Here is a 248,802-nt window from a genome sequence, read left to right as displayed (position 1 = left end):
TGTGTTGATAAATGTCTAATACTGTGAAATACTGAAGGTGAGCTCAGGCAAAGGCTTGTTTTAGTTTTCCAAAGGGCATAGGAGTTATTTGAGTAATGTAATGTTCTGCCATTAGACAATCAGCCTGATCAAAATATGTTAAAATCACTTGATTATAAGTATACTAATAATTTATCACATAGAGAGTGTTTATTTCACAGAGTAACAAAAACAGAAAATACAGTTTCATTGCAGCTTCGTGAAAAGAAGTGGAGCTGCTTTCAGAAGCATGCAGTCCCGTTTCCCACCTTTTCTTTGGATCACAAACAAAACAAATATCGCTCCCATTCCCCCATGGCAGGTGATTTGTGGAGACAAATCGAGGAAATAAATAAATAAACGAGTACAGATGGATTTAAGCTCCGCTGGTGATCAGCCGCTTTAACTCCCATCGACTTTTCATCAACGCGGGCGCAATTAAAGGTATTTAGCCTGTTTGGTTGTAACAAAATCAGACGTGGTAGACCCTAAACGATTTTGCCCCTTTAGTGGTCCATAAGTAGGTCTATTATACAATTAACAGGACAGCAATTGATCCACGTTACACTCGTCCTTCTCCAGACAGCGCCGGTTAGAGAGGCCTTTGACAGATGTCAGGGTGAGCCATGTGAATAGGCTAGACTTGGGACTAAATAGGTTTCGCTGCAGCCACACAAAAGAGGCGTCCGAGCGGAGACTCCTTTCTCCCCTGAACCACAGAGGCGGTTCATCTTTTATGCTGCTAGACCGCAACCCGCCAGGACGCGAGGAAGCGGCTCTGTGTAGCGCACAGCGTGCGTGCGAGAACTTACGGATGTGGACTTGTGCAAGGTCCGCTGAGATCAGGGAAGCTGCAGGAGCCGCTCCCGATGCTTCAGGAGTTCTAAGCAATCAGAGCCGCAGCAGAATCTCCATTTGTTTGATGCGGACGTGTAAAGGCCAGCCCTGCGTCGGCGCAGGGTTTGAGCCCGGTCTGCATGGACGATGTTTGAGTCACAGAATGTATCAATGAAAACTACATTGTAGAAATGAATTCGGATGAAATGAGTCATTTGAATTTGCTAAAATTTGTTTCGCTACATAAACGGTATCTCCATAAATATAAAGACTATGAATAATTAATGTCACTATGACGTAAATTACAAGATATAGGCTATAGGCAAAGATTATTATTAATTATATTCTAATACGTACAGGGTTATTTAAAGGAAATGACTAAAATATATGAGCTTACTTTTATTATTATTATTATTATTATTATTATTATTGTAATACTAATAAGAATTTATATCATCGTCAGCTTTTTGTTGTTAAAAATCGTATTTAATTTTTTTTGCTTAGAAATATGGGTATACTAGATAATATAGATAAATAATTCCAAGAATATCTATTCAACAGCAACAACAACAACAACATATTATTATTATTATCATTAATAATAATAATAATAACTTGAAGGTAAGCTTCATTAACTGTCCTGTTTGCATAAGATAACAGTCTGTTTAAGGACAGTCCACTAATGTGGTGTGTTGCAGTAAAACAGTCCCTGCATGGATCCTCTCAGCTGTCCGAGCCTCTGGCTGTAACTTATTGCTGCAATAAGAGGATCTCACTTGAAATGGGTCTATGTCTCACTCAGCCTCCGTAACTGGACCGCATCAATCTTCCCCAGTAGAAACACACTCACATGCAATCCTCCCGGGTTAATGTGGCGCATCTGAGTGCGGAACGGCTGTTTACACGCGCAGAGACACTTTTAATAGAAACGCACTAAATACAAATACAATTTTGTAGAGCAATTTCAGAGATCAAGAATTCCATGTCCCACCATCTCCGTGGCTTTTTGGCAAATCAAAATGCGTTAAGTCCAATGCGCATATGTGTCTTTGCAGAATAGGTTAAAACAATGCAAGCAACAAAAGGCAGGGCGAGACCCTGCAAACAAGACTGCGGTAAGTGGTTGTTTCTCATGATCAGGCCCGTTGCATTTAGAAATCTAAAAAAGAAAATCGATTTTCCAATCTGCGCAAACGTCTCTCTGACAAATCACACATTGGTTTTGTGCAGGTGATTTGATGACAGACGGAGGAATAAGGAGACCAATAAGCTCATTGTATCCGAGAGCGAGCGCTGCAGGGAGGCGAGAGCGCGGTGAGCCACACGCAACCCCTTCAGAGGCTCTCTGCGTCGGACATCCCGAACGTCCCGCACCACCCCGCGCATCTCATGCCCCAATTAGGACCGCTGCGCGTCGCCTGCTCCCCGTCACATGCGTGATCTGGTGCACAGAGAGGTAATCACGGCTTCAAATAAAATAATCAGCAAATAAGAGCGATTTTCTTAATGACGAAGAGGAGGCGTGTGTCACGGAGAGTGTGATGTGGCGTATGAATGAGCGCGCGCGCGCGTGCGTGTGTGTGCTATAAGGGGATGGGTCATTGTTCGGTTATTAGAACTGCAATTGAAATGTGATTAAAACCAACAGTTTAAAATGTCTCATTACTGCTGCGGTTCAAAACTGACCCGCAGGAGAAACATCCGCATTAAAGTGAAAGTTTCATCAGCTTTAAGTAAAAAAAAAAAAAGACAACGAAATTAAACACAGATATGAGATGGATTGTCACTTAAAATTATAACAATTTTAAAAGTATTTACAATTGCCTTAAAAATTAAATCACGTGTTCAGTGCACAAGACGTTTGAGACATCCTGAACAGGGATCGTTGCATTAACCAATTTGCGTATCCTATCAGAAATCTGGATTTCTAACCAACAGCTTGGTTCTGATCATTTTTTTCACAGCATGAACTTCTAAATTTAATTTTTAAAAACCTCTCAAAATGTGACGTCAGCCCGTTTGTCCCTGAGAAATGCAGAGATTTGAAAAGCTCCCATGCACATATATATGATGTTGTGACATTGACAACTGGTAACAGTTTGTTTCCCATGAAAAAACATTAAATACAACAGTAAATGTAATAAATGCAGTAATAATGTAATAATTACGGTCCTTGAAAATAATTTATAATTTCCATAATTCTAGAATTTCTTTAGAGGTCCAGAAGCTAAACAAAGCATGAACAGAGTTTTCACATTAGGAAACTACTTTTTAAGTACAGGGAACAAATGTACAATGAATGGTCACAGTTCTAAATATAATTACTTTTTAAAGTTAAGGATTAGTTCCGGATTAATTTAAAATTAATTTAAAAAGAAACAACTAAGGATGACTTGATAATTTATGACTCATTAGTGAGCAAGTTTACTCTCAAAGGGAATGATGAGTCAGTAGATCACAGATATTACCAATAATTAGTTAATGATCATGCCATCCAGACCACGCTCCCTGAATGAATCTAAATCAGTAGTCAGTGGTACAAGACTGGGTAATTTAACACTTTACTGTTCATGTTGACCCATAAACGATTCTTCCCCTGCTCCAACATTTGTATATATTTGCAGTGTGACTGTTACCCACCTGATTAAAGCTTGATTCCACTTGACCATAAGCCTTGTGTGTGTGTGTGTGTTTTTTTTATTCCTTTGTAAAGCAGCATTGCCTGAATATATAATCTGTCTGCAACATCAATTTTGATTTAAATACTCTCTCAATTATTTCACGACTCCAGTATTGATCGCCTTAAAACCTAGACAAAATATTTGAAATAGAGCACACCTCTTGTATTTGCATCTTTCTCCTCCTTGACATTCCCCCCCCCCCCCCCCAGTTCTGCTCCAGCGATTATAATATGTTTATTTCTTAAGTCCAGTCATTACTATAGGTCCATTGCAGTGGCTCCATCATTAGGAAGCTGTAATGCGTCATTGAAGGTAATGAGAGCCACATTACAGGTGCCAGTGAGCCTTAGACGCTCTGATAGAGACCCTTCTCTATATAAAGCCTGAAAACAACTCACTTCTAATTGTGACCACAAATCATTCAGAGTGAGCAGAACAAAGGCTACAGCCAATGATCTGATGCCATAGAGTTAATGTAAGATTATTTTCACATAAAAAGAAAGATGCAATCTAAGAATGACAACAATTAAATAAAACATCACATTATCTTTTAAATTGATGATCATTTGTGATTTTATTTGCACCAAACATATGTATGCTTACATATAAACACGCACCATCTATGCACGCACTTGCGCTGCTATAGCAGAAAAGGGGAGGACTTGGGTCAGTAGTGTTTCTGAGTAGCTTGAAATTAGAAACATGTGCTGTTAATTATCAAACTGCAGCAAATCTACATCATGCAATTTAATGCCTCAGCAAATTAAAGAATAAATGGGATCAGTCTCTTTGACCTTGCTCACTCTGACTTGCCGAAGTTGATCCAGCTGATACTTCAAGTGCGTGAGTCACCCACTCTGAAACGTTATATAGACGCACGCGCGGGCACGCGTGCGCGTGCGCGCCAGCACACGAACCAATAATAGCAGCTTTCCTGTGTTTTCAGCGCGTTACTCACCCAGCCAGCTCGGCTCGTCTCTCACTCCACACTTTCCCATTCATCCATTCTCCTTATCGTCCTCTCTTCTATCTCTCCTCCCTCTTTCTCTCCTTTCTCCATCCAGTCCGCCACATTTCCCGCCGCTTCTCTGCTAAACGCGGCGCTACTTCCCCTCCCAAGATTAATTGATCATCAATTTAGCTCTAATTTGGACCAAGTCAGCTGGTAAATGGGGCAGTTTTCCCTGATTGTTAGTGAAATGTGTGCAAGTACATTGATAAATTTTGATTATTTATCAATTACAACCAAATGAACTAAATCTATTGAATAAATTCTATCCTGATTGCCATAATAGAGTTTGAAAATATGGCTATTGATAATGATTCCGACTAATAGTCTTTTCCGGCCGTGGTTGCCAGCTTGTCGGAATGACAACACAAAAGTCATTTTTCACACGCACACTCAGCTGAGTGCGCGCGAGGCCGATCTTTCATTAATCAGTCATATTACGAGGCTGATGCGCCGTAATGCGCGACGCTTTCCTCAGAAAGACTCCAACACTTTGTCATATTTTATGTCAATTACCAGTCATTTCGTTGTGTTCCATCAAGACATCTTGTAATAGTTAACATATGCTAAGGTAAAGCGCCCCCAGTCCCGCCCCCCCCCCCCCCCCCCCCCCCCCCGGAGCTCCACTCGAGGATCCAGTCTCCATAGGCAGGGGTTGATGATGAGAGAGGCCCTGCTCTTAATTTCTTATTTTCCTGAGCGGAGGCGCTTATAGGGAGGGTGGAGCTCGTTTTTTTTTTTTAAATGGACCTGCCACCGTGTTTTCCCAAAGTTAATGGAAAATCAGCTTGGTGGAAAATAGGAGAGGGAAAACTGGAATTAAGTTCAGAGGCTTTCACACACAATAACAACAGATATATATGAGCCTCACAGATATATTCGTGTTTAGGCAAGATATGCGACAGCGCGTTTTTTTAATTGCAATTAAATATAAAACATGCAGAATTTGTGGCCTGAAATTTCAGCAGCGAACCAAGCCGATGTGATCATTTGACCGCTGGAGGAAGGAGCTGAAATAAATGCGATATCAGCCTTCCTTTTTAATACGAGCCCCCAATGCTCCGATCATAGCTGCTGGAAGCAACTTAATGATCAGCATTTAGACTGGGCAGGTTCTACCGCTAACACAGGGGCCAACTGCAGGTGAATTAACCCAGCCCAGAGCTAATATGCTGGTGTCAGCTCTGGTTAGTCCAAGGCTATAACCGTGGCCTGTATTGGCAGTGGCATAGCGTCCAGCACTGTCTCCCTCATATGCCAGCAGGCAGCTATCTATAATCGATGGGCAATTTTAATTGGACGGGCTGTCCGTTAGTGAGGAGCTTTTTTTTGCAGCACTGTATTTATCACATATAGTTATTGGGGATAAATAGTTTGGGGGCGTCGCGGTTTCCTATTAGAAAAACACCAGATTATATTTCACACACACTGAGTATGCCTTCTGCAATTTATAAGGATGCTCTATGAATAAAAAAAACGACTAATTCCATTGTTTATTAATCATTATCCAACGTCAGATTTTCAGGCTTAAACCATTCTCCCGGCATCACTGATAAATGACTGCCTTACCTTATTTTACCCAAACCCGTTTATAATTCTACAGGAAAAACAACAACTATTTTTTAATCGAAATTACTATAAATGTAAGATTAATATAATTCAGGACAAATTTTATGTCAAAACTAAAGTTGATAGATGTATATTTATTAAGATAGTTATTTTTATGGCTTAAAATAACCTCAGTTTAAATTCCTTGTCTTAACTTCCTCTAAAGCGGAATTTTTTACTGATGTTTGCTTGAAATATATTTCTACATCATGTCCCAGAGGAAAGCCCTCCTGCTTTGGCTAATTTACTTCTTCCTCTATTTCTCCTCCGTTACGCGTCACATGTTTGCGGGTCACGCGTAAATGTTTCTCCCATGCAGCCATATGCGAGTTTAAAATAAACCCACGTGTTATCTGGAGATAGCTGAGGCACCATCTGATAGACGTTGCCTTGACTGTCCTTTCTCATTTCTCCCTCGCGGTTGATGACTGCGACCCCCCCCCCCCCCCCCCCCCCCAAAAAAAAACCTCTATTCTGTCCCATTTTCCTTGCCAGCAGTGTGTGGATGCTGGAAGGAGGAGTTGAAGGGCCACCGGTGCACATTCTGCTTTTGGAGCAGCCTCTAATTGATATTGAGCGAGCTGCTGGTGAGGAGCGCGCATGGCCACTGCTGGCTAATCTATGCGTAAATCAGTTTGTGTAATGAGAGCGCAGAGAATAGAGACTTGCGCAACGTCTGTCTGGGTCCTGCATGGGGAAAATATTGGATTTAATTGTCGCGACTGAAGAAAACGAGATGACCTTAACCTTATTTTAACGGAATGTGGCTGTAAGTCCTTCAGAACCGGCTGAGCTGGGGGGGCAGTCTCTGTCCAAGGTCCTGAAGCTGCAGGTCGCGTCTGCAGCAAAACCTCGTCGCGTCGCTTTAAAATCTAGATTTACACAATCATGCTTCAATTCACGTGTTCATACGGTAAAGTGGTTATCAACCCGGGACGCTATTATAACGGAACAATCCGTACCAACGGGAGAGGGGGGGGGGGGGGGGGGGTCGGCTTGGGCTTCAGACTGAATCGCAAGCGAAACATTAGCAGAGGTGTGTGTGGGAACACTGTCAGGCAATTAACAGGGCATTAGAGAACACACGCACGCACACGCACGGGTCACATGACATAGTTCGCCCACATGCAGTTATAGACCGATCGGATCTGCACATTTAAGTCAAATGGACACATTTACACCAGCCGTGCTGTGCGTCTTATCACTCTGCGCCAGAAGCGTCGCTACTTTGTGCTGTTGTGTTGAGTTACGTAAGAATCTGACGCTCCTGCATGCAGGCCTCCCTCCAGGAGCAGCAATAACGGAGCATTCCGAACGTCTGTTTTTACACATCTGGAGGAGATTCTGTTTCCGTCCTCTCTGCTGTTGACGAGCAACATTTTATATCGATAAAGCTGCTTGACGGCGCGTCTCCGGCTGAGATTAGCCTCTTCTATCCGGTGTCAGTGATGGTCGTAGGAGTCACAGAATAAACCGGACTGACCGGCGTGAGCGTGTGTGTGTGTGTGTGCGTGAGAGAGAGAGACTGTGGGGAAAAGCAGGAGAGGATGAACTGCATTATCTCTGTCATCGGATCTACTTCATGCAGCATTTGATGTCCTCATCACAACTGCATGATTTGTGTGCTCAGTGCGTCAATTCAGGATCTCACGGGCACACACTCAGATGATTAAAAAAAAAAAAAAAGTATTTCGAAATACGCTAACTAACTGACAAAATTAAACATTCATGGGTCAGAGACAGGAATGACATCTACTCATACAAAGAACAGATGACATGACAGCACCGTTTATAGTTTAGGAGACCAAATACTTTTGAACAATGTGGATTGTTCAAGTGCATGGCTGCTCAACCTTTTCTTTTTTAGCTATGACGGATTGACCTTGCAGGTTATCAATTTGTCAGTCTTAATTAACTGCGTTTTTTTTGTGAAACAACAGGAATAGGTTTATGAGGAATTAGATGTTTGAAAATGTGTAGAAGGATCTGCGGCGTGAAACGTTTCCTGCTCCTCATTTGTAAAATTCCTTTATGGAAGGAGAAATTGATTCCCAGGTTTGTATTTGTGCGGCTTTTTGACAAGTAGGATCAATGCAGTTCGGGTAGACCCTCTAACTCGTAAAGCTTTCAAAGTTTTAAAGGTCACTGCTTGATTTTCCGTTGCGCATCTGGAAATGCCAACGTCCTGCACGCACTCTGCCTCCCCTCAGCGTCCCTCCTCTCTAACTGCCTATACGCTTCACGCAGGAAGGTGCCAAGAGTTATTTCCTATATAAATACAGTGGATTTGAAAGCGATTAGAGAAATATGTATGAATTTCACTTTAATTTATTTGATCAGTCCACATTATAAAACACCGTAGTGCTCAAATTTGAAAACAAGTTTTCAATTCCTTTCATTACATAAGAGAAATTAGGCCACGATAGGATTCCACCAGGGTGCACCGGTCTCTCGGATGAAATATAATTTGTGAGGAGAATTTGTTGTATCTGTCACAAATATTCCCAATTATGTGCGTAATTATTTGAGGGTTTCTGCAATTACGGCTTAAAGCGGTAAATTTGAAGCTGTGGCTGTCCCTAATTGGCCTGGATTTGATATTTTGCATATTTGCATAATGAGAAAATTGGGTGGAAATTGTGTTCATCCATTTGTGAAAAATTCTATGAATTTTATGAATGTGAAAGCCATCACCCCCCTCGCGGTCGATGACTTTGCCTCAGTTCCCAGAGGAAGCCTGTGGTGGGTGCGCGCAGGGCGCGGGCACGTCTCCACGTGCACTCCAGATGCACTCATGGTGAACGCATAGCAGAAACGTATTGACAAAAATAACATAACAGAAATTGATCACTGATTGATCATCTTCACCAGACATAAAAGCACAACTGCAGTACAATGTATACATTGAATACTTTACTGTTAACTGATTCATTAAACATGGGTCACGGAAATCTTTCACAATCATCGCCAGTTAAGAAACAATATATTAGTATGATTTTTATTAAGAAGTCTTTGATTTTTTCATTAGGTTTATATTAGATAATTCACCCAGATTGGTCCGTGAGACTTAATTATGCATTATCACTGTGTGCTGATTGATATTGAGAAAGCTAAGTGTTCTATGTAATTGGTAATAAAGACGGCAATTTTAGAAATTTGTCCAATCAGTAATGATTATGAGTCTGTGAGTAGATAATGATGTTAACCCAAGTCGCCTCTGACACGGCTCACCTCCAGCATATGAACTGTAAAATAAAATAAGCTCAACAAAGAGAGGAAATATCCTGTTCGCACATATTAACATCATTAGAACTATTACATTCATACAGAAAATGAGTTCAAGAGGCCACATTTAAGATACAGTAAGAGGCTTCACCTTAGCCGTGGTTCTCTGAAGGCTCCGTTGTGGGGTGGTGTGAGTCCTCCTTGTGCATAAGGGCTTCAGCCCACTGAGAGTCGTATATCAGACAGCAGTAAAAGAGAGACACTAAGAGCACTGATGAATGTCTGAGAGATGGATGCGTTAAGTGACCTTGGTGTATGACACTCTCCTCCAAAGACGCACCAATTAAGATTAGTATAACCTTATCGTGTCATGCCAAGCGTAGTTGTGTGTGAATGCAGCCATGCTCTGTCTACAGACTGCAGGCTAAGTTGCATGCTTTCTAAAGATCAGGTTCAACTGTGTGATACAGTAAATACTAATATACAAAGCAAGTGCTTTAATGGCTGTCCTATGAGCCCAAACCTTCTGTATAACTGAGAGGATAATATTTGTTCTCGATTAATCTGCTGATCATATTTAATTAAACCATTAACTGCTGTGGATCTATACAATGCCAAAGAATGAAAATGTTACATGAAATAATAAAAAAAACAAAAAAGACAAATAATAATACATCTTGTTTTCTTTTAGAGCTGACAGCTTCAAACCCAAATCAATTCAGTATACAACAATATTAAACATGAATAAGCAGCAAACCTCACATTTGTGAAGCAGAACTGATGCATGCCTGGCAATGTAGACTCGTAAATGCTGGAAATAATTAACTGATTACCAAATGATTCTATTTAATTTTCTACCCAATTAATTGTTTCTAAGCCCTACTTTAATATCGATTCCAGCTCATCTTGATTGTAGGAAGATTGATCTAAATTCTTCTAAAACAAGTATGTAGTTATACAGTATATATATTTTGCTCACGGAGAGAAACATGCCTGTGAGTGGAGACCCTGAATTACTGTGACAGTGGTTTTAAATAAGAAGGAAGAAGGTGAAACAAAAACAAACACAATCACTTTGATTTATTGGAGGCTCGCCACACAAAATATCCTTCTTTAATATTCATAGGCAGCTCATAAAACAGGCTCCATAATAATTTCACCATTTCATGGGATATTAGACCATAATGACCACAGTCCACCCCTCTTCATCCCACAGTCCTATACAGATATACACCTCAACCTCTGGGCAGACCAGAGTCGGGGCTAATTTATAGGTGACAATGAAAGGCAAGCTTAATGTAATGGCTCCTTACAGCCAGGAGGTATTATTTGCACCATCACCTCATGGATCCAAGAAAGAGGAAGCTTAGGGTAGAAAAAAATGTGGATTAAAGAAGGGATGGTTGAGAGAAAGAAAGAGAGAGAGAGAAAGAGAGAGACTGAATAAATCAACACAATTTGGGTTTGTGATTTTTTTTTTCCTTGTTTCTGGTTTTCCCAAAGGGGGAAAAACAACAACAGTAGCCATGAATGTGTTCCCAACAAATCTACAACTACAAACCTGAACAAATAGAATCACACACACACACACAACCACAATGGTAACAACAACAGCAGCAGCTGAAACTGGCGTATTCTACTCTTTGAGTTAATGGGAATAAAATACCTCAGTGGATGAGTGCAGATGTGTTTGATACAAATAGTCATTTTCCTATTTGCTGCCTCATTGGGCATGATGAATGATGGAAGTCATGGAGGCGGTGTGATAAATGGCAGCACCTTGGCTCTACTGCATGGCCTATTGATTCTCCTTCTTTATTACCCCTCCAACCCAGCTGGCTGCTCTGCCCACTACCCTACAGATTGTGTGCACGCACGCGCGCGCACACACACACACACACATGCATGCAGTGCTTGCAGGGAAACAAATACACACATTCTTGCTGCCAGGTGCTCAATGAAAACAGAAAACATGCCACACATTTGGAGATATACATACTGAGGGGAAGTGACAAGAGCTAAGACACGTGAAAATATAGGAAGAGAAAAAAAAAAGACACGTGAAAATGAGAAGAGGTTGCGAGGAAGGGCAACCGGAGTGCAACGTTTTCATAGTTTAACAAAGTCATGAGACGGTTGACTGATGGGGAATTTTGTATCCAGAGGATGAGACAAATGCAAAATTCAGATGACTCAATTTAGAGTGTTTTTGATTCAATCTTCCAGGAATCTTTGCTTCATTTATAAATTCAAAGCTGTCAGAGACTGAATAGTTGGTGAGGGATCGGCCTGTGTGTACAAAGTCATCAGTCACACAGACACAAGATAAATCAGTGATATGACCATCCACTGAGCTCTTCATCACGATGTAATGAGGGTAATATCCTCCTCTGCACAGTAACATCATAGCTGGCTTCAAATAGACAAACAGACGAGCACTGAATACCTGAACACGTTGACAACACGTGCTCGCTGACAGCGAGGGATAGCGCTCACAGGCGTGTTCTCTGTCATAACACATACAGAGGCAAGTTTTGGTTTCTGTCGTTGCATTTCTGATTTTGCAAGAGGGATTTGTGTCAGTTGAAGGTTTCTTGGGACACAAACCAAAAATATTTTGTTTTTCGCAACACTCCATGTGCATCCATCTATCTATCTATCTATCGATCGATCATCATTGTTCATTAAATATTTATTGATATTCATACAATTCTCCGCTGTTTCATACATTATAATTTATTTGTTCCATGTAAGTCAGAATGAACTATACTTATGGATGCTGAAAAGTTGTTCCCAACTTGTGTGTGTGTGTCGTGAGCATGTGCTTCTACAGCTCTGGGCTTGTTAGCTTCCACCTCATGCTCCCTGCTTTAAAAGTCAATTTGGACTCCTGCCTACAATCACCTTCTCATCGTCGCTGTGGTAACGGAGCCAGGCCTAATTAGTATGCATTATCAATTAACAAACTTAATAGCCGGCAGATTGATTAGATCCTCAGTTATAGGGGCAGAACTCAGGCGAAACATGGGCTGAAAAATAATCATGCACACTGCTCCGCAGGCTCTCCCCTCTCTTTCACTCTGTCTTTGACTCACAGCTACAAATACACTTAGACACACACACGCGCACACACAACAGCAGCTCACGAACCTTCTCCTCCTCCTCACTTGTGTAATTACTGTATGCATATGGCAGTGAGTGGATTGGGAATAAGGCCGTGTGAGCGTTTAAATAAAGCTTCAGCTAATAATGAGTCAGGCCACCATTGGCTGTTTAGCTCCGAATGTGCTGCGCTCTAATGAATGACAAACCTTCTCCACCATACATGCATGTACACAGGCAAAGATATACAGAGATATGCATATCCCATCAGCCTTCTATAGGTGAACACAGACATAGCAGCACACACAGAGGATCTGGAGTGCATCCACACACCGGATGTAATCAGGCGTTAGGTTTACCCTCCTATCAGCCTAATGGAGGTTAATGAATGATTAGATCTAATAATTTTAGAGTGGATACATCAAAGGCTTCACAAGGTGAGAATCAGCAACAAGAATCAGACGCCATCAGTGTTGTGATGAAGATACTGATTCAAAAAGCAAAAAAATAAAGCATTCTCATTTTTTATTTTTTTATTATGTCATCTAACTGGCAATCAATTTTTTTCAGTGAAAATATTCTGTTTATAGTTGAATGACAAAGTAAAGTATCAGTTGTGAAATAGCAGACCGGTTTAAAATATATACATTTTATAACTTTGATTAATTTCTTTTTGAGTAAAAGTATCATTCATTCATTCCTTTTCTACTGCTTTAACTCACATTTTTCTTGACATTCCTCTCATTCGTTAATAAGTCTCTGTGTGACGCAATTATTTGTATGTGTGTATTTTTATTTTGAAGTTCAGGCCAAAGTTGAATCAGAGAAATTAGCGAGTATAAACTACCGTAATAAAAATGTGTGCGAAAGCTTATAAACACGTGAAGCAAAAGTAATTTCAAACTTTCAAATAAAACCTGTTTCTCCGAAATTATCCAGAATGGGTCTGGTCATACTGGAACCTTGGTATTTCTAAAACAATAAGAATCAATCGCTACACTGATAGCACACAATGTAGGTACAACAAAGAGGTCTAAAATGAGCAAGGATTCACTTCATTTGGAATATTGACAGTTTGTTAAAATGTTTGCTCGAGAAGGAAAATGACAGTGAAGCAACAGATACCCAGTCAGTACTGGGAGCACTGGGAGCACTGGGACACGAGATTCCTTCCAAATCCTTAGTTATTAAATAAAGGGCTTTAGGCACAATGGCCCAGTATAGAACGACTGACCTAGCACATCAGTGAAAGGCCAATTCGCAGCCATTAAAATGCAAGCGCACGCATATTTCAAAGTGTTAAATTTTATGAAGCATTTAAAGCACCGTCCCTCCAGTAGTAAATCCTCATGCTCTTATTTCCCATTCGTAATATTCATATTTGCCACCTCTAAGCAGTGACATTAAAAATGTTTGCATGTCCATCAAATTAGAGGTTGAAATTAAACTGACTTTGGCTGTGCAGACACATGCAAATATAGTACGGTATACTTCATATATATATATATATATACACAGGCACACACACAATCACAGTATGACTTTAGTGCCAGTGTTCCTCTGGTCTCCTCTACTGAATTGTGGCCCACTTTGCAGCCATCTCCCTCTGATATTTAACTTGTTGTCCAAACCTTAATGTTGATTTATTATCCATCCATAAATTAGAAAAATATGTTTGAGAATTCCGCGGTGCGGCCAGGCTCTGTGGATCGTCTGGGAATTGGCTGACGTGTCAGAGGCACATATTGGCTTACAGGCAGCCTTTTGTTTCTCTGCACCAGCAGGCATTTAATGAGCGCTGATGGCTTAAGGTAAATGTGTTAGGACAGACAGCAACAACAGGCACAAAAACAGCGTGCTAGATGGCAGAGATACGAAACCCAGTCAACGGCAGAAAGCAGCTCCTCTTCTTTATAGACATCTGTGTATTTTAAGCAAAACTGAGATTTTACCAAAGTTAAAAAAAAAAAGAATGTGTGAAGACAGATAAAGTTTGATGAACAGCCGGAGACTCCATGCATGGAAGCCTCTTTGTCTCTTATCCTGACATTATCAAATAAGGTTGATTATTACCAGTGATGATTCCCCAGCCCCTGCTTGACTTATGCGCCGGCATACATATTCATTTCCAATAAAGCCTCAGACATCTCTGGGAGTAGCATGTTACAGCACGAGCCGGACTGTGCCACAGCGCCATCAGAATGTTTCTGTGCAGTTCACATTAATCAAAGAAGTAATCGTAGGTCAAGGTTTAATTTTGTGACATAAAAAGCTGCTGTGATGATGTATGCTGGGAGCATCGTTTCCCATTTAAGCAGAGCAGCTTCCAGCTTTATGAGACACACTGTGCTGCGCATAATCAACGCGCTAAGACAGAAACACCATTGTCATCTTGTCTTGAGCTGACACTGTCGCTTCGTTGTCATGGCTGTTAGCTCTGCTGTGCTGATGTCCTGCTCTGCTGTTTATGTTACAGATGTTGCAGTAATCAGAGCAGCAGTGTGTGAAGGACTCAGCCTGCAACCCCGACCGGCGTCACGCCCGCAAAGGTCATTGTGGAAACGCTGCCGTGATGGTGATGGCTGGGATGGAGCGAGACATGGTTCCACTGAGATAACCCATTTTACTCACATCAGCACCGCAGTTTTAACTGCTTTAGACGTTCACAACTGCCCTTGGAAACCTTAAAACACACATAAAGCTTTGAAACCACCAAACCAAGCAGCTGGCTTTTACTATTAGAACACTTCAAGGCGCCTCAGTGTAAAATAGGATGTCTGTGTGGGTTTTGGTGCAGTATTGATAAGTAATCTGTCATTCTGCTAATTCAAGGAAAGCACTGAGTTCATGGGTTCAGCGTTCACATTTCTTTACTATATTTTAATAATGTTGTGAGAGATTTGAACCAATTACAGTGCTTGTCACAACATTAGCTAGCCTTTTTTCTCCATTTTTTAAAACAATGGCTTTATTCATTAGCTGAGTGCATTTTCTCTTCTACAAAGCAACGGATGCTTCACAGAGAAATCCATATCAGTGAAAACACAATCATGATTGAGATGAAAACAAGTGACATGCTGCTAGTTTTTGGGGGATGGAGGGTTAGGGCTGTGCCCATGAGGCATTTTCCATCAGCAGGGTTAGCTATGTCTCAGTCTGAGCATTTATCCTGCGCCATAATGGGGTGCTGAGTTGCAAGTGGCGGCCATTGTTTAATGATCTCCTTGGGCTCTGGGAGTAAACTACTGCGGTAATCAGAAGGGTAAACTCAGCTATATTTCAATTTGGAGAGCCGCTCTTCCGTTCAGAGAGGCCTCTCTGAGACAATAAATAATAGGACTATTTAGCCTATCCCACAAGCTGCCTCTCTGACACCTACCCAAACACACACGCGCACACACACACACACACACACACATAGTCCGGCCTATAACAATTCATGTCCCTTCCATAAATCAGCCCCACTAAAAGCTGGTGATTAGCGACATCATTTAGCCCCTAAAACCGAAACGGCGACAACTGTTTCCTTCCCTGTTTTAGGGAAAAGATAGAGAGTTGCACAGATGGTAAATAGGTTGAAGGGGATGAACTGGATGACTGAACTTGGGGATGCAGAACAAATTCAATGTGCGATTCAGCTCTGGAGTTGAGTTTATCTGAGGTGTATATTCTGGTCAGTGATGGCTTTGACCTTGTAGAATATTTGCAAACTGTGGAGATGATGTGACCAGAAGGAAGAATTTTGTTGTTTAGAAAGTCATAATGAGCTTTGAAGAAGAAATGCTTCGTCTTTAAGGCACGGATCTAAAAGCACAGATAAACCACTGGATCAAATATTTCAAAATCATACACATGATTTTCTGAATATCTCCAGCAATAAGTATGAATACTTTTAACATTTAATGCATATTTAATTATATTTGTCTTCTGTTCATTCAGAGTTCATTCAACTTTCTTACAAAAGTTGTAAGAAAAAAATATATACATTCTCACACTGCTAATGATCTAACAGACCCACTGGTGTCAAAAATGCAGGTGAAATCAATCATCTTTTTGTTATCAAAAAATCTTCCCAATCCCATTGCTAATCAACACTGATGCCTGCCGTGATGTTAATGGGGGTTTTTCAATCGCATTGAAATCATTGTCTACTTATACGCTTATAAAAAGACCAGCAAACACACATGATAAATATTTTAACATCTGCGGAAAAGCAGCGAAAGTCATTTCCGAACTATAAGCAGTTGCCGCTGCAGCATGAAATACTGTTTATTTGTGCTCGGGAACATCATGCAGAGGATGTTGATAGCCCGAAAACAAATTAACTTGTATGCAGGACATTATGTTTGGAGTATCTGTGAAACAGAAGGTCACAAAATAAAGGTGTATTTAAATCTTTGATTTCAACTTCAACCACAATGAATTTTTTATTATTTTTAAGATTTGTAAAAACCCTTGGAGCTGCAAATGACCTTGCAATGAGATGTTTTGCTGGTTAAGGTGTGCGTTAAGAAGGAGGATGAAGTGATCATTTATCACAGGAAACAAAGGAAACCTGCAAAGTGGCATAAATAAAAATGCGTAAGGTCTTTTAAATAGACGACTTTACACACAACTTGCAACATGTATCCTGCTTCATATTACAGACAGGAAATTGTGATTTTCTCCAAAAGTGGCATATGGATCGATTAGTTGCTGAGATAAAATTATTTTCCAAACAATAATATCTATGTCCCTGAAACCAATAATTTACAAGCATCGGTAAAGTCAGAATAAATGAAACAACCTAGCAATTTTGTCATCTGGCGTCTTGCAGTTCTGTTCTGTTCTGCTGGTCTCATTGGAGAAGGATCAGACGTGTGTCTGATGATGGCTTCCTAAAGAGCTTCAATTAATGGCTTGTCACTTATCATTAGAACTGCTGAAAGGCGGGACACCGGGGAGCACGGCGCAAACAAAAGGCACGTTTTAGAATGTCAGTTTCTAAAGCACCAATCGACTCACTATTGTAGAAGCTGGCCTCTGAGGCCCTCATCGCCACAGGGCCCCGAGCCCTGCTGTCTCTCCTGGGGGATTAGAGGGATCTCTGAGAAATTAACCGTTTAGATGACAAGCAGAGGCCAAAGGACGAGCTGGTGTTAGTCCCCTTTTTACAGGAACAAAAGCAGAGGGGATTTATAACATAAATAACATGTCTGCATCTCTGCGTGGGTCCACTGCAGAGTGTGTGGATTTAACAAGATTTTCTCGCGGTCAACAGTGGATCTCCATCTGTGGGATCAGAAATGTAGCATATTTTCAAAATGCCCCAAATATAGTAACATAAATGGTCATTTCCTCAACAGTCCCTGTGGGAAAAAAACAAATTAGATTTTTAAATAAAAGGTTTATATTAGGGACAAAATGTGACAAATGTAAACATTCTTTAAAAGTCACACCATTCCTAACGCAGACTCCTTTGGTCTTGCACTATGGCTATAGTGCAAGGTTGTTTACTTTTCATTACAGCTTCAGATGGCGGCAGGGAGATCCTCAAAGAGAACATCCACAACAACATCCTCTTGACTGGGACTCTGCTGTGCTGCTTTTGTCCATTACGCTTGGCCCCCTCATTGATAGCCAATAAATCATTCATTTAGAGGCAAAGCAGGGAGAGAATCAAACAGCCATTTCAGAGCCTGCAGGCCTCTCACTGTAGTGGCTGCTGCAGGCCACAGATCTAATGTAGAGTGGCTCGGCTGCAGGCGGGTGGAAGGACTCTTAAGAGACAGGAGTGCATTGTTTGGAGAGACGGGGAACGCTGCTCTCATTAGACTGGGAGCTGAAAACCAACCTGAAAGCCCTGCTCCAATTTACCTGCCCTGTGCTTTGAATAAATCACCCCTATGGGTTTGTGTGTGGCATGCACACATACAAATTCATGCACTACTGATAACACACACACCCATAAGCAGACGCTTACAAAGAGCTTTTCAGAGCGCACCTCTTCTGATTCAGAGTTGTTTCAGCGCAGCACTTGTTAAAGGTAAAACCTTTTACCACTCTGCCTCCGATGGCCCTTTTATTAAAATGCTTTCTCATTCAAATCAGAATCACAATTAAACTAGTGTTTTTATCTTTCTGTGCGCCTGTAGATTTGAGCCCTTCTGGCCCAGGTTGTGATGGGTAGCTCATACATGAGCCACTGTCTGAGGCATTTTAGTGGTGCATCAAGTGCTGCCTGGAGGCAGGTGTGCATACAGCATTCAAAGATCTGATCAGGGTTTACCAGTAAAATATTGAAATTGGTAAAACTCAGGATAATTCTGAACACAAATTTTAACCTGTGGTTTGTTGCCATGCTGAATTTTCCATGCTGAAGTAAATAAAATCATTTTTATTTTTTTTACACTTGGTAATCAGACACAGGAGGTAAGACTCTGTGACCAATTTCTACACTCGCTGTGACAAGACAAAATACAGGCAGTGATGATAAGACCAGGAAAAGGAAGAGTGTGGCCTGGTGAAAGAAAGGAAAGCTGGATAGATGTAAAATGATGAGAGAAACACAGTGGCTGAGATGCCATGCTGTTAAATACTGAGTCTCTCCTTGTCTCCACTGATGACACGCTCGTCAACATCAGACTGGAGCTCCCGCAGCCTCCTCCACCACGCCTGTCACAGTGCGCACAGTCAACACATCAGGGTACAACTGAGTTTACACGCGTGTGGCGAAGGGATTTTCACATTGTTGTTCTGCCAGGGTGTAAAGTACCGCTGAGAAGTGGTTGAGTCTCCTTGTCTAAAAGTGTTGGCTCTGCATCCTCAGACGCACAGAAGCCTAAAAATCTTTACTCGGATCGCTTTCACATTTCTCTCTTTCGTCGTTTCGCCCCCCTGCCCCCCTCTCTTTCTTATTCACTTGTTCGCTCAGCCTGTCGTGTCTTTACTCGCATTGATGATGTGAAAGGGAATCAGCCTTAGTGAACGACTGCTTGGTCTTTGGCTCTGTCTCTGACAGGGTACAGCAGGTGAGCGCAACATCGTGAACGGAACGGCCTGCAGTAAAACTAGCACATGCACTTTGTGTGTGCCTCACAAAACACATAAGTCTGATTGATGCATGAACACAGATTCTGATAATGAAGTGTCCTTGCAACAGACACTCAGATGCACAGGGTGAAATACATTTGTTTGGATTTGACTATGTGACTATATTTCCAAGTGTTATTGCAACTGGAAACAAAACTTTTGCTCTAAATTGGCTTTAAAAAAGACATCATAAAACTGTCTCTCCATCTTTCATGGCCTCTCCTCGCCCGTCTTCTTTCGTCTCCTCTTTGTAACTTTGGAGGAGAGTGTCAGCGAGAGCTCGCTTTGATTCAATGCTATCTAACCTTGCTTTATGAAAGCATTAAATTGATGGTTCCCGACCAGCCCAGAGAAAATGCACATAAAACCGAGACTAACTGAGAGATAATAGTGCTCGTAAACTCGTCTAAGAGCTCTATAACTCACAACGTCCTCAACTTGTTCCGTCTTACACAGCACAAGCTGTCGCATCCAACATGCTGATGGCTGGAAGGCACAGCCTGCACTGCTAAATCAAACAACACTTCAACAACAGGAAACAAACACCAGAAGGAATCTGATGTCATCCCCAAATCTAGTGAGAGGTGCTTAAAAACATCAACCATCACTACACATGAGCTAAAAGAAGTCCTGTCTCGTATAATGGGTTGTTTTAGACGCACAAGAAATACTTTACTGACTTCTTTATGGTAACAATTTGACACTTTGATTCTGGAGTCTGAGATGAGAAGATCAATACCACTCTCATTACTGCCTATTAGATACTGACTGAATACGATCAACTCGAGTCTGTTAAAGACAGCAAAATCTACCTCATTTATTTGCAGCTGCTCCCAGGGAAGAACGAGTGTCCACTACCTATCAAACCTTATCGCTGATCAGCTTTTTGTATTGAATAAACCAATGATAAAATGTTTAGTCAGTGGATGATGTTAGTTTATTTTTCAACCTGCAACTTTTCTGTTAAACCAAGAGCCTGCTGCTTTGTTGGATCAGGTTCCCAGTGATGTGGACAATAGTACAACAAACACAAATCTATTTGTGATTGTTAACTATCTATCTATTTTGTGATGGCAATAGTGCCAGTAGCAGCAGAAGCAGTATTAGTAGTAGTAGTAGTATTAGTAGTAGTAGTAGTAGTAGTAGTAGTAGTAGTACCAGTAGCAATCGTATCAGTATCAGTATTTGCAGAGGGCATGTTCAAACCAAATTCCGAATCCTATGTGACTTGAATCTTCTTTCCTCTTTCCTCCTCCATCTTCAGCAACATAAATCACATACAGCCAGAGAAAGCAGGACTTAAAAAGGTTTTTTAAATGACAAAAGAATAGGGCAGTGGTTTCTCCTGTGTGTATCTAACACCGAGTACAATGCGCAGTGTGTCCATGAAATCTGCAAGCCCAGTGAATATCTTTGCAGGTTGCACAGGGTGGTAATGGATGGCCAGTGGGTGCCTGCTGGCATGTTATTCTTTTATAAAACATTGCCTTTGCGTACCAGAGCACCGGGGAGAGCATGTCACGCTTGTGATGAATGACCAAAGGGTAACATCTTCACTCCTGACCCCTTAAACAAGCATTCATTCTCACACGGACACAGGAATACACAAAATCAGGCACACACATTCCAGTTAGTAAACGTTTCTTCATTTTGAATTTATTTGTATTTTATTTCACTGCAAAAGCGGATAAAAACCATCTGATTTTCATTCAAGTAGTGATCCAGATGTTGGTTGGTGCATTGTCTCTGGGTCTTTACATCTTCTCTGAGAGTTTTACGCAAATTAGTTTCATCCCTTTAATATTTTTTAAAAAATGTGATCGCAAAACCGTCACCAAAAAGAGTTCTTCTCTGTAGCCGCTCGTTTATCACTAACAGGCTTGCAATCTTCAAAGACATCTTCAGCTAAGTGTCCACACAAAGCATGAAAGACCAGCATGAAAAGCAGCTCCTATTAACACCGACAGGGCCAGAGCTGCTGGACAATACTGAGGAGCTGGAGAGGTGAGCAATAAGCAGGGGCATTCTGCCTTTACATGCACACCACCAACACTCGAATGCAGCACATGGACAGTATAACAAGCAGCAAAGAACGCTTCCACATCAGAAGGCCGAACCGAAAGCTCCAGAAAGAGGCGCAGCAGCTTAAGGAGAAAAGAAAAAGAGAGACAGAGAAAGAGATGGGAAGAGAAGGAGACATGATAAGGAGGAAAGCGAGACAGCGGGGATAAGGGGGGGCGGGGGGGACAATGAGACAAGGAGACAGAGACAGAGTGGGTGAAGGTGGCGGAGGCTTTTGGTGGTGGGTGGTGAAAGGGAACAGGCAGCCAGTCTATTATCAGGGGTCTATAGAGAAGCATTTAGGGACAAATAGGACACCACCCCCCTGTCAGCCAAAACCATTCAGCCCCTGTCAGCCTGGCCCATTCAGCCAAACCCCATGGGGAAGTGGTAGAGGGGTGACGGAGGGGAGGGAGCAGGTCCAGGGTGATGGGGGGCTCGAAGATGGAGCACCCTGGCACCACCCTCCATGATGCTTCAGATGCTGTATCCTAGCAACAGCACTCTGGGTGTGACCCGTAGTCATATGGCTCCATTCAGCTTCTCACCTCTTGAACACACACACGCGCACGCACGCATGCACGCACACACACACACACACACACACACACACACACACACACACCCGTGTAGGGGTCCTACACGGGAACCAAAACCTGGCCCCCATGTACAACAATTAGTGCATATCATGCCCCCCCCCACCTGCCTTCCCCCAACCAGGCCATACCAGTAACCCCACATGGGCAAATGTAATTACCACCAACAGACAGAGGGAAGTCAATCTTTACACACTTAAGATGATCTGCACTGGCAAAAACACACACAAACAGGCCGTGTCATCCGAAAGAAAGACGCTCCATTTCAGCATGCTGTCAATCACAAGCTAATTAAAGCAGCGTATTGATGGAATTCTTCTCCCCCCGATTCTCATATGGAATTACTATTTAATGAATTGTGTGCAGATTAATTACAACTTAATGATATTTAATTGTCACCGTCTAATTATTGTTGCACTCTGTTTGTAGTTGCTGGGAACTTTGTTTAGTTTCAGTTCAAGCTATAAGAAAGGAACAGTTGGCTGGAAAATACTTCATTTAGCACAGTTTCATCTTGAAATGTTTCAGAAACAAAGAGCCTTTTAATCATAATCATATTTTCCCTCTTAGTGCCGGTGAAAAATGAGCACGTAAGGTCTCAGATGAGTTCAGTGTAATTAAAGCTGAAACATTCAAAGAGGAGGGAGACGTGTTGAGCCTTTGATTTCAGACTCTAATCTGTTTTTTTTTTTCTCTGCTTTCACTTTTAGCAAAAGACTAAAACACCATACACACAAATACCCACTTCCTCTCTATTTCTCTCTCTATGTGTGTCTCTCTCTCTCACACACACACACAGGCACATGGTCTCAGAGGGGTAAATGTCTTTATCTGGCTTGTTCGGGCAAATAGATTTATGTACTTCATCTATTATTTCTCAAAGAATTATTACTGTTGCCTTAGGATAGTGATGTACAATGTTTACCATGACCTTGGGCCACACACACACACACACACACGGACACACGGACACACACACAGGCAGTTTAGCGTGGATTTGGTGAGCGATAATAAACAGGCATGCAATAATTGTCCCAAAGTCACTTTGTACTTTTCAGCCCCGAGGACCCTTGCGAGGCCATTTGAAGGCCTATTGAATAAGATTTTCTGGTGAATCTTTATGACTACTCATTAAAAGCCACTTTTATCATTTGTTATAATATTGCACACTCCTCTCCAAATGACATCATTAAACATAATTCAATCTTTACCTCTTCTTCATGTGCGCTGGTTTTCCTGATTTATCCACACTTTTATTTCATTTTCTCTTCCAGTCCACATCAGCTGCAAACTGCTGCACTGCCACTCTGTGGATGGTTATGGAGCTGCACAGTTGCCAACAAATAAGGGGGGGGGGGGGGGGGCAAAAGCAAAGACTATTGAGGAAAACCAAACAATCCACTTAAACCAAATTGATTTACAATATTACTGGAATACAAACAGACAGCAGTTTGCACAAATGTTGCAGAGCACAAACATTACGCCTCAGCTCTCAGAAACACACATACCCTTACGAGCACATTGCTTTCTGTGTGTGTGTGTGTGTCTACACACCCTGTACAAACGCATAGGGCAATCTAGCAAATGTCATCAGGTCTGTAGAAAGAGAGGGAAATAGTCCTGCCCCCCATCTTTGTATCGGGAACACAGGTGAGATTGATGAGTCGTGTCTGTTTATGATATCGGTTATTCAAGATGAAAGATGAGGGTTTGTAGAGGGGTTCCTCCCATTCACTGTCATTGATTTAACCACAAACACACACACACACACACACACGCTCCAGAACATACCCACAGTCAGTGTCCTTCCTTCGCCAATAGTCAAGGTTATTTCATATGCAGTGGAATATTTGACTAATGTATCAGACATGCCAAAAATAAAAAAAAGTTGGTAAAAATGAAAGGAAAACCACAGACTTTTTGAAGGGGTGGCTCTCAGCCTTGCAGGGAAGCAAAAGTGAACATCTGTCAGGGAGAAAAAATATAACACTGTGCTTTAAATGCAATTAAAGGCAGTGTGGACATTTGTGAGGAGCCGTCAGTGAAGGAAACGAAACACGTGGGCCAGAGCTAATTCTGTTCCAGTGAATTAAAACCTAAACCTCTTTCACATTTCCATCCATAGAGACAAGTGCTCCAGTGAGTGAATGTGTTGCCTGTGTTTGTGTCAAAAGCCTGTTTTTCTAACTCAAGCCAATTAGAGTGACTAAGGCACAAAGGCAGCTAATTTTGTCAAGCTCCTGCAAATGGAGTGAGGGATGCTGACGTTCGAGGGTGGATGTGGATGGACTGGGGGGGGCTGCAAGTGAATACATGCCTGTTGGTTACTCAGCAAGGCCTCCTTCATTAAAGCTCCTTCTAGAAACACAGACACATTGAGAGATATGCACAAACATCGCCTATTCAGGATGAATTAAAAACCACAACACACTACTTTTCACAAGAGAGCATTCATTATGGAGTCCTAATGTAATGGCATAAAGCACGACGGGAGCAACAGCCTATCAAGTGCAGCAATTTGGCTTTTTTTCACTTGCGCTGTGTCGTTGCTATCGGGTAATTTGTAGCACTCAGCAGGGCAGGGTAAAGTGAATCAAGATTAATTTACATGCAGGCGAACACTTAGGCAAGGAGGAAGGGTAAGCAAATGCAACATCTCTGCAGCTGAGTGGGAAGAATAGAGGAAGGCAAAGGGAAAGGATTAAGGAACATGCCAGACCATTAAGGAGGACTAAATATAACCGGAGAAGGAAGCTAAAAGGCCACAGCCCACAAAATGCTATTCAAATATCTTTGTTTTCATTTAGGGGAAAGAGTGCCATGCTCAGTACTGCACCAAGCAGGACTGCGTGCTGAGAGAAGAATCTCTGTACCCACCAAATAGCAAGGGTTATTCAGTGGAAAGGCTTGATTTACGTAACACGTTGCTGCCCAGCGCAGTGATACAGGGATAAAGCAAAGAAACCGATGGTGCGACGTTGAAGTGACAAGGATAATGTGGACAAACTGCCCCAAAGAGTCAAGCATAAATCCAACAAGCAGCTCAGAGAGGCGAGGGGAATGAAAACACTAAATGAGCTGTTTGAGCTGGACACAGACCTCAGAGCTGCGATGAAAGCTGAATTCTCGGCCCGCTGAACAGACTTAACATACCGCAGAAAGAGAAAGAGGTCACTGGGATGTGATAAGAGAATAGCTGGTAGACTTTGTTCCCTCCATCGCTCAGTGGTAATGGACCCTGGACCGAGCCTGTGGCAGGGGAATCTGATCAAGCATGCTATCCTGGAGACACACACACACACACAGAATCACCCTGTCAAATTTGAATAAATACAAACACACTTCAGTTGAATTGTAGGGTGCAGCTTGGGGATTTAGGACGAGCGCCTGGCATATTTGGCCATCTCAGATCTCCTGTCAGCGCCTGAATGTGGGATGACAGCGAGAGAGAGCCTGCAGCGTCTGGAGACCTGCCTCCATCTATGCATCGCTCACATAAACAAATTCTCCCATCGCTGTATTCAGACTAGCCTCTCTGCTCTATTACACACAACACACAGCTGCCACAAGCACTCAGACACCCAATCAACAACTGCAGAGAAAGAGAGAGAAGGGGAAGAAAGAGCAAAAGCAATGGGGGAGATGAGAGGGCAGCATGGGGAGATGGAGGAGAGGAGAAAACGAGATGGGAGCATCGTCAGGTGAGATGGCGAGATGAGAATATTGAGAGGAGGACCAGTGTGCTGGACCTGCACTCAGTCTTGTGTCAGACACATCCTAAAAGCAGGATGACCACTGGCGTGGATGAAATGGGTGTTGCACAGATTGTAAATAATAAGAGTGTGCTACCACTGGGTCACGATAGTATTGCCCAAATGAGTTCATTGGAATGCAGGTTTTCACACAGGTGAAATTACTTCTATATTATAGAAGTTGTATACTGAAATAAGGCAGTAAGTAATGTGTATTATAATGGAGTTCATCGTAAAATAGTTGTCCCAACCAGAAGCTCAAAATCCAAATCTAGAATTCATACAGGAAATAAAACCACTCTCATTTTAAGAACTACATACGTTGGAGATTCTAGCATAATATATGATTTACTATGATTTTGAAAATTAAATTAAATATAAGTCAATTGTATCCATACAACACAAACACAGATCTTCATTGAAGTGACTTACAATGTGAACAATAGATATATCCTCAATAACAAACCTCAGAAAAGGATGACTGATGGAATCCATAAGGACAAACCTACGAGAGGCAACGCAGAAGCAGCATGGCTGGAAGTGAAGGTCGTTGAAGGTCACTTTTCTCTTCTTTTTTATTTGACTAATCTCTTAATTGACTAATCAGCATTAAACTAAAATGCCTTGAGCCCTCGTTGAGTAGCTGTGAAGAGTCATAAAAAAACACAGACAGAGGCGTAGCTGCAGTTTCAGGACATTGGAGATTTAAAAAACAACAGCTATTAAGTTTTGGGTGAGTCAGCATTGTTGCACTGGAATATTCAACCTCAGCAGGGGGGGGGGTTCCTTTCTGATTCTGGATATTCGTTGAAAAGTCTAGCATATACTCAAAGATATAAAGTTAGCATCTCGCTCAAACGTTGTCGCTGAAACCTGCCGAGAACTTCATAACAGAGTGGATACGATTTGTGAGGAACACGAATCCCTTCTCAATCCCGATATGTGGCAGGAGGACGAACGCGGGTGAACGAGGTGCCTGGAAAGATAGCTGAGGAGGAAAGTTAAAATGGGCAGCATAGTGAATATGATAGGTGATAGGTAAACCCGAACACACCCAGAAACTGTTGCTAAGCGAGATTGATCCACCACATTACAAAACATCCCTCCTCCTTCCTCTGCATCCCGACTTTCGACTCCAACCTCTTCTGATCAGAGAATCGATCCCAGGACCAGTCGATCGGTCGCTACTCTGTGATCTGGGCCGGGCCAATTACTACAGTGAGTAATAGTGATTAGTTTGTGTCGAGATCAATCGACTCTGATACAGGCAAAGAGGCTGTGGACAGCGGCCAGGGGAACCACTGACTATTCACATCAGCAGCACGTTTGTAAAACAACAACAGTGTTGTTGCAGAATCCCGGACTTTTTAACCTTCAATATTATTCTTTCATTTTGCAGCCAAGCCTGCGTTGAGTTCCCAGCGCTGAACTTAGAGCTAATGGTTTCTAGTTTTTAAGAAAGTAATGTTGAGACTTATTCATAGAGCCAAGGAAAGTGTGATTGTGCTAAATCGACACGTGCAATTCTTATATGCCATGCTGAACACACACACACACACACACACACACCGAAATCCATCACATACCATTGGTGCTTAAATCTCAGCCTGTGGCATTGGTCTGACATTGTACAGATCATTAAAATAAAACTAGTACTAATGTCGAAGGCAAATCTATTTTTGTTGATAGTATTCATGGGCAATCTTTCCATAACATTGATCAACACAGTTTTTCTAATAAGAAAATAATAAACAATTACTCAAGCAGATGAGAAGGGTAATTGATTTTCTTTTGTAAATTACTACCGCCATCAGGGCTTTGTACACAGAAAGGTGATCATCTGCATTAAATCAATGGGATATGATCCTATCTGTATGATAATCATGGACTGTAACCAAGGAACCTTCATTAGCTTCAGAGAGAAGAAGAGGGAACGTGGAGGGAGACAAAGCAAGCGCTGAGACTTCAGAGTACAGACAGCTGGCCTCTTCATAAATTTAGTCTTTGACATTGCAGGTGTAGAATTGATAAAATCCTGTATCAGACAGACCCCCGATCTTACACTGCATATATTTTATATGACATTTAGGAAACCTTTAGAAATTTAAGACCAAATGTGAGCACCAAATATCTCTGTTAGATAAATCTGCAAATGTGTTTATCATTAATTCACCAATGAGTAGCAGTGGTTATGTCATGGTTCTTTTAAGGCCATTTATCCTTCATAATCTTACTCAAGATATTCATAAAGTATGTGACAATCGTAGATCTGTTAATATGCTGACTAGACTGAAGAAGTGAACACTCTGTGTTGTCTGGAAGAGCTATCTGCTCAAGGTTGGAGTCTTCATGTCTGGGTGATTTACGCACGTACACATCTTATCTGCTAATAAAACCAGCTGGAGGGGAGCTGTTTCTCTGAGAATCGAGGACGAGGCTAGCAGCAGCCACTCTCCCTTGCTGGGAGAGTCGATGGCGCGGCCAGAGAGCAGCTCCATTCTCCCTTGCTGAAAGAAAGAATACTAGTCTCGTTTCTTACCGTAAATGGTTATTGGGTTGAATCTTTGGGGCTTGGTTCTGATTTTCTCTCTTTTACAGTGTCACAAACCTGACAATCTCTCACTGTGAGTTTGTCTCTAAAGCTGCTCTCACACTTCTGCAACATGATGGTTCATGAATAATATAAGAAATGTGCAAACTCCTGGACTACTATAGATGAATTCTCAGATGAATTTCAAACATGGTTCCCAGCAAGACACCGATGCATGGTAATTAGTAAGCTCACCACCGGACAGCGGCATGTATGACTGTGTGCAGGAGCCTAAATCGATACAGCAAACATCATCAGATGAATATCTACCTGAAATAAGGACGAACGATGATTGGAATGGGAATGGATGATGTATAAACATGGTCAATTACTTGTGACAAAACAAAAACACTGGTTGTTTATCAAAATCACCCATATTTATGTTTTCTGACAAACAAACAATCATTGTGATTGTTCTCTCTCAGAGAAATTGGGGATTGGGGGCGTCAAACTGGAGGGAATTTCCTTCCCAAAATAAGTTTGGAGTCTTTGCTCTAAAGGGTCCCTCTTCCCCAAAAGTTATAGTTCCATCTACATGCAACACCTGAATTAACACTCTTTTACAATTTCATTGCAAAAGTAAAGCTGGATCTGTTGAGAGAGTTTGGTGTAGGGAAAACCGCTCTTCAAGAAATCTCATTTAGGGCATCACTGTCTGTTCCACCGCTGGTCTTTGTGTTTACAACAGACATTAAAACTAAAAATACACTGTACCGAAACCAAATCACTGTTAAAGAAAAGACAAAGGTGGCTTTAAACATGAGAGGGAGCCAAGGAAACAGAATAATAAAGCAAATGCTGTTTATGTCAGTCCCCCCAATAGGTTTTAATGGCTTATAGTAAAGACAGGCGTGTTAACATTTGATCACTACATTAGACTGGGACTGCTTTTTAAGGTGCAGACAGAGATTTAGCTATTTACCTTCTCACTGTGGCTTTCTACTATATACTGTATTATACAGAATGAATCCAAACCTTTGGCCTCAGTCCGTTCCGCCAGTTAGAAAAGCAATGCCTGTAGCAACCAGTGTCCATAGTCAAAACCTGATCTTATGCTAAAGCTATCGGTGTTCAGGTTTAGCAAGTGTGCAGTTAAATTGCATTTGTTGAAGAAGCAGCTTTGTGCAGGTTGATTCTGTCATGACTGGCTGGAAGGCTGGGATCACTCGATTCTAATCAACAGGCTGGACACGAGCTGGTCTTTATCACTTTGTCCCCTTTATATGACTCCCAACCTTGGCTGCGCAACCAGTTGCCTGATTTCTCATTTTGTTGCACTGTGACTGACAGTGAGCGACTCTGATTGAGGGGCTCCATTAGGGATCAGCCTGAGGAAGGCCTGTTTGATGGATGAGGCCAGCAGTCACCTTCAGAGCTTCCTAACAGCACCTGTATCCTCTCTGTCACACACACACACACACACACACACATATACACACCCAACGCGCTTTTTGCAGACGACAATTCACACATACAAGTAAAGGGAGGTGAGAAAGATTTAAAACGATGAAAGTCTATATTGTCTCATCAGCAGTGACCACTCTATCAGGTGAAGCCGCACTACATCAGGGAACACTGCCCGTTCCAGACGTGCCTGACTGGAATACGTTTCACAGCACAACAGAAATGCACTGTACTTGTATGCTGTCCTTCCAGTTCGAATGACTACTCAAAGCGCTTTGCAACCAGCATTCATACATTCACACACCCATGGCTCATTAGGAGGGCTTCCATCCCACCGTTGCACACACACACACACACACACACACACACACACCAATGAAAAGGCACTGAGAGAAATTTAGGGTTCAGGATCTTGGAGCTTGACGTGCATCAGGGTGGCTCTGTTGGTAACGCTGCTGCTTCACAGTAAGAAGGTCCTGGGTTCACATCATTCATGTTCTCCCCTTGTCTTCGTGGGTTCCTTCTGGGTTCTCTCTGGCGCCCTCCCACCACTTAAAACATGCAATATTGTTGTATAGATAATCAAACAAATAGATAAAGATAAATTCAGAAATGAACTTTTTGTTCGAGGCTTCATGACTGCAAAAACTCAATTTGTGCTGAGGCTGACAGGCTACAGCCTCTCGGTAACTGTGGACAATATGAATTGAAATTTGCCAAAATGCAAATTTACCTAACATTTAAAAATAAAGAATATAAAGAAACCACAATTATGAGAACATCTTTTATTCCCAATCAAAGTAGGTCACACTGTTTTTGACGAGATGGTCCATGATCCCCTGTTAAACATTGCTATGTACAGATGAGGATAACCAATTGGCCCTGTGGGGTTAAAAACCAGCGTAAACCTTTATGCCGTAGCTGCACCCACTAGAAACAGGCCGATGTATTGTGGTTAACATCACTGTGATGGTCAGCTGAAGAATGTGGGCCTAAACAGACACAATGTCCCTGCAGAAACAATCGGCTACAAGAGTTTGTCCTTCGCATTAAAAGAGTGCTTGAAAAAATCAAGCCACACATTCGAAGCCATCTTTATTTTCCTCTCTGTGGCAGATGTTTCTCCGCTCATATACATACAGTATGTACACGACTATAAAAGTGTTTGAGTGCATCATCTGTGTGTGTGTGTGTGTGTGTGTGATCAACTGGTGTTGATGTGAATAGTCCTCTCTGTGTCTAGCAGGCTAATTGCACTCAGCAGTATTATCTCATTAGGGTCCATCAGCATTTGGCATTTAAATACGGAGCAGCTAAAAGCCTCTCTGCTTATTTAATATTAGCATTACCATTCATCACATCCTCCAGAGAGGCAGGGCAGGGACGAGGCCTCGGTCTTTTAGGTCCGTTCCTTCTCCGAGATTCTGAGCACATTTCCTTAAATTACTTGATGTATTTAATAACAATAATTTTGCTTGCTAATAGTTACAGTCTGAGTGTGGAAGTAGATTGAACACAATCAAAGAACAGAGGGGTAGGGATGGAGCACTGTGATGAGCAAAGGGAAGCAGGGAAGCAAAAACGGAGGAAGAGAGAGGCGGGAATGCTGGAGGGTGAAAGAGAGGGAGGAAGGTCAGCAGAGTGGTGTTAGAGAGAGAGAGAAGGTAGAGCCTGATGGGCACCAAATGAACAAATTATGACGGGCTCCATTTTACAGGATGGGGTCACCCCCCCACCCCCACCCTCACTTCACCATCTCCTCTCCTCCACTCCTCCTCTCTTCTCTCTCTCTGACAGTTCAATTTCCCCCTCTCGCCTCCCTGCTCCTGTCTGCTAATTGTGACTGAAGCCTTATCATTGGGCCCCCCACTCACCCTCGGCCTGAGGTATCACGGTGTCTGAGAAAGGAGACTGGAATGTCAAAATGTTATCTGAGACAGCAAACAGCCAGAGAGATGGCGGTCACACACAATACGACTCGACGTTCATCTGAACGCAGTCCACAGGATGGACTCGCAAAAAGACGAGGACAATCCTATAAGAAGAAATGCGTCACGAAATGAAATCAAGGTTTAAATTCTGCCTTTATTCTCTTCAGTAAATGCTCAATGGAAATGATTGCATTCATGGAATGCACAGTTATCTCAGTGAGTAAAGTCCACACAATTACACACACACACACACACACACACACACACACACACACACACACACTCCTTCCCTCCAATCCTGGCTGAGAGCACTTTGCCCTTGTGTGCAAAGTGGAGCTAAGGCATGTTATTTACACAGGATAGACGAGGCCAGCTTTAAACAACACCTGAGGATAAAGCTCATCTCACACCAGTGCTCAGTTCCCTTTCACCACTTTGTCATTTGGAATTGAAGCATTGCAGAGGAACATGTGCTCAGCATGGGCTTCGTTTTTATTCACGGCGTTCCCTCTGCTCCTATGAGACAGACACAGCAACACAAACAAGCTGACAGATATGAGGCAATATCTGTGGGGAGCAGATGGCTGCATGATAGGTTGGCTTTTCAAACGCTTTAGCGGTCAGCTGATAGGGCTGCTCTAAGGTCATAATAATCTGAATGCAGGAGGAACTTTCAGGGCGACACAGGACAGAATCACTGACCCAAGAAGTCCCCCCATCACCGAACGCTAGATGGAGGCTAAGAATGAGATAGAAAGGAGAACATTCAGAGCAAGAGGGGACGAGAGTGCTCATCTATATTCTAACACTGGTAATGAGGGTTAATTGATTGGTTAGAGTTTAAAAGGGTGCAAGTGTATGATAGGAAAGTAGTTACCTTCTCCAATTATGCAATGACTTAAGCAAATCATAAAAGAAAACTGCAAACCTATGGTGCCGCTACACAAATGAGACGTAGTGCATTAATCTGGATCATCATATTTTACAAGATATGATTTTGAAAAAGCTTCCATTATAAGTAAATGGGAAAATCCAGATAATTTTGTACCCAGAAAGGCATCCAGATCGCTCTCAAAGATTTATGGGATAAGTTGGACCAAGACCCATCTTCATATTTTTTTGTCATCAAAATCCATCCAGCAGGTTTTCGACAATTCTGTTGAACACACAGACGGACCGCGTCAAAAACATAACCTCCTTAGCGAAGGTAATTAATACAGTTAATTAATACTATTGTTGAAATTGACTGCTTTAGATTAGTTACATACATTTGTCAACATTATATTGGCCATCTTCCCACACTTCATCTAATGATTCCTGATACTTTAAGCTGTCTGATCTCAAATTTTGCTGTTTTTATAAATTAAGAATATAATCTTCATTTAATAACAAGCTTTGATTGTGAATGTGAGAAGTAAGATGTACCTGACCTCCAAAGGAAGACCAGACTGACTAATGATGGCCTGAGCTAAGCCAATATTTCATCATCAGCCAGTCAGCGTTGGAATGATGCTATTTGCTGTTTAATGGCTAAATACTTTGGCACTGCTAAAGAGGAGAAGACCACCGACACGCACAGCATCCTTACTAAAGCACTGACTTTAGTAAGAGACGAGGCACGACCAGTGACTCCTACATATATACATGCACATACGCCACACACACACACACACACGGACACTGTGACCCCTACATGGTTGATGGGATGGGAGCCGATATGTGAGTCAGATGAAGCCACATTTGTTAAAAAAAAGAAAAAAAAGCGGTAGCCAATTACGCCACCCCAGGCTTGGGGATAATAGCCTGCCTGTCAGCCCCCATGTGCAGTATATGCAAGCGTGTGTGTGTGTGTGTGTGTGTGTGTGAGCACGTCGTACCCAAGAGTGAATATGAGGTTCCTATTCTCATCCATTTGCCCTGTATCTCCATTCCTTAGATGCTAATTTCAGATCAGCTCTGCAGCACAGAGCCCAGGCCGTTAGTGTGATTCATTTAGGCGTCAGCCAAAATGGGCATGAAAAAGACAGAGAGAAAACCATGTCGAGTGAAATGGGAGGCATATTTCTGTAAGATTCCAGCGCATTGGAATAATGGGGAGGATTTTACCCATAATACCCTCGATCCCAGCTTCATAATACTAACTAGAGAGCACTCAGAGCGCACAGACCTCTGCCAAAGAACCCAAAGTTTTCCTATTATGTGATTGTACTGAAAGGAAATGGTCCCATAATAGTTTGACTCCCCTCTGGGCACATTTAAATCAAGAATAAACAATATTTAACTAATAGTGGGATTCTTCAGGATCTACTTTTGTGTTTCTCGAAGTTCTGTCAAATTTGACATCCAATTTATCATCATAGCTTCGGCTACAATCTGGTATCAGCTGGAAGTTAGCATCATTATCGTCTGTTCACTCATAGAGAGCAAAAACGAAGTCAGTCTTAAACAAGTCCAGTTAATTCTTCGTCTTTGCCCTTTGTCATCTCACGGAGCTGAACGTTCTAGACAAGCTCTTCTCTTATGAACGTCATGGAGATCTCTTCGTGTGATTTTTGGGGCATTGGCTGTGTCCATTTAGTTGGAAGCAGGAATTATTTTTCCCTTACTCCACAATGGTGACGAATCCTTCCGGGTCACAAACAGAATCCAACTGATTGTCGAAAGACTCATCGTTATGAGTCAATGAGAGTAAAAGCATCACCTCCTTGTCTGAGGTTTTTATGTGTGCATATCAGTTAAATGAAAATAAAAACAACGTGTTCCAGAGCGTAAAAAGAAGAGAACCGGTTACATACACAACATAGCAGTGCTGATTGCCCCTTCAGACACATGATCTCCTCAAGGACTCGACCTCGTCAGCCGCGGTGGACCAGCCACCTGAAACAGGAATGATAGACTGTCGCACAATGGGGAACAGTTCAGGGGGGTTGTGTGGATTTAGTGGTCTAGTGCTGACACATGGCTCTGAGCATAGTAGGAAAGCACTTTTAACTCTTCAGTGCTTTTATTACATGTACACACCTCATAAAACATGGCTTTCTATCGCAGCATGGCTCTCGCCTACGTTACAGTAACACTCACGGCTCTAATGCATATAGAACCCTCGCTCAAAAGAAGCAACGCTGTCACAAGAAACCAAGATCTTTGCCTTGTTGTAAAGATTTCCTGATGCGTTCTCATTATCAGTTCAAAAAACTGGGAAATATTGCAAAAACATGTTTGTAAAACTATTGCTTAAGCCTTAAAGTTAGCATTACTGGTGATGTAGTTCAGCCACTAAGTTACACATTCTTGTTGAAAAGTTAAAATAATAGTTTGTTCCCGGTGCGACGAGACTGCAGATTGAACATGATGGAGTTTCATCTGGCCTTTTCTAACTGCGTGTCGCTGGGAGAAGCCGCTTGATTCGGCTTTGCTATGTGCATTTGTTGGGGTTTCAGCTGCCAAACCAATTTCCAAATGACGCGACTCACTCAGAGATTAATGCGGGCTCGCTCCAAACCAGAATCCTGTATTCATAAATGAATTGTGCCTGCAGTTGCAATCTTTTCATTTCCATAAAATCAAATCACAGTCAGGGTACGAATGAAAAAAGCCCCAGAACAGAAAGGCACCACATGGCAAAAAAAGAAAAGAAAAGAAAAGAAATGTTGCTGCTCTTTTATAGCATCATTTGATTGAATTTAAAGTAGTTTTCTACTTATAAAATACAATTTTCTATTCTGGAATTTAAGATTTTGGTATTGTTGTTCACATTTGATTGTATTGTGACACCAGGGGGGGGGGATTTGAACAATGGTGACGATACGGCGATACGGTGTATTATAAAAAGTTTTGACGCTTTATTTTTTTCATATATGAACCCCTCCTTACATAATTCTTAAATATTAAGAGAAATCCCAGAATGGTGCTTTAATGGTGAAAACAAACAATGAAGCTGGAGCGAATCCTATGCAATATTCCGGCTCGCCCTCCTATTCATCTTCGTAATAGAGATGCAAGCTTCGTAATGCTCGCTGGGAGCCAAGCATGAGATTGAGGATTTCTCACGCAACATGCATTATTCATAGTCCAGAGCAACAGAGTGTGTAAGATGAGAATTACACAGCATGAAGAGAACAGTGGAGCGGGGGCTGAGGGGAGAAGTGGGGGGGGGACTGGAGCAAAGGTGAGAGAGAGCATGGAAGAGAAAGAGATAAAGGAGGAGAAGAGAGAGCGAGACCATGGATGCTGTCAGACATCCATTTCCTTTGCCTTTCAGGTTAACCCCTGGACTGTTTTTGGAATGTCTGAACAGTGGGATGAAGGAAATGAATATGGAACCAGCAGCACAGATAGTTCGACCGGATTGGTTCACAATTTGCATTTGTTAAATGTGAATCTTGTGAGACGGTTTGTATTCTGAGCACAAACTGAGTAGTGAGCAGGAAATTTCAAGGTTCTGTTATGATTCGTGTCCGGCCTTCGTTCCTCGTAATGAAACACAATGGGAAGTGAGTCAGGGTTGGAATTGATTTGTTTAACAATGGAAATGAAACGAAGTGGGAGGCACGGCGAAAAATAGGAGGCATGCTACGTTAAATGAAAGCTCGAGACCAAGACATTGCGAGATATTGGCTCCTATTTGACAAATGGCTTTTACAGAATGATAGAGTGTTTTTCGTCAGAGTAACTTGTGGATGGATTTAAAAACATTATTTAATGTCAATTACTGAGCAAAAATGATGCTGTGCCGACATACTGCATGTAAAAATAGCTAATAAACTCTTTGCACTTTAATACAGCTGAAGAAGTCCTTGATATCTTGCTGATAGAACGAAATAAATGTGAAAGCGATTGACCAGCATTAAACATCTGATTGTGATTGTGAGATCAATGTAAGGTGAAATATGAAATAGTAGCAATACAATTAAAATGAAATCCTGCTAATTCCTCTGAAGACCCTTTTAGCGTGGTCTGAAAACACCACTATCATTAGTTTGTCAAGTTAATGGGAGATTATACATTTTCCCTTCCAATCTAAATGACAACGCTGTGATGGTTACTTGCGTTTTAACTTCCAGTGATGAAAAGCCAGTATTAATTTGGGCAACAGATTTCATTTGTTCCGAACAGGAAAAACAATATAAATCACTTTTAGAGTGATTAGAGAGAGGGTTAGATTAATCCAGGCCTGATTAGGGTATTATGCTGGCTTGTTATGGACACACAGGATGGCTGACGGTAATTACTGTCTGTAATAGGATGAGCACATAGACAAGGCATGAGTTACGGCACAGTGTGTGTGAATTTATGTGTGTGTGTGAGAGAGAGAGAGAGAGATGATGTGTTTTGTGTGCTTGCATAGTTTGACTGAAACTAGGCTTGATAATGTGTGCTCCTCACCCACAATGAAAGATGTTGACTATCTGCATGCTGAGAGGGGGGGTGGGGGGCAATGGGAGAGGTGAGAGAGTCATGGCTTTGTTTATGATTATTGATATCCTAAGACAAACATCTTGGCCCACATAATAAAAACAGATGGCCCCTTGGTAAGGCAAATATTACCCTGTGGAAAATTAGAGAAGTTCTACATCAGCAAATCGAACAGCAATGTGTGCAACACACAGTTTAGTCCATGCGCACAATATAGACAACATCTGAATGGAGCATTTAAATGAAGCCATATCCCAATTAGCCTCATTGCCTTTTCACTTCTCTGAGCATAACATCCATGCTGATGGGTTTTATTCCTTTTAAGTTGCATTATTACTTCCTGTCCTGACAGCTTTGGAAAGCGAAGAGCCGAATCAGCAAAGATCGCACAAGCTGATGGTCTTTGCTATGGAGAATTTCCTGCAGGTGTAAAGCTGAATGTATTTTATAGCTTAGAAGCAGACATAAGGCACCCAATGAGATGTGTCCCATTAAAGGCATGGAAAATAAGTGTGCATATTTAGCAGAACGCTACACATCTCTCTTCCAACTGTACTCTCCCTCCATCTTCCAAAGCACGGCTGTCTCTCTCCTCCATGCTCCTCTTCTGCTGCTCTACTCTTTTTTTTTTTTATGGTGGCAATTGTTCCTTTCATCACATCAACGGTTGAAAGAGAACTTGAACACGCCATTGGCTCAGCAAGAGCTCGACAAGATTTGATAGGCTGAGAGGCCCCCGAAGGTCCCTTTGGGCTGTAAAACAACAGTCTGGAAGCTTATTTTATGAGTGCACGCCTCTGCTCTTTGCATGTTTATGTCAAACATTTGGAACAAATGGCACCCATTGGTTGGAACAACACAGATAAATCTCCTCGACTCTTTAGCAGAGGGTGTAGCACAGGCCACTGAGAAAGTGTCCCGCATGGTGGTTAGCCAAGAGTGCTTGCATTATTCAATTAATGCCTGAGAGGGGTACATTTTATGCAGCATTTGCTAAACGCATGGCACACACAAACACCCACACCCCCACATAAACACAGGGGCTTGTGTTTGCATCCTGGGAAAAGACTGGACTCCCCTTCCATTTTGCCAAATCAAATATACAGTGAGAGCAAGCTAAAAGGCACTTTCAATCAGCCGCTCTGGGTCTGTCTGTCAATCTGGGAACAACAACAATCTAGCCAACTTGGAGTGGTCTAGTCAACATCCATTCCCCAATAAATTCAATCAGTGATGCTTTGTGTGTGCAAGTGTGTGTGAGTTGTGTGTGTCTAAGTGCAAAGTGTTTATGAGCGAGGCAGAGCGGGAGAGAGAAACTCTTTCTGACAAGGTTGTTTCACAGCAACATAAGGTCGGCGTGACGCCTGCATGTACAGACTGCATCGCATATTCAGGAGAAAACATATAGACACACCCACGGTGGGAAATATAGAAGACGTGAATGCGTTTTGGTTTGTGCGTTATCCTATTGCTCATTCGAAGTGACAATAGGAATCTCTAGCTCACCGAGTAACCTCTGAGAGTCAAGTAGCAGAGTTAACTGGCCTGAGCTAATGTCATTGACGTGGAGGGCTGCACACTGGAGAGATTGTCTGACTGTTTGAGACCCAAAAGCAGCGCCAGTGGGCTCATCATAGACCCGCACTCTCATTATTTGGCCACAAATGGAAATGCAAATTGCTCGCTTTGCTGCGGACGCCTCAAATTTATTAAACTAAAAGGTTTAATTTCCATTTTTCTCTGCATCAGCTTTATTTATAAATGTCGTGCCCTATGAAGACCCAGTTATTTTCTCCTTCTCCTGCAGGCTCTTAACAAATCTGCTCATTAATATGGAAATGGAGAATCAATCGCCTTTTCCGGTGACAGAGGGCTGTTTCCCTCTGTGGTGTGTAATGTGCTCTGACTGCTCTCATATATATATGTATATATATATTGTGTATCTTTGTATATAGGGTACACAGGATTTATTGTATGGTACTTTAATTAAGGTCATAATACCAGTTCAACCCTAAACTTTCATTCACAATATTGTCAGAATGACAGCAGATGTTCCAGCATTAATAACCCATAATATCACATCCTGCTTATCCAGCCTTTTCAGAGCCCTAAAATAACACTCATAGACCTTAATGAGATCTAATTACGCTCATGGTTCTTATTCAGGGCAATATGATGATAATTGCATCTGTGGCTTTTAACACTTGGTTGCCATGCTGGTTGGTAAATTGCTTAGCTCTCCCTCTCCATCTGTCTGTCCGTCCATCCGCCTGTCTCTCTTTCTGTGGTTAACTCTCCGGTCTCTTTTCTGTTTATCTACCGTCAACAGTGGGGAGTGAACAATCACACCTCTCCACTCTGGTTCACAACCTCATGAACATTTCTAAGTCACCATGACCAGCTGGTTAAGAAACTAATGCAGCATCTGTTAGCCAAAGAGGTGGCTTCCACACTGTGCCATCTATGGGACGCAGCAGGAGAGAGTGGACAAGGACAGGCAGGTCCCTGCTTTCATACAAATACTGTCACATCTCCGAACACACACACACACACACACATACAGTAAATACATACACACACATCACACCACCTGGCACGGACTGTTTATCTTTTGCATTGTGCAGCAAACAAACCATGTGACGTATTCTCAACCCACAGTGCATTAGTGCTTGTTAGGGCCTCAAGGTGTGTGTATGCGTTTGTTTTATTAGCAAAATTCAGCATCACTCAAGGTCTAAGCAGTGCGGTTGCAGACCACTGGCCATTGATTATTCATAGAGTCTGTGATTGGGTCCATTAATACAAGATTAGAGAAGGAACCAATACTCATTGTGTGTGTGTGTGTGGGGGGGGGGGGGGGGGGGGGTGTTTACATTGGTGGACAGGGTCTGAATTGTAATGAATCCACAGTTTGTGTTTATCTACCGCCCATCAATGTAAAACATTTTATCGTTGCATTACATACGGTACGGGAGAGGGAGCACGTTAGAGTGGTGTGAAGGTGTTTAGCTCCTTATTAACAAAAGCACATTAATACAATATATTTTATATTAGCTGTTTAGCTACTATAAAACCTGAATAATACAGTTCCTTTGTTTAAAAATTAGGATTTAAACAATAAAAAGGAATATCTTAACCTCCATCACTCACCGCACACTGTAAGATTTCCACCTAATAGCATTTGTTCTTCAATTGAAACTTAATCTGGGTAAATGGTGCTTAAATGTTTAAATCACATTTACAGGCTGTCAACTGATGTGATGTTCTTCACATGGTCACCCTTTGTTTGAATGAAAATAAATTGACGGCAAATGAGAAAGGATTCTGCAAAATGGTTTGAGGGTACCTTTTGGATTGTAGTGCCCCCAAGTGGTCATGTTTGGGAACTAAAAGAGCCCCATGCACGGTCCATTTGGAAAAGCAGACAATAGAGCAGCCCTCTGAAGATGTGATATTTCTTTTGGGTGCAGTGAAATTTAAATAATAATCGAAACAATGTAAAATAAAATGGATAGCAGTAACGTGTCTAGGATTGCTGCAGGGAAATGGGTCACTTTTAGGTATCATGTAGGAGGCAGTATGCGGGCTCGTCTCTCCTGCTCGTTCTCATAGCCATAATAGACCAAGACAGCTAGCAGACACTTCCATACATCATTATCCTCATCATCATTCTAGTCATTAACATAATCATCATAACCATGAAGTTAAGGAGATTGCTATGGTGTTTGACCTTCAGGAAATCAAACATTGGGTTCTGTGAACGCAGTAAATGTGTAGAGATGAACGCGAGGACAATCTAAAAATCAGACCTGGGAAAATTATTTCAGATTATTCTTTGATTTGCCTAATTTAACATCACAGCCCGGTAAATGGACTGTGCTTTTTGCTGCAATTGTTTAGAATCTGAACAGTATAATTTTGTGGGAGAAACAGCTCTTTTGTTATATACAATGAAATAAAAAAAAAATGTAAATAACACATTCCTGCCATGCAATAAAAATCTAAAATGCCCACAAATAACTTTGAGCAATGAAAGCAGAAATTGAACTTGGGGTAAAGAGGTAATTGAGAATATCTATTGTCTTCAAATGTATTAAAGGATAAATGATCGGTGATGTTTTTTTCGAATTAAGTCCCTCAGGTTTAGTGTCAGAAGGCTTCAGGAAATTTGCCGATATAAACATTTCCAAAATATGGATCCTGTCTTTATAAGGCAGGTACATAGACAATGCCCCAAAAGTGGGTAATTAGCATAAATGAAGAACCAAAAGCCTTCTCTATATTCTTAAAAGAGACTGATGGGTGAATGAGTAAGAGGCTTATTTCTGTGATTTAACTACACTTATCAATGTTCGAGTCTCAACTATGAAATCATGATCTCATAAAGAAAATCTAGTAAAGAAAAAAGACCAGGTATTTATGGAAAGCCATTTTACCACTTATCATTAATATTAATTAATTGGCCTATCCAGAGTTAAGTTCACCAATATTAACATAATCATTTTTACAAGTCGTATGTAGATTCTTAGTCAGGATCTAGATATTGATCACGCCACACAGACTACTAAAAATTGCTCTTTGTGATATCAGTCACTTGGATTTGAATATGTTTGGTAAAAAAAATGTTTAAAGCTTTTGACATGTCAGTCATGGCATTTGCAGAAATCTTTTTTTCAAATGATCGCTATGGGTATGTCAGGCATCATCATGGCTGCTCTGAAATGTTTTGCTTCCCACTGGATGTTGGCCCAGCATATTGTACCATTGGAAGTCTGTGAATCCTGCAAAAGTTGAGAGCTCCAGTTATGCACAAAGTAGCAAAGAAAACCCAAATAAAAGCATGTTCAAGCTAGTCATAATGAGATATTGGTACACAGAATTTAGCTTTACCCGTTCCTAACTTTTAAATCAACAGCACCTGGCCTTTCTCAAATGCAACTTCAATAGGCATCATTGATGAAATATGAAATGTTTGTCACTGCACTGTCTAATTAGCACAATTTGTTTTTCCAGAAAACCTATTTTAGAGAAATTAAAATTTTCAGCAAAATATTGCAAATCTTACCAGGAACAGATGATTACATTTTGGTGATGATCCAGAAGAGATCCTGGATTCTGGATCACTTTGAAATTTTAGGTAACATTGAAGTCAATGGAGCTTCAAAATGTGTTCCTCAATATCTCGTTGATTATGGACTGATGTTTATGGAATTTGACACAGTCATGTAGGGCGGGGATCTCTACCTCAGCATTTAATCTGGATTAGATCCAGAATGAAAACCAAATTTACGGATTCAAAAATTGGTTAAAAATACACATGAACTCCGATTCACTTGAACAATATATAAGATTTTGGTGATGATCCAGATTACCATGTGGATGTATAACTCTAACTATGTGGGGAATGAGCCGCTCGGCAGAGGTCTGCACTCTCTGAGTGCTTTCCTAGTTTATTGCAAGTCGTGGTCCTTTGTTCCCAGCTAGTCACCAGGCTATTTGCCTTTTCAGGATAAAGGATTGCAGTACAGTTCTCTCGTCATGTACAACCAATTAAAAAAACACATTTGCATATTTCCACATTAGCAGCCAGGTTTCTTGATGAAACTGCGTTTCCATATAGTTGTAAAATACCAACTGTAGATATTTAAAAGGGACAATGCATCTGAAATAAATTTAAAACCTTACTAAAATTACAGATACTTTAAACTTAATGAATGGTAGATGTTATCTGTAGCTATAACGACAAAACACCACATGCTGGAATTGCAAAGGTGTTTTGAATCGCACAAATGAAAATGTAAATTGGAATATAAAATATGCTTTGACAAATGAAAATACAAATTACATATATCTAGAATCAGCGCTTTGTCTGTGCAAACTGAGGTCATGTTTGATTAATTAATATATATTCTGGCTAATATTTGTTAAAGCACACTATTACTTATTCCAATGGCCACTGACGATTTGCACCTGAGTGACGTCATGTTGCGCGCGGGGCTGAAACGATGACGTTGCAGGATGCTGCTCATCATCCATCCTCTTCCTCTGCTGCCATTTTTTTTGTGGTACTGGCTAGCTCGCTTAGCGAGGGGGTCTCCATCGGAAGGAGGCAGGGAACACTGCGGGCGGCAGAGAAAGGCAGTCACATCAGAGGACTGGGCCTCCTCGGAAGAACCAGAGATCCCTTCTACACCGGGAAAAGTTATTAGAGAGGCTTTGCGATGTCCGACTTCGACAGCAACCCTTTTGCAGACCCGGACTTCAGCAACCCATTTCAGGTAGCTACATTAGCTTGGAAGCTAATGTAGCCTTCTAGTCCCAATGAGGCCAGGCGTAGTTTAGCATCATATGACAGCTAATGCTAGCAGGACGGTTTTTCTTAGTTTATGACTGGGTCGCACTCACTAGCGCAATATAGCGCTGTATAATGCTGAGAAGTGAAAAAGCACACTGCTGCTGAGTAGGTTTTAAAGCTTGTAATTACACTATATGACAATTATTAAGCAAACTTGGAACAAAGACCCTTGATGATAGCCGGCTAGTCGTTCCCACCGTCAGTAAACATATGCTGTCGCCTGCTAGCTTTGTTTACATCTAACCGATTACTTGAAAATAATAATAATAATAATGATGAACAGCTCAATAAGAAGTATTCATATTTCAAATTCGCTCGGTGTCAGATGTAGAATATTTATTTTTCATATACTGGAGTTGTATTGTCATTGCGAATTTCCAATATGCTAGCCTAGAAACACAAGTTCAACGACGAGACAATGTTAACTCAATCCTTTGTATGTTATTGGTACGAAAATGTATTTTAATCTTGTGGAAAGACGCATAAGAACAATTCCGTCGGGCCACGCCGTTTGACAGGGTCACGGTCGGAAGGTGACGTGACCCCTGGGAGCTGTTTTTATGGCTGGTGGTCCCCGCATTAGCGAGTCCCCCTCGCCCACTAAAGGTTCACGTCGTCGGCTGTAGTTAACAGCAATAGTAGCGGGTTGTGGCGGTATGCGCCCCTGTGGTGCTTTGGTACCTGACTCCGCTGTGATCCTGTGTAGGATCCCTCTGTGACGCAGGTGACCCAGTCAGCGCCTCCTGGTGGCCTGGAGGAGTATAACCCCTTCACAGACGCCAGAACGGTCAGCAGAACGACCATCACTCTTCATCGGCCTGCATGAATGCTTCTCATTAGTGCAGACGATTTAACTGGCATATCCTGACTCTGAGCCAGTTTTAGATTTATAGAATAGATAGATCTTACGACCACACAAATATTAATGTCAATGCTGGATTACAGCCTGCCCCTGGAAATGCCCCCAAATCTGCACCTGCTCCATCCCAAAACACACAACCTGCCATCATGAAGCCTACGGAAGAACCGCCGGCGTACTCGCAGCAACAGACTCAGGTAGTACAAATGTGGCTTAAGTTTATCAAGTTCCTCGAGCTGGACTGAAGGTACAGACTCTCAATACTTTTTTCAACACTGTAACTTTATAAGAATGATCTGCTTTTGCTTTGCTTTCACGTTTCTTTGTACTATATCCTCTGATTTATGATCCAGTGACAGTGGCATGATAAGGTTCGGCCTTTCATCTGATATTTATTTATACAACTCTTCATGTCGCTCATTGAACTGTGTGAACTCTTTAAATGGCCTTTCCCCACTTGTAGCTTTCCTTATGTAGTACAATTTTAGAGCTAATGTAACGTGACTGAAGACAACATGTGATTAAACAACAATAGCCATTTACTTCTCCAGCCACAACCCCCCCCCCCCCCCCAACTATGACTCCTTCAGCTTTCTTGAGTTGAGAAATACTCGTTTTACTTGCCTCCCCAGATATTATAGCTCCTGAGAGAGGTTTAGGATTGAACTTCAGTGTGCATTCCTGTGCCCGTGTTAGGATCAAGCACGTGCTCAGGCTGAGTTGTTACGAAGGCAGGAGGAGTTGGAGAAAAAAGCAGCAGAGCTCGACCGCCGGGAGAGAGAGTTACAGACTCACGGAGCGGCGGGAGGTCAGTCTCTATCCCATAATCACTTTGTTCAGTCACTCATTAACCTCGGAGTCTGAAGTCTCGTTCAAGGTCACGGCCGGATTCATGATAATGTCGATTAGGGTTGACCTGAAAGCTTCAAGACGCATGCTCCAGAGCAGCTTAAAAGAGGCGAACGACTGATAAAGATCAAAGCATTGACCTCATATTTGTGTTTTACGTATTAGTTAAACCTTTGCACATGCATTTGTGCACATGCACATGTTTTTGAGGGCGCAGAGCAGCCTCCGATTCCCCAGGCCTTTACATCACACCGTGTAACAAAGTCTATTTGACATACCTGCAACTCAGAGGTAAATGATGATCGGCTTTGATGTACACATAAATCATCCACCCATACGGATGATCAAAAAGCACAAAGAAACACGGAAGAGGTCTGATTGAATAAGTTATGCTCACGTCAGTTTTTTTAAAAGAAATACAGAGTGGGGTTTTCTCATTTGAATTTGAGCCGTCAGATGAATGAAGGGGTATTCAGAAACACTTCTCAGGTCACATACACCCACTACTAAAAAGCCTGAACACAAGGTGTTGTTGTTGTTGTTGTTTATAGGTGTTATACTGCATGTTCTCATTTTGTTTTGCACACACGAAACTAATTTCCGATACAGTATTCAAGCACAGAATGAAAACGCTGATGCCACACTTGGCTGTTCATTCAACCACCGTTGGCTTTGTTCACACAGGGCGCAAGAACAACTGGCCTCCCCTTCCAGAGAAGTTCCCCATCGGGCCATGTTTCTACCACGATATTGCAGTGGATATTCCAGTGGAGTTCCAAAAGACTGTCAAGATCATGTACAACCTTTGGATGTGTGAGTGGATCTGGCAACAGGCCTGTTGACTCCATGTTACCCTCGTGATGCTAACTGTCTCCATTCTTCGTTTGTTCTCCTACCAGTCCATGCCGGGACGCTCTTTGTGAACATGTTCGGCTGCCTGGCCTGGTTCATTGTGGATTCGTCTCATGGTGTAGATTTTGGCCTGGCCATGCTGTGGTTCCTCCTGTTTACCCCCTGCTCTTTCGTCTGCTGGTACAGACCGCTTTATGGGGCTTTCAGGTGAGGAGATAAACGGAGCAGCAGTAGAAAGAACCAAAAGTATGAAACCACTAAAAAGAGGTGCATGACTTTAAAGACGTTTTCTTCTGGGTTAGGGAAGGTCTTGATTTATGATGCTCTACTTTATGACTTTACATTTGGTTTCCTGCATGGGAAGAGAATTCCAGATAGCAACGCCGACGAAGGCAAAGTTTAGCGAGTAATTAATTGCGAAGATATTTACTGCTACTCACTCACTACCTTGTCTCTGTCTCTGCTACAGGAGCGACAGTTCATTCCGCTTCTTTGTCTTTTTCTTCGTCTATATCTGTCAGTTTGGAGTTCATGTCCTACAAACTATTGGCATCACAGGTTGGGGAACATGGTGAGCATTTTTCTTTTTGCTTTTACTTTCCTGTAATGTTTCAAGAAGAAGCACTGTTTTTGTGTTGTTTTGCCAGTGGTTGGATCGCAGCTTTAACTGGTCTGAACACCAGTATCCCAGTGGGAATCATCATGCTACTGATTGCTGCTCTGTTCACTGCGCTGTCTGTGGGATCCCTCATTATGTTTAAAAAGGTAACTCAGTCCTAAAGAAGGTGGAAATAAAATACGGCTATAAACAGGATACTGATGTTAATTTTAATCGCTTTTTACTTCCAACTCATCAAATACTGCATTTTAGTCAATGGCCATGAAGGTTTCAAACTATCATTCAATACTTCTCACTTCAAAATAAGGACTTTTGGACTGTGTTTGCATAAATGCAGTCGTGTAATTCTACTCAGAGAGTCGGTTAAAAGTCATGACTCGAATATATTTCTGATTGGCTGCTCGTATCAGAATGTAGCGACACCCTCAGCTTCCTTTCTGGGGGGGAAGGATGTGCTTACTTTAGAGGTCGATCGAAGTCGCATGTAATTATGAACCATTATATTAGCCACATCAGAGCCGAGCATAGAAATCTGATCAACAAGCAGGCTTGAAGAGTGTTGGATTTAAATCACTTGACTCATTTAACGTTCTTCTCTGCTCTTTCCAGGTTCACGCACTGTATCGCACCACCGGGGCTAGTTTTGAGAAGGCTCAGCAGGAGTTTGCGACCGGAGTCATGTCGAATAAAACCGTTCAGACTGCGGCTGCCAACGCTGCAGCGAGTGCTGCAACCAACACCGCCCGCGGGGCCTTTAAACCGTAGCCGTAGACTGAACACACAAACATGCGCGTACATACAAGCATACGCGCACTCTCTTGAAAGCAGGAGGTGCACAACCCTGGCCCAACAGGCTCTCAGATCGATTCTATTTAAGAGCATTGTTGGTCTAAGATTGTCCTGTAAAAAGAGCAAAGAGTCAGAGACCTGAAACTACTGAGAGAATAGATTAAACGACCAGAGTTGTCCACTTTCACGTCACCTAAAGTTTCAGTAAAAGCTCCCCACGTCCTTCCTGCCTGCTTTTCAGTAAGATGACTGATGTTTGCTCACATCCCCTGAAACATCAAGTCGCTCACTGTGTGCTGTGGGCGGGGTCCCAGCTCACTTTGATCTCGATTTCCCCCGTTCATCTGTCACCATCAGGTGATCCGAGGTCAGTCAGGGCTGCCTGGTCGGCACAGAATTGGAGACAAGTTATGATTTGATTGTAGTGTTTTGCACATAGTTTTGCTTTCTTGATCATAAAGTGAGTGTGTTTTTAAAATGGCTGGCCCAAACGTGTTCTTCACGTTAACAAAGTTACGGCTCTGACTTTTTCTTCCTCGGTTATTGAGACTTGAAAGCCACATCCTCCTTTGCTCTTGTTCTTCTATTCAGAATCGTGACATAAACCGTGCTGGATACCAGATAGACGTAGACTTTTGGCCGCATGTTCTAGTTTTAGGACCGGCCTATCGCTCCAGTGGGATGTTAGTGGAACAATCGTTCAGACCTTGTGCACTGCACTGATCACACAGTGGGCTGGGTAAATATCCACTTGACCTGCAAAGATCTGGCAGCATGATAACAACATGCATGTTTAGCACAATCCAGTGAAATCGTTCTGTCCGCTGCGAGCCTTTTCTCTGGCAGCTGGCTTTGATGGAAGGTCTGATTCTCCCCGTGGATTCAGTGAGACGTGACGGTAAAGGTTTTGCATGCCTCTTGACTGTTTGGACTGATGAAGTTTGGATCTGTTCGCAATCCGCACACGACGCCACAAACCTGCAAGGTGTTTCACGGCCTTGTGCATTAAAAGGAGAAAAGAATGTGACAAATTCACATTTTCCTGTACGTTTTTTTTTTTTTTCCCCTCACTTTGTTGGAAACTCGCGCTGCTATGAGGCTGAGGGTCGTCGCTTCCTGCTGTCCTGTTATCTGTTGAAGAGGACGTACCTTTGCTAGGGAGAACTGTTTCCTGAAATCAACCTGGGTGTATATATATAAAATAGTAAACACTAATACTATTTATGTATATGGTCAAAACATAAGCGAGCAGTCCTTTTGTGTTTTTACCAACACAGAAGTCCGTTCAGCGATTCTCCCTGCCAGAACTGGATTATTGATGGCACTCAAGTCAGAGCCAGAATTAACATTAAGGTAGAAGAGAGTTGGATTTGATGCACAATCAGCGATACCTCTTAGATTCATTGAGTTCTACGTGACAGTATTGCTCAACACTAAGTTGTATAGACTGCTGTCGCTGGAGTGGCTGATGGACCAGTGTTACATTTGCTACGCTTTAGCATCTCTCATCGTGGTGTTGAGATTCAGCAGACGTGCATGAGAGACAACTAATGGCCGGTGCTGCTGTTCTATATGTGTGGACTGAACTAAGTACTCCTGAGAATCAGAGTCACAGATGAGTAACACTGCATTTTGGCAGTGTTTTCTTTCTTTAATGTTTTGTTTAAAGTCATTGCACACTTAGAGGGGGAAAAGTCAAACTCGTTTTTATTTATGGTGTAATTTCGCAGTTGATGTGTTTGGTTTGATTTAATTTCGTGTTATTTTTTTGTTGTTCATCATGAAATGGTTTTAGCATCAGCTAGATTTAATTTAGTGGTGTGCTTGTGAGGAAATGTGTGCAAAAATCTCAAAAGTATTATCTTATTTCCTGGAAAGCTGTGAGAAATTTACCAAATGTCCATATAGATTTATTTTTCAATCCTCCTCTGTGATGTGTCCCCTCGTGTACTTAAACTGACCACAACTTTGTTTATGCTACATGCACCCAAGCGATTCCGATGCATTCATTGTTCCAAACATAGTTATTATTTGAAGCCGTGCGACTGGATCATTTCTTGATGTAAAGCTGCGCTGCAGTACATAACAGTGTGTCTGTTTTAGACCTGTGACCATGTTGTCTCACTGACTCAGAAAAGAAACTCATTAAAAAGGGACTCTTGTATATTATGTAAAAATTGGATCCCCATTCTCAGTCAGGTGTAAAAAGAAATCAACACGCACTTGTATGGCCATTGTTGCATGTGAAATAGTCTGAGTTTTGTATATTTGTGGTATTAACATGAAATAAAATTTGAAGGAAACACTTGTGGATTTTCAGAAAATGTATTTACACATTTTTAATCTGCTCTGTCGTTTTAATTGTCAAGAAATTGGAACATGTTTGGCCTCTTTGGTTTGAGGTATTTGCTTAGGATCGGTAGTTTCTAGACTGACTGTTAAAAATGACATTGTTTGTTATAAAGTAGCTGTGAGGAGTTCAGGGGCAAAAGTCACACACAAATAAAATGTGAGTATATAGAGCTATAGACTAATGGCTACACTAATCATATACATAATATTACTGCAATACTACTTAATATACAGTAGACTTGAGATACATCTACAACAGTAACAGTCAGACCATAGCTCTAGCAGCTTCACTTTTCCTACGTTACATATTAAAGGAGTGATCAGATCGAAGTGTTCCCACTACTTTCTACCTCTAGGTGGCGGCATTTCCCCAGGAGCCTCAGGTTCAATTGGAAACCAGCATGATGGAATTTGCAGACAGGAGCGCAAAAATCACTTCCGTATTTTCTACTGAAGGCCTGTTTAATTTGAGTACAAAGCACAGACAGTATCTCTTAGCTCACACCAGTCGCTCGTACATGTGACATAAGACGCTGCTACTCTTTGTTAATGTAACAAAACAGCTGGACATTCATCGTGTTCATTTACGCGCGTAAAGAATGCAAATGTATTCATTGTTTTCCATATGAACACGTGCCATGATTTCACGTTTCAGTCTCATCCTCTCACAGCAAACACGTTAAAGCTGAATTATTGCACATATCAGAAGAAATAGAATCAAAGCAATTACATGACATTTACACCACTTTCTGCAACTTGAAAAAAAGACTGATGGAAATGAATGAAAAGTAGTGAATGAAATACAAATGGTGTGAAGTTGACTGGACGGAGTGGAAAACACTGGATGGGGTGATATTTAAAACACGTGTCCAACACACACACTGATGTCACAGTTGGCAGGCTTTGTGTTCATCTGATGAAACCTGAAATTTGAACTCACTTTCTTTGTGCTGTGGATATCTTATCAATATGGTGTGCAAACATTTCCCCATGAAAGTTCACCACATCCAAAGGTTTCTTTACACTACTAGATACTCTGCCTCTTAAATAACCTGCTACGGACCCATGGACGATCCATTTATCTGCTATTAAAGTGAATAACACCAAAAGTACTGTGTTTAAAACGTAGGAGCAGAGTCTCAGACACGGTGAGCTGCTGCTGGATGTTCCAGCGGACACATCTGCTCGTATGGCAGGTGAACCGTGTGAATGAGCATTGTTTGATTATAGCCTTGCACGCTCTCACTGGCAGAGCCGAACCTGTCTGCAGTAACACCAACGACACATCAGTTTAACACATCTGCTATTTCAATACAGTGGTTTAAGAGAATCATTCTAGAAATAAAGTGGTGGACAAACATACAGAATTTGTTCCTTTGCTTCCTGCAGCACCTGGACGTTCAACCTGATGCCGTACTGTAGAAGGCAAACCATTTATCTCCTTCACCAGGTAGGTTTCAGCAAATTTCAGAAGCGAAAGCCACGCCTAAAGATAAAGGATGTCATTTTTTTTTGACAAGCAGCTATTTTTATAAAGGCTAAAACGAAGAAAAAGATTCAGAGAAATGTCTGTCCTTCTGCTGAGATGAGCAGGTCTCCGTCTACTTCCTGGAGTTTAGCGTTTCTGACGCCTCAGAGGAGGCAGATCAGACTCTTCCCCTCCTCGATCTCCTCCTGGACTTTATCGCTGGAGGTGGCGATCTCCGCCTGTGCAGACAGCACGGCGCATAAGAAGCTTGCCAGCGTGCCTCCTATTGCTGCGTAGAACGCCCAGCCGAGGGAGCACAGAGCCGGCCTGAAGGGCAACGCCTCGGGGCCGCAGTAACTCATCACCTTCTCAGAGCCCCAGCCGGCCGGATACAGCATGAGGCCCACCATCAGCAACAGGCCTGGAGGTGGAGTGGAAACATCTGTTAACATCTGGACTGGAAGCACAAACAGATTACACTGCAGCTGGACTCTGATGAGTGCACATCAGCGCACAAGTATGTGAGTGGTGATCAGAAGGAAGGCACCACCTGACTGCCCCTACAGTGTTGATGTCAGTGATTGCTGCCCCCCCCCCCCCCCCCGTTTAGTGAAAACAAACAATAAAACAAGAGAAGATCAGCTCCAACTGGGGAAAGGGAATGTTTCTGAATGCTGCCCACTCATACGCTCAGCTTCAACATGACAACGCAATAAAACACTGGGGTTCCCTGCAGGCTTGATCGGTCGCAGATGCCAGATTGTTAGCTTAGCTTCAGTAGTGAATGAGGCGTAGCCGCAGTTTGTGCATGGTTAATCATTTTCAACTGATAATTGTGCACCAACAGGAAGAAAGCATGCGACGAATCGAAAGCATACACTCCTGTAAATGTTTGATTTTTAGGATGAAATCATAGTATTGGTAAATATGTATGACATAAACGTCCCATCTTGTTTGTGTTGTTCTACACGCTGTCTAGTTTCCACTGGATACGCAAACATAAACAAACATAGGGATGAACAATAAAGCTCTGGAATTATTTCCATTGTTGGCAGCTTATGTTTTACATCAAATTATATTTGAGAATAAAAACAAGAACTTCAATAAAACCTTTTAATAATGCCACATTCGCTGCTGCAGCGCCTGGCCGAGGTGTTTAACTCCGTCCAGGGGACCTTCGTTTCCATGTTTCAATTTCTAACATATGGAGAATACTCCCCAATATCCGATTGAAAAGGATTTCTGAGAGAGAGCACAGGTCACAGTGGAAAATCTGTACATGGGGTTTTACTTTTCTGCATCAGACTTCCAGTCACCCTCATCCAGCTGCTGGCTCACCTGCAATGGCTTGGAGCAGTCCGCAGATGTTGAATATGCTCTTCTTCAGGATGCTCTGGAAGCACAGGCTGAAGATGGAGATGCAGGCCACTCCTCCGAGCACCAAGGTTCCCGCCGCCAGAAACAACATGGCGGCCTGCCAGAAGCCGCTGGCCACCTCTCCGAACGTTCCGGCGTAGGGCCCACAGCTCACCCCGACCCCGCGGCTCCCGATGCGAAGGCAGCGGCTGTACAGGCCGAGGGACGGACGGAACTCCCTGGAATCCCCTGCCGCCCCGTTTGCGCTGGAGTCTGACCGAGGGTATCCCAGCAACCAATCAGGGCTCATGAAGGCAATGAGCTCAGCAAAGGCTACTAGAATGCTGAGCAGGGTCCAGAGCATGGAGCGGCACGTTACAATAACATGGCACATGGTGACAAGCTTTTCTAAGATGGAATGGAAGAATGAAGCTCCTCTCTTCTCAGTGAGTGAACTCTGATATTAGGAGAGTAAGGTCCGGTGGTTGCTGTGGAGATCCAGATGTGCCGCTGATGGTATCCTCGGAGCAGAAGCTTTCCCCCCTGGTTCCTTCTTCTTGCCTGATACTTCTGTGAGGCTCTGGTCATCTCAAACGCCTACAAGGCACCGAAGCAGCTTCCCTCAGCCATGGTATCATCTTCATAAGGCACCGACCGACAGGTCACACACACACACACACAGCTGCGTAAATAAGAAGGCAAAGAAGGAGGAAGAGGAGAAAAAAGGGACACCGCATAAGAAGCATGGACAGCAAAAATGCACTTCCAGATGTGTGCCGGGGCAGTCAGCATGAATCACACACACACACACACACTGGAACGCCGTCATTCAGAGCATGGCCTGAATAAATGAAATACATTAGAGGGAGTGGTTACTGCCTTCATGTTTGCATTTTATGATGTCATGATTGATGCTGCTGTAAAAAACAAAATCTTTGTCCTGTCAAATCAAGTATTTGTTCTTCATTCAATAAACTTGATTATAAGCAACTGGTAACAGATGAAATGTTCAGAACAATCCTCTCACTGCATGTGTGTGTGTGTGTGTGTGTGTGTCATTCAAGGCATCGTTTCAGTCAGAGTGAATGTTTTGATCTTGTTGCTGTGACTACACCGGCCATGGAAAAAAAAAGCCATGGGGAGTTTCTCAGAAGTGAGTAAGTTTAAGATCCTAAATTACGACACACACAGAAAAATATGTGGACTCTGTCTCTGGGTCAGTCTCACTGATGAAGTCAGGAGGACAAACGTCTTCCAGTCCAGCCGGTGAAGAGAGTCGATGGCCCCAGATGTGAATCTATTTTGAACTTCTCAATAATGATAGTCCTGCAGGTACGGCTTTTCCCTTTACTCCAGTGCAATGGTGGAGAACTGAACGAAAGCCATGCTGCTTGTAGCACTGATCAGACTGAAGGTAAGGTAAGGTAAGAACCCACTCTTCAACACGGTGAGAGCGTTCAGCACAGCATTTTCCCTAATGATGAAAAATCTACAGAAGAGATTTGTGTGGGAAATGGGGGGGGGGGGGCATCTTTTTCTGCTGGAAAGTAAGAGATGCCTCTGAAGTACTTCAGTTTCAGTTCTCTAACTCTATGAGCTCTAATAAAAATACAATTCTGCCTCCACTGTACTCAAGTGAGGGCACAAACCTGCAGGGAAATATCTCAGAAACCTGACTCGTAAAACCAGATATAGTAAGAGTGAATGAGAACTTATTGGGTTTTTATACCCTTAAAGCATCTCCAGCCTGCATCAGCTCGGAGAATAGCTTTACTTCAGTGGCATGCCGCTTTACACATTAAAGGGGAGAGGAGGCAGCTCCCTGATTATTATCCCTCTAATTCTTAGGGAATGTGTCATTTTGGGTTGATGGAAAGTTGAGTGCACAAACATTAATTTAGAACTGTAGAGCAGTCTGATGGCTTCCACAAGTGTGGAATTAGGTTACCCCCCCCCCCCTCCTCCACCAGCCTCCATTTGAGATGTTCAATCATTCCACTACATTCCATGGCGATGTCTGATATGATCCGAGTCAGCTCAAGGTAACACATTAGATGTCTCAAGGAGCTCTAAAAGCCGAGGAAGCAGCAGAACTGGGTCACAATAACAAAGTCGCAGCCATGACAGCATCTGAGGAGCAGCTACAAGATAGGAAACGCTTCACATGCAGCTTTGATTCAGTTCAACGGGATCCAGTCTACCTGAAGGTCACGGCTGTGCTTCTCAGGTTGCAATCGGCGTTAAGGATCACGCTTTGCGCACAAGTCTGAGTCCCAAGTCTGACGCTGACGCCCCGCCTGTAGCATTCCCAGCCAAGTTCTTCTCATTCCAGCTCAGCTCTTCAGGGGGGACGTCTCCATTTGAAATGGTCTTTATTTGCTTTCTTACATTTTTCAGAAGATTACATTTACCCACATCTCAAAAATGAACTGTCTACATTTATTTACCCAATGGAAAGATAAACTTTGGAAGTTCACCTTGATGACAGAGGAGATGAGAGGCGCTATAGCAACAGGATAAAGGTGCAGCAGCGCAGCGAGCGCTATAAGCTGAAAGGGAAAGGGCAGGAATAAACAGGAAGCCTCAGAGTGTGTCCGACAGCATCTGGTGCAGCCGTGCATTGCAGAGACGACCTGTCAATGTGCCACCAACACACACACACACACACACACACACACACACACACACACACACACACACACACACACACACACACACACACACACACACACACACACACACACACACACACACACACACACACACACACACACACACACACACACACACACACACACACACACACACACACACAGAGAAACATTGGTTCAACTCCGCAGGACTTCGTTTTGGTTTTTGAACGGAGTTTTCAAGTCAGCAGCTTTATACCGTACTCCATCCGAGCCGGTCGCGTTGCTGTCAAGATGGCAATGCCCTCAAATTAGCAGCTCCGTGAAACTACAGGGACGGAGACTAAACACACCTTAGTGTGACCCCCCCCCCGGCTCTAACAGGAAATCTCTTCACTCATACCTCAACGTGACTCTGAAAATCAAAGGGGCTTTTTCTGGTGCACTAAAAAGCAGAGTATTTTGTGCAAGCGTGTTGCAAGTCTCACGATCTTTCCCAAGTATGTCATCCACATGTATGTCGATGAATACTTTAAACTTGTTAACTAGTTCTTGAACAGGAACGCGCTTGATCAGGATGTTTTTGGCGAGGTCAAGATTCTGTGTGTTTCAGTGCGGAGGTAGGAGACGTTTTCCGTTTTACACTTTACAGAGACACAGAATTATGACTTATTCATGACCCTCAGATCAAGGCTCTGTGGGTGAGAGGTCTCTGTCTCCCGGTTGTTTATGTCATATCTTCAAACTGCAGGATCTTTGTTACTGCAGCTCGCCATGTGGAGTCACAGATATTCATCATGACAGACAGATCATGGAGCCTAAAGCTCCTTTCTTGAGTCCTTCCTGGTCCAGTTTGACTGATGACAGAGCAGATATGCTCCATCTGAGCCGGACCTGCTCCTCCTCCTGACACTCAGTCCCTTCACTGATACAAAACCAAGGCACACGGGATTATGTGCATGCATCGAGGGCCTGAAGCCAGCTCACACACACAGTTTCCAATCTTTTGGTATGCCAACATGAACAATCTCCTCGCTCCGTGCTGAGAGGCAAACTTCCTGCAAAAAAAAAAAAAAAGACAATCCACTGGCCCACCGCCAGAAATGTGGATGACAGGTTTGGCTTTGAGAACTTGCTGGTCTGTGTGCTCAGTAAATGTTCCGGATGAGCTGGTGAAAACGAGGCATAATGTGGGTCAGTCATTTGGCCGTCGGTGAGGAAAGGAGGTTCCTGAGCAGTAAATCTGGAGCAATCGGTCGGAGATATCAGCAAAGGCTCTGGTAGCATGTCAAGATGCTGAGGTAATGAGCACTGTGGCCAGTGTTGGCTGCTGTCGAAGGTGAAAGCGACTGAGGACTGGAGGTGGGGGGGGGGGGGGGGGGTCTACAGTACTGCTGACCCAGATTGGTCCATAAAGAAGAGTTTAGAAGACACTGTGGCGAAGTGAATGAGAAACAAATCCATTCGTGGACATAAATAAAACAGTTGTGAGAGACTATAGAAGCAAGAGTGAGTGCTTTTAAGAAAACCAAAAGTACATTTGATCTGGATCACCTGCCAAAATGAAATAACGAGCCCCACACACACACACACACACACCAAGTTGATCTGGCCTCACAAAAGGTTCATCCTGAACCTCAAACCTGCTGCGGCGGGTCTGGTCACGCATCTGCAAGCGGCCAGGAGGACGGCCCTCAAACCAAAACCACATAAAGAGGCTGCTTCACCCTCGTCAGGACGACACAGCTCTCGTGTGGCACCAGAGGGCACGAGGCAGGATCCAACATATCCCTCTTTTATAAAAGAATGCGAGCAACAGAGCTCTGGGTGAGGAGACGGAATGGAACAGCGAGTACTTGAAGCCTGAGCGAACAACCTGTGCAGGGAGGAGAAGATCACACCCTCCGCTCTTTATTTCCCTGTTGCGTTTTCAAGCAAAGGCTTCATTCATTCTCTGCGTTTCGTGCTGTGGCATGGCAGAGGGGAGTGACAGCAGCGGGCAAGACGGGACAGAGACTCCCAAGCCCCCGAGGCCATGGCTCGTCAAAGTTCATCACAGCTAGTCTGTATCTAGAGAGCAGCAGCAGCGGTGGATTGACACCGAGATCTATTTGCCCCCCCGCAATCATTTTTTGGGGGAAATTGCAAAACCCAAAGCATGTCAGCCATCAGAGGAGGAGAGAGAGCGAGGAGAAAGACACGAGTTACACACAGCAAGAAGGAGTCCTTAAACCTTGAGGCCTCAAAGCAAACATCCACCTGAGTTCACGCCGTGATTCACGCCAACCACAGAGAAGGAACAGCAAAGCAGAGCGGCGTGCAAGTTCAACAAGAAAGGAGCGATGAGTTCAGGGCCCATTAACGACGGAGCGTCCTCAGTCCTCCCAGATATTATGAAACGCTTTATTCCTAACTATAACCATGCGAGTCCTCCATAAACAAGAAGGGAAAATGTTTCCCATGGAGACGCTCGCAAAACAACAAGTTTCGGACTCGTAACTTCACCCAGTGAGTGATGGCGGCCATCAAACTCATGTTTAAAGCTTTGGATTGATTTTTACAGTCCCAGATCAAACAGCGTAAAACAATCCAAAAACAAAACCCCATTAAACGTTATTCCCTCACTGCCAGCCGTTCTAGCTTCCAATCGCAACCAGGGGCCCCGAGGCTTTAGAGGACAATAAAAACGCGAACAACCCAACGAGGAACCCTTTCACCGCGCACATGAACAACGCAGCCCACTTTACCCACGCACTCGAACACAAAACAAACGCTCGGCTGTAAACGGTGAAAGGTGCCAGCCTGCGCTCGTTCATCCGGGGAATAATTGCATCAAGACGCACGAATTCCCCCCAGTAGGCATTTGACTGTGTGTGTGTGTGCATGTGCCAAAAAGCCTGAATAAAAAAATAATCCGTCTTCATCTGGTTCAACAAAGGCCGCACAAAGACGCTCGGCTCTTTAGTTCTAAGAGACGTGAAGACGGGCCGCCGTGGCCCCTAACCTATTCAATCTGCGCAGCGCTCCGGCCCCTCACGCCCCACAGTTCCTGACGCACAAAGCCCCAACGTGACCCTCACATTTCACATGCACAAAGGCAGGCACGTCACGGCCTCCTTCAGCCGCCTTGCTTGTTTCCAAGAAGTTGACGGAAACACATTTGGGTTTTTCTTCTCTTTCTTAGGAACTCCCCGCTGCCCCCACCATGGGGAAGTTATGGCCGTTAGCTGGCTGTTTATTCCTCTATTTTGTGGTATATAGATAATTCATCGCGACAAACATTTTACCAGAGACTGGTGAAATAATAGTGAACAGTCAGACCAACACGGAGATAAGACGTTGAAAACCGGGGTTTTCACATTCTAGTGATGTAGCTTCTCACATGGATCCTACTTTTAGATTTATACAGGAACAGGGGCCGAAATGAGAGTAGAGAACCATATGATACCAAAACAAATAAAAAATCCTACATTCCTGACAGCAATGTAAAGAATAGCTACTCAGATCTGGACTGAAGACTCCCTCCTTAATGCTGAGTGAACAAAAACCTGCAAGCACAGCAGATGTCTCCCACTCCCACTGACCCACCATTCACACTAACTAGTTCACTTGTTGAGTTGCCAAAACGCCTTTGAGGATGATCCCACTAGACCCCCCCTGACAGCAGGGAGTCCGCCTCTTGTTGAGCCCACGTTGATGACCCCCCCCCCCCCCCCCCCCCGTCCTTGAACCGAGCTGGAATAAACACTCGACTTGTTCCTGGCTTTGTTTAGTTTATGATGCAGCGCCACTTCCTCTCAGTGCAGCCGCAGCGTGCGTCCAGCGCAGAGCTCCATGGGTGCATGGCGCCTCAAGGACGCGGGGCTGCGCTGGGGGGGGAGGAGGAGGGCAAGGGACGCGTGGGACGCGTGGGACGCGCAGAGGTCCGATCACAAGAAGATCTCCATCGTCAGAGATGAGAGGCGTCCAGCTGCTGCCAGATGTTGTGCCTGAGGATCTCGCGTGTCTTGTTTGCGTTAAAGCGCAACATCTGATCAGAAGCCTTGCGGGGCTTTAAACGCAAGTCGGGCTCCTCCACGGTGCGTGCGCCGCGTGGGTAGCTGTGAATCAACCCAAGCTGGAGTCGTGATTCCTGCCAAACCCAAACAAACACGACGCATTTGAGATCCGTGCGTAAAGCAGCGACTTACTGCGAGTCCGAGCGCGGAGACCTTCCAGGCGCAGAGGCTGCTCTTTGTTTCCGCGCCGTGATCGTTCCCGTCAGAGGCGCAGCTTTCATTCAACTGCTCTCCCTTCTGCAGACTCCTTCCTCCTCGCGGAGCCGCCCCACGCCCATCTGACGTCGGCCCCTCGCCTTTTCATTTATTTATTTATCTCTCCTCCCTTCCCCTTTCCCCCTCCCCCACCCCTTTCGTCGAACCCGGCTGAAGAGGAGGAAGACTCCGCGATCATCCTTTTCATACTTTGCCCGTGCTTGTGTGTGTGCGTGTGTGTGTGTGTGCGTGTGTGTTTTCAACCCAACGCAAGCCACTCTAATGTGGACCAGACACATGAAGCTTTATCTATCTATGGTGAAACAATGTACAACATTCGTTTCTATTGGAATCAATACAACAGTGGCGGCCCCCAAACAAAACGGATTTTATATCTTATAAGAAGTAATTATATATTTTTGTGTATGTATTTACGTAGTAGAGGTATATTCTTGTGTTTTTAGATCGATAAACAGTCAAGGATCACTTTTAGGAGCCTGGTCGGCTTCAGGGCCCTTAAAGGCAACAGCTGGAGGAAGTTTAAACTTCATATATCAAGCTTTTACTCTGAAAATTTCAAAATGTGATATTTCATTTTATTGTTTAGATTGTCTAAGACAGAACTGCAACTACATTTGGGAAAAAATGCAACTCATTATTTCGTTTCTAAGTGTTATAAGACATTAGATGTGGATTTACTGCCAGCTTGCTTAGTTTAGCACAAAGGGAACTATAGTCTGGCTCAGACTAACGTCTGCCAAGAAGTAGTCCGGGACGTAACGCCCTTTAACACAACATGTCACTTCTGAACTTTGTCTTTAGTAGAGATTACCGTCTGCAATAAAGAAATATCCCAATGTGTTTATCAATCAGACCCATAGGTGGTGTGTACTTTGAGCAGAGTCAGGCCTGTATAAGATAAACTGATTGTTTTCTGCCTGTAGCTTCATCGAGTGGTTATTTCATGTTTTATGAAAAATAAATTACCAAGGAACTGATATTTGATTCTATTGCTTCAGGAATACTTTACATTTATTCTGAATGTGGCAGCTGTAATATTGACATTGTTCATTTCCCTGAAGGAAAGGCAAGGCCCCAGATTACCAGCTTTATTTTGCATACTGCGTCTCCTCCTGCTCTTTTCTGACACAAAACCACACATTACATCACGGCCTGTGAAACTGTCACAACTCAGCCGCTGAACCAAACGTGCATTCCAGGGACGGCTGTTTAGGATTGTTTAGGACTTAGATTGCAGCAGGACTTTCACAATTTCTATTTCGAGTCACATGTTATCCAGTTCTGGAATACGATATCCATGCTTTTATTCCATCTGATATCCATTATACTCATAACTTCTTCTCCTGACTTTATTCATGTTATCCGTGACTGTGCAAAAACAAAAAATAATGCGTTTCACCACATTGGTATTCACCGGCTACAGGCTGGTTCTGCCGTTTTCAACCTCTTCCCAGCACGTCAACACCAGCTCTCGTTTCCCCGCTAGGACGTTGCAGCGAGAGTTTGTTAAGTGCAGGTCTTCCCGCTGCTCTCCTGATATTGATTTTACTCCACAGGAGATCACTTTTCCTCCTGTCATCTGGATAACGGCTTCAAAACTTCCTCGGCCCTCACCCTATCGGCCTGTGTGTGTCGTCCTGGTGAGAACGCTGTAGGTCGAGTTAGAGCAGTCTCTAAATAGAAGAGTGCGGTTAGGGCGCTGTGGCGACAGGCGCAGGAAGATGTTCTTCAGGACTGGAGAGACAGTGGGAGAGATGACTGGGTTTGTTGTTTGGTGGCTGCAGGAAGGAAGTTAGTCACTGCAGAGAAATTATGCCATTCCTGGTGTGTGTGTGTGTGTTTGCAGAGTGGGATTGACTCATGACTGTAAATTTAACTGCCAACTCAGAAATGACCTGAAGACAATTTTGTACCCTGGTGGTTACAGCTTCTGTGAAAAAATTAAAAATGAAAAACAAAGGCAGTGCTTCACTTTTTCTCATCTCAGGGTCACACCAGGGAAAGTCTTCAAATATCAAGTTGAAAAAAATATAATCTAGGGAGACTTCTCTGCTGTGAAACCTGCTGGTTGTTTTTTGCCCAAAATACAACATAAGGGATGAGGGGTCACAAATTGAAAGCGATGAACATGGTTTAAAAGCATCCAATGGGTGTGTTTAAGTTACAAAAATAGTCAATAACAAACTAGTGAGACCATGCATGCACCCTGTGCTTGGGTCACTTCCGTTCTCTATTGTTTGGCTAAAACAATCACCCCCTGGTGCATTCATGTACGCCTTGAAATTTCTAGCTTCTCCATCGCTTTGTGCGTTGGGACCGGGGGCTTTAGGGATTCACTTGAAACCTATCCATCCTGACCTTCAACATATGAGTAATTTACAATATAGTGACTTGTTCTATATTATACACCAAGGAAGACAGAATAATATATTCAAATTCTGTCACACAAATAAAGATCAGTACGATACTCAAAGCTTTCTTGAGTAGCAAAACACGGAAGAACTGTGAAACTGATTTATTTTCATGCAGTTTTTGCAAGCCTAAGTCAAACTTTTCCCTGAACCGAGATTGATTTTGGAGCTAATTAGGGGTTAAAATGCTTCAGTCAAGTGAGGTAAACATAAACACGCAGTAGGCGGCAGCGTGGTCAGCGAACTGGCGTCTCGCAAACAGGAGAATCCATCATTTCCCTTTATGTTCTGGGGGATTTCCCCGCAGGATAAAGCTCGACGTTGTCAAAGAGTTCACATAGTGACAAACACAAGGCAGAAGTAAGTCACGGTGAGAGAAGGTGCACGTGATTCCTCAGGGCTAAAACTCAAAGGAATAACAGACTGGTTAGGTCATCCAAACAAAGCACAGAGACCCTCCTGAGAGACGCTGAACACAAGTGATGTCATGATGAAAACGACGTCTCTGCTGTGCCCATGATGGATGAAACAAAGTAAAGTTGCATTTAATGTCTTCAGAAAAACAAAAACAGCAGGGTAGTTAGACTCATGAGTGTGCAAAGAAATATGTAAACTAGAGATGAGAGTGCTTCGCATCACCATTTTCATACTCTTTGCTTATACAAATATTTATTAAGGGTGACAAACCTTTTTCTACTCTCATATTAATCAACTAGCAGACACTAGGAATGAACTAGAGTGCTCCATTTCCTAACTAATTCCAGGAAAATCACACCAAACATTAAAACATGGCGTCAACAGTGTTACCCTGCTGCCAAAACCAGCAGAAAACTTGGATCCAGGTGTTTTGTGTTTGGACACCTCATCTGTGGTTGCTAACAAACAAAAGAGAAACAGCACAGCAGCTCACTGACATTTGAAGAGGGTCATTCCTCAGGCATGTTTGCTTATGTTTAAAATATATATATATATATATACACATACAATTAAAAAACTCACCTAATAAAATAATGTTTTAAGAACAAGGATGCAGCGCAGCATCCACGCATAAGCGTGAGGACGGAGCCTGCTCCAGGTGACATTCAGCAGCGGGAGTGTAAACCCCCCCGCCAGTCTAGATAGGTCGACAGGGAGGGGGGGGGGGGGGTTCTTCCACATCCCCATTCATGCTCACCTTTAGTGTCACTTGTGCTGTGAAGCGACAGTAAAGTTTTACTGTTCATTTACTGGTCATCTGATGATATGAGGTGATGACCTCTGTCTGACACGTCACACAGCGTTTAAAAGAGATCAGTCATCTTTTTAATACTAATAACCCCCCCCCCCGGTGACCTTTTATGTCCTACTGGTGAGCTCCTCAAGTGCTGCGTTTCTCCTCTTCCGTTCAGGATTCCTGTCCGTTCATGAAAGAGAAGCTACTCTTATGCCCTCTTGTGTCTGAACGCTGTATTGCTTTGTTGTTTTTGCTGCATTATTTTCCTGCAGTAGAATTGATAAGTTTATATACAGGTCCAGCGTCACTGTATGATTATGACATGCTCCATGTCATCATTTGTGTGAGAACATTCATCTTAATGTATGTATACCAGTACTACAAATATTAACACACACTCTTACCTGTGTACTTACACTACATACATACTGTACTTAATATGCAGCACACTGGGAGATATAGCAGTAGTAACATGCTTCATGCTCCCAAACACATATTTCCAGAAAATCCAATTGCTCCATTCACATTAGGCCTTTGACCGCTTTCTTCTTGTCTCTTTCGCCATTTCTATATTTCTGTGGCTGACAAATCCACAAAGAATGAAAGGTTCAATTTTAACTTCTTCAGATGGGGCTGTGATTGGACAACAGGAGGGGCGGAATAGAAAGGGGAGCATTGCACAAAAGGTCCCACGAACAGGAGAGAGTGAAGCAGTGAATCCAAATATGTGCGTCAGAATAGGCCGCAGACGTTCTGATACATTACATTTTCTAGGCAATTTCTTTCAGCACAAGTGCTGCAAACGCGCATTATTAACTATTTTTTTAAATAAATGTAGTTTTGGAAGAATTTTGGGGATTATGAACAGTAATATTCAGTAAAAAAATATATCTGTATCACACATCTGCAATGCAGTTCATAGATTAAACAGCGAAGTTAGAACATTACCTTGCTACTCTCTTCCAATTCTGTTTCCCAAAAGAGCATCAGAAAAGTTGAATAATTCTCAGCTACAGATGAATAGTTTAACTCACAGCTTTATCAGGGGACAACATGGGACAAATTCTGCCCACAACTCAAACCTGGACTTTTTCCAAGACACCCTTAATCCCAATCCTCACCCGGCCAAATAGTCCGGCTCCACACACTGTGAGGAGTCCACTGGCCACTGAACCGTCAGCACTCACCCCTTGCCTCAGCCTTTGTTCCCCATGCGCCGGCACCGACAGCTTCAGCTCCAGCTGCATCTGCGAGAACTGGTGTTGTCCGGAAAGAAAAAGAGTTCACTCAGTACATACTATGGTTAAATGCCCGATATTCCAATTGCGGGCAAGGTGGTCGGACTCCAAACGAGCACGATACAGTAGTGAGACATACTGATTATATATATATATATATATATATATATATATATATATATATATATCAAAAACTTTAATAAATGGTGCGAACTCAAAAAGTGTTGGTGTTGCTTTTGTGACATGAGAAGCGAGAGCAGTTCTAAATCCTTAAACCAACATGACCCCTTTGGTCCATTCATTGCCTGTTGCATAAGCCACGCGATGCATACAGAGTTCACTTTGTTGCAATCTGACCTCATACGGGAGGTACGGTTCAGTTTGCACTTGGAATTTGGGTACTCCTGGATGGATGGAGTCTTTTACGATTTGGTTTGTAACAGTGCCTATGTACTGTAAAACCTGATGCGGTAAACAAGATAATTACTTCATATTATGGCTACGCTTGTCAGTGCAGAAGAATTGCTATTCAACAAATGTCTGTAATTACATGCACAAAAATTATCGATTCACTCAGAAGTTTCCTAATCCTCAAATGGTCAGGGTAGACTTTAGGTGTTTGTCTGTTCAGAGTCCAAACCCACAGGAACAGTTAATTATACTAAGAACTGTAACCAGTTTGGACCAACCCGAGACTCACTTCCAATCCTCTCATTCAATAAAAGAGTCAGAGAGAGAGTGAACAGTGACGTTGCATAACTCACCAATCAGAGCGGCTCTTCCTTAGACCCCTCCCCTGCTTCACAGACATTTATAGTGGCGCTCTCCCTTACAGCGGGTCTCTTCAACATCTCAAAGTCGGAGCAGTCAGGACTCCACTCATCCACGGGATTATGGCACCGGTAAAGAAGGTATGCCTAAACTTTGAATATTCATGCAGGGAAATTCAATGTCCTGGTTTGACCCGTCAACTTGCAAAGACCCGAGCTCAAAACTGGACAGACATATTCAGCAATGTAACATAATAATGTGGTGAACTGATAGACTAACCCAAATTCTAAGTGCATTTATGTTCTTGCTGATAACAGACAATGCACAGCAGGGGCATCAATCATGATTTTACTATTGTTAGATTTCCTGAATATTTTTGATCTCAAGACTGAAAAAGCAAAACATTTGAAAAAGAGTGGCCTTGTTTTAAACCCTTTACGTTACCATTTAAAGATTTAAAACTCTCCCGAGTAAGAGATTAATTGTTTTATATGACTTCTCTACATAAAATGAACTGTAGGGCTATGAGGTGAGAGTTCGCTGCATAAGGTCACACTAGACTGAGTCTTCTTAGATTCAAAAGTGGAAAAAAGACAAATGAATCACTGCAAATATACAGAACTACGACAGCAAATGAATCAGGAAACAATGTGATCAACTCTATCATTTGACTTTGAGCTGCATTTATTTAGTGCAGCAACAAATTAAGTGACGTATAATCACACCCCCTCAGTTCAAGCTAACCTTTGCCTGACAAGCACGTTGGATCCTATAGCATTTGGTATAAGAGGAGTGCAGCTGTTCAGACGGGTGGATATTTGATGACTCCATGTCATTAGAGCAGCACGTGTGTGTGTGTGTGTGTGTGCACGCACGCGTACGAATAAGGACTAGTGCAACTGTTGCGCTATGGGTGTGTATGGGAGACTGGGAATATCGATAATTCTAACCTCGATCTTTTTTTACAGGGAATCTTGCAGCGCCTTGATGCTGGGGAGGTCGTGATTGGCGATGGAGGCTTTGTGTTCGCCCTGGAGAAGAGGGGCTATGTGAAAGCTGGCCCCTGGACACCCGAAGCTGCCGCAGAGCACCCCGAAGCAGGTCTGAACAAGCTTATATATTTCAACACAAATTGTTTTTACTGTCCTTTGCAAGTGTCACCGGTGAATCATCAATTTTATCTTTACGTTTTAATCTTTTTGTTTTTTTAGTTCGACAGCTGCACAGGGAGTTCCTGAGGGCTGGGGCCAATGTCATGCAGACCTTCACCTTCTACGCCAGTGATGACAAACTGGAGAATAGGGGCAACAAGCTCACCTACACTGTAGGTTGAATGGGACATCACATCACACATTAATCATCTGCACAGCAGCTGAAATGATCCAAACCACCAATATCTTCATCAATAGTCAGTAAACTATGTAGAAGCAATGCTCAGTGCCAGTCTCCACTGACAGACACTCATGCCCTTTATTCATGCATATTAAATTATTAACTATTAAATCCTTACCAGATATTGTCTTTGATGTCCAGGGAGTGCAGGTCAACGAGGCTGCCTGCGATCTCGCCCGTCAGGTCGCCAACGAGGGCGATGCCCTTGTCGCTGGAGGGGTGTCTCAGTGTCCTTCCTACCTGAGCTGCAAGAGTGAGAAAGATGTGAAGGCCATCTTCAAAAAACAGCTGGATGTGTTCGTCAAGAAAAACGTCGACTTCCTGATTGCCGAGGTAGAGATGATTTCTGAAAACACCAGAGGACAACCGACTTCCGGTTGTTGTTTTTTCAAGCCTCTGCTTGTAGATGCGTGACTGCGCGCCGATGTCTCCGTCTACAGTACTATGAGCATGTTGAAGAGGCCGTTTGGGCTGTGGAGGTGCTGAAGGAGACAGGAAAGCCTGTGGCTGCTTCTCTGTGTATCGGACCAGAGGGGGACATGCACGGAGTCCTACCCGGAGAGTGTGCCGTCAGGCTGGTCAAAGCCGGTGAGTGCACTGCTCTCCAATATCCCCACGGTTATAACAGGAACCAATATGCATCTCTATATATACACTCTTTATTTGCTTATCTTTACCAGTCGGCTCTCACAATGCATGTTCCTTACTAGGTGCCCAGATTGTTGGTGTTAACTGCCACTTTGACCCCATGACCTGTGTGGAAACCGTCAAGATGATGAAGGAGGGAGTGGAGAAGGCTGGGCTCAAGGCTCACTACATGGTGCAGCCCCTGGCATTCCACACCCCCGACTGTGGCTGTCAGGGATTCATCGACCTGCCAGAATTCCCCTTCGGTAATAATATATTGTGGTGCAAATTTGATTGATTAATGTGATTGTGTACAAATGTAAAGGTAGGTCCTTTACCAGCTACATTACTACATTACACTATTTACATTACACAATTTACCTTCCAAAAGGGAAACGTTTTATAAAATAAAAGTATACAAAACCGAATCTTCCGGCAGGTCTGGAGCCCAGAATCCTGACACGCTGGGACATGCACAAGTATGCCAGAGAGGCCTACAATGTTGGCATTCGCTTCATCGGTGGCTGCTGTGGATTTGAACCTTATCACATCAGGGCTCTGGCAGAGGAGCTGAGCGCTGAAAGAGGCACACTCCCTGCTGCCTCAGAGAAACATGGCAGCTGGGGCAATGGCCTGGAGATGCACACCAAGCCCTGGGTCAGAGCCAGGTGAGACTCGAACCAGAGTGGCGTCCTGAACGTCTGTCCCTAAACATCTTAAATGTAAATTATGATCTGGCGAGTAATAATGAGCACGAGTGTTTTCCTACACTCAGAGCACGTCGTGCGTACTGGGAGAACCTGAAGCCGGCGTCTGGTCGTCCCCTGTGTCCCTCCATGTCTGCTCCAGATAAGTGGGGCATTACCAAGGGCCATGCTGAGCTCATGCAGCAGAAAGAAGCCACCACTAAGGAGCAACAGCAGCAAGTGTTCGACAGGTCCAAGAAACACTGAACGTGTTTCTCCTTCAGATCCGCCGACGCGCCGCAGTAGTGTTAACAGCCCCGCGTAATATCAGAGAGCGACTCCTCATTCTGTAACACATCCCTGTGGTTTTACAGTCAGGAGTCGGCCCACGTTCGGGACCTTTATGACTTCCATGGACCAGTTTGTTTAATAAAATATATAATAAACTGTGACTTGGCTTATTGACTGACTTTCAGATTCTTGTATGATTTGGTGGTTGGAAGTCTGTTGAAGGAAGCGTTTCCATCTGCTGTGTCAGTTCCCTTCATCAAATATGTTATCACCATGGCAACACGCACTGAGATAAAGTTTATGATTGCATAGAAGTCTCAAACATGGTGAAATGGAGCTTCAACGCAATAATGAAAACGGTGGCATAAAGTGTTTAATATCCATGGTTATATAAATTAACAATCACTGAGTCATGTTTAAATTACATAACATCCAACGGTTTTCCACGTGGCTCCTTTTCCAGTTTAACAAAACTTGGTGGAAGGCAGTTTAGATTTTTCAGAATTAAACAAACGCAGTTCTTCCCACATTACAGCACGGAACTACTGCCACGAGTGGGAATCAATCACGCAAACTGATAATCAGAAATATTTAAATATTTCATTCATTTCAACATTTTCCCCACAATATGCTGCGATGATTTGAAAGCAGCTGCTGCAAAACGTGGTGGGACAATCTCCATCCCATAAGCTACTTCCTTCTCGCAGATTTTATTTTATTATTATAAAATGAACGTTTGGAGCGAAGGATTTCAGCGTTGCGCGAAGAACAGCTCTGGATAACACAATCTATCCCGCCGCTTAAATGCGTCCGGATAGGAACACTTGATATTAAGGAACGTTCCTAGGACAGAACGCTACCGACCTCCGCTCGGTGTGATACTTGTCTTCGCACAGGAGAGTATCTTCATATGCATGCACGAAAAATGCACGATAGTGTTTTCATGGTGATACACATTCTCTGAGCCTTTTCTGGGCTTCGACTATCGATTAGGTTGGTTTTTATTGTCTATCGCTGAATATCCTCGTTAGACAGGAGGCTAACTTAACCCTACAATCCGGAATACGGCCTGAGAATTCCACGAAGCAAGACATCAATCAGAAAAACACATTTGTCGATTTCCTACCATAATTAAAAGCGTTTCTTTCGATATTCTGCTTACCTCTGGTGTCCAATCTGTTCCACGAAGGGCCGAGACGCTGCAGGTTTTCCTTTCAGCCTGTCACTAAAACAGCTGATTTTAATTATCAACACCTCATTAGTCATTAGTGAGATCAGCTGCTGGTCGGAAAGGAAACCTGGAATGTCTCTAGACCCTCCACGGAAGAGCTTGGGCGCCATTCATTGAATTCATCCGTGCGCTCCGTGAAGATACTTTACATGTGCCGAAAGAACTGCGTCCTTTTGGACCGCAATGCACGTTCATGGCTGATAATGTCACGAGCGCCATCTTGCGGTGTGTTTCAGGAGGTACAAGGGGCTTGCGTCACATTTACCGGAAGTAAACCTGAGGCCGTCATGGGCAGCAAAGTCAGCACCAAAATGGCAGCTCCCGCTGCCCGAGTTATCCAGGTAAAGTTGCTCCCGAAGTATCAACGGCGCTTGTTTATTTATTTTCTGTTTCATTTATTTGACTACACGTTAACTTGTTGCGTTAAGGTAAACGTTCGCGCGTAAATCTCTAGAGCAATTGACTGATTTCAGTCAGGCCTTATGGCTGACGGGCCGTCGTGCCCTTGTAGTTCTTGTTCGACTATGAACTAACTCGGGAGGAGGTTTCTATGTGTAACCGGGTGATTGGGTCAGGCGTCGCAGCAGAAAGTGACCGAATCACTGACGCAGCTGTTGGTTCACTATCACGGCTGACCGCTTGTATAATGGAGTCAGCATATTCTCATAAGTGATTAACACTAAATGTTCTGAGAATTCAAGGTCTGCGTGTTAAAAGGCAAGTCTGGAACGTCAGAGTTCAGAATCAGTTTATCGCCATTGTTGAGGGTTCTCAGACTAGGAATATGTTTCCGGTGCAACGTGTAACACAAGGTAGCGATAATAATATTAAGATGCAAACTACGGCGATATACTATATGCATAGGGTATGCCGTAAAATACACTAAGGTAAAAGAAAACGCGTATGAATACAGAAACCAGCAGCATCTGGAGTGGATACACAGATGTGTACCAGCAGCAGTGAAACGGTTGTAAAGTGTTCGTGAGTCATGAGTGTTCAGAGGGGAAGAAGCTGTTCTGGTCCGGATGGGCCGGAGCCTCCGACCTGAACATGCCAGGGTCTCACTGCACTGTCCGTAGGGCGAGGAAGGATATAGGTTAAAAGAGCATCGCAGAAACACTATGAGCCGTAAGCACAGTTTAGACTCTGTGTTCTTCAACGACTGACCCTTTATTTAACAGCAGGTGTGTGTGTGTGTGCGCGTGTGTGTGTGTGTGTGTGTGTGTGTGTGTGCAGGCAGTTCGCCCTCACATGCCTCTGATCAAGTTCCCCAAACGACAAGATTCTGCAAGGCCCAGCGGTGAGTACTGATAATACAGGACTTAAACATAGAATCCTCATCTTAAGTGATTCTAATCCTAATCCTTCTTTTTAACTCTACCCATTGTTTAAAAAAAAAAAAAAAAAACTTGCTTTTTGACTTGACCCCCACTAAAATGGTGGCACTGGTTGAATAGTTAAACCAGGATATCGGGCAACACTCTTCAGGTCGCCGGTAGATAAACGGTTATGATTCAGTTCAGACAACGATCACACACATTACAGTTGGGTAGTAGGCGGACAGGTTCCCATCGGGGGGGGGGGGGGGTCCCTTTAATGTTTGTGGGATGCGTTCCTTCTCATCGGTGCTTCCTTAGCTGCCCTTTTTCCATTACTGACTCCTTTTTTCCCTTTTTTTCTAGTCCAAGAGGCTCTAAAATCATTAGCAGTTAACTTCTCAGCTCAAAATGCTGCGGGTTCCCCTTCGGCGCCGGCGCCGCCACGGTTATCAAGCGCTCCTGTACCTTTAAACCCGACCCCAGACACCCTGGCCTCTATTCAGCTACTCACTGCCCGGTACCGCAGGAGATCGCTGGCGGTGGACGAAATGGAATACATCCAGGTGAGGCGACCGCCTACATCCCATTTCGTACGAGAACGCTTACTTGACATCCTTGTTTTGTGAACATCGTGCGACCGGGTTCAGGAGCTGTAGATGTGAAGCTGCAGTTGTTTTTGTTTTCCCGTCTTTGCCACAGCGAGGTGGACCAGAGTGACGTGAAGCACTGCGACCCAAGCCCTGACCTGCTGGACGTCACTTCGTCTCTAGTTCTACTCCTCAGCACAAGAGAACCTGAAGACAATTAGACATGTGGATGCAGAAGAAACTATTCAATAAATCCTTCAAGCATGTACATATTTTTTCTGATGGATACTATTTGTTATACCCAACAAATCCAGAATGGCCTCTTGGTTTCTGGACCGTCACTGAAATAGTTCGTAACTCATTTTTAATCGTTCGTTTTGTTTTCCGAACGCGGCTCGTTTCCTGTTTTGTCTCTTGTTTGAGCTCCAGATGTAAATCCCACCGTATCCAAAGCGACGCTTCAATGCGTTCAGACGTCCGTTATGCTGGGATCGCGTTTCATTTAATTGTCGAGCCTGTGATCTACTGGATTTAAATGATTAAAAGATTCTATCTTGATTGTGATGTTCCTGTGCTTGACGTTGATGCAGAGACACAGAAGATGAAGACGCAGTAACATCTTGGACAGACGAACATCTTCTAAAAAGCTCATTCTAGGTGTTTATTGTTACCGTTGTTGGCATGCTTCATGTGGCAAACATTAACAACACTGAAGTTTCACACGGGTGCAGCGGCAGCCATCAGCGCCCTGCCGGTGTGCTAACTAAGATCCAGCAAGCTCTTCATTACTCAGATGAACGTTGTCACGGGAACAGACGCGGCGAAACCGCCAAAGGTGGACAAACGTCACCCGAATGTTTCGTCCCTGTCCCAAGCAGAGGTTTGGATTTGCATCTCCTACTTTTTTGGTTCCCAAATACATGAATGTCGCTACAGAATAAATCATGGCTTTAAAATAAGACGTCTAACCCAAAGGCAAACGAACGATGAGCTCGCTGAACAAGTGCAGTACATTTATATAGTTAAGCATTTACAACAGCCGTCAAATCACAAACGGACACAACACGAGGAGAAAACGCCGAGGCCTGCACTGGGTCACTATCGTGGTCACAACATAAACGGCGCCCCGCTCCTGATAAATAACTTGTTCGATTACTTATTTAGAAAGTTTTTTTTTTCCCCATTTTGCAAATGCCGGATTAAAGATTGCACTTGAAATAAATTAGAAGCGGAATCTACGCCCTGTACCGGAGGCAGAGAGACTTGTCAGTTACTTTGTTCTTCCGCTTCCTCGAACGCAGTTAAGAAATCGGCGATGGTGTCCACCACATAGTCAGGGACCAGGCTGTGGTCGGCGGGGAGCTTGCTATCCCTGTACTCTTGGGCTTCCTCCATCTGAGACACGCCCGTGAGGGTGAGCATGGTGTCAAGGCCACAGTTGGACCCAAACAGCATGTCGACCTCCAGGCGGTCCCCGATCATCAGACACTGGGCGGGGTCCACGCCGCTGAACTGACTGGAGACGCACTCGAACATGAAGCGGCTCGGCTTGCCGATCACAGTGGCTTTGCGACCGGAGGCCACCTCCAGAGCTGCGGTGAGCGATCCAGAACCTGCAAGGGGGTGAAGATGAGAGCCCGGTTACCCCAGAGCAACCCCCCCCGCCCCCCCCCCTCGGCTCTCTTTACTGTTGGTAAATCACAGCATCCTATCACCGAATAGGAAAGCCTACGCAGTTTGGTCATTTTCCAGATCCAAAGGTTTCAGTTTAATCCAGAACAAGATGAAAGTCGACTTTCAGGCAGGTTCTGGAAAATTGGTACCAACTTCCTCGGACTCTAGAGACAAGAGGGGGGGGGGGGGGGCGGGCTACAATATCATGCCTAGCAGCGCAAATGCGTCGAGTTCTCTTAAAATGGGAATTCTATCAAGTTTTAGAGGCTTTACAATAAATAAACAAATACATTTGTAATTGATTGTGTACAAATATCACTCTAGCTTACAGCCCCCCCCCCGTAAAACCCTTTCAGTGCTCCATCCTAAATGCTGGCTGAAAGGTTCAGAGAACTACAATCCCTGAACTACAATAAGCTGCGCCATGCTCGAGCAGGAACTTCACCACCACACCTGGAAGTATCCTTCCGCCTGAGAGAGGGTGCCAGGGGTCGTTGTCGGTGGCCAGGAACAGGCAGTCCGGGTCCCGCAGGTAGCACGAGGCTTTGGCCAGTTTGAGAAAAGTTAGTTTGTCGTCGTGCCCCACCAGCACCGCCTTGACGTCCGGGGCCAGGGCGCAGTTGTAGATGGTGGCGTCCGGTTCGTCCGCCGCCTCCTCCACGCAGGGGATCCCCGCCTCCTGCAGCTCCCTCCGCAGCGCGTCGCAGCCCATGACGAACACCTGGCCGCAGATCTTCACCACGTCTCTCAGGTAGAGAGCCGAGCAGTAGGACGAGCTGAAGATCTGCTCCAGCATCACTTCGGTGAAGCCCAGCCGGCAGAACTTGGTCACGTAGCTCTCCCGGGGCCTGGTGCAGTTGTTGGTGACGAACACCACGTTTTTACCGTGCCGGATGAGGGAATTCACGACCTTCACCGCGCCGGTTATCGCCTTCTCTCCGTGCCACAACACCCCGTCGCAGTCGAAGAGAATAAAGTCCTTCGCTTCGAGCAGGCTTCTTATCTGCGGACCGCGTATTTTCTGGCAGCCTTTGAAGCCGAAGGCGCCGGCCATTCCGGCTTCTTCCCGGGCTTCCTCCGTGTTTCCCTCGCTAGTGGGTCCCCATGTCAAAGGCTGCTGGGACCGTGGGAGAGCGTGGAAACGACGCTCCGCTGGCGCGGCTACATGCAGGAACAGCGGGCTACATAAACACTGCTGTCCCGCCACGCCCTTAGTGTCATCTCCAACCAATCAAAATCCATCATTTCCAACCAATCATGTGCGGGTGTGACACAAAGCCTATCATGAAAAATATCCTCCACAAATAACACAGCGCCCCCCCACGGCAGAGATGAGACACTTAAAAACAGTTCATCTAAATGCTGCAAAATCCTTATTTGGTAGAGCAAGAACGCATCCTGTATTATTTGTCATCCAATAAATTGATAAGATCCAACCTTGCGCTGATTTATTCTATATTATTCTATATTATCCCTCCCATCCAGCAGCCCTGGATGGGAGGGAAAGCGAGAGGGCCGTGGGGGTGGGGGGTTCTCCAAGCCCTCACGTCTTAGACAAACGCAATGTGAACAGGAGTTGTCCCGTCTCAGTGCTGCTGGCATAAAGCAACCAATCAAAGGAGCAGAAAAACGTTTCCTGTTGCTGATTATAGATTTGGTGACGCCCACACTTGATCAATAACGCATGAACAAACTTTGCTGCTTTGTCTTCAGGAAAAAAAGAAACGCCACCTAAGAGCACTTTATATATTTGTGTTAACGTTTCCTAAATGCATGACTTGACTGGTTGACAGGCAGCAGGGGCTGCTCCAATGAGTGCTGCTGAGTCAGGCTGGACGTGCTGGTTAACCTGGACAGCGCTCTCATCGTAGCTGCAGCAGAAGTGTGTGTCAGGGAGGTCGTTAGAAAGACGAGTCAGTCAGAAGAACCGCCGGAGTCAATCAGGGGGGGAATTAATCAAACCATCAGTTTTAGACAATTCAATTTACGAAAACTCATTATAGGAGCAAAACTATTTATTGATTACTGATGTAGCACAGTTCAGCAAACACGTGAAACATCGGTTAGTGAAATGACAGCTCTTAATGATAGTCTCTGTGTTTCATAAGACTTATTTGATGTATACTGCATGTCTTATTGATCAGGAAGGTGTCTGGCCGTTTGGCTCGCCCTCGTCCTGTTTGGACAGAAGCACTCTGTGAATGTCCTGAGAGACAAAGAGACAGAAAGAAATATGAGAGAAACAAAAATGCAAAGAGGAAAGACAGAATAAAAGCAGTAAAGCAAATAAGCAATGATAACATGATGCATGATGGTGGGCAGCAGAGGATGGGTGGTGTGCTGTTTTATGTTCTCATCTGATATTTAATTAGAGAAACAATAATTAAGATGAGACTTACTACAAGCTGGTAGTGCAGTGAGGTCTCCATCAGGCCCTGGATGAAAGGATGCTGAGATAGAACAGAAATGGGGACGTGCTCCTCAGGCTCGTACCCCAGCTCTCTGAATATTTGCACCAGGTGCTAGAAGGCAGAGAAGAACAGGATTAACATGAATGATGATTGATCATTGTGCTTAACAATGCATCATGGACCCTGTTGCCTTGGAAATGTATTCAAGCATGCTTCGAACTCACGGAACCAGTAATTTAAAACTACTCGTATATAATTATTTCTGTATTTCATCACAAATTTCTTTCCCTGATTCACTCAACCACGCATTCGTGTATTTCTGTCACATCCCAATTAGACCCTGAATGCAGCGATACCTCAGCGTGCTCCTCCTGACTCAGGCAGCCTGGAGGGAAGAGGCTGACGTCTTTCATCCTCGTGACTTTGTGGCAGATGACATCTAGAAGAGCCGGGATAGAAACTTCCTGTTTCCTCACAGAAATGAGTGATACACCTGGAATTTCTTCTTCCGTGTCCTCTCCATCAAGCTCTGAGGAGAGCACTGCAGGCTCTTCTGCAGCGGGCATTGACTGCATGCACTACACAAAGAATTGTTGATGTGCAACACCTTGTACTGATGAGAAATATTAAAACTTGTGTTTCATTCAAATATAAATGACTAATAACTAAAACTAAAAAATAATCTGATGAATCATTGTTACCATTATTGTTAAAAATACATTTAGCTGTGGTTTAGTTTAACTGTGGTCCTTTTAAAGACATAACGGAAAAGACAGAAAATAATGTTTTTGCCAACAGCAGGTGAGAAAGATGAAATTATTTTGCAACTACATACAAGTGGAATTTGTATTATCATTTTCTTTGTTGTGCATTAATTAGCTCACCGTGACAAGGTGGCTCTCTGGAGAGGAGAGCTTGAGATGTTGACCCAGGATGACACTGAGTGCTCTGATGAAGCCCTGTCTGGGGTGGGGATCAGCTGCAAAGTACTGCAGCATGGAGACATATTCCATACGAGGGGGAGACCAAGACTGGTCTGCAAACAGCTTAAAAAAGAACTGAGAAGGAAGAAGAGACAGAAGCTATTCATGATGCATTTTATTAATTACATTGTAAATAGCTGAAAGATAATTTGATAGCAATAATCTTTTCCTTCATGATAATTTGTCCTTCTAATTATTTTATGTTATTTATGTACATGTACCACAAATGCTCGAATGTCCTAGTTAGACAGCACATAAGTTGACTTTGACTTGTCTTGTGGAGTCTACCTTGCGTAGGTTAGCCAGACGGTCATAATGCAGAGGTTCAGAGGGGTCCTCAGGGACAGGGTGGACACCATCATGGGAAAACCACAACTCAGTCTGGTGAGAAAGGTTTTAAAAGAAGCAACTTACTGCTTCTTTTCCCAAGAAAGGAGCTAAAGTGTTGACTTTATATTATATGGTGCATCACTGACCTGTAGGTACTGTTCCTCGTTTATGAAGCCCGTGCTACCAGCATCTGCTGCTTTGAACCGCTGCAACACGGCCAGCAGCTGCGATAGGGAGGGAAATGGCCAGGGGAGGGCAGCACTGAGCAGAAAACGCCGCCAGTCTATCAGGTCTAACTCATCTTTTAGCAGCGACACGATCTCCATCACCTGTTCATGAGAAACAAAGCTTTTTTTTCTACTTTGTTTTATCTGATTCTAATTACTAGTCGTATTTTATTGTGCCTTCGCATTAGTATGTAGGTTTCAATTGGATTATGTAGATATCTGGTTTAAAACCATTTGTCAATTCATTCAAATAACTTTAACACCATGAGGTATCTTTGCTATAAAACAAAATGAAAATGAATACCAAGTTGGTGCTGTATTTCCTGGCATACGGCGAAGAATACCTGCGTTTCCGTCTTGTTGATCCAGGGCTCAGGCAACGCATCTCCCATGTTAACTGAAACAATATCTCTGAGCAAAGATGAGAACTCTAAACTGGACATGAGGCCTGAAAGTTAGAAAGGAAGGTACTGAATGATGGAGGACAATTGGGCCAAATTGATAAATGGATAACATGATAGAAGGATCAATGCACCTGCTGGAGCCACTGTGTATAGCTGACGGTGGAGAGATTCTAACTGGCAGATGGTCGGGGTAGACTGCATCGGTTTCTCCAGACAAGGTGGGCGAGGAGGGGTAAGGGGGCTAGCCACCATTTGGTAACCTCCATTCAGGTAGAAGTCAGTACATTCCTGGAGAAAAGAATAAAGATGATCTTAAAATGAGAAAATGAAGGTGATGGCTCATTGTTAAATGTCAAAATCTGCAGAACAATTTAGATTTCATCCTGCAGTTATCTTTAAACAATGAGAGAGCTACTCTGCAACTAGTAAATATCACATTATAACCCTTGGGGGTGGATACTCATCAGTATTAATGAATTACTACAATTATAAAGTCTTCACATACCAAAACCAGCTCATTCTGCAACTTAGCATCAGCCTCTATGTGATGTCGAACCACTTCTGACAGTTGCTCGATGCTTGGGAAGAAGAGAGGTACAGTATTCATGTTTGACATGAACATGAGCATTGCAGCGTTTGACCGCTGCTGGAAACATTCATATTCATAGCCGTCCACATGCAAAACTCCCACCCGCACTGCCGTACCTTTGCATTTCAGCAAGATAATGTTCTTCCGACCATTTCTGCAAGCTGCTTCGTGTCTGTTCAGCTCTGCTTTTCAGTGACTGCACCATCGCCAGACCACGACCATTCAGCAGAGCGATGCGCACCTTCACTGCATTTTCTGGAAAACACACGCATGCCCATAAAAAAACAGAGAAAGCAAACTGCATAGTACCCCCTCACACACACACACACAAACATAAATGAGTCCATGTGAAGTGTGTGTGTGCATACCCTCGTGATACAGTGCAGCCACATATTCTTTATGAATTTTCTGTTTGACTTCCTGATCATGATTCTTTTTGTCATCAGTTGCTGCAGGGCTTGACTCTGGACATGAGGATAGCTGACCTAAAGAAAGAATGGGGAGGGCGATAATGATCTCGAAGGCCTACTGAAACCTCTCCACAGTGTTCCTGATCATCTAGAGAAGACATACCTTTCTGTTTTTTTGATGGCTGTTTCCTAACTTTCTTTGCACTCCCAGAGTCCTTTGATGGCTCCTTCTCTTGCATTCTCTCCTCCTGCTCATTTGTCTCTATTTGTTGGACTTCTGCACACACCTAATAACAACCTAAATAAGTCAGAACTGGGAAAATGTATATTCTGCTATATCTTCACAAAAAACTGTCATACATAGTGAACTTTACCAATTTGCTGATTCCTGTGAATGCCTCCTCATAGTCTGACATCAGTTTCTCATGGGGTGGCTGGAGTTAACAAAAGACTGTGTCACCACATCAACATTAACTATAAACTACCATATTTGAAGTAAAAACAAAAAACAAGTACGTTTTCTTTCATATAATAATAATAGTCATAATGATATATTAACAAACAAAACAACTTAAAAAATAAGAAAGACAGAAAATGATTGAAAACATCAAAAAGTGGGATCTGAACTGACTTTGATGGAGTCTTTCTGGTCCTGGCCTTTCGTCTCGGAAACTCCCCTGGGGGAGTCAGGGCATCTGCAGACAAGAGAAATACCAGAGAAGAAGAAAAAGGTGTTTATGGTGTGCATATGCTTAAACTGGGGAGTATCTGACGTGTTAGAAGATGATAAGACATTTCATAACAGAAAAACCGTAGAGTTTCTCCCTTACAATGCCATTTTCAAAAAACCTTTGTACGCCATACATTATCCATGAACTATATTCAATTTGTCATGTTATTTTTATTACATTCATTGGCTGATATCAGTAGTGTCCTTCTTACCTCGGGTCTTCAGTTTCCGGGGTTTTTAGTAGGGTGATAGAGCCGAAGTTGGGCTGTTGTTCAGGGAGAACCTGGTTGTACATGCTCAAATAGTAAACCCTGAGAATGCAGAGAGTGGCCTGGAAGCGGTTCAACTCCACCTACGCAATACCAATAATCACGTTTTGTTAAATCACAGTGCAGAGAAATGTAAAATACAAAAACACATATAGACCACAAACACAAAGCGGCCATTAACACAAATCATGAAGGAAATTATCTGTAACATAAGTTTATAACGTTTATAAAGTACAGTAGTACCTCAGCTTACGAATGTCCCTACATCCGAAAGTTTCAGGTTACGAAGTATCTGAATGGGAAAATATTGCCTCTCGTTACGGAGGCGTTTCAGGCTACGAAGTCAAAAATAGCTGCTCGTAGCTGCTCTGCCATTGGCTATCGCCTAAAATCTGCCTGGCAACCCGTTGCGTATGCGTATCCCAGCACGCTATTCGTGTCCCCCTCGTGTCCCCCGGAAAAAGTGTTGACAAGTCGGGCTATTGCTCATTATGATGACGTCTGCCTCGCACATTTCCGGCGGATTGTCAAAAGCCGGCAAAAGCAGACGTCATTGGATCAGTTTTTCAAGAAACGCGAGGCAGAAAACACCGCAAAGGACCAGTAAACAAAGAGGACAAAAAGTAACAGCTAACAGGTAGATTAATATTTTAAAAAAATATCATAATGTAGCGTCCGTCGGACGCTGGAATAAGCACACGACGGGTAACTCTCTGTGTGTGTGGGTGCCGCGAGGAGGAGGAGGAGAACGGGAGAGCTGCGGGAGCTACGCAGCTCTCCCGCAGCTCTCCCGTTCCCCTCCTCCTCCTCCTCCTCGCGGCACCCCCACACACACACCCCGCCCCTCCTCCCTGGATGCCTTTGCGGACTCTCTGCAGCGTAGGAATAATGAACACTCCTAAAACATGAACCGTTACAATACTTTTGCGGGGCTTGGAGCGGATTAGTGCATTTACATTCAAAATGCGTCTCCACTTACGAAGTTTTCACGTTACGAAGCTACTCCCAGAACGGATTAAATTCGTAAGTAGAAGTACCACTGTAATTGAAAAATATGAATAAAATTACCTGCAGGAGTATAGAGTGGTGGTTGACGAAGACCATGGTGTGTTCCTCCAACCAGCCTTCATCCATGACAGCAGCCATCTCCTGCTCAGCCTCCTCCTTACGTTTCTCAGTTATGTCCCACAGACGTTCACACAGCTCCTGTAGATATGTTAGGATATCTCCACATATTCATTCTCTGTTTTTATCAGCAGTTGAAAGAATTGAATCGTATTCAATTACAAATTCTTCTCACATCCAGTCTCAGATGTAGCTCTGCTTTAGTTTCCTCATCTTCTCTCATATCATCACGTAAGCGGTTGAAGTCCTTCTGCCACTGCAACACCACCTCCTGCTTCAGGTCTGGATGCCCCAGATAATGCTTGTATGCCTCTCTACACACAGAAGGAGCCCAGAATGTATGTAGCAATAACAGTAAAAAGAAATGTCATAGTCCTTAGAGAAACAGATTTTTCACGTCATTTGGGACACACATTTGGGACGCATCTAGTTGTGACACAATTAACGGTAACCATGACAACCTCTGACACCTTGATACTAATCAGAAGCTAATTATGATTACTCATTTCAACTTTAAGACTGACTCTGCAGCTATTATCTTAAATGAAGTAACTGTTCAGGTAAATGTTTGGCAGCGCCTCGTGAACTACAAGAAAGGAACCGCGTTCCCTCTCCTTCTAAAGCCCGGCTGAGTACCTGATGTTGTCTAGGTGATGGTCAATGGCAGTGTGTTGTGAGCGTAGCTGCTGCATCACTGTCTTTACGTTGTTCACATAGGAATCACACATTGTGTTCCAGTGGGAACACAGGTACTCTGGGATCTCCTAGGGACGAGGAAGGGAGGAGAAGAACAAATTAGGTTCCCACAGAAGATGATGAAACAGAAAGAGTGTGAATCAAACACTTCCACAAAGATGCCAACATGCATTTTCACACAACCCCATTGCATGTAAATGTTGTTCTGAATTTCATTTAGATTGTTTTTAGTGTCCTACTGTGGGAATGGGTTCATCCACATAGACCCAACTGGATGACCCCGGGCAAGGAGAAGCCGACTCTGGTGGGTTCTCGGGGGCCCCCGGGCTGTCCTGAAGAGTAACTGAGGAGGACGACACCTTCCTGGAGAGCCCTACTGAGAATACAGGAGGCCAATGCATAAATCACTGCTATAATATACAATACAAATCAACATAACCACTATAGCCAATACAGATTTGATGATACTATATTTTGTTATTGATTACAGTACTATTAAAGCAGGGATATGTATGACCTTATTCTTTGTTTTTTTCTCTTACATTTTAAAATGTACATTACATTCTAGAATTAGTAGCCTCAAAGGGAGAGTTTAAATCTAAATATTTACCTATTTTATTTAGTACTTTAAAAAAAATATAAATATAAAAACTTTACATTACCATCTACAATGGTTCTAGAACATGTTCATGGTCGCAATACATTATTTATCAATCCTCTATTTGAAGCAGAATTTCTTTTGAAACCAAATAACAATTAAAATGTGTAATCCATGGATCAGTCACCTCTCGGGGACTTTGCGGTGGATTTGAGAAGCTCAGTTTGGGCTTTGTCTCCATTAAGGCTTGAATGGGACTCGTTCTGGCCAGAGGCTTCATCTTTGAGGGGCGGAGGTTGATCAACAGGTGGAGGTGTGGCTGAAGAGGAGGATTCTGCAGCATTCTGACCGGCCGACTCTCCATCTTCAACTGGAGACGGAGCTGATGAGGGGGCATTTCAGTATAGTAATAAGGATAAATTGATTACTATGAAATCATCAAAAGTAAACAGACATGATTTCATTACTGATGCTGAAAAATTACAACTTTATTTAAACCTTGTTTATTACTTAATCCTATGGAACAATGGAGAAACTGATTTAGAATGGGACCGTGAAAATGGCACAAATTTGTTTTCTAGCATCCACTCATTTCTAAAATGACATCCACTTACTCTCCTTTGTTTTCATCATAACTTGTTGCAGGACAGACTCTATCCTCTTGTGAAGTTTGTCTTCTTCTACATCCGCATCGACACAGGTCAAAATGTTCTGATGAGCACCAAACCACTTCTCTAGTTTGGGCCAAGTGTCCTGAAAAGCTGTGATCCTTGACAGGGAAAGAAGATAAGATATTAGATACACTTAAACAGAAACGGATTGATGTCATTTATCTTTTTTTTGGTGTGTGTTACCTGTGCTGAATTTGTGCCAGATACAAGGTCTTGTCAGTGGAAGCAGCAGAATCTGTACCAGGTTAATAAGTGAAGAGAACCCCATAAAAACACATACATTTACATTTAACTGGTAACTACCACCTACAGTATATCAACCACATAGTATCGGCTGCTTTGCAGATACATAGCATTAGACTGCATCCAGTGGAATGTACCCGTATGACTGAGTGCACGTCTGACCACACATTCATCTGGGACATCCAGCAGCAGAGCCAGGTCCAGTGCAGGTGATGGTGGGGGTGGAGGTTTGGGTGGATTTGGATCAACAGCAAGGTTTGCCCTGTTGTTTATAACAACAGTCCCGACATCTACAGAGTCACAGAAGGCTTTTTCTAGCAGATGGGCCTGGATGATGTCTGACGGAAAACCATCTAGGATCCAACTTGACTGGGGAGGAATCTGCCTAAAAAGGAAATATTTTATTAATAAGATGATGATTTTTGTGATCACACTGTATATAAACATAAGATTATAGCATTGAGATTTCCTGGACATATTGTCTGTGAAAATGTGAAAAGAATTGCATATGATAAACTAGAAAAGAACTCCGAGCGCAGACCTCCGCCGAGCAGCTCATTCGCCTCGTAATTAGATTTATACATCCACATGGTGATCTGGTGATCATCACCAAAATATTTAAATTGCAGAGGTAAAAATGCGATAAAAACAACTGACTATACCTTTAATAAAGTACTTTAAAGCAATACAAGTTCTATGTTTACCTGATAGCCTCTGCTATAATGTTCACCAGCAGCTCATTTGGGACAGCATTTCCTCTCCTCAGCTCTTTTTCTACGGTTGCTCCAAGCATGGCACGGGCAGACAACTGGGTAAGAGACACAAGCAGAGTATAGCATTTCATAAAAAACTAAACTATTACTGAATATGTCTAAGTATTACATTATTCATCAAGAGAGTTTAGTGATTACAAACCTCTGCCAAAGCTACGCATTCCCTCAGAAGGGTCCCCTCACTAGTATTTTTCTGAATGAGCAGCACATGAATTTAGATTCTTTCACCACAGAAACTAACACCAAAATCACATAAATATTGTTGTGGGGAAACCAGCTGTCCCAGTGGAGCCAGCTTGTCCCGCTCCTCCCAAAGATAAAAATTGTTGTTATAAATATGAAACGTTTCAGATCAGTTTATTGTCAGGTGTTTAAGAGGTTAACATTTAGTAGTGAAACTCAAGACTAGTGTGGCTTGATAGTACAGAAAAATCAAAGTGTGAGACAAGATCAAATCCAGTGACACTGGTGAACTTGTAATGATGTCTGACTGTGTCCAACGAACCTTCTCTCCATTCTTGTAGGCATTCAGAACATCATCAATCAGTTTGTCAGCTGATATTACATGGATGTCATGGTCTAAAGCACAAAACAACACATATACTCAGAAACAAGGGAGTCATACAGTCTTAGTCCAAAAACATTTCTGTCCATCACTTCAGATGAGACATGATAATAGTTGTGTCTTTAGTTTGTCGTCTTCATATTTCAAGATGTCTACCTTTAGCAATCTTGGCCAGGCAGGTGCTTTTGCCGGAGCAAAACTTGCCCAGAACACAGGCCTTGAGTGTAAAGTGAGGAAATGGAGTTACGGTGGAGTCCATGTGTGGATGAGGAACAAAGCGCCTCAGTCGCCCAATGACATGTCCTAGAATGTTATTGTTGGTTGGAGGTACTTTGGTCTCCCCTGCTTCTTCTGGCCATGCCCATTCACCGACCATGTTCTGACAAACATAAAGCACTTCAGTTCAGCGTGAACGTAATGGAGTTCGGTTTGTCACTTCACAGTGGATACAAAATCAGCATTTATTTGAAATGTGGGCTTAACCCACTACATATTTCAGTGCCCAGACACACTACACTGATGTGTGCGGGCAACACATAGAAACACTGCACTTATCTCAAACTCACAGCGTATTCATCAAAATCCTGGTTATTGAGAATCTCCTGCTTCTCAAGTTCTACAGGGTCTGTTGTGGTAGAGAAGTCAGACCTTGGCTGGATCGTACTCGGCTCATAGAGAGGAAGTCCCTTGAACAGCAGCTCCTTCCACTCTCTCATCAGCTTCCCTGGAATCAAACTGGACATGACAGCAGAAAATGACAGGAGGCAAAGCTTGAATGAAAGATTGCAGTTGTCAGTCAGATTTCAGGTGGATAGGGCTTTACTAGAAACATGTCGGGAACGTTTCCCTAAACACGTTGCCCACATTACCTCCTGCTGCTCCTGTTATTTCCTGTTTGTTTTACCCACCTTGTCTATGATTGTATTTTATTTGAAGGAGGCTTCATACTCTATTGTAATAAAGGAACAACATTCATATCATATTGAGATTTGCTTGGATTCATGCACAAATAAAACTGCATTACAGAGGTGATAGGTTTACATCACTCCCTTTATCCCTCTTCCACACACCAAGAGGTTAAGCTCACATACTGTATGCATAAAAGCAACAGGGTTACATACTTCGCAGTGAGCCGTCGGTATTCTCCAACCTTGGTGGCCAGGTCCACTATCTGCTCCAAAATGTCCTTGCAGATCGCAAAGTGCTTCTCGTGTCTGCTCTGAGTTCGCCGAGCAGTAATCTTGTTCAAGAATTCAAGCTCCTTTCTGATGTCTTCGGCACGTTCCAACGTCACCTGCTGAGCCAAAGCCTGCACCAACGGAGAAGGCAGGACACACAGGATAAAGTAATTATTGAAAATGAAATATGGTGCATAGATGTGTGCAAAACACACAACTACTATGGGTGTAGGTAGAGTTTTCAGTCAATAGATTACTGATATTAAGGATTGCAGAAAAAAGACAGGAGGGTGTCTGTGTCGTACACACAGAAACCCTCCTGTCTTTTTTCATTATGGTGCCACTGATACAACTGCTAATACAACCGGATTTAAAGTAACAATGCGGTGGATTTTTCTTCTTCCTTATTCATCCCATCTCACCGCCTCCTTCTCCAGAGCTTCCTGGAAGTCCCTCTCTCTCCGTTGCTGGTACTGTTGCTCGCTGAACAGGCGGTTCTGCCGCATCACCTCCTTCTGAGATCGTATCTGAAGGAGATGAGCTGCTAAACGCTGCTCCTGCTGAGTTTGCCGCGTCAGACGCTTCACCAGCTGCTCTTCGCGCCAGGCCTCCTGAAAAATAAGGCAGATATGGCTGATTGATAAGATTGGATTGAACAAAGTACAGACTATATAGGGTCTTAAATATTAATTTTGAATGTATTTTCTGTATAGTCTACAAAAACAAATGGATAGATGAAGAAATATGAAGAAAAACCGCAAAGAGAAGGTGAAATGGACTTCATGGAGTGAAAACATAATATTTCTCAATTAGAGAAGAGGATTAATTTCACCTCTTGAGCTTCATGGGCCTCACGCTGCAGTGCCAGGAATCTGTCTCGTCTTTTTTCTCTCTGCTCACAAGCTGCTGCATTCTCTCGCAACCTCTGTCGAATATCTTCTATATACTTGCTACTGGATTGTAAGATCACCTTGGTTCCACTTCCACGGACGTCAGAGCCCTCTCCGGGAGAACGATTACCACTGGAGTGAAAATAATAATTATGAACACCTTTATAAATAAAATATTTAAATAACATGTCCTTGTTCCTCACCTTGTGGAAGAAGCAAAATCACAAGTAACCAATTTCTTCCTGTTTGCCTCAAACTGGGCTATTTCATTCTGGACTGTCTGGGTGCACAAAATGGAAATAATTATATTAAGCAAAGAGACAAAAAAAAATGTCTCTTTTTGTTTTCTTAATTGGAGAACTTCTATCTAGATTTAAGGTCATCGTAATTCGGCACCGGCCTCTAAAAGCATTCCAAACAAAGCACTATATCTCACCCCGTGTTAGCAATGACGAAGCAACTAAACTGGTGTTGGTAAAATATCAGATCATTCTTTAACCTGGTTCATACCTGTGCTTGTTGTGCTTTTAGTTGCTGCTGCTGCTTTCTCCTTTTTAAGTTGAGCTGTAACGTGCAGAGCAGTGGCGTGGGAACCTGGATGATAGAGATCTTGTTAAAAGTCTTAGACATTGTGCTTCAAATGTCTGTGTAGGATGTCAGTCATCCAGGTCGAGGTAAATCACGAAGAATCAACTGGACTTGCTCAAGTTTGGTTGAAGACGCTTCACCTCTCATCCATGAGGCTTCTTGAGTTCTGAATGACTGGTAGAGAGTCCAGATACTTCTACTTCTGTTTTCTACTCCAAGAGCAACAGAAAACATTAAGAACCGAAGAAGCCTCTTGGTTTATTATTTGGTGGCGATAAGATGTTATAGTAAAACTCAATATTAAAAATATGCTCAGTGAGGCTGAGATACATGGAAAGCCAGGTTGATAAAAGACGTCAACCGTAGACTAGTCATAAGTCTGTGCATGAACTTTGATCTTTCCTCAATGCACACACACGCTACTGCATTCAACCTGCATCCCTATTACCTTTTCAGGATTCTGCATTCTGTGGACATCCTGGACTTTGAGTTGTCTCTTTTGTTGGACGGGATGGGTCATCACAGAACTGACATTCAGATGCTGCCGTCTCTTGTCACAATGCTGAGAAATCTTCTGTAGCTTCAACTCTGCATCATGTTTTACCGCCGGATGCATTCGCTATACAAAAAGAGAAAAGCACACTAAGATCCTTAAAACACATCTATGTCTATCTTTAAACTCGACTAACAATTTTACTTTATTTAAAAACAATACCATAAACCAATAATAATCTCCTTCTTATTGCCAGTGTCAATAAGATATTTACATTTCTATATTTAATGGTACAAACTTTGACTTGTGAACACCTCAGGGTAAAATACAGTGAGCAAATATTAAATATATAGTTCCAAAAAAGACTTGTTGCATTAAAACGTGTAGTTTTTTTTATTGCAAATTATTACAATCATGTTCTTTTCCTCCAAAACAAAACATTGGCACATCAGTGTTAACATGTTTGCTTCTCTACAACACTGCAGGAGCCAGGAGTGCAGCAACAGCCTGATGCAGTTCTTCTTGTTGATGCATACTGGCACTTACTGCATCAGAGTCGTTGTCACGCTCTTTCTTGTTCATTGTAGCATTGGCTGCAGGCTGCACAGTTTCCATCACTGTCCTGTCGATTGGTGTCTTCTTCATTTTTTCAAGTGAAACGTAGAGTTGGTAAAGGAGGTGAGTGGCAACACCCTGCTTTTCCTGCATCAGTTCCTGGGCTGTGTTCATGTCAAAGGAGATCCCAAGCAACTTTAGAGAGGGCTCGAGGCGGGTAAAGTTACTCAGGTTGGAGGTGGAGGTGCTATGAAGAAAGTTGCAATTAGCTTAAGTAATATTTAGAAAATAACAAATACACTAGCTAGAGAATTAAACAAGAAAAAGCTAAGTATTTTTCCAGTAAGTACAAAGGAACGTTATTGTAAAAATGTTCCGGCTGTCTAGCAAATATGCATGAAATCTAGAGGATAAGAGAGAAAGGGAAACTTACTCTTTTTGCGTAAACATACTGAAATCCTTCAGCAACTGATATTTATGCAGAACCTCCCCAATTAAGTACCCACTGCAGAAATTCTTGGCAAAAGTCTTTGGCTCTGAAAATAATATACAATAATTATATTTTAAACATTCTATCATCTGTGATGATAGCGCTTTCTTATTTTATTGTATTAATTTGACATGTTTCATTAATTAGACTTTTTTTTCCAAAAGAGGACAATTTATAGCAGTGAAGCAGCAACACTTTTAAGAGTCGTCATTAAAATATAATACATTTATTTTATCTATGGGACTGCTTTCTTAGTGCAAGGGTAACATCTCCATAAAAAAAAGTTTAGTGTAACAAAACAATTATAAACAAAAAACAAACAAATAGCCCAAACAACCCGCTGCGTTAGCGTTAGCATAATTAACTTGCTAGCTACTTGAGGAGTAGCTTACTCAAACTCACCAACGATTTGTGACAACCGGAGCTCGTCGTTCAGCCACCTGCACAATATATCCGACATCTGGTCCTCTGATTTACCGGATCATTTGTAGGATAATGACGATAATAGCGACATTCTAGCTCTATTATAAGAGCATAAAAACAGTCACGAGCGTGGTTGTCATGGTGACATGTCAACTCGGAGTCGAGCGCTTCCAAAGTGCTCTCAAAGGAGGCGGAACATCTAATCCTACTACGGTGAAGGTATGATTCGCTCAACCCCGCCTCTGATTGATTTGTGCTTCTTCTCTTGGTTGGTGATTGGTTGAAGGATAAGCGGGCAAGCCAATTACAGGTAGGGTAGGGCGGGCAATTGCAATTGCCATAGTAGGATTGTAAATTCGCTCACAGTAAAAGGCATGTCTTTCTGGGGGATGCGATGACGACAAAATAATCCGAAAATTGAAAACTTTACATTCGAAAGGGCTAGAGGGGAAACAAATGAAATATCAAGAATATAATATTAAACATATTTTACGGTGTTTCGCCAAATTTTAATTTAGTTTCCGCGGACATGATACTGAACACAAGGAAATGAACGTACAGACAAACCGAAAATTAGCAGAGCAAATAACTTTATTGATATTAAACAAACTGCATTTCAGTTAGTATGTTTATTCACTCTTCAATGCCCTATACGTAATAATTTGCAACTTATTCTGTGAAATTTTGAGCATTTATAGCCTTTACAGGTGCGATGCACTTCAGTCCTGTAGTCATGCATAACAATAAATGTTAGTGTTTTAAAGCTAAATGGTAAAATATAGAGCCAATGTATCAATGCATCAATTAAAAAAAAAAAAACATCTCGGGCTAGAAACAGAAGAGGTTAAGGAGGTCGACCCAGGTGAAGACACATGGAAGTAGTGAGGACATGAGTGGCTGGTGTTGGGAAGGACGATGCAAAGGGCAGGGTGAAGCGGAGAAGGTTGATTTGCTGTGACCCCTCACGGGACAAGCCGAAAGAGAAAGTAGCACTCTAGGGCTATCGAGAAAAATATGTCTTGCTGTTAAGCAATATATTTAATAGAAAATTGAGTATAAGGTGAGTTTAAGTGTGTGTGGTGAGTATTTTCACTCAAAATTCATCTACTTGTGATGTATCTGCCACGGACAAGACCACAGTTCTAAATAATTTTACATTATTTTTGAGACACATTTAAAAGTTTTCATGTATGTGAACACACACAATATATATGTTGATGCCTCGGCAATGCATAATATATTCTATATGTGGAATCATAAGCACAATCATTTTCCTTCATTCTCTGAAGAAAGCTGGTTGGTTAGTCAACAAAGTTGTTGCCGCACAGGGAACATAATTTAGAGTAAGATAGAAACAAATATGTTTTAATTATTTACATGTAGATTGATTATAAAAAGAAGGGGAAAAAAAAGGTTCCACTTTGTTGATCTAAATCAACATAAAAGCATGTAACACATACCGTTCATAGGTTACTCTCCAAAGCCCTGCTTGTTTGAATAAGCAGGCTTCAAAGGAAGATGATCTGCAGCCATGTTTAGATACTCAAAACTCTTCCCACCCCTCACCACTGCCATGCAGGGATCACTGAGTGGTGGTGAGTTCACATTTACCCCAGTCTGACTGGCAAAAAGTGTAGCTTTGACCAAAGTCTTTCTTTCTTCCCCACTAATCGCACCAAAATTCAGCTCAGTCAAACAAGACCAAGTGAAAGAACAGATACATTTTTGTCAGTAGTCAAAGAAGGCTGCTTCATCACTTCATCAGTGAAGCCGTCAGTTATGGTTAATCAAAGTCATCTCTCATGTCACAGTAGTTTTACATAAAGCTTGTTGGCTGGAGGCACTGAGAAATAATGGAACACAGACTGCCACACTGGTTGCATAAAATAGAAGGGCCCTACTGGTTACCATTAGATTTCAATTAGAACTAGGAGCATTTACATAGTTCCGCTTTTGGAAGACTGGGGCTGCACCTTAAACACAGTCCGAGTGAAAATTGGTCCTTACTGCAAAATTTCGATGGCAGTTTCAGGAAAGACTTGACAAGATTAGGTAGTAGTCTCATAAAAAAAAAATAGGAAAAAAATACATTACATGTATTGACATATATCTCTTTTAAAATAAATGAGCTCCAAAGCACAGCAAATCAAAATCAAATGAATGCTTCATTCATCTCACTGACTAGGCTTAAAAAAAAAGGGGGGGGGGGGGGACCTCTTTACATCCACACAAATATACTGAGAAGGCTAAGCGTGATAATAAGACTATTATAAAGTGGCTAAAGTTTTGACTTTTCATTTCTCAAATTAAATAATGAGTTTCTTTATGCATCGCCTTCAGGAGGAAAGCAGTGTATAGGAGTTGACATAGTACATGTTACTAAAAGTATTAGTAATCCAGACGATCCATCCAAGTTAATTCTCAATATTTTCAAGTGCAATCATCCAGTTGAAGGCAATGCTCAGTCCATTATATTGAGCTGTTTCTTCTATATAAAAAAAGAAAGAAAATGACATTTTCCTCTTATATAATACTACCGTACTTAACCATGAATATTGTTTTGCTGTAAGATAAATACCTTAGGACATTACGACTGTACAGATATCTGCTGATATAACTTTACTTCTAGTGTTCAAAGCAACAACAAAAAACTGACAAAAGCTCTTTCTAGAAATCTGGACCTGGCATTTTAAAATAATCCAGTCATTGTTGTGAGATCCCACGTCCATTCAAAGGATCATGCTCATAAAAGGGAGGATGTAAACATAAATGGTATCTTCCGCAGCCTGTGGATTATCTTGTATAACTGGATTATGAATATTGAACAGAGACACTGCTATTGTATTGTTTGGTACTTTTGAGTACCACAAGCAAACTGCTGTCTATAGCTCCAGTATATTCAAGAGAAGGCAGCCATCTCCAAAGCCGAAAGCTCAAATAGACGGTAAATCAGACCAAAGTAATTAAAGGGGATAACCAGAACTACTAGTATGTGGAAAAATATTCACCTTTGATTTGCGAGTGAATTGACCCTTTAAAAACACATACACTTCATAACACACAATAACAAAAACACTCAAATGTAACACAAACGTGTGTTGAGTTTATCAAATGACATCAGTTCTAGCTTATATTAGTGTATATTATCCACTGAGCTCATCACCCACACAAGTACAGACTTCTATGCCTGTGTAAAACAATGACTGTTTATCTTTCAACATCTGAGTGTTCAAGATGTGGAAAAATAGGTCACGTCGATAAGGGTGAGAAATGGGATGGATTTTTCTAGCCAAACGCATTTTCATCATTCCATAGCAGCTCATTGATCAGAAGACAAGGATTCCAGGGAAAGGGACGTTTTGTCTTCTTTGGTAGTTTTCCCCAAAACATCTACATTTAGCGTGCAATTGTTCAGGTTGAAACACTCATTTTCAGTTCTCTAAAAAAAAACAGACTTCACAAAAAATAAACATCTAAAACGCAAGTGAAATACTGGTCATTTCTATCGAAACAAAGGATATGTCATAAAGAAATGCCCATTATAAGTCACAAACAAGTCAATTAGAAAACATACAAGCATCAGACTGCCAGAAAGGTGCAAGAAATCAGTAAATCCTTTGATCTTTGATGCTCTGACAGGAAAATATGCAAATCTTGAGATTTGTATAATGCTAAATTAATTTCAGTTTCTGTAAGGTAGGTACAAATCTGTAAGAATGTAGTGCTAAGGCAAGGCTTGTATGATGCAAGTCACGTGTAACTAAAGAATACGACAGCTTTACACGAGCCCGCTGTTTTATACCGAGAGAGAAATGATTTCAAGGTTTTGTAGAGGACAACAGATTTGTGAACCAGTTTGCTGCCAATGAGGAACGTGGTCGTTTGTCCTCGGTTTGCTCCTCTCCATCGGGGAGCAGGAACTGAGTGGAAGCGATTGATGTGGGCGATCCAAGAGAGGGTGCCAAGCCGCCGCTTTCCCCCGCCTCCTTGGGGGAGTCAAAATGCCACGAGCTCTGCGGTTTGTAGCCCCCAGTATTAGCAGCCTGGGGTGCTAGGAAAGGCTCGGGTGAAGCTTCATCTTCAATTTGGCCTCTGTGTTGCATTTGAGGTTGGTAACCCCCTCCTCCATCCCCACAGCTGATTGGCGGATCAGCCTGTGGCTGCTGGCCCTTAGAGGAGCCTTGCGGATCCATTGGCCACACCAAAGAAGACCCTGAGGTCTGGATCCCTGTGTATGTCACATCAGTGCATGCCGAGTCCCAAGATGAAGCCGAAGAATCAGAGGAGTCGGGGAAACGTGGCCGTATGGGCCTCTCATCTACCACTTGGTTGTAGTAGCGCAATGACGTCGGCTCATCTGTGTCAACTGGCTCGTCTCCTATCCTCTGCTCCTCTTCATCCTCCTCTTCTTCTGGAATGACGACGAGCATTTCTTTACTTGAATCAAACTCGGGCTTTTCTACAATATGGACCATGCTGTGTGGAGATGGCTTGACATCCAAAGGCCCCTGGAAGACACAGGATGATTAAACATTTAACTGAGTCAGCGCAAACTCCCGATGGAGGATGGCAAAATACACATTCGGAGTTTATTTGTGAGGATCTGGTTGGATTAGACGGATTACCCGAGTTCTCGACCAATCACCAGACAGCTTGGGCTCAGGTATGTCTGGATAGAATGCTTTTTTCACCCTGTTGATAAAGCAAAAATACTTTTGAGACATATATAATAATCAAAAGTCTAAAGATATTCACATAACTGAAAGGATAGAGGCAGAGTCATCAGGATTGTGGCCCAACAGTCTCACCAGTTCCTTTTCTTGTAGCAAATGAAGGTGACAATGACCAGGAATAAGGCCATGGTTCCCAGAGCCGCCAAAATTTCTAGGATCAGCCAATCACCTGATAAAAAAAAAAAACAGCTGTATCGTATATCATGGTACTTTTGACGTCTCCACTGTCAAGGAAAGACAAGTGAATTTATTCTAAACAAGCTCTATATCACAGGCCAACAGCTCATTTCCCTGGAAATACTAGAGAAACGCTAAAACAAAAATACAAATACAATAAAAATATATTTACTTACTATACTTGTTTTTAGGCAAGTTAGCTCAAAGCCACGCCAATAAAACTGGCACGGTTACAAAAATGACACAAACATTCAGTGCAGTGACTGATAGGTTATAAAGGTCTGCACTAATCTGTCCCCTCTGAACTGAGCATCATCGAATGTAACGCAGCTTCACAGGCACACGGTAATCAGAATGTAATCTGAGACTCAACAATGAGAATTCAGATTATTATTTTTTTCAGAGTGAAAACTCAACCCAAGTGAAGATAAAGCAATCATCTATTTAGAGGAGCATCATCTGCTGCCTCAAATATTATTACATCATACAATGATGAATCGTTAACATCATTTGCATACCATATGGCTGCAGCCCTATGGACGCAGTGGCACCTGTGCCCTCGCCTGCAGCGGTGTAGGCCTTGACAGTAAATTTATAGCTGCCCACAGCGAAACCTTTTACTTCGTAGTTTCTGGCTTCTGGGTCTGAAAGATTGGCTGCTCAAAGGACAGAGCAAAGAGGGGAAAGCAAGAGATGCACCGGTGAGGAGGAGTCTAATAGGGTACAAACACATATTTGATTGTCATGTACCGACTGTAATTGCACATTTACCTAGAAGTGTGATCTGGGAGCCGTTGCTGATGTAAATGTTGTAGCCTAAAATAACGCCTCTTCTGTTGACCACCGGGATCTCTCCCCATGTGAGGACAATGTTAGAGTCCTTCTGCTGGACCGACATCGGGACAGGACTGGAAGGGACTATAGGAATCGCACGTAAAGGAAGAGGGAAAAACAGAGTAGTGTTGAAGTGGCGAGAATGATATTCAGCAATTAAAATAAAATGAATAAATACAAAATAAAAATGACAAAAAACCAAGACAAGTGTCATTCTCACCCATCTCGAGCATGTATCCCTGCCAACGCTGAAGCAGCTCTGGGGGCTCTGAGGAGCAGCTATAGAGGGAGAAGTTGTACCTCACGCCGTGCTGGAAGTTGGCTGATTGAAAAGAAAGAAGATGTGCAATTTAAATTTTGAATGGCCTTTATTGACATACACAAAAGACTTAGATTTATGTTTATGTGGGAGGAAAGATTTACATCTTCAACGGGCAGAAACAACAGGGGGGGGTGGAGAGATACTGCAGGTTTTAGCTTGTTTTGCCTTTATTTCCACAAACTCCGGCGATTTGTTTTCAAGGCTGGCTTACCTGACTCAATGGAAACATTATTGCTTCTAGCAGCCACTTTGATCCAGTCCACAGGGCAGTCCCAGACGCAGGAGGCGTCATGCCATTCCACCACATAGCCACAGGTGGCGTTGGCATGGCTCTGCCAGAGCAGGGGGGAACTCAGGCGAGAGACGGCAGGAGGCTCCACATCTGGAAGAAGACGCATTCATGTACAAACTATATGAGGCATCCACTGTTCTCTAAAGTTAACTGTTGTAAAAAAAACAACAACAAAAAAACCCTGTACCTGTCAAATGTAGAGGCAGGCGCACACTTCCAGGCTGAGACACCCCAGCGTCGTTCTTGGCAATAACGGTGACTTTGTCAACACCAAAGGTAGCTATTTGTGTGAGGTTGAATGTGGCAGCAGATGCATTTGGTGAATTCATTTCTGTGTGCTGTACATTTTCTCCAGGGCTCCAGAAAGTAACTTCATAACCTGCGAGGTGACCGTGGATCTGTCTGCGAGTCAGAGGCTAGAGAACAATCATGTGAAAAGGAAAGAAAGGAGGGGGGCGGGAGAGAAAGGCAAAAACTGAAGTTTAACGGAATAACTGACAGCCAAAGCATGCATGTCTTCTGATTTTGGCAAAGGTAAACATGCTGTAAATCTATTTGTGCTCTCTCTCTATAAAAAAAAGAAAACGTTTCATTTATAAATCTGCCATTAAAATCTAAAGACAACAAAATAGAAAAAACTACCTTCCAAAGGATCTGCCCAGTGTTGTCTCTGTTCATCCACACCCACACATCAGGAGCATCTGGAACTGAGAGAAAAGAAAATGGTGCACTTCAACTACTGAAAGATTCATCAATAAAGACATTTGTCATCAGTGCCAGCCCCAGATCACTTAGATTTCTGTTCAAATAAAGTCAGAATAAAATACTAACCAGCAGAGCTGGTTCTCATGGAAAGACTTTGACTCCAGTCTCCCCACTTCCAGAAGTTCTCGTGGGCACAGCAGCGGACTTTAACGCTGTAATCCTCATAAGGATGCAGGTCTGATAGAACCACTGACTGCAGACCCACACCGGAGAAGTTACTCTGGAACAAAGGATTCGATTTCATTATTGTTTGGTACATTGATGATGACACAAATGAAGAAAGCATGCATTTGTTAACGTTAATGCAGTAGGTCATTCATCAAAAATAAAAACATTGTACTGTACTGTGCAAACAGAAAGCATTAGCGATACATAAACAGGAGAGACCTAGAAAAGAGCTGTATATAGAGACAGACCAATAGGAGAGGGGTCTTCCCCTGCATCAGGCACGCACACAACTCACCTTTCTTTTGTACTCATGGGATGCAAGCTCTACCTGGCAGACAAGAGCCAGGGACAAATAGCTGTTGTGTTCCCACTGCCACAATATGGTGGCATTCCAGGCATGGACCACTGACGTTAGCTTAACGGGTGCAACTGGATGCACTGTAGAAAAAGCGTATGAGTGTACTTCATAACTATGTTTAAAATCAACAATAATCATCAATAGCGTGTGTCCATTGATTCTGATGATAATGATGCACCCACCTCTGTGACTGAGTTCAGCAAAGTCAGTGAGGCTATACTGGCCAAGAGGATTTACAGCCACCAGAGTCCAGTTACCGTCCCACTGGCTGAAAGTGCAGTTTTTCTCTGCTCGACTTTGAACGCCTCCATTACAAGCCCTGAAAAAAAGAATTAAAAAAGAAAAAGCAACGTTGCGTGAATATCAGAACGATAAAATACAACAGCTTCAAATGCTTAGTCTAAAAGCAAGCGATGCAGACACATCCCCAAACATTCATTACGCAACTTCTCTCCTGATCATCCAGACAATTACAGTAAAAGGTTTGGCCAACAGCCAATCCACTCTCCGCATTCAACGGAGACTAAGTGCTTTAGACTTCTTGTCATCATCCTTATCCTTTTCGAGATAGAAAACACTGCGCACACAACACGATGGAGGGGTATGCAATGAGAAGCCAATGCACCAGTAGACAACTTCTCCATTCCTTCGGTGAACCATGTAGTTACAAAGGATTGAGGATAAAAAAAAATGTAATCATTAATTCTCCTCTTTCAACTTTGGACGATTTTGGGTGGTTGATTTTCAGGTGTTTCCCATTAAAGATGATCAAACTTCCTACATTAAGGAGGGAGTGCAAAATGAAAATGAGTGCTGGGTACCAAGTTGAGTCAGGCGGTGTGGAGTCATACCGTGCTTTCACTCCTAACCCGCTTGGTGTGCTTGGAGTTTGTGTTGGTTCGTTAATTTGGCGTTAGAGCCGTCACATTATCTCTGGTGTCCGCTTCATCAGCGTACCAGGACCGCCTGGGAAGGTGCGTCTGCTACAACTAAATCCTTGCGGTGTTAGGGATTGGGTTGTTATAACATCTTGTGATAGTAGATGTGTCCTTTTGTCATTAATATTAAAATCTATGCCACTGTTAAATCCCTAAGATTTGAAAAATGTGTCTTGTCTGACTGATGGAATATTAGGGTTGTTGCTACAACACAGGGTTACACAACGAGATAAAACGTTGTAGTTCTACACATAAAGAACACAAACACAGGTAACTGCATTTTGAATAGCATGAGAAATGAAATAAACAAATCTATACGAATGAAAATGTAAGCAAATGTTTCATTAGTAAAAACAGGAGCAAGATAGTACAAATTTAAAAAAAACGTCCATCAACTTTGACTGCATTGAAGTACTATGCATCACTGATGGACACGTCCACCCCCCCACCCCCCCCCCGTGCTCCGACTGTTTAGACCACGGTTCCATCAGTTGAGTGCACCAGACTGATTCAATATTCTGTGGTGGAGAAACGCTTATGTACAGCGATGCACACAACAGCCTCGCTTTCTCTATCGTTTGGCCCGAGTCCCGTTTCATTTAGCTGCAACCTGATATCAGTGAGGAGAAATGAGATAGAACGTTCTCATGCTGGATCTCTTTCGGCTGCTCCTGAAGTGGCGTGGCTTGTTTTTACTGAACAGTGTCACTACCAGAAATCATTATAAATATAATTCCCTACATACAGTTCAAACCAGCTTCAACCACATTTCCAATGTGGAAGGGGGGAAAAAGCAGCATGTTTGAAAGAGCTATCACTGTTGTGTGAATAAGTGTCTTTGCAAAGTTCTGTTACCGAGCAGAAACATAGTCCAGGTGTCAGGTCCGGTTACAGCCCAGGGGATGCTTAGCCCTTTGCATTATTAATCTAAATTTGCTTTAGAGTACGGTACCTCTTGTTCACAGAGTAGCGTGTTCTTCGCTTGCCGTACAAGTGAGTGTTTCGTCCTGCGTTCCACCGACACACCGCTGAGGTGAGGTCCCGAGTCTCGCACACAAAATCACTCGGCAGTGGTGGATCTGGGAAAGGGGACAACCCTTATTTAAAACCCCCCTCATACAGATACAAAAATAAAAATAACAGTTTTATAGAACTGATTAAAATTAAAGGTTCATTAAACAACTAATTAATAGGAAAACACACAACCTTCATTGTTTTTCTTCAATGTCATCTTCAAATCTTGGGACTAATGTACATTTCAAATTGACCCATTTGGTGCCATCTATCTATATTTTCCGCTCTCATAACAATCATTCACACTTCAGTTCTGATCCTTCCAGGTATTTGTCTTACATCCAACAAACACAACCGATCCAACCAGCTTAGACTCCAGGTCATTCAGACAGATGATGTTGGTTCCCGTCTCGCGTGAGACTCGCTGATTAACAATCGTGGTGGCGTAGCTTCGCCTGCTCAGCCGTGTTGTGTTCATGACTGTATTGTCGGCCAGGATGGTACCAAAGTGCTTCCCCTCTTCAACAATGCAACAGAAGGTGGTGTTGGCCCCCACAGGTACAACTCTGTCTTGTGGGTACATCTGGAATTTCTCATTGTTAGGAAGATCGTTTCCTGAAAAGGACGAGTGAGGGAAGATTGTTTAAAATGTAGAAATTAGGAGACAAATGGGGAGAGGGACAGATAAGCTATATCTGTGTACAGGGGAATGTCATTTGATTTGCTTGAGAGAGAGGATCGAAAATGGCCTTTGTTCCCATTGGATGAAAAAAAGAAATCGGTATTTGTGTTTGTCTCTAATTACAGAGGTGCTATAATAGATAGTATAATGGTGTAATTGCTGTCCCTCTTACCTTGCAGTATTTGCGTGTCGCTCCATTCACTTGTTGCCTGGCCGTCTCGAGAGCGGATTCTGACAGACAGCGAGGTGCACTCCAGTGGTTCGGCTGAGGTCCCGTTCCACTGGTGCCGACCACTCGCCTGGCTTACAGCCGCAAACAACGTCTCCTACATTCCACATACGGAAAACACAGACACGGAGAAAGCAGGAAACAAAATAAGGGCATGTGAATTATTATATTATAATGAAATCATCATTATAACCTGTGACATACATACTTCCGTCAAAGGCAGAGGCAAACTGACTAAATACGGCACTGAAACGGCTTTTAAAGTTGACATACCAGCGAATACGAGTTTTCTCTGTGGATGTAGGGATAAATAAAACTAACAGCATAAACCGCTGATTTTTTTATCCATAAAAACATGACACATTTACATTTTAACCACACAGTTGTTCAAAATAAGTAGAGAAATGCTCTCACGTAGAAGACGCTTTCATTGAGTTCAGTTCTTTGAATCATGAGGTCAAATGTTGTGGCTGCTCCTCCCAGCCAGGAGATGAATAGTTGCTGCGTGAACATGTTTGTTGAGAGGCTCACCTGCTTGGGTACAGTAAGTGCTAGACAAAAAAAAAAGGTAAAAATAGAGAGGGCGTGATTATGGAATTTAACCTGCAACAATCAACAGAGTCAAACCCAGTGTGAACCAGCACCACAGAATCAAAGAGCAAAATTCAACCTGCATTAACAGCCAACATCATGATCCAGATGTTGAGGGTATGATGAGGATGCTGTTTAGTACTCACTATCTTTGCCATGGCTGTGTGTAGCCGTGAGGCTCAGGAGAACACAGATGAGCCAGACGGGGATGCAGTTAAGCTTTGAGTGAGGCATGATCGGCTGGCCGGGTCCCTGTCTGCAGGTCTGAAGGGGGCTTTCCTCTCCACTACAGCGACAACATGCTGGACATCCTGACAGCAAAGACACGCGAAGAACACGCCTTTAGGAAAAACACAGCAGAAGAGAGAAATGGCAAATGTACAGTGAATGCAAGACTTCTGGTAAAACACAAGTAAAACAAAAAAGAAAAAAGGTCGCCATCTAAAAGTTAAACCAAATTAAAGGTGAGCTGGTTTATACCATGTTGTCAGGTTGAGGGCAGCCGTTGTAAAACTGTGACAACGCGGTGGAAGGTCAACATGAGTACATATTTATAGACTACTCTGGCATTTACTTTCGTTTCTTGCAATGTTTCTGGAGATTTGGATTCTCTGCTCTCTCACACATATATTTACAATAATTCCTCACCAGCATTGTCTGCTCCAAGCAAACAGTGCTCGAAATACTACTTTAGAAAACAAACAAACCCACAAGCCTGCAGCAGGCTGGATGTTTAAACAGTCAGAGAAGGTTATCTATTTAACTTTGCCTTGCTCCAGAGCACCTCGGCAGTGCTCTGGAGGGAGACAGGCCCCTCTTGGGTTTTTGTCTGGCCTGGTGACCCTCCGCTTCCCAACCCAAGTACGAACCCACTGATCCACTTACATTTGGTGGCTTCATTTCACATATAAATATTTTGGTACTATCCAACGTCAAGTTGTTGTTTTTATGATACCTGTATTTCACTGGGTTAAATACTTTTGCAAGTTGTGGCATGTAATTGTTTGGTTTGCTGCAAGGTGAGGTCGTCTAGCCATGCGTGCTCTTCAGCTCAAAACCCTGCCACTATTTCACAATTCAAACTTCCCTGAAATAACACCAGCGATTAGAAGCACTTAGTTGGAAACAATAAATCATGCCAGGGCAAATCCCAACTGAAACAGGTTAGAGCAGCTGATCTAGAAGACGACTGCAACCGACTCTCTGTATTCATACGAGTGCAGTAATAATTCATATAAACTTGAAGCGGTTTGATGTGATAGTAACAACATGGGGATATGCTGCATCGGAAAAGTATAGAAACAGTTTACACTCGTGGAAAACTTGAAAACTTTCAAGTTTGGCTGACTTCCTGCGTCCCCTGAGGGGTCACCACAGCAAATCAACGTTCTCCACTTCACCCTGCCCTTTGCATCGTCCTCCCCAACACCAGCCACTCTCATGTCCTCCCTCACTACGTCCATGTATCTTCTCCTGGGTCGGCCTCTAGCCCCGTTCCCTGGCAGTTCCATCCACAGCATCCTTCTACTGATATAGACCCCGTCGAAGTCATCGAAGTCTGGCCTCTTGCCAATGAAATAATCGGATTACAGAATTATAATTAAAAGGTATTAAAGGATTTAGAAATACATTTTAATCGGACTGGCATGCTGAAAAAAAATGCATGAAGAGTTTGCCTGTATGAGAAGAAACCATACATTTGCTGCTCTCGCTACAAACACAAGGAAAATATCTCCACCCCTTGTTGAAACAGAAAAAAAAGATGTTGCAATAAAAGTGCCTTCTGATCCGTATCCTTGGTTTTCATGAGTGAGCATGTGCGTACATTTGCACGTAATAATCTGTTGTCTGTTTATGTGTCACCAACATTCTGCTGTGCTGCTCAACTAGTTCCACTTAGGACAGGTTTGAACAGGAGCCCCAGCTTGGTAGCTTTATGACTGGAGCTCTCAAGGTAATCGTATTGCCTCCGACAAGGAGGTCATGTTTTGGTTTGTCTGTCTGTTACCAAGATAACTAGAAAGGTTACTGACTGATCTTGATGAAATGTTCGAAATGTTGGGAATGTGACCAGGAACACACGATTACATTTTGATGATGATCCAGAACATATCCTGGGTCACGTTTAAATGTTTGGTAACATTGCAGTAAATGGATCTTCAAAATGTGTTCAATATCTCAGTTGATTATTGATGTTTATTGAATTTGACACAATCGAGTAGGGTGGGGATCTCTATCGTACGACTGAATTTCATCTGTATCGGATCCAGATTGCGGATATTATCGAGATTTTTCCCCCAAAACAAAATGGGGGTACACTTGCTTTTCGGCCTACTGTGCATTTAATATTAGAGATAGAGATTTCTAACAAGCGTCGTCTTACAGCTGAGTCAATTCCACATTGGAGCATGTCAACGGATCTATTCTATCCGTCTATAGAGACTCACCGAGTGTTTTTCTACTTTGTAATGTGGCCATTGTATACCTCATGAAACACGAGACATTTTCTCTGCATCTGGTTCTGTAAAGAGTGATAACTCAGTGCTTGAGATGTATTAAAAATTTAAAAAACAGATATCCATCATTGGAAATGCAATAGGTTTAGGACAGAGAAACACTGCTTTTCAGCTAAATGTCCAAAAACAAATATTCCATTTGTAGCAACATGTAACTTATGTTAACGTTTCTTAATTATGTTGTTTACATTTACTTTACAAATATATCTACTTAGTCTTCCAAAAAAATGACTGGCTGGATGACACACAGATTCCAGGGAAGTGAAAGTCTAAATCACGGGAAAGTACAGCACAACATATTTTAGCCTCCTTATCTAAGTGCCTCCCAAATGTTTCCAAATCACAGGCTAGTTTAGCATCATTTGTATCGAGTCTCTGGTAAAAGACAGGATGCAAGCACAAGGAAAGTCTACCATTTTAGAAACAAGAGGATTTGTATAGAATAAAAACAGAGAATAAATATCTGTGTAGTTCAGAAAGTAATATTCTATGCCGGAGGACTCCTGAAAAGCTATAAGTGTAGAAAGAGGACTGTTACAAATACGTATACCGGTAATGTAAACACAGCCATTTCTGTGGGGGATAAAAGACTTAAAAATGATAACTCTTATTTTGATTTCTTGATTTCAAATTAGTTGACTAGATTTGGGAACCACATTTGGTGCTGCTAAATCCCACGTTGGGGTAGAATTTATTTTAATCAAAGCCATAAATCATGTTCCTCCCTTAACAAACAACAGAAAAAAGCGTATGGACGGGAAGCGGGAAAAACACAGCCATAGATTCCGGGAAATCTTACCAAGAAACTGATAGCCACAAATGCACACAGACACACAAATCAATACTTCTGTACTGTGTTCTGGTTGTTGTCCTTGTACCACTAATCAATATGGCCACAAACAATAAAAAAAACACAAGTACACAGTTGAAAACATAATGTGTGTACCTGCAGTTGCCTGACTAACATTAAAAACAGTCCCAGGGAACAAAACCTTGCTGTTATTTGGGTTTGTCCACCTCTCTGCACTGGACTTCAACACTTTTCTGTTTGATTCTTCAGCTGCAAGAGGCAGCCTGTTGGAGTAACCCATGGAAACTGCCCAGTGATGCAATCGTTTCTCAGAATTCCCTCAAACGGCCTCATTTCAAGCATGCCAAGCCAAGGTTGAAAAAGTCTACACTCAAATACACAACCAACGACACTGTAAAACAACCATCCTCGCAGACACACACTTTTTGATTATTTTACTTTCCAGCACCACAAAAAGCAATATGTTATCGCCCCACAGCAGGAATGTCCTCAGCTGCACACAGCTGTCAAACTTACTGACTTGACACAGCTTTGCCTTCCATCAATACCATTAATGCTGACTGTTGGGCCTTATCTGCAAAATGCATTTGCTTTAGAATCTAAAGTATCAAGTGAAAAGTTACCCCAAAACTGAACCAAAACCAGGAAAAAAAGAAAAAAAGGAATCTGAGCCAAAATGAAACTATCACAGCTTGGAAAGAAAGAAATAAGTCATGGAAAACAATGTTAAATTGTCATCTAAATAGATATCTGATTTCCATGAAACCAAAACGATAAGAATTGCAGTGTTTCCCCCCCCAAAAAAAATAATAAACCAAAAAGAATATGCAAAACTTGTGATGTGCCGTCTTAACTAAAGGTGTGTGGGATGTTAGCTGAAAAAAGAAACCCTGGCTCAAATCGATATGCGTCTGTTCTCGGCCTCCTTTCAGCAATGCCACCGGAGCCGAAGGAATAAGCACACAGCCCCTCTGATACGCTGAATGAGTGGAGTGGCTTTAGAAACAGGAGCTCAAGTTACTGCCAATTATGTTTGACCTTAAAATGGCAAGGGGACCGGATGCTCGCCAGAGAGCACGTAAAATAAAAAAACAAAACACATGGCTAGGAGATGATTGTCTGTGTGGAATGTCGGTTCTCTGACCTCAGTCAAGGAGGGACATTCAGTCCTCTGTGTGTCCTTTTGGTCATCAACCGAACAAGATTTCCGTTTCCCCTTTCCAATGAAATCAAATCTTGGCATCATCAGAAAGTGGGTGAAAAACCTCCACCAAAGATATAAGTTAGTTGAAATGCTTTAAGAGGGGTTTTTCTCTCTTCTAAAGATTATCTTAATGTAATTAGGAATGGATATAAATGGCAAAGTGACTCGTAATAATGAAAACATTCAAACAAGGTTGTTGTTGTCTTGCCACGACCGTTTAGTGTTCTTTGGATTGAGCCATAGCAGTGCTTAGCATGAAAGCTAACATAGGATGACAGCATATTCGCTCAGTAAAGAAACATTAGGAAAATTAAAACACAAACAGCCCTTGTTTATTTTTTAAAATTAAAGTAAAATTAAAATGCCAATAGTTCCATCATGTGACTCAGACTTTGTTATTACTAACAAATTGAATTTATGACTTTTGCTCCATTACGAAAAGTGAAGAGGGTTCGTTATAGACAGTGTCTTCTTATAAAGTAAAGCTTAGTATCAACAGTCTTACTCCAGTAGATTCTCCAGAGCATGGTTCAGACAGAGTTCATTCTACAAATAAACAAGCGACATGACTGAAGGGTGGCTGAGCCCGACGGCAGCGCCATATCTAGAGACGCCCCTGGAATCAAAGATACATCATGAAACGAAACATGCCCACGTTTGGATCAAAGCGAGACAGTAATCCTGCCCGTGAGTAACGGGGCGGCAGATAGCGATGGATAATACGTCATCAATCAGATTTATCTGTCATTTTAACAACAATTTATCGAGTGGGACCGTGTTTTTGGACCGTCCCGAGCTGAAAAGAATTTTAAATTCACTGAGCTGCCAAAACCACACCACAGTCCACTGGAAAACCACGGCTCGTTTACAGACGGTGCCTCCCAACGAACTAAACGCTGTCCCGAGTTCACGTAGAAAATTACCTGAGAAATCCTCTTCACTGTTATTTCTGATCAATATCCAATAACCCCGTCTATTGATATTCCGCCCCCGCACGCAGTTCTTGGACCATTCCAAGCGGGCTCAAGGATAGGTTTGGATGACTGGAAAACAGTGGAGCAGGCGATTAGATTGACGTCTCTGAGGACCAATGGGCTTCGAGTATTCGGTGTGGGGAGGGCGGGGGGGGGGGGGGGGGACAGAGGAGGGCGTTGTCGTGTCGCAATAACAGCAACAGGATTATACCACTGCAGCTGCCAGGGTCACCGCCATGATTCTGTCAGGAGCATGATGTTACCGATAGACAGATGTGCGGGTGTTAAAAAAAGAGAAACCAAAGCGATGTAAAAAAAAAAAAAAAGTCTCTTTTTATGGGATAGAAATAATAATAATAAAAAAAAAGTGAATTCCTATTCAGGTTGCAGATTTGCATTGCTCTGCATTAAACGATAATTATGAACTTCAAACATACACACACATTTAACTTCTGGACTCTTCTATTTTTGTAAAACTGATTTACACCGCGCGGTATAAGGATACTTCGTTCAAATCATTACTGTACATTATACTGCACAGTATGACTCTTGAATTACGACATTTACATACGGGCATTTCTGTACTTCGCCTTTTCTTCGATAGGCGGCAGTAGCCAGCTGTCTGGATCCTTCGACACACATGCCCTTAGTGAAGAAGAAGAAAAGAAGTGGGCGAGACTCCACTCCACAGCAGCGCCACTTTTGAGCGGTGTATTATCGTCATAACCTTCTTCATGCGAAGCCTGGACGAGGCCCACAAGTCGAGTTATGTCTTCAAGGTAAACAAAAAATAAATCTACTTCGATTTGAAGCATTTCACGATGCACTGGCGTGCAGCGAAAGCATTGATCGCTTGTTAGTAGCCAGAGACTTGCGAGTGTCAACTTAGTGACGGTTGTTAGGAGCTTAGCGTGTTAACCGCGGACTGATGGGACAATAGATGTGGATAATAGTCTATTTTAAGTCTGAACTATCAGCTTAGATCAAAGCTCAGCTATTGGAGCTATTAAAATGCCTATCCCTTGTTCTTCCTGGTCAACTACGAATATACCTATGGAGTAGTTAGAAGCAATATTACTCAACCCCTGTTGTGAATATTACATTTATTGTAAATACCTCGGCGTGACAGATACTACATGCATTTTCTTAAATATAACACAATGATAATTGTGATTATTCTTATTATTCATTATTCTGATGCTTGCTGCGATAACCCGTTGAAACAGCGACGCCCAGCGGTCACTTAGCCACCTTTAGCATATGCTCCATTCTTTCCTCCTTGATGTGAAGATTGGCTGCTGGTGATAACAACATCTATTTAGTAAATGTGCGCTCTTATGAGGGATGCTAATGTTGTGTTTCAATGAATTTGAGCTTGCAGGAGACATTAAATACAGCATTTTGTGTTGAACGGTAAATAAAATCCCCAACACTTTAGAATCTGTTGTATTGATCTATTTAAACTGTTGTGTGATTTGGTTATTGCAAACATTATTTTGCCAATAAATGAAATGCTCAATGGGAATTTAATATTTTTTTTCTTAAAATTGTGTATGTATATATATATATATATATATATATATATATATAATGTATATGTATATACAGTAAAAAATAGATATCCAAATACATTATATGTATATTAACTGACTGTGTGTTACACTTATTATTAATGTGAATTATGTGATTACTACTATTATTACTAAAACTACAACTATATCATGAATGTTTAGTACATCTGACGACTTCACAGAATCTAACAGGTTAAAAGGTGGTCAACAAAGTAGTTTTTTCCAAGCTGGTGTCAGAAATGCTTCTTGCCTCTAAAATGACTCTTTTCCAAGGACGAAGATTGCTGAAGACCACACTCCCACATGGCAGCAAGGCGCCCAGGATTTTCTGACATACTACGATTTTGCGTGTGCCAGACAGGAGTCAGTCCCTCTCCCTGCTGTTAAGCTGAACCTTGACAAAGGGATACTGGACTTCAATGGAGACAGAGTCAAATTCACAGACTGGTCACCCATCCTGAGTGCCATCTCTATCAACAAACATCTGCACCACATTGCCATAAGCAGTGCAAACCAAGCTAGTTTGAGATCTGGAGATGCAGGTAGGGTGGAAAATGAAGCTGATGCATCGGAATCACATTTTCTTTTAAAATATTAACTATAAACACTACATCCTATCACTTTCAATTTCAGATAGGAGATACTATAAGTCTAACATCAGAAAGAAGTTCCCAGCCATCCGCTCAAAGGATATGAGATTTAAGTTATGCAAGGCCCTCAGGGAGTGTCTGACTCTCTCTCCTACCCTCAAGAGTTTGCAGCTGAATGGGCTTCCGCTGAGAGAGAGGGACCTCATAACACTGACAAAGGTACAAAACTGTTTGATATTATTTACAGCATCTTGTTTTGTCTCTGTCGTTTCCTCTTCTACTAAAAAAAAAGTTTGGTTTCCATTTGCATTATTTGGTCTGTCTGAAAGCAGGATTCCTGCAAAATCGACGGTATTGATCAGATTTTAATGAAAGGGTTGAGACAAGAAAGAACACATTAAACACTGGAGCTGATTCTGTTCAGGGGACAATTAAAACATCTTTATCCACTGTTTTATCATTGCAAGGTGTTTTCTCTCTACTGTAAATTAGAAATACAACTGGGACTTTTTCTGTGCTTTCTTTAATATTGAATCCTGGTGAAAACTAAAAAGGACGATTCTGATCTTCTTCCAGGGGTTAGCAAAGGCTCTCTGCTTGGAGAGCCTATCTCTGGCTAATTGCCCAATCTCTGATGAGGGATTAGAGGGTAAATATATTCCTAGTATTATTTGTGAAAGCGTTCACAATATTACGCTGTTTACAGCATACTATCATCGTAACTCCTATTTTCTTGTTTCAGTCATTTGTCAAAGTGTCAAGTATTCTACAAGCATCAGGACAGTAGATTTTACAGGATGCAATCTTACCTGGAGGGGAGTAGAACATATGGCCAACATCATCAAGGTGTGCTGTCATTTCTACGTTGGTGTTTTCTATCTTAGATAATTATCGATGCTAAACCCAAACCCTGTGAAATGCTTTTTCTCAGCATCAGGCAATGCAGAGGCATGGTACAGCGTGGGCGGAGTCTCTGCGGTATCAACAGCCACAGTTTGAGGGAATGGGTGGTCTCCGCCGCCTCACCCTTAGCTGTAACACTTTAATTGGGGACCGAGGTGCTGCTGTTCTTGCACATGAGCTGGCAGAAGACCTCTGGGTTAAAGGTTAGTAGGTGTTTGGCCTTGACAGAGATATAGTGAGACCGAAAAATGTTTGTTTTCTGTCACCGTTTTCCTGAGACTAGGGATCTGTCTTTGTCTTGTGACTTGTTGAACAGCTGTGGACCTGCAGAGGTGTGGTCTGTCCAGTGAAGGAGCTCGGCGTTTGCTGGAGGCCTTGAAAACCAATTCTACTCTTCATGTACTAGATATTCGTAATAACCCGTTAGTTGGTAAGGAGTTACCGTAAACAAATACATAATTATTGATATGTTGTGTATTCTGCACAGCACTTTGTATTGGGCGTGTAGAACCTTGCATCCTCAGCTCGTGTTTTTTTTATGTTGGATGTTAATTCCAATCATGTTTCCAGTAGTTAGAGTTTTTATATTGTGAAATGCTTATATTGCTTTATACTATTATTAATTTAATGCTGTTATTGCGCTGGTTTTATTTTAATTCCTTTACAGACAAGGTCCTTGTTAAAACTGCGATCGAGAAAGTGCTGATGAATGCTAATGGTCGCTCATCACAGGTCAGTGTGAGGAAACGTCACATTTGAAAGTACCGGTATATGACAAAATAATACAAGTTCTTATTGAAGTGTCCGTGGATTGTGTCTAATATATGATGCTCTGCAGTACTGCTGGATCAAACCTGCAGCCAAAGAGCCACAGAGAGCTTCTGGTCCGAAGAGACTGGTGCCACCCAGTGCAAGCAGAGGAAACACTACGTTCAGAATAGGTGTGGGAAACATGTTGTTCTTGTCTGCTACAGCGCGACTTAAACATTGGCTCCTGACTGATTTGAAATCATTACCGCAGTGAGACTAAACTCACTCGAGGAGACTCTATCTGATCTTCTTTTTATTAAAACTGGATTTTGTTTCAGAACCTCGTTAGGCTCATAAAATGATCTTTTTTCATCACTGTAAGTGTCAAAAATATCCACAGACCCAAACTGCAAATTTCTCATTTGTTAAAATACAAATCTACACGTCTGCAGCGAAGGCAAACGACCGTGTAGCATTTATTGTCTTTGGTCTGATTTTGTGTAGTGGATGGATCTTGGACAAAATATAATTTAAATTGTGTAGGCGTGGATTCTAGATCAATTTGAAGGTCTGTCAATAATTATTGCTGACGACAGCCGCTTTATCCGCCTTGCTGTTCACGGGTCTGCTGGAGGCTATCCCATCTGACTACGGGCGAGAGGCGGGGGGGTGCACCCTGGACAAGCTGCCAGTTAATCGCAGGCCCACACATAGACAATCATTCATGTGCATGAGAGGCTTCATATCCATGCACCACTTTTCAATACCCGTTCCCTGTGGTTCATAGCACATACCTTCATGAATTTCCATGTCTTTAAATGGCGCTCTCTCTCTCTGGCGCAGACCCTCGGGAAAAAACTTCTCCTGAAGGGAGAAGCCCAGGCGTTGCTAAGACACAGAAGCCGTGTTCCCTCTCCCGTTATGTGCCTTGGCGTGCTGCTGCTCGAGCTGGACGCCAGAGGTGAGCAGATGTTGTCAGACCAGTTTACTTGTGGTTAAAAAAGAAAGGTTTTTCCCCATTTACTCTATACATTTAAGAAGTGATGTTTATTATTTTACAGCAGTGATCAGACAAAAATATAAAGTTAGATTAAGACTTTCTTATTTTGTGGTTGGCTTTAAAATGAATTCTTAGCATTTTTGTCTCCAATTGAAATCTTTTGCAGAGGCATGGCGCCTGGAGTTTGTGTAAATAACCAAAGCTTCCAGGTGGGATTCATTTTCATTATTTACCGTACACTGTATTACATCCAGATTATCTCAGTTACTTGTGAATTTGATTATCTTCTTTTTGCCTTGGCCAGACTTTCCATGGTAGAAAGAAGATGAGAAATTTAAAGTCATACCTGTTTTTGTCTTCATCAGTTAAAATGAGAGATACTTTCAAGAATTGTTGTAGGGGATGTTGAAGTATATATGGGCAGAATGAATGCTTGGGCGTATACAACTGTATTGTTGCTGCGATATGTTTATGCGTTGACTTTGCCGAGAGGTGGTTGAAGGATCATTTATTTTCGGAGGTATTAAAAAGGTCTTTAAAGTCAGTACATTAGTCCTTAACAATGTGCGTATACTCAGTGAAGTACATGTTTGACACTAGGATGCAGCTACTGTGAAGATTACTTTGGAGTCAGATTCAGAGGGAGGGGAAGAAGACGAAGAGGTTCTGGTAGAAGTGGAGCAGAAACCATCTACTCTTCATTACCAGGACAAGATCACCAGACAGCACATCGGACATTTGCAGGTAAGATTTATTACTGAAGGAACTGGAGCTTTCATAAATGTGGTTTTGTAGACAAGACGAGGGCAAAGCTTTTGGACTTGATGATTTTTGTGTTCTGCATGTAGATGGCACTAAAAGAGTGTCGTCTTCAGCTGACAGAGGAGCGCAGAGCCAGATTGAAAGCTGAGTCAAGAGTCATGGAGGTAATGAGTCTCATTTCTGCTGTATTCTATTTTATTTCCTGTACAGCAACTTTATTGATAATTCCAGTAGTTATATTGCCAAAGGAAGTGATTATTATGTCATGAAAGTTATTTTTTATCATTGATGGTGATAGGTGGCAATGTCTCAAAGCCAGACATGCATTTTTCTGAGCTAAAGAACTATTTATATCCAGTCTTTTTCAATTGTATTTTCAGTTTGAGATGGAGAATGCTCGTCTGCGTAACACAAACCTCTCCCTATCAGAGGCACTCAACGCCACTGGCTCTGCTTCAGCACATTGTGCTAGTGGTCTCGAAGATGAGGTAGTCCTCCAAAGCATTGAGAACTCATTCAGCAAATTCCATGCCTTCCTGGATCTTCTAAGAGACGCTGGGTGTGTATTTAAAAACTGACTCACGGTGTTTCTTTCTTCACTGGGATTATCCATCTTCATTTGAATCCACATTAGTTTGTGGACCAGAAGAGCTTCTTATTTTTGGTCCACAAACAGCAAAACAGCCGAGGCAATATATAACGCAAAGCAAACAAAAATGTCCTCCTGATGTACAGACACCCCGCCCCACACACACACACACACTTTACATCAGCTTTACCTGTTCTAAGTCTAACTAGACTAGATTGTTAATCTATTGCAATATAGATGCATTTATGCAACTGTTTATGAGCAGTAAGGCCTAGTTTTGATAGTCCCACTATGTTCACATTTTTAGAGATAGTGTATCCATACCTGTAGAGGGCAGCAGAGGTCTGGGTTCATTCATTCATCTTCCTGCTTTTGTCCGAGTCGCGGGTCAACGTGAGTCAACGGCCGAGAGGCGTGGTTACACCCTGGACAAGCCACCAGTTCATCACAGGGCCACACAAACACAGACAAGCATTCACACACACACCTAAGGGCAATTTAGTGTAGCCAATTCATCTCATGTTTTTTGGGGGTAGAACATACAAACTCTGCATAGAAAGGAATCAAGCTCCTCACAGAAAGGCAGCAAGTCGATTCGAACCTGTGACCTGTGATCTTGCTGTGAGGCAACAGCGCTTATTACTTCGGCACCGCGCCGCCTTGTTCTGGTTAAAAAGGTAATGACCACATCATAAACTGACTTACATGGATGCCCATGACTACTGTTTTTTTTTACTACTTTTATTTTATTGCCTATTCAATCCACCTTCCTAATTATTGTAATGCAACATTTGTGAAAGTTTTCCAATTAAATATTGTAGATTGTTTTTGCATATACTGTACATCATTTGTGAAAGAATGAAATGTATATGAGACCCTGTACCGTTTCCATTTTAATGGTTTACATCCCTTCCCCCCATTCTTTTAAGCCTTGGCCAGCTACCATCGATAGCTGGAATTGACAAGTCTGATTTTCAGTCTCTGGGAAGACTTCAGCTCTCCTCTACAAGAGAACCATATTTTGGTAGCACTGTATCACTAACTAGAAAGGACCTTCAGGATGTTGGGACAAAGAATAATTGTTCATCCTTTTTGAAGGTAAGTAAAGTGATGTTTGGAAAACGTTGGCATGTATCTCCAGCTGTAATTCAGTGTCATGTTAGCAGTAAGTCTAAAATTAGTTCACCACAAAGAAGACAAATGTGGTTTGCCACTCCTTGAACACATAATTACAACCACAAGGAAAGGTCAGCTTTCCGTATCATAGTCCCAAGTGTAGCTGTCATCAGTCACGCTAATGCTGACAAGGGAGCATTGCTGCGTAGCAAGGAACTCCCGAAGCTATGTGTTTTTCTTTAACTCAATTTGAAGCCTGAAGCTTATGAGACGCTTCAGTACAAATATTAGATTTGTCTCAGCTTTGGCCGATACTTGCCCTTTCTTTCATCTAAATAAGAATTTTCAGTTAACACACTTTCTGACAAGAAAGAACTAAACATTTTATGAGAATACGTTGGTTAAAGAATACCTGAATTGAATACTCCATTCATAGACGACACTTATTCAGTGAAAGAAATGCACAGGTCTTTATAATTTGTATTATAAAAAAAAAAAAAACCTTTTGGAATGAGATTTTGTTTTTCAATCATTATCTCATTTATTGTCTCTGCTCAGATCAGAATGAAAGAACGTTATCAGTGTTGGAGGCTTTAAACAATTTATTTTACTGTTTCAATGTGCAAACTCCTGCACAAAAAGTAGTGTGTGCCTAACATGGTATTTTCACATGATATTATGTAGCTTAATATTTGGAAATGAGGCTACAGGGCAGAACAACTGGTTTCAGTTATTGCCTCATTAAGAACTACTGAGAAACCATGTGCACCTTCTACTCAAACATGTTAATGGAGACAGTTCTGCTGTATGCTCTCTAAATTACTCTCAAGCGTTAGTTTCACCAAACTTCACACAGCAACAAGTCCAGTGTTGAATGAATTAACTCCTGACGACTTGATTTTTTTTAGACTTTTTTGGTGACCTTTGACCTTTTCTACAAATTGAAAATGTTTGTCTTTCTGTGGAAAGTCATAAATTATTGTGCATTCCATATACTTACATATTCTAAAATAATGATTTTAAGTTGAATCTGAAGGTTCTCCATCACATATATTCAGAATAATGCACCCACAGTAAGAACGAATTTGTTGTGCAATGCTTTGGAGAATAACTAAGTTCCTGTTCATAGGACAAGCAACGGGCATATCCCATAAGTTTATGTTGCTCATTACACGGGTGTTATCTGTTCACTATCAGTCATTTTAAGTGATTAATGCAATCGTTGCTCTTTTTTCCCCATTAAAACTTTATTTTGCATGTTTAGCAAAGTGAGGTCCGACCTGCGCCCCCATGGAAACCAGCCGATACTTCCAGAACGCTCCCGTCTGTCAGGGAGTCCTATCAAGGCAACATGCTGTCAGACGTGACCGTCAATCAAGCCTCTATACCTACATTAGACCCTGATGCAAGTGATGGCTCGAAACCAAATCGATTTTCAAAGACAGTCGCCCAGTGTGATTCCGCTTCAGAGTGCAGTTCCCACAGCAAACATTCCTTGGATGATATTTACTTTGGTAAAACTTTTCAGATGCCTTTAAGCCACTCAAGTAGTAAAAGTGACTCTCACAGAAGTAACAGCTCTCATGGTGGATGGTCTGAAAGATCAAGCGTTAAAGCAGAGTCTGAATCAGTCAGCTCTAGGGTGAATTCAAAATGGAGCCTGGTGGCATCCAATCAGTCAGGATCAGAAGGGTCAGCCTGACCCGGTAGGGAGACCCTGCAGCACGTCAGGTCTCAGGGCAGCCTGGGAGGGCAGGCCAATGAATCCTTCTGAATATTCAGCATCCTGTGTGCAAAGGGACAGGTTTGTTTGTATGTGCTTATTCTATTAAATGTGCTGCTAAATATTTCCTATTCCTATTGAAATGCAGAAACCAGCAGAACTGTGTATTCTAGAGACAAGAATTAGAAACAAGCTCTGGACTCCTTGTCCTGAGAGACAAAGAAGGGGGGCTAATGCATGACCTTTGTGGTTTGCAGGAGGTCAGATATTTGTTTTATGGTGTATGACTGTTTCCCTCGTAAAAGCGAGTAGTGAACAATAAAGCGGCTCTTTCAACTTTCAACGATTTGATTTCTCCAGATGCCTGTTTTTAGTTAATGTATTTAAATGTTATCATACCAGAATAGATGTTTCTTATTTGTTGTTCAAATATTTGTCACATCTGTTCTTAGTTGTGCATGCGCCAGTGGGTAATCAGGAGACATTGAACTGTGTCGTCAGGGACGATGCAGGACAGCAGTCTGTGTTACCTGAGGGCTGATGTGAAACAGTTCCACAGCATCACACAACACAGTTGTTGCAGAAACCTGTTTCACACACGTAGCTGGACCTAAGCTTCACAACCACATTTTTTATATGCATTTATTCAATTTAAAGGATGATCTCTGTGACTGTTGAAAGGACTTGTTACATGTTTAAAACTGAAGAGTTTTCCTTCTCCAGCATTGCTTGAGCTGGTGTTGCTGCTGTAAACTTGATTAAAGGCTGACCTATTTCTGTATGTATGTCTTCCTAACGCTTTTCCACTAAAAATTATTTAGTGATTCCTATTAAAAATGAATGTAAACACGACAATGTTGCAGAGTGACGGTGAAAGTTACTTTTAGTGTGAAGCAAGACCTAAACTGCTTTAAGGAAACAGAAGTCATTGTTTTATTCAAGAAAATCTGCCAATCTCAGCAGTCAAGGCGGGGTACACCCTAGACAAGCCGCCAGTTTTCCGGCTTCCTCCCACCACCAAAAACATGCAGCTTAGGCGGATTGGTGACACTAAATTGCCCGTAGGTGTGATTGTGTGTGTGTGGCTGATTGTCTGTCTCTGTGTTGCCCTGCAATGAACTGGCGGCTTGTCCAGGGTGTAGCCCGCCTCTCGCCCATTGATTGCTGGGATTGGCTCCAGCTTGGCCCGCGACCCGATAACGGACAGAGCGGTTGGAAAATGAATGAAAGTTCTGTATTAAAGAATTGATCTCATGATCGCTATGTTTCAATAGTCAAATATGAGACATCATCAGATCAAATTGAAGGATTTCCGGTTACGCCTCCTCTCAGCGGAGAAGGATTGGTTGCTTCATTATTACATAACTCTGGGGACATTCAGTAAACCTACATCCATGATGCACCAGCCTCTCAACAAACACTGTTATCCGTAAAACCAATGACGTCTGTTAGTTGACCTTGCAACTTTTTTGTTGTCACTAAAGAAAAGACTGGAGAAACTGTCCCTCAGAGGACAGATGAGTCGGGACAGTGACATCAAAGGAAGGACAGATTTTAAATGTAAATGCCACATAAATGCATGTTTAATCAAACATGCTATGGAGGCGTAGAGCTCACCGTTGTCTCAGTACAGCTGACTTTTGGTCACTCCAGAGTTTTGGTCAATTTTAGATATTTGTATTGCCTCAAATGACGGCTAAGTAGAAAAAACGAATGACCTATTTGCTGACCTTCCTGTCCACGTGGTTCATTTTAAGCGCCACCACTGCACCATGTATTTCCTCCTTTTTTCCCCTGTGCACAAAACGACAAGACACTTTTTGATTTGAAACACTGTAACCTGACACTACCTGTTGGACGGTCTGGCCTCTAATTGTGGCCTTAAATGTTAATTAAATATTGACCTTGTATAAACACTTTAGCAAACCTTCAAATTCACCAACTCTGACATGTTAACTGACATCTTTATGCAAGAGGTGCCCGATGTCAAACATCAGTGTAACGTACTTACCGTTCAAGGTAATGGCCAATCAATACTTCCCACAAAGTACAGATGGGGGCACACACTTAAGTTAATAAATTGCTGCATTGGTGCTGTACTTTGCAATGAACTAAACCAGCTTTATGTCCAACATTGATTCAATGTTAATATGAGCCTTTGAAGCAAGCAGCTTACACCCAGCATCCTTCGCCAAGAGACACATTTTGCATTTTAATGTTTGAAACTGTGGCTTCTTTTGAGTGCATGCCCAGTGCATGTGTGACTGTCAGATATGGTACAATGCAAAAATGAAGACAAAAAACAAAATGGAGTTCTGTACAAGGATAAGGTTGTTTAATGATCTGCAGTCAAGGCCAAGTTTATTATTTGATGCATCACAGAAAATATAAACGCGTATGCAGTATGATGGGTTTGCACGATAGGTAATATGGGTTCCCAAAGCCAGACACCAATGGAGGTAAATACAACTTAGAAATGATCAGAAATAGCCTGTTGCAGCCAACATTACAAAACATAAATAAGATACATTTTTAATAATAAACCCATGTGCACAAAACATGTAACCTGTGTTTTGATAAACTTATTCATGTCTGTGTGCTTTGTGTTTGCATGCTTCACCCCACCTCTGGGGATAGCTGGGGTCAGGAATCTCCAGCATCACTACTTTTCGGGGGGGGGGTGGCTCTAAAAAATTCAGCTACAAATGAAATATGTCAGAATCCTGAGAAACGATAGTTTTACTTCAGCTTGTTGCCTGCTAATAATACACACAGTCCTTCCACGAGATGCTTTCAGTCAAACCGTGAGTGTGATTATTACATGTTGGAGTAACAAGGTCACTCGCTTCTTTAAACTTTCCTTCAGTGAACAGTACAGCCTGGAAATAAATTACAAAACAACAGAAGTGTAAAGCTCTACATTTCTTACTCTAAATGCTAATGGACTACATCTTTAATTAGCAAACAAACCATACATTTCATCACATTTTCCAACAGATGTTAAAACGGCTTGAGTGGTATAAATTGACATAAAATACAGCTATAAAAGCACTTCATTGATAAAAGTATTGAATGCATAACTGTTTTCCTTTTCTTGAGAATGAAAAAACAAACAGCATTCTCTTCTTTTTGAAATGCCAAAATTCTATTATCATTTTTTTTTTACTATGGGCCATAACTTTACAAAAGTGTGGTTACACAGGTCAGGGACAGACAGGAATGTTGTTATTGGAAAAGGGGTCTTCTCAGGCCCAGCAAACAAAGGGCAGATTCAATCCGTGCCCGAGCCTATTCATGCATTCGTCCTGTGCTCATCAGTATTTGTCAAGCCATTCTAATTACTGGGTTGTCCCTTTGAACCAGCCCACCCCTGATTTTTAAATGGCTGCTATAGTCATATTAGGTCCTCATTTTGCTTACGCAGCAATTTCCCCCGTAAATCAATTTCACAACAATGTCACAATTTCTATTCCCCAAAATTCTGGAGCCTCCTTCGGGGACCACTAGTTGTTCTCTTGTGAAATTATAGACTCCTGTGAAAAGAAAAAAAAAAGAGCTTGTCAGAAGGTGTCTCGGGTTATTTATTACATCATACATGTCAATAGTTTTTTTTTTTTTGTGACTTCTGCCTATAGCTAAATAATGAGTCAATTGGCCTTGCTTCAGATAATTACTTGATGTAATTATCTAAACACTTTAGTTGCCGCCATCACACTGGGTGTCATGAACAAATATATCACCATCAGACACACAATTCTCAGAGTTGGTGTGTGGTGAGTCTTTTGGACTTTCTTTGTATACTCACGCTGAAGGGCTTTTGCTATCTTATCTCCTCTGTTTGGTGTTGCAATCCAATGCAATAACCAATGAGTGGTATGTTCAAGGTATACTTATAAAACCTGTAGCTTTCAGATAAGGCCACTGCTGTTGTTGGCAGTAGGCACTCTTGTTTTACATCTTTACCATTCGGATCATTTTCATTGATCTGAAATTTGTTTTATGTGCTCTAGATTGCAATTTAAGAGCAGGCATTGTTTTTTTTAAATAATTAATTGGATGTAATTATTACATGGCCATTTTTTACCACTTTTATGAAATGGAAAGTTTCCATTAGATTTAGGAACCGTCAAGGGGTTCTCAAAGTTCGTGCTTAATGAGAGAATATATATATAAAAAAAAAAAATCCCACTTCCTGTTTTCCCAGAAGTTTGACTAAAAATGTGTTCGTTCACCGGCAACTGTTGTTAGGAATCTATTTGGTGAAAGGTTACAACATTGACAGCTATGAGCTCGTTTCTGCTTTGACTAGATTAAGAACATCATGAAGTAATAAGCAGGTTTATGCATTTGAACCTATACATGTAAACAAATCTGAATTATTAAAAATATATATTTTACTGAAATTGTATATATAACGAGAGTTTGAGGAAATATTTCTGAGTCCCAGTTTTCAATTCAGCGCTATGATTACCGCCGCCAAGGCGGAGGTTATGCAATCGCTGGCATTTGTTTGTCCGTCAGTCCGTCCATCTGCTAGCAAGACAACTCAAAACGTTCCGGACGGATCTTGATGAAAATTACAGGAAAAGTTGGGAATGTTACCAGGAACAGATTATTAGGTTTTGGTGATGATCCAGCAGATATTATGGATTATGGATCAGATAGAATCTTTTGTTAACATTGCAGTCAATGGAGCTCCAAAATGTGTTCCTCAATATCTCGGTTGATTATTGACCAATGTTTATGGAATTTGACACAGTAATGTAAGGTGGGGGCCTCCATCTCACCACTGAATTTAATCCGGATCAGATCCGGAATGACGATAGGAAAAAATGACATTTTAACATTAACGGATTCAAAAATCAACTCTGATTCACTTTTACTTTTCCTGGTTGGCGTATAAAGACACCAAGAACAATTTAGAACCTTTGGTGATGACCCAGATCACCATGTGGATGGTGTAAATTCAATTAGGAGGGGAATGAGCTGCTCGGCGGAGGTCTGCGCTCGTGCTTTTCTATTTTAATTTGCTTTGAACTCTCGTATCGTCTTTTGGGATTACTTTCCCTCATAACATTATTTCTGCCTACGGAATTTGACAAACGCAATGTATGCATCGGGAGATTTCCTCCCTTTTTCATTTCATTTTTTTTCATTGAACATGAAGTGATAAATCTATGAAGATCTCTTACAAATAGATTCCTCTCCCCGTATTTGCTGCAGAAGGTCATTCTGACAGTGTTCTTGTGCCCCGTCCGCTGGTCAAAGGCCTGGCAGGACTGAAAAGGTGGACTGTACAGGTGTAAACTGACTGCGGCCTCTGTGTGGCTGACATTTTCCACGCGATGTAGGCCAATGGTGTCTGAAAGTACACACATAAAGAGAAAAAAAAACACTCAAATAAAATGTTTACAAAAGTGGTGAAACAGGTTTAAAAGGGATTAGTGGCAATGCTCAACCTAGAAATGAAGACTACACCAGGGTACGACTGGCCTTGAGGAAACTCAAGTACTGTTGATAATTATGTTACTGGCTGTTAGACACGCTGAGAATAATCTGAGATTAGATAACCACAAATGTTGCAGACTAATAATAAAAGAATGACTCATATTGCACAAAGGCGATAAACATAAATTCTCACGTGGGACAGAACAAGAAAAGGACGTTTGCTACATAGGAGATGATTTACTGTATTCTGTTTCCTCACCATTTATGTAAGCAACCCGGTTTTCCTGGAGAACCCTCTGGGACTTCTGGACCATGTCTCCGTGGGATTCAGGCCAGTCGAACAGCGTCTCCGTCAGCTGGCCCTGCAGCAGCTTCATGAAACAGTGGGAGTCTGTGTGGTCATGGATACTACTGCAAATCGTGAGAAGCACACAAGCATTCTGTGTCAGAATATGTTTGTGTGTGCACGACCCTTTGACCCAAAGGCAACATGACACGTCGGTGCTGGAAAAGGATTTCTGGGAGTCACTGAAAATGTGAGACGGTGTCTCTTGTGTTTGAGAATTCTCCCAGCATTCTTGGTCTGTGAAAACAGCTGTCACGAAAGAATTACGTCAAACATGTCAAACAGCACACTGCAGAAGATCTTGATGAAAGCAGTAATGATTTAAGCAAACCGCCTATATTCCTTTTAGCTCCAGGTGTTTGCTGAATAAGACAAAATAGACATCAAACAGTGTCTGTAATGTCCATGGAGAGAAGACTTATATCTAATAAGTTTCCAGAGAATTCAATTGGGAGTGACCAACAGTGTCTAATTTAGCATGATTAAATTTGCTGTGTAAAAACAAAAAAATAAAAACCAGCTTTCAAATTTAACATCATTTAATTAAGATACATTTTTTTCCCGACGGACGCCTTACTTTGGAGAAGCGGCATCTTCAAGAAGATGAATAGATAATTATCCTTTTGCTAATGGAGCAGCTCACCTGCCGTGGCCTTCTCCCCAGCACAGAATCATGAGATTGAACTTTCCGTTGCCCTCGTCAACCAAGTTCCGAGTGTACCTGCCAAGGATCACAACATACTAAATGCGGAGGCGGAGGGCTTATGTTTTAATGCCACAGGGAATAGGAATATTACAACAACTACCGGTGCTCATTGCGTACAATTCATTGTTTAAAAACTCACAAAGGAAGGGCTCAAAATTTCAACAAAATAATTTTGCATTCACACTGAAAGTTAGACTGGGGGGGGGGGGGGGGGTTCTTAGTTTCTCATATGCAAAACATTCAATCCTTTCCACAGGGATGCCAGCCTGCCTTCCTGTCGCTACGGGGGGGGGGGATTCAATCCCTGAAAGAAATCAGCGGGTGTGTATCTGCTCTCGATGTTGATTGGATGGCACATTCACCCTCCCTATGCAGTATTGGTGCGTCACTAATCAAAACAGAGACAAGAAGAGCGACAGCGCCGTGGAATAGAACATACTTTGTGGAGAAGACGATAAAAAAAAAGATACATTTGTTTTGCACGAGGCGGTATTACACTGCATGCAAATGATAAAAACAAGGCGGCTTTTATTTTTCTTTGAGGTACGTAATCTGATACTGTGCGAAAGAAACAATGTGACATTCACCACATTCTCCAAGGACAGCTTCCAGATTTATAGGGCGGTCATCTTTAGTGAGTTTTGCCACAGAAGGTTAAATGGGTCAGCAATGAAAACCAGACGCAGTATAAAAATAAAATCAGTAATAAGCAAAGAGCAAGCAAACGAGAATGAATTCAGAAACACTGTTTTAGTTTATTTGGGGAAAAACAACAACTATATATGTGACACCAAAGAGGCCGAAGTGACAGGCACAGAGCAAAGTGCACCGCTAGAATAATTAGGCAATAACTGATAGCGGCTGTAAGTATTACCAGGAGCATGAAAGAATGTGTTTTACCTGTACTGGTCAAACTTCGCATATTTCATCCACTCCTGCGGCTTGCTCTCATATGATTCCATTATGCTCTGGACCTCTTCAACATTGACGCAGTCGTTCTCGAAGACGGCATGCAGGAACTTGATCAGCTCATCCAGCGTCTCCGGCTTCATCACCTCGGTGCGCTCCATCTTTCTAGGTTTTACTGAGGGGCCTGTTCTCCGGCTGAAACGACGCGCTTCTTCCCCCGACTTGGTGCGGTCGTTTAGTTTTATAGGCAAGCGCGGCGCCTCCAGGACGAGCGATGCCTGACTGTACCATTACGGGAGGGAGGGGGGGACGCCCACAGAACAAAGCCTGGTCAGTTTAAATGAGATCGGTCAGAACTATGACAAAAAAACACATGTGTCGCCTTTTCCGTTAAATAAATAATATATGACGTTTTGTTATGATAATGTACGTCTTGGTGAAAAATATGCATTCATCTCACACAGTATGAACTTGGACTATTCCTTTGGAGACTCCCCAACAAAAGCTGCGCAGTCCCATTCACCGGGCCCTTCCTTCAGAAACTCAACTTATCGTCACGTTTGTGCAACAGGGGTTGGAAAAGAGAATCGTCGATAAAGGTTAAATGTCATCTGTAATAACCACAAACTGGGTTTCTGGTCGACTATTCTTTATTTTATTGACAATAAATGTAAATTAAGACATAATTATACTGCAGTGCATGAAAGAATAGTAGTCAAACCCTGTGAAAATCTATATATGAATATAGACATCTTAAAATGGAAGGAAGAGGAGCCAAATCCTTATTATTGCACATTTTACTTTTGTTTGCTTCATTTAATAAGGCCATTTAAGTTCTTGTTATTTCGTCACATCACATGATGACAGAAAGGGCATACAGGTCATGTAAATGAATTTAATCTATGATCTAGAAAATATCTAGTTGAAATTATATAATTTGAACGAGATGTTTCAACTATATATGTTAGCAAATATTACTCTTAGAGAAAATGCTAGATCTGCAGATATTCCAGGAAAATTAGTCATTAGACAAAAGACAAACTGTTTTTGTTTTAGCCTGAACATATCTGTATACGTGTTTGTGTACATACTGAACTGAAAGACAACTCTGAGATAGACTCATTTAAACTCAGACACATATACAATGTTATGTCAGATCCAACAATATTTTAGGGGGTGGTCTTGGTGTATATATCGAACAATTTAATTGACAAAAGGTTACAGGCCAGTCATTCACAGCAATAGATCACTTCAGTCGAAGAGATGACCCATTAGGACGACAATCATAGCTCAGGCCCTTAATGGTCTTATGAGGCAGATAAATGCATACATTGTGGTTTTTCTGTTGATTTGTGTCTCAGAAAAAGGACATATGAAATTGGAACATTAAATACCAAACTTTGCTCAGAAAGATATTTTTCTGAAGTACTTGAGAAAAAAGGGGAAACTCTTGACTCCTTCTGGACGACTAATATTCAGGCCTTCATGCTTGCTGGCTTCATAAAAACGAAGAATGCTGCTGCAATCAGGGGTTGTGGAAAGCTTTTGCCCAATTGCCACATCATCAGTACCAGATATAGTGCTGCGCCACCTTGTGGACAAAACGTGAACCGAGCCGAAGCGGTAGTGAAGTATCTAATAGGCTGTTTTGAAGCAGATGATAACATATTTGCCGTGACATTTGTGCTGCTGCTAAACAAGCAATAAAAACAAGTGCTAAGTGACAAATTATCAGCGTTGATGAGACCAGAACTCTCCGGTCCTCAGATACCCGGACAGCGTGTTTGTTTATTCCAGAAAAAGAATAAAGAACAAGATGAAGATGTCAGACTTCAGCAAATCAGTCATAAACTCTGCAGATGGTTCATTCCGTGACGTCACATCTTACCAAGAGGAAGTCCAGTCACCGAAGAGCACAGAGTCTAAACTGTGCTTAGAGCTCATAGTATTTCTGGGAGGCTCTTTTCACCTCAATCCTACCTCGTCGTCCTACAGACAGTGCAGAATGAGACGCTGGCCTGCTTTCACTATCTATTGGATGTTTTCTGCTCTCTGGTCTGAACTCTGGTTGTTTTGTGCTTAATTGACAAATACATTGTAACTGATGAGGAATAGGATCTTATCTCTAAAGTTAATTACTGAAATCTACAGTTCATTCATTTAAATCAGTCTCAAACGCTTAAAACTCCAACAGGGCGACCCCTAATCAGGTGGTGGAAGAAGTATTATTGGGGACAAATAAACATTGTGAAGGTGATATTTGGGCCTAGTAGACGCTGATATACATCGTTACGGACTATATTCTGCGTGAAATAGACACAATTTAATGAATATATTAATTGGTCATATTTTAACATCCATTGGAGGTCACAGATTACTGTGGTACTGTGTCGGAGATGGATGGTAGAATAAGATCCAGAAAGACTTTTTTCGTCGTCGCGAACCCGGGATGGTTGAAGTTTGGCCCATCTCGGGTGCTGTACTGGGGGGGCGGAGCCCAGTGACTAGTATTTTGACGTGGACCACTTCCGGGTAGAGACTATGGAGCAGTAGTAGCGTGTAGCCTCAAGCTACCAATATCAACCTAATAACGAAACGGGAGTTCGCCCTGAATCCCGGTCTGTTCTGGGTCCACGGACAACAGTTCGTCGGAGACTGATCCCTCTCTGCCCCGCTCCAGCTACAATCATGATAAAAGCCATTTTAATATTCAATAACCACGGGAAACCGAGGCTTTCTAAATTCTACGAGCATTATGTGAGTAACGTGATACTTCCTTTAATCATATTTAAATATTTTGTTGCGTGATTGACAGACCAAACATTTTTAAGTGAAAAGATGTCAAAAGCTTTGGCTGATACAGACATTCTTTTTAAAAAAAGAAAAGAAAATCCCATTCAGATAATCCAAAATAAATTGCAGTTGCATGTGGTATTGTTTCTAAAATGGGATGGTTTGTGTACTTTACAAAGGACCCAGTTGTGTGTTCCAGACCTGTTCTAGAAGATGTCCATTTGAAACCACCGTGTCCTTTTAAACCATGAATAATTTAACGTGTGCAGGCCGAAGCGAGGCTATCTCGTTCCTTATGAACTGGATTATTCCCAGTTTAACGTACTTTAAATCCAGCTGTGCTGACGGGCTCAGTGAGATGAGTTCTGTTTGTGTCACATGACCCCTAATGACGCCCTTGTGAGCAACTCGTGCTCGCCCTCCAAACCTTCCTCGACTACTGGACTAATTCACTTTACTTTACTAACGATTGGCTTATTTCCCTGCTCAGTTAGAAACCCCAAACCAGGAAGCGTCGTGCATTTAGCAAATGGCATGTTATTTAATATGATTTACAGGATAAAGCTCTGCTGGCTTGCTCTTATAATTGGATTTGTATCTCAAGGTTGGCTGGCTGTCCCTTCTTTAATATTGGTGCTGCCATAGCCAAATGCCCGGCAAATTCTCATGTAGGACAGAACATGTGCAGGCAAATAAGTTCATTATCTGCTGAACGTAATTACAAGTGTTTTCTAGGCAGCATCTGAACAAATCAAAGCTTTTTCATTCTGATTCTGGATACTCCTACAGATATTTTAGCTTTTGGAACCAAATCTCATCCATTGCCGAACATTACAATAAGCCTCCATGTGTTCAGCCTGTTTGTTGAAATTATCTTGTGCACACTATACTTTTGTGTAGTTCGTGTTTAAAACTTGTTTTGTCACTCAGAACCAATATATGTATGAGATTAGGGGTACCAGTAATTTAGCTGTGTAGTCCAGTGTGTAATATTTAAATAGAAAAGTGAAGTAATTGAGTGAGTTACCCAATTTTCTCTTTTTTTAATCATCTTCTCTGTCCTCTATTTATCCTGCAGACAGAAGATACAGAGCAACAGATCATCAGGGAAACCTTCCACTTGGTCTCAAAAAGAGACGAGAACGTCTGCAATTTCTTAGAAGGTGGACTGTAAGTTGAGTTCAGGGTGCATTAACTGGACCTGCAAGTTCAGACACCTACGTACATGTTGGAATGCGAAAGGAATCGATTTAATCTATCTCCGGAGTCAACTCGAAATAAATACTCGAGTGGACCATTTACTCCAGTGCAGCATCACAGGAATTAAATAATGCAAAGCTAGATGGTTATAAAAAAACAAAGCAATGGACTTTTCATTAAGCAGGCAGACAGCTGCTAAATGAATCCATGTTTTTAACTATTACAGAAATCACTTTATTCCCTTCGTGCCCTGTGAGTGATTACACCAGGCATCATATCCTGTTGCTCAAGACGCATCCAGTGAGGTTCCATCGAAACCAGTAACCGACAGAAGCAGCGACTCCTACGTTTGTTTTGTTTTATCTTGTTTGACGTTCATCATGTTATTTCTCTCGCAATGTTTCGCTGTCATAACATGCTTATAACGTGCTAATTACACGAGGCCTTGCTCAAATCTTTCTTTTTGGATGTTTTTTTCTTTAGATGGAAATGATCCAACCTGGGCGGGCGCTGGTCTGACGTTTCCTTGTCTTCTATGTTTCAGGTTGATCGGAGGATCAGACTACAAGCTGATCTACAGACACTATGCTACGCTGTACTTTGTGTTTTGTGTGGACTCCTCAGAGAGTGAACTAGGAATTTTAGATTTAATTCAGGTAAAGGGCTGGGAAAAAGCTTCTCTATTATCATGTTTAGAAATGTACACTTAGTGTCTGTTTTCTGTGTTTTGTTCAATGAATTCTCACCTTTTAGGTATTTGTGGAAACGCTCGACAAATGCTTTGAGAACGTCTGTGAGCTCGACTTGATTTTCCATGTAGACAAGGTAGGAAATGGGTTTAAATCTCTGTGCCTCTTTTTAATATTTATAAAATAACATTAACCTCTAAAGAAATAAGAAATCTGTTCTGACTGAAGCTCATGGAATCACTCTGAGAGAATAAATGTCTTAATCCGGTGTTTCTCAGGTCCACAACATTCTGGCAGAGATGGTTATGGGTGGGATGGTCCTGGAGACCAATATGAATGAAATCATCACACAGGTGGATGCCCAGAACAAGATGGAGAAGTCTGAGGTAAGCTTGCCCCCTCCCCGCCCCACCCCACCCACAGAACGTATATTCTTTCCTTCTATCTCCGTACTGAGATATCGTGTACAGAATGCAGGCATGTGTGTATGCTGCACCCTGCATGCTGACCTCCGGTGACCTTGTGGATGCTTCCTACCTACCCAGTGTTTGTGCTCTTTTTTTCGGCTTCTTCTCTCACTGCTTTGAACACAGGTTCTTGACATTTCCTCAACTCTTGTCATATTACACACACTTGCCTGTATCACTGTGAATCTGACCACTGAGTAGCTCCATAACCATCTTATCTTTAACCTTTTAGGTTTGATATATGCGAGCAAAAACAAGCATTCAGGCTGTCTTTCACATTCTTATTTTCCAGGAGTTGGTAAATGGCATCTATGGTGTCATATTACCATTGGTGTTAGTGGATAAATACCAATGTTCCAATGTTTTGCCTCAATTTGCTTACATATTTAATCTTTGCAAGCACATTGCTTTGCTTTCCACTCCGCTTCTGCCAGCATAAAAAAAAAACATTTAGTTAGTAATGGGAATGTTTTAAACAGACAGACAGCCAGAGACAATTTCATGAAATCATTTCTCTCAATAATCTAATAATCTGGCTCTGCTTTTGCTCTAAATCCACAGTAATAGTGCCTAAAAAACTGAATCAATGTTGTTTGGAGTCTTGCTCTTTTTTTATTCTTTCTTTTTTTACTTTTGTGTGAGAAATTTGACAGGAAATCACATGTTTGCTATGTTTTTGGTTATACAACATGGTGATGCAGGGTTAGAACTGGCTGACATCAGTTTTGTGTTCTAAGGTCTGTTTTTCAAAGCTTTTATTGTAAATGAAGTCTACCTTTTCTAACCATCGGAGCTTTATTGTGTGCTTCTAACCAGTCAGAACCCTCTGCTTCTGTTGGTTTTCTCTAAGCAGTCTTGTGCTGATCTATAATCACCAGAGCTGCTCCGTCTCTCCCTCTTGGACCTACCCTAGACTGCAGGTCGTGTTCATAGAGTAGGTTTCCAAACATGCTAATCCAAATTGACTGTACCCATTAATGGGGGGGATTAAGAGGCAGTTGTATTTATAGATAATATTTCTCAATTACCATCTTTTTTTCTATAAAATTGGTGGAGAAGCCTTTCATAATTTCCCACTTTCTATTGTGGTCTATGATAGGTCCTCTCACTTCCTCTCTGTGAAGATGAACTGTAATTACTTTAACCTGCTTTAACATTCCTCATTCCTTTTTCCTGACCCTGTCTAGTTCTTCCCATTCTTCTCTCTCTCTTTACAGACGTTTATCTTTCAGTCTACCAGGCAGGACAGGTAGACACAGGTACTGCTAAATTTACAACCAAGTGCTGTAACCTCAACTGAAGTTTACTCGCCCCCCCCGCCCACCCCCCTTCAGCTCTCTACATATGGCCGTCCATGTAATAGCAAACTGACACCACTAACATACAGTTCATATCTTTAACGGCAGACCCAAAAATGTTCAAAAATCTTTAAAGCACACAAAAGTTATTTTTGGTTCGTGTGGACTGGACAATAGAAACGACTGACGTTTGATGCAGTCTATTCCAATAGATAGATAGATTGTCTGGGATCATAAAAGGCTTTCCCCCCCCCCCCCCCCCCACGGTATAGCAAATGGCACCGTTTTTGAGAGTTAGATGAGACCATAGTGTTTGTATGGTCAATAGGCGACTTAGAGTGGAAACGGCTTGCCTTGCTCTGTCCAAAGGTGAAACGCATCTGCCTATCAGCGCCTCTGAACTTTCTTGCTAACAGTTTATATCTCCGTTGTTGAATGCAGGGGTTGTCACCTCAAAGGGTTCAAGAGGTCCAGTAGGTCGCCCGGCCTCCCCTGCTGTGGTCCCAGCAGTCCGATACCTACAAATATGGTTCTCCTGCTTTTTTTGCCAGGCTGAAGTTCGGTTCACCTTTTTATAAACCAATTCTAAAATTCTAACCGTTGTGCAGTAATGTATATATTATAGCGTAACTAATCTTTAACAAAGGTTGTCTGTTTTTGTCTGCTCCTTCTGTTCTAGGCTGCTTTAGTAAAGATACAAAATATTCAACCGGGATAAACTGCACCAGATTTAACGTCGACGTAAACGAGCAAGTAAATAAGCAGAGTAGACTGAGTGCCTTCTGCTCTATGAGCTGATTTAAGGCTGGCAGACTTTTAACAGGACTTTGTTTTATCACAAGTAATTCAGCGCATTGCGAGGTGATTTCAGCCCGCCAGTCGCCTTTATTTCGTATGGATCAAAATCACTGTCATTTTTGTTGATCTTCCTTTACGACTGAATCCAATTGACACACCGAACATACTTTCTCCTATTTGCTTTTTTTGGCCACTGCCGTGTGAGTATGGACCTAAAACTGAGCGATTTGGCTTGGGGGGGGGGGGGGGGGGGGGGGGCTGCCAGTTGTGAAAACTGGTTCGCTGTGTAAAACGGCAAAAGCTGTAAATGGAATTTGTTGGACAAACAATCAGTGTAAACAGGAATTCATTTCTCCTGGTAAAGAAATAGTTTGACACACGACCCCTGCTCATTTTAAATTTCACTCGATGGGGTTTTAAGAGGTTTAACGAAGAGACGTAGCCTGTCAGTCAGATTTTGAGCACTTGGGCTCTATTTGGTGGGCGGATTATTAATAATTGTTTTTATTATTTATCCATCCATCTATCGATCGACACATCCAGGCTAGATGCTTCCCCGGTTTCAGTCTCAGTGCAAAGTACAGATAAGCAGCTGCAGCCTGTAGCATATTTCCCATGTAGATCTGGCATTGGTATCAGAAACTCAAACATACGAAACGGCAAAATGATGATGACCCATTTATTTTAATGGCTCACCCAATAACCACACAGTTCTATCTTCAGCCCATGATATTCCTTCCCTCTAGTCAGCCCAAAGAGTTAAACCATAGTGGGTGTTTCTGTTTCCATGACTATTAGTCATCCAGTGTTATACCAGCCGTCCTCTCAGTTAACGCCGCTCGTCCTTCCAGCTAACATAAGACTCCCTGATGCTTGGAACACGGATGAATGCCCTTAAGACAAATTACCCGTTGAAATAACGTTGGGACAAGTGAGGCGTGTTCCATGTGTGTCAGACGATGAGCATACATCTCTGTGTTTTAAACTTTTTGGTCATTTTTGGGTGTTCCTGCTAAAGAGTCAGTTTAGTTTGGGGAGGGGGGGGGTCTCTAACAGCAGTGATTCTCAAATGCCTGCCCCCACTTTGGATGGAAACATCAAATCATGCATTTGCTTCTAATATGTCTATTTTTTCTAAAAAGCTGAAATACCTTGATGGTTTCCATTTAAAGGTCTGAATTGCTCTAACAAAGTTTTATACTGTTTTGTTAGAGGGGATCACCTCCTCTGTGAAGAGAGAGATACGCAGACTAAAAATGTACGCTATAGTCATGTGCAGTCTTTTCTAGAAGTAATTCAACCCACTAGAAATGTATTAGCCACTATTATGTTGACTTTTCTTTTAAATTTGATGCACACATTCAGTGCATACTGACATATTCAATCATCACTTCCATTTTCATATTCAAGTTCTTTTTTTCTGCTTTTCCCAATTCTCTCCTTACATCTTTTTAAAATCTTTACCAAATCCAGTGGGTTTGCTTTCCAAACAGTGCTGCTTTTTTCTCCATTTAATGAATGTCCAGTCCTGCTCAGGACATCAAAATTAATGGATGGTCTAGTAGAGTATGTCCTCACAGTTGATTCATAATTGGCTCTGGTTGTAGTGCAAATCATTGCAGAACTAAATAATGCATGTGCATATGACGCTAGGAAGGCATCTGAATGTACATTTGCACATGTTCTCTGTCTTAGTAGCTGTTAGTGCTTTTGCATTTTGTCATTATCTGTCTAGTATTCTGTTTAGCATTATGTGTGTGTCTAATGTTAAGTGTTGTCTTGTATAGCATGTTTTTGGATTTACTGATCTTATCTTATCAACCCTCCATTTGTGTGTGTGCGTGTGTGCGTGTGTGCGTGTGCGTGTGCGTGTGTGTGTGTGTTTGTAGGCCGGTATTGCAGGTGCGCCTGCTCGTGCGGTATCGGCTGTAAAGAACATGAATCTCCCGGAAATGCCCAGAAACATCAACATTGGTGACATCAGCATAAAAGTGCCAAATTTACCCTCCTTCAAATAGTGGCAGCGAGATCCTGATCCTGCAGATGTCAGCCAATGTTTACCGTGATGCAATCTTGTCACCAAAACCTCAAATGACTTAACTTTTTTTAATCAAAAATATAAATTTTGAAGGTACTGTGTGAGCCAACACTCCTTGTTCTGCTATGTCTGTTTTTTTTCTTTTAAAGAAAGTGTCTTTTCTATTTTTTTTCTGTAAGAAGGAAAAATGAAGTATTTATCAATAATACATTCCTTCCGCCTCACTGGGGTTTGTCCTTTGACATTTAACTGCTACAGTCGAAGTTTGGGTCTGAAATTATTTCACTGACTTAAACGTTTACTTAAAAGTGTAGCAGCTGGTACTACCGTCAGTGTAAAGCGGGCTGATTGGTGTTTGTGTTTCCAGAACAGAGAATTCAATCCCTGAAGTAAAAAAGATGAAAACATTTCAAATGCTTCAGTATTAAGTCATACATTATAGCTTGTTTGTATAATCAGTGCAAAAAGTAAAAATAATGGTTTATTGCACATATGCTGTTAGAAGGAAATGAATATACATGCTGAAACTATTTTTGTCTTTATTTGTATTTGTTTTAGTGATTTATCATGTCTTTAAAAATACCTCTTAATTTCACAGTGCATGAATTTTTTTCTTCTCTTTTTCAATATAATAAACTGTTTAGACTCATTCTGTGTCTTGTCTTCATCAAGGTTAATTCAATAAAATACAATAAAAAATTGTGTGTATATATGTGTGCGTGTATATATATGTATGTGTAGGTGCATGTATTATAATGGAAAAATGTCTTGGAAATTAACTTCCTGCATCTTAAAAACACTTTCAGACCTGATGACTTATTTTTGAAAAACCAGCAACCATGAAATTGTTATACTCTTAAAACATTGTTGGCAAAAAGAAGGAAAAGCACATGAAAATAAGTGTCAAAATCGTATTAGTATTTTAAGGATAATGAGAGTAATTACGGTAAATTTGATTTTGCTTTCGCGAATTTGTCGTTGCCCGTTTGTCCATTCCGGTACTCCGTAGTGACTCCTCGAAATCGGTTTAGTTTTGCGCAACGGATACGCAAACTACATTTCAGTAGACTTCTCTGTGATTAAAGTTCTTGCCACAATAATGGATCAGTTATGTTGACAGTTAGACTGCATTACCGGGCTGCCATCTAAAGCTTCCATTCATTGTTTTTCCTGTTTTCTCCCGCGACTGCGCTTCATTGCGCAGCTTTGCGCAGCTTTGACTGTCACATGAGCTGCCTCGTGACAACCGGAAGAGGGAATGACAGAGTGTTGATGATGCTTGAAGCATTTCATTTCGACTTCTCAGCAAACAGCAGACAACAATGTCTTCAATAATAAAAGAAACACAAAGGTGGGCCGCATTTATTTTCCGTCCCGAGAGATACCTACCTTTACTTTTATGATGTCTAAATCAAAGCATCCTGGAAGTAAGAAACATTAAGTTGTAGCGTTAATAGCATTAACAAACACGCAGCTCTGTTTTTGAGGTGATTTATAAAGAAGAATAAAAAACAACCTCTATAGATAATTTTCCTGTGAAATATCCCGAACTTTTGAAAATGTCGTAATGCTTGTAATCCGGTTCAGTTGATATTATGACCTCTTTTAGATTTGAAATAGTGTCAAAAATCTTTACACGTTATTGTACAGCCTTCTGTGTATATCATTCTTGGGATCTAAACTCTTATTTTTATTTCTAAACCAAGAGATCTAAGTGCTTTCGTTGCGTCTCTTTGCTCCAAACAGCATTAAAGAAGCTGTGACTTTCATCAATGTGATCGATGGAAGCAAGTTGTCAAGGCTGATCTCCCGCATCATTCAAAAGCTTCATCTGAAGGTACGGAGACAACGCATTGCTGTCTGAGACAAAGAAGAAAGAGGCTTTGAAGATTTGAGAACGCCTTCATGAGAGAGAAGTGAATTCATAATGAGAATTCTAGAGGTGTCTTTCACATCAACAACATTTTGCTTTTGTTTTTACATATTTGTTATGCAACCTACATTTTCATGTAGCATAGATTCATCATTTCATGTTTCTGTGATATACTGGTTTAACACAATTTTCTTTTTGATTTGTAAAAAAGTTCAATTGGTTTGAGAGCTGTATTTCAGGCTATTCATTATTTTATCCTTTAATTCTAATAAAAAAAGATTAAGTGATGAAATGTGCCCATTATTAGTTAGCATAACTTAATCTTCTGCAATAAGAGATGTATTATTTTACTACAAACTTGCTAAATCTGTGTTCCATTGTATTTTTCCAGCGTCATATTAAGCAGATTGATTTAATAGCTTTACCCTTCACGTTCGCATCATTTTTTTTAAAGCTATATATAAATCATACTGATTTCGAACAGTCACTGATTATCAACCGGTTGATGTATGCTTCAGGTTTTCAAAATGTTTTCCGGTGTTTAATGTTGAATGTACGCTTCACAGGGAGAGCGGACATTCAGTGGAGAAGAGGAGCTCAAGCTTCAGGCTGCTCTCTCACTGGATAAGCAGGCTCTTAGTCTAGTCCTGGAGACTTCTGCCTTTATATTAGAGCAGGTAAGGGTTAGTCATCTGACATCATTGGTGGGTTTGCATTGTGGTTTTTTTTTTATTTTATTATTAAACTGCACACTCCTTTATAAGAAGTTTTTATGCTCTTAAGGATATAAATAAAATAAATATTCTTAATATCCTGACATGATAAAGTAATGTTGAAAAGTCAGGCATTTCTGTTCCATTTTACATTTACCTGCTGGGGGCTTTTAAACATTAAACCAAATCAATAAATACAATAAGCGACCATTTAAAGTGGACTTTTATTACTTGCACTAATGGCGTGGGATACAGTTTACAAGTTCTTGAGTCAAAGGAAAAAAAGGACACATTACGAACAATCACCCATTGTGCCTACCGGTACAGTGTATGTAGGGGCAGACTGCAAGCTACTAATGATTTAATATGTGGATAAATATGTTAAGAAGCCTCTAAAGTAAAAAAGAAAGTGAGTTGGCTTGTGTTGAGCCATTTCCTCCAGCTGGGGTCACTGCTGTCATTTGAGTTGTGGTATTGTAGCAATGTTGAGGTGTGTATTAGTAACAACCATGAAGAACACAAAACATTGTTCCACTCATCCGGTACAATAATGGTAGCATTCATTAAAGTGTTGCTGCGCTGCACCATCTTCTCTCCTCTGCAGGCGGTGTATCATAATGTGAAGCCTGCCTCTCTGCAGCAACAGCTGGAGGCCGTCCATCTGAACCCAGACAAGGCTGAGCTCTTCTCTCAGACCTGGGCCACAGCTGGGCCGGAGCTAGTGGAGAGACTGAAGCGCAGCATATTTGCCCCAAGGAAGGTAATATTAATGAACAGGGACTGTTTTTCAGTACTAACCTTGCCATTGATTTTAAATGTGTTCTTTTCTATGAAGTGATTAATCGGTGACACTTCAATTACCACTTCTTTGAGACTCAGGGGCGTTAAAGCTCAAACGCAGAATGAATAAGAGGAAATACGCTGCATGTATGCATCAGTCCTATTCTGTTTAAGTTGTTGCTGCTGTCATCCGTCAAGCCCCTCTCCTGTTGGGCTCTTTGAAGTCATGCTCCTTTCCCCCTTGAAAAGAATCCACGTGTCTGCTATTGGTTTGACTTTGAACAATCGTAGCATCACAGAAGACGGCGCATATCACCGACATTAACGTTTTCTCATCTCATTTTTTAGACTATGCCTTTCTGCAAATGTGCAATTCAGGTACCCAGTAAATAATAATTACCGGTACATCTTTGCTGCTGCTTCCACTTATTGTTGCACTATTTTGCCATTAACTCCACAACTCCATCAGTTAAACCTGGGTCTGGATCTGTATTGATCAAACTACACATGTACTCTGAAGAGAAATGCAGCTCAGTTCTGGTCACAAAGGAATGTGTCATGATGTATGATTTGTGGTTCATTTATTGTGTTGGTAAATATATTTTCCACCCTACAAATTAACATCTACCAGTTTTAACAGAAGCAACATTCATCTAATGCAAGTGCGTTCTTTAGTTACATTCGTTTCAGAGCTCTGAGACTCCTGAGATCAATAAATCAGTGCTGCTTTTTATTTATTGGTTCAAGACTCCAGTATTGATACACATCTTTGCATCATTACTATTGAAACTAATACGTATAAATTGATAATTGTAAAAGTGCACCCCTCAAGGATTCTTTACTGAGCTGGATTTGATAGTTAGCTTTAATGCTGGCCTCTCGCAGTTGCTCATGCAAAGTCATTGCTTTAGTAAACACTTGTTTGTTTACAGTGTTGATTGCTTTAATTGTGTTAAATTAAATTTGCTCATGGTGACAAATAATAAAAGTAGCTCATCATAGCGTTGTGATGTTTATTCATGCCAGTGCGGATTGTGTTGCAGTCGTGAACACTGTGGGCCAGGTCTTCCTCATCTCACACCTGTCTGCAGATGCTGTGGAGGCTTCCAGGCCATATAAGTCACACATGGTTTATTATTATGGCCTTTGCATCATTAAACACCTAACTGCTTTGCCTTGATTTAGCGCCGCTAATATATTACGCTGCTACCGCTGATAATAATAGTCTGACAACCTGCAAATTTTATGCAAGGTAATTTCAACTTTGAGCAGATTTAACAAAGATTTTCTTCATGCTTATGATAATGACTGTAGGAGTGTTGATGCAATGACTTCTAATTGTCACGTCCAGCAAAAAGGCAATACCTTCAGCAGAGCCATCTTAAAAAATGTGTTCTTCTGAGACTGGGTTTAATGCTGCATCTTTATAAAATGGGTAGACAAAAGATTACAGAAATTAAAACAAGTTAGGACTAAAATAGGCCATAAATTAATCAGTGAGCCATCCTACCGGCGTTATTGATTAAATGTTGCTTTGTGGGAAAAGTTTCATGCGACGGTTTTTAATCGATTCTTTTAAATTGGGTCTAGGGTATTAATTAAGTGGCACTGTGAGGCTTTATTAAAACTGTCTCTACTCCGTTGGTGTGTTTCAGTTGGAGTGTGTTGGCTGGCAGTTGAACCTGCAGATGGCCCAGTCCAGTCAAGCCAGGCTGAAGTCTCCCAGCGCTGTCCTCCGACTGGGGCTACGACGTGAAGACTCTGAGGTGTGACCAGACACACAAAAACCACACAAAATACACACTCCGAACAAATGGCAATCTTTATTCTGGCCTGCATCTTGTACCACTCATTCATACTTTGTAACACACTATGTAAAACAAAACAACGTATCGACTGTAGAGAAATGTTCTACGTTTCTGTCAAATTAGAAGCAGCTCTGATCTGCTTGTCTTTCCTTGCTGATAGACGGTAGCCCCTCTGGGGTCTGGCTTGACTTTGTGGTAGACGCACATCTGGCTCCAGAGTAACTGTAGGGTGAAGACCAGAGATCAGGGAGCTTGTTATATAAACCCTCCAGGGTCTCTTTGTTCTCTGGAGAGACGGACTCTGGAGCCAGAGTTAGTATTTTAAATAACATTTAGCGATGTCAGTTTGTGCACAATAGCCAGACTTGCTAACAATATGTTTTTGATATGTGTTTACACATGAACTGAGGAACATGATACAGACCTGGGTGGACTGTTTTTTGGATTAATTTGTATTCAGTTGAGGTCTGTTTGGATCCCAATTAGCTAAACCAACATAGTTACCCTAATAGGCGAGACTTCATGAAACCTCCCTTCCTCCTTCGCTCATCTTTTCCTTCCACTGGGAGAATAATTTATCTGCTGCTGTAGTAAAAAAAAATGAGCAAAAAGGCATTTTCTGTTTCACATTAAATGGTTTTCAGCCTTTGAAGTATGTGTTGAAATTTATTATTTCATTAGGAATGGATGTTGTGATTCTTTGGACAGATTTGAACACATTCTTAGAGAGGAGATAGGATTAATCGCATGCAGTTGAGGTTTTCAGAAATATATGAGAAATACAAACTGTAAATGCTGCACCGGACCACGATTTGTTGGCATGGATAATAATATTTTTAGTCGTGGCTTTCAGGCGTTTCACTGGTTTTGTTTTAATCAGTTTTTTTGGTGAGACTATTATCCCCTGAGCCCGGATAGTGTTGTTCCAGCTGACTAGTCTGTCTTTCTTGCACGCTGCTTTGCATTAAGTCCCTGCAGAATGCCAGCTTAGCCTAAACATGGAATTAAGCATGATGTATTCAAATTGCTGCTGTACTATTAGCTTATAGATGTGAGTAAAAAATAAAATAAATTGTTTTTCTTCATCTTTATGAGCAGTACAGCAGTAGGATTTTTGTTCGTTTGTTTGTTCTAGACTATTTTCTGCTATGCTTTCCCTCGGCTGTCAAAAGATGTATTAATTTATTTAAATCACTTACACAATTTCCCTTGTGGGCAGAGACAGCTTCGCGGATAACAAAAGGTCTGTTTGAAGTGCGGACTGATGAACTTCACTTTTATCACTGGGGTGCAGTTTGTCTATTGAGCTGCAGGGGGCACTGTCGTGTCACAAGATGGAACGATTCCTTACAAGGGCAGCAAAACATCTGGGAGATGGATAGGATACCTCAATTAACTTTATATTAAGGCCGTTTGAATGTGTTTTTTTTGTGTGGTTTTCTTTTCTTTTTCTTTTTCTTCTTTTTTTCCACTTGCACCAGTGTTTTGCGATTTGCGATTCCCAACAGCAGCTTTGTTTTCTTCCAAACTCTTTGAGAATTTGTCAGTGCAACTTCTGGATTGTTAAAACACTGCAAGGACTCAGAAGTAATTCATTAGTGAATAACAATGGAATTCAGATGCTAACATCATACTAATTATAATGCAGATTTATAACACAATTAGCTGAAAATGTGAGAAATTAGAGGGTTAAAGGTGATAATGATCTGGGTAGAAGAGAAGAAGAGATGTAGAGTGGGAGGAAGTAAATGAAAAACAACACAAGGAGTAAAATAATGATGGATGAGGGAGCATAAAGGCAGGCGAATGAAAGAGAAGGAGAGAGTGGTGATGATGACCGTCTGTACGTTATTGATTTCTGGAACCCAAGTGGAGTGTTAGAGGCTCTTCCATCTGACCAGCCTCCTGCTTCATTAACACTCTTCCTGAGGAGGAGGGGGATTATGTCTGTAAGGTAACTTCTTTGGTCCAGACGTAACATAAAACCTGTTGCACATTTTTATTCCAGTCGATGAGTGGCTGAGGCAGAATGACTGAAGCATTCTGCTGTCAGAATAGAAGTTACAGAAGAACAGAACAGTAGATAAGAGGAAAAGACGATGGCGTAGGAGAAGGGTGACCATTGGAAAGAACAGGAGAATGACAACCATGAGATAATGGTGGGAAAAGGTGAAGATAAAAAAATGGTTAGCTGTCGAAATTGTTCGGCATATTGTAATTCTGTGGGGATATACCGGAACAGTATATGTGCATATTTATGACTGACGACAGAGAATTAAGTAAAATAAGACTATTGTACAGATAAAGTAAATATGTTTGGCAGCATTAAGACAATCATTGTCTTAAATGTTGTATTACAGAATATTATAAAACATATAGAGCACAACTAGTCGAGCACCAATATAAAGCGTTAAATATAGGGTTGAAGTAATCATTTCTAGGCCCCATTAGTCATATTTCAAAATATTTGGCCACAGAATTAGCAGCCGAGCATGAATAATATATTCAGTGGCATCATTAATTTGTGCATAAAATCTTCGGGTATGGACTATGACGAGCAGAGAGCGTATGAGGAGGCTTTTAATAAGAGAATATTTTATTTTTAGTCGTGCTAAAAGCAGCTCTGCACAACCTGTGTTTGTCGTTCTTTTAAAACGCAGCCTGGCGCTGACCAGTCACTTCAGGGAACAGGACAGCTATGGTTTAAGAACTATGCAAAAGGAATCCTCTGTCTCAACCTTTTTGACTTGCAAACAAGATGCAAACGTGACCTCGTGAAGAGTTACATAGTTTTATAAACCATTAGTGCCTCGAGTTTTTTCTTTTCTGATAAATTAGGAAAGCGTTTTGAGGCATATGGTGGCAAAACTGAAGAAGAAAAAGCATGCTTGTGGAAACAGTGCTGGTCCCTTTCACTCTCTCTCTGTTCTCCGTTAGTGTGTCTTTACCACTATCGTGTAGTCCTTTATTTCACAGTATCCGTGAGCAGATACTCTGATGTTGCTTTGATGAATGTGAAACTAGAAATCCATTGACTTTCTCTCCTTGTTCTTCCATCCCGTGTCATTAGATCGAGCCACCACTCCGCCGACTAAGGGTTGGCTGACATTTATAATACAGAACATCCACTTGCAAGGCGGCCACTGCCCCTTTCAATATTAATTGTGTACACAGTAGGCCGCAAAGGCACTGGGAAGGAGCTAGTGAGCTAATGTCGCCTCTCAACACTGGCTCACACTTCAAAGAGCATGTTTGGCTGATGGCTTCTGACAGACTGGAGGAAAATTGATAAAGCAAAGCTCTTCTGAGTTTCAAATTGCACAAGGGAGCGATGTCCTGAATGAAGCTGTGTGACAACAGCCTGGGCAGATTTTTGCTGTGTATCTACTGTGGCACTAAAGTGGCCGATAACAACTTGGCTTTACTTCTATTTTAATTAAAACAATTTCACCCAAGCACTCGTTTCAAATCCAGACACACACACCATTTCTTTGAATATCTTATTTTGCCGGGCAAATGACTTTCGTTTGGACTCAGGAAATTATAATGAGCAGTTTTGTTGCCTGCAATTTGGGCTAAGGAAAATAACAGTTGCTCTCTCATTCCCACTCGTTACAGAGGTTAAAGGTCAGGGCGCAGCACCCGGGTGGAGACACAGTGACGATTGAGGTCGTCTCGTCTGCTGACGAACGGATGAAACTCTAAAATAACAGCGCTCCGTTCTAGGTTACATTCACATGGAAATGCATTTACAGAAACTGACTTTCATGCAACTGTAGCAAGCATTCCTTTTCCTCGCTATTCCTGATGGATATCACGGTTAAGCATTTCAGAATGCGTTCAGTAACTAGCGAGCCTTAAATAATGGTTCCCGCTGCATCTCGAGTCCTTTCATAGGAGGAATGTCTCTGTGCATCATAGTACATTGTCTTCTTTGACGCTTGCACAAATGAGTTTTCTACTCAAACATATCCACTGTGTCTTTTTCCGGCATCTTCCCTTTTCATTGATCACAAAAATAAATGTCATGAAGCAGCTTTTCCTTTCTTTTTGTTTATTTGTGACTTATTCATGAAGCAGTCTTCCCGCCTTCTGTTGTTAGAAATTTCCGTGTCAAGTTTTTCCCTAGCTAGCTCTGCATGATAAGCCAACTCATTCTAGTTTGTGGAAACCTGCATGTTTTTGTTATCAAAGCATCAGACATGAAAGACGTTTTTTTTCCTTTCTGGTAATTCTAACTGATCTTTTCTGTTCCGGCTTGCAGCAGCAGTGCTGTAATCAGGGAGGAATGGAAGCTCTTTGTTTGAAACGTACACTCATCGAGCTGCATTCATGAACACGGTGTGATGGCGATGCAATCAAACCTCTCATTTTGACTCGTGCGACGAGGTGCTGTGATCAGCGGTTCCCTGAACATCCTCCTTGTCTTCAGCAGGCCAGCTGAACGCCGCTCATTGTTTCCAAGGCGAATTACACACAGCCTGGGTCCTGCCTCCCGCATGCTCTTGTAATGCAAAGCCAACAAACACTGCACCTCGGGTACATCCGGGTTTTTCACTCATCGTTTGAGGGGATTACACGACCCAATCGATATATTGGAGAGCGCTGATATAAAGGCTACCTCGTTCAAATCCTTCACACCAAGCCACCCACCATCAAGGAGGGACAAAAGCAACTTTGTCTCAATTGCTACTTGCCTGGCCTTACATGTCCCAAGATTCTTTGTTACTTTTTAAGGGTCTCTCTCTCTCTCTCTCTCTCTCCCACTGGTGATTTGTTTTTCTTCAGTGGGATTTAGAATCCCATTCACTGAGAGGACATTGTTCGACTCTTATCCATTCCAGAGGATGGGCCCCGAGAGGCAGAATGGGTGACTATGGGCACTCGCCTCTCTTCCTCCTCCCTCTCTTCTTGCTCCTTGCCACACGATGATGTCATGGCTTTTATTTGCTCCGGGGCTACCCATTGATTCCTTGCCCGTGTTACACACTCTCTATCTCCCCCATCTGCCCCCCCCCCTACCCTCCTGAACCTTCTCTCGTTTTTTCTCTGCCAGTCCTTTTCCCAGATTCTTTTGCCTGTCAGAAGGCGCCTGGGGGATTTGGGGATGCTTGGATGTTGTTTAGCACAACCACGGTACATGCGTGACACCCAGATAGGGACGCCATCAACCCTGCGAATCCAACTGCAACTCCCATTTAAATCTCATTGATTTAACAACCCTCTTTTATTCTTGCGCCTCTCACTCCTGTGATCAGCTTTTAATTCTCTCCGGTTATTCAGCTGCCCCCCCCCCCCCCCCCCCCCCTCACCCAGTATGTGAAATGTTTATTAATCCTCTGATAATGTGGCACCATTTTTTTTCTATAGCCGATAGCAAGAGAAAAGAGCACTTAAGACTATAATTTCCCGATGTGCATGTTTTTTTTTAATTGTTATTAATTTTTAGTTGGAGTTTATTTTAGAGAGGCTGCTGATTGCAGATTCGCAGAGGCAAATCTCATCCATTCATTCCAGTGAAAGTTGGCTGATAGGCATGCCTGAGGTAAAAAAATATCTAGATTTTTTCTTTAATGTCTGTAATAATATGGTTATATATCAAATTATTTCTTGAACAGGTCCCAATTGTTGTTAAAGTATTGTTTTTGTTGTTGTTATTTTAGTGTTATTGTTATTCTCCTGTTTCCTGAACTGTGGCACGTTGGCATCCGTTTCTTTTGTCTGCCTGCATCATGCTGTGACAGGACACAATAATAGGGAAAGGATATAAGACGTAGGCCTTTTCTTTCTTTCTTTAAAAAAAAAAATGATTATAATAAGTGGGTTGCAGCCTGAAATTTTTGTCAGCTGACATGCAATGATAGGACACAGGCGGAGTGCTTCCTCCGCCTGTATCAACAAATTATCACCAATCAGTGAACATTCAAACCTATTTGATGTTGCACTGGAATCAGATTATCACTTAAGGAAACCATATTCAGATTAGTACTTTTTAAAAATACACACGCAGAGTAGTGGCGCTGATTACTTCCTATCTGCCTTCATACGTTTCACTGCATCTATACAGGGAGTGGAGTGGAAGCATTAGCGTAGCAGCAGCTTCAGTCCATACAGGAAGTGTTCAGGTACATGGCTGAACAGAAGAGGCAATTCGCACTATATCACTTAAAGAAAATTAAAAAAAAAAGTTGTTTGCAGCTAGGAGTGTAAAGTTTGGGTAAAGGGTACACATATTATACTAGACTGAGATAGAGCCATCTCATCGTGGATCATTTTTCATTTTGAGGATTATACAAATAAATAAGTTTCTTCATTTGACATACCGGTAAGTGTTCAAACGAAACACAATCACCCATTATGGAACTTTGGCAAAAAGTTCAAAATTATGAGATCAAAATGCAAATTAGGGGTGTAAATCTGCAAATGTCTTCTTGAGGAATGGTTAAATAAATATGACCATGAACGTGAACAGATGTTAAATGCCAACTTTTGATACTTCATCTTAGTTTTACAGTATCAACTGCTTATAAAACCGAGTTTTTATAGATCATACAGACTTATTACCGTAAAGAAAAAGAACAATGTGTGTTTGTCGATAACACCAAATTTATGTACCGGTAAATGGTTAGCAATGAAATGTTAATGTTATGTTGGAGGGGTAGCTGAGAGCTGTGCTATAAACCCTTCAAAACGCTCCACGTCTCTCTTTATCGCTCTTTCTCACACACATTTCACTCTCCCTCTTCTCTCACTCTTGTGTATGAGAGTGACAGTGTCTACATACCACAGGGGCACAGGCTGGCTGCCGTGGCAATGTTGTAACTCTGCAACCCAGTGGACCCCCCCCCCCCAAAAAAAATGTAAAAACAAAAAAGGCCCTACGGTTGTGAATAGCAGCCGTTACTTGTCTTGTTCAAGCACTCCCTTTGTCTTACCACACACACACACACACACACACACACACAGCTAGGCAGCCCTTGAACCCCACAACCTTGTGCCTGCCTAAAACATAAAATGCACACTGTTTCAAAATGAAGGCCTCGGCTGCTGAGGTCGAGTACCACTTATCCTAGAACACACAAACGGTGAGTTCACGCTCGCGCTACAACATGTTGGCTGGCTTCTGTTCGTATTTAAGTCACCCCATTCACATTTAGGAGGTTTAATTTAGACACAACTTTTCGCAAAACTTGGAACTTTAGCTAAATGCAAAATGGACATGCCAGTAAACTTCCCATCATGTGATGCTCCATATGATGGGAAGTGCAGCTCTTCAGCACATCATTGCCCAACCCGGTTGGAAGGCAGTCGAGGGTGGTACATGACGAGGCCCCCGACCCCCTCCCACCGGATCGGGCAGTGGTAGCTAGCTTGTTACGGCTTATTTATATTGGCGCCAGACCTGTAGGTGTCTCCAGTCTCCCAAGCCCTGCAGCATCAAGCCTCATGATTAAGAGACTGTAAAACAGGAAGATTTATTTTTAAGTAACACCCAGAGATAAATGTTAAGAAATGTTTGACAATATTAGGTTGCTAAATGGGATATGTGTGGTTATTTTAGTAGCTTCAGTCACGTTAGGTGATGGTGATGCACACACACACACACATATACACACACACCACTAACAAGTTATAGATATGAATACTTTTGGTGAAGTTTTGTCTCTCATTTGCAGACTATTCTTATAAAACCTGTGGGAGTTATTTCCTGTTCCACGATAAAAGCCACCCTTTGTTCAGCAATTGATTGCTTTTAATGGTATGCAGGTCTGGATAAAAGGTCTGGATCACATTTACTTACAGTCAATTATGCAGCTCTAAATCGACTGTGGAAGAGTGAACAGTAAATCTTGGCTCTGATGCCAATGACGGTAAATAACAAATCCGTTTTGTTTTTTCTTTGCACTGTGCATGTGGAGGCAACCTGGAACCAGTCAGCGCAGTAATAACAAAGATAGTTCCTGAATGCAAATCCATAGAATGCTTGTTGCTGGAAAAGCATCGACTCATAAATGTAATGAGAGACAGAAGAAGCAGCAGAACCTTTTTATGGTATTTTTATTTTGTGAATTGTCTCCGTTCAGTGTTTGCAGCCTCCATCTCAGGTGTACGGGATGCGTGAAGAAAAGATGTGAAAGCATCTAAGGCCATTTTTAGACATTGTCATTCTGAGTCAGATGTCATCATAGAACATATTGTATATGCTGCTTTTACACCTCACAATGGATTTACATTTCGTTGCTCATCATTCCCTTCATTGAAATAAGCCTTTTCATCGGTGCCTTTAACAGCGATAATGATCCCTCAGCGACAGAATATCACTGGAGTGAGGCAACGTGGTTTTCTACTTGTCTTGCTAGCAAAAATAGTTGGTTTACATCTTCTAAAATCCTCTTGTAAACAGAACAATGAATGAAACGGAACTGGAAATACAGCTGCTTCTGTAAGAGGAACAACGGTTTGCAAGTTTGATGATTATTATTGCTATAAAACATAATAGTGTGTGCATTGCAGATGATTCAAAGTGAACACATCAGGCTTCATAATCTTATGTAGGTATCTCGTATGCGTAGTCTGGTGATGTTTTGATGACGAACCATTTATGGAACGTTCTCCATCGGTCTCGTTCACACTTTATTTCTTCTGAACATTGCCAACTTTCCACTCGGTTCCTTGCCTTCTGTTGCACGTCCTCTGATTGTTGCTCGTCGTTTGAGCTGGAGAGAGCGAAGGGGGGAGCACACTGCATGTGCACTTTGGGAGGAAGTTATTTTTGTCTGCGATAAAGGATGACTCACAGTGACTTGATGAATAGATAAGAAATGACGAAAAGCCGCGTTCCCCACTCCATCAGTGCCATTTCCACACTATTCCTTTGTGCCGTTATCTTGTCAGCACCTGCCATAGCTCATTTTTCTTTTTTCAATATTACCTTTTACAATTTCTTTCAACTCTTTGTCTTTTCATCTTGATGAACACCCCCCCCCCCCCCCCCCCCCCCCATCTGTCTGGTTCATTTGTTTCTGTGCTAATTGGAGCAAGCGTCACATTGATAGCCAAAGCCCATGACAGTCTGTGTGTTTAGAGTTCCACAGATGTCACCTGCTATTAACTATATGAAGCATTTTAATTAGTGGCTACATGTCCCTCCCATAAAGGAGGTATTTAAACAGATGCTCATGGGAGCACAGGTACAGCAGGCCCTTCACAGCCGTCTCAACGTCTCAGTGCATTGAATAAATAGAAGTAGTAGCCAGAGTAACTTACACGCATCAACATTTGGAGCAGCCATAAGAAGAATGATTAAAACACCAGCATAGTGTCCCAGGAATAATGGCTACCGGTACCTCAAAGTAATTTATTGACTGTTTTGTCCAATAAAAAGTCTAAAAGTGTCTAGAGATAAACAAATGCAGCAAGGAACACATGTTTAGTATTTTTGCTTGAGAGATTGTTAAAAATTTGACAAACAATTGAATCACTTTTGGATTAAAACACAGCATTACAATCCAAGATATGTTTGATAAGCAGCATGATTCCTAAAGATTAGATACAGAAATACTTTTTCTTAAACTATGGATAACGATATAACTCATTAAACAAACCTCGTAGATGACAATCTAAGCCTCAGAAGAACTTGAGTAAAGATTTTGCATCTTTCCTCTGGAATTGATCAGAGCTGGAGTCTTTAAATATTGCATAATTGTCCTCCTGTTAGTGACTGTCACAACAACAACAGTTAAAGATTTACATTAAATTTTAATAGTGCACTGATCCATTTCCAGACCTACTTAAAAATTGGCCCGACAGTTTCCTGATAATGTGGGTCAGAGAAAATGGACAGAAGAGAAAGAGAGGAAACGGCATCCTTTAAGAGTGGTGTGGGCCGGCCTGTCCCTCTCCGCTGTTTTCTACTATCACAGTCTGCATTGCCTCTTATTAACTCCTGGTCCGAGCTACATTTTTCAGGCTTTAGTAGCATTTCTAATGGGATGCGAACGCTGTGTTCTTTGTTTAGAGCCTGCGCTATGAATTATAGATGGAGGAAGCTCCAATATGTCACTTTCTTTGGCTTCGTAGAACACACTCCGGAGAATGCTAGACGCAGTGCAGACTTGCACACACACATGCCCCTGCATACTGAAATGTAGGCATTTGATAAAAATGATAATCAATTGAGTCAAATTCATGTGGATGTGTCCACATTTCCAAGGATGTCTGGGGAAAATCACCGATGAAGAGTGGGACGGTCTGCAGTCAGGGACCGTTGATAAGAACACCGAAGCACACCTTGGGAATATGTGCTCAGATTTAATTCAAGTCATAGCTGACACTGTGTCATGAAATTCCAAATTCTCCCGTGACACCAAAAATGTCAGGTGCCAGGCTTCCTGTTCAAGAACAGCAAGTCCACGAAGCGCTGGTTGACGTTCTTCCACCGGCCCTTTCCAGAGGTTGTTGAGATACAGACCTCACATGAGATATCACGTCTTGTGGCCGAAGAGGTGATGAAGATCTTAAGCGTGGAGTTTAGCGGCAGCCACAGAGGAACTGCAGACACGCATGAAGCAAGTGGGCTGCTGATTGTAGTCAAAAGTCCCAGCAGCAGGCAAGAGCGAATAATGCTGCACTTTAAGAAACTCCTGCAGAAATGTGCAGAAATGTATTATTGTTAGTGACCCTGCTGCGATCATAACAGTTAAAAAAAAAAAAAAACTACGGAAATAATACCCAGGTTGGAATAAAGGGGAATTTTGCTTTGATGAGTTTCTTCCTGGATGTTACACCACAAACAGAAGCCGGACTATATTTAGAAACAAAAGGAACAAACTCCCAGAGACTGAACTTCGTGACCTGAATAAGGATAATCAACTCCTCAAATGCACGATGTTACTACGCGTCAAATGTGTAGCTTCTCCAAAGGTAACAATTTGAGATGATTAATGTGTCTGGAAAAATACCCTGGGGCATTTCTTTTTTATGTGAACACAGACACATGTTTTGTTCAAGGACTGCCAAAAACCCACAATGAAATCTTCAAGTGTCTGTGAGTCCTTAGGAAACTCAATCCCCTGAGCAAATCCGGGCCTCCTTAGTCCTGACAAGCCTGACTCTTTTTGAGTTTAGCTTCTTAACTTGCCGTCTGGTTTGTTGTGCACAGTGACACATATTTATTGGAGCATGGGAGAGCAGTGTAATGACAGATACATTTATATTTAGCAATGTTCCTTTTAATGTCTTTACAAATGGAGTAATGTCAAGTGATGCTTACTGAGGCAGCAGTAATATTCCGGGGCCATTAGCTGGCCGTAATCTGCTGCTGCACTGCGACTGTTTTCCAAATGATATAGGAGGAGCGCAGAAAGAACAGAGGAGTAAGCACTTTTCTTATCAGCTCTTTGTCAGATGCTCACAACCACCGCCCTATATTACACTCCTAATAATAGATGCAGGCTTTATCGCTTCGACTACCATCATGATAGCAAAGGGAGAATGAAGGAGAGGCTTCGCTTCAGTAGTGTCAAAACTCGTATTGTGATTCCCTCTCCTTCAGAATGAGAAGAAAGGAAACAAACCAACAGGCAGGTAGAGAAAGATGTTCAAAGTTCCAAAGCAAATTGTATTGGAAGTGGAATGTTTGATTGGCAGGAGACAGCCTGGCATTAAAGTGTGTGTTTGCATTCTTTGTAGCGTCTATCTTAACACGTTTAGGTGGAAATAAGTGGGCTTGTTTCGTTCCTGGTTTGAGCTGCATCTAGTTCAGATTGAAGTTCATAGCTTTGCTGCATAAAGACCCCCCCCGTTTCAAAGCCAGGCCTGATCCCCTGCGTTATCTCATGTAGCCATGGCGGTAAGATGCTGTAGGCAGAGATTAGCTGGGTGGCGATGCTGAAATGCGGTCGGCCCAAACAAAGCTTGGGGTGAGCGATGGCTCCGGATACATGCAGGGAGGGAGGGAGGGAAGGCTCCATCTTTGTTGTGGTTTCAGCTGTTTCTTCAGATCTTATCTGACACATTCATGTGAACGATGCAGAACAGGAGGCTGTTTGTTTAACTGCGCGAGGAGTTCTTGAAGTTTGGTCTATTTGCGGGGGCTAAGAGTCACAAGAAACTAAGAGCGCAACAGCATTGTTAAACATTTGTTTGTTTTAGGCTTTGTGACAAATGCTTGCATGATTTTAAACGTAACATTTAAGCATCCAAATCCAATTATTTTCATGTGTCACAAAGTTGAACAATAATTTACGAGTCTATTTTTAATGGCTTGGATTATACAGTGATGCTTCCTTGGGTTATTCTTCAACTTTGATCACTCACATGAGCCTTTTCTGTGACGCTTGGAGCAAAAACTCCCACGGAACTTGAATCAGTGTTTGTACTTCTGCAGAGCCTCTACAGAGGCACAAGACTTTGAATGCAGAGACACATGCTCACATGAGCGCCCATAAATTGTCTTTCTGAATGCATATACTTGCACAAACGCACACTCACGCTGTCCATTTCCCCTTTCTGTTCAAGCACAAACTTTCACAAATTCTTTCTCATAGAAACACTGATCCCACCCCCCTTTGGTCATGGATTCTCTTCGCTGTGTCAGGGTGTGCTGACTGACTTGCCTGTGTGTGTGTGTGTGTGCGCGTGCATGCATTTAGTGAGGAAGCATAAGTGTGCGTGCGCGATCATGAAAGGTTTTCTTTGCAGAATTTGAGTGTACACGTCTCGATTCTTGTCTGCATATTTAAGAGAGCGTTTCAGAAAGTTTGCTTGTCAGTTATGAATAATAGAGAGAGCTGAATCCGTAAGTAAAAGCAGTCAAACTGACAGTCACATCGTTGATGGGTTGGTCTTTTAAACACTGAAACCCAATTAGGTGGGTCAGGGGGATGGGGAAAACATTGGAAAATAATCCAGCACCGCCGTCCTGTCATCAGCGACTTCAATCAGCGCTCGGTGACGGCGAACACACTTTCTGCCTCCCGAACGCACACGCTCGGGGAGCTACAGCAGCATTGAACAGTTTAGTTAGCTGGTGGCTCGGTAGCAGTGTTTTCTCTCAGCTGTCAAGCGAATTGTATAAAAGCTTTTGAAATGAAACAAAAAAGTAAAATGTAAATTAGATTCGTGTTGGGTGGATTGAGTCCTTTAAGTAAATGTCTCAATAGCAAGTGGCTTTGGAGGAAAATAAACGAGACAACAATATCAAGAGAAAAACACAATGGTTTGTTTTGCTTCCTTGTGCCATTCATCAAAACAAATGCATTCCTTCGCTATACTAGTGCACGATTGATTTGGCTGTGCTTTCAGGGTGCTGACGGCACCCCTGAGATTTCTTTAAGGTAGTCAGATATTGCTTTTTCTGCTGCATTATTTTACAACAGCAAAAACCAATTTTAGATTATTTTTTTTCCACAGCACACTATTTCAGGTCACATTATTATACTTTTTTCTTGTTTTCCATACTTTCCCCTATGCTAACATTAGTAGTATCTAATGATCTGTGTGAAAGTACTTGGGTGAAGCCAATTGTGCTTCAAAGAAAGAGATTCAAAGAGACTTTACTGAGATTCACATTCATGTTCACTTTATCTCACCAAGCAGAGAGCTTTTTCCTTTCTCCTTCAGCTGGTTAACTTCTCTAATTTGCTGCTATCTTTAAAAAGGGCAGAAAGTACTGACTCAAAAAATTACAATTCTCAAAAAACAAACCCTATCATCATGACGAACCTGTACAAACGTTAATTATCTCACCAGCTGTCTGTGAGGTGAGCTGGGTGAAAGCCCGGTTGGTTGTGTGATGAAGCCTCACTCCTGTATAAAGCTACTGAACCAGCTACCAGTCTGAGCTGCTGAGATAGCAGTGGCCTTCCCCCCCCCCCCCCCTTTCCTCAAGCTGTCTGTCTGTTTGACCGTTCAGCCAGCAAAGCGTGCCGACCTCATCGAGGTGCTCAACTTTGCCCTTTTCAATACTTCATCCCCCAAATGTACAGCGAGGAGTTGGAGTTTGTCTAACAGCTTGCCACTGTTTCGTCTAATGGAAGTGAGATTTAATCCATGTTGGTTAGGCTAAAAAGAAATGGTGAATGTCATATTTCTATGCCCAAATGCTAATGAACTGAGGTATATTGAATCCTGTAAAACAATCAGGTCTAACTAAATAACATAAATAACCACGAGATTATTCACCATCTAATTATAAAATGTATACAAGTACAGGCGTTAATACTACGCCTGTAGCGCAGTGAAAAGGTATAATTACAAAATTACAAAGTCTAATTTTTGCATTGCTTTGCATTATTTATGTAGTGTGACCTTCCCTTAATGACACACATGCACACACACACACATGCGTGCTCACACGCACACACACACCGTCACCCCAGAGATCTGAATCTATCCCCACATTTTAAGCCCACTTTGAAAACCTTCCAAGTGGCTCCCAGCTGTGACTTGGAGGCGGTTCAGCATCATGAAGGTTACGTTAATGTTGGGGTTTGAGAGACTCTTGGTTGGAACCAGATCAAACTGACGGCGTGGCCTTAAACTCCACCAACGTATTGTTATAAGATGGGTTTTCGCTGTTGGCCCTGCTTCTGAACAGCATCTTTCATTTCACTGTTGAAGGATCACGTTTTCGATATCTGACAGTGCTGATGAGGCATGCGGTGATATATTTGATATAGAAATAAAAATGTAGGTACACTCAATACAAACAGCTGTCGCCTGGCTTGCCAGTGGCAGAGATTGCACAATGCAAATATGACATTTTGTCTTAAATCTGTGGTGGTCGTCTGCACAAACAGTTTTGTTTGTACCATTTGTCACAATGCAAGAGCACAGAAGGAACAATACTGAATATGACAGCTTGTCAGATAGGCCAGAACATGGCAGTGGTGGTGGGTGTAGGGAAAAAAAGAATCCTCATTGTTCTAAGTCCTTTTACAAGTGTCAGAACCCACATATTTATGTAGGCGTCTTCTGCCTCTGTGCTTTAGCGGCTTTGGCCCCGTCATACAGCTATGGAAGAGTGTGCAAAACAAAGATACTGATGCTCTTTCACACCTTCTTGCTCAAACATCTCCACTGAGTATCAAAAGTGCATCCTTCAAATGATTTCCATCCATTCTATCCGCTTGTGTATATTGGGACAGTGAGATGTGAAGCAGCTGGGTTTACCTTTGCCTACACATCCATGAGCGCAAATCAACAGAAAACAAACGTTAACAAAAGCAAATATCGGAAGATTCAACTCGCATTCTTTCTAAGCCCCCCACCAACTGGGGCGCAGATGGTTGCCCTCATTCACCCGTCGGATTGTGCATCTATATATATATATATATATAACAGGATATGGTTCATCTACAGCTCCTCAAAGCCTGGTGGGATGGAATATGCTGACATTTCACACATGCTTTCTTTGAGAGTTGGATGCAATTTCATTTCTGTACTTGCTTGTATTTACATTTTAGCACAGCAATTTTCCCGTCATTTGCCTTCGATAGGATGCATGCTCTCGCCGTATTACCGGAAATAGAATTTTTCACATTGCGAAAGATTGTTTGTCCTATACATTTCTTGGTTCTAATTTTGGATTCTGTGCGTTCCTTTTTTTTTTTTTTTCACTTTTTCCCTGAAAAGCAATCTCAATGCAATAAAGGATCTGATATTCCATACTGCCTGCTTGAACATATGTAAGGTGTATATAAAACTCAGAAGCTTGCTGGTATCGCACCGTCGTCAAATGGAAAAAGGCAGACAAATAGTGGAAGAAAATAGTGAAAGCCTAACAAAATGTATTTTGCACATTGTCTTCTTCTTCTTCTTGCGGTTCTTTGTTCTTCTGTTTCCTTTAACCGCAGATGTTATAGATATTAAGAATATTCCTGCTGTTGACCTTCACCAAAGAGATGGGTTTGGCCCCTGGGGTCTTTCGCTGCAAGTGTCTGCTGCTCCTAATTATTTTTGGATGGGCCAATTGGATGAACGACCCCAAAGGGATGACTCCATATCTAACATTACTTAGAACCTTATCGAGTCGAATAACTCCATCTTTATAAATGTTAACTCAAATTACAGTCTCTCTATATTAAGAGATGTTAGTGAGAAACGCTTTCAAACAGGAAACTTAAATAGCTGTGAAATAAAGATTGATTACACTGGTTTTCTTGCATGTTTGTACAATTTTTAGCACCTTCTGCTAACAAAAGCTAATTCAGTCTACTTAAAGGGGATGTGTTTATCCTCTACAGACAAGCTAATGTAATTTTGCAAATGCATATCCCAACAGGAGGGCACTAAGATGTTTCACCTCCGAGCGACCCATAAATAATTTATTTGTGTATGTCTGTCTGTCTGCATGTGATTCATGGGTCACAGAGTAAATCCATGGCTGTGGTTGAAATTTCCCGTCTACTGAACACACCTGCGGAGTCAAAGAGAACAATAGACAACGGCAGCAAACATGCCTCTTCGTGTTGCCTGTCTGTCCTGTCAACGATGCCACAAACATTTAAATTGATGGAATATGTTGAATATGATTCATTGCAAGAGTCACGAGGAGCAGTTAGCTGAGACGAGAAAGGAATCGCATGAATCCAGTACATAATAGCCGGTTCTGAAGCAGGTCGTGATGGACAGGGGAATAAAATGTTGTCAACTGAAAAGCACAATTAGCTTGTAGTTGTTATTTTAAGAGAAAACTTTTATTATTTATGCTTTAAAATCAAGGACTAGACTGTTTAGTCATATTCTGTGTCTTATTTGAATTAAATATCATCTTGTGTTAAGCTTCACCCAAACTCTGTTTACCAGTCTGGCTGTTCCGTTTTCATTAAGCATGTTTTAGGATTATATGCAGTAAGCACGGTTTCTCTTTTTGCTGAAAATGATACTCCTCTAAAGCAGACTTTGATGTAGGGTTAATAAACCTGCGTGTGTGTGTGTTGGTCTCATGACTGCCGCGGGGCTGCTAGCAGAGAGTGGGATTGACAGTAGCTTCTCTGCAGCCTTGCCCGTAGACCTGGGAAGCGTCGATAAGAGACCTAGCTCCTCAAGCCGCTGAAAAAGACACATCGGTGTGGAGAACAGAATGAAGAGATTGGGTCATGAGGAGAAAGAAGGAGAAGGCATGAGAAAAGGAAAGTCGGGCAAGAGATGGTGAGGGTGTATGAAAAAAATCCTCTGCCTTTTGGCAGTGGCTGCTATTGATGTTTCATCCCTCTCTCTGTATCATTACGTCAGAATCCCCCCACAATCCTTTTAGTCACAGCGGGGATGGGGTTAATCTTTACCACAAATGGTTTTAAACTTGGTTAATTCTGTCTGAAGGCACATTTCAATCTTGACTGTGGCTGCATTGCTCCCAGTTTTAAAGCTCTCAAAAGGAGCACGAATGTCCCAAATCAGTAGCATCAAGCTGGTGTTTCAGTTCACATATCTTTATTTTTGGGATATTTATTAATACAGGCACTATTTAGATTCTAGGACCATGGCCCTACTGGCAAACAGTGAAGTTCATCTTGTATTTCCAGCGAGGGATTCCAGAAAAAAGTAATACATTTTTGAGAACGACAGCCTCTGTTCTTGACTAAAACACTGAGAGACCTTTTTCATAGACTCTTCAAAACTTTGCAAAAGGATAAACCTCCTTCACTGGAAAACATGTTTGACCTGCGTTGGTGAAAACGTGGCTTAAAAACCAACTCTAGTGCTGTCGAGGCCGAGGCCATTCATTTAGGATTGAGACGCGAGCGGTCGAAGGTGATGATATGTGCCTGGTGGTGTGTGTGTGCGTGCTCGTCAGGACGTATACATACATTTGTGAACGTGCAGTCATGTGTAATATTTATGTCATCTCAGTATGTGCACTCGCGGTTTAGAAAAACACTGGTTGATGGACGGAAGAGCCAGGGCAAGGCGAGAGGCAGTAAAGAGGTCGACGATGAAGGCGAGAGACGCCGGCTATGTTTTGATTTGGTCATGAAAGTCTAAAGGACGGCTGTGGAATCTGGGTGACACCTGAAGCCTCTTTCCCCTTCACTCACTATGCTTGGGCTTTGTTTACTTTTACACACTTCAAGGATAAAATACAATCAAAGCTTTTATAGCCCCCCCCCCTGTGTGAGATGTTGAAAGAGAGAAAAAGAATCTAGGCTACTGCATTTGGATGAGCGAGTTCGCTCATGTTGTTTTTCTGCATTTTTTTTGGGGGGGGGGTAATGCATTAGCACTCAGATATTGTGCTTGTGCGATGGAGTGACATCTGTTGTTGACGTTAGTTAGTCTGAAGGATTGAGGTTTACTTTTACTCTGTGGCTGAAAAAATGGTTAAAATCAAATCGTACACGATTATTGAAGCAGATATTCCATATTGTTTTATATCAGGATGATAAAACAAGTATGTAAAACAGTCACGGTTCAGAAGTGATCAAATACTACCACTGCATGCACTTAGTATTTTGTCCCAGAGATACCGCTGGAGCTTCCTCAACAGTAAAATTAAAGTCAATTTAAAAAAATTCTGACCACTTTAGCACTTTTGTGTGAAAATGTGACAAATTCCAAGACAACTGCATAAACCCCATCTTCTGATAAAGACTGTTTGCGATAGTTGCGTATTAAAAGGAAAAAAAAAGATTGGCCAGAGCTGGGAGAAGATTTCCTGTTATTAGCATGAAGGCAGGAAGTGTGAGCGACTCTGGCACCGTATGTCTAATTTCTATAAACTGAAAGGAAAATGGCAATTTCGGGTTTAATTCAATCAAATGTTGACTCTATATAGTTCATGAGTGAATTTGACAGTCTTGGTTTCTGCATTGCTATTAAATTAAAATTGCCTCACACTGCATCCCTCCAGGTTTGATGAGTGGGACCTTTACAAAACTGCTTAGAGTTCAATTAAATGATTCAAACTATCTAAAGACAAGATCAAAACCAAACTTGGGATTTAAGCAGCACACGGATGTGAAGGACGCAATGACCTCGTGATGTTGTGCACATTGTGTCAATGAATAATCACAGTTACCAAAAACTGTAAACTGACCACTATGCCTCAGGCTTGTGTGTGACCCATCATCTTACTGCAGTTTCAGTAATTGCAATTGGATATGCTGTGAAAAAAAGTGAAGTTTATGACTCGTCGGCATTCCCCGGTGTGAAATGGACTCTCCTGTTGGGTTAATTTGGCTCCACCTGGCCAGAGTTCACTGAGGTTTGACAGGCTTTTTCCTTTACAATGAAGCACTCCTAATTGGCCTGGAGCTTGTTGCTCAGTGCCTCCTGGACAAAGCCAGCTCAGATTGTGGAGGTAATAACCCACCAGCCTCTCGATAATCAGCCGCCCCCACAAGAACCCAGGAAAGAAAAGCCAAGGTGTCACAATCAGAATCATGTTACACATGAAGGACAAAGTATCACATGGCTAAGTGGGAATTGCTGAGTAAGGTATTGAATTGGCTTCCTGTGGTTTTATATCAGATTCTCGTGGTCAATCTATTCAGAAATCAGAATATATATATATATTTGACAATGAATTACAATTTGCAGAATGATCTTTCTAGATACAAGCATAAGGGAAATATATAAATTCCGTTCTGTGCTAGTGTGATGGTACTTCTTTTGACATATTTGATAAGATCAAATATTATTGTTATTTATTTATTTATTCTGGTATTTCCATTCCATCGACACCTTGAATTGTGCGTTCAAAGCGCATGCCCGTATTTCACAACCTTAAGGTGTGATGGACAATCCAAGCATAAAACTGACTTATTTCACTATCTCCTCTGGATACCTGTCATTTGTCCTAGTTCTTCAAATAATGGACTTCCCCGTCACCACATATATAAATCCGCCAGGCTTATTCTCGCATCAGAACACACGATTACAGAATCATGCCTGTTCTGCCATGCCGACAAGCTGTGTTTGTGCAGAATGTCTAGTTTGAAGCTGTTACTACTTCCACAGGCGTCACAGACGTGGAAAAATAATGGCACCCCTTCACGCTTTTATTGTGTTCAAACAGGACGTCAGGTCAGAATGGAGCCGCACCAGGCACGCAATGAAAAGGCTGTTTGAAAAGGGCTATTCACAGATACAAAAGGCTAATTCATCTTTACTGCAAAACCTCCATCGTGATGTCTGAATTCAGAATCTGGATGGATTGAATAACCGCAGTTGCCAATTTTCCCAAGTTAAATTTACATTAATATTCTTCAGATGTGTATTTTCTTAGTATAGTTTAAATAATTTATTGCAAATAACATTTTGGATGTGTAGATCCAGCTTTACCGACCCAGCCATCACCTTGACTTCTTTAGAAGCTCTTTTATTGTTTATCACACTGTCTTAGTGGGGTTTTTCCTCCATAGCGCTTTGCTAATTGGGATGAGGGAAGCCTGGGTCTGTTAATGCAGGTCATAGAAGGTCTTATGGAATTCAAGAAAATGGACAAATACACATCAGGATGACGTTTATTTATTTTCCAACTACTATAATCATGCTCGGTTCTCTCTGAGATGCATGGGGAAGGGGGACAAAGAGGTGAAAATGGAAACCAATAAATGAACTAAATAAGGGAGGAGACAAAAACAGAGTTAACTCTATAATCAGGAACATTTAAGCTATACATCATTTTCTTATCTTTCCTCAAATTGTGTGTGTGTGCCCCCCCCCCCCATTCTCACACCACAAACAGACATTTATCTATAACTTTGATCTTTTCCTGCCTTTTAGACTGTGAAATGGAGAGTGGTAATATCCCCCACTTCTTTCTCTATGCTAATGCAGCGCTAATCTGTTTCTGAGCAAGTGCCTTAATGAGGGCGATGTGCCCCTCGCTCAGCCGTCTCGTTCCCGTTGAGCTACCATTATGGAAATAGCACGGCATTGCACGTCGTCCTGGGACCGGACCGAAATGTATTCCTTACTTCCACTTTTAAAGCTTTCTTCTTGTCCTTAACAAGGCTGGGTGTTCCACTGAGGGAGCGAGCAGTAGATAAACAAACATGTTAATGATGAGCGCGGGGAGAGGCTTCACACACTTTTGAGGTCTGCTCATTTTCAGATTCTGGATATTGCTGGTCTTAATAGGCCACACAGGACAGATTGCTGGAGACAGAGCGCACGCTGTAAGCCAAGTAGCAAACGTCTGTGCTCTCAGGTTTACACGGAAATCTGCCTCTTTATTATGAAATTACATTATTCTGTGTATATTGCGTTTTCCTCTCAGCATTTTGTGCCTTCTGGCAAAGTTGCGGTAAATATGCACACAGGATTATTTCGTTTATTCACAACTAAATTAGTCAATTTCAATGATGATGTCGCATCTTCTTGTCCATGCTGCCTTGTGATGATGATATTTGGAGAAACACCCGAACCAGATTAAAGTGGGAACAGCTGCTCTCTTCTGAGCGCGTCAAAGACTTGTAGAAAAAGGTAATACGGCTTTATTCATTTTGCATGTATCTAGGCCAGCCCAGCCCTTGCCACTCCCACAGACCACATGTAAAGGCTGGTGTGGTGGGTGACTTCCAACAGGATTAACTTGCTCGCTTCACTTTTGAAATGAAATGGCTCATCGCTAGGCCTCCCTCTCCCCCCCCCCCCCCCCCCTTCACTTTGTTCTCTCATCTTGATTATTTTCCAATCTTTTTCCTTGCAGTGTTTGTCTTCTTTCTCAGTATTCAGTGTTGCGTTTTAAATTCAAATGCTTAAGCTTGTCATTTGAGAGTCACTTTGTCAAGTATGTGTTTAAAATGATGTCAGATGGGACCAGGCTCTTCTGCAGCTATCTCGTTGCACCTTCCACACACACGCTGCTTGATGCTGAAGGATGAGATTACATTTATGTATAAGTGGCATTGAGCTGACTTTGTAATCAAGAGCAACTTTTCATGCACAGCTTTTTTTTTTAATGTGAATCCCTTAGTCATAAGCACCACAGGGATAAAACAGCATGTGTGTGTGTGTGTGTGTGTAAAACACACTGGAGCTCAAAATGTGTGTGTATGTGCGAGTTTTTGTGAAGAAACAAGTTAGTGTGAAACAGGTTTGGAGGCATCTGGGAGGGAAATGTTTCAAAAAAATATTGTGTGATTTGCTGCTCGCATTAAACAAATTCAAAACGGGGCCGAAAACCTCAGCATTCCTCCTAAGATGATGAAAAGATGTCTGAGCCCCGTCTCCGATGAGCGTTTAAGGGGCCGCTTCATTTCAAAGGCTCAGGAGGATTTTCTACAAGGATTCAAGTTCATACTGTACATCAGTGAAATAGTCAGGAGCCACACCAGATTGTACAAGAGAGGTTGTTCAGACTAGATGGTAGATATACTGGTTTGATAGAAAGGCTTTGGGGCTTTCACTCGTTCTTGTCTCCATAAAACATGGAGAAGTTTAGTCAGAAATCCAAAAATGGCCCCTGGATGTATTTCCCATTATTATGAGAAGTCATGAATCATGAGCCGCTCTTTTTTTATTGGTATAAAATATTTGTCAAATTAATTTATGTATTACGGTATATATGCAATGCTTTGAGAAATTTGACGTCAAACATGTAAAAAGTAGCTCTGAGTTCTCTAAAAGAATAATAATAAAGAAGAAGAATAAAGTAATTGCCCCAGATTCACTTAATAAAACTTGATGCGTGACAATCACTCCACCGATGGCTCAGCATTTGCTGGCGCTGGCTGGATGTGTACTCGAATCTGACTGAGACATGTTTTGTTTTTTATACTGTATATCTATAAAGAGTTTAATTTTTACATTTATTTATTAAGAGGAATCACCCCCGATCCATCTTGTTTTCCAGGGGGACAAATCAACAAAATAAGCAGCAATTAAACACATTGACAAACAATACACACATTTAGAAACATCACAACACATTTACTCACACATAAAAAGTCTCCAGGTGTCCAAGTCTCTTAGGACTTCTTGGGAGAGAAAATAACCAACCCAAACTGAAAAAATAGTGTCTAAATAGAATAGCAGCAATATAAATATGTCTGAATGATTTCTGTTAAAATCATTAGGTGTCAGAAATAGTTATTGACACGACCCAAAGGCAGTGCATTAAATCAGTCATACATTGGTCTGTGCTTATAGCCTGTTTAAGGCCATGGAGAAAGCATGACCACAGCAGATGACTCACTACAGATGTGTTGACTCGAGGGATGATCAGAGCCAGACTTCTGTTCAGCGCTGACCACAGCACGGCAACAGGAGCATGGAGGGTTTGAGGAGCTGTCATAAGTCACTGAGGAGGGAAGGAGAGGGCGGAATTACCGTGCGGTTGATGATAGGGCTCTACCTTACTAGACACAAGATCCAGTGTATGAGGCACAAAGGGGAGGAAGATCTAGTTATAGAACATTTGTCACAGACGTCCAGAAGTGTCACCGGCACCACAAACATTCTTCCCTCCCCATAAACCCCACTACTTGGTTACGTGCTTTCTCTTGAGCTTCTCGCTCGCAGAAAAAGTGCTTTTCATTAAAGTTGAGGACAGTTGAAAGGCAATCATGAGGGATGTGGCAGTGGCGCGTTAGTCATAGTCATCATCGGCGAGGCCACTGAACCATGAGGCTGCGAGCACAGATGTTACCATGCTGTATCTGAAGCTCCAGAATGCATGCACGCCTGCAAAATGCAAGCCAGATTTCTCCCCGAGTCGTAGCTTGAAATGCTTCTCTACGGATTATTTACTCAAAGGTTTCATTGTGTTCTGAAGGAAGCCAGTGGACACACGTAAGGCTCTATCCTGGCCGGTGCAAAGTGGCGCACATTGCAAAGCAAGTGTCCTTGTTATAGTCCAGGCAATGCCGCTGACAGTTTTACGCTCAGTGCCCATATTCTATTAATCACAAATGCACTTGTCAGCCATGTGGCCGTGGAACTGTTGGTCTTTAAAGGATCACTGTTGGAGCGTTGCCATTTTGAGGCAGCAGAATATGATTCCGTCATTAACGCCAAAAAAGAAATCTGTTTGAAATTCAAAATCTGTTTTTTTTTCTTTCAATTTAAAGGGTAATTTAGGTGCATCTACTGACTGTAGCTGAAATCTGCATGTACATACCCTAACCTCTACCCGCATAAACATTCTCTGCACCTCTAGTTAGATTTATCTGGAGGACAGCTGCTGTACTCGAAACAGTTGCGCTGTCAACATGGACTGTGTACGTGACCTTTCAAATGTGGAGAAGAACATTAATTAATAGAAGTGAAGATTAGTGTCTGGTCCCTTCTGCATAAATAGCATAGGCAGCGTATGTGAACTTACTGTATCCACTCCTGGGGGGGGACTGCTACGTGGGATACTTTCATCCTAAATGATCTATTGTTTTACCCACCTTGATGCCATCCGCCATCAATCACAATGATCTTTTATGCTGCACAAATCAAACCCTTAAAAGTACTCTTTTCAACAGAAATCTCACACATAAATCTTGATTGACATTGAAATAAAGGAATTAACTACAGTAGCACTCAGTAGAGTGTAAGTCTCTGCCGAGGCCAAGCAATTCCCTTATATTCAATCAAGCGTTATGCACAATCTTGTAAAATTTAACGTTGCTGTAACAGTTTAATGCTGATAGATCTGGATTTGTATTGTGCTTAAGTATAAATACAAAATCATAAATATATTGTTTATCTTTGATTACGTTCCATGCGTGACCCCTTCAATATTTTTTGTGCAATCCTGCTGATAAAGCAACACCCAAATGGGCATGGCTGTTGTTTTGTTTTGTCGGTTTTGACATAGCCTCTTAGCTACTAGCTGCGACGCGTTTGCCCCTTTGGACAGTTTATCCATTGTTTGCATTCTTTTGCCACAGTTCGGAACGAAACAGGACTGTTCAAGAAGAGGATTCAAGAAGAGCGTTTTTATTAGGCTACAGCCAGACTTCATAAAATAAGCAGGACGGAATGTTTTATTCAGAGAACCGTAAGCAGCATTCAAATGTTTATTTTAGTGAAATCCCTGAGTGTTTTCCTCCACTATTATTTATGAATTAACTGCTAAAAAAACATACAGATCCCTTTCTGACATTGCACCGGGGCCATCAGAGCGTACCGACCGAGACTGCATTGCATTTTAACTTTTCAAGAGCTTCATTTCACACTGATAATATTTAAACAGCAATGGTTCTCTTTGTAACTGAGAGCACACATCTCATGCCTCTGCTTGGGGGAACGAGTGTGGCTTTGAGTTTACTGTCTCCAAGTCGTGGTTAGTTTTGTTTTTCTACGTCAATCAGCTGTTTAGTTAATCGGATAATGTGTGTGTGTGCGTGTGTGTGTGTGTGCGCCTGTGCATGCATCTGCAGCCGTGCTTCAGTGTGCTTCTGTCATTCTAGTTCAGTGAGTGGTCCACTGGGTGCAGACAAGCCCAGCCTTTGTCTGTGTGTGTCCTGCTGCCTTGCTGTGTACTGTAATGGGCTCTGGGGAGCATGGCGTGTGAAAATCCCACCCATGCCCACCTAGAGACTGTCAGCAGTGGGTGTGTGTGTGTTTCTGTCTGTACAAGAGAAAGACAAACCGACAGAAGAAAATGTGCCAGTGTGTGTGAGTGTATTCAAGTGTTGGGGTGGGAAATGGTGGGTGAAAGAGGACACTCCACACCAAAACAGGCACTCTGTGTTGGACAGTACAGAAACGTTCTTTATTATTCTTTTATTTCATTAACTGTGGCGCCTAATGACCTGATGAATGACCCCGAACAGAGGCTGCTCTGTTCTCTCTGACTCGCTGTTGTCTGTCGCTTCCTCTTTGTCTGTGGCTCTCTGTCCTCTTCCATTATACTCTAGAATCTCTAAATACCTTCGGATTTTCAATCACAGCACACAAGTCTGTTAGCGTAGCGTGTGCAGGCGTAGCGAATGAGATGATTCCATTTATGTTCTTTAGTTCCAGAGTCTGATTTTGTGCTTTAATGGGATGGAGCCATCATCAATATTATTAGTTACGCCTGTGTTTACAGTGGAAGGGGACGATTTCAGCGGTCTGTTATCATCTTCTCGTTTTTACATCGTACTTTTACGTAGTTATGATGACAGTTGTGTTCACTATTGCTGTGGCTCACAAGTGCGCAGTACACGAACTGTAATTTTGAAACAAGCCTGATGTGGGCTTGTTTCAAAATTAAAGTAAATTAAATAACCCATGTTATATGTCTGAAGAACATCTTCATAAAAGTAATGAAAAAAGGCCGTCATCCACTTCATCATCATCATCATCATCACCATCGGTAGTTGTCTTTTGTTATTGTTACATTTTGTCTCGCTGTGTTGTACGTGAAGATTCAAGAGGTGGATGTGGGGGCAGCATGCTCTGCTGGAAAGCTATTCATGTTTTCATTGTCCTCAACAACAACAAGGATGTGGTGGATTCTAATTGGAGAGGCAGATGGACAACGCACACCGACAAGCACTGAATGAACACACGTTCCAGCTATACACACCGGACACAGGTGACTTCATCCTTGTGGGACAAAACCAATAGGCAAAATATCCGTTGTCCTATTTAGCCCACAGCATGGATGTTATTTGTTTAGCTTTAGCAGCTGCCCCCTGGTAGCTTCACCAGTGTGGAAGGAGAGTTTGCTGTACAGTTTGACTGCAGGGTTCACCAGTGCTTTGAATGTCTTCAATGAAAGTAGCATGTTTTTATTAATAGAGGTTGAAAAGTTTATTATTCACAACAGTATTTGGCTTTTAATCAGATAGGTGGTCTCTTCTCTGCAGTTTCTGTTTGGATATGTTTTGTTTGTGGCCTTACTTCTCTGAGTCTGTAGACATGTGCCCCATCCCTCCTCTAATTGGTCCTCTGTATTCATGAGGAGCTGACAGAGGCAGGGAGACTGCAGGCAAAGCTGACTCTTAATAAATGTCAGTCCATTTCCAAGCTACAGATGGACGGCTCGCTGATGTGCTGCTCATAACAAAGCATGACTTAATGCAAGGGCAACAGGAGCGGAGATGTGAGATAAAAGGAAATGCCTTAGAAGAGGGTGAGCCATCCTGCAAACAAAATTTAAAGTAGAGTGGGACAGAGTGAAAGAATCAAATCAACATATGAGGTGGTTCTGGATCAGCCAATCAAAATGTCGTCTTCTACCCAAAAACCCAAGGCAGATGCTGCATTATTTAAAATTGAATGTGCATGAAAGCTAAACGGGGTAGTTGATTACTTAACAAGGTCTATTTAACTTAGAAATACGGTGTCAAAATAATTAAAAGTAGTCAGTAAATGATCGAAGTAATGAGAATGAGTGTTTGGAAAAATGAAACGGCTCACATTCATGGATAAATGAGTGAAAAAACCTCCAGTTAACAGTCCATCCATAGAAACGGTGTGTTTATGTGTGTGTGCGTGCTTCTCTACCGCGGGTCGCTCAGCCTCAAGTTTGTGTTTAATGGTTGTTTGTGCATCTGTTCCCAGGCATGCTTGTGTGTATCCATGGCCGTGGCTCCACATCCTAGATGCAGTCTATTGTGTGTTTGGCATGCCTTGTTTTTATTACCTCCTCCAAGATAAATACAATAAATAAACATAAGAATAAACGCCAGCAAAAACGTAAACGGACTGCTATAGAAGTGCAGTCCATTTATGTTTATCTGTCTCGGTTAATAACATAACTCAATAAGTTACCAACGGATCTTAATGAAAGTTTCAGGAAGTGTTGGGAATGTTACCAGGAACAGATGATTACATTTTGGCGATGATTCAGAAGAGATCCTGGATGTTCTGTTCTTTATGTTTATTATATTGTTATTACAGACTAATATATATTATTATTTCTATATTATAGTTTTGAGGGTGTGTATCTCTGCCCACATCCCTTTCTTTCTTTCCCAGGTACTGATGGAATATTCTCTGCCTTTTTTCTTTTCTTTTCAAAGTTATATGAATTAGAAATGTGGAGTGACACGTTGGCCTCTTTATGTGTAATAGGGAGACAGCAGCCTGAACGGGAATCCTTCTCCATCATGTCTTGTATGTATTAAGTTTTCTCTATCACCATTTTTTGGTGAATAGGACTGCATCCGTTTTGTCTGTGTGGGCACGCATCTGTGCTCATTTCCGTTATAAATACCTGAGGTGATTGACAGCTTCTAGTGTCTGGCTTTGACAGCGCTTATTTGTTGCAGTCGACAGGCTTAAGTGAATGGCTGACTTATTGAGGCTCCGTGTCTGTTGTTGTGCGATGGCCGCAGGGTAGTGTAATGTATGTGGATAGCAGTTCCTGGTGCCCCTCTATAACCATCTATTCAGAGTGCTTTTGCGGCTTTGACAGACTGTTTTTGAAATGTAAATTTTTCATTTTCCTTTTCATTTTGAATGAAAATCAATGAATTAATTGGACATTCAGTGATCTCACTGTCTGTCGGATGGGATTGGAGGTAAAAAGAGAGAGATGAAATGGGTTTCTCTACCAGCATCGACAGTAATGTGATATTTAAAAAATGCTAATGTTTTACTTTCGTACGCATTATAATATTGTGTGAATAATAATAATACACATTTTAGGTTGAGTGGATGAGCTGATCTGCATTTCTTTGCACTGTTCATTTCTCCATCCACCTCAATACTTCTAAACAAACTGTATCATCATTTGGAATATGTTTGGCCACAGTAATTATATGCTGTGGAGACCATCCAAAGGAGATTGTGCCCTTACTTGTTAAACCTAATTTTGTTTAATTATATTTCCACTTCAATAACAACGTGAAAATAAAACAACACCTCAGTCTTTTCGCTTCTGAGATGTGAGCGCACCCACTATCGACCACCAACATGCATATTAAAGTCGGTATGAAGCTTAGGCTGTTTTGCTACGGCATATTCTCAGATTGACCTTTGAACCGTCTCCAGATTCACAGCTGTGTCCCCACCCCCTCCCTTCTCTTCAGATCAGCTGGCTACAAACTGGGGGAAATACATCCGTGCTGATGGAGGACCGATAGATGGACAGAAACTCTTAAAGCGTAAAAGAGGAGGCAGCACACCTGTTGCACTGATGCAAACTCCCAGATGTCCAGAGACATCAAAGGCATATTTAGATGGCACAGCTCCCTTTGTCGGAGTTTCCGTTTTAGTGACAGACAGCTATGCAGCCGTATAATCTCCTGTATCCTCGAACAAACACACTCTTATACAAGCAAACATTTTTCTTTTGTTTTTCTAAGTTGCTCTCCACGGTGAAGCGATGGATCAAACCCAAGTCATCCAATGCGGTGTCTTAGACGTGTGTGCTGATGAGACGCCACCTTATCCCACATGCTTTAACAGTTTGCTATTCGGTTTCCTCACGCCACAGTTGAAACCCAGTGACACACAACCGCCCTGATTTCCTCGTGGGAGAATCTCTGCTCATCATCTTTTAACAAGATGGCAGAATGCACCTCAGACAGCCAGGGTAGCTGGTAAATGTAAGCTGTCACTAAGACAGAGAGCGGGGGGACAGGAAGACATGCAAGGACCGCAAGCCAACTGACAAAAGCTAATAAGGTATATCGTGTGGCTGCTGTCGGCTAACCAACGGAAAAAGACACTAAGAAGCAGTCAAGCTGAAGAGAGATTTGTTGTGAAGTATGCTAAGGCCTGAGAGAGAGAGAGAGAGAGCGAGCTTCAGGATGGATGTCTGTAAGCCCTTATTATTTTTGTGTCCCCTGTCTAGAGGAGGAACAAGGGTTACCCTTGTCATGTTTGTGCAGCTGGGTTAGGGTCTATCTAAAACCACTGGATAGAAGCCGTGCATCTTATAATTGTTTTATTCAGTTATTTGACTTTTACAGTTTTGTTTTTTTTTCCGGTTAAACCTTGTGTTATTACGCTGCTCTGGTAGCAGGAATGATCTGTTTATGTTGAGTTTTGCTAGAGGTGGGGGCATCTTGTTGACAAACAACAACCTGTTGTGAATCCAACAATGATTTTTAATAATGTAATAAACGCTCAATTGCAAGAGCTCCAGCCTGGGTATATAACTATTGCAGTACTACACCACTGAAGGGACGCCTGCAGTGTATCGTGTGTTTGCAGTGCAGGAATTACACGATGTTTACCATATTGTGTATTTCGTTGTGTAGCTCGCGACTCCCCATGCCTCAGTGTGTACATGCTACATGTTGCCTCAGCAGGAGTCCTTAAACAGACGATTGTGGCAAATAAATGCATGTTTGTCTGTCAGAAAAAGTTCAACAGTGGAGTCTTCAGATTTCAAAAATAAGAAAGCGCTCGACAGGTTGGTAGCAGCTCCTCTTCTTTTCTCCAAGACGGATGCAAACGTTCAGACGTATCGTTGTCACTTCACTAAACTGCAGAGGACTGATTGGCTCTTGTTGTCGCCACTTGAGTCTGATTTACTTCTTTGAAAGACTGCTGTGTACAGAGGTGGTCATGCATATTTTATGGTATCTCCATCCGGCTGACAATTTCAGCAGAGGCTCAGAAGTGTTGTCCCACTCAGTATGGCTTTATAGGCAGCTTCGTTGATCCATTAGTTCTGACACAACTTTGTCAGCATAAAACAAATTCTCTGTTATTTAGTTCTTCTCTTCCTTTTCCTCTATGATTTCAATCCTCTCATATCTATTTCTCTCCTCCCAACTTTAATTTGATAATTTTCTCAACCATGTCATTCTGCCATATTATGTTAGCATGATGACTATTGAATCTAGAATGTCATTTTATTCCATTTCCCTTTTATTATTTATATCCTGCCTTTATTTGATTTTATCAGTGATGGGTAAGAATTTTAGTTTCTGAGAAGTATTCTGCAATAAATGTATTCACTTTTTTTGACAAGTACTTCAGATTAAATAATTTATTTAATGCATGAAGGCAAAATGAGGAAGACCACTTTTGTGCTACTCGGCCCCGTTCACACCAGTGCATTGTGAAGATATTTATCCTGTTTTTTCTTTGAACTCAGATATCAAGCTCCCAGATTTAAGAAAAAAGTTAACTTAATGAGTACAGTGTTATTATTTCCAGTAAAACAGTTTCTACAAACTCAATTTTCTTGAGCACTGTGCAGTGTGAGGGCTTATGCTGTAATCCATACAATCTTCCCTGACTCCGCTGCCTCATCGAGGGAATCATCGACGAAACCGTGCTGAAAGTTGTTTGGTTTGCTCTGAGAACCCCAACAGAATATTTTGTCCTACTTTATTTTTTTTGCTGTTATTGAAGGATAAATATGTTGCATGTTATACGAGTATTTATTTAATGAGTTTATTTTTCTTTGGTTTTGCTTCTCTCCTCTTATGTGATGGCTCTCCCTTAGTGTGTAGCCTATATAGTGATGGCGTACTCTAACGGGTTCTGCATGTGGGAAACCAAAAAGCTCGAGCATTCATGGCTATCTCCACAGACGAATCATTTCTTATTTATCCTGACAAGCTTGATTTGGAGTTGAGAAAGACGGGGACTGAGTGTGTGCATCTGTGCATGTACGTAAATGCAGGCGCACTGATAATATAGAGCTGTGATGGTGAGGAGGAGGCGTCCTATCCCCATTAGTGTTAGCCTAGATCTGTCAGAGCCTGGTTGGGTTACTGCCTGGCAAAATCTCAACCCTCAGGAACAAAGGGATGGGCTAGACTCATACACACACACGAGTTTTGATCAACATCACATTTCACTTAGTCAAACTGTATTTTTGATTGTCCTCTATCTCACCTCTGTCAGACAGTAACAGACAGAACTGAGGAGTGTTCATTTCTTTTTCTCTGATGCTGCTCCTGTAACCCAAACACAACAAAAACCATCAGTGCAAATAACTGTTCACACAGCTCTGGCTTTCCCCTCATTATAATAGAGTTTAATGCAGAGAAGTTCATTAGAAAGCTGGACGGATGTGAGCTGTCTGAAGCTCAGGGTTCGGTTCGGTTAATTCGGTTAATATAATTGCCTACCCGATTCTTCATTCAAATCGGTTAATGTCCTAACAGCAGCGATGCTTTTGCTGAGAAATTATTCATCACCTTGTAGGTCTGTGATGTGCGTCTTCACCAACACATAAATAATTTGAATGTTTTAGTATTTGTTGTTCAGAGGCTTTTTCTGGCACAGCTTGAAATTCTGATCCAGCCGACATTCTTCTTGCACTGCTAAGGAATCTGTCCTCTCCTCTGTGGGCCTAAATGTTGCTTCTAATTAATATCTCCACCATTAATCTGGTGTGACACATGGCCTATCTCTACCCACACACACACACACACACACACACACACCCCACCGACCAGCCAGCCCATTAGATTCCTGCCCCACAGCACTATTTGATCTCTAAACTCAAACTGTAGGGAGGACTGCAGGCAGGAGTTTGGAAAGAGCCAACCTCCGTGTGGCTGTTGTGTGTTTTTGCCGGCACTCATTTCCTTCTCCATCACTATCAGGGGTTGAATACTTTTCTCACCATTCAGTACGACGGCACTGGGGTCACTATAAGTAGCTCGATGCTGTCCGTCTCAGACGGAAAGCATTTCGCAGGTGCTGATACGGTGCCTCACCTCACCTCTGTCTTCTCCCGGGGGTGGATGTAATGGATGGGGGGGGGGGGGGGTGCTGTGCTGAGAGATCATGGTTGTCTCTAACAATGCATGTAATGCTTCTGTTCTTTGTGTGCCAATGTTAAAATCAAGATTGACCTGAAGTCCCACCTTTTGCTGTTCAGTGTTTTGTTCACTGATCTTTATTCATGACAAATTAAATGACTGCTTATGATCCAAACACATGATCTGCTTCATCCCTCTCAGAGTTCTTCCTCTCCCACTGCTCCTCGGTTTTCCTCTCCGTGAAAGATAAATGGCTGAAATAGTGACATTTTCTCTCCTCACAGCTTCTCACATGGATGATTATTATATTTATCAGGACGTCTTGTCTCACTGACACTGATGATGTAACCTGTAATTAAACTGTACTCTTATTGGTACCCTACTTTTCACTGTAATTTTATTTGTAAGATAATATAATAAAAATTCATGATTTTGTAATAGGGAGTGTATTCTGTTGTTGTTGCTTTCTTTTTTCTTTGTTGATATTTATATTAAAACAATGTAATTACATATTTTTACAGGCGACACATGAGTCGTAACTTCTGTAGCTCCAGTTAAAAGTAAGGAGGAAAATAAAAGGCAAAGAGGAGGATTAAATGTAGAAAGAGTAAATGCTCTCTACAGTCTGTTGGTGCCCCCCCGCCCGTCCTCCTGGTGGTAGGTAGCCCCCCCCCCCCCCAAATATCTGGCTGCGATTATGAAAAGCCACATTTTCTTTGAAGGGCCTAAAGGTTTGAATCTCATAATCAGTTAATTCAATGATCTTATTTTTACACTGTATTCATGTTTATTCCAGTCAAGTCATACTCACTCATCAGAGCACATAGTGAATGTTTCCAGGAGAATCTGGACACATTTTGTAGTTTAAAATCTGAAATAAAAACAAAAAACATTTTGCATCTCAAACATTCTGAGAACGAGCAGCAGAACAGTTTGTGGCGTTCTGACCTGATTTTCCAAATCCGTTTGCGTGTTTTTAGAAGGTTGCTGTGCTTGTTTGTTGTATTCAGTAGTTGCTGTGCTCGTGCTTTGGCAGGAAGCACAACTTAAAGTTAGTCAAATAGACTAGAGACAGTGAACCCCCGCCACCCCCCACCGTGACTTTGTGGACACTGACTTTGCCTTAAGGGTATTTTTAAAAGCTCTGACGCTTATGACTTAAAAGAGTGCACACTGACCAGAGAGCACTAATAATTAATGAAGGTTTCTATAGAAAGGCTGAAGAAGTTCGGTCATGACTCGTAACAATGTGCCGTAAGTGTTTGCTGCCTTTACGCTCACACCGGCCTCTCTCTCTTCTCAGGTTCAGGAAAATGTCTTTGTTGAATTTAAACACCAGGAGCTGCTTGACTTCTACAATAAGGTCTGTTAAGACTGTGTGTTTGTGTGTCCACGTTTGCATTGTTTTCATCATATGTTTGAGTTACATTCTATTGTCCTTGTTCCATTTGATCCTGATCCTGTGAATATTTTTGAAAACTATTCCACCTGGATGATGCATTTTGTTTCCTCTCTCGCTTCCTTCTCTGCTTGACTTTCTCAACCGTTTTGTGTGTGTTATTTTTGTGTACTTTTTTCTCTGTCCAAACATTCAACCCTTTTCTTCTCTTTCTTTCAGCTTGAAATCATGCAAGGCCAGCTGGATTCCCTGACTTGAAGCCTGGTGCTTCACACACACACACACAGTTATTTGTGTTTATTCTAGTGCTGTGCCATTCAACCATTCTTGCTCTGATTTATGTGAGAAAAAAGTCAAACTGTGATGTAACCTGTTTGATGCCCCTTTGAACTCCATTTAATAACTTGGAGAGATCAGAATGATAAATAGTATTTTACTTTGAGTTTTTATGTCTTCATCAAAGCGATGCTGGGAATATTTGTCTTGCAAACATAAACTCTTGTGACACACATTTCTCACTTATATCTTTCTATGACCTCAGTATAAAAGAGTTAGTTGGATGTTAAAAACTTGTCTCTCGTCACTGGCCTTCAAAATTCATGAAAGTAAAAAAGAAACTGAATTTCATAACATGGAGAATTTTCCTGCCATTCTAATAAATAGGAAGTGAAGGTGAAATCCATCCAGGTTGTTGTTATTTAGACAAAGCTCATTATTTCCCATTAACAACAACAACCCGGACTACTGGTTCAACAGATGGGAGTTCTGGGAGGCACAGTGGACCTCCAGTGTGTGTCCATCAGTTCCTCTCCTCGACTCTTTGAAGGCACTCTGTAGAAGAAGAAGAGTCCCAGGTGTTAAATATAGATTTAACGCCTGGGACAGTCCTCTGACTTGATCTCTCATGTTGGACTCATTGATTCCCCAGTGGAACCAATTTATGAAACATACATGCACTTATCAGATGATACTTATACTACCTGTTAATACACGCAAAAATGTAAAATCTTAATAATAATAATAATAATAATAATAATAATACATTTTATTTATATATCGCTTTTCTAAAAACTCAAAGTCGCTTTACATGTATACATAAATGTGTAAAGAAAGAAGTGGAAGCTACATAGAGAAATAGAAGAGTGTCTGTTCTCTGACCTGAGAAACCTTTTTTCTTTTTTTTTTTTGGTGGATGGAGTTTTGTCAGCTTCATTCGACACCGGCCTGGTTTTTGGCTGACTTGCTCCAAGTGATAATGGTCGAGTATGTCATAGTCATTCTTTACAGCATGTGGTCTCTCGAGTGATTGTTTTTGTACATAAATGTAAATTTAGGCGCTTTCCTGACTTCCTGGATTTTTGATGTTGCCGATTATCTTGACACATCCTGTTGGGGAAACATGATCTATCCCATCTGGCCAGGAGGAGCTTGAGGATATAGGGAAAAACATCTGGGATACTTTCCTTAACGTGCCGCATGGAAACTTTGGGGAAATGGTCGATTGATCAAAGACAAAGGAGATCATACAAATTATCTTATCGCTTTGCTTTACAAGCCTAAACAAACTGCATTGCATTACAGGTTCCCCATGTTTTTTTTGTTTTTTAGCTTTTTATGTTGAAGTTCAGCGGGCGCCAAGCTGTGTTCATAGGATAGCTTTTAGTGCGTATATAAAAGAAAATACAAATTCAACCATACAGCAAAGTCACATCCGACTCCACCTTAATAATAATGTTATCAATAATGTTATTTCTGTTTGGCACCGCCAGAGAGTCTAACCTTAAAATGCCTTAATAATGAAATAAGACACACACACACATATGGAAGGTCCCTCTCCAGCCAGAAGGAGCCCCGTGCTCCACAGCATGGAGAACAGATGGCAGGACTGAGCAGAGAGGACTCCTGGAGAAAAAGAAAGACTCACACACTGTGATCCAGTCCAGATAAGAGCCGTGGATGAGGGTGTGTGTCACGAGGAGAGCTGAGTTCAGATGGACGCCGCACACGCATGCACGCTGGGTTTTGCAGTAGACGGTGAGCGGTTGCCGTTTCCAGCTGTGTCTGATGGGCTCCGCTCACCGCGTCGCTAGTCGCACTCAGATAATCAAACCCAGACTTCACCACTCAGAATATTGTGCCTGCATTTGGAAAGAATTGGTTATTACCCGGGCAGCATGGTGGCGCAGTGGTAAGCACTGTTGCCTCACAGCGAGAAGGTTTCAAGGTTCAAATCCAACTTGCGCCCTTTCTGTGAGGAGTTTGCATGTTCTCCCTGTGTCTGCGAGGGTTCTGTCACCACCAAAAACATGAAACTTAGGTGAATTGATTACACTGTGAGTGAGTGTGTGAATGATTGTGCGAGGACGGCAGCAGTTCATCGCAGGGGAAATGAACTGATGGTTATTACCCTGCTTACGGTACTCCTAGCTGAATTAGGTGTTTGCCACTACGGTGAACACCTCCCCCTCTGAAAGGTTGTTGATGGAATACTTGAGAATGTTTTTGGAATGACACATTTTGTTATTTCATGTTTACTTTGACTTAAAAGAAAGCCACACAATCAATTATATTGTAAAAATGTTGCATCCCTGATTCATTGTTATTACATATATACTTCCAGTTACACAGTGGAACAGTGTAAACATGAACCGAAAGCTATTTACACTATTACTCCCTATTTCAATGTTGTTAACTAGCTGTGACTTTTCACTTGTCGGCTGCATCCTATTCATAAGCACATCCATGTGTGCATCAGGAAGTGAGCGTCTCATAGTCAGTGGCAGGCCCCTTTATATTTGTAGGTTCCATCTCTGTTACTATGGCAACCTTGTGCCAGTTTGGTAAACGCCACGTTCAAAGGGCACACGATCTTTGAGTTTCTTTTGTAAAAGATGCGGATTAGAATTGCAGCAATTTGATGTAGCTGCCCATTGGAGCGGTCTTCTCATTGGGGAAAATCCTTCATGATAAACAGCATATAAAGAATAAATTATTGCTAAAAAAGAATGCAATAAATCAGTGTGGCGTCAATAAAATTCTTTTTTGCATGCCATCTTTTCCTCTGTGTGCCTGGTTATTAAAGTAGTTATTGCTGTGCTCCATAGCAGAAAGCAGCGTTATCATAGGACACCATCTAAATGAAAAAGCTGACCAGCCTGTAAAACCTTTGTCAGTATTTCACACCTCAATAAACTGCATATTTCAGACCGAGGAAATTCCCTTTCCTTAGTATTCCCCATTGACCTGTCCGACAGGTCATTCAACATTCAAACAGTATATAAAAATGTATCCTACATTTAATTTTTCAGTGCATATAGCATTATTTAGCTCTCTGATTTGATGCTGTCAAATTGATTCATTTGATCATTTTTAGCTCTTTTGGCATTTTTTAATGTGCAGGTTCACAGTTTTTATTAAGTCTATTCTTATTTCCTTTCAACATTGCACTTGAGTCATTTTGGCTGCTGCGTTATCGCTGCAGGCTTCTCTGTGACACTTTCTCACCCTGTGTATGTTTGCCATACACACCTCTTATGACACACTGTCCCTAGAGCATTGCGTGCAAACATGTGTTTGTGTAACACAATTGTGTGTTTTTGAGCGGCAGGTCTCTCTTTTTTTTGTCTCAGAAACACCCTGAGGGAATCTGTCACAAATGTCACACGCAAATTTTAAAATCTCTAATACTCTAAAGTGAATAAATGAATATAACAAGTCAAAGATCAACTTCAGTGAGCAGAAAAGGAGATGGTGAACATATTTTACATTTCAACAAATGCTGCATTAGTATAATTAATCTTTGGTACCTATTTTAAAATGGTTCCATTTCACCATTTCATTTGCTATCAGGTTTAAGTGTTCTAACAGAATCAGCTTTATCGGCCCGGCACGTATACACACACACAAGCAGTTTGACTTGGCCTAATGGACATCCAGCTGTCGTCCACCACAGGTTCATTGCTTTCGCTGATGCTGATCATTGTGGTTCTCTTGTAGATTATCTTGGGAGAACTGTCTTCCTCCTACAGTCCCAAACATGTTGGTGAATCAATTGGCACCAAACTACCCGACGGCCTGCAGCGGTTACGCTGTAGAGAATAGATGGATGTGCGTCAGGTGATTGTCGCCGCACCATGTAACGAGTCTTTTTAGATCTGCCAGCATTTTCTTACTAGAAATTATTCCCTGGAATCATGCATAAACTACTCGAATGCTTTTTCTTATTTTTTAATAAGAAACTACTCGAATGCTTTTTCTTATTTTTTAATTAAAGTCCTTCAGGTCTTTACTGTACAATAATTATATTAGTCTAGCCAGACATAAAAGTAACCTGCAATTTGAGTAGTTTTTACCTCTGCCGAGGTTTGTCTGTCCGTCCGTTTGTCTGTTAGCGAGATAACTTGCATTTGTTTGCCGATCTCAATCATAATGGAACTTATTGACTGATGATGTGATGAGAAATGTCCCATTTCCAAGATGAATATTTTCAACCACTACTCCTCAGACGTCTCTCTGAACGGCATTTTCTTTTGTCAAATCATTTTGATCACAACAGTCTCCCAAACCCAATTTCTACTTCTTCTTTTAATCTAATCTGTACTTAGCCACCAGACCCACCTGATCTAGAAGCCCTCAGGTTCTTGTACAGGTAAAGAGTCTTTCCCTCCCAACTCTTACAGCTTCCTCTATATCCTCAGATCCAGACAGTTCCTCTGGTCGAGGGTTATTTAAACTCTTTCTTCTTCAGCCACTCCGTCCTCTCTCTCTACCTCCCCTAGGTTTCTACACTGTGGTCTTTAAAAAACCGCTGGAGACTCTCAACTGTGATGAAATATGTGGCACACTTTAATTAAGTTGTTTTCATTAGCTGGCTCGATCAATCTGACGAGGGACTTAATGAGACGTCTGTCAGTGCTGCATATCCATTTCACTGAACAACAAAACATGCCACCAGCATCAGTTGTCATCTCATTCAACAGAAGCCTGCTTCTAATTTGCTGTGGCATTTTACTTTGGGCTGCAACTTGTCTAAAATAAATCAGCTGCCGTAACATGTTTTGAGTTCAAGCATCTACGAAAATGTGATTATTGAATGTCAAAACTGCTAAAGTCGGTTTACTTTAGATGCAGGATGTGGGAGGAGTTCAGACTGTTGAAGGGAATGTTAGCTTCCAGCACTAGTTTTAACCCGCCGACTGCACATCATGTTTACTTTATGTTAATGCAGGCATTTTCCAAAGAAGGGCTTTGTTTCATTTTTTATTTTTTACCTCAGAGGCAACTATTGATTTAATTCACGATGGTGAAATATGGAAATTAACTTAAGGGCCTGAAATTGGCACGAGCTCATCAACGTTGGCAAAGACATGCTTGGAAGAGGCATATATGATGCTTTTAATTTCAAGGATGCTCTGACTTCTAACATTTTAGAGACAGCAGCCAAGATTTTCTGCATTTATTACTCAGGAGACCAAAATGAGCAAGTCTGAATATCATTAATAAGAAGTGATGTTGATCTGACAGGCTCCTGAATCAAATCACTCTAATCTCAGGCCTTCCATTAATGAAACAAAGTTGAGCCGAGTTGTTAGGGGAGAGCTTTGGTGAACAAATATGAGACAAAATCTATCTGTGGGTAAAATAAGAGAAGGTAAATGAATGATCCTCTCTCACCGTCGATAACTAGAGAGAAAGACAGCCAGCAGCTAACAGTCGAGCTGCCTTCATCATGGGCGCCAGGAAATAGTGTTTAGTTCAGAATGTTAAATATATCCCGAGTATACTATTTTCTGGGCTGTAATACTTTCACTGTGTCAGGCAACACATGGTTATTCCACGTTCCGGCTGCGACGTTGATGTCTTCCTCAGACTTTCATCTGTCTCGGTTCCCTCCTCATTTCTGCTTCCACGCTCTTCCTCGTTGGATGCACAGTGGGCCGAATGAATGGGAATACTCATTCTGTGCTGTCCGCTGCCTTAGGTAGCCAGGCTGGGCATCCGGCCTGGTTTCCACTCTCGAGCCGCTCATGATTCACATCGTTTGCTTTCCCCTCATTTCCAAAAATAATTTACTTGAGGCATCTTTTCATCTTAGAGCCAGCCGACATGTTTAGCCAGATGGGAAGTTTCTCCAGTAAACAAGCTACTGTTTTGATCTTGCCTTATAACACGGACGTTAACCTCAGCGCGGGAGAAATGCACCCCGCCAACATGGTCTAAGTTAGCTGAAAGTCTGTCGGCATCAGTTGGATACGGAAGCTCTGATGCTGCAAGGGGACAGCCTTCGTCATAGTGAATAATTAATTTCAGCTCCTGTCCGTGCAGTGAAATTGTGTTGAGCGCTACTGGCACACACCCTAAAATGCTATTTCTACGCTGGTCAGTTTTTCCCAAACAAGCATTAATCCTTATATGGTTCAGTGCTACAGATTTACAGACAGATCTATCCATCCGGTCATTGTCTGTACTGACAGGTCTGAGTATATAAAGGTTCACGGTGGGGGGGGGGGGGGGGGGGGGGGGGGTGGAGCTTGTCTCAGCTGATATTACACAATCATTCACACCTAGATTTGCACGTTTTTGGTCTGTGGGAGTAGATGGAGCAGCCGGAGGCACAGGAACACAAACCACAAAGAACTGCCTCCGGGCAATGCTGCACCACCAAGGAGGAGGAAGATGAGGATGAGGGGTGTACAGGCGGGTCAATTTGTGACCATGTTTGTGAGTGACTTTGCAATTGTAAGTCGAGCCTTTCTTTAGCTTTCACTGCACAACAACAACAACGACGACAACACATCTTGGTACATTGTGTTTGTTGTGGTGACGCTGAACACGTCTCTGGAGTCACGCTAGCAGCGCTAACACATGACTTGCACTTGAGTGTGTCCGCCCAGTCGTTCCATCTCGACTTGTCACCCCACGTTATCTGCCGAGTGTGCGACATCCCCTCTGTTGTTCTGTCGATCTCTATATCTCAGCGTTAAGCTGTGGCTGGCGGTTGTGTTGTCTGCATCGTTTTCATTGGTTGCATCTCTGAAGAATTTCAATGTTTAACATTTGCATGAAAATCTGCATCTTGTTACAGGTAGCATCTGTTTGGGGTCATGCTATGTTGCAGGGCTAACAAGTGGTTGCATAACATCGTGTTTGATCTCCTTTTTCTTCATTAAAGCAGAACCTCTGGATGACTATTTAATGTGAAGCCTTGCAGCCCTCTCGGGGTGCGCGCTCCTCTTGTCTGATGTCGGACTGCTGGTCTGGCCCTTTCCTGACTCTATTTGGTTCTTCTCGTTTTGTTTTAGAGGCAGTGTTGTTGTTGCTTTCATTTCTGAACAAAGTGAAGGATGATGCCTCCTCCCTGTGATATCCCAGGCAAGCAAGGTGCTACGGTGTGTGTGTGTGTGTGTGTGTGTGTGTGTCTGATGGGTGGTGTGTTGCATAAAGTCTCAACACAGATGGTGCAGCATGCCTCCACACATGGCAGGTTCACAGCCCGGGGAGCTCTCCACCTTCCTCTATTCTTCCCTCTCTCTCTCTCTCTCTCTCTCTTTCGAGGTCTGTCACTCTGTTTTCCTTTCTGTTTCCTGCACCTGCTGCCCCGTCTCTAATGGTCCACCTAGCTGTCTGTCTCTCTTATTGGCTGTGTCTCTGTTTAGTATGTGTGTGTGCATGTGTGTGTGTGTGCACTATGCCCATACCACTACACTTGAATAAATAATACATTTTGGAGTTGTTGTGTTAACACTGAAACTACAAAGGTAACTTTTAGAGTTGAGGAAACTTTCTAACACTGGATTTATAGATGAAACTAAAGTGCACCCCCCAAGTGTGTTTTGTATTTGTATTTGTAAAAGTGTAAAATAAATTATGTTGGATTATGTTCACTGCTAATATTAATTCAGCTGTAGGGATGGGTGTACAAAGTGCAGGATTTACGGTCCTGTGTATGGATGGATGGACTGAGGCAACAGAAAACACATAAAAATGAAAATATGCCATTTACATATATAGAAAGGAAACGCATAATATTAAAAAGATATAGAATGGCCCCCTTTCTCTGGGTTTAAGATGCTGAATATGAATCACCATGTTCAAGGTTGTGGATCTTTGTTGCACCTGTTTCCATCATTTCCTGTCATCTCCTTTCATGACTGTCTGACCGCGTTCCCAATGACTTGTCATCCTTTGCACAAATAAGTTCCCGTGCGATGTAAGTAAATCATTCACCTATTTCCTTTCCTCCTTTGCCTACAGCACAAATGTAAATGGACAGAAAGTAATTAACGAATATCGACCCTGCTGTCTGCTTTTATTTGCCGTCTTTTGCCTTTGATGTAAATGCGAGCGACAAATTAGAGGAGGAAATGGAAAAGAGGGAGCCTTTCCATTGTTACAGCTTCTATGGCAGTCACTTCAGTTTTGCTCACCTTTGCTTGTGATGATACTCTAATTTGTTTCGCATATTTAGCTATGCACATGTGAAATGGGAACTGAGGAATGTTACAGATAACTGAAATAAAAATAGTCTCTTATCAAGGGCGAACTGTAATTTATGATCCAAGCCGGCTAGACAAGCGTTCAATCTCTCGCTAAATTATACCAGATACAGCCAGAAAGTGGTGTTTTTATTTTATCGATGCCGCTTTGAAGCAATCAGACCAGTGCTTCTATTCCCTTTCCACAATGGAGGATTGAAGCGGGGGGAGGGGGGGTGTGTGGAAGAGGAAGAGGAGGAGGATGAAAAGAAGGAAAGTAGGACAGAGACATGACTGGCTGTTACAGCCTTTGGGTAGTTTGTAGCTGTAGCTGGTCTTGTGTTGGACCTGATGGGGAAGATCGGCACCCCACCCCCCAGTTCAGCGAACATGCTGTGTTAGAAAGTAATTCAGCCGATTCGGCTCAGGTTTCCTGGGGTTATGGATCGCGAGTTAGGTTCTCTGTCGAGAGTCACTTCTCCTCCGGCAGAGCCTGTCAAGTCTGTTTAAATGCTGTCAAGACTGACGCTTATTTGCTGATTTGTTTATTCTTCAATACAATTTCTAAAATAGAATTGGAGATTTCACTTGAAAGAAGCAGCCAAAGCCAGAGCTTTATGTTTTAAATGTATTCTCCAAGTAGGCTAGAAATCCTCTGTGCATTATACGGTTCAGTCCAGGTTTTCACCACCTGACAGAAAACACAAAAGACATCATACACAAATTTGACCTTGTTCTCAGCTCTGCCACGGGGAATAAGGCATTGGATTTCTTGGTGGTTATTTATAACCTGCAAATATAGCAGCCCTGAATCCTCAGAGTTGTTCTGTTTATAGCCTTCAGTGAATGTATGTCCTTGTTTTAATTACCGGTAATGCATTTACAGTCCAGATATGATATGACAATCGACCAACCCTTTATCTCACCATTAAGGAAAAATCTGAAATATGAGGGTTATCTGCATTTTCTTTTTGTATCACTTTCACTGAGCCGGTCAGACGAAGCAGAATAAAGTTGAAGCGTTCTTCTAGGAACACAGATTTCTAACATATGATGTCACATTATAAATTTGATCTAAACTCATAATTGATTGTTGTTGTTTTTTTAAACCTACATCACCTGCGTGTCCGTGTGTCTCCTCCAGGTTCTCCTACTTAATCCCACCTCTGAAAACAACTGAGGTGAATTGATCTCTATAAATGTGATTGTTCGTCTTTCGTTTGGCACCATGGTGAGCTGGCGTCTCATCCAGTACCAAACCTCTGCAAGGTGGATACAATAAAATAAAAGGGGTGGATGGAGGACCTGCAGCTCTGTCCCTATGAAACGTGAAAATCTTCTTGCAGAACCTGTTTTAATAGTACATGCATTGAATAAATGAATGGCAATAGTTGAGATTCTTCTAAAACATTGTGCTTTTATTAGTTTGCTTGCAGGTGTGAAGAGAATAGAGTAATAAAGTCAACATTATGTTCTGTATGAAGAAATCTCACCACAGATGTGAATTCCTACTGACAGATGTTTGTTGTAGATAAAGAAAATCTAATAAGTAAATAAACAAGACCTAGAGACTAAAAAACCTCAACAGAGGCAGCTCAGTTTCCCAATTAAATTTTATGAGGCTCGTTCTAAAATGCAATTTGTGGCCACACTAATCTCCCTGTGGCACACCTCTGGTCTTTCACACCTATAACTTTACCAGACTCGTAATGGAAAGTAAGGACATGGTCCACAGCGCAACTTAATTGGAGATGTTGATATTTTGCAAGCGGCGGTTATAGCCTCTAACCACTAGCATCAAGCTAAAAAACAAAACAAAGAGGGCTGGGCTATAAAGGTTAATCTCACTTCTTTACAGATTTGTTCCCCACCATTCTCAACGGTAGCTTCCGGACTCAACCAGGGTAAATTAGCCTTGGTCAACCTCCCATGGAGCCCCCTGCAGGCATAAAAGGCTTTATTAATCTTGTTAATCCTTCCTTAAGACCTAAAAACACGCCTTTATGTATGAAATATGTGGCGATCCTGTTTAAATCTGCAAAACCAAACAATCATTAAAGTGTATATACAGTATACTGTAATGCCAATACCTGATTGTAAAGCTAAAGATATATTTTTTGGCTTCTCTTTAAACCCTACTGAACAAGACTTTGATCCACAGGTAGCCCTGCTGCTGCTGCTGCTGCTGCTACCAGATTGTGATAAAGGAATATGCATTAATACCATCCTGTCTGTTGCGTCCTAAAAGGACCTTGGAGACGTGGCAACTGTGCAGCTTTGTGTTTACAACAGAAAAACCAAGAAATCTGCTCTTGGGAATCAAAGTAGAATTCATCTTGTGCTGGACTGAGGGAGATCCCACATGGTGTTAGCTAATGTTTTATTAACTGTCCAACCTTCTGTCTTTTGACAGTGCTGTGAGTTCCCCTATGATCATTAGCATGATACGGTAATTAATAAGCATGGCATCAACTGACTAAGTAAGATTTTACATATTATAACTTGCATTATTCTGCAGAATAAGTGATGTGGAAAGAAAGCCAACAAAGGCTTCCATTGTAAATAGTGTTGATTATATATACTATAGTCCTCTAGAGTCGACATAAGCCACCGTCGTGTTCATTTATGTTTCATGCACACTCACAAAATTGTAATACTGTACTTGCATCAAATAGTCAAACTTACAGACCCAGAGAAGAATATGTTATTCATTGGGATCTCCCAATCCCTTTGACTACTCTCCTCAACCCCCATCACACACACACACACACACACACACACACACACACACACACAGGACTCTTCTGAGAACGCTGCCCGGTCACGTCCACATTATTACACAGCAGCTAATCCTGTTCCCGAAATCCCACTAACTCGGACTCCACTGAGAAAATCCCATTGGTGCAGCGCGTTGCTCCAGATGTTTTAGCATATAGGAATCCTCCGTCCTCCACACTGCCTTTGTCCCCTGCCTTCCTGGCACTTGCTCTTATAACTGTCCTCTAAATTGCTGCACCCAATCTGTAATCACATTGTCTCAAGTTCATTACAGCATGCATTGTTGTGCAGAATAATTTATGTAGACATCATTTATACATATGATTCACATGATTCCAAACGATCCTTCACATTCCGACAGTAGACCTCTTCAAGTAAACACTCCCTGTTCTCCTGAGTAAGTTTTTCTCCATTTTATTTTTTTGACATAACTGACTACAAGTTTTGCGTGCATGATGTAAAGACGTGTGATCTTGGGTGTTGCCGGTTTGATTCCAGCCTCTATACTTTGTTTCCCGTCTCCCTACCTACGGCAATCTTCCCTGTCGTTCTCTCCCATGTTGTCTAATATTGAAGTAGAGATGCATCAAAATAGTTTGTCTCTCTAGCCACATAAAATCGGTTCAGTACATCTGCTGCATGGATCCATACGCTGCTTTATTTGTAGGCTGTGGTTCATGCGTTGGAGAGATTGTGCCTTTTTTATTTTTAGGGGGAAATGTCAAAGAGGAGTCGCAGTGTTTTGTTCATTATTGGCGTGTTACTTGCTGCTGTTTTCAGAGAACATTTTAGAGAGCAGCCTGTTTCTTTACAGTCCTTCACCATCTGGAAGATGGTCCAACATTCCCCAGGGAACGGGAGCCGTATCTGGGCTTAAGGCTTCCCAGCAAGGCATCCGATCCAGACAGGACCACCAGACAGTATCCTCAAGCTGCTGATTACACTCAAGATGGACCACCGTCGTACACAAGAACCTGAAATTTTAGTTTATTATAATGAATTTAACCAAACATCAAACAGGCTTGACTCACATTTGAACATGTTCATCTTTCATAAACTCTCCTCAAGTCTCCTGGTTACGTAGCATCTGTTTAATGAATATAAAAAAAGAAGTTAGTCAATGTATCAATAGCAGAGAAGATAAAATACTCTTTTTTTTTTTTTTTTAATTAAAGAAATTACCAAAAAAAAAAAAATCATTAATGTAATAAATGAGAATTTAATGTAGCAGAAAGTCACACTGGTTCACAATTTGTGTGATGTTGGAGTAATTTAGACACATTACACTTCAATTCTTTATAAGTGGTCAAATATATTACCTATACTGCTTATTAGATTAACAAAGGGTGACCGACAAGGTCTAAAATGAATGTGTGTGTGTGTGTGTGCCTGCTGTTTCCTTTATCTAGGACCACATCTAACATCTAGAGAGAGACCTACATTAGGTATAAGAGTTTTAAAAATCTCTTTTGAAGGAGAAAGCGAGAGAGAGATGCATCCATACAGGGTTACATGACAAGAGGGCAAACAGAGAGGAGGTGAAAAGGAAATACATGTCGCTATGCGAGGTTCACTGGAATCGAGGAACCCCCAGTGTTGTCAGCACATTAAATGGATGAGGGCCGGCATGCATGTAAATGGCTGGATGAGATGAAAGGCAGAGGGTGGAGGGGTGAAATGAAAGATGGTGGAGAAGCAGAAGGAGAGGAGAGGGTGAGCTGGGGAAATGACAACAGATGGGAAAAATAGGAGGGATGAAGAGAAAGCAGATGGCCCCTGGGGAGCCTTGTCTCCCACATCAATTATGGAGGAAGAGTTAGTGTGTTCTCTGTGTGTGTGTGGGGGGGGGGGGGGGTTTGGAGGTGAGAACGCTTCTACATCTGGAAAACAATCCAACAAACGCTCCAATCATAATCTACAAATTCAGTTATCTCCAAGTGTCCACACTTGGAGAAATCATTCTCATACGCACTATTGATAAATTATTAGATAACATAAAAACAGGGGAAAAAATACAAAATCCAATCTTTCTGAACTTGTCCTTGAAATTGTCAAAAAATAATATCGTGCTGGCAAATGCAATGGTTTCTCCTTAAATACGAGGCGTCGCTGGCGTCACCCACGCGGCTCTACTTATGCAGCTCTGGCCTGTTATTTGGGACAATAAACACGCCTTAATGGCTTCGCTCGACACCGAGCTATTATCCTCACCTACAGTTTCAGTATTACACCATCGGCTTCTTTTTCCTGACAGTGTTTGCGGCTCACGTGTTGTATTTACAACAACCTTGAGATGCTTAACTGACATTGACGGAATTAGTGCTGAAGCGAGTTACTGTGTTACTGAGGCGCTAACACAAAAGCAGATTTTAAATGTTGCATCTGATCTGATAATCAGGAGCTTCCGAATCAGACCAAGACCAGGGAGACGGGGATGGACTTCAGACGAAGACTCCCGAGGAAGATGAGATCCACCATAGAAGCAGAAGTACTCGTTCTCTCATGCAGCCCTGCCGTCTCTCTTTACTACCCAAAGCAATAACTTTTTACAGCTCCTCTCCTCGCTCTCACATTCATTGTTTTCTGTCTGATTCATTATTTTCTGTTTTCCTCCCTTGTATATTCAGCTATTGTATTCTGCTGTTGTTTGTTTTCTATGACATACTTTGACACACTTTCTTTATTTATACTATGTTAGTGTATTTTACTGAGCTACTGTATTTTTATTGTACCATTTGTTACTGTGTGGCATCCATCCATCCTGAACTAGCCACTATGGCGTTCAGATAAATGAAGACGAGTACCAAAATAGTCCAAAAAGAAGAAGAAGATGAGAACAGGTCAAATGGACTATGTTAAAATCCTTTAGATGTCATGACACCAAATCACTGTTTTTGTTTATCAGCCTGGATAGCATTGGGTGAAATTGGAACTGTGTCCATTTATCAAACCTCTCTGCTTGTGTTTGTGCGCCTTACCATTTGTTGCACCTTTGCTGATGAACTGTCAGCGCCTACACAGCCTCCAGAGTCTGCAGAGGTCAATAGAAAATGTAAAGTCTGACGGATGCTCCCTTCAAATGATGCACGGCGCCTGACCCCGTGTGTAACTGGGCCGGGTCAGGATGGAATGGAAATGACATTAAAGTTTAACCACTGTGGGCGCAAACGCTTCTCATTTTGAACAATTGGTTTTCCTGGTCCAGTAATCGTAAATGGAGATCCGTACTAGGATTTTGGCAATTCATCAAGTCTTCCCCTGTCAGGCATGCTAAGGAGGAATCAGATGGAGGCTATCGCCCCATTCATATTCATGGGATACGATTGAGAAATACTGGGGAGGTGGTCATTTGAATTTCAATAATATGTCAGCCGTTTTAAATGTGAAAATCTAAATACCAGATGAAACCTTTTCCTATAATGTTATTTGACAGCTATCTGGATCCCAGAGAATACATTTCCATCCGCCCACTGAAACCATCAGTGCACTGTCAGAAACACAGCCTGATCCTGCACCTTTTAACCCTTAACTTTGAGATCATTCATCCCTTTGAGAGTGTGTGTGTGTGGGAGAGAGAGAGAGTGAGAGAGAGAGAGGTCTAATATGGTGTACAGTATGAATTTCCATCGGGAGTGACAGGAAATCAATGTGGAAGTGCAGCCGATTGTGCAAACCTGGATGCAACGGAAGTATAATCACCTCAACACTGACCTTCAGGGCTTTGGAGAACACTTCTGACTCACACACACTCTCACACACACACATATGCTGGGCTAACACACAAATGCAGGTGAATACACACATTATTTCACTTATTTCACCCAGACAGACACACACTGTTGGTTTAAGTCTCCTTTGGGGGTTTACATTGACTTATAAATTAACTCCCTGTGGACCACCAGCAGACATGCACTAAAAATAGACTGGTGCGTACCAAGACTCTCACCGGATAAGCCATCCTGACATATTTGTCCCACAAACGCCTGTTTATTTGTAATAGAAACAAACAAACACATCAACATTCATGTGAGAGAGAGATCTCACTTTGTGACTTACATCCGTAACGTGTTCTATCCTCCTCCAGCTCCGCCTCAGCGCTGTGGCTCTCTGGCTGGGGTGACTTTGCTGTTTGCTGGCATCATAAAATTAATTAAATTCCCAAAAACGATAGTTACATAATTTATCGTAAAAAATGCAGCTCATTACCCCACAATCTGCCTCGCATGCCCCACTAACCCGGCGCCTGACTGTCACGCCGACTGACTGACTGATTGGTCAGGGTATGGTCATGCAAATAGCCTTCGGCAGTGTTTTGTGTGTGAGGCACGCAGACGAGTACGACGTCTTTGAGAACAGAATCACATTGCAGATTGCTTAGCTGTGGCAGTAGTAATAGTAAATCATCGAGGTTCATTTCTATAAGAAAGTGACTTTTTAGTTTCCATCAATTAACAGGAAGTACAACTCTGAATGAATGATAATGATCCTGCATGGCTGGTGGATGTGTTTACCACATTATCTTAAAATGTGATAGATATTTCTAAATTAAACAGTTTATTAAATGTGTGGATTATGTGCAGAATGAATATGAGCAGGAGCCTTTTCTCCCAATCAGGCTAACGAAGCACAGTCAACTGATTTAAATTCACAATTTGGCCCCAGTTGTCTGAAAGTTCAGAGACGCACGCTGTGACATTACCCTTGGAGGTCTGACTGATCTCACGATCCCTCAGAGAAGAGGTGGCCAGAGCTGCAGCTGAGACCCAAATGATTATGGTCCAGGGAGGCAGTGAGGGTCAATCTCATTTATCTGTGTATGCTGTGTGTGTGTGTGTGCATATGTATGTGTATGCACAAAGGTTACAGATATCCAGCACAGCGCTGAGGCTTAAGTGACAGGTTGGTGAGTTGCTGGCAGGAGGAGGAGGAGAAAGGATGGTGCAATTCTGATGGAGGAAGGTGAGGAAGAAACAAAGGATTTAATGCCTGGACCACAGCAACAGTGCAGGATACTTCCAACGCAGATTCAGAATTCATATACAGGGTCTGTTAGAGATTTATTTTGGGTTAGATTTATTTCTGTTATCTTCATCTATGAACGTTCCAGCAAAGCCAGAAACAGATTAAATTCAGGCTGATATCTCAGAATTTCTTGCCACTAATCACAAGCTTCAGTTTGACTGTATAAAATCTATTCATGTTTGATGCTTGTTTCTAAGAGGTTTATCTCCTAGGAAAAAAATAAATAGACAGAAGACAAAGTGAAAAAAATTAATAACATGGAAATCAAAGGGATTAATTTAAAACTGTTAAAATAAAATTACTCAAACCACCCATTCTGTTACAAGGACCAGCCTCCTCTTGACGTGAGGTCATCATGACCTTTGCCTTGGTGTTATTGTCCCCCATCTGTTTGCTTGTTTGAGAGCACAGCAAGTCAAAAATGACTCGATGTGGGTTTTTTTTTAAAGCTTTCATTAAATTTTGGTGTGAATGAAACAGATCCAGGATTTTTTCCCTACTTTAAAAAATAAATATTTTATGAAAGCTTTTTTTAGAATTACTACTTATTATTTTATTTTACCAATTTTGTGAATTATGAGAGCATGTGTCAAGAATGCCTAAAACGTTCATACTGAATTCATTGCAGTCGTTTACACAGTCCAGGCGTTGATAACAGGAGAATCAACAATACTTTTTCTGTCAGACCAAAATGATCAGGTGTACTTTCGCCTTCGCCACACTGTTCGTTAGGTAAAGTCTCCATGGCTGGTCCTTCGGTGGCTCAGGGTTCTTCTTCCCTCCTTGCAGAGCGCTGCGACGGCTCCGATAGAGACATGGGCAACCGGCCAACTGCCCCACACGGCCTCAGTTAGGAGAGGTAAATTAATTAGATGAGTAGTACGACCGAGCAGTCTGGGAGCTTCTTCTAGCTAGGCTCAGCCACTGTCTATGTGATATGTGAACATGGACTAAGACTGATTGACCGATGGGCAAAACATTTCCCCATTCCCCGTGAGATTCCTTGATTTCCAGTGGCTACTTGAAAGGTTACGATGTCCTGAGCCACTCCCAAAAAGGATGAGTCGGCGTACTGATAACAAGATGCGTGCAGCTTCCACAGCTATTTTTAGAACATCACACACATGAAAACACTCAACCTTTAATTCTATCAACATCGACCTTCATTAGTGTGACCTCCGCCGAGGCGAGGCAGCGGTTATGTCATCGCCAGCATTTGTCCGTCTGTCCATCCGTCTGTTGGCAAGAGACCTAAAAAAGTTCTGGACGGATCTGGATGAAATTTTCAGGAATCGTTGGTGTAACCCGTGCTGGTCGTCACTGCGAGCGGACCTGTGGTTGGGGAAACCCGCTAAAACGAGCTGGGAACCAAAGGGAAAAAACTAGACCTTTAGGTGCGAGTCCTCTGCAGCCAAAGCCGCTGCCTTGTCTCAGAAAAATAAAAAATAAACAAAAAAACCCTACCGATGCCGTGCTGGATTGTGATCCTGCCGACAACGCCAAAATGTGGCGCTGGGCATATGGGGCTAAACAAAATGTTGCCAACAACGCCACTTTAGGACTTTCAACCTAAAGATCTATTTTGTGTTCCTTTGGTTCCCAGCTCGTTTTAGCAGGTTTCCCCAACCACAGGTCCGCTCACAGTGACGACCAGCACGGCATTCAACAATTCAAAACATTTACTCAACACTCTAAAAACTTCCTTGAAAACACTCTGCAAACAAAAGAAAAGAAAAGACAGTGACAGTCTACGGCCAACCTGCCTTCGAGACGGGGAAAACACAAATGAGGACTCTGAAACGAGGGAGGGGAAGCACCCCCCAATCAGTGGTAAATGGGCCACAGGTGCTCCCTCCCACACCTGCCTACCTAATTACATCCCATCCGGTTACATTCCTCCCCCCCTCCGAGTTATCGGTGCCCCACCGATAAATCATAATATAAAAACAAAACGGTTTTCTAAAAAAACAGTCAGAAACGCCACTTTAGGCGTTGTCGGCAGGATCACAATCCAGCACGGCATGGGTAGAGTTTTTTTTATTTTTATTTTTTTGAGACAAGGCAGTGGATTTGGCTGCAGACGACCCTTCCATGGACCCTGGGAGACGACCGCCAAGACACTCCAGTGATGGAGCAGGAACTGCGGGACCTTAAGGGCCGGGTGACGCAGCTTCTGGCAGCAAATGGTCGTCGGCGAATGGAGGGGGATGCAGCCCAGACGAGGTCGGAGTGTGGACATCGGCATGGCAGCGTGGCGGGATCGGCGTCTGGAGCGGCGTGGCTGGAATCGGCGTGGCTGGATCGGCGTGGCTGGATCGGCGTGGCTGGAATCGGCGTGGCTGGAATCGGCGTGGCTGGATCGGCGTGGCTGGATCGGCGTCTGGATCGGCGTGGCTGGATCGGCGTGGCTGGATCGGCGTGGCTGTGTCTGATGCCCCTCGGAGGACGGGGAACAACCAGGCGAGGCTCAGCGTGAGAGCCAGACATTTGAGGGAATCACCAGCGGGAAGAACAGACTGAGGGTCATTCCGGCTGTTCTTTTGGGGCCGCATATTGTGGCGTACGCAGGTGTATTTGGGGCTCAGACGCTGACCTTCGGGTAACGCCGGGTTTTTTACTGTCTGTGTTTTTTATAAAACCTTTTTGGTATTAATTTATGATTTATCGGTGGGGCACCGATAACTCGGAGGGGGGGAGGAATGTAACCGGATGGGATGTAATTAGGCAGGCAGGTGTGGGAGGGAGCACCTGTGGCCCATTTGCCACTGATTGGGGGGGCGTATATAGGTGCTTCCCTTCCCTCGTTCCAGTCTTTGTGTTTTCCCCGTCAAAGGCAGGTTGGCCGTAGACTGTCGCTGCCTCGTCTCTCCTTTTCCTTTGTTTGTAGAGTGTTTTTAAGGAAGTGTTTTTAGAGTTTTAAATAAGTATTTTGAATTATTAACTGCCGTGCTGGTTTTCACTGTGAGCGGACCTGTGGGTGGGAAACCTGCTAAAACGAGCTGGGAACCAAAGGAACACAAAATAGATCTTTGGGTTGAAAGTCCTAAAGTGGCGTTGTTGGCAACAATCGTCTAGCCCCATATGCCCAACGCCACATTGGGAATGTTACCAGGAAGAGATGATTACATTAAACGTACAAAGTGTTTCAAATTCTCGCCAATTTATATAATCAACATTATCTTCTATATTTGGCACATTGTGATCTTCCATGGGAAAGTGAAAGCCCTGGTGAGATCTAGACGCCCAGAGAGATGATTATCACACTGAGCCATTAGGTGACGTAAAATGTTAAAGGCCATAAGTAAGAAAAGCTAAAGAAGATGACCAAATCGATTCCCTCCATTAGAGAAGATTAATGAAACCCTGTCCGTAAATTAACAAGCGTGAGTCATCTCTCACACCTGAATGTTTACGCTCTTATCACATGTCACAGCGGCCAAAAACAGGTTGAGTGGAAGGTGAGACTTTCCCCGCTACTCTTTTTCGACTTCTTCCGCTGACATTTTAAATGGCCAAGTTTTAGGACAAGCTCCATAAAGGAAGTTCTGATGACGAAGAAGCCTTCAGTGTGAGAGGGTATCATTTAAAAATGTATCAATTAGATCTTTGAAGATTCTCAGAATATTGGTTGCATAGTAATTTAACATAGGTTTGGTCTGAATAAACAAATAACTCACTTTATGGTGAGATTATACAAGGTAGCAAAATTAATCTGGATAAAAATCTTTCATAATACTTTGTCTCAGTAATGCATTATGGTCTCTTGTAGCCACCGGTAAGCAACACACACTGTATGAGCCACGGGGCGCGTTGAGTGGGCCAATCTCTAGCTCAAAACTCTGACGATGAAAATAACAGGCATGTTTACAGGAAATGTTGAAAAGCCCTGAAACTGAAATAATTGGATGGAGCCGCGTTATTGTTATTTTCAGCCCTCAAAGAGGCTGACAGCTTTAAGAAACCAGGCCGTAGATTATTGTGGTACGTTGATTGGCACTTTCTCTCAACTTTTACAGAGTTTTTTTCTCCTGGCCGCTGAAACGAAATTTCGACACACAAACGGTTTCACAGGATTATCATTGCACTTCTGACCATATCAGCCGGTTGGAGCTTTATGTGTGTGTGGATGGCTTGCATGAGCGAGTGAATTTCCCGTCCTGGTGGTGGTGTGCCTTTTTCAGGTTATCTCCCCTTCTCTTATGTGCATAATGCTCCTATATAGGCTTCTTGCATATGTGTGTGTGTGAGTGTGTGCACAGCTGAATGTGCATATGGCCGTGAGGGGAGGAGTAGAGTTCCACCCTAAGTCCCTGAGCTCCCCTCCAACATCACCCACAGGCTTTGTTTTGATCCCTTTGCCAGTCATTCTCCACAGCCGTCCTTTATAACGCCTGCGCACGGTGCCGGCCTCTACTACATGTGTGTGTGCAGGGCTACACGGGTGCATGCACCGCACGCCCTAAAGCTTTTTGTGCTCCAGATTTGCACCATCTTGCCCTTATTCCCAATGCCAATTTCTCCCTTTGCTCATTGTCAATGTATGCTGTGCAAGGCTTATAGCGGCAGAACAAGTCCTGGCTCTTTTCCCAGCTCACTCTGCCACTTGGAATCTCAAAGGTATTCTCCTTTTGCTGCTTCCTTACAGCCCAAGGCTTTTCTTTCTCCTCTTTTTTTTTTCCAAAGCGTGAGAGACAGTTGCTCTCGCCCTCATTCTTGTGAATCCTCGCTGAGAGTCTTCTGTTGGATTCTTCTGAGAAGTTTCAGCTGAATGATTCATGCTTTAGCGCGCTAGAAATCATACAAGAATAGCCCGCTATCACTGCGACAGCGTTCGGGTGCAACCTGTCCCTCCAGTGCGTCTTTCTTTCTCACTGAGCCATCATATCATAAGTCCCATTCAGGTAGCGTTTAATGGGTTCCTGGTTAAAATTCATGGAGCAAATGCAGGTTTGCTGCTAAAGGAGAATCAGGAATGACCCGTGTTTTGAATCTTTAATGAATATGGCCACATTTTTTAAAAGGTGCATGAAGGTGCGCTTATATAATCAGAAAGGCGTGTTGTCAGTCATGTGATTATTAACTGCATAACGGTGTTTGTTTATTCTGCTCCTTTTTGGATATATGGCCATCATTAAAGTCAGTCTCTGGGACTTGATTTGCTCTGTGGCTGCCAGGATTTCTCAGTCAACGGTGTCAGCAGCACGTCGGCCTATTTCATTGTTTACGCCTTCCCTTGTGCAACAAGGCCGCCTAAATGCCTGTAAAGTATTTTCAGCGCAGCTGCGCTGTGAGAGGAGTTAATGCATTTCCTACAAGGGTAAAATGTCTCCGGTGTGCTTTTGCTCATCTGATTAAGTAATAAAGTGTGCTCTAGTCTGCAGTGAATGCTGGCCAGCGTCCAGATTACTTCAGCAACTAATCAGGTTAATATTAAGTGGAGCAAATATTGTTCAGCACAGAAGACTTATAGGAAGACACAGGAAGCATTGTGAAATACTGCTGGATTCCATTAGAACGCAAAGACCCTCAGGAAAGCGTGGATTAAGGCTGGGGTTAAGATTCAGTTATGCCAAATCAGTATTTTGTTATATTTGAGTGACTCTGAGGAAAAGACAGGAGGCGGAGCCAGAAGTGGCTGCTGTATGTATGATTCAAACACGCAAAGGGAAAACCCCCAAAATCAATAATAAAAAAAAAAACACTCAGGGAGCGCAGACCTCCGCCAAGCAGCTCATTCCCCTCATAATTAGATTTAAACATCCACGTTGTGATGTCTTACACAGCCTTGACACAAAGGGACAGGTTCAAGTAGCTCAACTACCACATTTGTAGTTCCCTGTTTGAAACAGATGTAGAAAGAAGCAGGCGTCTTTCTAGCTGGTGACTGCTGATTCATCATTCTTTTGTTCTTTAGATTTATTTAAAGGTTTAAAATCACCATAAGACCCTCCTCCACCACCCACTGGCCTCTTTAAATGCAGAGTATAGCAGGCGTGCCGCTGCACTACAGAATGAAACCACGGGTCAGCTGAGGAAACATTTGTCTCATTATACAGATATCAGTCTTCATTATTCAGTGAGTAGTGAATGTGAAACTATCTGATCTCAAATAATACGATTTGTTGACATCATTTCTTCATGTCCTTATTACCTAAATAAAGGTCCACATGTGGCCTTCCCCAGCGACACTGCCCACAAAGAACATTTACTTATTTTGACTAAAATTAAAAAACCAAAGAGTTAAATCCTCATGTTGAGATTGCTGGAAATGTAAACTCATCAAACCCTGTTGAAACACACGCAGGAAAATGACTTCAAATCATAACACACTGCAGCTAGAGCAGATTTAACAGGCAATGGACTAAAACGCACACACACACACACACACACACACACACACACACGAGTCTGTATTGAAACAGAGACTCCTCTATGAAGGTCACAATTACTTATAGCATGACACATTAACGACAAACCAACCAACATGGAGACTGACCATTATGCATTAATGGGCCTGTTCACCTCCATTAATGACTCATAGAGTCACATTAATCCACCATCGACACATTACTTAGCAGTGTGTTGATGGGGGGGGCTCCTCTGTGTGTGTGTGTGTGTCTGCCTCCTTGTATTTTGTGTGTTAAAATCAGAACCAAACCAGCCAGCATGTGAGTCATTAAAAACAGAGGCAGCTGCAGAGTGAGCTGAATGCTCGCTGGATGGGATGGTGAGAACGCACGACTAATCTCACTTTGACCACAGATTGCAGGGCACTCAAAATGAGCGCTGCCGTTGCCGGGGTGGATTACAGATGTGTTGGGCTGGGGGGGGGGGGGGCTGACCGTTGCATGAATGGCTGCGTGGCTGGGGCGTTTAGCGGCCGGCTGGCTGGTTATCCGTTGTTGTTGAGGGGATTGTTGAAAGTCTGGCAGGCTGACGAGCCGTTTCGTGGATTGACCGGTCGTCGTGTCAGATCAAGAGCCAGAGAGGCTGCTGCTGATTTATAGATTATCAGGTGAGGCTCCAGCTGCTGCTAATCACAGAGCAGTTCAGACTTAATCGAGAGGAATCAGAAATCTTTCATCACGGTTTCACCCCCCCCCCCCCCCCCCCTCGCTCTCTCTGAATGAAGAAATTATGTTCACTCTGCTGCAAAATTAGTAGGTAGACAAAATTATACCAGCAAAAACTGTTGAAGTGCAAAAAGACCCAACCAATGGTTCTTTCATGAAGCAGGTTGTGTCGGTGTTCATACCCTGTGCTTCAGGAGTTCTAACGTCTGTCATCACAACGGCTCCTCGCTCTATCTCGGCCTCCATCGAACCCGCCCCACCTGCAATGACACAGCGTTCATCTCCTCTGACCCCGTAAATACCAACCTTTGTGGTCACAGAGATGCACTCTGACTAAGTCTGCGATAACGGCAGCTCACACTAGACGTGATTGTGCTCTGCTCGTGCTCGATGGATATCTGGATCTCTCTGCAGCACACCCATCATCTGAATGCCTGAATGCAGATGCACAATGCAGCATTGTGAGCGCAGTATCGGCCCTCATTAGCAGCGCCACATCCTGGTTATCTGATGCTTGCCTCAGGATGAAAGGCGTGAGTCTCAAACTACCTGCCGGCACCACATTTCCTGACAAAGTGACACCGAGGATGTGTAAACATCTGAAACCGGAGACGTCCATTTAAAATTCAGGCTGCTCTGCTCAGGGTTAGTCAGCGCTGACGCACTGCAGGCGACAAGTCTTGTTTTCAAGAGCTGCGAACAAGAGCATACCGGGTGTTCTAACGTGAACCCGACATCGACTGATAGACTATTAACTACTTCACTGCTGCATAAAGGGATTGGAACAAATATGGAGCCTCTTGTTTTCTCTGCTCTCATTCCCTCGTGCATTTGTGATAATCCCTTGTGCAGTTTCTAGTATCCGTGTGTAACTCAGGTTGACCTGGCCTGCATTTCTAATTCAATCCTTTATCAGACTGTTAATTCACCAAAGGTCCACAATTTTTAACCCCCCCTCATGTCAAGAGCTGTGCTTTTGGGTCTCGTCTCCTGCTCGAATTGGCTTCGATAAAAGATAAAAGGACATAAAAAGCTTCTTGACAAGTATTTTATTTTATTTTTTAATTACATTTTGCATTAAATTAAAGAGTTTTTTTTTCTTTACAACATACATTAAGCTGTGAATCAGATGTTAAGGAAGTGAAACAAGTAGGGCAAAAAACATTGTGACGTCACAATATCTTACAAAGCTTACAAAGTCCAAAAGGTTGAGAAGTGGAGAAGGAGAGGGTTTACACTCATAGCAGTGCATTATAACAAGGGTGACGGACAAAAAAGGCACACACACACCAAAGAACCTCACTGTCCACAGCAACCTTCACAGTCCAACCCAATCCGGTCTTTAAAAGGTTCAAACCCCAGAAAAAAAAACCCAATTTGATTTAGCAGAAACTTAAACCGACTTAAACCAAAGATGTTGACATTTAAGCCTCTGACGATTTCCTTGTTCCCATTCTCTGAAGACGAGGCAATCCTCTGGGAAGAGCTACTGGATCGGAAGTCACAGATCAGCACTATTCCAGCTGGATTGTGCACTCCAAACACACCAAGGGTTGCAAGCAGTGGTATTCAGAACTCTGGAGCTAACACGCATGCTCATCTTCGGCCTTAGGATCAGATTGTAAAGCAATCCCTGGAATAGTGTGTTGCTCACAACCATGTGATCTGCAAGCATCTATGTACACATTAGTCAGGTCACAGGTCCCACACATCCTCTTCACGTCAGCTGTGGATCGAGAAATAGTTGGCTTTCCTCCATTGAGAAACAGAAAAAAGCTGGATATCAAGAAAACACTTAATTATCTACATAGACAACAAGGAGGGAGTGCTCTGGCGATTTTAGTGCTGGAGGGGGGCGCTCAGTAAAAAAATCCTCAAGTACAAAGGAAGCCAAAGCCAAAGAAAAAAGGTCAGATTAGTCCAAACTCTCATAACGAGACAATGAAGTAAAAAAGAAAACTTTTCTCTACACTTCCTCAAACTCTTACAAAAAAGGGGGTTAAATAATGTACTTTTTTCCCCTTTTCATTAATGCTGCTTTAAATTGTCAACGTTCTTCACAGGAACCAGCCTGTTTCTGGAACTGTCTGCTGACATCGTGTCAGGATGCCCACAAGAACTGTGTTAGAACACCGGGGGGGTCATCCTGTAAATGAGCTAGTGGTGACTTTGCATTATTATTGCAGCGCTCCAGAAGGATGCACATACGTTGGCCTTCTCAAGTAACAAGCGTTAATTGCTCCGTTAATCAGTCAATCGACCGTCGCTCCAAACCAACAAGCAACAACAAAGGAAAAGCAAATGCAAGGACAGATCGTAGAAAATATGAAAACAGTCACGTCGTCTTTGTCGATACTGTCAGCACAACAGAGAAGCGCATCGATGGCACAATCAGAAATGAACCACAAAAACGTTTGTGTGTGTGTGTGTGTGTGTGTGAAAGAAGAAAGGGAATCCCATTTCCTCAATTCCTTTGGACTGTGTGTTATGTCTAGGGACCGGAATTACAATAACACCTACATTCCTTCTTTGCATTTTTTTTTTTAATCAAATCAGGGAAATATAATGACATGAGAAAATACATTTCTACAAGGAGACAAAGTTAACAGCTGATAAAGGAAACATTGTCACTACTTTAGGGTGTAAGGCACAAATTTACATGTGGAAAAGTGAGCAGGTGATACAGATGTTTATACCGTTTACCTTTTCACCTGCTCATCTGTGGGACGCAGGAAAAGACGCCGCATCCAGACCATCTTCTTTTTGCCTGTGTGTTTGTGTGTGTGTGTGTGTGTGTTTGTGTGTGTTTGTGTGTGTGTTTGTGTGTGTGTCGCTGCAGATGTCCCTCTTATAGTTGCAACATGTAACAGCAAGTTTGACGGCACCAGTAAGCCAGCAGCAACCGATCAAGACAAATTTGACCGGCTGAACCACAGTGCTGATTGGTGGAGGACGCTGATACGAGGAGAAGATGCACGTTTTGAGGAGTCTTTTTTCTTCTTATGATTGGTCTAAAGTTCTAAACAATGAAAAGTCTGGTCCATGGAAGTAAACGTCCCTGCCTGGCACAGTTTAAATAAACATCTCCTCCTCTTCACTGAGGTAACGTATTTCTCAAGCTGCGGGTCCCTCCGAGCGCAAAGCAAGACCTGCTGGACCTTTAGTCATCAAGGAAGTTCGACAGGCTCCAGTTTAATGACTTTAAATATGTTTTCTTTTTCTCACACTTGATTAATTAATATTAAAAGATCTGTTCCTTGTCCTCTCTCGCTCGCTCCCCCCCCCTCTCTGTGAGCCTAAAAAGTATGTGTTTTTTTTTCCAAAAGCACTTCATAAAAATAAATACAACACGCTATTAGTATTAACAGTCATGTGTTATTCGGTAACCAGTACAGTAGACGCTTCTTCTGGCCAAGGATTTCAGTCGAGCACAGGAAAGACTTGATTGCTGTAACACTGAGAGGCGTTTCACAGGTTCTCACAGAGCTCAGGCGGCCGGCTGTCCATCCTTTCAGTCTCAGCTCGATCTCTGCGAGTTCTTATCAGTCAGATGTCCCAGTCCTCAAAGCACTGTACAACGATTACTCTTAGATCTGTCTTCTTCTGTGCTTTCACCAGCATGATTGCGTATGAAGTCAAGTCGCAGTGGCCAAAGACACCAGGAAACAAAAGAGCCACCGTGTTGGATGCTACAGGGCGCGGTCGGATGAAATATTCAGGACAGCGTCGTCTTCTTGTCTTTCAGCAGCACGCATTCCAACTTGTGTTCACAGAGAAACTGGGAGCCAGCCAGAGCGTTAGCTTGATGACAGCGACAAATGACAACGACCATTTGTATTATATTTACATATTTATATAAAAAGAAAGTGTTTCCTTAAAAAAAAAGTGTCGCGTTTTCCACTGTACTGTACACCAAAAACAAACAAACAAAAACACTAAAAGGAGATGCATGTTGTACAGTATTCCCTGTTTTTTTTTTTTTGTTTTTTTTTTTAAATCTCTTTCAGAAGAGAACTTTCACTAACTGTCCATTCACATTGGACTGTCTGGCTGACCAGCACTATGTGCAGGAGTCGCTGGATTTGACTTTTGTTGAGAGTGACACTGCTGAGGGTTTGGGGGGGACATCAGGCTTGAGATATTTGATGCTCGTTCGAGGCAGTGAACCGTAGGAGCTCATTCCGGGCTGCCGTGACAGAGATATGCCCTGTGCTGTCATTTGTATGGAGTCCACCCTCTGCGGTGCGGGAGGCGGTGTCTCCACGCGGCTGAAGCTGTGTTGTCTCGCCAAATGGGAGGAGTTAGATGAGTTGGTGTTGTGCTTCTTCAGGGCGGAGGATCCACAGGCGGCAGATCCTGATCCTTTCCGCAGCCCGTAGATCGATGAGTGGACCTCTAGCCGCTTGCCCATCTGTGGGACAGCCGGAGGGACAGTGAGGGAGGCCTCTCGTTGGGGTACACGTGGGGGCAACGCCCCATCTGGATCCACCATGTTGAGGTTGTGACAGGCTTTCTTGACGGTTTTGTACTCCAGGGTCGCCCCCTGGTCGTCCATGCCGCTGTGGCCCATACTGAGCTCGTTATGGTGCGGCTGCTCCACATATTCATGCTGGTAGGACTGCTGATGCTGCTGTAGATGAGGCTGGTGCTGATGCTGATGCTGATGCTGCGGCAGAGGCAGGACTACCACACTGGGTATGTGCCCCGGCGAGGCCCTCAGTGGCAGGTCTGTGGAGATAACAGGGGAGCCCAGTGGCGCCATATCCTTGGTGCAGGCGTTGATAAGGTTCTGGTTCCTCTCCCACTCTCGGCTGCCCCGGCTGGGCTTACGGCGTGGTTGCATGGGGGTGGATTCAGGTGTTGGCAGAGCAGCAAGGTCAAGGTGGTGCTGGTCCGCTCTTATCAGCATCTTTCCATTCGCCGTTAGCCTCCCATTGTGCATTAAAGGGGTGAGGATTGCCTCAGGGCGGCCATCTTTGGCTTGAGTCTCAAACAGGCCTGTCAGCTTGGTCACACTGTTCATCGATCCACGGCGGGAGTGGAGGTTGTGATTATCCTTTTCCTTGCGGCCCGTCAAGTCCACGTCTCGGCGCCGGTGGTCACAAACACAGTAAACGATGATGCCAGAGAAGATGGCGCCCATGGCAAAGGCTAGGATGACAGCGATGGCCAACATGGTCACGGGGACGAGCTGGTTGTGGCCCTTCTGGTAGCTCTCACGGATCACACCTGCAAAGAGACGCGGAGATGATATTCAGTCCGGCAGACGGAAAGGAAAGATGATTCCGCTGCTGGAAACTTTTCAAAGAGCTGGAGGGAAAGACACTTTCATTATTCACACCGGAAAACGTAAAACTGTTTTACATTTCAATAAGTTAAATATATTTTCTGGGTAAAACGATTAGCACCTGAAATAAGTCCTTGAAAAACATGCAAATGAAGATGGGATTATCCCAGAGCATTCCAAACAGACACACAGGGTAGCTTGAAGTAGCAACATTCAATATTTCCCAAAATCCAATCTTAGACTCAAAATGTGTTTTGGGGGGGTGATTATGATTCACATTTTAAATCCCAGATAAACCGCCTCTGCTAAAATGAAAAAAAAAAAGATACGAGTGCAGATAAATGGGCGTGAAATGCACAAAACCTTTCTTCTCAGATGCAAATGGGAGACATTTCATAAATCTTCATAAATGGATCCAATCTCATGCATCTCGTAGAATACATTAAAAGCCTTAAATCCAATGAGCGTGGGATCATCAGTGTCTGGAAAGTGGCACATTCACACCGTTTAAGACGCCGTGCGATACGGACGAATAAAGGGTAATTCCATAAAACCAGAGACGATGAATTCTAGTGGTGGGAGGGTTTGAGCAGCAAGTTGTTTGATAACAATCCACGCACTCTACTGGTGACCGTCTCCATCCTGTTGATGTATATACACACACACACATAAAGCAGCACTCAGCTCCTTAGGTTAAACACGCCAGTCCACAGTAGAGAGATTTATAGCAGGTTCACACATGACCTGTGGCCAACGCAGATCAGTTACCGCAGACAGAGGATTAGGCAGGTGGGCCTTCTCACGTAAAAAGCTCCCACAGTGCACCGGTGGTTCTGATAACACGAGCCAGTTACACGTGTGCACGGCACTCGTTCACTTCAGAGGGCATACACGTGAAATATTTTACAATTCATTGTGCATTCTGAAGGAATCCCGGGCAGATCGTAAAAACTTCAACCAAAAAAACCCCCGTAAAGTATAAAAAGCAATAGAAGCTGTCAGACACGCTGTAGGACATAAATAAGGAGAGACACCGCATGTGTTTGAACTTGTGTGAATGGAATTCAAGTTTGCATACATAACCAAATGTTTGCACGGATTCTATGTTCTAAATTCATTTTGATATGATTTCGTTTAACATCTTAAGCCAGGTTAAAATGGGTAAGAATGACCTAATTCATCCAATTTGAGGGTTTATATTCTTAAAAAAAAAATCCAGTTGTCCTATGATTCTACATTATTTATAATGCCTATTTATTTTATTTGAACTTTGAACTAAAACAAATTCTACATGTCTTCAGCTGGTCCGGCAACACAACTCATCCGTCCATCAAGCTTTGTGCAAATCCCTTATTATCATCTTGGGGTCATGACAACAGTAAAAGAAAAAACAGACTACACATTTTCAACAAATAGCTTCTTTTGTGGAGATTATCATAAAGATGCTTCAAATTGCTCTGCATTTTTCAAAAGCAGGAGCATAAAATGAACTGTTGGTTGCATCAATTCAGTAAAATCCTAAAAAGGCTTTGTAATCGTGTTAAGGCTTTTCATCTCAGCTGTGTCACTGCAGATGCACTCAGAGAATATCCCCCTTTCTGCTTCGCAGCAAGACATAACACAGACACCGAGGCAACAAGGTAATCTGCTCTTGTGGAACCAAAATCCAGGCTCTCTTAAACAAACATCTATAATCCTCACTCACTGCAGTCATACTTCATCAGCGACAGAGAATCAGTCTTCCCAGATTAAAAAAGGTGCACTTATTTCTGCTCAGATCATTCCTCATTTATTGTAAAAACAAAACTTCTCTTTAACGGCGCTCTGACGAGACATAGCTCAGCCACGCTTCACATAGAGTTAAACAAAAAGGTTTAAAAATGGCTTCTCTGGACAAAATCGTTTCTTATCGAGGACGTGCCCTGAGGTGCGGCTAGTGTGAGAGCGACGAGAGTTATCTGCAGAGAAGCATTAAGGTCTGACTTGCAGTCCTGTGAATTGTGTGACTAAACGGCCCTTCTGTCTGAAGAAACATCTGCTTCCCATCTCACTCTTTAACATCTGCGTATGAGAGACACTTTTCCACGGCGCTATCTTTCTTTCTGTTGACATTCTCCCACCTCACTGAGTTTTTATTTCTTCCCTGACTTTCTGCTTCTTATCTCCTTCACATGAAAACAAATCACTTCCCTGAATTTACAGTCCTTTCTGGGTGTTTTCCTTCGCACTGTTCAGCTCCATTATGGTAAGTGTCTAATTCATTGGAAACTTGGAAGACTATAATTAAAATCTTGCGGTGCTCAAGTGCCATTGTCCTTGGGGAGAAACGACAATGGCGACGGGTGTTGCTTGAGAGCTGCTGGGTTAAGCGCTGCAAACAAAAAGGAGAAACGGGAGGAAGGCAGCTTTACCTGAGGAGAGGAGCTGTGAAAATCACCGAACGCGTTTCAAAGGGAAAATAAAACACTTGAACAAATCTCTTGTCATTTGTTCCATAATCCTGGCTAAATGTGAACACACTGTCGATTAAACTTCTGGATTTGGATAAAATTAAATAAAGCAAATAAAGAGTGAGAGAATCAAATCCAAACGATTGTCCAATCCTGAACCGTGGATCTGGCCTCTGTCTGTTATTCCAGGCGTGGGATCTGATGTTAAAGCTCCATTTAACCTGTGGTGCATGCCTGCATCTTTTCATAAATCCTTTCATTCTTTCTCTCACTTCCCTTTCATTCATCAATCATGCTACACTCGCGCACACACACACTCCCCACTCAGTGAATGTCCTTAGCCCAGGGCCTTTGGTAAAATGCAAAAGGAAGAGCAAGAAAGAACGAGAGGCACCTGCAGACTTTCATCTTTCTTATGAGGGAACGGTTTCCCGTGCTAACATCAAAGACAGTAAAGGTAGAGGACTCTGGAGATGTCTCGATCAAACCGCAGGACTTGGGTCCTTTGAATCATGGTCCTCATTTATAAAGGCCTGTTTGCTATCTTTAAAAAAGAGTCGCAAACTGTTACAGAGCGGCCTTGAAAACAGTTGGAGGTCGCGGACGGTCTGATTTAGGCCTCACTTACACGAGAATAGATTAGCAAAGACAGAAAGGTTTTTCCTCTGCATTTAACAGAAAGGATCCTTGTGCGCACCGATTCATAAGAACTGCAGTATGCACCAGGCCAAGCCCTCCTGCCTTGGGCTCAGTGAAGGTTATCTTATTGCAATTTGCACCAAGATGAATAGTGGCGCTTTGGCTTATTGCTGACAGTCAACTGTGACAAGCCAAAGGCATTTTCCATTTTTAGCTGATTTCCCTCGTCACTTCAATGTGATAACGTTTGTGTATACTATCTTCTTTTAACTGGCTCAAATCTCAAATGAGGCATCTCAGAATCATGTCAATTAACAGAGCAACTTTAAGGGTAACATTTTTAAAAGGATTGCAATCTGGAACCTACTTTCAGAGGAAGCTTGTAAAGTTTTTTTCAACAAAAAAGTTGAATGTAAAGGGGTCATTTTGGTGGAGTTACGATGTGATTTATCATCTCCATGGTTACTGGTACAACGCTGGCTCTCCTCCAGAAATGGATCACGAGGCATCCTACAGTTTGACGCCTCTCTCCGTGGTTGAATTGATTTGAATTTGCGCTGGGTCTCAACATTCAGATATTAGACACATACCTCAGATATTTCTTACTGTCAAAACAGCCCGGGTCGGCAACACCAACTTGCAAATCAGACACACCCTAATCTGCTGTGGCTGGAACTTGAATACTCCCTTTGTGTGTCTGACACACTTAGACACTCAAACTCTCTTTTAATCTCTTCAGAAGCACAAACCGACTGGAGCCCAGAGAGCTTGTCTTTGTGCCGGTGCTGAGGCAAAACTTCAAAGGTAGTTAAGCATCACAGGGAGGTTATGGAGAGGGCTCTAACCTCTGGCTGAAGACACAAAGGCAGTGTCTGCAATATGATACCAATCTCAATGCACCCACTGAAGTGTCACCTGTTGACAGGCAGAACGGCGGACCTCGTCAGCTGAAGCTTTAGCGCAGTTGAAGTGGAGCAGCAGGACGTGCCTGCCGCAGTCGCTCTGCCTCCACAGAGAGACCTCTGATTGGCTATGCAAGACTTGCATTTTGTCATCATTTAATGAGAGCGTTGCTTGTTTAGCTGATGAAGGAAATGCATTAAATTCCGTTTAATCTCCTGTTAGGGCACAAACTTTGAGAAGCAATATAAGTTATCAGAAAAGCACAATTCAGCGTGCAGCGTACGGATGAGTCGGCTAAGATATTATAAAGCTTACACCTATCCATCGCTCTGCATACAAAAGCCCAAGCATTTAATGCTCACAAGAAATAAACCTGAATTAATTATCCTTACAATCACTTTTCACCATGTCTTAAATTCATGGTTCTAACACCTGTAGTATTACAGAGAATACTTTTACAACAGCAGCATGAATTTGTTGTGTTTACATGCAGTGCGTAAATTGTGAATCATCAATTACATGAAACATGTCTTGGAAAAACTGTACTCTTTGAAGTCCTGTGGGTTTTTCTTTTCTATAATGCTGACCTATTAATTAGTGGTCAATCATGATGAGCTATCTGTTGCTGAAAATATGCTGCAAGCTTCAGACCTGGATGGATGATGAAAGCGCCGTGAGCGTTACGATATGTGTTATAAATGCAGACAACATGCAAAATGCTTTAATACACAATGAGCTCATCGTAGCGCTGCAAGAAACAATGGATCAGCTCGTCGACTTGGTGAGCAGCTCAGTCACGGGCACTGTGAAGGCGGCCATTTAAATTCTGGGAATAATGGCAGTTAGACGAGCTTCGGCAGCACATAAGGATGAGTTGCTGTGATAAGAGATCCAGTCTCAAAAAGCACAAAGAAAATCTTTTGTCAGAACCAGTGGTGGTTTCTAAAAGATATAACCTAAACATTAAAATGGAACAGCAAGAGGAGAGTGTGTGTGCAGAAAACAGAAGAGAACAATAAGCTAATCACCAAAGAAAAGAATGGCTCAGGCCTTGACGTCAGTAAAAGAAGTGTGTGATGCGTGGAAATCATCCCGTCCACTGTTTGTGCCGTGACGCACAATGAGCAAAGGATTATTCATCTGCCTCACAAAGGCCAATCAGAATTATTCTAAATATGACATAATAAACCCAAATCCTTGGTTGTTTAAATTAATGGAAGTGTAACAATGGCAAGAATATGAGTGAGAGGTTGTAGTGATTGACTGTTGAATCAAATCACAACAACTTTATATATATATATATATATATACTGTATATATATATAAAGTCGTTGAACATCACTAACCAAATGCGTCTTGACACAGATTTTTGGGGTTACCCTCAATATATAGCTGCTCATTAGCCGTAGAAGAAATACAGCTGAAAAGTCATGTGTGGCCAATAAGTAGGAAGGGCGTTTAAAAAAAAAGGCCACTCAAAGCTCCCTGGTTTCAATTGGGATTAGTTCCTTTTGGATTTAGTTTGACCTTTATGTAGTTTTTTCTATAATCAGGCATAATTGTACATGAACTTTGCTCTATTGTACACATTGCAAGATGGAGTCACTGCTTTTGAATAGCTTGCAAGCATTTTTGCTGGTATTGACAGGCATCACCCGCCAGAAAGTGAGATGAAGATCAGGCTATCAAGACTTCTTTTATTTTTTTATGAAAAAAGAGGTGCTGCATTACTTTATGGGAGGGGTTATATCCTCCCACGATTCTAGCACCTTAGCACACAGATGTCAGCGCTGCCTGCTGCTGAGAATAACCCTTGTGGAGCAGCTGTCAGACAGTTGAAATCTTGACATGGGGGCAAATCATTACTCTCAATAAAGTGAAGCTCTATTGGTGAAGAAATGCCACAAAACTGACTTAATGCTGCTTTGGAAACAGACACTGACAGATTTAGTTAAGAAATCAAGAATCTGTTCATCCAGATGTAAGAGGGCATCATCATCATCATCATCATCATCATCATCATCCTATGAATTATAACAAGTGTGAGAAAACAAAATCATCTCTACAGACATCTCCACAACACTAATTAATCAATCACAAGGATGAAGAGTGTAACTGGATTACGCTCACGGGAAAACATTCCTCTAGTTGACAAAACTGTTTAAATCACACCGGGGGGTGTTCAGTCTAGAATCATTCGTTTTCCATATGTTAAGAAAACAAGCACATCCTGCTCTGTGCTCAAAGTACATTCACATTAAAAAATATTTAGAAGATGAATGATTATACTGTTTTCATTATTCTATTCTCTTCTATTCTAGTCATGGTTCATTGTTGATGTTTTTCCAATTATAGCTTTTTGTGTAATTATTGTAAGCATATTTACACATGTATACATTCATAAAGGATCAATATAATAAAATGTGGGTTTATATATATATATATATATATATATATATATTGTATACATTTCCTGATTCTACATTTTAGGAGTCACGTTGCATTAGTTGCACATTTGGTAGCTTATTCCTATTCAGCCCAGCCCTGATTCTGCTGAGTTAGTTGAGTTAGCTGGTTAGACATAAAATACAGGCAGCTGAGGTGAGAACTGTGAAGCAGCATGAAAACAAATGGCAGAGAGGGATAGAGAGAAACAGTCGTTCTCACTATATCTGATAAGCTCTCTTGTTCCCCATCATTTGTCTCATTCGATCGATGCCACTGTCCACTCTGTCTGCTGTTTTTTTCTTCTTTATAACCCTCGCTGCTACATTAATATCCTAGTCTGCTTATTAACATTTCATTATGTGTGTTCCATTTCTCTCCCACCTGCCTCATTCCCCTTTTTGCCCCTTTTTTGTCTCTCTCCATCCCTCTTTTCTTCCACCTCTCCCATATTCTTCTACCATGGACAGCTGCTGTAATGAACCCATAAATTGGAGCAACACAGTGATGGCTACAGGTCGCGTCGGGGGTGGGGGAATGTAAGGGGGGGGGGGGGGGCAGAGAGAGAACGGTAAAAGGAAAAAGGAGGATCGAGAAAGGGGGGGATTTATTCTAGCAGACAAGGGAAGAGATATGACTCCAGTTGGAGAAGAAACAGACTAGAAGGGGGAGAGACAGAAGGGGAGGAGGAGGCACAGACATGGGGGAGATATGGGGGAGGGGCATCAGGGGACAAGACTTCATAAATTGGTTCAGGAATTCATTTGCACTCGGTAAGGTATAGCCTTGGAACATGCCATCCCAGTCAGATGAGAGGTCCTGTGGAAGGGAGACTGATCACAATGGCAGCAGGTGTTGTGCAGGGGCCGGGTGAGTGACGGGAGGTGAGGTGGGCGGGAGGCGTGTGCGGTTGAGTGACAGGAGTGGGAGAAAACACAACAGACATACAGTTTCCAACAAACGTGCTCAAATGTACTGTGAAACACAAGCAGCCACCTGGAAATAGCGATGGCCCCACTGGAGCGCCGGATAATGATGCTGTTGGGTGCTCAGTATCACCAGCGAGTGTGAATGCTCCTCACTTTGCAGCATTTATAATTACTCTGGTAGGGTCTGGCTAATACACGCTGGCAGCAGTGTAATATTCATTAGCAGATAAGATTCCACAGTGTCTCAACTGCAAATGAAAAAAGTTCGGGGAGCAATTGCGACTTCTTTTAAATCGCAAACAACTTGCAAATGGCTTAAGATATGAACTAATGTGTTTTCACGCAAGCATAAACTTTCTATTTGAACTTAACTTGACAGATTGGTTGTTAGTTCGATCTTTATCGCTTATTTCTAGTCTCAAATAGACTCCGTGGATTTATTTCTGGGGCATTAAAATGCAGATAGAGTCACTCGTTTCTGACTCTCAAATCATTCCTCGTACGCTGATGCCTTTTCCACATTCACATTTGCAGTTTGCCAAGTTTTCACAGTACAGTTGACACCTGAAGCCAGGAATACCGAGGGCAGCAGGAAGGAAGAGGAGGCAGGATGGGTGGAGCGGAAAATGAAGCATGTTGACTGCGGCTCTCAGTTTGCCATGCTGAAAAGAATTAGGCTGCATGGAGGCAAAACTGTGATTAATACAATCGAAGGAGAGAAAAGGCAAATCCATAATAGCAACAAAAAAAAAAGAACAAGCCATGCAAAAATATCAAGAACTGCTCACAAGAGACCAACACAAGAAAATCAAACCATTTCATCAGCGCTGATTCATATAGAAAAAGAAAAGACTGTTGAGCTGAAACAAAACTGAGAAATACTCAAATAAACTACAAAGGTGTCGAATAAAATGATAATAACAACAATTATCATACAGAAAAAAGCAGCAGGAAGCGTTGTTGTTTTGAAATGTGGGACCCTGCTGCCGTTACCTGAGCAGAGAATAAATAATTACAAACAAGAGAGAGAAATTTTATGAATGCGAGACAGTGCTCAGCTTTCTTCAGGCTCCATTTTGGAAATGCAACATTCCTTACACGGCTGCTGTAATGAATCTCCTGCTCAGGTAAAGGCGATAAGGGGAACAACAGCATGTTGTGATGCTGGCTGCAGGCATGCTGTCTGAAGTCTCTGCCGCCATTGTACTCGGATCCTCCGTGCCGACTGGCGCCCTGCTGCTTCCAGCTGATATGCTGCATTCACTGTCCCTGTTTAGTTTACCCACAGAGACACTGGAGAAGTAACTGGGATGAGACCAAACCGCCACTCGATCAGCTAGAGGAGTAGGAACTGTTAAATATATCATGTAAGCAAGTGGCGAGTCTCAATGCAGAAACGGTGACGATGCTGCGACTCAAATGGAACGTTAATACTTCAGAGGTATAAACTGAGGCAGCTTCTTTATTTGATAGAGAATTCAGTGACATAAATCTTCTGTTGTTCTCCCTCTTTATATTACGCGCTGTATGCACGCTTGTATATCAAGGCCGACGCCTCTAGTAGCATGAACAATGCAATATAGAGGGGACATGTTGTTTATCGGGACGTGTAATAGGTCTATCTCTTTTATTAATGGACAAAACATGGATCAGCAGAACTGCAATGACCCTTCTTCTTCCCCAGCATGTGTCTGTTCCTCTTATTCCTTTCTCCTCGTCCATTTTCTCTGTGTCATTCATCTAGCGAGCCGTCCTTGAGGCGGGGACAGCGTTAGGAAGGTTGTTAACAGAGGAGAAAAGGACGTCCAGCGTCATGTCACTGCGTGGCAAAGCATATCAGAGCCCGGGACAATCACCTCCAAGAAATAAATACATCGCCATCTTCCTTTTTGGTGCGTAATGGTCTGGATATTACATCTCCCGCGGGACATTACGGCCCACAGATAGTAAATCCATCCAGCGGAGAGAGTCTGTGCCTCACAATTTGTACATGTGTACATGTGTCTGTGTGAGCACAGGATGTGTGTGCGCCTGCATGTGTGTTTACTGCGTAGGTGTGTAGCGTGTGTTTCTGGGGGGGGGGGGGGGGGGGGGGACGACACTTACGTGCACAGTTTGAAGTAATTTGTCCCCTAGAGAGAAAGTGATACGCAATCTCCACATCTCATCAGCTGGAAGCAGCAAGGCAGCAGTAAATCTCAATTACACAAACCCCTCCCTTCCCAAATCTACCCCCCCCCCCCCCCCCTCCTCCCTTGCCACAGGTGACAAAGGACCAAACTGACTGCTCACGGTTGTGTTCCAAGGCTTACCATTGGCTTCTGGCTGAGTCTGAGAGGGAACAGCCAGGTAGGGGTCCTCCCCTTCGTCTGAGCTCATAGGAGGCTCCTTCCGCTCCACCATGCGGCCCCGACCCAGGGGGCCCGCGGCGGCCTCGGGTTGGGCCGTGGTGGGGAATGAGAGGGTGTGGTGATGGTGACGGTGGCCTGCCAGACACAATACAGGTTAAACCAGCGCTTGTGAGAGAAAGGGAGATACACGCACACACAGACACACTCACTCCCCCTTTGAAGCTGACACATTTACACTTACACACAGGACAGCTGCTGTGCTGTTTGACCAGGGGCGCAATACTCATTAGTGTGTGTGTGTGTGTGTGTGTGTTTCTCGGGAAGACATGTCCTTTCTCTTTATTATCTGTCTCCCCTCCTGTTCTGAATGGCATGTCAAAGCTCAGTTGGGCCTGTCAGAGCAGCACAGAGCACAACCATACATCTTCTCCCTCACCGTAGGACGTCGACTTTGATACGAAGGACAAGCTTTCCATCGCTGCTATTGAGAAGCTGCCCACAACTTTTCTTCAAACTCAAAGCCTTTGGACTCTCCCTCGATACCTTGCTCAAGTCCAGCATTTCATGCAATGTTCTCTTCATATCGACAAGCGCCCTCACCGAGTGATTTAAAGTCCAAATGTTTGTTTTATAGGCCAGAGCAAATAACCACTTTACTTACACGGTCTTTTCAGGACAAATTTGTCTTTTTTTAATCTATAAAAATCAGATAAATATGTTTTTTATTGTCTTACAGCCACTAAACCCCATTGTTCTTTCCTCCACCCTCCTTTTTTCCTGATTATTTGTTTCAAACCAGGGATCGCTCAACGTTCATATCTGCATAACCAGTAGTCTTGATTTCATGAGACCCATATCAATCATCCGAACTACGCTGTCAAGAGTTAATGAATTTTCTCCCTCCCTCTAATTAAATTCCTTAAAGGCTAAATGAACTACTGGCCGACAGTTAAAGTGGGCTTTAAAAAAAAAGGAAAGTTGGACGTTACACTGATCCTGAGACTTTACGGAGAATAAAACCTGATTGTTGCTGCAGGAGTGTCCACCTTGCAGCGTAACGTAATCTGCCAAGTTCAATAAAGTGTACGATGGATCACATCGAGTCCCGCTCTGTCTCACCCTGGACAGGGTTTTTGTCTTGCATGTTTATTTTTGAAGCATGCTAATCCCATTGCCACATCCCACATGTCTATATTTAAGACGCCTGACACAGTACACACTATATGGCTCACACAAGCTGTATAGTATGTCTAATTCAACTTATCCAAGCCACGCGTTTAAGAAAGAAATCCACCGTGGATGAAGAAGGCAACACTTTTATCATCAGCATCTGAGGAGCTCAGCAGCATTTCCCATTTTGACAAGCTCTCTCCATGAGAGAGTTGTCTGCAGTGTGTGTGTGCGTGTGTGTCTTTTCAATATGTGTTTATGCTTATGTTTGAAGAGGGAGGGAGGCATTCCAAGGGATGGTGCTGCTGGTAGATGCCACACAACAGACACCGGCACCACCCCGAGCCTCCTCCTCCTCCTCCTCCTCCTCCTCCTCGTGGCGTGGCGTGGCAATCATTAAAATGATTTATTTAACTATTGGCCCAAGGCTGAGAGATTAGTGTGACAGGCCTATTTTATAATTCATTCCCCCACCGCCAGGGGAAGTGCAATTCAGGCAGATGACACACATAGAGAGAGAGAGAGAGAGCTCGAAACATCAGCGCTACTCCATGGATCGGGGGGGAAGAAGCCCTAAACTGCCGATGGATGCACTTCCCGCTTCAGATTAAAAGATAGGAGCGAATGTGTAGGCTGGAGTACGGGAGAGGGGGCACCTATTCATCTTCACATCCATATCCACCACTGAGAGAGAGGTAGTTTGGTCAGGTGTACTATATTTCAAAATATCTATTCTTGTCAACATGTATAGATCAGACTGTTTTGATCTGGCAGCTGTGAGGTACGGATGTGAGAGAGAGGTATTCAGAGAAAACCAACCAATGTGTCCTCTGATGATGAAAATGAGACGTGGATAGCAGGAAGATCTATTTATGCCATCTTATTTGACCTAAAAAGACTTTTAATGAGGAATAACGACTTCAAATTTTGATTGTGTGGTGTAAGGAGCAGAAATAAGCCACTACTTCAAAAATATGCATGTGCATTAACCTGCGTGGTTGTGTTAGCCTGTATAGCCCTCTGTCTCTCTCCCTCTCTCAGCATGCCCTGTTTAATGTGCATGCTGTAGCATTTTGTCACCATCAAGGCCTGATACCGCTAACATCCTGATCCATCCATTTAGCGAGGCAAAGGCCATGGCTAATCGATGATTTTTACACAGGAAGGAGGGAGAACAACTAACAGAATCAGAATCATCATTAAAGATGTTTGATTCTCCATTTGTAATTTCTAATTCTACGACCTTCATTCTAAATATCAAGGGGACTGAACAAAGGGTGAAACCGGACGACGATGCTGTCATTTTCTTTCATTACCTTCGTAACTGGAAGGATTGTCTATGAAAAAAAGGAGGAATGAAACAAATCCAGTTAAAACCTTGAGTCATTAATTGTCCGTATTTAAGTATGTAGGAGGAGTTTTCATTTCCTTGAGAGGTAATGATTGATTGACTGGATGAAGAGGCGTGGCTGAATCTAAAGAGTCGGGCAGATGAAATGCATGGCCTGTCTTTCCGCTGATTGCTTCTACAGTATACGAGGGGTACTTACCATTCAGCGCCACAAAGGTGTCTGGAAGAAGAACAGATAGAGACAGAAATACACGTTACTACTTGCAGTAAAGGGAGCTTTTGCTTCGACATGATCCAAAGCGATGATTGTTAAAGCAAGTTGAAATTGACTGGCTGTTCCATATTCTGACAGCTTCTAATCAGAAATGATTCGGCGCTTCTACAGCTGATGATGGCTCAACGCTTTGGCTTCACTTCACCGAACGTACTGATGAAGCTTGGCTAATATGCCACCTTTGTTTTAAGTAAACAGCTGAAATTGAGATGAAAGGTTCTAACAAGAGTGGCATGGTGTCAACTGGCTTTGCTGTGTCTCTCATAAACCAAGTGGCTCCATAAAATGTCTATTTTCTGGGCGTGAAATGATCAAATATCCATTCATAGCTGAGCCATTTGTGCCTGTGTGGTTAAGTAAAAGATGGGAGCATTCAGGACCGTCGAGGCTAAGGGGATGGAGAGGTCTTTCTTGTTTCAAGTTTCTAAAGGAGCCCTGTGTGTGCTCACGAGAAAGACATTCCTTCGCTGTGTGTTGGTGAATGTTTTCGCTGTGTTTTCATAATGAATTGCAAGAAGGAGCCCAGTCTCTGCCCGAGTGGTCACAACACTGAATTGACCGGGAGATCGGAGAAACAGCAGGGGAAAGGACATGAGGGGATGAGAGCCGAAAAGGACAGATGGATGGAAGAGGCTGAAAGAGAGGACTGTGAGGGCAGAACAGACAGGGAGAGAAAGAAGGAAGCGGAGGGCTGGGAGAAGAGCAAGACTGAGTTAACAGAGAAGAGAGGAATAGCAGGGCGTATAAAACAGGGAAGGAAAGACAAGAGTGAAGACGGCCTGCTTACTTTGGCAGTCTCCCAGGCCATCTGTGTTACCATGCTCCACGTCCTGCTCAAAGGCTGATCTGCAGGGAACAAAGACACCACGGTCAGCAGGGGAAAACAGGCCAGGCCACGCAGGCTCCCCACATCTAATATAGCAACAACGCCAGAGTAAAGCTCCGACAAAAACAACCCGAAGCCTGCGCTGTGCACAGTGTAGGCTGCAGAAAGCCCTGCACTGGAACAAAATCAAAGAAGACCCAACTGGTGCCCTGGAGGCCCAAAATAGGTGCTTATGAGAAAAGTTGGAAGGGCAGTAAATCCATAGCTGGCACAGGAGTCATTGCCAGTAGTGTTGACACAAATAGTCAAATCTCGTTGTTACGTTGTAGAGCTTTGCAGGAATTAACACATTTATTCACTTTCAGAATAAGAGTTAGATGAGAAAAATCCCTCTCACAGCAACAAGTTGAGCCATGCCGACATGGCTAAAGCTAGCATGTTAAACTTTAATATAAAAAAGTATTAAAAAACAACAACAGCATGTCAGCAGCCAATAAGACAATGAGACAAGAGGGCTCTGGTTCTGGCCAGGAAATACAGAGGACCAAAGCAAAAGATATGCAACCTATTCATGTGTGAGAGCTGGATGTGCAGATTTTAAGCAGTCATTGCTCAAGACTACACTGAGCTGCTGGCTTCAGACATGAGGATGCTGTTCTCATCTAACTCTTGGCAAGAAAATAAAAGAGCATTTTTTTCTAACAAAAAAAAATATAGTGGCGTGTTCCTTTTGAAAATATGGAAGAATCAACAAAAAAACTATTTGTTGGGCCCCCCCACTCACCCCCAATTTTTGACATGGTTTCTGTTCTGAGATATGGTCTGAAGCCATCACTCCTATCACATGGGCCGAGGCCAGGGTAGTGAGGGGTAACCATCCTTGAGGGCCATCATATGACCCACACAGAGAAAGAGGCACGAGGGGGAGTTTCCGAGATGTCATTTTCTGATTCAACTTGCACTGCGACCTGTTTTCTTCCTAAAAGACCACCAAGCAGGCAGTAAGAAGATCTGTGTAACAGAGCGGACCAACTGACAACTCTGTGATTTGCATCACAGAGTTCATCACCTTGCCCCTTTTCTCTGGCAGGACCAAAACACACTGCAACTTTGCAGTCTGGGTTTCCATTGTTTATAATATCACAATATCCTTGTGGTGAAACTCTGTTGAGATGAAAATTACACGGTTTGAACCCCTTTGGTCTTGAGATGAATGAACAATAAATAGCCGCACTACAGATGCAGCATCTGGCGTGCGCGAATGAACCACATGATGGGTTCAGGTCCCGCAGCAGCTGCCTTACAGCAACAGAAGCGCGGCGCATTTGAATGCGATACAGCAGACAGTTCAACGCTGGGGTAAGATCTCGATGCATAATGAGATCTCGATGCAGAATAATGCATGTTTAAATCAGAGTCAAACTTCACGGTGCATTCCTGGGGAGCGCTAAGGGCCACATTTCTTATCATGGGATTATCATGTGACATGCACGGCTGCAAAAGGGGAACAAGGTTGTTGAACGCAGGACAGGCACCATGGCATTTATTATTCACATCACATTATGAGTGAATCATCAGCTTATATTGTGCAAGTGGCTCATTTATTCTAATTCATGGCATCGCTTTAGACACCAGTATTAAACTCAGCCTTTATTATTCGGGATTTCTTTCATCAGTGTGGAGACTCCGCACCAGATCCAGAGAGGAGTCAGGGCGATTGGCTGTGACAGTGCTTAAATAATTTACCAATCGCTATTAACATGCTGAGCCGTAGTCATGTGATGTTCATCGTTTAAAGAATAGCAACCATACAGAATCATGTTGGATTATATGCAAAGGCGAAGGTGACTAGAGGCCATATTGCATCAGACCGGAGCACAGACCATACATAGGAAGCAGGTATGAGAGGCATACAAAGCGCTACATGAGAGCGCTGGCACGCAGGCGCCGACACCAGATGGAAGAAGAAAAGACATGATCAGAAGCAACATCAAAAGCTGGATAAAAATAGGTCCACAGACAGGAATGTGTGCATTAAAGTACAAACATGGACTGATTACCAGATGCATTGATAAACAGACAAAGCACAAGGAGATAAATAAAATCAAAATGCAGAATGTGAGACTGAAGCCTCTTCCATGCTCCGATCGGAGGAGAAAACATTTTTATTTAACACCAAAGGTGCTTCAAATTCTCCCCTCCCTCAATCCCTCACTTCTTTTGTCCAGCAAATCCACCAAATATGTATCTCTCTCTCTCTTTCTCACCCACACACACACACTCACTTAGAAATACTGTACACTGGAGGAGCGAGGTCACCCACCCTCTTAATGCATCTGTGCTGGCTCCTGCTTCAAAGTGGAAGCTCCAACCGAGCAGTTTGCTGCAGCTTTATAGAAGCAGAACGGGATGGGCTGCGTGTGTGCATGTTGTGTACGCGTGTGTGTGCGGACCTCAGCATGGCGGACTGATCATCTTTGCAGCTGGAGAATCAAATTCATTTAATGTCAAATGGCCGCTGGAGCCGTGTTCCTTTTGTTATGACTTCATCTGTAAAACGTTTTTCCCACCACAGAACTCCATGTGCTGTTTGTTCAGAAGGCATAATCTGGTTCTGTGTCATAACTACAGCCGCAAATTATAGTTACAGTGACCAATAAGCATTCCCCGGCCCACATCCCCAACCCCAAGCCTGGGGCAAACAACACTTTCCTTCCATCCATTCTTCCAATAGCTCTTGCAGCTGGAGGAAATTGCACATACACACCATAAAATTAGAAATATATCAGGCACAACAAATTGAGGGAACTACAAACATGATAAAGAAGGTGTGTGGAAGACACATGTCTTGGGCATTTAAGAGATGGGACGCCTCATGTGGAGCAGCAACCCCTTTGGAGTTTGAATCAACTTGTAAATGCTGTGGTTCATTTTGACTGCAGGTGGTTAAACTGGGAAGCGTGAAGGTTCCTCCGACTGTCAGTCGTCTAACATCATCTTCAGAGAAAACCAGTCTTTTAGTCTTCATTTGGATTGCCAAAGAAGGGAACAAATACAAACCATCCCTGTCTGTTCCATTCAAACATTACAATAAGTCCAGAGAAAACATGAGCAGTGGCGGCGCTCAGATGGATGCAGCTAAATGGAATTCAACCAATCGTTCTGTGCTTTTCTGACTCCGTGACGCCGAACTGTCTGTGAAGGAAGCCTATTGTGATCGTGCATTAACGTGTTACTTACTTGGTGTTTCCCACCACCTCTCTGCAGGCACCTTCTGACACCCAGCCACAGTACGGGTCTCTGGAGGCTATACAAGACCTGGATGTAACACACACACACACACACACACACCATTACTCACCATAATGTAAACCAGAGTAAGATTTCTCCATTTCACGTCCAAGCAACACACTTACTTCTTGCATCTTCCGTGTTTTTCACAGCGAGAAAGCGGTACTTTAACCACGCAGGAGCTGAAAGCGACCCACAAAGCATGGCTCTTGCTATCAATCTGAATGCCGATGATGCGCTTGTCTTCCATACCATCAATGCTACACCTGTACAAGAGAAAAATAATAAAATATGGATTATCCTGCTTCGTGAAAAAGTTGCAAGAGGTCTCAAAATGAGATGTAACAGTCTGTGCAAAGAGATTAAAACAGGAGGGAGGTTAAAATGTCGGAGAGACAAACTGTGAGGTCATAGAGAGCAGAGATAATGCTGGACACGAGAACATGGGATAAAGAGAGATAAAGAAAGGAGTGATAGAGGCACAGATAGCAGATAGACAGATGGCCACAGTGAGCAGTCAGCAATAGCTCAGCACTTAACTGTAAAACCCACTAACATTAACCCCCCACCGCTTCCACTCTGGTTATTTCATTGCTCTATCCCTGCTAGTCTTCTTTGTCTACTCAACCCCGCAGGAACAAAGTCTAATCTCTCTGGGTATGTCAAGCTTCCTGTCCCTTCTCCACATCCATCCCGCCATCCAGCTCCTGGGATTTAATCTCCACTCCGTGGCGCTCTGGTCCCTGCATTAACACTATCAATTAGGGCTTAGAGTCCATCTACGCTGCGTAATGCACGACAGCCGGGCTTGCACTGATCCAGCCGGGCAGGCCCGGGATGCAGGCAAGCAACCACTTATTGAATACGACTGGAGCCAGATGCCTCAGCCATGGAGAGGGAGAAGACACAGCGGGTCAAGAAGGAGGCACAGCGAGGGCAGAGGAGGGTCCGCCCTTCATCCCCTCTGTGCAGCTGGTCACATCCCATGGCATGTTGGATAACAAACAGCGGTAATGTTGAAAGCCCTCCTGTCAAGTCCGAGCTATCCTTCCCTTCTTCCTTTCCGATGTCTCAGTCATATATCCTCCACCCTGCTCCTTCTGATCGCTCCCCTCTGCTCCCCTCTGCTCCCCTCTGCTCCTCTCCTCTGTTCTTTCTCTCTCCTTTTTGCTGCCATTTGTTTCCCCTCTCGATTAAATATTTGCTTTGGCAGGGTCGTCCTTTGGGGGATTTTTTTTTTTTCCTCATGTGCTTCGATTTAAACTGCACTATAACGCTCTGCCCGACAATGTTCACGAACACACACACACACACATACACACTCACATGCATGCACTTACAGTCATGTAATGCATTAACACGTTTTTTCAGGCTGGTTCTGAAGACAAACACAGACCTTGGTGTGTGAGTGTCTGTTTCTTTTGCCGGGTCCAGAGGAGCTGGGCTCCTCTGTGGTTCGGAACCACAGCTCTGCGTTTTCCAGGGCCTTGGCGTCTATGCCTTTAATTTTGTAGGTGCGGTTGGGCAGAGAGTAACCTGATAAAACATTTTCAAATGATAGAGTAGCCATCTGGCTGGCTGGCCTCACTATATTGCTTGGCTCGCGGGGGGGGGGGATTGACTGGTACCGATGGAGCTGGTGGGTTAGTGGGTTGGCTGAGTCAGGAAATGGTTGGAAACATGTAAATCACATGCACACACGCCATCCTTTATGAAATATACATGTAAAACAAATGACCTTCCTTTGTTTGTAGCAACCGAATCCATGTGTCGTGCTATTTCCACCCCCCCCCCCTCAGACGTACACCCGGAGCGACATACTTGTCAGGGTTGTAGACATTGAGCTCTTCCAGAAACAGGCTATCATTGAGGAATCCATTGTTCATCTTGGCCAGGAACTTGAGGATGATGCCTTTCTCAGAGCCCAGGAAAACCACCGTGTGGTTCTTATGTGGACCAGCCTCATTGTCCACCACGATTCGTGTCAGACGATACCTGGAACAAGGAGAGCCAAGTGAAATAAATGGAACAATCAATCATGCAATTCATTAGCCAGCTTGACCACCAACAGAGGAACATGTTTGCCCGTTACGCATGAGCAACAGATGGCGATACAGAACAGCAGCAGGGAAGTAATGTAAATGCTTTGAACTCTGACCCAAGACTGAAGAAAAAGATACCAGCCAGTCAGCGGCCTGTAGTAGTTGTTGTTGTTGTTGTTGGAAAATAAGACTAGTTTATTTAATACTTGTTTAAGGCTCTTTACTATTATCATCTGATTTATTGTACCACAGATCCTCGTATCCATTCCTCAAATAGAATCTGGACCAAGAAGCCCTTAAAGCCATCAGAGAGTATCGTACTGAGTGTGCTATGGAAATTCCTATTTTTTTTTTTTGAAGGAGAAGGGATATGCAGGTCAGACAGGAGAACTAATCTGAGAATCTAATAAATACACATTTACCCTCATTACTGAGTGTTCTCCGTGCAAAAAATGATGCCTGGATTTATTTTGCTTGTGGATGAAAATGTGAGAATAAATAAATGTAGCCTATCTAGACCGACACTTTTACACCATGAGGACATTTAACGCACAATGCCACATCTGAAGGTCTAATACACACACACACGTTTTCCCCTCCTGAAATATCCTCATGGGTTTTAAACAAGCACTTTGCTATGAAGGTGAATCACCTTCTTGATAAGGGCTTCCATGTGTAAGTATGAACTCTGTTTGTGAGTGAGCTTCCTAACCTGTAAAGATTTCAAGCTGTTTACTCTCTGTGGTCAATCTGGGAGGGAGGAAGCGTGGATCAGCGCTTCCTTTAGCCGAGTTAAATCAGGTCAGCGGGTGGTTTGTGGCGGCGTACGACTGCGTTTTAATGAACCTCCCTCTCCCAGAAGCACTTAGCGTCATTATTGTCCCGAGCTGAAGAGGCTCATAGGCCTCTCACGATGGCGGCACTTGGAGTGGGTAACACTTACCGAACCATGGTCTTGAGGAACCAGGGCCTGTTAGCGATGGAGGGCACGGCCTCGTCCATCAAAGGATGCATCTTGATGAAGTTGAGCGTGTCATCTGGGAACTCGTTGGATACCTTGTACCTCTCCGTGGATGGCGAGCCAGCACAGCTGCCAGGCCTTTAGTCGGAGAGTGGGATAAGAGGATGGGCGATGGGAGAGAAAGCATGGTTAGTAGAGGGAGAGGAAAACTTAAAAGCCAAACCTCCATATTGACTGCAGAGGGATTTTTTTTTTCGGACCAGAGCGCCAACAGAAAATTCTGCTTTCCTAAAATCAATAAGAGTGCAACCTTAAATTATGAGACTCTCATTCCAAGAGGTCTTGGTTGGAAGGCATGACACGGGGTGCCATCGTACTCCTGGACTGCATTTAAAGCGCTGCACATTTGATGTGTATCTGTGTGATCTGCTTACAGTGAGCTGCTTGTAAAAAAAGAAGCTGCTTTTGATGGCACATCTCCTTTACAGGCATCTCACCTCTGAAAGCTTGTAAATCTCTTTTACTGCATGGCCTTAGATATCCTGCCACGCCACATAATCCATGCCAGGTCCTTGAGATAGGAGCCATCAGACGTGAAAGTGTAAAAGCCCAACCCTAAATGTGAGCACGCTCAAGAAACTTGCACACCCATCTTTCAATAAAAACCTTTATTTATACAACAAGCATGGAATGCTTCTTGCCCCCCCACCACCACGGGGTTAATTAATTTGAGTAAGACCTAAAGAAGTTCAACTTATATTCACAGAAATGTAAAGAATAAAAATTATTAAAGTCTCCAAATTGCAAAAAAGCACTACCTCGGTATGTGGTTGTTGTGAATAAAAAGCTTTTTTGGAAAATACATTTATGGGTTTTGAAATCTGCTCTGGAAAACAAACCCTCACTGAAGCCGTGTGAAATCTGAATTTAAAAAGATGTAAAACTTTCACCGCTATATGAGTATTAACTATTCAAACTCCCCTGGTGAGTCCATGCTAAAGCTAATGTTAAATTAACCTCAGTGATTAGTCAAATTCAGGGTCGGCGACAGCAGCAGATCCGTTCACATTTTGTTTGCTGTTGCTACATATACAGAGTCTCGGTGGACATATGGTGGGCAGACTGGAAACAGACATCTCTTACTGTAAAAACCTGTAAATGATTCAGAATGAGAGTCAAACACATGGATGGACAGTCTGCTACATGGCCAGACCTAAGCGGCATTGCTACAACGCTCCGTCTGTTTGCCCTCAGATGCGCAGCGTGAACGCACCAGAGGATGACCTTGTTGAATTTAAACAAGCAATTATGTGCTAATGAAATATACATATATATTTATTTAAGATTAATTGACTAAAGTAATTAATTAAATTATGGATGCCCACAGTGAATGGAGAGAAAATCACTGATAATGTAAGGGCTTTCTGCGAGTGAAGAGCTGCTGCCTCAGCCATATGAGAAATCAAACGCTCTCAGGCTCGCAACAACTATCGTGGCCCAGATCTTCAGAGTAAATCTGTGTTTTGGGTATTTATTTATTTTTTTACATTTTCTTCCAAATGAAAAGAGAGCAGCTCTTAGCGCACTAATTAGCCAGCACTACATAGGAGATTGATCAGGCTGGTGCATTTGTGGAATTAGCCTGCCATCTGTAAAATGATCTCATGCTTCATTTGTTCATGCCAAGCCCGTCTTTGATGTGGCTGCATGCAGGGGGAGAGATGAGGTAATTGGTGAGGGACAGAACTGTGAGAAGAGGTGACTCGTCTCTGCATATGTTATGTGAGTGTAATGCAACGTGACATAAAAGGGGTGAGGCTTGAGTTTTACACAGGGATGTATTGAAAAATGATGCAATAGCAGTTCACCAAGTCCTAATTAGAGGCCTGTGGATATGTGTGTGTAAATCTGTGTGTGTGTGTGTGTGTGTGCTTGTGCACGCTGTGGTTAATTAGCTTCTTTTGTACCTTGGCTTGGGAACCCTCTCTTCAGGAAAAGGCGTCCAGGTGGAGTCTGGGGATTTCTGCTCTTTGAAGCGCCCTGTGAATGTGTTGGCCACCTCTGCCATGTCATAGGCACACACTGCAGACCCTGGGATGCTGCCATGACACACACACAAACACACACATACAAACACATAAGCAACCGCCTGAACTGAATGCATGAAAGAAACACCTTGCCATGTCTGGACAACCACCAGGAAACGGGGGGGAGTTTACAAAAGATGGATTTACAGTCGCGTCTCAGAAATGTTAATCCTTGAGGTGCATTTGTTTTGCTGTTGCATCTGTCTACACACTATAGGTGATACAGTCAATGTACCAATTTGTCAAGGCTTTGCCGTATTTGTAAAATAATAGCTCCTTGACTGCACCTCCATTTGGTTTTAAAACCTTGCCAAACTTTTATTCTATCAGAATGGTCAGATATGTTATTTGTATTTCTGCACCACTTAAAGTGTCAGTGCTATTATATCAGTGTATATACTGTAGTTTTATTGTACGTAGTGGTCTATGAATTATGGCGTCTGTGCCTGCCAAGCCTCATGAGAGCACACATTCCCTAATCTGTCTCTCCATGACTGGGTTTCTCCGAAGGCCTGGAGGCATGAAAGTTCAGCACAAGTCAACTGTTGGGCAAGAAAAATGGACAACAGATTATCTTTTTACTGCCATTCATTTCAGGGGAAAAACACCCATTTGTGATAGCAGCGGCGCAGCTGGCTTTTCTCCATCTGTGGGTAATGAATGCATAGCGGATTGCTGAATCACGCCTCTATTTCTCATGCATTTGCCCTCAAAATTAGAATTGAAACTAGGGATTGTTTATTCTTTAACACATGCTCTTTTTAAATGACATTTCTGTCAGCTGGCTGGATTTTCGGGCAGTTGCATCATGGGTTAAACTCATTTAGACACTGGGGGAGACAGCAAACACAAGAGTGGTATTATAGGGAACGAGGTCAGAGAGCTGTTCAATCTTGGCTAAAACACTGGATTGCAATAAATATCCTCTGTATTGGATATGATATTCCACAGTCAGTGTCAGGCTGTTATTAAGGCAGATCGCTGGTGAGCCGGCCAATTAGCAACCCAGCTAGACATTCAAGCAGAGAATTAAATGACACCGTGTGTTGGGCGCTGCCTACAGGCTGAGCATGTTCCTTCAAATAAAACCCCCTGAATATGAAATGGAAAATTAGTTCCAGGATCAAAACCGGTGCTTCTGTCAGAGTCACTGGGTTTTAATGTCCATTAACCATGCTCAATTTCATTGTCACAAGCAATTGTCTTATCTGCGAAAAAGCAGCCATAAAATGGAAAATTACAATATGTGCGAGCTATCAGCCAAGCTCTATGGCTTTGTCATAATTTTCAATTTAGATAACAAGTCCCTCCAGTCTATGAATATGAAAGCAGCTCTGAATATAACTGGGGTAAAAAAGAAGAAGAGAAAATCAGATTTAACACCTGCATGTCAAAAGGGCAGCAAAACAGTTTTGACAGAGGATGTAAATGTTAATGCAGTAGTCTCAATAATTACACGTTGCCAGCAGGCACATCAGGAGGGCGCGCTACCGATGCTAATAAAGGTCAAGCTGTCACAATGTTGATGCGTTGATGGGCGTTTTTAAAAGTTTCAAACTGAGAGAAGAGATTCAGTTAATAAACGGAAACAGTGGCACACAATTTGAGACCAGGGAAAAGAAGATGTTGGAATTAACCATAAAATAAATAAATAAAACATTTCCATTTACGGTTGGTCAGAAATTCATTGAGGTTTGATACATACATTGACTTTTTATTGCCTTATTTGGGTACCTGTTGTAAGGTGTGGAGAAAGTTGCCATCACTACGTCCCTCCCATTGATGTGGATGACCTTTGTCACAGCCTGGAGAATGTTGAAGTAGAAATGAGAGTCGCCAGGAATGGAGCAGTTCAGACGAGTCTTGAGAAATGACGTCCACTGCTTCTCCAGGACTCGAGGCGAGCCGCCGCGGTCGTTTTTACAAACCCTGGCCACCCGGGGAAACACCACCTGGCACAAACACATTCAAGTGAAAGGTCGTGATAAGATAGTTTGACATTTTTCATCAACTTACTGTTCATTAAAAAGCCTCTCAGCATTGCATTTCTGTAACTGATAATCACCAGACAACACAAATCAATTTAGAAGACACCACAAATACATGCTGTAGACATACATGCGTTTTCCTTGTAAAAACTTGGAACCTTGCAACTTGAATGGTGACATTTTGCTCTTATGCTACTATCGGGTCTAGTAACTGTAAGAAGAGAACCGTAGTCAGCTACAGGTATAGGCTGATTTCCACTCAGCTCTTAATTAGAACCATTGCTGGGAAACACCAAATTAAAAATGTCTTCCCTTTATTGCCAATTAAGGACAAGGAGAGGTAGGCGATGTGCGTCTGATGCTATGGCCACCTGGCCACCAACGGTGCAGAGTATTTAACTTCAGATCAGAGGCAATGATGTAATTACAACTCTGCAGTGTGATCACACAGTCAGTATTGTAATTAGATGTTGTCCCACTATACTTAACAACAAAAACGCTAACCCTGACCTGCACATTCAACCTTGCTTAAACGGTGCAATTTGAAGTAAGCATCTGTTCGCAGCAGATCTACACACTGAGACCCGCGCGGCTTCACGCACAATAGAGCTTTGTGGTGAAAGAAACGTATTGCACAGAACAGGCGAGTCTTCCAAGATGAAAGTGGAATTATGTCAGCTTCACATACATCAGTTGAGTTCTTTCCCATTTCTCCTTTCTAAAGATAGCCAAGCAATGGCTAATCTCTGCGTTACCACAGCCGCCACACACACACACTAAACAGGCACAGATGCACAGATTGACATCACTGCTCAAGGCATGCTAATTCATAATTTATAGTGAAACATTTATCCTATTGTGTTTCAATTCAACATTAAAATTAAGCAAATACAAACCTGCAACAGCAGCTTTATCAATTTGCAATATAAGTGTGACTGCGTGCATTGTCAAGAACGAACCCATCTCATTCACTAAATATTAAATTGCTCTGTGTGCCATCATTTCTAACTACGTGTGTAATCATACCGACATTGCTTTGAAAACTCCCCACAGATTGAGGGGCCTGAACGCACGCCTGTCACTTCTGGTGTTGCACCCGCTATGGATGTGCTTCATTTTACCTCCACTCTGTTTCCCACTCATCCACGGTGTTTCTTGTCCTCTTTTCTTTGTCCAATTGAAATTTATGATAGGGGCATTTGAAAATAAATAGAAGAAAACTATGGAACGACTGTTCACATAGTGTAAATCCAGAGAAAAGCATCTTTCCCCCGCAACCTATCCTCTCCCACTCCGTTTGATTTCTCAGAGACACTTGGATGGAAATCCTCTTGGAGGAAACTGAGAAGAAAGGTCAATGGAGCACTGCAGAATGGATGTGGACGTGCAATTCAAGTTCTATTTATACTTCATAATGGGAATTTTGACATCCAAAGAATGTTCTTCGTGAATCTATTTTGGGTCCTGCATCCTGCCATGTGTTTTTGTCTGGCACTGAAACCTATTTGGTGATTTTTCAGCTACTGAAAACATCCTTACAGTTATGTGATACACCCATATCCTGTTTGTTTCCTCAGGCACTTCCTGATTCTCTTGGTAAATAGGAAGTCACGTCTGATTTAGAGTTCAAACAAAAGCAGAAGAGTGGGGCCTGTGCTTACCTTTCCCATTGTGTTGTACTCCATAGCAATTTCCCGAAAGAAGAAGTAAATGAAGTCTCTGTAATCGACTGTCTGGACAAAGTATGGCTCTGCAGGGGGGAGAAATACGTACAAATAAAATTGGGGTTTGCTGCAACAAAACAGTTCTGGCACCATATTTCAGAACAGCTCAAATATTATGCAGAAAAAGCCCCGTTTGTGCGCCATGAGCGCCTCAATCTATCATTTGTCATATCAGCAAAACAAGGAGAGGACAATCTCTCTATTGAGATTTGACAGGCTAGACTTGTGCTCGTTTCTCAGAGTAATTTCCTGGCTACATCAACTCCACTAGTGCAGAATGGCAAAATGTACTGCATCATTGACATAAGTGCTGCTGTGGCTTCTTCTTACCTAGATTCATGCAGCCAGGTACACAAGTTGTGTGTGTGTGTGTGTGTCTGTGTGTGTGTGTGTCCAGTCACCCTTTAGCCATTTTGAGTCGTGTTTGACAGTGCGCAGAGTTGGGCTGTCTCCTAGGCTACGATAGATGACCGCGTCGATGGCGAGAAAGTCTGTTACGGTGGCCGAGTACAACCTGCCACCTGTAGGAGGAACGCAGGGATGGAAAGAACAGAACGGGGGGAGAATGGGGAAGGAGCCGGGAGGAAAGGTGCAGAAGAAAAGGCACAGAGAAAAGGGTTGGAGAGGAAAGGTCAGCTTAAAGAGAAACACACAAAGCCACCGGAGATCGCTGTGCTTGGTTACACAAACATTTTTTTCAGATGGCTTCTGCCATGAATGAATCACACAAACCCCAGAGCCCCTCTGACGGACAGCAAGCGAGCTGCCCACGCACTTAAACATTTGTAATTGCTCACTTTCACAAACACACTTCAAAAGAAAACGGTACACAAACAGTATTAGAGCCTGACAAAACCCACATTTCCTTGCACGTATGCACATACACACGTGCTTGAACACAGTCCGCTAACAGCATGACCTCAGCCTGACTCGGGTATAACCACAGTGGAAACATAAACTATATAATTGAAAGGAAAGCAGACAGAGGAACCCTCTTGATTACTCAGTGCTTCCAGCTCCTTCCATGCAGCTCTGTTACAGATTAACTGGCCAAGCAAGGCGTTGACGCTCCTCCTCGACTCTGAACCGGCAGCGACGGCTCATCAATACCGCCATAAAATAGTTTGCATCAACTCTGAATGGGGACTGATGGTTTCTAGCAGCCTGTGTGTACACCGCATCAGAAAAATGTCACGCTGCCATCGGATAACTGACTCATTCCGGTCTCAGCCTTTTCTGACTTATTTTTATCTCAAGCATTCTGAAAGAAAGTGAGTGACACAAAAAGAGGTAAATAAAAGGAATACAAAGAGCAGTAAACAATTTGCTATTCGAATAAACCAAATGGATATTAAGAATATTCATTCACCACTTAATCCGAAATCCACTTAGTCACAGGATCTAGAGTCTATCCCAGCAGTTTACAGGCGAGAGGCTGGGTACACCCTGGACAAGCCGCCAGCCGTAGGGCCACGCATAGTCAGACAATCATTCAAGCTAAAATGAAGATAAGCAAATTGTTCTTTTAACACAGAGCAATACATTTAATCTCACCAGCAAAGAGGGCGACGTTGGCGTGCTTGGCATCGTACGGGCATCGTGCCATCCCACTGATCTCCTCTCCCAGAACCTCCAGGGTGTCCATCTAGGGTCACAAGGGAGATGAAAGGTCAGCAGAGGACCGGGACTATGTGGAGTCTTCAACGCAAACAAGGGATTTAATATGAACATAGACAGGAAATGTTGGTTCCCATTTAGGGGGCAAGGTGTTGAAGGAAATGAGAAATGTCCTCATAAGTTAAAACAATGATGATGTGACGACAGCGCTGCAAAAGTGGAGAAAGATGGTTTTGCTCATTGCAAAATGGTTCCAATCAGCTCTGGAACCCGGCCCAGTAGGGGGCCCATCCAGCGCTGACCTAAACGAATGCCCCGTGGATGCCACTCTGGTGTCCGACAGAGCTGTCAAAGCAGTCCCTCTGGGAGAATCTGGGAAACGATGATGGAGGAAATAGGAAATAGCTGACATTATCCACAGCTGCAATGTGCAAGTTCTGAGAAGCCGTGTTTCCCCTGAAATCCTTCAGTCTTCAACCGTTCTGGTGTTAAAGGAGACTTTTTTGTTTAAACTCCTCCCAGCACCGGGGTTTTAAGATCCCTGCTATAGCTGTTACAAGGAAATAAAGGAGAAGAGGCTGAGCACACGGCATTGTGTGGGATTTGCACATTTTGCTAAACCACTCTTTAAATTGTTACGTTGTTACATTGTTACGTTGCATCAATTGAGTAATTTAATATTGGTTTTATTTTTATTTGTATTGTTAAATTTGTATTGTTAATTGTGGATGATTTATGTACGAAGGACTTTCAACGGAAACAAGACCGCAAGGGCTTTTTTGAAATGCTCCTCTTAGACAGGATGTTTGACTTTATTTGTACTGTAATACATGCTACTGTGTGACTGTACTTGTACTCTAACATTCTATCTAATAAATATATTCATCATCATCATCAAATAGCGTGCACTCACACACTGGTTTGTTTGTGATGTGTTATGTTCTCTAACCTCAAATTCATCCTCTGTTAGCAGCTTTTTGTTTTTTTGGTCTGATGTATAGAGAATTGAGTTTTAAATTAAAATCAAGACAAGGTAGAATTAGTCTTTTTTTTTTTTCTTAGCACTGGGAGGGTAATTTATCCAAACGTTGGTCATCCAGTCACTCAGCAGTCTGATTTCCATGCGTTCATTTGAGGCTAAGCTCTTTGTTTAAGAAGCTGCTGGTCTTGTTTAGCGCTGAATGGGATGATCTCCGTCAGCTGGAATTCAGACAAGATTGCCTTATTCTGCACTCAGTTTGGTTGCAGTGCAATTAGCACGGCACAGCTGAGGATCACATTATGACAAAGGGTCGCCATCATCCCACCCCGCATTGGCTCGTCTTCCTCGGTTTGCCTGAGACACTCGCTTGTCCTGAATGAACGCCAGAGATGCACAGAAGCACACGCAAACAAGAGAGAGGCAAGGTTGCACTGTACAGTCCAGAGACAAGGGGGGGGGGGGGGGGGGGGAAAGATTACTAACACACAGTTTCTCTTTGGCTTGAACAATACAAAGTCATTTTTCTTCCCTATTCGTGTGTCTTCCTCTCGCCTGCTCTGCTTCTTCACTTCCTAACTTTCTTTCCTCTCAACAAAGAGGAGCAGAGCTCGCCAAGGCTGCAAACTGCTTACGCCACCCTTTCTGGTCTCTAAACAGGTCATTTTGTTTTCTATTCCTGTCTCGGCAGAAATGGTTATCATCTGCCCACTAAAAAGGTCACACCCACTCCGGCGCAATGCTGCAACAGCCTGCCAGAATTTTTTTTTTAAAGCTGATTTGGCAGAGAAAATTACAAGTGACCTTTTACAACAAACAAAAAAATCAACAGCAGCAGCAGCAGCACATTTCACGATTTCACATTCCCTCCATTTCTTTGGAAATTCTAGGCACATAATAGATGGCGGTGCACTGAATGGAATGTATATATATATTGTTACTAGACAGAAGAGAGTGTAAATTATAGATTAGGCTCAGTTAATTATGGGGGAAGTGAGTGGGTGAAGGTCAGCTCTACTGAATCAAAGTCCTGGATGTGCAGCATGGAAGCTCAGTTGAGCTTTGTCTATCAGCAGCTTCTGTCATCCACCGAGTCAAAGCACACCCTCCCTCTCTGACACATCGCAAACACACACTCACGTCTCCCAAGCCACAGCGGGTCTCCCCTCCATCCCCTCGATGGTTCCACTGAGCTGCTGACCTCTCTCCACTGGGTCTGGCTGGCTGTCGCTAATCTATCCATGCCATTTGAACAGAGGAAGACACTCCCAGCCCGGCCCGGAGTCAAGTACTGCTCCAGCGTCGTGTCAAGGTGGCATATGCTCGAGAAGCTCCAGCTGGACTGAGCGTCGACAGTTTTTAATTCTTTAAAAAGGGCAACAGTCATGCATAAAACTGCCACGCTGAACTGACTGCATTAAAATCCTTCACATAAAAAATATTTTATGTTTAAACAAACAGATGGAATTCTTTTTTACATTGAAATGCATCAGCTTTTTATAAAGCAAAATGTTCTTGGGTGCTGCTTTAAACGCTTTATTTTGTGGTGTTCTATACCGTAGCTTAGCTCGGCGTGGAATGCCTCTTGATCACTTCACTTCTCATTGGTGTTTTCCACAGGCTAAATGCTAATTAATTAGACAAACACAAAGTGGATCCAAAATATGCCCATTAGGAATGTTTAATTGGTTCAGCGACAGCTTTACAACCAGGAGTGAAGGACGGGTTTATCTCTCACCGTCTTCCTTGTTTTTATGGCTCATACATTCTCTATCATTGCAGAGGGACATTTGGAATCTGACTGAGCCAGTGCTCCACTTATGAGCTTCTTTTTTCTGTCCGTTTTTCTATTCGTTACAGAATAAGAAGGTTAAATGTCTTTTTTTTTTTTTAGGTGTGTCCTAAGTGAAAACATTGGTTCAAAATACTGGTCTAATTTTGAACCAATTGCTGGAGCCAGGAGAGGCAGAGGTTGACAGATCAATAATTAGTAATGGTAAATATAGAATGGGGCTAAAAATATTTTTTAGAGATCCCTGCAAAATAATATATTTTCACATTGGTTTCTTATAGTTTGCAGTTGAATGGAGTCCCCACACATACATATTTCTATGTGCAAACCCCCCTTCATAAGGGTCAGGAGCACTAGATCACACCTGGGCCACAAGCAGTTGCGTAAATCCAACAAGGACATGTCACACTAGGAGATTCATAGTCATGGCCCATTTATCTGCCCCCTGTTTCTGAACCCTGGGAGAATGAACCCCCTCCATGTTCACCTCTTACACTCATGCAGGAAACTGGAGTGTTGGCAGCTGCTGAAAGAAATGTTATTTTAACTAACAGAAGAAAAACTTCAACGACCTCTCTTTCTATATAAAGACCCCCCCCTTGATGATTACATTAAATCTCTCTGTGTATATTAATCATATTCGCCATGCAAAGACTTGACAAACATGACATTTCCCAGCGCACCTCAGGCCTCTTGTATCGAGACGAGGACACATCACCTGGGAGCCAGCGCCTCAAAGCCTTCCCACTGATTCCCTCCGCTTTGCTCAGCAACCGGGGATGAGACTGACTCCAGTCATACATTAGCCCAGCTGGACGGAGTGTTTATTATCACAACACAGCAAGGGAGCGACATACGGAGAAAGCAACACAAGGAAAGATGGTGGCATTTTGGGGACAAGAGAGGGGGCGAGAAATTAAGGCCGTTGGGAGAGAAGACGGGAGGGAGGAGGGCAGGTGGTGAAGCGAGGAGAGAGAGGACGGTCCCGAGACTGTCAAGGTGTCTGTCTGGTCTTATTTGGAGCTTTTTCTAGCAAGTGTGTGTGTGTGTGTGTGTGTGTTTTGACTCTATCAACAGATTGTTTAGAGGCAGACAATGAGAAGAACCTAGAAGAGAAAATAATTATTGGTAAAAACAAAAAACTAAAATTCAAACAGAGGCCAAAAAAATAAATAAAGCGGAAACCAGATTGAAAAGGTGTTGGGACAGTCTAGAGTGGTGCTGGTTTGGGGGGGAGCCCCCACTGTCTCCCTCCGTCCCTCCTGCTTGAACTTACAGCATTGTTGATTAATGTGGGACGAGGCTGGCCCCAAATCAGAAGCTGTTTTCAGCACTGTAACACTGGGGGTGGAAGGTGGATTCAACCACACACACACAAACACACAGACTATTTTTATTATTAATATTATTATTATTATCCACAATGATAATAATTTTTACTCAAATCAACAATTGACTGAAATAATTATATTTCTCTTATTATGACAGGCTAATGTGTTGCTTATGTTTATTTTTAACAAACATTCGCTTATCATGTAATTTATGTCCAGCGTGATCTGACTTTGTGTTTGCACAGGCAACCATGTATGGATGTATACATTTTACCAAGACCCTCCGAGTCTCATGGCGCGTAACCATAACTCTGCCAGACTAGCAGCGATATCAGTTTTACAACAACTAAAACCCAAACCTTGAAACCATAACCGGGGACGCTATAAAAGCTAAATGTGCCTGATAAATGCGTTGCCATAAATCCTGCTTTCCCCACAGGAGCAGTCAGTGAATTGAAGAATATCCACTCTGTGCACATAGCATGCTGAACAACGAAGGCAGCAGAGCAAAGATGTCATGTTTCTCCAGTAAACACATCTAGTGAACCAAAAAGAACCACCTGGATAACATCTCGATGGGCTGTGACACCTGCTCAGAATAAATCGACAGTGGCATCCTTCAGGTTGGATCTGCTGCTGAGTCCTTCTACCTGCCTTCATGCTACCCACCCGTCTCCACGATCATTCCTGCATCACCTCTTCTTCGCCTGTTCCTTCTTCTTCTCTTAGTTATTACATGATGTGGCCTCTCACTGAACACTCCAGTTTTGAAAGCATGTTTCCAGTTGTTTTTTTTGTTTTTTTTTTAAGCACATTTCAGGAATTTTATGTGTATGTATACATTTTACAGAATAATTAATTGGAATAATAAAAGATTTTCCAGTGCAGTTTGTTCTGTCCTGCAGGTCAGGCCAGCAGTCGCATCTTGCAAAAAGTGTTTCAATTTGCTTATCAATAAGATTTAATCAGTGTAATGACAAAGCTGCTGACTTTTCACCACACAGCACCAAAAAACAACAAAAATCTGCATCAAGGGAAGAAAAGAAATGAGGCTGTTTTAACAGTTTGATGATATCCTATCTGCTTTTATGTTTGTCTGGCTGCATGCGTGGGTTGAAATACTGGAAATGTTTCTCGCCTCTGTTCATCTGCTTTCATGTCTGCCAGCCTTCACCTCTCTCTTCACGTTTATCTTGACATACCTGTTTTTTGTGCAGGCCATTTTTTTTCATGTGTGGGGAATTGCCCATATGAATATGACCAGTAAAGGGTCTGTTTACAGGGGAGAGGTGAATCAGCTCTCTGGACCTCTTCACCTCAATGTAGGAGTGTGTGTGCATGAAAGATGGTAGGTAGTCAGATTTCTCTTTTTTAAATCAGGCGTGATATAAAGTGCGCCTGGAGATACCGATATTGGAGGAGAGCCTGCTGAAATGCAAACGTGATTCATCAATATCTCTTGATTCATAGCTCACTGCAAAACATTGGCACAGTTGGGGTTTCAAAATGTGTGTGAGAGTGGTAAAGGACAGGGGCCTGTTTACTCCTGAATTGAACTTGCATCTCGAGTCAATCACTGTAAATCAGGTGCTAACGCATCCAAGACACAATGAGGACATGTTGACATCCAATCAAACGTCCTACTATGTGACCACGTTCTTTGAGCAGCATGTAATCTCAAGTGTCCCAGGACTACGTCCAAATAATATACCTATGTCCTCTGAGAAAGAATGAGAATTTCTCTATTTAAATAGTACGTTTCAGTGACATATTCCACAAAGAAAATCTCACAACTTTTACATTTGTTGAACCTGGATAAACTTTTCAGAACTGCTCAGACAAATTCTGAAGGATTTGTGCTTACGAATTTGTCATTGAACGCAGCAAATGTACGTCAGCACATGCGTCAGTTTGTCACAGCGTTGCTGTACATTTTTGGCAACTGCTCCAGGTCTGCAGGTTGAACGCACTACTTCCACTGATTTCATCATTCCAACTAGATTCATGAAAAAAGATGCCATTTTATTATGCCAGACATTTAAAATACAGTAAACAGAAATATATCCTTTCTTAAAATATTTGTATGAAAATTTGAGGTGGGATGCATCTTTTGGAAATACTGCCCATAAAAGAAAGTCAATAACTTAAATTTTAATTCTGCAGAATTTATCAAAGTTACTCCTGTTTATGAAAAAGATTCTTGCATATGGAGTCAGAATGTGAGATCCTATTTCAATGGTCACTCAAGATGCAAGACGAGATGCATTTTCAGCGTGCTTAAAGACGTGTCCAGTCGCCAGAAGCTTTAGAAACTATAACAGATCTTGTTCTGAGGTTAGTGCAAAGTGCAACGTGCAAAGATCTGCTTTAGAAATGTGGATTCCTACCTTGTAGGTTCGACAGGAGGGATTGAAAGCGTTTGTTCCGCACACAAACAAAGTGTCTTCGTTCTGCTGCAGGAGGACTTTGATGAAATTGTGACACTCGTCCTTCAGGGAGAGGGAAGAGAAAGACGAGAGGATGTCCGTGGTGGCATTTGTGAATTTTAATTATAGACGAATAGACATGTGGTTTTAAACACAAAAGTGGCTTTTGAAGTACAGCATGTGGCGTGGTTCAGACAACATGCATCATCAAGCACATATCATGAAACATTTAGTTTCCTCGTGGTGCATTATGACATTTACAGGAAAATTCAATGCCCTTTATGGTGTAATAATAAAGTTATTACTCATTTTAAACAGCCCTTACAGTAATATCCATTCATTACTATCACACTGTTTGATACGAAGCTTCTCAGGGACTTGATCTATAACTTAAAAAGACAGAAATGATTGTGAACTGCTGGGTTAATGTGCATGCGTGTGTGTGTGTGCGTGCGTTCGTGCGTGTGTGTGCGCTCCTGTAGGTGTGTGTGTGTGTGAGCATCAAAGAAGACTGTGAGAAATTGCATCTGCCTCAGCTTGTCTGTCTTGCGTGATCGCTAAAGCATTTTATGATAAACGAGGTGACATTTGTTCTATAAATGTGTTTAGAGTGTAAACACATCATCTGCAGCATTTTACTATACATATATCTTACCTTATGCTTCCCTTTCATTCTGCAAGTGTCGACATCAGCCTGTCTGGACTTCCATGTCATTTTCTGTGAAAGAAAATAGACAGATGGAGGAAAAAGACAAGACAACAAGGTAAACGTTTAATTGGGGAAACCAAAACAAAAGACGCCATCAGCCTCAGAAATCGATTAACACAATCTGAGCTTCTCCGTCAATGAATCACCTAATGAGGCACGTTCTCTGAGGACGTGATTCTCTGCACTGATCTGAGATCAGTTTACCTTCATGAACTTCCAATTCTGTGCCACAGAGGGGGAAATGAAATACTGAGCGTGGATAAGGAGGACAGATCTTGGCTCAGAGCTGAGAGCTCATTTGTGTGGATTGATTCCCTGGCCGTTCTTGTGTACAGACGTGCACACACACACACACACACACACACAGACACACTCAGCTCCCCTTGGCCTGGAGGTCAGTACTTAGCCAATACTTGCCAGTCAACAGCAAGCACGCAGACAGAAAGGCATTTCTGATTGTCACACACTCATCAGTCAGTGTCATATTTGGCATCCAGCAAAGCCTCGGAGAGGAAAACACACACACCACTTCTGGACCCGCCCTTGTTGTGGCCTGGGGGTCAGTCTGAGCTGCTGTTTAAAGTGCCAAGCGCCCGTCGCTGTTGTACAACATGTTTGGGTTCCGGCCACTGATTAAAGACCCTGAGCCATCAATCAAGCTGCATGCCTCCCACCTGCCTTTCATCTGCAGCCTGCTCTCATTAGGACCCATTCACAGCGCCGCTTTGACATTGCATTGGATGACATGGAATGAAAGCGGTTGTTTTATACACAAGACGCTTGAATTCGGTTTGCATGCATTATGTTAACAGAGTGGCGAGTGGGGTTGTTTTAAACCGAGGTAAATACGAGGCGCTTCTTTGTGTGCTCTTAAAGAGCACAAAGGGATCTTGTTCCCCTTTGCATCTATTTTGTCCTTCCTGATCTTTCTGTTCTTCTCATCTTCCACTGTCCATGTCCTTTCCTCTTTCTCTTCCGCCCTCCATTGTCCTCTCAGCTTTCATTCCTCGCTGCTCAGGCCGTCCTGCTGTCCTCGCCGATGAGCGTGGATGACGCAGGAGGTCTGCTGGCCGATTGATTGGATAAACGTCTTAGCAGGGTCAGCACGGCGAGCATCTCAGGCTTTCACCGGCGAGTGAGCATGACCGCTACCAGCTTCATGCATACTCCCACGAACACAAAAATACTCACAATGGGCCCAACATCCGGGCTATTAGGGTTACACGTACTGCACGGGATGCCGAGAACAGACGTTTAACTCACCTTATTGAAAAAGATCTCGTCGCCGTTGGCAGTGTCTGTGTCCACCGTGTATATGTGATCCCTGTGAGGGATGGAGGGAGAGGGGGAGAAAGAGAGAGAGCGCGATATGATAAGACAGCAGACATTCAGAAATGCAACAGACAAAAACCCATTTCTTTTCTCCGCTCTGATTTTTCCCTGCGGTCTGCAAACAACATCAGAAAAAGGGGCTTTGTGTAAACTTTGTACAAACTTCAAAAATGACAATAAACAAAAAGAGGCCAGATCTATTTGCTCTGTCAGACAGAAACATTCAACAAAGGTTTAAAGCGCCGTGGCGCAGGCCTGGGGACAAAGAGGCTTTGTCCCACGGAAAGGTCTTTGGAGGGGGGGGGGAATGCACGGGAGGAGGGGAAGGTTGAGACGGGAGGTGCCAAGTCACTCAGAGCTGTTCAGGTCAATTAAGCCTAGTGTTTGAGCCACAGGAAATCTATACTAACACTCATTCATGGCTCAGACAAGCAGACTTGTGTGCTGGCCTGGAAATATACAGGCTTCTCCTGTACGACACAGTCCGGCCCCAGCAGGGCATATGGAAGACATAAAACCCACAGGAGTAAACGGCATCTCAAACAGATGGGCTGGTGGACCAGGCAAGGAGCTGCACCTACTTAACAAAGGGAATTAGGGTGCAGACAGTCGGCGGGCGAGGGCAGGGGGTGGGAGGTGTGGAAGTGGAAGCGAACAAACGGTGGGGGATTTTTCAAAGTTAAGGAGAAAACTCAATGTGACTGTGCCAAATGACGGCACTGCTTTAATTTGTTGGAGATTAGCTGTTGAACGTGTTTCTAATGAAAGGGTATAACAGTGGAAGCGTCAGACTCACGGCTTAATTGCGTTCCAGCTCCCCAACCTGCGCTCCGCCAGTCAGCCAGCCTTGCTCTCTCATTAACGAAATCTAATAAAGTCTTTGGAGGAACGGGCATCTTGAAATGAAGCCTCTTATATCTCTTTCATGGGGGCCACAACCGTGTCCTCCAGGATAAAACCCAGTCTACTGTACATGATCAGCCAAAACACTTAAATTGAATAATTAATCTTTGAGAGCAGTTGAAATTAAGAAAACGACACCACTTTCTAAGTCGCAGGGGACACGTATCAAATGCGGCCCATAAAGTCGCGAATGTGAACTGTGTTGTGCGTCACTGCCTCTTATTTATGTGTGTACGCCATGATATCAAGCTTAATTCACTTTGATTTGTGCTAGCCGGCCCTCAGACCTGAGAAGTCTACGGAAACCTCTATAAAACAACGCTTTTGTTTGTGATATTTTAAAAAGTTACATTGCTTTCAGCTGTCTCGAAGTTCACTGCTGTGTTTTTAATTAAATGCCCCCCGCCTCACATCCTCACACTAAATAACGTCTTCTGTTTTTAGGAAGTCCACCTATTTATGACTCCTTAGCTGCTAATTGTGTCCCTCATAACAGATAACCACAAGTCACTTCCTGTTTGCTTTACTCATGCCCTTCCTTTACTTGCTTGAGTTTATGCATGGTTTAGTATGACTTTTCAATGACTAAAAATCAAGCATTTCAGACTAAATATAAAAAAAAAAGGTGCTGCAGAATGTCATTTATTAGGACCTCTGGTAGAACAAGCAGTCAGGCTAATTGATCTGGATTGAATTACAAGGGTTCCTGAACGACCTTGCTGTGTTTCAGTGTTTCTTTCATCTTCCTGCCAGGGTAACAGGATACGCATCAAAGAAATACTGTAAATTTGATTCATAAAATGGTAACTGTGATTTGTCAAACACAGAGGAAAGGCAAAGGGAAATAAAACCTTCAAATGAAAAACTAAAAATGGGTAAAAAAGAAAAGAAAAAGTGAACGATGATGATGAATGATATCACTATAATCAGCTGTCTCGTTTAACGTTATTCAAAGCATATTAAAAGAAAAAATTGTATATTTAATTCCTTCAAGTCAGCAATGTCAAACTAAAGTCCATCATCTACAAAGATGTTTCATGACCGCTTTAGAAGAGTGCAAAGATCTGCTAACGGTCGTTGGTGTTTTGGTTTTCCAAGTGCAATGATTTTGTGAAATAAATCATTATGAAAATAAAGACATTTTAGATTTGTGATCTATCCATCAGTAATACAATATCGACTCGCCTGCAGGATAAAATCAGTTGAAAGCAAAACATAATGACTCTGGCAAAAGTAGGTAAAAATGGATGAAACTTCTTAAAATGAAAACTCAAAAGCTATTAAATCAGAGGATTACATGGCAGATTTAGTATAACCCTGAGGGTCTGGGATTTTAAATCAGCTCCTGAGAAATCTTTAATTGACTGCTCAATAATTTTGAACGCCAACCCTCTCGGCTACATTCCCTCCTGCCCCGGTGCTGGCAGCGTCCTCGAGGGCCGAGGCTTTCCAGCTGATATTCCTCTGGTTCCACAAGAGATAATACAGAGTCAGGCCCTGCTATAATACACCAACAACCGGAACAACCGGAATCCATATGACAATATATTCACTTCTGGTGGAGAGAAAAACAGTGGACAGAGAGAAAAGACATGATGCATGTCTTAATTAATGGCACATTTCTTGGTGAATCTAGAACCACTAAAGTTATCAAGGATAGGCATGACGTTTCTGCCTGAGTCCATACGCATCGTAGTTAATCAATATCATCGATGGTCATCCATTTCTGTCTGATCACAAAGCACAGGCTTCTGTTCTGACATTATAAAGAGAAGCTTTTTTCTGGGTTCTCCGCAGATTTGGGGATATTAATAAGATGTGCAAAATGTCTGCATGTTCAGATTTGAATGGGTTGAATGGGACTCAGAGACGAGATACGTCTGAATAAATTGGGATAATGGGGCGTTGAGCAATTTAATTTCATTAATCAGATGTTTCATTTCCAGGACTTCTGCTCTACCTGCTGATAAACAGGCTATGTCAAAGTCCCAAACCACAATAAACCTCCTGTTGCTTTTATGACATCGCCATCTAACTGTTCCGTTAACCTCACACAGTACCTTTGCCTCACGTCGCTCCCTCCACAGTGCCCCCGTGAGGAGGTGTACCTCTAGCACTTTAATAACCTCTAATCACCTCTAAACGATTCAAAGCACCACCATTATGCAGAGTCTCTTTGGTGTTGATGATTGAATTTGAAACACTGTGTGACTCTGAGAAATAAAATAAAAAAACAGGACCCCTTTGACAACTCATGAGTGTCGACTATTGCCCGTCAGTGTGAATCACTTGGCGTGGGCTACACATTTCCGAAAATTCAGGAACAAAAATGTCTGATGGAAGGTATGCAAATATCCTCTCAGACGCTGAGAAAGGACAGACAGACAGAAAGAGCCGAATGATCAAGGCAGTAGGTCAACTGAATGTGAGCAAGAGCGCGGCACTGAGAGCGAGACGACGTCGAGGGGTTTCCTTCGGACATGGGGCCACGCATGGCCCTGAGAACAGGGGGGGCTTTGTGCGGAAGAATGTCATTATTATAACAGAGCATTTCTTCCGGGATGATGGCGAGCCAGCCTGGTACATCTGCTGGGCCTTTGTCAAACTATCTTGGTCCGCCTTAACAAAAAAACATGGAATGTGATTAGCATGCATCCCCTTCTCTCTCTCTGCAAATTAGATGCCTGCATGTCCACCATCCTCATGCCCCACCCTCTCTCTCTCTCGTTACCTTCCTCGCCCATAGTCCTCTCTCCTCATAACTGGAACATGGGTGCTGGGGGGAGGGTCTATTGTACATTGTTTTGGCTCTGACTGGTTCAAATGCTCTCCACAACGTTGATGGGATGGAACAGGGAAGCCAGTAGGCACCTTTGAGCTGCGTGTGTGTGTGTGTATGTGCGGGGATACGGTGGCATGAAATACAACAAGCCAGAGTTCACTCTCCCCCAAGGTGAGGCAGGTTGGTCTTCTCTAATGCTTAAAGTTCCTTTATGCTCTTTCTCTCCACGTCTCCTTTTGTCTGCATGTTTTAGCATTCTGCTGGACTGAGGCTTGCGAGGCTTTATTGGAGCATGTGCAATTTGCACAAATAGATAGGAATATATAATAAGTGCATAAAATATATAAGTCATTACTGATTAAAATGAACCCAAAATTCCCCAAATATTTCCAACATCTCAAATGTTTATTGCTCTAAACTTATGCTTAATGATTCAAACTTATGTAAAATGTGCTTCTGAATGATTTCATTGATGCCAATGAATGAAATAATAACAAATATTGGTAACATTTTTACACACATATGCAACCACTGCAATAAGATAATAATATGTAGAAATGAATATGATATATTATAAATAAAAAGGATTTGTTTTTATAAGACCATCTCCAAACAAAACAGTAGTCAAAGCATCAGTATACGTATTACATTCTGACCAAATGATTTTTAATTCAAAATCATTCCGCGAGGAACATTGTTTGTGAGGGTGGACATGGCTGCATGTCGTTGATGCTGCAAAGAGAGCAGGCAACCATGTCATCCTAGTCATTAGTGGGTTTTAACAGGATTTGGTGCAGCTACAATAATGGAGACTCTCGTGGTCTCCACTGTGAAGCCCAAAGAGACCCAACAGGGAAGAACAGCAACCACAGATGCACAGAGGTGTGTTGGGCCCTATCTCTATCACTACCCCCCCCCCACACACACACACACACACTCAGATTCTCACTGGTTCTCATGCTACCCAGCCTCCCAGAAGCGTGTAAACAGATTGTGGTTGGTGTTACCATGGCAATGGCTGACTGTGGGCTGAGAATGGCGACTATGCCCTGCATTTGGAGTCCTGGGGCATCATCGCCAGGCAGGCGATGCAGTAACACCCATGCCCCATTATGTATGGCCCGTTTGTCCCACTCTTCATGAGTTTGTCCGTACGACCTCAAACCTTGCCTCGGCCTTGAACGTTTCATTTTGAGTTTCATAAATCCTGGTTTTAGCGATCACTTCTATTGTAACCTTGATGAATCCAATATGAATCCAATAAATCCAACAAAACAGCCGGGTTGTTTATATCCCATCTGATTATCTGTCTGACATGCCATTGGATGTTAATAGTTTTTACTTTAGTAAGAACATTGACAGGCATGGCCTCCACAAGAGGAATAAAGAAGAATTTAAGATCAAAGCAGCGTAAATATGAAAATAAATCATTCGTCATTATTACTTAAATACTAAATACTTTTTATTGATTTGTCCCTCGGAGGGCAATTTGGTTTACAGCAGTTACGCTTTCTAACTGCAGTCTGCTGCTGGTCGCCGCGTGTGCATGCGCCCAGGCAATGCGGGTGAAGTGTCTTGCCTAAGGACACAACGACAGTGTACACATGTGCCCGAGCCGGGAACCGAACAGCCAACCTCTCGATCATAGGACGACCCTCCCAACCACCTGCGCCACCATCACCCTATTGTACGCATGTCTTGTACTCTGTGCCAAATGTGACCATATATGGGCATAGTGTTACGAATATGAATGTGTGTGAACAACATAGGTAAGACATTAAACATTTTCACAAAGCTAGAGGTTCAAGAAAACGCACATGGTTTATATCAATCTCACAGTCCTGATTTTGATAAAAGGTCAGTATGGGAATAAGTTTGAGTGACTGCTAATAGAGGCTGAATGATTGAACACACACACACAGTAGAGGGACAAGACATAAGATGGCTCTCTATTGCTGACATACACACACAAACACACATACACACACAAACACACATATTTCCACAGATCAGGAATGATAAGTCTTTCAGTGGATTGTGATGAATTTCCCCATAATGCTGTGCATTGAGTATCCTGAAAAAGAAATATGGACCCCTGGGAGAGGACTCTTCCTGCATCCACCTCTCACAGCATCAAGAACATTTATTACTTGACCGAACGTGACTCTGCTGCTAAATGCCTAAAACACACGTGACAGCATACACACATAAACCAAAGAGGTTGTAACCATAGAAGTTTTTATGTTCGTTGTCTGAACTTTAATATGCATCATGTCTTCATTTATCGTCACAAATAAACAGCTGATCCGGTTGTAAAATAAACCACAATATATATATATCTATATATTTAAAGGGTACATGCAAGTCAACCTAATGAAAGGATGAATCTGATTATTACATGACTTCAGAATCACATCTGTGCAATGGCGTCCATCAGTGGATAATTGGGAACACGACCTTTTTGCAGAAATGATTTTTATTTATCTTTTAAAGATCTGGTATTTGAGGAAAAGTGAGGAAAATCAGCGAAGCACTAAGTCCCAACAGGAAAAACAAGATGCATTTTAAGGCCTGCATTTGGGAAGACTGACATCTCGTTATGCTATGTTGGAAATCTAGATAGCACATCTTAGAGAATTGGAGCACTAAGGGTGCCTAATTCTACTAAATCAATACATTTCATTCAAGGTTCAGGCTGGGGATGAATGATCAATCATGCCATCTGTTCCTGAGGCCCTCTGTTGCCAAAGTCTTTGCCTCGTTCTCTCATTGGATTAAGCCACTTTTATCTATTGAAACTTCTTCATCAGTTGCTGTGTTTGAATGCATCTCAGAGCTTAAAAATCATGTCATTTTATTGCCAACATCAAAACAGGAGCCAAATGGCTTGAACACACTGAGCAGTCATTCAGAAAACCGCCCGAAACAGTGTTGGGCTTTGGACTGTGTTCACATTGGCCATCTGCAAGCTGCTGTGCACCAAGAAGCGAGATTCAATGGTCTAAAGACGTGATGGAAAAGCAGTGTGAGCCTGCATGGCCCCGGAATAAACAAGGCATTTGACCGGACAACCGTCTATTGATGCTGGCTTTTTTTTTGGGGGGGGGTCATAAATCAATTCTCGCTGAGTTAAATGACAGCTTGTTTTCATATAGATTTTTGAGCAACAATCTCCTTAAACTATTTGTCATTTAACTTTTACATGTTTTTATTGATATCCTTCTTGCTTCAGCCATGTGTCAGCTTTCTCGTCAAACACACACACAGACGCAATCGCAGGCTGCAGCACCCATAAGCACAGGATCACAACACATCACCCCTAAACTCCATCCATTTGCACGCACACGGCTGCACATCGCAGTCAGGAAATCACTGGTCTCTCTCTCTCTCTCTCTCGCTCTCACTCACACACACACACACACACTGGGTTTCTCTTTTACTCTCTTTCCTTTCCCACTCTACACCTCCTCTTAATGACCACAGATATGTGTAAAAACTCTGCCACTTAAAGCAGCAGTCTCTCTCAGCCACTTCATTGAACATGCTTGGGATGAAAACAAAGAAAGACCCCCTTTGTGGTGCTTAACGGAATCCAATCAAGCCTGCCATTCAATTAGCCACAGACCGCACCTCAAATGGATCAGGATCCATTTTAATCAGAGCTTCTTAATGCTGCCTTACTGCAGTCACACCCTCAAGACCACATTGAAAAGGAATCTGCGCATTGAAGCTTTGGAAATGGAATTCTTTATTTTCTTACAGAGGCAAAGCAACGTGATCAGTTTGAAAACACTGATGATGAAAGAGAAGACAAAATCCATACTGGTTTTCGCCATGGCTTCAGATGGTGTAATTTAGTTACATTATCTGGTAGAGATGAGTCATGCCAAAATAAAAATGAAAACCCCCATTGTCAACAGAAGAACGTAAATAAAGGCACAGAAATAAAGCTGGGTTAAGGGTTAAGAATCGATACGTGAGGGCAAGTATGTTGCCAGAAAATAATAAGACAGTGAACTCTTCTGTATTATTCTGGCATTAATCAATAGCAGAAGATAAATCCAAGCTCTCAAAATGATGCATTTAGACCATTAATGTGGACAATTTCAAGTACCGGTAGTCTTTTCCTGAACTGAGAATAAAATACTTTTATTTGAAATTAGTGTTTAGATTCCAAAACTGTGGACAACATTTGAGGTTAAGTGGATTTTGACTGCGAGTTCAAAATAGAAAACAAGTGAGTGAGTTGAAAAAATAATTCCACCAGCAAAGTGCTTTAAAAGTCTCAGCATTTTGCTCTGAATTCGTTCAGAGCTAAATTTCTGATCCCAAAACCGCGTAGCAGGGCTCCAGAGTTGAGTTTGATAGCCTGAGGATCTAACAGCCCTCAGCAATTAGATAGTTAAAAGGGGATCACAGCCTTCAGCTGGAAGAAGTCGCTGAGACTCGTTTATATCACAAAGTCAAACTGTGATATGAAAGGAGGTGATGAAGGACTTCGTAATCCCGGTGGAACCGCACTTGTTCTGTTTGTCCCGATCTATAATGGCTGGTTTTATTCCACAAGGAAAACCAATGAGGAATTTTCTGTCTAATATCAAAATGGTGCTTTATGATCTCCTGTTTTTATTTTTTATTTTTTTGCATGCATCTTAAGGGAAAACTCTTTATGATGTGGAAAGAAAGACACAATAAAGAAGGAAGCGTCACTACACTTCACATTGCATTCTGTCATGGGTTTTCACTCGTTAATTAACACAAGGGTTATTGTTAATAAGTGAGGTGTCGGTCTCTCGTGTTATTGCTTCATCAGTATGGATAATATTCCCAAAGAAAATGGTTCGATTCCATGACAGCCAGTCCTCCGCTCTGGGATAAAACACAAGAATCTGACTGATCACCCACCTGGCAGCGATGTATAACGTGTTGTTCATGATCATGATGAGCTGGATGTCCAGTTTATGACGCTGGGTGTTATTTCTGCCAGGTTTGTGGCCTACAAACGCCGGATACTGCTTTGTGTCTGCAAGGAAAGAACAACACTGTTAACCTTGTGTTCATTACTATAGTAATGTTATTTTTTTTTCTCTTTTGCCATTTCTATCAAGTGTCTCATGGGTTTTAGCTCAAATGTCAATCCAAAACTGTTGTAGGTTGAGCTCCTCCCGTGTCAGCCGTAGCTAAATACGTGCTGCAGTGTACCATGCAATCATCGTATTGTTAGTGGCTTTGGATAAAAGTGTCCGGCCTGAACGCTCCGAGGGAGGAGCAGGTGTATGCGAAGTTGGCTGGGAGCCTGCTTTGCCAGGAGAACTGGGTACAGCTTGGCCCAAAGGAACGTAGGACGGGGCAGGACGGACGGAGAAGCACGGAAACAGCCAGACAAAACAATGACTGTATCTTTATAGCCTGCAACAGCATTTATACTATCACACGCAGCATAAGGAGCCTGACAGAAAAATAGCGGATTATCCTTTGATGTGGGGTGGGCTCCATTTCAAATGCTGCTTTAAGTCCTTCATTTTTGTGTGTGTGTGTGTAGAGAGCCTATCCTCGGGCACCAAATTCCACTCAAAATACAGTGCAAAAGCTTTCTGTGCGTGTGTGTGTGGGAGCGGGGGGGTTGCAGAAGAAGCAAGGTTTGAGAGGGATGTAGAGGAGCAAAAGGACAGAAAAAAGAGAGATACTGCGAAGGCGTAAGTGTAATGTAAGACAAAGAGGAGAACGCATGGGGGGGGGGGGGGGGGGATTTGTAATGAGAGGGGCAGTGCACATAAAGTGGAAGGGGCAAAAAGGAGGAGAATGCAATAAGAATACACTTACAGTTGCCGTGTGAAATGCTAATGGGCTCGCTGTCTTCGGGGAAGCCCGCCCCGGCTATTTGCAGTAGCGTGAAGTAGAGTAACAAGGCCTCTGACCTCATGGTCGCACTGACACTGTGCTGCTGCTGCCGCTGCTGGTCCTCTGCTGCAGATTTACCTCAGCCTGTGCAGAACAGAAGAAGAGCAGGAGGATGAGTTGGTGACGGCTGAAGGGAGAGATCGAAAAGAAAGCAAGGTTTGTTAAACAATTAACCGCTGGACAAATGATCAGTGCATCAGTATGGCTACAACAAGTATAGCAACTGTCTCTGGCCTATAAATAAACCTTTTATTTAGTGTGTGCCTTTGCAATACCTGGAGAACACAATGCCCTCAAAAAGCTCATTTTCTAATGTGATGTATATGAGCCCACTCGAGTGCATTTTATAGCAGATGTCCCAAATTGTGTTGATCTTTCATCTTCATTGTGCAAACCATGGCAACAGAGATTCTTTCACTGCAGTATTTGATAACAAATTACACCTATAAATCATCCGAGACAATTATTGCGTCTGTAATCTAATCAAGAGTAAAGCATTTAATTTGCATAGAGCACATTCTTTTTTCTTTCCTCGGCTGAAGCTGCAGGGGTGAGATGGTGCCGGGTAAATAGAGGGAGGGATGGAGAATTGAATAAAAGTTGATTTCATTTGTTCTTTCTCTCATGCTGTATTTTCATTCACTATTGTATGTCCAAGGGGGAAAACACAGGGGGGGGGGAGGGAGTAAAAGAGAGAGGGGAGGTTTTGGCATTCTCCTTTTCTCTCTCTCTCTCTCTCTCTCTCTCTCTCCATGCCCCTGTGAATCTTATCCAGGAGAGGAATGAAAACACTATTCAAAGGGAGAATCACTTTAACACTGAGGTGAATACCAATACTAAAGCCTGGATACGACCTTGATCTCACAAGCCGCTCTTACACCCCCCCCCCCCCCCACCCCCCCGGCCCTACCTTCTTTGCCTCCTCGTTCTATCCATAAACTGCTTTTTTTTCTATGCACTATGTTCTATGAAGAAGAAAAAAACCTAATTGATTTTACCTTAACTTTATAGGAAAGTTTGACACCTATGCTTCTCTCTGCACAGCACAGAAATCCTCTCGGCAGAGAAAACGTCTTTTCTTTATTTTGCTGAACCTTGACCAGGAAGTCCTCCTCCTGTAATTGACTGATTGATGCACAGGAAGTGGCGTGAGGCACAGAATGTTAGGCCTTAGGCCGGTGAGTGACAGATGGAGGTAGTGCTGAGCAAGAAAACGAGATCTGAATTAGATTGAAATGAATATGAATAATTCTGTTGTGCCTATTTTTGGATAAGACTTGTTTATGTCTGGATCGAATGTTCCCTCCTTATGACTGTTCACTGATGGAAAAATGCCTCCTCCGTTCTCCATCTACATCAGTGGGATGTTATAAGATGCAACTAATGCGTAGTTGCGTACTTATAGCAAACAACAGAGTCGCAGGAATCATTTCACACTGTGCTCTGTTGTACACAAAATAAATCAAGCACAAAATGAGTTAAGTGAAACCTTAAAGGCCTCTAGTGTCTCCTCTACCAGGCACCACATACAAGCAACAAACCACAGTTTGTATTTACAGAATTACGCTCTTTCTGTGAATAAATTGTTTCCTTATGGGTGTGGGTGTGTATGTGTGTGTGTGTGTTCTAACGTGTTCACTTTTCTACAACACTGTGAATGCCAGTTTAAAGACACGCAACAATAATAAATGCTCAAGCTGAATATGAGAAAAATTAAAATATGGGTGATCTGTCAGTCAAATTTCATGAGATGAAAACCAAACAGTTTGTTTTGGATTTGGACTCAGGAAAAGTACCGTAACAGACAGACAGGCCAAGAACATTCATGGGGAGACAATGAAAATACATTCATTGCAGGCGGAACGGTGTGGCTCTTCCTCTCTTGAGAAGACATAGAAACTAACGGTGGTGCGGTGCCTCCTCCTCCTCAGGCTTTTAATAGATAAGAACATTTTGAGAACCTTAGCTGCTATTACCTCACACCTCCTGTGGACTCGCAGTGATGAGCTCGCTTGTTAAATGTGTGTGTGTGCGGGTGTGTGCACGCATGCATGTGCGCGTAAATGCAAAAACACAGTAGAGTTAATCAAGCCGAAGCCACCGGCAGGCAATAAAAACAAAAGGACCTCCCAGAATCCCTCTACGTATGAATAACTGCACACACATGCACTCGCATAAACATCCTTTATTATCGACATCTTGTCTAAGCAGCAAAAGGAGCATTCACAAACAAACTTGAACCGTATCGGCAACAAACAAATTCGATGCTAAGCCGTTTTGTGTCGCCAGACTGAGCAGGCCAGTGGGTACGGCCGACACCGACCGCATTAGCTTCAACAATAAACATATTACCGTGCTTAATGATGTTATTGCTGCTTCTGCATCAACATGTGGGCTACAAGCGCCTGGAGCTAAGAAAAAGAAAAAGAAACACGCAGGCTTATTAGAGTGACCGGGAAATGTTACCCATCATTTAGTTGCACCTACAAGTCCGTCTGGTTAAGTGCCAGACAAACATGAAGCAGAGGTACCGGTAGCTCATTTCATTAAAGTCCCTGGTTGGCATGTGACCATAAAAACATCATAAAAAAAAAGAAACCCAGCATCAGTCATTTCACCATGTGTCCAAAAACCACACATGTTTACAGGCGACTGGCTAAGCCCTCTAATGCCTTTGTCCGTCAGGACGGGAAGTCGTGTGTTGTTACACAGCCGTTAAGTCAGCGGAGGGACGAGGTCGGGGAGGGTGGACGAGTGGCCAAAAGTCAGCCGTGCACATGCGATGCAGCTGTTCTCTTTCAAACCAAGCTGATTCTGCAACCACTGCCGTGTGCAAAAGGTTTTGAAGTTTGTGATTTAAGTTTGTGATTCAACTGAACATCAGTGGAAACTATGCTTTCACTGTTTTCCTTCTCAAATTGTGATTGATTTTATTTGGACCTTGGTCAATTGTGTTTTAAAGTTTCTCATAAATGCTGCCTGACAGCCTCTTAACAAGTGCTGCCTGCTTCTATTTATATTTGGCTGTCTGGGTAATGTCCACAGATTGCTGCTGAAGGGTTTGCAGATGACAGGAATGCCAGAGAGAGGTGGTGGCTCTCTGGCCATGTGCTGTTGCTCATCTGTGATCGTGGCCAGTCACCGCATTTGGAAGCGGTGCTGCTCTTTGCCTCTTCAAAATGGAATTCTGTAATACATGATGAAATCAGAAACCATAGGGAGCGTGTGGTTTCAGTGTAGCGGTAGTATTTCTGCTTTTGGCAAATGATAAAGAAACATGTCTGTTCTTATTAGACATGATCGCCATCACATCGACACTATTTGTCCAGGAGAGGGGAGTTCTGAAGAACACTGTTAAGAATGTCTTCTGCAGACTATCCCGTCATTGTTTCTGAAAAAGGATTTAAAAATGAGTTCTAAGTCATTTCCATGCAAACAGTTCAAGCAAATCTGCAGAGTGTTCAGGCAACAAATTGAATTCAAAAGGCATGTCTCCACGGAATTGTTGCTTTGGAGATAAACCATCCTTTCCAACATGAATACAGGAAATAAATAAAAAAGGGACGTCTGAAAAATACGAGGTGAACATGATTGCTAAAAACTAAATAAATGCCAAAGTTATTTTAGAGGTAGATAAATGACAGCAGGGGAATTCCTGCTGGGTGACAATCTCACAGTGTTACAAATGTGTGTGTGTGTGTGAACACAACACACACCCCAACACCAGACAACACTAAAACTGAACACTTTTACAGCTCAAGCTTATAAACGCTGCTTCATGCACCAGGGTCTCAGACTAACGTCCACGCTAACACCTCTTTATGGGCAAGGCTGCAGGAAACGGTACAAGGAATGTAAAAGCATATGCTGATCCGCCATGCGAGGATATCAAATGGAACGCATTTGATCCTCCTGCGAGGCGAGTGTGCGCAGGCAGGTGTTTACATCTGTCAACCCTGGCTTGATAGATCAGAGAGAAAAGACAGGAGGAGCTGCCTGAACTCTGGAGGCCACGATAAGAGGATGGAATGGAGAGAGGGCTGGAGGGAAGACAAGAGTCAAAGCAGCATCCAAAATAATCAGACTAACACAGACACACACTGACATGCACACGCCCACAAGTGGTTGTATCGCAAAGCAGGCGGCCCTTTTCCTGGTCCTCTCCTCTGTTCCATCCATTAGAAGTCGCTTTCGAATGAATATCTCTACGGAGGTCGTCCATCGTGGTTTGATCATTAAAAGACAAAGCAGTGGACGTGAATGAGGCACCCCGTCGCTGGAGGCCCTATAATGAGACAAAACCCCAAATGCAAGAACGTCTCTCTCTCTCTCTCTCTCTCTAAAGAGGCAACGGATTGATTCTGGAAGCAGGCCAAAGATGACTTAAAAGGAAAACACGGAAGAGAGAGGGACTGACAGACACCAGCTCAAAAGCACCGAGCCGGAACACCAGCAGCCGAACAAAGGTGCTCGGTGACCGTGGGATAAGCTGCTATCTCGTTCAGCCTCTGTGATCTAAGTCATCAGGATTGTGCTTCTTAATCATTAAAAACAATGAGATGTCACAAAACAATGGACATCATTGTTGGAATTTATGTCTTAAAAGGCCTGCACCTTTTTAACGAAGGAGCATGAGCAAAGAGGAGAACGAGGCAACGGATGAGAGGGATCGATAGTTACCTGACATCAACCCCTGATTTAACATATAACACCAAAATGAGGATGGCACTGCTCCATAGATGGCGCAGGATT

The 248,802-nt window shown here is 42.5% G+C and overlaps 12 protein-coding genes across 12 annotated transcripts; 6 read left to right on the top strand and 6 right to left on the bottom strand.

Moving 5' to 3' along the window:
- Nucleotides 1-43,521: 43,521 nt before the first annotated feature.
- scamp1 (secretory carrier membrane protein 1) lies at nt 43,522-47,599 on the top strand. Its single transcript, XM_068761072.1, has 9 exons — nt 43,522-43,578; nt 44,362-44,442; nt 44,601-44,711; nt 45,211-45,322; nt 46,048-46,176; nt 46,263-46,422; nt 46,685-46,786; nt 46,863-46,980; nt 47,444-47,599. The coding sequence occupies exons 1-9, from the start codon at nt 43,522-43,524 to the stop codon at nt 47,597-47,599; spliced, it is 1,026 nt and encodes a 341-aa protein (XP_068617173.1).
- A 4,008-nt stretch (nt 47,600-51,607) lies between these two features.
- LOC137893196 (LHFPL tetraspan subfamily member 2a protein-like) lies at nt 51,608-53,193 on the bottom strand. Its single transcript, XM_068738645.1, has 2 exons — nt 52,782-53,193; nt 51,608-51,864 (listed from the first exon to the last, which is right to left on the bottom strand). The coding sequence occupies exons 1-2, from the start codon at nt 53,191-53,193 to the stop codon at nt 51,608-51,610; spliced, it is 669 nt and encodes a 222-aa protein (XP_068594746.1).
- A 12,229-nt stretch (nt 53,194-65,422) lies between these two features.
- Nucleotides 65,423-68,505, top strand: LOC137918275 (betaine--homocysteine S-methyltransferase 1). Its single transcript, XM_068761041.1, has 8 exons — nt 65,423-65,476; nt 66,305-66,437; nt 66,548-66,660; nt 66,870-67,061; nt 67,169-67,316; nt 67,439-67,621; nt 67,795-68,023; nt 68,131-68,505. The coding sequence occupies exons 1-8, from the start codon at nt 65,459-65,461 to the stop codon at nt 68,306-68,308; spliced, it is 1,194 nt and encodes a 397-aa protein (XP_068617142.1). The 5' UTR covers nt 65,423-65,458; the 3' UTR covers nt 68,309-68,505.
- A 1,336-nt stretch (nt 68,506-69,841) lies between these two features.
- Nucleotides 69,842-72,027, top strand: kgd4 (alpha-ketoglutarate dehydrogenase subunit 4). The gene is made up of 4 exons (XM_068738631.1): nt 69,842-69,904; nt 70,800-70,863; nt 71,246-71,445; nt 71,582-72,027. The coding sequence occupies exons 1-4, from the start codon at nt 69,851-69,853 to the stop codon at nt 71,597-71,599; spliced, it is 336 nt and encodes a 111-aa protein (XP_068594732.1). The 5' UTR covers nt 69,842-69,850; the 3' UTR covers nt 71,600-72,027.
- A 94-nt stretch (nt 72,028-72,121) lies between these two features.
- Nucleotides 72,122-74,197, bottom strand: pdxp (pyridoxal (pyridoxine, vitamin B6) phosphatase). The gene is made up of 2 exons (XM_068738677.1): nt 73,597-74,197; nt 72,122-73,082 (listed from the first exon to the last, which is right to left on the bottom strand). The coding sequence occupies exons 1-2, from the start codon at nt 74,195-74,197 to the stop codon at nt 72,736-72,738; spliced, it is 948 nt and encodes a 315-aa protein (XP_068594778.1). The 3' UTR covers nt 72,122-72,735.
- A 954-nt stretch (nt 74,198-75,151) lies between these two features.
- On the bottom strand, nt 75,152-88,821 carry spef2 (sperm flagellar 2). The gene is made up of 36 exons (XM_068738386.1): nt 88,764-88,821; nt 88,305-88,407; nt 87,866-88,118; nt 87,236-87,442; nt 86,744-86,856; nt 86,439-86,519; nt 86,178-86,367; nt 85,768-85,956; nt 85,289-85,476; nt 84,734-84,902; nt 84,324-84,546; nt 84,108-84,181; nt 83,534-83,637; nt 82,967-83,214; nt 82,770-82,821; nt 82,530-82,684; nt 82,103-82,297; nt 81,557-81,690; nt 81,258-81,385; nt 80,797-80,935; nt 80,565-80,702; nt 79,440-79,579; nt 79,129-79,192; nt 78,872-78,931; nt 78,661-78,784; nt 78,456-78,572; nt 78,204-78,342; nt 78,004-78,076; nt 77,630-77,786; nt 77,439-77,542; nt 77,014-77,196; nt 76,826-76,918; nt 76,439-76,612; nt 75,911-76,132; nt 75,543-75,665; nt 75,152-75,349 (listed from the first exon to the last, which is right to left on the bottom strand). Exons 1-36 carry the CDS (start codon nt 88,819-88,821, stop codon nt 75,284-75,286), a joined length of 4,980 nt encoding a protein of 1,659 aa, XP_068594487.1. The 3' UTR covers nt 75,152-75,283.
- Nucleotides 88,822-89,289: 468 nt separating this feature from the next.
- lifra (LIF receptor subunit alpha a) lies at nt 89,290-105,417 on the bottom strand. Its single transcript, XM_068760991.1, has 18 exons — nt 105,342-105,417; nt 100,034-100,198; nt 99,711-99,847; nt 99,240-99,393; nt 98,725-99,000; nt 98,324-98,450; nt 96,616-96,752; nt 96,371-96,513; nt 95,974-96,127; nt 95,785-95,849; nt 95,330-95,558; nt 95,062-95,232; nt 94,749-94,850; nt 94,466-94,612; nt 94,213-94,350; nt 93,593-93,686; nt 93,410-93,476; nt 89,290-93,292 (listed from the first exon to the last, which is right to left on the bottom strand). The coding sequence occupies exons 2-18, from the start codon at nt 100,119-100,121 to the stop codon at nt 92,603-92,605; spliced, it is 2,919 nt and encodes a 972-aa protein (XP_068617092.1). The 5' UTR covers nt 100,122-100,198; nt 105,342-105,417; the 3' UTR covers nt 89,290-92,602.
- Nucleotides 105,418-106,160: 743 nt separating this feature from the next.
- On the top strand, nt 106,161-114,547 carry cep78 (centrosomal protein 78). The gene is made up of 16 exons (XM_068760831.1): nt 106,161-106,171; nt 107,237-107,505; nt 107,597-107,772; nt 108,130-108,202; nt 108,296-108,399; nt 108,485-108,659; nt 108,773-108,886; nt 109,124-109,188; nt 109,295-109,397; nt 110,050-110,167; nt 110,373-110,415; nt 110,807-110,950; nt 111,055-111,132; nt 111,349-111,527; nt 112,487-112,655; nt 113,938-114,547. The coding sequence occupies exons 1-16, from the start codon at nt 106,161-106,163 to the stop codon at nt 114,373-114,375; spliced, it is 2,259 nt and encodes a 752-aa protein (XP_068616932.1). The 3' UTR covers nt 114,376-114,547.
- Nucleotides 114,548-116,716: 2,169 nt separating this feature from the next.
- Nucleotides 116,717-121,981, bottom strand: cdo1 (cysteine dioxygenase, type I). The gene is made up of 5 exons (XM_068761104.1): nt 121,797-121,981; nt 120,834-120,911; nt 120,104-120,255; nt 119,589-119,758; nt 116,717-117,929 (listed from the first exon to the last, which is right to left on the bottom strand). The coding sequence occupies exons 1-5, from the start codon at nt 121,964-121,966 to the stop codon at nt 117,900-117,902; spliced, it is 600 nt and encodes a 199-aa protein (XP_068617205.1). The 5' UTR covers nt 121,967-121,981; the 3' UTR covers nt 116,717-117,899.
- A 2,512-nt stretch (nt 121,982-124,493) lies between these two features.
- Nucleotides 124,494-131,787, top strand: LOC137918250 (AP-3 complex subunit sigma-1). The gene is made up of 6 exons (XM_068761014.1): nt 124,494-124,562; nt 125,677-125,768; nt 126,343-126,454; nt 126,552-126,623; nt 126,766-126,873; nt 130,940-131,787. The coding sequence occupies exons 1-6, from the start codon at nt 124,494-124,496 to the stop codon at nt 131,066-131,068; spliced, it is 582 nt and encodes a 193-aa protein (XP_068617115.1). The 3' UTR covers nt 131,069-131,787.
- A 403-nt stretch (nt 131,788-132,190) lies between these two features.
- On the top strand, nt 132,191-170,889 carry commd10 (COMM domain containing 10). The gene is made up of 7 exons (XM_068738590.1): nt 132,191-132,439; nt 132,835-132,925; nt 133,528-133,638; nt 134,279-134,434; nt 136,110-136,220; nt 170,118-170,177; nt 170,433-170,889. Exons 1-7 carry the CDS (start codon nt 132,411-132,413, stop codon nt 170,469-170,471), a joined length of 597 nt encoding a protein of 198 aa, XP_068594691.1. The 5' UTR covers nt 132,191-132,410; the 3' UTR covers nt 170,472-170,889.
- A 26,647-nt stretch (nt 170,890-197,536) lies between these two features.
- On the bottom strand, nt 197,537-244,072 carry sema6a (sema domain, transmembrane domain (TM), and cytoplasmic domain, (semaphorin) 6A). Its single transcript, XM_068760624.1, has 18 exons — nt 243,973-244,072; nt 243,055-243,172; nt 234,396-234,456; nt 233,079-233,141; nt 232,385-232,486; nt 225,833-225,923; nt 224,680-224,799; nt 224,216-224,304; nt 222,301-222,518; nt 220,447-220,578; nt 218,462-218,617; nt 217,298-217,471; nt 215,602-215,742; nt 215,426-215,503; nt 212,147-212,205; nt 211,285-211,305; nt 208,526-208,699; nt 197,537-198,789 (listed from the first exon to the last, which is right to left on the bottom strand). Exons 1-18 carry the CDS (start codon nt 244,070-244,072, stop codon nt 197,621-197,623), a joined length of 3,066 nt encoding a protein of 1,021 aa, XP_068616725.1. The 3' UTR covers nt 197,537-197,620.
- Nucleotides 244,073-248,802: the final 4,730 nt, after the last annotated feature.

The sequence above is a fragment of the Brachionichthys hirsutus genome, chromosome 4, assembly GCF_040956055.1.
Source record: "Brachionichthys hirsutus isolate HB-005 chromosome 4, CSIRO-AGI_Bhir_v1, whole genome shotgun sequence".
Classification (NCBI taxonomy): domain Eukaryota; kingdom Metazoa; phylum Chordata; class Actinopteri; order Lophiiformes; family Brachionichthyidae; genus Brachionichthys; species Brachionichthys hirsutus.
The sequence above is the reverse complement of the archived record's forward strand: the minus strand, read 5'-3'. Positions and strand labels throughout refer to the sequence as shown.

Excerpts from the sequence above, each read along its gene's own strand:
- scamp1 (XM_068761072.1), top strand. The coding sequence starts at position 43,522 with ATGTCCGACTTCGACAGCAACCCTTTTGCAGACCCGGACTTCAGCAAC. Across the intron at positions 44,712-45,210 it reads ACTCGCAGCAACAGACTCAG|GATCAAGCACGTGCTCAGGC; the intron begins GTAGTACAAATG and ends TGCCCGTGTTAG. Across the intron at positions 46,981-47,443 it reads CCCTCATTATGTTTAAAAAG|GTTCACGCACTGTATCGCAC; the intron begins GTAACTCAGTCC and ends TGCTCTTTCCAG.
- LOC137893196 (XM_068738645.1), bottom strand. The coding sequence starts at position 53,193 with ATGTGCCATGTTATTGTAACGTGCCGCTCCATGCTCTGGACCCTGCTC. Across the intron at positions 51,865-52,781 it reads ACTGCTCCAAGCCATTGCAG|GCCTGTTGCTGATGGTGGGC; the intron begins GTGAGCCAGCAG and ends CTCCACCTCCAG.
- LOC137918275 (XM_068761041.1), top strand. Across the intron at positions 66,438-66,547 it reads CGCAGAGCACCCCGAAGCAG|TTCGACAGCTGCACAGGGAG; the intron begins GTCTGAACAAGC and ends TTGTTTTTTTAG. Across the intron at positions 66,661-66,869 it reads GCAACAAGCTCACCTACACT|GGAGTGCAGGTCAACGAGGC; the intron begins GTAGGTTGAATG and ends TTTGATGTCCAG.
- kgd4 (XM_068738631.1), top strand. The coding sequence starts at position 69,851 with ATGGGCAGCAAAGTCAGCACCAAAATGGCAGCTCCCGCTGCCCGAGTT. Across the intron at positions 69,905-70,799 it reads CCGCTGCCCGAGTTATCCAG|GCAGTTCGCCCTCACATGCC; the intron begins GTAAAGTTGCTC and ends GTGTGTGTGCAG. Across the intron at positions 70,864-71,245 it reads AGATTCTGCAAGGCCCAGCG|TCCAAGAGGCTCTAAAATCA; the intron begins GTGAGTACTGAT and ends CTTTTTTTCTAG.
- pdxp (XM_068738677.1), bottom strand. The coding sequence starts at position 74,197 with ATGGCCGGCGCCTTCGGCTTCAAAGGCTGCCAGAAAATACGCGGTCCG. Across the intron at positions 73,083-73,596 it reads AGGCGGAAGGATACTTCCAG|GTTCTGGATCGCTCACCGCA; the intron begins GTGTGGTGGTGA and ends ACCCCCTTGCAG.
- spef2 (XM_068738386.1), bottom strand. The coding sequence starts at position 88,821 with ATGTCGGATATATTGTGCAGGTGGCTGAACGACGAGCTCCGGTTGTCA. Across the intron at positions 82,298-82,529 it reads TATGATGAAAACAAAGGAGA|CTCCGTCTCCAGTTGAAGAT; the intron begins GTAAGTGGATGT and ends CCCCCTCATCAG. Across the intron at positions 78,573-78,660 it reads GCCATCAAAAAAACAGAAAG|GTCAGCTATCCTCATGTCCA; the intron begins GTATGTCTTCTC and ends TTCTTTCTTTAG.
- lifra (XM_068760991.1), bottom strand. The coding sequence starts at position 100,121 with ATGCCTCACTCAAAGCTTAACTGCATCCCCGTCTGGCTCATCTGTGTT. Across the intron at positions 96,514-96,615 it reads TGCTGAACTCAGTCACAGAG|TGCATCCAGTTGCACCCGTT; the intron begins GTGGGTGCATCA and ends CTTTTTCTACAG. Across the intron at positions 95,850-95,973 it reads CATGAGAACCAGCTCTGCTG|TTCCAGATGCTCCTGATGTG; the intron begins GTTAGTATTTTA and ends CTTTTCTCTCAG.
- cep78 (XM_068760831.1), top strand. Across the intron at positions 108,203-108,295 it reads CTCTGATGAGGGATTAGAGG|TCATTTGTCAAAGTGTCAAG; the intron begins GTAAATATATTC and ends TTCTTGTTTCAG. Across the intron at positions 108,400-108,484 it reads ATATGGCCAACATCATCAAG|CATCAGGCAATGCAGAGGCA; the intron begins GTGTGCTGTCAT and ends GCTTTTTCTCAG.
- cdo1 (XM_068761104.1), bottom strand. The coding sequence starts at position 121,966 with ATGGAGCGCACCGAGGTGATGAAGCCGGAGACGCTGGATGAGCTGATC. Across the intron at positions 120,912-121,796 it reads GCGAAGTTTGACCAGTACAG|GTACACTCGGAACTTGGTTG; the intron begins GTAAAACACATT and ends GATCCTTGGCAG. Across the intron at positions 117,930-119,588 it reads ACGGGGAGAGGAATCTATTT|GAGTCTATAATTTCACAAGA; the intron begins GTAAGAGATCTT and ends TTCTTTTCACAG.
- LOC137918250 (XM_068761014.1), top strand. The coding sequence starts at position 124,494 with ATGATAAAAGCCATTTTAATATTCAATAACCACGGGAAACCGAGGCTT. Across the intron at positions 125,769-126,342 it reads AATTTCTTAGAAGGTGGACT|GTTGATCGGAGGATCAGACT; the intron begins GTAAGTTGAGTT and ends TCTATGTTTCAG. Across the intron at positions 126,624-126,765 it reads TGATTTTCCATGTAGACAAG|GTCCACAACATTCTGGCAGA; the intron begins GTAGGAAATGGG and ends GGTGTTTCTCAG.
- commd10 (XM_068738590.1), top strand. The coding sequence starts at position 132,411 with ATGTCTTCAATAATAAAAGAAACACAAAG. Across the intron at positions 134,435-136,109 it reads GCATATTTGCCCCAAGGAAG|TTGGAGTGTGTTGGCTGGCA; the intron begins GTAATATTAATG and ends GGTGTGTTTCAG. Across the intron at positions 136,221-170,117 it reads TACGACGTGAAGACTCTGAG|GTTCAGGAAAATGTCTTTGT; the intron begins GTGTGACCAGAC and ends CTCTCTTCTCAG.
- sema6a (XM_068760624.1), bottom strand. The coding sequence starts at position 244,072 with ATGAGGTCAGAGGCCTTGTTACTCTACTTCACGCTACTGCAAATAGCC. Across the intron at positions 234,457-243,054 it reads ACGTTATACATCGCTGCCAG|GGATCACATATACACGGTGG; the intron begins GTGGGTGATCAG and ends CATCCCTCACAG. Across the intron at positions 222,519-224,215 it reads AGTACAACACAATGGGAAAG|GTGGTGTTTCCCCGGGTGGC; the intron begins GTAAGCACAGGC and ends TGTTTGTGCCAG.